Source organism: Typopeltis vanoorti, chromosome 17 (assembly GCF_054136105.1).
Source record: "Typopeltis vanoorti isolate ZY-2024b chromosome 17, IOZ_Tvanoo_1.0, whole genome shotgun sequence".
Classification (NCBI taxonomy): domain Eukaryota; kingdom Metazoa; phylum Arthropoda; class Arachnida; order Uropygi; family Thelyphonidae; genus Typopeltis; species Typopeltis vanoorti.
The window spans coordinates 85,272,072-85,542,995 of NC_143565.1; the positions used below are offsets into that span (position 1 = coordinate 85,272,072).

Sequence of the window (270,924 nt, forward strand, 5' to 3'; positions counted from 1 at the left end):
TTTGTTGAACAACAAATAACCTTGGTTGTCTGTTGAACAACAAAAAGAAACAACATGCCCGCCAAATACGTTAGCTCAATTCTTTTTTAAGAAGTAGAATAATAAAATGTATATTCTGAATATGTTTTATTGTCTTTCAGCTTCATGGTTTTCCTTTAACTAGGAAAACCATGAGACGTACCCTAATTCTTTTATAAAAAAAAATTAAGGTCCAAAAAAGAAATTTGAGGAACGAATTATACTTTTTCCCGTAGGTTATTATAATCGATAAATACGCCTGTTTTAACCCTCCAGAGTCGTGCATGGACTGGGAGTCCGCATGTTTGCTTTTTTACGTATATTTCTAAAGCGTCTAGTTAAAGCGGGTTGTGCGTTTTTAGAGTCTCATTCAGAGGTAGCAAGACATTTCATCCTAGAAACTAGTGTTTCACAACCCAAAAGAGGCAAACTGGACAGAGAATACACGTAATTAGTAAATGAAATACATTTTCTACATAGAAACGCATGGTTCCTTCGGGCATAATTCGTACTAATATAACTCATCCTTTGCATGGAAGTCGTTCAATATAAGGTTAAAGCACCTAAGGTTGCAATGCGAGTATATCCTAACTCAAACTCCCGGAAACTCAAATTTTTCGTCCTCAGAACAGCAAACTGGCCATTAGAACACACGCAAATAACATACACTGACCACATAGCCCGAGTTGCTTCCGCCGTAAATCTAAATAAACCAAACCTAACTAAAATCTTTTTTTTTTTTTTTTGTCAATTTTCAATTTTGCTGGCAAAAAAAAAAAAAAAAAATCAGGATTTACGGGAGGGGTAGCGATCCTATCTTCTATCTGTCTTCTTCCAATCAAACGGCACGTGCCATTTTTCGAATTGTACTACTGAACAGTGCTGTAACGAGGGCGTGGCGAAAGAGTAAGTATTTAACATATTGCATTTAGTAAAATTTAACTTGTTACATTTAATTTTTTTAAATTTTTTGTCATTTTTGGTTGGGGGCGCAAGTTAGACACTTGCGTTGGGTTGGGAGGGGGTTGCGCAAGTTAGAAACTTGCCACAGGTGCTTCATACCCTCGTTACTGTACTGCTACTACTGAAGCCTAACTTTAACATATATATTTCAATAACTTCTTCTGATGTAAGTTGTTTGTCACACATTCAACTAGCTATCAAATTTCTTTAAGAACTTGAGCGGAACAGCTCTTGAACACGGTCGACTGTGCGATACGTGCGCTTATTTCTCCACATCTTCTCTACGGTAATAAAATCCAGCCACTTGATCTTTCTACACACACATACACTATAGTTTCATGTTGCTTTAATATCCATCTTCTTGTGTATCAATATATTTCTATCATGTACTGTATACAGATGATGAAAGATAAACCCGGAAGTCAGTGACTTCAGAATTCTTACCTGATAACAACAATCCATAATGAATCCGATTCTTGAAAAATCGCGATGAAGGTGAGTTACCTAATCTCCTACGCGTGATTTCGGTGTTTCCTTCCGGAAAAATCTCGGTTTTGTATTCCACATGTAGAAGAGCACAAGCAATTAACGGGTACGTTCATCCTCTGTATAGTCTTAGCTGCTTCATCGTAGTTTCAAATAACAGTATGAAAAGTTGTGCAAGTTTTCAAGAAAGTTCATTCGATACCATGCGGGTGTGTGTGTGTTTCGTGCATGCACGAACGATACATACACACACACACACACACACGTGCGCCAATCCTGGTCTATTTTTATTTTAATATTTATCTTAAAATGCACGTGTACTTTAAAATGGCTTATCACCAGGCCTTTGTTTTATGCTTGACAACAATAGTTTTGCTTACCATATTATAACTATATCTATGTTAACCCCCGCACACCATGCAGTGACCTTCTCGCTGAGAAAAGGTTTCTCTTGGACGACTATGCATAACTATTGTTGTGTATAGTAAAAAGTTACTTCATGTCATGAAGTAACTTTTTCACAAACACATTGTGTGTGTGTGTGTGTGTGTGTGTGTGTGTGTGTGTGTGTGTGTGTGTGTGTGTGTGTGTGTGTGTGTGTAAGAAAAATAAATTCTCTAACTCGTTTTCCAAAGAGAGAAGGAGGAACGCTTTTGTTCCATAAGGTTCGGAAATCTTAGGTAGCTCATTAAATTCTTAGTCATCACCGCAATTTGAATTTGTGTCTACCGATAATTAACATACGAGTGTTGAAAGTACAGCAGACAACTGTCATCACCATCTTGTGTTCCATACCCTAACTGGTATAATTATCTGAATAATAATCCTTGAATAATAACTATTAAATTATATTATTATTATTATTATTATATATTTAAAAAAAAAAAAGCGGCACAGTGAAGAGAGACGGCTTTACAGGTGCCGCCATCTCGTGGTCCCTAACCCTAACACTCGTATTTAATGTCTGAAATAATGTGGTTTCTACGGTCGATTTTCTTGAGTTTACGGGACGAAAAACACGCGTATCTGGGAGAAAAACCCGCTTGGTCGTACCAGAGCTCGACTAACTCGGAACCAGTCGAAAAAAGGCTTAGAAAAATTTCCTCCAGTCGCTGACTAGACGCGAAACCAAATTAATAAAAAAAAAAAAAAAAAAAAAAATCAGCTAACGCCTTTTTATTCCCGTATATACGGGAGTAGGCGAGGCCATTTAGCCCCATCTAACTTTTGGAGACTGAGTGGGCAGTTCAATCTCCACTGGTACCCAATCAGAGACAGATGGCCCAAGGCTATCACTAATTAAGCGGTACGCAGTGAAGAGAGACGGCTCAAATGTGCCGCCATCTCGTGGTCTCTAACCCTAACACAATATATTTAATGTCTGAAATAATGTGGGTTCTACGGTCGATTTTCTTGAGTTTACAGGACGAAAAACCCGAGTTTCCGGGAGGAAAAACCTGCTTGCCCGTGCCAGAGATCGACTAACTCGGGAACCGGTCGAAAAAAGGCTTAGAAAAATTTCCTCTAGTCGCCGACTAGACTCGAAACCAAGACTTCCTTCGTGCGGCCTAGCGCGATGGTGTGCAAACGCCACATCCACTGAGCTACACAGGCTCCCCCAAATAATAATAATAATAATAATAATAATAATAATAATAATAATAATAATAATAATAATAATAATAATAATAATAATAATAATAATAATAATAATAATAATAATAATAATAATAATAATAATAATAATAATTAGTTCTTAACGGCGCAAAAGTGGATTACATCGAAAACTAACCAACAAAAAACAACATACATTAAATTATTGTACAAGGTAACTAGAACTGATCCCTATGAATATTATTATTGTTTTTACAGTATGGCGCAAAACAGTACTAAACTATGACACCTCCCCCCTTCAGTAAAGATAAGATATGCCGTTCGACTGTATGCACATTAATAGAAGAGCACGTATAAATCTACGCCATTAGATTTAGCTGTAGCAATGTAGAGATCACCGCACACCATGCAATGACCTCTCTGTGAAAAGGTTTCTCTTGGACAAATTCAGGTCTCGAGAAACCAATTCACAGTGAGAAGGTCACTGCATGGTGTGCGGTTTCCTGCCATGATATAATTGAGTCCTACTTCATTGAAAAGGGTAGTGTAATCGTGACTTTGAATAACGAACGCCACATTGAGAATGTGTTGGTTCCGTTCACCCATTATTTGCATAGGATGTGTCGTGCAAAAACATTCCATTTCGTGCACAGATATTCCAACAGGACGGAGCAACTTGTCACAAATCACGTGGTTTTAAAGCCTATTTATCAGAACACTTCCCTGTGAGGTTCCTTTCGAGGTTCACGGAATTTCCATACCTTTCTCATCATCCTGATCTCACATCACTTGATGCCTTCTTTTGGGGTATGTTGAAGGCAGGGCCATACTTGCCACATTTTTCCCGAGGCGAGCGGAGGCAGAGGAACTAGAGTGCTTCACTAACCCTTCCTCATTATTTGTGGAAAGAATGAAAACAGAAAGATTATCAAAACTTCTTCTTCTTCTTCCTTTCCAGGCTTATAAGCTAAGTGGCCTATTCCTGACTCAATTCCATCTTTTTAAGGATCTTTCTCTGCACTAGATACCTTTTGGGTGGTAATTTAGAATTTGTTTAGGTATTCTGCTTCTATTCATTCTCAGTACATCTTTCTGTTTTCATTCTTTCCACAAATAATGAGGAAGGATTAGCAAAGCGCTCTAGTTCCTCTGCCTCCGCCCGCCTCGGGAAAAGTGTGGCAAGTATGGCCCTGCCTCATCGAGGGAGAGTATGCCAACAGCATCGAACGATTATTCCCCTTCTAACTACTAACCGCGCTCAAACCTACTTAACTGAGCCATTAGTAGCAGAGGCTCTACCAACCGACCAATCTTTGCCGGCATAATGCCTGTTACTTTTAAAAAGTTTGATATCTTCGGTTCTATATTAGCTTCATTATCATATGATATTGTGAATCTTAATAAAATAATAAAGTAATCAGCAACGCCTTTTATTCCCTAGTAGAGAATAGGTCAGGCCTTTATACCCTATCTAGCTTTTGGAGTCTGAGTGGGAAGTTCAATCTCCACCAGTAGCCAATCAGAGATAGCTGGCTCATGTACATCACTAATTATAGGCAGCCACCGATGAAGAGACTGGTAAGCAAGTGCTGCCATCTCTTGGTACCTAACAGGATATGTTACTGTCTGAAATAATGTAGGTACTAAGGTTGATTTTCTTGAGTTTACGGGTCGAAAAACTCGAGTTTCCGGGAGGAAAACTTGCCAGAGATCGACTAATTCGGGAATCGGTCGAAAATAGGCTTAGAAAAGTTCCTCTTTTTCTAAACCTAAGTCTAATTTCGAGCGACCAAGGGAAGAGGACGCGAGCGCCACTTCCACTGAGCTACACAGGCCTTGTGCATCTTAATATTTGAATGTATTTACTTGCTCTATTATTTTGTTGTTTATTATTGGATTAGCACCTTTGAAGGTCATCACTTTTGTCTTATCTGTTGATATTTCCATACCATATATTTTTATCAGGAACCTGTGTAGCTCAGTGGATGGCGGCGTGAATTCTGACCAGAGCAGACGTGTTTTTGTGTGCTCCTTAGTGTTCGAGCGTAAGAGGATTAGTGCTGCTAAGCCTTACCAGTGTGGGCACGCTGCCCTTAACGTCGATCGCGGAAAAATCTTCACTTGCTAATACAAGCTCACCTATTAAGGCTACTAGCTTTCAACAACTACCGGAAGGAAATGTCTCATCTGGCAATACCTCTTCAAGTACCAAGGCTACTGGATCTCTGAAGGATACATCCCCAGTCTCTACAGTAACAAATCTACATAACACAATGGAACTGCCATCAGCGACCGTCTTTCAGTCACCTGCTGCCAGTACAATGAAGGATTTCAATTCAGATGTTCTCTCATCGTTGAATCTCCCAGATGAACTAGATTGGAGCAAGGCCTGCATCCTAAAGTGTGATCCTTCTGGCGCCCCATATACAGAACTGGATATCATCGAAAGTTTGAAAGGCAAGGTAAGAGGTTCCGTTGTATGGCACCTTGGCTCCTTAAAGTTCAGTTATGTTTTCATAATTTCATTTAAACATGTTTCTTTGAAAGAAAAATTTGCTAAATTAAAATCGCTCAATGTTAATGACCATACATGTGAAATTATCCACATTGTGAGATCTAGAAAATTAGGTATTTTAATTCATTGGTTTCCCCCCCCCCCCAATATCTAATAGATTAGTTGGCATGCACTTTGAATCATTTGGTAAAATAGAATGTATTGAAAATGTATCCAATATAAAAGATAAAGAATGGGCGCATGTATTATCCAACAAAAAAAGATTGACTATTACATTGAATGACGATGCCAGAATAGAAAATATCCCGTACATTATAAAAGTTTCTAAAATGCCAGGCTTAGTAATCATTCCAGGAAGACCTCCTGTATGCTTCAGATGCAGGCAGGTAGGTCATCTAAGAAGAGAATGCACAGCATCTGAATGTGAGCGATGCAAGAGAATCGGACACGATATTAAACAATGTCCAGGGCAGACATATGCCTCCATGTTGGCCGCGCGCCCTTCGGGCAGTCAACCGAACACATGCGATGAGCTTGAAAAAGCAGAAGACTTCCAGGAAATAACCTCAAGTGTTGAATATGAGACAGAGAATCGGGTCAATGAGAGCAGCACCCCAGGGCTTAACACCCACAGGCACGAGGAATGTAATGAGAATAACTCTCCGCTAAAGGCAAAGGAAGGGATTATCCGGGCGGGCGAGGAGACTAACAGCCAAAGGTCAGTTTAAAATTCAGAAAAAGTAACAAAACCTGAAACTACAGAGAAAAAAAAAATCATTCTTCACAAATGAAGAATTAAATAATAATTGCCCAGTTGAAGTTGAAGAACTTCCAAACAGTGAAATAATTCAAACCATCTCGGTAACACAAATTACAGAAAAAAGTAAAACAGATTTAGAAAACGAAGTAGAGAAATCAGAATGGAATACTAAACAGACCCCAGTAAAGAGAGCAAAAATGAATTTTACGCCTAACATCACCAAAAGCCGGAAGTCAAAACCCAATTAAAAAAAAATAGCTAAGTGTCCGGATAGAAAAGGCTCTAGAAAACTTTCAACTTTCTAACTATGACTCACAATCTAAAAATCATCACACCAAATGTAAACGGGCTAAATAATAAAACATCGATTTAACTAACAGTTAATTTAATCTTTCAACACAGACCCGATATACTTATGATACAAGACACTAGACTACACAACAACACTGACCCATCAAACAGCTTCAAATACAAGTTACAATGTACCATATCGTTGCCGAAGAGGCTCAGACCAATGGAATAGGTGGAGTTACTACACTAATAAAAAAATCGGGTAACCTCCAAATATTATCCCATAATGTCGTAATCAGGCATAGAGTTTTGGAGGTCGAGCTCCATTGGCAGAAAAAAATACACAACATAATTAACATATATGGACCAGCCACACATAATCATAAGACCACCTTCTGGGAGGAAATGCGACACTATATTCAACAAAAAAAAACCCAATAATAGCAGGAGATATGAACTTTACAGAACAACCACAAAAGGATCAAGAACACCCAAACTTAATTCCGCAGAAAAATTTCACAAGAGTTTTCACCCACTGTGGCCTATCAGATGCCTTCAGAATCTTGCATCCCCAAAAGAAAGAATTCACATATTTTGCACCCGAAACGCCTCTAGAATAGACCGCATATACATCCAAACATTCAGAAATATAAAGGTCAAAACTGTACAACACACACCTGTCATGTTCAGCGATCACCATATGGTGATGGCTGAACTACAATATCAACAAACAGAAACAGCTGATAAGTTTACAAACAGAAATTTCCCCCTATGGAAATTTAATAAACACCTTAAAGATGACGATGAATTCAACAATAACATAGAGAAAATAGTTGAGGAAATAGAATCCTTAGAAAATGCTATAACAGCCTGGGAGAAATTTAAACACATGACAAAACAAACAGCAATCAAAATTAGTAGAATAAAAAAGCAGCAACAAAGGAACAAACAGAACGCTGACACGAAGAAATTTTCAAAATTGTATCAACACCATGACAGAAATAATGAAAACATCAGAACAGAAATAGAAGAAATTAAAAACCGCATAACAGCGAAACAGTTTCAGGAAATAGAAGGAGCGTGGCTACGTGCTGGTCTCAAAATAATTGAAAATGATGAAGGGAAGACCTCGACAGCGTGGCTGTTTGAGAAACAACGGAACGCAAAACAGAGAATAAAAACCATCACATACGAAGGCCAAACCCTAAATAAAGACTCCGAAATAATTCGTGGTGTTCAAAAATACTTTTCTTCACTATTTCAAGAAAAACCCAGCAGTCAGGAAGAAAAAGAAAGATTCCTTTCACTCCTCCCCAAAATCACCCAGCAGGAGGCTGAGGAGATCGACGCACCAATCACCATAGCAGAATGCCGTCTTATAGTGAAACAGCTCCCGGATAACAAATCACCAGGTGAAGACGGACTAACAGGCGAATTCTATAAAGAATACTTCCCAAAATTTGAACATATTTTTATTAAAATGATCAACACGATGATTACAACACAGACAATGCCAGCAAAATTCAACACAGGACACATTGTACTACTACCAAAGGTTGAGGATCAACAGAAGTTACAAGACATAAAAAACTGGAGAGGCATAACCCTACTGAATACTGATTACAAAATAATATCTAAAATACTTACAAACCGAATACAAAAGCACCTCCATAAACTTATCTCACCAGCACAATCATTGCAGTGAAAGGAAGAAATATTCTTGACACAATAATGCACCTCCAATGCATTTGCGATTATTACAGCCTCACAGAAAATCCATGTATTGTAATGGGTCTAGATATTCAAAAGGCATTTGACACAGTTTGCCACCAATACCTGTTTGAAACACTAGACCGAATAGGAGTTGGAGTAAACTGGAAAGAAACGATTAAGCTTTTGTACAGAAACGCGGAAAGTAGGCTGATCATTAATAAAAATCTCTCAGCCTCTTTCCCAATAAAATGTTCCATCCGGCAAGGAGACCCACTATCCATGGCTCTATTTGTTCTAGCCCTAGAACCACTCATTATAGCCATTAACACAAACAACAATATCAAAGGAACACATATACACGGAGAAAGTGACGCCAAAATTTTGGCATATGCTGATGACGTCACTTTAACACTAGGAACACAAAAATCCTTGGACACAACACTCAAAATAATAAAAGACTTCAGCAAAGTCTCAGCACTGAATGTGAATCTGGCAAAATCCCAATGCAAAATAATTGGCAAGTGGGAAAACCAACCAAGGATTCCTTCAGGAATACAGGTGAATAATTACATACCAGTTCTGGGCATCAACATCGGAAGCTCAGAATCACACGAAGAACAGTAGAAAGAACTCCATGACGGCATAAAGAAGAAAATTAATGCAATGCGCCCTAGACAGCTGTCCGTCAGAGGAAGGACCCGGGTTTGCAACATCTACCTAACATCTCGCCTGTGGTACAAGATACACAACACCCCGTATCACGGAAGGTGGGCCGAAAAAATACACAGGCTATGCGCTACATACATCTGGGGGTCTCAGTATGAACCCATGCGCAGATCAACACTCTTCCATGAAGTTGAAGCTGGAGGTTTAGCATTGCTAAACATCCATCTGAAAACTCTCATCGGCAGGGCAATAACAGCAGCCCGAGCACACACAAAAATTTATCATGCCTATGCGGCAACATATTTACAAAAGTGTTTGCCGCATAGGTTTATAAGCTCACTTCCAGATATTAAAAAACCAAGCCCGAGAATGTTCAAAGAAATAGCCGAAGGGTACACATATATAATGAAACACTCAGATACCGAAACCTTACTGACAATTAATCCAAGAAAACTATATAAAACATTAAGTCAAGTGACATTCCCACCTCCCCAACACAGAGAAATAAGAAAACGAGAAATTAGGCTAAGTCCAGTGCTTAGCAAAGTTTTCCGACTTCCAATATCACCAAAATACAAAACATTCTTCTATAAAGTACACCATGCCTGTCTCCCCACAAAAATGTGGTGTGTAGCAAAAAAAATCCCACTACAAGGCCCAGCAAAGTGTCATTTCTGTCCCGACCCAGAAACAATATATCATATTATGATGTTCTGTAGCAAAACGTCCACAGTATGGAACACCATACAGAAACTCCTACATAAGACACAACCATTCTCTGAAAACACATTATTTTGGTTGGAAGACCAAAAAATGAAAAAAAACAGAACTAATAATCATAATAATAACAATGTATGCAATATGGTCCCACAGATGTGACAAAATACACGGAAGAGACACCAGACCAGACATACTAGCAAAAATTAACAATTATTTAAAGGAAATTATCATAAACACTACACAAACCAAAAGCATAACAACACAGCAATGGAGGAAACTCGGCCTAATTGAAGAAGGAGAAGAAGAAGGAAAAATAAAACTTATACCGATAATGGAACCCCCGTAGTTAGTGGTAGACAATAATGATAACCCACTATCTGAACAAAAAGCATAATCCCAGACAAAGGTGCTGTTAACGTAGGCTCGTTCGCCACAACGAGAGGAATAATGACAAGATATCAAATCTAAGAAAAAAAAAAAAATTAAATTAAAAAAAAAATTTAAAAAAAAAGTATATATGTATATAAAATAATTAAAATAAATAAATAAGTAAAAGTTTAAAAAAATAATAAAAATATTAATAATAATATATAGATACGCCTATATATAAGGGATAAGAATGTTATATATATATATCTAATTGTGTAAAAAAAAAAAAAAAAAATGAAAAGTAAATAGCAAATTACTCCTTAAGATAAGTCAATACTACTCTAGTAATAAATATGTAGATTAAGATATACTACCAGACATATGTATATGTTCTTGTATATACAGACACAAGGACGGTAGAAATGTCAATTGTAAGAAATGCAGATAACATAAGTTCATAACATGATAATAACCCAAAATGTTAATAGGATATATTATCCATTTATAGACCTGTAACTAATTTTGCAATTCAGAAAACTTTGTATATAAGAAACTACAGATTTACCTCTTAAGTTAAGCAAACAATATGTTAAAGCAAGATGGAATTCCTTTTGTAAAAATAAGAGTGCCTACAAAAAAATAAAATCTGCATGAGATATAGAGATACTACCAAAATATATGCATATATAAATGTAAATAAAAACATAAGCAATGTATGTATTTTAAGAATAAGATGTGCATTTAAATTAAGTTAATAAAATAGTCATCCAAAATATGTGAACAAAGATATAAAATGAAGATATATGTAAAACGAATTGTACATATGGAAAATGTCAATGCTAACATATATGTGTATGTATATGTATATGTGTGTGTGTGAGTGTATATGTATATATATGTATGTATATGTGTGTGTGGGTATATATGTATATGTATATGTATGTATATATGTATATGTATATGTATGTATGTGTATATATATATATATATATATATATAAACGAGAATAGACTGATCTGATAATGGAACTTATAAATAGACTGAAATCACTATGTAACATATACCAACAAAAATAACAGCTCAAGCAATTCAATAGGACAATAAGGAAAATAGAAATTGAGCATGTGATGTTGTATCTTATTTAAACAATGATTGTAAAACAGGTGTCATAAGTATATTGTAACGAGTAAATGAAAATGCCTAATAGAATTAGCAGCCTATGTACAAATTGTAAATAGCTGTATATATATTTATTTTTAAATGCACACAGCTGCTGTTGTTGATACAAATAACCTCAGTAGAAGTAGCCTCAAGAAATGTAAATCAAAATGTCAATTAGAATAAGCATTCTATGTACAAATTCTATGTATATATTGTAAATAGTTGTATATATATTTATTATGATTGTACATAGATGCTTTAGTGTTAATAAAAATATACTCAGTGGATGTGGCGTTTGCACACCACGGCGTTTGGCCGGACGAAGGAAGACTTGGTTTCGAGTCTAGTCGGCGACTAGAGGAAATTTTTCTAATCCTTTTTTTGACCGGTTCCCGAGTTAGTTGAGCTCTGGCACGGGCAAGCGGGTTTTTTCCTCCCGGAAATTCGGGTTTTTCGTTCCGTAAACTCAAGAAAATCGACCGTAGAACCCACATTATTTTTAGACATTACATATATTGTGTTAGGGTCAGGGACCACGAGATGGCGGCACATTTGAGCGGTCTCTCGTGGTCCCTAACCTATCTATCTCTGAACCGTCCACTCAGTCTCCGAAAGTTAGATAGGGCTAAATGGCCTCGCCTACTCCCCGTATACGGGAATAAAAAGGCGTTAGCTGATTTTTTTTTTTTTTGATATTTTTATCAGATATTTCGACTACATAATGATTTTTGTAGTTCATCTTCATTGTTTCCAATGATTATTTGGTCATCAAGCAAAAAGTAGAGTAGCTAATCTGTTGTTATGGTTTATCCTGAATCCTCCTTTCATTCTTTTATGATTTTATCTATGTATATATTAAATAAAACTGACGAGAGAGGGCAACCCTGATGTACTTCTCTATTTATTGATTTCCATATTGCTGTTAAATTATTGTACTTGACAGATATTTTATTATCTCGATATGTATTGAATAATGCTGTAAAGAGTTGGTTTGGTATTTCATATTCTTCCAGGATTTCCAATAGTTTTTGGCTGATAATTTTATCAAATGCTTTGTTGTAATGTATAAAAGCTGTGTGTGTTTCTATATTCATTTCTCTTGCTTTTGGATTAGTAATTTTAACGTAAATGTAGAATCCATGCAAGACCTGCTTTCCTGAATCCATTTTGACCTTCTATTAATTTTGGGTACTATACATATAAATATTGATTTTGATCTTCTATTAATTTTGGGTACTTAGCATATAAATTTGTACTATACGTATAAATTTATATGCTAAGATTTTTTTGCATATATTTTATGAACAGGTACTAAGTAAGCTGATCCGACGATAATTATTACGATCAGATTTGTGTCCTTTTTTGTAGATGGGGAGAACTATTACTTTTGTCCAATCTTGTGGGTATTTTACTTCTTTCCAAATCATATTATAAACGTTAAGTAACCTGAGCGAGAATTCAAGTCCTGCATATTTGATAAGTTCCAATTTCCTGGAGATTTTCTTGTTTTGCATTGGGTTAATGCTTCTGTTAATTCTTCAAAAGTGATGTTTTCCAAGTTGTCTGAGTTGTTTGCAAAGTGAAATTTTTTGTTTTTAATGTTTTCATCAGAATCTTAAAAAAAAAAAAAGAAAAAGCAGAGAGGAACAGACGAAACTGAAAATTATATCTATATATATGGTGGGGATTAAAGCAGAAAAGAGAGAGAGCTAAATCTGCTGTAATGATCTTTTTACATAAATATCTTAGAAACAATATAATCCATTATAGCGTTTGGAGCGATAGAATAATAGAAATGAGAATTAAAATAGATAGAGGCTATATGACAGTAATTGGAACTTATGCACCTGAAGAGGGAAAAGAGGAGGACTCAGAAAACGTTTACAAACAACTGCAGAATATTTTAAATAAGACCAATCCTAAGGATTACATAAGGATTACCAAAACAAGCTTTAAATTACAAACCATTAGGGAAAATAAACCCAGAACGTCCTTTAAAGAGATTCAACGATGACCTCTAATGCCAGAACAGGCTACATTAGATCTAAATCCTTGAATATAAGCCATTTGGCTAATATTCGGCAGAACCTTTAATAGGTAGTTTAATATTTATAACAAGGGGACGGCTGAACTGGATAAGGGTAATGGGTTTACAGTGATACTGCTGGACCTGGCAAAGGCGTTTGACAGGATACCACATGGAATTCTAATCTGCAAACTACAACATATGGGAATGGATATAGGGTTGGTGAGATGAATAGGCAGGTGGTTGATCGAAAGATATCAAAGAGTAATTTATTCAGGAATAGAGTCCAAAAGACGGCCTGTAACTAGTGGTGTGCCACAGGGTTCTGTTCTTGGACTACTGCTGTTTAATATGTTCATTAACGATATAGGGAAGGATCTAAGAGGAACAGTTCATTTGTTCGCTGATGATGCAAAGTTGGGTAGGGCGATAGTGAATGCAGAAGATATCAAAATCTTGCAGGATGACTTGGATAGATTGGAGTTATGGGCAAAGGAGAATGGATATCAATTTAATGTGACAAAATGTAAGCTTATGCATTTTGGGGTGAAAAGATTAGCAGCAGTATACCACATTGGTGAAACTGTACTCCAGGAGATTGATGAGGCCAGGGACGTGAGAGTGTTGGTGGATAGGGAGATGAAGTTTAGGGGACACATTGCAAAAGTGGCTAAATCAGCTCATCAACATACTTGGTTGTTGAAAAATATCTTGACGAGCAGAGACAAGGAAGTTATTGTACCTCTGTACCGAGCCTTGATAAGACCTCATCTCGACTACTGTGCCCAGATTTGATCACCTTGGTTCCTTTTGATGGGGAGCAGGTGGAGAGGATTCAGAGGCGAGTGACTAAGATGATAGCGGGTCTATGGAATGAACCATATGAGAACAGGTTGAAGATTTGTGGGTTGCAGAAATTGGTTGATAGGCGGAAAAGGGAGATATGATTGAGACATTCAAATTGCTAAAGGGTTTCTATAGGATTAATTCAGATGATATTTTTGAGATCAGGAGTGGTGGCGGGAGAACTAGGGGACACCTATGGAAGCTGGGCAAGAGTGTGGTTAGCAGGGGTGTTAGAGCTGGGTTCTTTACTTTTAGAGTGGTAAATGAGTGGAATAAGCTGCCAGAGTCTGTCGTGGGTGCTATGACGATGAGCGAGTTCAAGGCAAGGTATGATAGATACTGTGAGAATGTCATATAGTTGTGTGGACATGATGTTTAGGGCCTTCCTCGATGAGTCTAAGGACTCCCTGGAGTTGCCCGTAATAATAATAATAATAATAATAATAATAATAATAATAATAATAATAATAATAATAATAATAATAATAGTTCTCTGTTAAATGTTAATAGGCTTGATGAAACGGTCATCATAACTACATATACGATGAGAATAATCAATCGGACGTCACTTCCGGTGTTTTGCGCCACCTACAGTTATGTTTGCCCTTTACTGTGGTGTTTGACCTCTATTTTTATGGTTGTGCGATCAGTTGTGGTTTCCGTTTTCTGCTTAGAAGTGCCGTATCATCATAAAAATGGTTGGTTCAACCCTATTTTTTGCTCTTAATCTATCTATATATATATATATATTTATACACACACATTAATATGTGACTTTATGAAGCGTCTCATGTTATTTAGCGTAATTGAGTTGAAGAACATCAGTTTGTAATTTTATAAGACCAGAGGGTGGTGTTGCGAGTAGTTCAGTGGATGCGGATATTATATTCTGAGTAGGTGCAAATAGTATCTTGTTAGATTTGTCAGTAAAAAAAGAAAGGAAAAGAAAAAAATAATCCGTTTGAAATATTAAGGATGCCTCGGTTATATTTACCTATCTCGTTTATGCGTGACCAAATAGAGAACAATGTTTTTTTTTTTCCCTAATAAATCTCTCGCCCTTTCTCTTTGCGGTACATCATCGTTGGAATGTGTGATGGGGTAGGGAAGGAAGACGGCTTTTGCACTTAACAGCCGAAGCAGCAAAGTCTACCAAGCCAGCGTATTATGTTCACTTCGTGTGCCCCCCCCCCCCCCCGCTGTTTTGTGGGAATGGTTACAAAACTTATACCATTAAGCAGTGGTAACTTGATAAATCGGCTCTTGGAGCGAAAATCAGAACTTAGCACTCCTAATATATATATTTTTAAAGTTCCTTGGCTCCAAATAGCGCCTTGGGACATGATGCTTGGGTGTGAGCATCACCTGTCCAATCCCCTTTCTACTGCGCTATTCGTTATATCCCTTCAGCTGCTCATTATGCCAATTTTGTCGAGTGTGGGAGAGGAAGAAACTTGCTCAAATATTTTCCCAAGGGAAGACCTGTGCTTATGATTGAAACAAGAAAGATGAGTGATTTTAGCACCATTTTGTAATACTCTTCCTGATGAAAAATACTTGAATGCACATTAAGTAGCTTTTATTGAGTACACAATTTAGGTAGAGGTGTAAATCTATTTTTTTTTTTTGAGTATCTCTTGTCCATAGGTCTGGAGTTGGTGTTGGAGAGATTAGTGAGCACTTACAGTATTAGGTTAATAATGGCAGCATCCATCTTTGATGGATGGCACTGATTTGCTTAAGAATATTGTTTTAGTAATCTGCTTATGTATTGCAATAAAGTGACTAATGAATTAATTGGACAAGGAAGATGTTCTATTGGGTTTTGCAAAGGTGTTTGATTGCCACATGACAAGTTGTAATTACATTGGAATGGAGATGTTGGATAATGGATTAATGAATTAGATCAGAGATTGGCTGTCTGATAGGCACTCAGTAAGTGGTGCCTGAAGGGTCTGTTTTAGGACTATTTGTTTGTTGATATTGGGAAATGTTTGAATGAAGATACATAGTTGCTATGTACATAGAGCATATATGGCTTTACAAGGGGATATGAATAGACTGGGAGAGTAAATGGGATTATCAGTTCAGTGGTACAAAGTGTAAGGTTTGAAAGTTACATGAGTTGGGGGAGATAAAACATCTAGAGATGATGGTAGATAAGAATTTAAAAATTTATTATTACGTGGGAGGCCAAGGAGTCATTGTGGGAGGGCACACTACTTCATTTTCCACTACTACTTAATTCTCCAACTACGACACTACTACCATCAGTGCCATCTATTGCCCATCATCACCAACAACAGTATTTTTTGTGAGGACATCACATTATGGCATGATGGATAATGGAACCATAGCCTCCAGTGAGGAGGCTATGGTTCCATTAAGGTAAAGTTTGCAATAGCACCTTATTTGCATTTGCAAACTGCATGTTGTGGAGTGACAGGAAGTCAGTTAATGAATGTATCGATTGTGCCTCCATAGTGCAATTGGAAGAACGATAGTATGTTGTGCCTTTTGATTGGAAAAAGGTCTAAGTTTGATTCCCGTCATGATGGGAGGAATCTTTATATGGATTTTTTTCAATTGAAGGTGTGCTAGCTGATCTCATATGGAGGTTGCAGGGTTTTTTCATTCCGCATGTAGACAAATCAGCCTTCAGGACATGCAGTTTACAGACAAAAAAATACTAGTGGTGGTGGTGGAGGACAGTGGAATTTGTATGAATAACAATGGTCTCCTCCATAGTGCAATTGGAAGAACGATAGTACGTTGTGCCTTTTGATCGGAAAAGGCCTAAGTTCAATTCTCATCATGATGGGAGAAATTAAACAACAATATACTTGGAATGGCAGAGGAAGAAGATCTATATATTAAATATGCCAAGAAATTATATACTTGGTTTTAATCCTTTTCCCAAGGAAGCAAAACAATGTTTTGCACATGAAATATATTCACATCTGAGCTACTTTATATATGGAGGCTAATGACTTCATATCACTTGCCTTAGTATGTATCCCATAATGCAAAGCACCCCCCTTTCAGAACTATGCATAATGGGAAGGCGACTACCCAGACTGGGTTTGACCTGTATTGAGGTCTCATCAGTGGGAGCCAGACCCAGAAGAGATACCAAGGTTGAACTAATGCAGAAGTCATATCTATATGAACAAGATCTATAATTGATTATATCATTACTAATCAGAAACTAGCTCCATGTGTGAGAGATGTGAAATTTTTTAAGATCATTATTTAGTAGTCTCTAAAATAGAAATACTAGCAAAATGGAGAAAGGAAGTAAATAAGAAAAGACGAGAAATAGAACTAGTGTACAAAGTATATGTATTACAAGAAGAAAGCATTAGAATACTATATCAGTCATGATTAACATTACCTAAAAGAAGCCCAAATCAATGAAGATATAGAAGAATAGAAAACTTCAATAAAGATAATCCATAAAGCAGCCTCTGATTTATTTGGAAAGAAAAATATTTAAAAAAAATTAAAAATGCAATAAAAGAAAAACAAATGGCATACAAATCACTCTTTCAAAAACATACAAAGGAAACAAAAGAAATATAGCTAAAACCATAGTATAGAAAGCGCACCAAGATTCTTGGGACATTAATAAAATGGCCTACAAAATATTAAGGAAATTAAACAAAAAATGAAGAGATACAGCACAAATCAACATAATACAAGAGAAACAATGGATAGAATGTTATAAGAATTTATGGCATGATCTAAATTTAATAAGAAAATTATGAAGTAAACAGCACTGATATAGAACCAATAAAATTGGAAGAACTTAAAGAAGCAATAAAAGTATGAAGAAATGGAAAATCAACTGGATTAGATGACATAAATGAAGAGAAATATTGTGGAGAATATTTACATCACAGATTATTAAAATTAATAAATAACTGTGGGAGGAAATGTGAGGCTCCATCAGAGTGGTTAAAAGACAAGGTTATATTTAAGAAAGGAGAGATGATTGTGGAAATTACAGAGGAATAAGTTTATTAAATACGGGTAACAAAATTTACAGTAAAATCTTGAATAAAAGACTTGGAAATACTGCAAACAATCTACTCACAGAAGAACAGACATAGAAGATCATATATAGATAGTATTCTCAGAACAAAATGGTTTCAGACATGGAAGATCACGTATAGACAATATTTATGTGCCAAAACAAATTATTGAAAAAAAGATGAGACTCGTATGGCCTTTTTAGATTACAGGAAAGTTTTGGATGAAATACACAGAGAAAAACTATGGAATATAATGAAAAATTGAGCATATCCATTACATTTGGTACAATCTACGAATTTTATATAAAGATACAAAAATCGATAATAAATTAACAGAAGATATTGGAATAAATCCGGGTGTCAGACAGGGAAGTAGCCTTTCTCCAGCTCTGTTCAATATACTTATTGATGAGATTATTAAAATATCAAAAACAACAATAAAACAAGGTATCCAGTTAACCAGAAGAACTGTTAACAATACAATGCTATATGCAGATTATATTACAAAACAATGAAGATGACCTTCAAAAATTGGTTTACAAATTAAACAGAATAAGCCAACAATACAATTTCACAAAAGAAAAAAAGTCATGGCATTTAACAGTCACGATCATGTCAGATCAAAAATACTTATAGAAAATAAAATCATCGAACAGATGACATAGTTTGATTAATTTATCTTAAAGATATAGATGAAAAAATAAATAAATTTCAGAAAATCTGTGAGCAATTAAAAGGACATTGAATAAAAAAACAAGATGATAAACTTAGGTAAAATTTTATATAGTTATCCAGTGAAACACCTGTGTTGCTCTTTGGAAGTGGCGTGTGTCATCCACAACACTAGATCGCCCAAGGAAAGAGCATTGCAAGTTCAATTTTGCTGTCCTGGTTGGCCGAGTTGTTAGCATATCTGCTCTCCAGCCAAAAGGCTGCAGGTTTGAATTCCGCTGTGGGCATGGGTGTTTTTGATTTTCTGTGGAAATACTAGTGGTGGTAGACAATAGATGGTGGTGTAGTTGGTGAATACAGGGAGCTGCAGGGTAGGCGCCCTCCCTCAATGAGTCTGTGGACTCCCTGGAGTTGTCACATAATAATAATAAAGTCACATAATAATAATAAAGGAGCCTGTGTAGCTCAGTGGATGTGGCGTTTGCACACCACCGCGCTTGGCCGCACGAAGGAAGTCTTGGTTTCGAGTCTAGTCGGCGACTAGAGGAAATTTTTCTAAGCCTTTTTTCGACCGGTTCCCGAGTTAGTCGATCTCTGGCACGGGCAAGCAGGTTTTTCCTCCCGGAAACTCGGGTTTTTCGTCCTGTAAACTCAAGAAAATCGACCGTAGAACCCACATTATTTCAGACATTAAATATATTGTGTTAGAGTTAGGGGCCACGAGATGGCGGCACATTTGAGCCGTCTCTCTTCACTGCGTACCGCTTAATTAGTGATAGCCTTGGGCCATCTGTCTCTGATTGGGTACCAGTGGAGATTGAACTGCCCACTCAGTCTCCAAAAGTTAGATAGGGCTAAATGGCCTCGCCTACTCCCGTATATACGGGAATAAAAAGGCGTTAGCTGATTTTTTTTTTTTTTTTTTTTTTTTTTAATAATAAAGTAATGGCCACTCCCACTCAATTATATGGTTCAGAAACATGGACTGTTAAAAAGATGTTGGTGGATTGAGTGGTGGATACAAGGAGCTGTAGAGTAGGTGCCAACCCTCGATGAGTCTGTGGACTCCGTGAAGTTGTCACATAATAATAATAAAGTAATGGCCACTCCCACTCAATTATATGGTTCAGAAACATGGATTGTTAAAAAGAAAGATGAAAGTAAAATACAAGCTGCAGAGATGAGATTTTTAAGAACAATTAAAGGATGCACGTAATTGGCCCATATAAGACATCAGAAAAGAACAAGATGTTTATAACATAAATGAAAAGATCAAGGAATATAGAGAGAAATGGAAATAACTTCTATCTAGGATGAAAAGATATCGGCTACCAATAGAAGTGGATAGATATAGACCAGAGGGAAAGAGAGAGGAAAACCAGTGACAAGATGGAAGGACCAGTGAAGCCAGAGCAGGCAAATCCTTGAAGAGAAGAAGAAATTAATGCTCCACTCATTTGCCCACTCACATAGTCTATTCAGATCCTCCTGCAAAGCCAGAACATCTGCTTTACTTCTCATGGCTCTCCCAATTTTACATCATTGGGAAACAGTTGCACCTCTTCAGTTGAGCTGGTCCTAATCACATTAACATCATAAATTTCCTGATATGTACCAAGGGGTTCCGATTACTATGACAGTACACATGATTAATTTTACATTATCATTAATCTCCTATCAACAATTTTCCTTCAAATTAATCTATTACTTGTGAGCACTCCAATATTGTCATATCTAACATTCTGTGCTTCTAAGGCTCATCTGACTGAATCCATCCACCTAGACCTTGGTCTTCCTCTGGGTCTCTTTCCTGCCATCTTGATATAAAACACCTGTTTTGCTAATCTTTCCTCACTGATTCTAAGTGACAATACCACCTTAGATTAGCTCTGCAGACATGTTCTTAAATGCTAATAATGTCAGGCTCCTTTCTAATATCTTAATTTTTAATGATTCTGCCATTGCCTGATGCCACTTTCTTTCATAACTTCATCCATATAGATGATGAATAAGAGTAGAAATAATGTGCATCCTTGTCTTACCTCTGATTTTACATCAAACCCATCTTCCTGTATTTCCTTCAATTCTAACTGCTGATTGACAACTTAAATATAGACTAATTATTTCTCTGTGTATTGTTCCATTCACCCCATATAATTGTAGTGTTTTGAAAATGTCATTAACCTGCAAGTTAAACCTACTGATACCAGTCTGACAGCCAATCAGCTATCCAACTCGCTAGTCTCTAATTCCATCCGTTTCAGTTTAGCTACTAGCCTGTCATCTGGCAATCTTGGCCAAGTACACCACCATATATGCATCTCCTTTATGAAGTGAATTTGTCATTTTGTAATAAGAAATCGAAATTCATTCGCCTTATTCCCTGATGCTATTTCTTCATTCCAGTGAATTGATAAACATGACTTCCCCATTAACAAACCCATGCCAACTATACTTTCAATAGATAAAGAACTATTGTCCTTTTGTGGTTCCCTCTAGGGCTGGATTTAAAGTAGTCTGCAGCTGTTGGGCTGAAGGTGATCTAGGGCAGCATCTTTTCAAACAATAAAGCAAATGGATGCCATGTGTACGAAAATGTTGTTTACACTCATAGTGGGTCAGATAGGTGGGCAAAAATTTGTTTGCTTTCACTGGAGATCTCTCTCTTCATAAGTATTAAAAAAAAATCCATTTAGCTGAAGATCCATTAAGATCAAAGTTGGGTATGAATTATCAGTGTTTTATTACTTTAGTTGAGAGCACATATTGCTTCATGAAATTTATTTCAGTTTAGTGTGTGTACTCAGTCATGATGTAAAATATATTTATTATTGCAGGCGGAGTTAAAAGCATTTGAAAAACACTGATCTATATGATCTTAAAATGACTGTCTCCCGATCCCCCTTTCTCCGGAGAAAATCCCTGGATAACTAGGTAGTGAGTGATTTCATTGTGATGTGAAGACTACCATCCTACTTATTTTGGACACCTGAAAGTGCCTTGAAACAGTTTGTTCGATGTTTGGTCTTTATAGAAGGGTTCCAGATTATCTGACCTAGCCCACTACTACTTGGAAAGAAGTCAGCAAATATCCTCATATGCAAGTTGCATCATGCCATGCAACAAGTCACATGTTTATAGTATAAATTGGAGGAATATAATTTTCCCAACTCAGTGCAGCTGTGTCTGGCTGAAATGGTTGCAAGAAGGGAACTGACAGAGTTTGAAAGAGACATTATGTGTGTTAGGATGCCACATTGCAGGCCTATTTGTTTGACAAATTGTTGATAAAGTGGGCCATCAGAGGTGAAAATCAGTGATACCATACAGAAATGGAAGTGCAGGGAGTCAACTGCAAGTGCTACCCACAGTGGACTACTCACCACGCTCACTGAACATGACCATAGGGTGCTGTGAAGGATAATATGTAAAAAAAAAAAAAAATAATAAAATAAAAAATTTTAAAAAAATGCCATTCGGCATCTGACACATTCAATGCAGAATTCTAGGCCAAATTTCATAGTTGGGGTTATGCATTCGGGTAAGAGTCATTCACTGGGCATCCGCCACACCCACACCTGTCCATCTGCTCGGTAAAGGGTATAGCATGATTTGACCACAGCTTTTCCCACATCCCACTGTACATGCCTTTGCACCACTAAAGACAACGTTGCATGTTGGTTTGGGTAATGGGGGGGGGGGGGGCTTGCATATTACAGTCCTACCATGGAAAATGTTGTGAACCTCGGTTTTTCCATTTGGTTATACGATAAATTAAAGATACCAAGATATTATAGTCATTATATTGTAAGCAAACAGAGTTTGCAAGTGAAGTAACTTCACGACTGGGATTAATGACTTCACATCACCCTTAGTATAACCAAATGAAAAACTTTCAACATCTATCTCTAATCCAGAGTATTTTAGTAATAAGGTGTAACACCTTTTGGCTACTTGTATGTGGAAATATGACTTCTGCATTACTTCAACTTTGGTATCACTTCTGGGTCTGGCTCCCACTGATGAGACTTCAATAAAGGTCAAGTCCAGTCTGGGACTTGACCCAGACCGGACTTGACATATCTGGGTAGTGACCCTTCCGGTCTGGAAAGTGACCCTTCCCAGACCGGAAGGGTCACTACCCAGATATGTATAATGATATGTGTAAATATACATGTCCATAAGGACATGTGCTTTGCATTATGAGATACTAAAGCAAGTGATGTTGTCATTAGCCTCTATATACAAGTTGCCCATTTGTGAAGCTACTTCATGTGCAAATTTTGTTTGCTTACACTTGGATAAAGGATTAAACCAAGAATATAATTTCTTGGCATCTTTAATTTATAGTATAACCAAGTGGGAAAACATTTAACATAAAGACTACATTCATTTCCACCATTAGAGCCACGCAGGACTTGCTGACCATGCTTTAGATACCCACCCCAGGATATGCTGGAGGAAGGCCACTCTATTACACTGCAGAAAATACAAATATGAGAATCTATTCCTGGAATCTGCCTCAGCCCTTAAAAACTTTCTATACCTCAACAAATTTAGGTATGTGAGTCTGTCCCAAATTTGGAAGCATCCTTCCTCAGATCTGCAGCCCAACAGCCAAGACCACCCGATCTAGCTCTGGGTGCCATTTAGGACTCTAGCCCCAACTCTGGTTGCCATTGCCTTTCTTCAGCCTCATTTTCCCAGTGTTTGTGCTTGCATGCACATCTCCCTGATGATGGCAATGTAACCTTGCTGAAATATAGGAAAGTATTAAAGTTATTATAATTAATATTTTAGTATATGTCATTATTTCCTGAAAAATAACATCATGAGTAACCAGTGTATAAGCTTATCTACCAGAAAGAATATAGGAAAGATTCACACTTCAATCTATATATCAGATACTTCTCTCACTTATTTAGTTTTTAATAAGCTTACTAAAAACTGTTAGCAAACTTATTGAAAACTTTCTGATAATTTTACATACGTTCATAAATCAGTTCAGGCATAAAACTGCTTAATAACTACTAGCATATCATGGTCATGTGACATGTTAAGTTCCAGACTATCATCATGTAGTAAATTATGTATTAAATCACCCCCCCCATATAGATACATTTAATGGTTTAATAACATTTTAAGCAGTCATATATGGTGCGTGCATAACAATTGTCATTAGTTAAGCATTTATTTATGCCATTTGCAGAAACAAAAAATTTAGAATACTTTTTGCAAACAAAAAAAAATGACTGCTGTTAAAGATGCTTTCCTGTAACTGCTTACCTGTAACTTTCAGTATTTGAAAAAGTTACAGGTAAGCAGTGTAACATAGTACTTTTAACTTCACTAATAGCTTTATCTTTGTTTTTAACAATAGTAGTGCGATGTGAGTTTAGTCTATCTCAGTATTCAGTACACCAGTGTTTCTCATGCTTCAGATATCCGCATACCCCTTCTTAAATTTTCATTATTACCAAGTACTCCCTTATCAAAATAATAATAATAAATAAATAATTAAAGTATATTTCATTGTAAATGTCTATGTTATTTGAATTTATATGTTCATATAAACAAAAAATATGATTTCTCTTTAATAGAACAAAATTTGGAATGGGTTCCTCTTCATTTCCCGTCCATGAAAATCCACATTTCAAGTAATTCATGTCATACTCACGAAGATTTTTCATCTTCTTCCTAGTTGGCATCTCTAGAGATGCCAGACAACACACCTTTATCGATTTCATTTGATCCAGATACATTATCAACGTTTTCTTGTTGCTTGCAGCTACTTGTATTTGCTATAGTGCGTTTTATAAATCCAGTCTTTAACCACTGATCCGTACTTAAGAATTTGAAAGCTAAAAAAAATTACTGTATTTACTCGAATGTAACTAGCACTTTTTTCCCAAAATTAAAGCTAAAAAATCGTGGTGCAAGACATGTGGGGATTTTTGGAAACTAAAGTTTTCAGAAAAAACTGAAAATGATCTGACTTACTAAGAAGCTCCTATTTGCTATCGCTACTTTTGGCATCGAGAACAGTTTCTTTGTATGCATCGTCAAAGTCATCTACCCAAATAGCTTCATCTTCTTTCCCATTATTTCAAGCAAAAATTACCAGTAATTTACAAGACTTTAGATACATAATGAACAATCTTTCACAAATGACTAATGAGAAGTAAAAGCAGAGCTCGAAATAGACAGCAATGGTACACCAGTAGAGATAGAACAGCTAAGAAGTGCATATTATTGGTGCGATATTAACAAAAGATCACATTAACCAAACACAAAGGCAAGCCAACAGTTGAGTTGAAATGATAATTCTCTTCAACCGAATTCCATAATATCTGAAACACATTCACTATATATTTCTTCGCTTTAACACATTCACAACAGGGTGGTGTCAAGCAAAATCATATGTTGCGCTGGCAACATATGGTTTTGCTTGAGTCTGTACAGCAGTTTCTGTTGGAGGGGAGATGTGATTCTTTAGTTAGTGCCATTTTTATCCCAGTTGTCTCTAATTGCACTATTTGTTGAGAAATATATTACACAGACTGCAAATGTCTCTGTACCTTATACAATAAAACTGCTGTACTTGTTTTTCAGTGTCTTCAGTATGGTGACACTGTTGGGGAGGGCTTGTTGTTTAGTGCAGAGAAAGAGTTACTATCACTAGGACATGAACGTCATGACGTTATTAACTCGCAATTTGAGTAGGAGAATTCATAAATAATATATAATTTATGGAGAAATATCATCATCATGCGTATCAAGGATTTAGGCCTAGCATGGCCTGTTCCGGCCTTAGAAGTCATCGTTTAAGAGGACGTCCTGGTTTTCTTTTTCCTAATGGCTTGTACTTTAAGGCTTGTTTTGGTAATCTTTTTGTTTTCCTTCTTTGAATGTGTTCCATCCACTTATGTTTATATTTTTTAATTTTTTCTATTACTGGTTCTTGGTTTAATTCTTTCATAATTTCTTCATTTCTTTTGTGATCAAATAGGGTATACTTTGCAGTTTTTCTCATAAATTCATTTCTGCTGTTGTTAATCTTTATTTGTCTTCTTGGTTTATTGTCCAGATTTCGCTTCCATACATTAAGATTGGTAGGGCTAATGTATTGTATACTTTTAGTCTGGTTTGTTTTTGAACTAGGTTGGGTTTAAATATAGAGTTAATTACACCTGTTATTTTTAAATATTTTCCAATTTTTGCGTTTATATGTTTTTCATTTTCATATGTGATCATACATCCTAGGTAGTTAAATGAATTTACCTGTTCTAAGATCTTGCTGTCTATTACTATTTTAGTTCTTGCTGGATCTTGTCCTTTAAAGGCCATAGTTTTTGATTTTTCTGTTGATATTATCATACCATAATCTTTGGATATCTCATTTAGATTTAAAATAGCTTTCTGTAGTTTATCTTCAGAATTTGTAATTATTATTTGGTCGGCGGCAAAGAGGAGAGTGTTTAAGTTTACTATAGGAGAAAGTTTAATTCCTTGATGTAAATTTTTATTCCATTTTATTATTATTTCATTTCAGTAAATATTAAAAAGAGTTCCTGAGAGGGAGCATCCCTGTCAGACCCCTTGGTTTATCTCTCTCGTATATGATAGCTCATTATTTAATCATATTTGTATTTGATTATTTTCATATATACTTGTGATAGCTTTTAGGATATTATTTGGTATTTGTCTTTCTTTTAATATGTTAAATAATATGTTTCTTTTAACTTTGTCAAATGCTTTTTCAAAGTCAATAAATGCAATATGTGTTTCTAAATTGTATTCTCTATTTTCTCTATTATTAATTTTAGGCAAAAGGCCGGGTCTATACATGATCGTCCTTTTCTAAATCCATTCTGTACTTCTAAAATACAGTTTTCGGAATATTTTATTAGTTTGCTATTTCAGATTCTGCTATATATTTTGTAACAGGAATTTAGTATACTGATATCTCTATAGTTTTTAGGGTCATCTCTATTACTTTTTTTTAAAGATAGGAATCACAATTGCTTTTTTCCATTCTATTGGGGGGGATACAAGTTGAATAAATTTTGTTTAAAAATAATAAGAGTCTTTCTTTGAATCTTGTTCCTGAATATTTATATAGTTCTGAACCTAGTTTATCTTCTCCAGGTGATTTTCCGTTTCTTGTTTCTTTCAGGCTGATTTCTAATTCTTCTTTAGTTATTTCCTTTTCATTTTCGTTAATTGTTTGCCAGTTGTCTTTTTTAAAATATTTGTCTGTCCACAATTCTGTGTAGTAATTTAGAAATTCTTCTAATTTCAATTCAGTGTTTAATTTTATGTTTTCTTTGGTATCTGCATTTAAGTGTTTCAAAATTTTATATATATTGGGTCTTATTTTATATAAATCATAATTAGAAACAAATTTGTTCCATGATCTCTGTCTTTTTCTGACTTCTCTTTTAGCTATGGCTCTTATTCTTTTATATTCTATTTCATCTTCTAATCTTTTACTGCTTAACCATTTGTGATAGGCTTCTCCTTTCTTTTTGGTTATTTCTTTGATTGTATCATCCCAGATCTTCAGTTTTTTCCTTTTATTGAATTTTTTGGTCTTTCCTAAGCTTTCATTTGCTGCTGCATTTAGTATCGTTTTTATATTAAGCCATTCTATTTCTTCATTTTATTTTATTTTATCTAGATATTGGTTAATTCTTTGTTCATATAGCCATTGTACATTTGTGTCATTCAGTAGTTTAGTTTTATAAACAAATGTTTCAATTTTTCTTTCTGTTCTTGTTACTTGTAGCCATTTAGGTGGTAATCTTAATTTTATTTTAACAAGGAAGTGGTCACTGCTTATTTCATATCCTCTGTGAACTCTAACATCTAGTGAAATTTTTGAAGTATTTTCATTTAATATAAAGTAATCTAATATTGATTTCCATCCTCTTGCTGCCCAAGTATATTTATGTATGTCTTTATGTTTATAGAAGGAATTCATTATTTTTAGGTTATTATAAACTACAAAGTCAATCAATTTTTTACCATTCCTGTTTAGAGTATGTTCTCCATGTATTCCTATATTATTATTAATTTTTGTGTTTCCAATTCTTGCATTTAAGTCTTCTGCTAAAATTACGTAATCGTTTTTATTTATTTTATTATATATGTTTTGTAGCTGATTATAAAAATCAATATTATCCTGTTCTCTTCCCTCTTCTGGGGCATATAAACCAATTATTGTTAAATAGCCTCTATCTATTTTTATTCTAGCTTCTATTATTCTTTCATTCCATAGTTTATAATGTTTTAACTGTTTTGAAAGGGAGTTATGAATCCAAATAATGACTCCTGCTTGTGCTCTTTTAAAATTTCTTTCATTTAATAATTGGTCTAATTCTATTTCTGCTATAGGCCAGGAAGTACAGGGGGAGATATTGAATTCATGCATCAGCAAATTAGTGCTATGAGTGAAGGCTTAGTGATTATTATGGGGGATTTTAATTACGGTGATATCAATTGGAAGGAGGAAATATCACGTAGCAATAAGGAAAATGAGTTCATACATCTTCTACGAGATAATTACTTGAAACAGCAGATAACTGAAAGGACACATGGTGTGAGAGTGTCGGACCTGGTTATTGGTTCAGAGGTTATATGCATAAGTAAGGTGTCCTCGTTACCTCCAATTGGTGAAAGCGATCATGTGGTATTGTACTTGGGAGGTTGCAAAATCTGTGGATTTTTCTGTTAAGAAGGGGTATATACGGAACTACAGGTTAGGCAATTATAACAAGCTTCGGAGTGAGCTTGCATCCATCCCATGGCAGAACATATTGCAAGGGAAAGATGTTAGCAGTGCATGGGATAAAATCAGCAGGTATCTGAGGAAAGCAATATCAGATTGTGTTCCCATAGTCAGAAGGTCAAACAAGGCAGGCGTTAAATGGATGAGCAGCAGTATCAAGTTTGATCTGCAAAAAAAGAAAAGGTTATGGAGAATTTACAAGGAGAAAGGCGACCAGTACACCCATGAGCAGTACAAGGCTCAAGCTAGGAAGGTTACCAGCATAGTAAGAAAAGCTAAATCAGATTATGAGAAGACCTTAGCCAAAGAGATCAAGGGTAATCCCAAAGAGTTCTTCCGCTATGTGGCAAGTAAGAGGAAGAATGACTTCGAAAGGATAACTTTAGTGGGTGCTGATGGTATTGAGGTGACAAAATCAGATGTAATAGTCGAGTTACTGAGTGATCACTTTTCAAAAGTCTATCACCCAAGTGATGATATCTCGATACCTGTAGCAATACCTAATGTGAGAATTGAAGCTAAAGAATCAGAGGTATTAAATATATTGCAAAATTTAAATGCAAACACTGCTGTAGGCTTAGATGGAATATCAGCTCGGGTGTTGCATGAATGTGCAAATGAATTGTCAACCCCTCTTACTTGGATATTTAATTTAAGTTTGAACTCTAGTATGGTCCCTAGTGGGAGGAAGTTAGGCAAAGTGTGGTTCCTTTGCATAAGGGTGGCTCTAAAACTGCGGTAGTTAATTACAGACCAATCGCCATCTCAGGAGTAGTGGTAAAAGTATTGGAAAAGTTGGTTAAAGACAAAATTCAAGAATGGGTGGATCAGAATATGATACTCTATAGAGGCCAACATGGTTTTGTTAAAGGTAGATCCTGCCTTAGCAATCTATTAACTATTCATAAATAGAATAACATCTGAGTTGGACATAGGAGCAGGCTACACAGTGATACTTCTGGATTTTGCTAAGGCTTTTGACAGGATACCCCATAGAACACTGTTACTCAAATTGGAGCAGATGGGAATGGATATTAAATTGGTGATATGGATAGGAGAATGGCTCAGGGAGAGATACCATAAGGTGGTGTATGGAGGAGCTGAGTCCAGAATGAGGCAGGTGACCAGTGGTGTGCCTCAGGGCTCTGTGCTTGGGCCAATGGCTTAAAGGGAGATATTCAGTTGTTTGCTGATGATGCAAAGTTGTGTAGTGCAATAAAAAATCAAGCTGATGTTGAAAGTTTGCAGGATGATTTAAATAAGCTGTTAAAATTGGCAAAAGATAATGGATGTCAGTTCAATGTGGAAAAGTGTAGTCATGCATTTTGGGATTAAAAGATTACCAGCTGTGTACTACATTGATGGAAAGGTACTCTAAGAGATTGATGAGGCTAGGGACTTAGAGGTGTTGGTAGATAGGGAGATGAAGTTCATAGGACACATTGCTAAGGTGTCCAAAATTGCACATAGGATTACTTGGTTGTTGAGGAACACACTGACATCCAGAGATAAAGAGGTTATTATTCCCCTTTATAAAGCATTGATACTTCCACATTTGGATTACTGTGCTCAGGTCTGGTCACCTGGATCCCTTGGAGATGAGGAGGCTGTGGAGAGGGTTCAGAGAAGAGTGACCAAGTTGGTGAGTGATATAAAAAATGCCCCCTACATTGATAGATTGAGAGCTTGTGGATTGCAGAGATTGGTTGATAGGCGAAGAAGAGGGGATGTGATAGAAACATTTAAATTACTGAAAGGTTTTTATAGGATTGATGCAGGGGAAATGTTTCAGCTGTGTAATAGTGATGGAAGAACAAGAGGTCATCTCTGGAAATTAAAGAAGAGTGTGGCTAACAAAGGTGTCAGAACAAGGTTTTTTGCCTGGAGGGTGGTGAACGAGTGGAATTCATTGCCTGACTTAGTTGTGAGCTCTTCGTCTGTAAATGAATTCAAGAAGAGATATGACAGATATTGTTTTGCTACTTTGGGTCTCCCGCGATGAGTCTACTGACTCCATGGAGATACCCGTAATAATAATAATAATAATTTCTTTATATGCTATTCCTCTTACATTCCAGTTTGCTATGTTTATTATATTTTGTTGTTTCCATTTTTGTTTTACCTTTTCCATTCCAGGGTCGTTTCCCATAGATTCAATCTGATTATCTTTTTTCTGTCAGCTTAGTAGAATTATGTTCTCCATGTCAGGGGACTAGCCTGACGATGGAATAGTTCAGTGGTAGGGCTGCTACCTTTAGGCTTCTGAACTAGCCTTCTTCCAAATTTATACCCATAGGAGGAATAGGGTATATTGAAGGGGAAAAGAGTAGATTATATATAAGAATTATAGTAAGGTTTATAGAGAGGGCATAGTTGTAAGGCCAGAAATGAAAAGACCCCATGGCCCTCGAGTACTCTAATAGCATAAGGGTCATAAAATAAGAGTTGGCTGATAAGGCCTTATAGGAAAGATTAAAGTAAATGGATCTTCCTCAAAGTAGTAGAAGGAGAGGATAGATCCAGCTAGGGGGGGTCCATGGGAGTGCTGCTTCCCTTACAATCAAGATAATTGCCCCTTATGGTCCAGTTGGTCCACGAGTCCTTATTCAGTATATTCGGACCACCCCACCATACACACACATGCACACAAGCACGCATGCACGCGCATGGTGGGCTCTCCTATCTGCCACCCAGGGGACATGCTCTCTAGGGATTACAGGGTCCTCCGAGAGTATGGAGAAATATATATGTTTAAAATAATTCTTTTTTTTCTTAATAATGATTCCATACATTAATGTTGCATAGCAGAAAATTGCACATACCCCCTGAAGACCTTTCGCTTAACCCTGGGGGTACACGTACCACACTTTGAGAAACACTGCAGTACACCATTGTCACTAAATTTAATAATTTTAATCTTAGTATCTAATGTAATAGAGTTTGAGTCTTCTTGATTTTTATCTGCTATTATTAGCAACAATTATTAAAATTGTTAATAACTGCAGATGATAATGAGTTAAAATTAAGTTATTTAGCTTGTAATCTAGGTGCAAAACATAGGTGCACTGAGCAATAATGACCTAAGTCACATAAACTGCACATTTGTTGATTTGTGGCAGCATTATGTCACTAAAGCTATTGTGAGCGAATCTGACATCATATAAATGGGCACTTTTCATAACTGAAAATTGCTATGTGTGGATTATCGTAAGACAGGTTTTTACTGCAATATTAACTACTGAATTTTTAAAGGCATCTAATTATGCATGTACCAATATGGATTTGAAGCTATGATCATCAAGCAAAAATTGTCATACTTCGGACATATTATGCAAGCAAATGACAGTCTGGAGAAGATGATGATGCTTGCTAAAGTTGACGGAAGCAGGAGAACAGGAAGACCAAGAATTAGATGGAGTTAAAGAAGCAACTGGAGTGCTCTTGGAGGTTCTGAAAGACATGGTCAGGGACAGATCGGAATGGAGAGTGTATGTTTGTGGAGTCGCCAGGAGTCGGAAACTACTCGATGGATCATAACACACACAGTATGGATTTGCAATTAAGTTGGATGTCTGCTTATAGTAATATCCATATTACCATGATATTTTCTAATTTTAGGACTCTCTTAAGCCAATCTCATATCCCAATCTCAGGATTGAGAATAGCTTATCTGGAGATGTGTAGCTGTTTGCCAATACTGCAAAGTTAAAAAGAACTGTGAGAAGTAGAGCAAATGTGGTTGCCTTGCAGGAGGATCTCAATAGGCTATATGAGTGGAGCTATCAGTTTAATGTTGCAAAGTGCAAGGTCTGAAATTTGGTAGGCAAGGTTGGAACACAGAGTATATAATTAACTTTTGAAGGTGGTGGAGGAGATGGGAAATCTGGTAGTGATGATGGACAAATTTGAAATTTAGAGGAGTCACGTTGCTACAATTATAAGAACATCGCAATGGATTATGGTAATAATGAGGAGGTTATGGTTCCCTTGTATTAGGCTTTGATCAGGCCGCATATGTACCACTGTGCAGATTTGGTCACCTGAGTTTCAAAGGGACGAGGATGTATTGTAGAGGATCTCAGAAAGGCTTACTAAGTCGGTGTCAGATATAAGGAGAGATTGAAGAATGCAGAGCCTTGTGAATAGAAGGAGAGGGGATGCGATTAGGACATTAGTCGGTGACTGATTGTGACCAGATTAATGTGGAGGATATTTGTCATTGAATAGAGGGAACACAACAGGTCACCCTGAAAGAATCCAAAGAAGCAGGTTCTTTGCATGGAAAGTGATTAGTGAATGCATTGCCTGAGTATGGAAACTTGAATCGGTTTGAGGCACAGTTTCAATGATCTTTTTGTAATATAAGAGAGTATGGACTTTCCTCCTGATAAGTCCTGGAATGCAGATGTTAATATTAATCACATTCACCTAACTGATATTCTAAGGAAATGTTTTTTTCCACACTAGTGAAATTTGATACCACCTATTTGTGAAAATTGAATACTTGTAAAGCAATGAAACCACAAAATGTCATGCCCTGAAATAAATATTAAAGAGATGTGTACTCATTTTTTTCAAGCCATCCAAACTTTGATCCACTCTTTTGTGTTTATGTACTAGATTTTTTCTATCTAGTCGAAGAAAAAAAATCTTCAATTTCTCATCTTATGCTGGGTAGTAAGGTACATTGTGTGGATAGAACCAAGTTTTACATCGTTGTGTTTTCCTATATTTTACCTTTATTATTCCTTTTATCACTATTCTTCTACTCTACAATCAGACCTAATAATTATCTATTTTGGGGCTGTCTCCTTTTCAGATATTCACAAATTTATATATTTGAGCTGTGCTAGCCAGTATCCTATAATAGAAGGATGTCTCTTATTCAGAGAGACATTCCCAGAATTTCATTCATTTGCTCATTAACAAAACTCTTTATTTCGGCTATGTAAATTTCAGCTAAGTCGTGCCCTCTAATCTAACTCTATAAACCTTCAATTCCCTCCTGCTCAGGTTCAGATTTTATGAGTGGTAGTTTGATCTCATATTCAGGCAAAACTCGGGTATAAAACAAAACATGTTTATTTGGATCTTAAGACATATACAACTATAATATATCACACAGTCAATGGATTCAAGGTCATGCAAAATCAATTCATACTAAATTAATTCTAAAGTCATACTAAACAATACCAGACAAAGGAAATAAGCACAGTACTATATAAGCAATAATTCTCCTCCATACGTTTCTCATTAACATACTCAGATTTAACGTTAAAGAAATTCCGATCAGATTCTATCTGCTACACTTGTCTCATATATTGAATTCTATCACACTCAAATATAATCGTTCTCAGACAATTTGTCTAATGGACACCAGCTATTACAAATTAGAATATCACTTAGAGTTCTCTAGTAAACTGTCTAAATATAATCATTACACAACTACTGTCTTTCCTCTAATGCAACTGAATAACATATAACAAATTTCTGTACTTTACCAACTCTATGCCAGAAATCAGGTCTGCCATATCTGCCACCTTTTGTTAAGCACGACTTGGTACTTCCATTGCATCCACGTGTAGGGTCTGATTAGACTATACTTTGCAACTGGCTTTGTTTCTGCATTGTCCTTGATTAGCTGCGGACATACTCGTATCTGCTGCCGCTTCTAAGGAAACATTCGCCATTCCTTTCCGATGGGATTTTTAGCAAAGACTCGTAACTGCTGATGCCGACATCTCACGCTCAGCTCCGTCAGAAATCTATCAAACATCTTTAGGAATAGGCTTGCTGTCCGACATCGCTGCCCCGTCTCACGTCCGTCTTGACCAGAAAAGACCAAAATCCTAGGAGTAAAAAAAAGGCCTTGAAAAATGGCGCGCATCGCCTTTTATTCCTACTTCTTGCACCCTCTTTTTCCTTGTGGATTTTCACATGGAATAATAATACTCCTAGAGCAGAAGGAGAATACATTGATCCTGTATTCCCCTTCTGCTCTAGGAGTGCTCTTTTCCCGGAAAGCGAACTAAAGTTATCTTCCGCATATGCCACTGTCTCTGGCTCTACGCTCAACCTGCATAGCTCGCATGTGACCTTTGGACTACTGTTTAGAACTTACTCGGTGATTTACTATATACAAAATTGTCTTAATGAAATTAATATTTACACATAAATTCTCTACTTAACAATTTTGAATAGACAACATTGAATCATAATAATTTACATGAAGGGAACGTATATTCTTACACACACTTAATAATTTCTTTTATTTTCTGCTGGAGTGCAAGTTTCTCCTTCATCTTTTATATTAAACTTGTTAAATCCTCAATGAATAGTTTCCTTTTCCAAGTTCTTCATTCAGGATCAAACAAAGGTCCCCTCTTTCTAAAAAAAATTTTAGAAAGAGGGGACCTTAATTTTTTTGTTTTCAGAAAAGTTTTCAGAAATTTCTTTTTAGATCCCCTCATCTTGTTAGATCTAACTTCTGGCTTATGTTTAGGTAAGAAAACATACTCTACACCCCTCCTGACTGATTTAATTTTTTTCTTACTACTTGCAATGTTAAGATCGTTTTGTCCTTCCGAATTATACACTTGTTATCCATTGATCTCTTACAGGAAATTATTAAATTCCGCTCAATACAAGATAGTTAACTTCCAAAAGTATCTTCACTTGTCTCACGCTCACTCTTGTTTGTAGCCTCTTCATCTGAATTTGTTTCTCCTTCTTCTTGGTCAACTATATCAGGATTCTCAAGGATCTTTGATGTGGAGACCTCATTTTGTTCTGATTTGGTGAGTGCGCTGTGCTCAGCGTCTCCCTCAGTCGGTCTCTGTTTACTCTCTCTGGTGTTTCCAGAGCATATGGACACCTCCCTCACTCCGAACTTATAATTCCCTTCCAGCTTTTGTACTTCTCCTTCTCTGTTGAAAACAGACTTCCTTCCTAGAATAGTCACAGGAGAAACTGCATTTTGTTAGGAAGTCATCTCCTAGGATTATTCTTAAATGTGGGAGGGAGTTTCTTGGCAGGACTATAAAATTATGCTAAATGTACATGCTATAATCGGATAATCCTACTCTCAACCTTACCGATTTTGTTGCGTGTGTAATAAAGGAGGATATTCCCAGAAGCTTAATAGGTCTACTGAGATGTTTGATTTTTCTCTTTACATAGGATTCCAGCTTCCTGAAATGGTTTTCGGAGATGATCGAAGTTTGGGAACTGGTATCTATTATAATGTCCTAAACTTTCTCTCGCAGATCCTTCTAACGTAATTCCAGGGATTTGTCTCTCTGATTTCATCGCCTCCCCCAATGCTTGTTTGGTGCAAACATGTGACTTGGCCTCTGTGTAAAATTTCCCTTTTGAGAATCCTTACCTATTAAAACAGTTTCGGGCTAGATGCCCTATCTTATTACAATTATAGCACCTTGGGGGGGGGGCTCTCTGTAATAACCATTTTTTTTTATATTTCTTATAAAATGGACTCACAGAGTCCATTTTATCGAGTTGCGGTCTTTGCAACTTTTCAACTTCCTTCTGAATTAGGTCAGTGGTCCTCTCATCTTGAAGGGAGGAACTCCTGGTTTCTCATTGAAACTGTTGTTAACTGATTAAGCACAGCATCGAGACATTCCATAACAGGCTGCTGTAATTTCTCCACTTCTTGCCTGATTAATGAGCGAACCTCGTTAAAACTAGGAACACCAGTAGTAACCTGGCAAACTGACTTGGGTCTACTTCCTTCATTTTCTTTCTGTGCTTTCTGCTTTTCCTTCCTTTCTGGATGTTCTTTCCTAGTGCTCTGATCCCTATTGCGTCTCTCTCTTCCGTAATCATGTTAACAGGACCAACTATCTTTCTCTCTCTTTTACTGCTGCATAACATGCTTCTAAATTGGATATTTCTTTTCCGAATGAATGCTATCTCCCTTAGTTCTTGTCTTAATCCTATCCTAAAGTGCTGGAAAACTGTCCAGTTCAGATGGTGCTTGTCTTCATCAGAGACAGAGTGTTGGTGAGAGCTAACAATCTGTTGTGGAAATCAGATACACTCTCTTTGTCCTTGTGCACCATTTTCTGAAGTTTCCACAAATTTGGTCCCACGTTCTTTACCCTCGAGAACTGAAATATGAGGATCTCATTGAATTTTGAGCAGTTCAGGGTCTCCTTTAGAATTGGTGAGGAGTAAAAATAGGTTTTTGCCTTCCCAGCTAGCTTGCTGTCTAGCAGAATGAGCAGTTGGAAGTCACTCCATCAGCCAATCTTTCTCAGTTCCTTGATATATTCGAAGAACGCTATTACATCATCCGATTCTTCTCCAGAAAACTAAGGGAATATCTGTTGGGGGTTTATTCTGAAAATTCAGAATCATATGTTAGTTCTGCACTTCTCGGGAGAGACATACTTGCATTCAGCTTACAATGTGATATAAAAGTTATTTCTACTACCTCCAATAAATTCCTGATTGCCTGATATGAGGTCAAGACCAACTCACTGTGATTATTGATCAATCAAACTAAATTTAAGGGATATAATAAATTTAGTTTAATCCTTTATCCCAATGAGAGCAAACAAAGTTTGTGCCTGAAAATATCTTCAGGACTGAATATAGTGTTGTACTACCTTACCTGGGTAAGATAGTGCAACTCCAAGGCAACTCGTAGCAAAGGTGGAGCAAGCTACCAACACTCCTATAAACTTTCAACTTCAATAAATTTAATGGAACTAATCACATCCTGTTGGTTGCGGCATTGTTACATCGTTGCTGTTTCCTATATTTTACCTTTATTATTCCTTTTATCACTATTCTTCTACTCTACAATCGGACCTAATAATTATCTATTTTGGGGCTGTCTCCTTTTCAGATATTGACAAATTTATATTTTAGAGCTGCGACAGCCAATATCCTATAATAAAAGGGACTCTTATTCAGAGAGCCATTCCCAGAATTTCATGCATATGCTCATTAACAAAACTCTTTATTTCGGCTATGTAAATTTCAGCTAAGTTGTGACCTCTAATCTAACTCTATAAACCTTCAATTCCCTCCTGCTCAGGTTCAGATTTTATGAGTGGTAGTTTGATCTCATATTCAGGCAAAACTCGGGTATAAAACAAAATATGTTTATTTGGATCTTAAGACATATACAACTATAATATATCACACAGTCAATGGATTCAAGGTGATGCAAAATCAATTCATACTAAGTTAATTCTAAAGTCATACTAAACAATACTACACAAAGGAAATAAGCACAGTACTATATAAGCAATAATTCTCCCCCATACGTTTCTCATTAACATACTCAGATTTAACGTTAAAGAAATTCCGATCAGATTCTATCTGCTACACTTGTCTCATATGTTGAATTCTATCACACTCAAATATAATCGTTCTCAGACAATTTGTCTAATGGACACCAGCTATTACAAATTAGAATAATCACTTAGAGTTCTCTAGTAAACTGTTCAAATTCAACCATCACACAACTACTTTCTTCCCTCTAATGCAACTGAATAACATGTAACAAAATTTCTGTACTTTACTAACTCTATGCTGGAAATCAGGTCTGCCATATCTGTCAACCTTTTGTTAAGCACGACTCGGTACTTCCATTGTGTCTACGTGTAGGGTCTGATTAGGCTATACTTCGCACCTGGATTTGTTTCTGCATTGTTCTTAATTTTATTAGCTGCCGGACATACTCGTATCTGCTTCCACTTCTAAGGAAACGTTCGCCGTTCCTTTCCGATGGGATTTTTAGCAAAGGCTCGTAACTGCTGATGCCGACGTCTCGCGCTCAGCTCTGTCAGAAATCTATCAAACATCTTTAGGAATAGGCTCGCTGTCCGACATCGCTGCTCCCATCTCGACCAGAAAAGACCATAATCCCAGGAGTAAAAAAAAGGCCTTGAAAAACACGCTGCACATCTCCTTTTATCCCTACTTCTTGCACCCTCTTTTTCCTTGCATTTTTTCGCATGACACTTCCCAATCTTTCCCCCTGGTTGATCCCATATTCTCCTTCTGTTCTAGGAGTGCTCTTTTCCCAGAAAGCGAACTAAAGTTACCTTCCGCATATGCCACTGCCTCAGGCCCTATGTTCAACCTGCATGGCTCGCACGCGACCTTTGGACTACTGTTTACAACTTACTCAGTGATTTACTATATACAAAATTGTCTTAATGAAATTAATATTTACACATAAATTCTCTACTTAACAATTTTGAATAGACAACATTGAATCATAATTTACATGAAGGGAACATATATTCTTACACACACTTAATAATTTCTTTTATTTTCTTCTGGAGTGCAAGTTTCTCCTTCAGCTTTTATATTAAACTTGTTAAATCTTGAATGAATAGTTTCCTTTTCAAAGTTCTTCATTCAGGATCTAACACAAGTGAAAAAGACCTGCAAGAAAACATACAATGTTCACTGTACAAACATACAATGAGTGTGTCATCATGCATGACACACTCATTCAAGATTATTGATTCGATGTTATTGATGAAAGCTGATGAACTGCAGCCAAAGAGAACAGAAGTTCAACTGCAGGATAGTGAAAAATAGACTCATAGAATATACATAAGTGGGCATGCTTACCTGTTTTTGATTTACAGTTATTAAAAGAAAATTTTAGTGGTTCAGTAAAATTTTTGAATTGAAGTGTTTATCTAGCAAATAAATAAATAGAAATATCTTTCAAGCAAAAATAGTCAATTTGAAAAATGTGAACATTTGGATGTTTTGCATTGATTTAACATTTTTTTAAAAGTGCAATGGATATTTTTACAGTACAAATAGATATATATACAATAGATTCTGGTTAATTGGTCTATCAATTAGTCAGGTCAGCTGTTTTATGGACAAGTCGGGAAGAACAAAAAAAAAATGAAATATATATAATAAGCACATGAGAATTATTTGGGACACAATGCTGTTTAATTGGGCCAGCCTCTAACCTCCACCACATGGAGTGTTAGAAAAATTATGTAATACTGATGATACATGCTAATTTGTCACACCACATCTTTTTGTTCCCTATGAAGGATAACAAACCAGAATGGGATAGTTAGTATAAGGCGTCAAGATGGGGGGGGGGATAGGGGACTTTTGCGCTTTATTTACACTATTGCCAAGAGTATTAGGAACAAGGAAAGGAGGAGGAATTTTTGGCTCTTCCTGGCCACAGGTTATTGGCATTAGTGAGACATGGCTAACAGAAGATAATATAGTTAGTGGGATAGAATGTGAAGGGTATAGTGTGTTCAGGAAAGACAGAGAGAAAAAAATCGGGGAAGGAGTATTATTAATGATAGCTGATAAACTGCAGCCAAAGAGAATAGAAGTTCAACTGCAGGATAGTGAATAACATGTGATCAAATCATTGTTTCTCTAGCTTACAGTTAATGATGTAACTCAGCTTGTCCTGTATATTTATGTATGCTCCAGATGATGATCTTGATGTGAAGATTGAAACGTCAGGATAATAAAAAGGTTTTTTAACACGGTTGTAAATTCCACAAATTTTTAAAATGAACATCATTATATAATCATTTTGCATTTATGTTTCTGTTGTAATAAAAACAATAGCAATTGAAGATTTTCTTATATTTTTGTCTTATAATCCATCAGGGGTGATATTTAATTGTTTGCGTCAGGGTGCAATCTAATCTGATGACGGCACTGCACGCTACAATTGCTCACACTAGTCCCCTTGTTCTACGGGATTGTGGTTGTCTCACTACTGTAACAAACTTTGTTTGTGTGCTTTGAAGATGCTGGATAGAATACCAGCGAAATATTAGCAATTAAGTCGATAAATAATTATTTTCTTATCGATCTGTGTTTGCATCTATCCCGTTAAAATCCAATCAACATGTACATCTACACGTTTCTGACACTCAAGTACCATTTACGTTCAATAAAGTTATCTTTCTTTTGCTTGTGGCATAATGATAAAATTCTTTTGAATGGCCTTAATTGCATGGCCAATTTCTTTTCATACTCCGATTTAGCTTTCTGCACAATAGTCGTTAATTTTCTGGCCTTGGCTTTATATATCATAACTCCTCTCACTCTTATTCTCATATTCTTTCCACATAATCTTCTTGTGGATATCTTGCTTAATAAGGTTGTACATCCATTTCACTCACGACCTATTTATTATTATTATTATTATTATTGTGTGACACTTCCATGGAGTCCAAAGACTCATCGAGGGAAAGCACCCACTCCACAACTGTCTCCGCCGAATTCTCCAGCTATAATCATGATCTACACCAATGCCATCTACTGCACACTACCACTGCTAGTATTTTCACGGACAATCACAAACATCCATGCCCATAGTGGAATTCGAACCCACAGCCTTTTGGCTGGAAGTGGATGTGTTAACCACTCCACCAACCAGGCTGAGTGGTTAGTGTTATTTATTCTTCGAACACTCATTTAAGCACTTTTTTTTTTCAAGATTCCCATGCATTGCTGACATTTTTCTCATTCTTTAACTGATACCATGGGACCAAAGATAGTATTCTCCTAAGTTGGTCATAATTTTCAGCTTTGTAGTTGAACTTGTAACCTGTTGTAGAACTTTTCCTTTTACCTCCCCAGACATAGTTAAAAGGCCCAAAGCCATGTTTGAAGACATTCATATTTTTAATATTAAGAGGTACCTGTGGCATAGTAAATTAATAATAGAACACGTATAGACCACAGTAATAACTTTAATTAAATAAAGGTACAAATATTTCTTACTGAAAGTAACAGTACATCCTCAGTGTAGAACAAACAGTTAAAAGGAATGGAATACAAAATACAGAACAGTCGGTGGATCACCAAATAAATTGTTGCCACTTGCCAGAAGATTAATTACTAAAATATTATTAAATACTTCTTTAAAGATCATAATTTCATTGATGGTTGCATAAAATAAGAGTCTCCCAAACGTTTGGGAGAGAGAGAGAGAGACAGTCATTTCGATTTAAATTCGGCCCATGTAAGAGGGCTTCACAACTTTCTCTTAAAAAGGCGTTCATATTTATACCTGCATCTGTGGAGAAGACAAGCTTTATATTATGAATATTATGATTAGTGTCAATGCTATGTTGTACTAGACCAGACTTATGAGGTTTCATGTATTTGAATATGGTATATGAATAGATGGCAACAAGTGAGAAATTTTGTTGATAAGAAAATATGTAGGAATAAGATGATACTGCTTCAAAATTCTGCCTATAGGTTCTGAGGTGGCTGAAGTGTAAGGGATTGGAACTCTGCAGTCTGTTGAAGAATCCTGAGGTGTTGGAACATAGGAATCAATTATCTGCTGGATTTGATTGGGGTTGTAACCATTAGATTCTATGAACTTTTTTACAGTTCAAATGTTCAAGGATGTTCAAATCAAAGAGTCTGACTTATTAGTCAGTTTTAATATTGTTTCCCTTTTTACCAATATTCCATTAGCTGACGCTGTCAACTTACTATATGATGATTTCCCTCCGGATATTGCAAAGATTTTTGAATTCGTTATACATTCAGGTTATTATTATAATTATTATTATTGTTCCGGGGAACTCCAAGGAGTCGACAGACTCATCGAGGGAGGCCCTAACATCATGTCAAGAACAACTATTCAACATTCACACTGTATCTATCATACCTTGCCTTTAACTCATTCACGGTCGTAGCACCCACAACAGACTCTGGAAGCTTATTCCACTCATTCACCACTCTCCAAGTAAAAAACCTAGCTCTAACACCCTTGTCAACCACACTCTTGCCCAGCTTCCATGCATGGCCCCTAGTCCTCCCACCACCAGTCATATTTTCAAAAATATCTTCTAGATCAATCTTATAAAAACCCTTCAGTAATTTGAATGTCTCAATCATATCACCCCTCCTTCGCCTATCATCCAATTTCTGCAACCCACAAATCTTCAACCTATTCTCATAAGGTTCATTCCACAGACCTGCTATCATCTTGGTCACTCGTCTCTGGACCCTCTCCACTTCCTCCCCATCACGAAGAAACCCTGGTGCCCATAACTGGGCACAGAAGTCCAGATGGGGTCTTATCAAGGCTCGATACAGAGGAACAACAACTTGTTTGTCTCTGCATGCTAAAGTATTTTTCAGAAGCCAAGTGATTTTGTGAGCTGTTTTAGTCACTTTTGCAATGTGCCCCCTAAACTTCAACTCCCTGGCCTCATCAATCTCCTGGAGTACGGTTCCACCAATGCGATATACTGCTGCTATTCTTTTCACCCCAAAGTGCATAACCTTACACTTTGCCACATTAAATTGACATCCATTTTTCGTAGCCCAGTCCTCCAAACTATCCAAATCATCCTGTAAAATTTTGACATCCTGTGCACTCACAATTGCTCTACCCAACTTTGCATCATCAGCAAACAAGTGAACACTTCCTCTCAAATCTTTTCCAATATCATTGATGAACAAATTGAAAAGCAGTGGTCCAAGAACAGAGCCCTGCAGCACTCCACTAGTCACAAGACGTCTTTTAGACTCCACTCTTGAATAAACCACTCTCTGGTATCTCTCCTTCAACCACTCTCCTATCCATCTCACCAACCCTATATCTATCCCCATCTGCTCCAGTTTACTGATTAGGGTTCCATGTGGTATCCTATCAAAGGCCTTGGCAAGGTCCAGTAGTATCACTGTAAACCTATTATCACTGTGTTATAAAACGTGAGCAAGTTACTGAGGCATGATCTACCCTTCACAAAACCATGTTGTCCCCCATACAATATCCCATTTTCATCTATCCAATCCTGTATTCTTTTCTTGACTAATTTCTCTAAGACCTTGACAATGATTTCTGATATGCTAATCGGTCGGTAATTTACAACAGCAGTCTTGGAACCACCTTTATGCAGTGGAACTATTTTCCCCTCTTTCCACCCGCTCGGGACTAACCCAGACCCGAGACTCAAATTAAACAAAATGGTCAAGGGTACTGACAATTCTTTAGCTGCGTCTCGTACAACACGAGCTGGTATACCATCCAATCCCACAGATGTATTGACATTGAGGTTATGCAATAGACTACTCACCTCCACTTCATTCACCACAATTCCCGTATAATCTACTGGTTTGTTCGTTTCTGCAATGTCACCACCTGGGTGATATATTCTTGCAAAGTGCTCACTCAGTAACTCAACTATCTCAACTGATTCAGTTACCTCCCTACCATCGGCATTCTTTAAAATCATTCTGCCATGTACATTTTTCCTTTTACTTGCTACATATCTAAAAAACTGTTTAGGATTCTCTTTAGCCTGCATGGCCAATGTTCTTTCGTAATCCTTTTTTTTTGCTTTTCTTACCACACTCGTCACCCTTCTGGCCTGCGCTTTATACCGTTCATGTGCCTGCCGGTCACCTTTCTCCTTAAATTCCCTCCATAGTTGTTTCTTTTTTTGCAGCTCAAGCTTAATGGTGTTATTCATCCATTTAACCCCTACTTGATTTATTATTCGGACTCTAGGTATACAGTCAGCCATTGCTTCATGCAAGCACTTCTTAACTACCTCCCATGCACTATCAACTTCTAGTCCTTGCAGTTGTACATGCCATGGCACTGAACAAATCAAACTCCTAAGCTTGTCATACTTTCCAGCCCGATAATTCCACATGTACCCTGTCTTAATTGAAAATTCTGCACCTTTAGCCACCTCCCAAGTTAAGACCCTATGATCACTCTCACCGATTGGTGGCAATGTGGCCATATTTGTTACAGCCAAATCCTCAGATGTAATTACTAGGTCAAGCACTCTCTGACCCCTAGTATTTTCCATTACATGCTGTCGCAGATAGTTATCCCTTAATAACTGCATAAAATCCAGTTCCTTCCTTCCGTGTGTCCTCTCCTCACTCCAATCAATGCGACCATAGTTGAAATCTCCCATAATAATCACCCTCCTTCCACTCATTTCTTCTATTTGCTTGTGCATACTGTCACCACCATCTTTTCCATCACCTGGTCTATAGCAGCACCCAATTGTATATTTAGTTCTGCTAGCCACAATCTCACGCCAAATGGCTCAAATGTGCTCTTTTCTCTATCCTGCAATTCAACTTCTATTCTCCTTGGCTGTAGCTCATCAGCTATCATCAACAATACTCCTCCCCCCATTTTATTCTCTCTATCATTCCTGAACACACTATACCCATCACATTCAATCCCACTAGTTATATCATCTACAGTCAGCCATGTTTCACTAATACCAATAACCTGTGGTCTGGAAGTGCCAACCATGGCCAAAAACTCTTCCTTCTTGTTCCTAATACTCCTAGAATTAGTGTACATGAATTTAAGACCCCCCATTAGCCCCAACCCTACCTTGATGCCTTATATTAACTATCCTACTCTGATTTGTTGTCCTTATTTGCTCTGGCATATTATATTCATTCTTACATTCAACTGCCTTCCTAAGGACTATATATCTACTCCCCCCCCCTTAACAAATCTAGTTTCCCTGAATTTGCACATCCACTTCATTCAGCAACACTTTCTTAAGTCTTCTTACACCATAACCATTCAAATGCAAGCCATCCATCTTATATAGATCCTTTCGCCCATCAAACTCACTCCACACGTCCACAAATTCCACACCACTCATCATACATAACCCACGCATAAAGTCATTCGCAATTATGGCCCTCCTTTTAAACATTTCCAGCTGGAAAAACAAGATCTACAAACAAGTTGAAGGTTCTGCCATGGATAGCCCTCTGTCGCTACCTTTGGCAAACTATTTTTTGAAACATCTAGAAGACACCTCGTTCTCATCCATTCATCCCCAACCCTCTCTTTTGTTTCGTTTTGTCGATGATATTTTTGCTATTTGACCACTTGTAGAAGAGGAACCTACCACATTTCTACAACAGATAAATAGCCTTCATCCACGCATTCAGTTCACCATAGAAAAAGAAAAGTCTGGTAGTTTACCATTCTTGGACATCCTCCTTAAACGCACATTCTCTGGTACTTTGTCTACAAGTGTCTATCAATAATTTGTCCTCTATTAATATTAATTAATAGAGCACATAAAGTGTGCTCCTCTATATTAAGCTTACAACAAGAACTTTTCACTATAAAAAAAAGTTAATAGAATCTAATGGTTACAACCCCAATGAAATCCAGCAGATAATTGACTCCTATGTTCCAACACCTCAGGATTCTTCAACAGACCGCAGAGTTCCAATCCCTTACATTTCAGGCATCTCAAAACCTATAGGCAGAATTTTGAAGAAGTATCATCCTATTCCCACATATTTTCCTATCAACAAAATTTCTCACTTGTTGCCATCTACAAAAGACAAACTGTCACCTCTATCATTAGCTGGTGTTTACCAGATACCATGTAAATGCAATGTATCTTATTTTAGACAAACTGGCCATTCTGTGGAAAAAAGAATGAAGGAACATCAATATTATATCAAATACATGAAACCTCATAAGTCTGGTCTAGCACAACTTAGCATCGACACTAATCATAATATTCAGTAGGATAAAGCTTGTCCTCCACAGATGCAGGTATAAATATGAACACCTTTTCAAGGAAAGTTGCCCTCTTACATCGGCCAAATTTAAATCGAAATGACTGTCTCTCTCTCCCCAAAGTTTGAGAGACTCTTATTTTATGCAACCATCAGTGAAATTATTATCTGTAAAGAAGTATTTAATAATATTTTAGTAATTAATCTTCTGGCAAGCGGCAACAATTTATGGTGATCCACCGACTGTTCTGTACTTTGTATTCCATTCCTTTTAACTATTTGTTCTACACTGAGGATGTACTGTTACAGCGTAGGGCAATTAGAAAATGTACTTGTACATATTTATACATATTTTTATTATACTTTTTCAGAACTTGGCCAGCTATTATGCTGGAGCGGAGGGGGGGGTTGCATCAAAATCTTTGAGACATTGAGGTGGGAGAAGGAGAATGGTCCAGAAAAGGTTGAGAAACACAGCTTTAGAGGAAGCAAGTGACACAATGAAAAAGGAAAAGTTGGTCCTTGTTGGAGATCTAAATAGCAGAGTAGGAAATGATTGTCAGACATACAAAAATATTTTGTGAAAATTTGGAGAAAAGAGCAAAGCTAATAATAATGACAAATGCCTGTTGGATTTCTGCTCAGGACATGGACTGGTTATTACTAACACCATGTTCCAACATAAAAATGTGCACAAATTCACATGGAGAGAAGAGGCAAGGAATAAGAAAAGTCTCATTGACTATGTTATTGTTGATAGTTATGTTTTCCCACGGATGCAGGACACCAGAGTGCACAGAGGATTTGAAATTGGAAGTGATCACCATTTAGTCTTGAGCAGGATAAAATTGAATTTCATATTGAAAAGAAGAACATGTAAGAAAGTTTTAAAGAGAATAAAAGTTGAGCAGCTCTCAGATGTGAACTGTAGACGAAAATACACAAATATTATTCAAGAAAAAATGAAAGAGCTTGAGAGCAGGAACCAAACTTTGGAGATTCATTGGCAAGCCCTGAAGAAACCAATAATTGATTCAGCCAGAGAGGCATGTGGTGAAGTTGTGTGCAAGGATAGAGGCAGTGAAGGAAAGGAAGAAAGCATATCAAAAGTTCCTGACAAATAAGTCACCTTGTGCTCTTAGAGAATATGGAGACAAATGTAAGAAAGCTAAATACTGTGTAAAACTGGCTAAACGAGGACTTGCCAAAGTCCTCGTTTATGGGAGGACTTTGGCAAGAACATAGAAGATAAATATCAAGAAGGTTGCAAGATATTCTGGAGGTTGTTGAAAAAGCTCAGAAATGGAGGAAAGAGTGCTGTAAAAGGAATTAGATTCTCTGACTAAACTGAATAACTGTTGTAATAGATGTGGTATGAAGGTCAGCATTAAAAAGACAATGAAATAGGCAGAAACATTGAAAATATCAACTGCATTGTGAATGGAGAATCTATAGAGCAAGTAAAACGTTTCAGCTACTTAGGCATGATAAAGGTGACATGAAAACATGAGAAAAAGATATCCTTGAAGTATGGAGTAATTACTTTGATAAACTGTTAAATGAAACAAGCAGTGATGACAGCACAGTGATAAAAAACACTGACCAGGCATGCAGTCAGGAATACATATCCATACTTGAAGTAGAAAAAGCCATCAAAAGCCTGAAATGTGGAAAGGCAGCAGGAGTAGATGATATTCGACCAAAAATGCTCAAATATGGAGGTATAAAAGTCATACAGTGGCTGCATAGTTCGGAAGGCCTGGACAGAGGGACAAATTCCAGATGATTGGAGTAGAGCTCTCATAGTACCTATATATAAAAAGGTAAATAAAACTGAATGTGAGAATTATAGAGGTATTTCATTACTGAGTGTTCCTGGCAAGATATATGCAATTATACTTGAGAAACAGTTGAGAAGGATTGTGGAAGAGAAACTTGTTGAAGAACAAGCTGGATTCAGATCAGATAGAGGCTATCAGAATCAGATTTTCACTTTACGACAGATAGTTGAGAAATCATGGGAATATAACAAAGATCTGTATTTAAGTTTTGTAGATCTGGAAAAGGCATATGACAAGGTGCCAAAAGAGAAGCTATTCAATATGCTGCAGTTATATGGTGTCAATGGGGCATTATATCAAGCAATATTTAGTCTTTATTTGAGTTGTAAGTCAGCAGTTAGAATTGAAGGAAGTACAGGAAGATGGTTTAATGTTAAATCTGGTGTGAGACAAGGATGTACATTACCCCCTATCTTATTCATTATCTATATGGATCACATTCTGAAGGTAAGTGGTATTAAACCTGATATCAAAATTGCAGGTGTTAATGTCAGCTCTTTGCTTTATGCGGATGATGCTATACTTCTAAATAAATAAGCTACAAGTCTGCAAGATTCCTGGACTAAACTGAATAACTGTTGTAATAGATATGGTATGAAGGTCAGCATTAAAAAGACAAAGACAATGAAAATAGGCAGAAACATTGAAAATATCAACTGCATTGTGAATGGAGAACCTGTGAAATAATTAAACATTTCAGCTACTTAAGCACGATTTTTAGTGAAGATGGTAAGTTAAATATGGAAATAGACAACAGAATCAACAAAGCTGGTAATGTAGGAAGTCAACTGAATAAATTCATATGGAATAAGAGAGAAATTAGTCGGAACACTAAATTAGCTGAATACAAGACGGTGGTGAAACCAATTTTAACTTATGGATCCGAGAGCTGGGTTAGAAGTAAAACACTTGACCAAAGACTAGAAACTGCAGATATGAGAGTCCTGAGAAAGATTACGGGCATGAACAGATGGCAGCATCCAGGAATGCGTTAGCAGAGCTAATCTCAGGTGGTATGGTCACTTAAGCAGAATGGGAGAGTAAAGATTGGCAAAACAAGTGTTCTCTGCCAGGTTGGCAGGAAAACGACCCAGAGGAAGACCAAGTTATAGGTGGATTGATACAATAAAAAGTGCTTTGGAAGACAGAAATATAAGACCTGATAATATTGGAGTCTTGACATTTAACAGACTGATTTGGAGGAAAATTGTAGATAGGAAGTTAGTAATGATGTAAATTTTTCATGTGGTATACTATCATATCCTGTACACCTCCTTGAGGGTACAAATCAGGAATTTGATGATGATGATGATGAAATTTACAGTTCATAATGTTTGAAAATTCTACCCTCATCCTCAATTCACTTTTCAACTCTTGTGATAATAGTATGGGTTTGTTCTTCTGAGGTTGTCTTTATGTTCTTTGATGAGGGCAGCATTATCCATAATGCAAGCAATCAATTCACCTGTTGTATTTACTCTTTCTTTCTATACGTTGCTTTTCATCCTTCCCCACAAACCAAAATCTAAGTCCTTATTGATCAAAAATCTAAGTGTGTGAGGTCTTGGACACCTTGGTGACTAGTGCATGGGACCACCACAGCTGATCCATTGTTCAGTAAAGTTTGATTTAGATATTGTGTCACCAGATGGCTATAATGTGTAGGAACTCTGTCATGCTGAAGGAACATGCTAATCCTTGTAGCCAAGTGAACATCCTCCAGTAGTAGTAGTAGTAGTGGAAGTTCGTTTTGCAGAAATTATTGATAAATGAATCCTGGTAGACTGTTTGGTGACACAGTTTCAAACAGCTGTATCTCGGCATCATTTGATAATTGGACACATGTTCGTATGAACTTTTTTACTCAGAATAATCATTACTACCACCCTACTAAAATATTTACTATTCTTCCTAAAATACCTTCTATATATATTTATATTAGAACTTAAAAGGATCAATGTAAACCTGAATTCAGAAAATTCCGAAGTTTCATGTTAAAATTTTATTTTAAATAATTTTTTGCGTAGGTTTCCCTGAAGTACATACATTTTTTGTTAAATCTTTAAATTTTTTAATTTGCAGTTTTTTTAAGAAAATATGTGAGGCCATGAATGCATCTTTTACATATTCATTATTAAAACAACTATATAAGTTTATAATAGCAATATAAAGAACAATGTAGATATTTTTATTGATAAAAAGAAAAAAAAATGGTTCCCATTGCTCGTCAGTCATGAAATTCACTTTCAATGATATTTCATTGGCCACAATAAGTAGAACATCTGCTGGAAATTTATTAGAAATATTATCGCTGGAGGTTTAACAAAAAATAAAACCTTACTTTGTTAAATTACAAGTAAAAAATAATAATCTGTGTGATGCAAACAAAACTAATCCAGTTGTTTTTTTGCTATTCTTGCTTACGAATAGTCTGTTATTTTTATGTTAAGTGCCAACATTTGCATTAAATGTATTGCAAGTAATTTAATATTTTTAAAATAATTTTAGAAGGAACCAGTTCGAGTTCTGGTGACTGGAGCTGCTGGACAGATTGCCTATTCACTGCTTTATTCTGTGGCAAAAGGTGATGTATTTGGCTATGACCAGGTGAGAAACTTTTTTAAAAGAAATTCATTATACATGTTAAATGTGTTTTTGCATGTTTCTTTCCTTTATAGGTGACGTTGAAGGAACCATTAGTTTATATGGGAATTGTGAATGAAGTGGAGGTGAATAGTCTATTACAGAACCTGAATGTGAATACATCTGTGGGATTGGATGGTATATCAGCACTGCTCTTATGTGAAGCGGCTAAAGAATTGTCAGTGCCCTTGACCTTATTGTTTAATCTGAGTCTCGGGTCTGGTTTAGTCCCGAAGATGTGGAAAGAGGGGAAAATAGTTCCACTAATAAAGGAGGATCCAAGACTACTGTTGCAAATTACTGACCGATCAGCATATCATGAGTCGTTGTCAAGGTCTTGGAGAAAGTAGTCAAGGGAAAAATACAGGAATGGATTGATGAAAATGAGATACTGTATGGGGTATAGCATGGTTTTGTGAAGGGTAGATCATGCCTCAGTAACTTGCTCGGGTTTTATAACACAGTGACGGCTGAACTGGATAAGGGTAATGGGTTTACAGTGATACTGCTGGACCTGGCTAGGGGCCTTTGACAGGATACCACATGGAATTCTAATCCGTAAACTGCAATATATGGGAATGGATATGGGGTTGGTAAGATGGATAGGAGGGTGGTTGATGGAGAGATACCAGCGAGTAGTTTACTCAGGAGTAGAGTCCAAAAGACGGCCTGTGACTAGTGGTGTGCCGCAGGGTTCTGTTCTTGGACCACTACTGTTTAATTTGTTCATTAACAATATATGAAAGAATCTCAGAAGAATGGTTCATTTGTTCGCTGATGATGCTAAGTTGGGTAGGGCAATAGTGAATGCAGAAGATGTCAAAATTTTGCAGGATGATTTGGATAGATTGGAGGTCTGGGCTAAGGAGAATGGATGTCAATTTAATGTGGTAAAATGTAAGGTTATGCATTTTGGGGTGAAAAGATTAGCAACAGTATATCACATTAGTGGAAATATACTCCAGGAGATTGATGAGGCCAGGGACTTGGGAGTGTTGGTAGATAGGGAGTTGAAGTTTAGGGGACACATCACAAAAGTGGCTAAATCAGCTCATCAAATCACTTGGATGCTGAAGAATACTTTGACGAGCAGAGATAAGCAAGTTATTGTTCCTCTGTATCGTGCCTTGATATGACCCCATCTTGATTACTGTGCCCAGATCTGGTCACCTAGGTTTCTTCTTGATGGGGAGGAGGTTGAGAGGATCCAGAGGTGACTGACCAAGATGATAGCAGGTCTATGGAATGAACCTTATGACAACGGGTTGAAGATTTGTGGGTTGCAGAAATAGGTTGATAGGCAATAAAAGGGAGATATGATTGAGACATTCAAATTGCTGAAGGGTTTCTATAGGATTAATTCAGAGGATATTTTTGAGAACAGGACTGGTGGTTGGAGGACTAGAGGACATCTATGGAAGCTGGGAAAGGGTGTGGTTAATGAAGGTGTTAGAGCTGGGTTTTTTGCTTTTAGAGTGGTGAATGAGCGGAATAAGCTGCCTGAGTCTGTTGTGGGTGCTATGACAGTGAATGAGTTCAAGGCAGAGTATGATAGATACTGTGCGAATGTCAAATAGTTGTGATGGACATGATGTTTAGGGCCACCCACGATGAGTCTAAGGACTCCTTGGAGCCGCCCGTAATAATAATTACATAAATGTTCCCGTATATTTGTTCACTTACATGGAATTTTTTCTCTCTGCTTATTTGTAATATGATGAAACAGTTTTTATTTATAAATACCCATGGTTTTTCATCTCATCACATTTTTCAGTATCATCAATTACTGATACACGCCAGCCTGGTTGGCCGAGTAGTTAGCTTATCCACTCTTCACCCAAAAGGCTACGGGTTTGAATCCCGCCATGGACATGGACGTTTATGATTGTCTGTGAAAATGTAGCTGCTGTTGGTGTGGTTGCAGTTTGTTGTAGTTGGTGGAGACAGAGAGTTGTAGCCCATAATGAAGCTGTGTTCAGGAATTATTAGGGGACACTCAAAATTAACTGGAATTTTTTTTAAAAAATTTTATTAAAGTTTATATCATATTCTAGTGTCCTTCACAGCAGCCAAAGAAACTCGAAAGCTTGGGGTATTATCCAAAGATATTACTGGCCTGGTTGGCCGAGTGGTTAGCATATCTGCTCTCCAGCCAAAAGGCTGCAGGTTCGAGTCCTGCCGTGGGCATGGATGTTTGTGATTGTCTGTGAAAATACTAGTGGTGGTGGTGGTTGGCAGTAGATGACGAAGGTAGTTGCGGTTGATGGACTGGTGGAGACAGAGAGCTGTAGAGTAGGTGTTCTCCCTCAGTGAGTCTTTGGACTTCCTGGAGGTGTCACATAATAATAATAATAATCTTTGTAAAAATGCGAAATAAAGATGAAGATTTACTATATTTTTTTTTTTCAAGTCGCTAGAGCAAGCACCTGACATAAAAATAATGAAGAAAAAAAGTGGTACTTGTTCGAGCAGAGTAGGAAATGAATCCTATCAGGCATATAGGAATGTTTTGGAACATTTGAAGAAAAGGACAAGGGTAATAATAATAATAATGGTAAGTATCTGCTGGATTTCTGCTCAGGACATGGACTAGTCATTACTAACACCGTGTTCCAACATAAAGATGTGCACAAGTTCACATTGAGAGAAAACTCAAGAAATAAGAAAAGTCTCATTGACTATGTTATTGCATTACTACTCCTTATGTGTTATATAAGTAGTATTAATGGAAAGGAAATTGAACTGACAGAAGAATTAGAAAAGTACTACGCAAACATAATTGGCATTACTGAGACAAAGAAGACAAAAACAGGTGAGATCTTATTAAATAATAAGTATAGGATGTTATATTCAGGAAATAATGATCAAGGAAAGGAAGGAGTAGCAATAACATTCAACACTAAACATGAAAATAAACTTCTTGATTGGAAGACAATTTCAAGTGGTGTGTACTTCAGAATCAGGAAATGTCAATGAAACTTATTTATGCCTATGGTTCTGCACAAGATTCTTCTAAGGAAAAGGTGGTAGAAATTTTTGAGTTCATTAGAACAGGCAGCTGACATAAAGAAAATGGAAAAAGTGGCCTTTTTGGAGATCTAAACAGCAGAGCAAGAAATTAATCCCACCATGCATATAGGAATGTTTTGGGAAAATTTGGAGAAAAGGTCAAAGCCAATAATAATAATAATAATAGTAAGTATTTGTTGGATTTCTGTTCAGGACATGGACTAGTCATTACTAACACCACTTTCAAGCATAAAGATGTGCACAAGTTCACGTGGAGGGTAGACACGAGAAATAAAACCTCATTGACTATGTTATTATTGATAATGATATCATCACTGGTTCAGGATACAATAAGGTGCAGAAGATTTGAAATTGAAAGTGACATTATTTAATGCTGAGTAGGATAAAAATGGATATTACATTGAGAATAATAGTATGTAAGAAAGTTTTAAAATAATTAAAATTGAGCAGCTTTTAGATGTAAACTGTAGACTCGACTATACAAACATTACGGAAGAAAATTTGATGCAGTTTGAAAATGAGAACCAAACCCTGGAGTCTCAGTGGCAAACTCTGAAGAAGACTGATTCACCTATTGAGGTATGTGGTGAAATTGTAAGGATAGAAAAATAAGAACCCTATGGTGGACACAAGAAGTTAAGCAGAAAAGAAGAAAGCATATCAAACATTCCTAGCAAATAAGTCAGGAGATGCTTTAAAATAATACAAAAAGAAATGTAAGAAAGCTAAACTATGTGTAAACAAACAAAACTAGTAGCCAAACAAAAGTCATGGGAAGATTTTGGTAAGAATGTCGAAAATTTCAGGAAGGTGGCAAAATGTTCTAGAGGCCATTAAAAAAGCTTAGAAATTAGGAAAGAATACTGTAAAATGAATCAAAGATGATAAAGGTGACATGAAAACTGAAGATCAGAATATCTTAGATGTCTGGAGTAATTATTTTGAGAGACGGTTAAATGAAACAAGCAGTTACAAACCCATCCTAGAACATTTTCAAGAGAATGCAAAGAGGAGTACATATTAGTACATACGTAGAGGAGTACATACTTGAGGTAGAAAAAAGCCATCAAACACTTGAAATGCAGTGAAAACCAGCTGGAGTAGATGATATTCAACCAGAAATGCTTAAGTATCAAGTATAAAAATTTTGGGCTTCCTACGCTACGTAATTCAGAGGGCCTGTTCAGAAGGTCCAATTCTAGATGATTGGAGTAGAGCTCTAATAGTTCTCATCTGTAAAGAAGGGAATAAAACTGGATGTGAGAATTACAGAGGAATTTCTCTGCTAAGTGTTCCAGGTGAGATTTATACGAGCATACTTGAAAAGAGGTTGAGAACTATTGTGGAAGAGAAACTTAGATAAGAACAAACTGGGTTCAGACCAAATAGAGGTTGTCAAGATCAAACTTTCACTGTATGACAAATAGTTTGAGAAATCATGGGAATATGATAAGGATCTATACTCCAGTTTAAGTTCTGATAAACACCTAGAACAAAAATTTATTAATTTTGTCTTCTTATATATCCTAAAAGAAAATGAACAAATTATTACAATTTGATGAAACAGAGGGGTTAAAGGGTTTTAAGATGTTCTTTCTTGTGCTTTAATATCATTTTTGTTCTAGATGTTTATCAGAACTTTCTTGACCCCTCCTTCGTATATGGAGATTAAATCGAACATGTATACAGAGCAATGCATAATCTATATTTAAGTCAGCAGTTCGAACTGAAGGCAATGCAGGCAGATGAGTTCATGTAAAATCAGGTGTAAGTCAAGGTTGCACATTATCTCCACTTGTATAAATCATCTATATGGATCTCATTATGAAAGAAAGTGGCTTAAACCTGATATTAGAATTGGAGATTGCTCTTAACAAGAACTTAGTTCTTTACTTTATGCAGATGATGTACTCCTAAACACATCCAGTACAATTCACTGAGGATTCCCTAATTAAATTAAATAACAGCTGTAACAAATTTTGGAGCCGTGTGGTGGTGATGTCTGCAAGGATCGAAAATCAACAATAAAAAAGACCAAGACTATGAAAATAGGCAAAAACATAGAAAACTTCAACTGCATTCTGAATGGAGAGCCTATAGAACAGGTAAAATATTTCAGCTGTTTAGACACCATTTTTAGTAAAGATGGCAAGTTAAATCAGGAAATAGACAATAGAATAAACAAAGCCAGTATGGTAGGCAACCAACTGAATAAATTTATATGGAATAAGAGAGAAATTAGCCAAAACACCAAACTAGCAGTATACAAGATGGTGTTCAAACCAGTTTTAAGTTATGAATCTGAGAGATGGGTTAGAAATAAAGCACTTGATCAGAGACTAGAGACTATATGATGTCTGAGAAAAATTAAAGGGGTGAACAGATAGCATCAATGGCAGAATCATATTAAAAATGAAGACATTAGAAAGGAACCTGACATTGCATGCAAGAATATGTGAGCAAGTGTAATCTGAGGTGGTATGTTCACTTAAGTAGAATGCGTAAAGAATGGTTGGCAAAAGCCAAGATTGCAGAAAAAGTCTCAGAAGAAGACTGAGGCCTATGTGGATTGATTCATTCAGAAGTACCTCAGAAGAAAAATGTTAGATATGACAATATTAGAGTGCTAACAAGTAATACACACATTTGGAGAAAAGTTGTTGATAGGAGATTATTAATAATTTAATCTTAATCATGTAGTGCTGTCATAGTACTGTCATAGCCTGATACTCCTTGTGTAGAGGCTTAAGTGCTGTGAGGACATTATGTTGGAGGTTTAATGGATTTTTTACAACACTAAAAAGAAGTGCCGGTGCTCGATGTAATGGTTAACGTCGAACGGGGGATCGGTCGCTTACCGTCGGAGGTAGCCAACAACATCAGACTCGACGTAGCCAACATCCTCGCTCACTCTTCGCCTCCTAAAAGTAACTTATCTTATGCCCAACACATGGCTCTCCAGAAACTACGCAAAGAAAAAAGTATCGTCATCACCAGCCATCAACTCTGGGTATTTCTCTTGGAATAACAAAATCTACAAGCAGATAGAAGGAACCGCCATTGGTTCCCCCCTCTCACCCCCCCTTGCCAATTTCTATATGGAAGATTTCAAAAAACGAGCCGTAGACTCAGCCCCACTCAAACCTTCTATCTGGCTAAGATATGTAGATGATGTGTTCTCCATTTGGCCTCATGGCCCAGACACGTTAGACTCCTTCCTCGGTCATCTCAATAGCCTACATCCAAGAATCCAGTTTACTATGGAAAAGGAAAAGAACAATTGTTTACCCTTCCTAGACACCTTAGTCACGCGCCTGCCTAATGATACACTTGCCTTCACTGTATACAGAAAACCCACACACACAGGCAGATACATTCACAAACTCTCCCACCACCACCCCTCACAACAATATGGCATCATTAAAACCCTTACCAAGAGAGCCCACAACCTTTGTTCCAGTGGAACCGCCCTCACTACTGAGCTTATCCACATACACAGAACTTTCCTCTCCAGTGGCTACAGCGAACACAGTATCAAAAAAATAATCAATTCTTCCCCCATTCCCCGTCCCTCTCGTCAACAAGATTTTAAAAATGCCATCACCATACCCTACATCCGAGGCACCTCGGAAAAAATAGCCAAGATACTAAAAAAGTACAACCTACACACACCATATAAGCCCTACCGCAAACTTGCTACCCTTATCCGTTCTACGAAAGATCAGCTCCCTCCTCTCTCTCTGCCTGGAGTTTACAAAGTACCCTGTTCCTCTAAGCTTGCGTACTTTGGACAGACAGGCAGATCAGCATCCATCCGCCTGGAGGAACACAAGTCGTACATTGTTAAACACAACTATGGCGATTCAGGCTTGGCTGACCATGTTTTGGACACCACCCACAGTGTATCATGGAAGAAAACCACCATGCTCCACAACAGCAAATTCAAGAAAGAGAGACTTTTCTTAGAAGCAGCAGCAGCTCTCAGAAACCAACCAAATCTTAACAAATACGGTTGCATTAAGCTTCCGAAGATTTGGGAAACACTCATCACCAGAGGTCCCACCTTACATTCCAGGCCACCTACTACCGCCCTTAGAGGGCGCTCCACCTAGATAGGACTTTAGTGTCACCCACGTGGTTGGGCTTAGTATTGTAAGTTTTTGTGTGCATGTTACATTAATTGTTTTTGTAATCCCTGTAGATGTCCTAGTGACTAGGACGAAATATAGGAAGCATTAAATTCTAATTTAATTCTTTTTAGTGTTGTAAAAAATCCATTAAACCTGACACTCCATGAAGATACATATCAGGAAATTGATGATGATTATGTCCATTAATATTTAGATTTGCAAATGTTTGCAATATATCAGAAGTCTACCTTCACAGGCTGCTGTGTCATATTGATTGGTCCTTCATCCCATCCCCACAGAAATATGGTATCATCAGTAGCTTTATTGAACTGTTCACAATATCTGCTACAAAATAAAATATAAATTGATCACATTAGTTTTGTTTCCAGGTCGATTTAAGATGAAAAAGTACAACTCTTAAAACTCCCAATGCATCACTCATGATGTGATGCAGTGGAGGTTGAAGGGGTGGATTCTCAAGGGATCTGAAATGATCACTATAATGCTTTTGGTCATCATTTATGGTGACTGTTAGTTGTTGAGCATGGAATTAGTACTAGACATCAGAGGCAGTGAGAACACCTGACTTCAATGTAACTTCAAATCTGAAAGACTGTGGAAGAAAATGATAAAACAGTACTGTTATTACAGCATCCAAATTTTAATAGGAATTATAGATATCATCTTGAAAATGAGATTTAATCATCCTGAACTGTAATTTTACTCCAAGCATTAAAAGCAGAGCACTGTAGTTGCTTGACAATAACCTATTATTGTTTTCTTCTGCATTCTTTAAGTCAAAGATTGTCTAGAAATTTACTTGAAATATTTCTGTAATTAAATGAATATTAGTCATTTTTTTCTACTATGAATATGTGCATTCATCTAAATTACTGTGATCTATAGGCATTTCTTAAACCCAAAGCATCAATAACTTATAGGAAATCATAGTATGCCTGTCTCTTTGTCATGCATGAAATGATGAAATTTTCTTAGACAATGTGGACTGTTTATAAATAAGCTGACTTTCTTGAATAATTATTATGCGAGTATCTCAATGGAGTCAGAAGACTCAGTGGTGGAGACCTACACTAACCATTATTCAAACAATACCTATCATGCCCTTCCTTAAATTCTTTCGCTGTCAGTGCATTTGCAATTACCTCTAGTAGTCCATTCCAATCATTCATCACTCTTCAAGAAAAAAAAAATTGTATGCATACAATTAATAGCCACACCCACACAGTTTCCAGGTATAACTACTAGTTCACTCTCTACTTGCTATGTACGGAGAAATTTCTTTTGTATCAATCTTATAGAACCACTTTAGTAACCTATAAATTTATATCATATTCTCTCTTTTTCACCTGTCAAGTAAACTTTACAGCTTGCATGTCCTTAATTTATCCTTATAGGGAGCATTCCACAGATCTGTCATGAGCGTGGTCACTCATCTCTGGATCTTAGTCAGAATGCAGTCATATCATACCTAATAAAGATTTATAATAACCTCCTTATCTTTACTTGTCAAAGAGTTCCTCAACATTCAAGTAAATCTTTGAACTGTTTTGCTAACTTCTGCAATATGGCCTCTCAACTTCAGTTCTGTCTACCATCATCTCCCAATCCCTCATCGATTTCCTGTATTCCAATACCATCAATGTAATACACAGTATGTAAGCCTTGCATCTATAAGTGCATGACCTTGTGGAATTCTGTCAAATGCCTTTGCAAAGTCCAGCAGTATCATGGTGTAGCCCTTATCCAATTCAGCTGTTAAATTACTAAGATAGGACATTCAAAGCCTGGATTACTTCCCACCATAGAGTATTGTATTCCTATCCACCCACTGCTGGATTTTACCTTTAACCAACTTTTCCGATATCTTAACCACCACTCCTGTCTTGGAGCCTTCTTTATATAATAAAATTATTTTACCTTTCCACTCCCTTGGAACCTTGCCAGAGCTGAGATTGATTAAACAAACTGGGTCAGAGGCATAGCACATTCTTGTAACACATGGGCTGGCATTCAAATTCACTTCTGTATACACCGATATTTTTTTCAGTATGTTGTGAACACCTTTAGTTTATCCTCAATTCTGACATCAGTCTGTTACCTCGGCAACTGCAGTATCTCATCTGGATGATCACCCTTGCAAAGTGATCATTTAGTAACTCAACTATTTATTCTGCTTTTATCACTTTTCTACCATTGGCACTAATTAAAATTACCCTTCTGTAATCATTCTTTCTCTTACTCACTGCATAACAAAGAAAAACTCTTGAAGATTTCTTTTAGCCTTCTTAGCTGATATTCTCATTGGGTTTAGTCCTTACCATTACTGGACACCCTCTTGCTGCACTTTGTATTGCTTATGATCATCTTAATCACCTTTTTGTATATAGTCTTTCCACTGTGCTTTTTTTTTCTTTTCTTTTTTTTTTCCGCTCCTGCTCCATATTGCTACCCATTTAACTCCTATCTGATTTTTCTTCCTATTCGTGGGTATGCAGTCTGATACTGCATACCCAGGATCAGGAGGAAAGCTGCCTTCTAATATACTCATAATCACAATCTTTATAGTTCTGCAAAATCACCATCTTTGAGTGAGAATTCCACATGTTTGACAACCTCCCAGAACATGATGACATAGTCACTTTCCCTGATTGGAGGCAGAATGTCTACCTCGGTTATGGATATGTCTTCTGATACTGTTGCCATATTCTGCATTCTCAAACTTTGGATCTCCTCCATCACGTTCTGTTTTAGGTTATTATCCCTTAGCAACTATATTAAATTCCATTTCCATCTTGCTGTGTCAGTTTTCCTCTCTCCAATTTATGTCACCATAGTTGAAATCCCCCATCATAATTGCTCAGCCTGCACTCATGCTAATCTGCTGATACATGGCATTCACATCTTTTTGTGCATCCCATGATTGACAGCAGCAACAAACTAGATTTTTTCCTATTGGCCTTTGTCTTGCAAAGATAATCTCAAATGCTCTTTCCCTCAGAACTAAATTCCTCATCATCATCAAATTCCTGCCATGTACCCTCAAGGGGTGTACAGGATATGATAGTACTACATGAAAAAAATTACATCATTACTAACTTCCTATCAACAATTTTCCTCCAAATCAGTCTGTTACTTGTCAAGACACCAACCTTATCAGATCTTATATTTCAATTGTCTAAGGCACTTTGTACCGTATCAATCCACCTATATCTTGGTCTTCCTCTGGGTCGTTTTGCTGCCAACCTGGCAGAGAACACTTGTTTCGCTAATCTTTCTTCGCCCATTCTGTTTAAGTGACCATACCACCTGAGATTAGCTCAGCTAACGCATTCCTGGATGTTGACAATGTCAAGTTCTTTCCTAATATCCTCGTTTTTAATATGATATTGCCATTGATGCCATCTGTCCACCTATAATCTTTCTCAGGACTCTCATATCTGCGGTCTCTAGTTTTTGGTCAAGTGTTTTACTTCTGACCCAGCTCTCAGATCCATAAGTTAAAACTGGTTTGAACACTGTCTTGTATACAGCTAGTTTAGTGTTCCGACTAATTTCTCTCTTATTCCATATGAATTTATTCAATTGACTTCCTACCATACAAGCTTTGCTGATTCTGTTATCTATTTCTATAATTGATTTACCATCTTCAGTAAAAATCGTGCTTAAGTAGCTGAAATGTTTCACTTGTTCCACAGGTTCTCCATTCACGACACAGTTGACATTTTCAATGATTCTGCCTATTTTCATCGTCTTTGTCTTTTTATTGCTGACCTTCATACCATATCTATTACAACAGTTATTCAATTTAGTCAGGGAATCTTGCAGACTTGTAGCGGATTTATTTAGAAGTATAACATCATCCGCATAAAGCAAAGAGCTGACATTAACATCTCCAATTTTGATATCATCTTTAATACCACTTTCATTCATAATATGATCCATATAGATAATAAATAACAGAGGGGATAATGTACATCCTTGTCACACACCAGATTTAACATTAAACCATCTTCCTGTACTTCCTTCAATTCTAACTGCTGACTTACAACTCAAATAAAGACTAAGTATTGCTTGATATAATGCCCCATTGACACCATATAACTGTAGAGTATTGAATAGCTTCTCTCTCTCTCTTGGCACCTTGTCATATGCCTTTTCCAAATCGACAAAACTTAAATACAGATCTCTGTTATATTCCCATGCTTTCTCGACTATTTGTCGTAAAGTGAAGATCTGATCCTGACAGCCTCTATTTGGCTTGAATCCAGCTTGTTCTTCACCAAGCTTTTCTTCCACAATTCTTCTCAACCGTTTCTCAAGTATACTTGCATAGATCTTTCCAGGAACACTCAGTAGGGAAATACCTCTGTAATTCTCACATTCAGTTTTATATCCCTTTTTATATATGGGTACTATGAGAGCTCTACTCCAATCATCAGGAATTCGTCCCTCTGTCCAGGCTTTCTGAACTATGCAGTGCAGCCACTGTATGACTTTTATACCTCCATACTTGAGCATTTCTGGTCGAATATTTCTGGCAGAAAAAGCCTTTGATGGCTTTTTCTACTTCAGGAATGGATATGTATTCCTGACTGCATGCCTGGTCAGTGTTTTTTACCACTGTGCTGTCATCACTGCTTGTTTCATTTAGCAGTTTTTCAAAGTAATTACTCCATACTTCAAGGATATCTTTTTCACCCGTTTTCATATCACCTTTATCATCTCTAACTCCTTTTACACCACTCTTTCCTCCATTCCTAAGCTTCTTCCACAACCTCCAGAATATTTTGCCACCTTCTTGATATTTATTTTCTATATTCTTGCCAAAGTCCTCCCATGACTTTTATTTAGCTAGTTTTACACAGTGTTTAGCATTCTTGCATTTCTCTCTGTATTCTCTAAGAGAACAAGCTGACTTATTTGACAGGAACTTTTGATATGCTTTCTTCTTTTCCTTCATTGCCTCTTTAACTTCCTGTGTCCACCAGGGAGTTCTGATTTTTTTTATCCTTGCAGACAACCTCACCACATGCCTCTCTGGCAGAATCAATCAATGTTTTCTTCAGAGTTTGCCACTGAATCTCTAAGGTTTCATTCCTGTTCTCAAACTATTTCATTTTTTCTTCAATAATCTTTGTGTATTTTAGTCTACAGTTCACATCTGAGAGCTGCTCAACTTTTGTTCGCTATAAAACTTTCTTACATGTTGTTCTTTTCAATATGAAATTCAATTTTATCCTGCTCAAGACTAAATAGTAATCACTTCCAATTTCAAATCCTCTGTACACTCTGGTGTCCTGTACCAGGGAGAAAACATCACTATCAACAATAACATAGTCAGTGAGACTTTTCTTATTCCTTGCCTCTTCTCTCCATGTGAATTTGTGCGCATTTTTATGTTGGAACATGGTGTTAGTAATAACCAGTCCATGTCCTGAGCAGAAATCCAACAGATATTTGCCATTATTATTAGCTTTGCTCTTTTCTCCAAATTTTCTCAATATATTTTTGTGTGTGACAATCATTTCCTACTCTGCTATTTAGATCCCCAACAAGGACCAACTTTTCCTTTTTCATTGTGTTAGTTGCTTTTTCTAAAGCCTCAAAAAATTCCTCCACTTCTACCTTAGTAGAACCTTCTGTGTGACCATATGCACAAATAAGTCTCATTGTCCAGTTCCCCATTCTCATATTTGTCCACATTACTCTACTTGAGACTGACTGCCATTCAAGAAGATTAGCCTTGTATTTTGTGTTGAATACTATGGCTACTCCTTTTTTTCCATGATTGTCATTCCCTGAATATAACATTTTGTATTTATTGCTCAGAAAGATCTCACCAGTTTTTGTCTTTTTTGTTTCAATCACCCCTATTATGTCGATCTGGTACTTATCTAATTCCTCAGCTAGCTCCATTTCTTTGCCATTCAGGCTTCTTATGTTGATAGTACCGATCTTTAACTTTGGTGATGTTGAGTTGGGGTTTGTTTTCAGATTTGTTCCAGTAGCTGACTTTTCGCTGTTTGCCCTGGTTCCCTGGCAAAAAGAACAGAGGCCTTGTTTAACCGGCGACGCCCCAGCCGGCATGAAATTTTGTCATGTCGTACCATCATTTTTTATTTTGGTTTAACCAATAAGCAGACAATTTGGTCTGCTAAATCCCAAATTGCCAGCCCATCCTCGTTCGTTCAATATCCAGGTAGATACCCAACAGAGTGCACCACGAGAAGGTGAGGATTGGACATTAGGTCAGAAGCCTTGGTCGGTTCTCCACATTCCTTTAAAGGTTATGTGGAGATCTCCTCTCAGTTATACAGCTTTGACCCTTAAGCACCCCTTAATTCCTTAAATTCTATTTTTGTTTAAGTTCTTCGGCTGTTATCAGTAATATCTCCCCCCTCCTCCTCCTCCTGTCCTATTCCATTTATCTTCCATGAAGATATCACTTACCTTCTATCCTGTAACTATATCACCTGTCAACTGAGTCTTGCTGATAATTTTTTGCCAAGCCAAGCTGACGAATGCCAAAACCTCTTTCTGTTTATTTCTGATAGTTTTTGGCATTTGCATACATGCATTTTAACATCTTTGGCTCTTTTGTACTCATTTGTCCCAAGGGTGGCTAGACACATGCTTGACTTGCTTCCCCCCCCCCCAATACCTTTTAGTTTCCTGATTTTTCACTTACAGCTTCTCATAGAACAACACTTTCTCCAAACATTCTAACTTAGAAACCATTCCAATGCACTTTGTCAGGCATAGAAGTCCTTTTGTCTATCAAATTCCCTTCATACATCTCTAAACTGCGCAGTGTTTTCATTAGCAATCATGGCCCTTCTCAGTTCATTCCCATCATACCATGGCAACAGAGATGTGATCCTCACTTTCTCATTCTTTATGGCTTCTTCCAGTAACACTTTCATATCTTCTTTCATTGTGTATTTCTTGCCTGTTGAAAAATTTTCCACATCTCTCTCATCCAGAGTATTTAATAAGATGATATACCTTTTTTCTGCTTGTGTATGGAAAATATGGCATGCATTAATTTAACTTTTGTATCTTCTTTGGTCTGGCTCCCACTGATGAGACCTCAGTAAACAATAATCACATCAACTTCCCTAATATGGGAATATTAGGGAAGTTGATGTGAAGTCATCAGCCGTTATATACAAGTAGATTAGTCATGAAGTTACTTCACTTGCTTGGGTATAGGATTAAAACAAAAATATAATTTCCTGTACAGTATAATATAGTTCAAGTTTAGACTAATCTTTTACTCCCATCTATGAAAAGTTGTTGTAAATTAGTATTTTTTTTTTTTTTTATTGATTTTATATATTCCTTTTGTATTTTATTTTTACATCATCCAGAAACCTAGAGACCAAACAGGAACTTTTTCAAGCCACTTTAGGACTCCAATAAGTGAGACAGTGTTCTCAAACTGGGTGATGAAATTAATATTACTTTTTATTTAATTTTCAAAATTTGTATTAAAAACGATTTTTAAGTATGTAGGTTTTAAGTTTTAAATAATAAATAATTGAGAATTATTAATATAATTTATTTCATTTTTGCAGCCAGTTATTCTACATCTTCTGGACATTCCACCCATGATGGGAGTATTAGAAGGAGTTGTGATGGAACTAGTAGATTGTGCATTTCCTCTTTTGAAAGGTAAATTCTAACATTTTGACAATCTCAGTAGGAAAGTCAGATGTAATGAATACTGCAATACTTGGATGTTTGCTGTAATGAAGCAAGCAGCAAAGTATAGCAAGATTGTGATCTTTTATCATAGTTATAAATGGCACACCCAAAAGGATTGTTCATTGGCAGTTAGTATGACATTCTGGAACATCCCTTAATCTCACTCCCAACCAGTTGCAGTTGATATATCAATTGTGTTTATCTTCAGCTGTTCACTTGAATTTGCTCTAGCATTTGCTTATCCTTCTGGCCTAGAATGAAGACCAAGTAGATACCATCTTTCCTTTCAGTTTGTAACCAGTAGATTGTGCCCTGAAAGTTTTTATGTATTAGATTTTCTGAGACTTCCTTACTATCTAAATCGACAATGTAATAATTAAATTATTTTTGGTTTGCATTCATTCTTCTCTTTGATCCAATTTGATTATCATTAATTTTGACCTTGAGAGCAAGGTTCATGTTTATCATTCATCAGTTTTTATTGCTTTGGTATAAATCACAATATGAAACAGAATAATAAAGAAAATAATGATGAGTGAAAAAGAGACAACTTTTGCATAATATACAGTAACGTTTTTTTTGTTATGTTTATTTGGATGTTTGCTAACACATTCAAAGTATGAATTCATGTAACTATTAAATTTCTTTATGTAAATATCATTCTTTCATGAATCTATTGTCAATTATCATCTAAATATGCTGTTTTCATTTAATCAAAGTTATGAATGGCAATATGAAATAAATTTCATTACTGTATTTTCTGTTTGACTTCCAGTTTTTAAACTTTCTGGATGTTCAAAGCAGTTAAAACATGTTCCTTTTAATGGCATTTTTTTCTGACCTTTGTGGCTCATCATAATGCACTTGTATATGATAGTATGTCAGTTTATGTGATAAAGGCAGTTTTAGTTTAATACTAAACGTACATATTCTTGGTCTTGGTAAGTTTCATTTCTTGCTGAAGTTACAGCTAACAAATATATTAAAATTCCACACTCATATGGAAACTTTAAAATTTTCCTGTGTTCCTGGAAGCTTTTTCTCTTTAGCAGCTGGAAATATCTAAGAGGAACAGTTGTTGCACTTTATTAAGTGGAAGTGAGTATTTTACATCTTTTATTCTGCAGAGATTTTATAGTGAAAAAATATAGTGAAGAAATTTATGATGCATCATAAATTTCTTCACTATATTTTTATAGCAAGGAAAGTAAGCAAAAAATTGTTACATGTGATGCTGCTTTCCCTCTTCTCTGTTTATGGACTACATCTGTTTAAAGCAGGAAATGTTGTGAATATTGTTTTATTTATTCTTTAAGAACTTGATTGAAAATGATTTTAAATATTGGAGAGATGCCAAAAGTGCAATTCTGAAATGTTTATTTTATTTTCATCCTTATTTTGTTAAATTACACTATAGAAATAATAATAATACAGAGGAGGGGGAGAGTTTTTAATAATGTAATAAAAGTAAATATTCAATAAACATTTATCGTATTATATATAAGAAATACATTTTTTATCTATATTATACTCCAGCATGTGCATTCAGTTTGTGCATGAAATTGTATTCAGAATTTTGTTTTGATACCAAAAGTAGTTGATTTCAATAGCAATTTTTCCAAGTATATTGGGAGTGTATATATATATATATATACAGGGTGTTCGGGATAAATTTGACAGTTTCGTAAGGAAAAAGAAAATCTTCTTTGTATCTATTAAATTTAATGAATTGACAAAAAAACATTACAGGCAGAGTTAATTACAATACTATCAACAAGATTTACTCAAAATAACCACCATTAGCATCGATCACAGCTTCAATTCTGCTTCGGAACCTCGAACAAGCTGATGCTACAGTCTCCCTGGGAAGGGCCGCAAAAACTGTTTTAATTTTATCCATTAACTGGGCTTTTGTATTACTGGAAGTGCGATTGGTGTCTTTTTCAACTGCGCCCCATACAATAATCCATGGGGTTAAGGTCTGGGGAGTTTGGAGGCCAAACATTTGGACTGGTGAAGTCGTAGAAATTTTCAGACAACCATTTTTGACTTTTCCCAGAGGTGTGGCAAGGGGCCGAATCCTGCTGCCATACATACGGCCTACCATTGGCTACCCTTGTTATCCAGGGCTTGACTACAGTTAGCAACTCCACGAACAAAGCCCGAATTCCAATGCCAGGGTTCTTCAACACCTGTTCCTGCAGATTTGCGAGGAATTCTGCTGTACGAACGCAATCAGATCGTCTGCTAGGGATCTTTCTTCTTGCTACATCCTCGTAGTCACCATTGCAAGTCTCTAGTTCATGCCTGATTGTTTTTACTGTATTCAGGGAGCATTGGGCAGCAGTCGTAATATCCTTATTTTGATGGCGGGCACGAATCATCATGATACAAGTTATTCTCTTCCATGATTCAGGTGGGTTCCAGCTATCCATCCTTTCTGACATCTTGTATATGAATGAAGAAGGGTCCAAACTTTTAAATGAAGAGAAGTGTGTGTTAATACATGTAACTTACGGAAAAATATAATTAATTATAAATATGTCAAATTTATCCCGAACACCCTGTATATATTGACTTCTGTTAAAATGTATTTAAGAGAATTGTCATCTAGATTCAGTTTGATCCTTATTAGGATTATTACTGCAATCCCTGATATTTAAACATATTGAGAATAAACTCAGCAGCAAAAGTCAGCATATAAAATAGTATGTAGTCAACTCTCAGTATAGCAAATGTCACTCTAGTGAATTCACTTGTTGTAACAAAACAAGAAGTCTCAACCAAAGCCCCATGTGATTGATACTTATAGTAAAGAAAGTTCACTCTAGCATTTACTCACTATAGCAGACTATTAGTCTGCTATCGTGAGTAAATGCTAGTAAATGCACCACATAACTATTTCACCACAAATAGTTATGTGGCATAACTTATTTGTACCTAAGGCCCAGAGAAGGTTCTCTTAAAAAAAGTGGGAGGCTGAATTTTTTGAATAATTAGAGAAGGCATCTGACAGAAAGCAAATGAAAAAGCTAGTCCTTGTTGCAGATTTAAACAGTACAGTAGGAAATGAATCCCAGGCATGTATATTTTGGGAAAATTTGAAAAAATAGGCAAAGCTAATAATAATGGTGCCTGCTGGATTTCTGTTCAGAACATTGGTCTAGTCATCACTAACATGTTTCAAATACACAAATTTGCATGAAGACAAGAAAAAGAAGTCTTATTGACTACATTATCATTGACAGCAATATCTTCACACTTGGTTAAGAATACAAGAGTGCAGGGAATTTTAAGTGGTAATCACTTAAAACAAAGTGATGATCACTTCCAAAATGAATATCATATTGGCAAGCAAAATATATAAGAAAGTTGTTTTTAGAAGCAAATTAAACTTGATCATCTTTTAGGGTTGAGCTGTTGACTCAACTATATAAATATTGTTCAAGAAAAAAATGAAAGTGTTCAAAACAAGAATCAAACCTTGGACTCACAGTAGTAAACTCTGAACAAAATGTTGATTTAGCTATAGAGATGTGGTGATGTTGTCTGCAGGGATAGAAAAAATCAGAATTCCATGGTGGATACAAGATGTGAAATAAGCACATCAATAGTTCCTTGCAAGTAAGTCAGCTGATGCCCTAAAAGAATACAGTTAAATATGAGAGCTAAGCTGTGTAAAATTAGCTAAATGGAAGTCATGGGAAGACTGGTAAGAATTTAGAATATATTGTATCACTAGTGTTTGAAGAGAAAATAGGGTGAGAGTGTAAAGGATAAGAGAGACATTATGAAATATAACTTCTTTCATGAACTCAGCTAATAGTGCAAGCTAGAAAATTATAAAAGTATTGTATGGAACACTAAGTAAGAGTGAAAATAAATTGGCTGTGCAGACTAAAGCAATCCAAAAGAATTTTATCATTTCCTCAAAGTAAAGGAAAGAATGAATGTTGAAGAGTAGCTTTACTAGATGCAAATGGTACTACCCTTGTCAGAAGCAGATGCAATTGTTCAGATAATGAATGATCACTTCACTAAGCTCTATCAGCCTGGCATATGTAACATGATGCACACTGCTACTGCTACTAAATTAAATGAAGGCAGAGGTGAGAAAGAGGTACTAGAGCTGCTGCATGACCTCAATAAATAATAAAATAAAAATTGACAATAAGTGCCAATTTTTGGTGGGATATTATCACCACATATTCTAAAGGAATAGTCAACCAAAGTTAGGCCCTTGACATGGTGTGTAATTTGAGTCTTGGCTCAGGAAAGATCCCGCAGGAATGTATGATAGCCTTGTTACAAGGGTGGTGGTGCAAAAACTGATATGTCCAACTGCTGATTTATAAATATTTGTAGAATGTTGTTGAAGATTTTAGAGCTTCTCTATAATAACTCATGCAGAAATGGGTTGACAGACCAGCTACAATCATATTTTATAATACATTATAGAAGATCTGGATAAACGGAATGGATACACTATGATACAGTTGAACTTTGCTAAGACATTTGGTAAAATCCATATTGTAAGGTTGTTGAACAAATTGGAGATAGGATTTGAATATAAAACTGTTAACTTGGTTAAGTGGATGGTTGATAGACATGCATCAAAACGTCATGCATGAGAGGAGGTATGAATCTGCCAGATTTAAGGTAATCACTAGTGCATACCACTGGTCGCATTCAGTCTGGCAAATCATTCTTAGACTATTATTGTTCATTCTGTACATTAATAATATTGGGAAAACCCTGACAGGAGATGTTTAGTTGTTTGCCCTACTTATCTGTTGGACGAATATTGCAGGTGTGAAGTGCTTATCCACTGAATAGCAATATCATCAATATTATATTTTTGTATTTATTCCCATTAAAGACTCCCCTAATTGCCGTGAAGAGGGCACTTTTCAATGCATAAACATTGCATCACATTCACATTAATAGCCTGGGTGTGTGTTCAAACAACATGACCTTCAAGCCTTTGATAAAATGTACAGATATCGCAGCGTGTCAAATTATTAGCATTCTAGTAGTTTTGAACCATGCAGAAGGCGAGGCAGGATGAGCTCTGAAACAATAGCACCTAGAGACTATGATTGGTTATTGTGTCAAACAATCCAATTGAACATCATTTGTCATGAGTTGTTTTTGTTTTCTGAGTATTATCTGTTTTGCATACATGAAGTGTGAACTGATGTGGTAGGCAAGTTTTTAATATATAATTTTATTATATATTAAAATCCATAAGAACTCGTACACTTTTTTTCCCTCTATGGGGAAAAAAAATTTATAACTTTTTTTACCCATATTTACAATGGGAAACAGTATTGTAGTCAAAGGAGGTAAGCTTTGTCCTCCTTTTCCAAATTTTACCTTTGAGTAATTCAAATATACCAACCTAATATAGCATTCACTTTCATTATTGCTTTCTAATATACAGTATCTTAAAACAAACATAGTGTGTCCTGCTTTGCATAGATTTGGTTATAGTTAATTGCATTAGACCAATTAAGATGAGCACATCAGTGCTCATCTTAATTGGACTCTTAAAACTTTCATACATCAATAAAAATGCAATCATGCAGTCAAACTGATGTGAATTTTATAGCGCATGTTGCATAAGCCAAGACAGCACACCCAACCGAAATGAGCATATGACACCACTGCTATCTGTGCATTATCAGCAATCAGCGATATTACTGATATACAACACTTACAAAATGATTTGAATAGGCTGAAACTTTGATCAAATGATAATGGCTGTCAATTCAATGTTAGTAAGCATAAAGTAATACGCTTTAGCATGATAAGATTTCTGTTGGTTGGATTATGCTTGAAGAAAATTGATGAAGCAAATACAACTCAAAAGTAGAAGACCAGTGAAATGTTAGTAAGTTCAATAAATTGATTTGTTTTTAATTTTTGTTGTTTATATCGTGAAGCACTATTATGAATAATCAACATCTAAGCTTTCAGTATGTATACAACTAAGAGGATAATTGCAATGCTGAAACATTGACATTTAAGGATAAGGAAGTCATTTTTCCTTTTCACAAGGCCTTGATTCAACTGCACTTGGACTGCTGTGTGCAAATGTGGTCTTGTGGATTCAGTGGGAATGGTGCATCGAAGAGTTACAAAGATTATAACATTATGGAATAGAATGAAGACAGATCAAGAGGGTATGTACTTAAAATGGGAGAAAGAGAGTGTTACAGAATATTGGTTGATGAAATTTTTTATTATCTGGGGCAGTGAGTGAGTACAATAGTATGTCTGTTAAAGTGGTGAGTAAGTCTGGTGTGAATCGGTTCAAAAGAAGGTATGGCCACTGGTGTGTTTTTTGTCTCCATGGATCCTTTCCTTTAATGCTACACAGTGATCAGCATTTATTTTGATAAATTATGGAGCCAACAACCATGTTAGGAATAAATAAATAAATAAAATAACTACAAGGGATGGGGGAGAAAGAGGGGGAACCCCATATGAATAAATTAAATCTCTTCCAAGGAAAATTAAGAATACTCCAAAGTTGTCTTCAAATTAACCAAATCAGTGATAAGAGAAATCTCTAAAAATCTTTTAGGGTTCAACTCTTGGATGACAAAAGTATTAACTACCTTTATTCACAAAGAATAAATGGAAAACTAGAGCAAATAAAAGGAAATGATTATATAGAGATAAAATGGATTAATTTAAAAAATATATTAATAAATGCAGCAACAGAATGCCTCAGAACAAAAAGTAAATGGAAGAGGAGAAAGGAAATAAGAACCTTGAATGAAAACATTGAAGCAGTAATCAACAAACAAGAAAGAAGCATATAAACAATAAACATATAAACACAAAATCACTAGAAGAAGAAATTAATTATAGACACAAAAGAGCAATAGCAAAAAAAGCATGCTGAAAAAATAATAGAGAAACATGGGATAACTTCATAGCAAAATTAGGAAGATAACCTACAGTGATAAGACCAAATGCATACAAAATTCTGTCCACGTGGTTAGCTGAGGAGCTATGCACTTTGCAACCATATGCCTGGGAAAGGAGTGTCCTAGGTTTGATTCCTACCGCTGATGTGAGGAGCTTGAGATCTTTCTCAGACAGGTTAGCCAGTCTTGGGTGTGGACTGCCAGGTTTTTCTCCCCAGTTAATCTGGGATTTTTCCTCCCACAAGGAGGCAAACCGGCCTTGAGAACATAATGCTTCTACAGACATAGGATACACCAGGAGGCATAGGACCAACCACCTTCCTCGTATAACAGTTGCGGTTATAAGGAATAGAAACCCTCAACACTGTAAAGGTAAATGAGGGAAAGATTAAGAAGAACATACAAAATTCTAAGGAATATGAATAAGGAGGTAAAAGAACAAGTGAAACTTAAAATAATCAAAGAGAAAATCTCGCTGGACTTCTTCCAAAAACTTATGGTAAGATAGTAATGAATCTAAAACTGACAATGCTAACTACACAGTGGAAGAAATAACATTACAAGAAATCCAACCAGCAGTACAAATCAAGAAAATCTCCTGGAGAAGATGGAATAAATATAGAACTTATGAAATATGCAGGCATCCTATTCATAAAACGACCTTTAAAATTATTTAACAATATCTTCTAAATACTGGTTATAAGTTATATGTACAAATATTAACTTCAAAACTTAAATCATATTGTAGAAGAAGAGGTGAGGAGTGAAGAGCAGATGCATGAAGAATATAAGACTCAGGCCAGGAGAGTGACTAGTGTGGTTAGGATGGCAAAACTCTGGACTATGAGAAGAGATTAGCATTAAGATCCAAAGAAAATTCTAGATAATTTTTTTAGCTATGTGGCCAGTAGGAGGAGAAATGATTGTGGAAGAATGACATTGCGGGATAAAAATGGGAATAGAGTGACTAATGCAGGAAAACATAGTGGAGTTGTTCAATGAACAGTTTATTGGAGTATTTCATCCTGGAGAAGTAAGTTTTAATACTAGAGGGATAGGGTAGGTTTAAGGTTTAGCGGCGCAAGAGGAGAGTGTGTTCCAAATACTGAGTACTCTGGATGTCAATAAAGCTGTGGGAATGGATGGTATTTCACCACGAGTTTTGAGAGAATGTGCTAAAGAACTGACAGCTCCGTTGACCTGGCTTTTCAATGAAAGTCCGACTACAGGAAAAGTACGTATGGAAGGAAGGTAAGATAGTGCCATTGCATAAGGGTGGTAGCAGACTGACTGGAAGTGTCTAATTATAGGCCAGTTTGTGTGTCATCATTAGTTGTTAAGGTCTTGGAGAAATTAGCGAGGGACCATATACAGCATTGGGCAGTGAGGGTACTGTGACAAGAGCAGTTGATTAGGGAAAGGCATTTACTGCCATTTTTTTGGATTTTGCAAAAGCATTTGATAGGGCGCCACATGATAAGCTGATACTAAAGTTGCAGCACATGAGTTTAGATGTCGGGTTAGTCAACTGGATTCAGGATTGGCTGTCTGATAGGTATCAGAGAGTCGTGTATGGTGGGGGCAATATCAAGGAAGCAGAAGGTTACAAGTGGGGTTCACAGGGCTCAGTACTGGGACCTGTATTGTTTAACCTTTATATCAATGACATTGTTAATGGATTGCAAGGAGATATTCAGTTGTTTACAGATGATGTGAAGCTGGGAAGGGTTATTAGTAATAGTGCAGATGTGGCAGCCCTGCAAGAGGATTTGAATAAACAAGGCAGATGGGCAAATGAATGGATGTGTCGGTTTAATGCAGCAAAAAGTCTTGAAGTTTGGGATACATCGATGAGAGGCTGCATACTCGATTGGAGGAGCTGTACTGGAGGAAGTAGGGAAGACAAGAGATCTGGGGTGATGATTGATGAAAACTAAAATTCAGGGAGCATATTACAAAGGTGGTGAAGGTAAACCAGAGAATTGCTGTAATACTGAGGAAGATGCTGACCTGCAGAGATAAGAGTTATCATTCCGTGTATAAGACCTTGATCAGACCACACTTAGACTATTGTTCTCAAATTTGGTCCCCAGGATTTGAAAGGGATAAATTAACTGCGGAAAGGGTACAGAGGTGGATAACAAAGATGGTTTCAGGACTGTGCAATGTTAGTTATGAGGATCAGCTGAGGGAATGTGGACTGCAGAGTTTGGTGAATAGAAGAAGGGGAGATGAAATGATCGAGACTTTTAAACTGTTGAGAGGCAGTTACAGGGTTGACACTGGGGGAGTTCTTTCACTTGGTGGAACAGTGGGAAGGAGTGATGACAAAGACCATCCCTGGAAGTTACGAAAGGAAGCTGTGAGCAAGAGGGTGAGGAGTGGTTTCTTTGCATGGAGAGTGATTGAACCATGGAATGCATTGCCTGATAGAGTGATGAGAGCAATAATGGTCAGCGAGTTCAAGGAGTGGTATGATAGACTTTGTGTTTCATAGGAAGGACCTCCAACGATGAGTCTCTTGACTCTATGGAGGCCCTGAATAATAATAATAAAAGAAAAACTTTGTTAAGAACAAAATGGTTGCTGAAAAGGATAATCGTGCATTGACTCAGTTTTACATTAAAAATCTTAATGGAAAAACATTACGAATATAACATAGAAACACACGCAGCATTTGTAGACTATTCAGAAAACTTTTGACAGTCTTAAGAAATGAACTGTGGATGCATTCAAGAATTTAAACATTCCAAATCAACTGCTTGCTGCATAACTAACATGTATCAGAACAACCAAATAGCTGTAAGAGTCAATAAAAAGTTACAGAATGGAAATGAATAAATAGAGGATGGGCCATCAAGGATGCACAATGTCACCACTCTTATTTAATATCTATATAGATGAAATAGTAAAGAAACGGAAGAAAAATATAACGGTATTTAAACTGGATTGTGAAAGTATACTTAATGCCCTTTTGTTTGCAATGACCAGGTTATCATAGCAAGAAGTGAAGATGAACTACAAAAATCAATATAAGCCTTAAAGATAAGTGCAAAAAAATTTTGAACGGAAATATCAACAGACAAAACAAAAATTGTGGCTTTTAAAGGACCATGTCCATTCAGAAGTAAAATCATGATTAAGAATAAAATTTTAGAACAGATCTACTTCAATACCTTGGATGTGTTGTATCATATACAAAAAAAGCTGACATTGACATCAAAATTTCAAACTTTCTAAAGATAACAGGAATGATCAATAACATTTTCAAACCTAACCAACTTCAAAAGCATACAAGAATAACAGTTATAAAGTTTTGGCAAGACCTTCTCTATTATATGAAAGTGAAAAGTTCTTGGTTTCTTTTTTAGTCCATTCATCAGAAAGAATTTTGGAATGATGTGCAAGATTTGGTTTTTAACCCCCCCAATCCCCCATTAAAATATGCAAATTATTTTTTTTTCACACATATTACAATTAATTCTCATTATAGTGCAATGCATATATTTGTGGTAAACCCCCCCATCACATCCAGTCCCAAGTTCCATAATGGAAAACTATTCTAAATCAGGTTTTTTCTAATATTCTACTATAATTTATTATTTTATCCCCATGCATGCAAACCATGCAGATGTTTACATGCATTTCTGTCTGAAGTTATGAATATTATTATTATTAAGATAGATCTTCATGGAGTCAGAGACTCATCGAGGGAGGCCACATGCTGCTCACACACCAGCTATCATACTTATTCTTGAATTCATTCACACTGCTTGCACTCGCAACAACTAATGGCAATCCATTCCAATCACGCACCACCCTCTGAGAGAAAAATCTAGCCCTCATCCTCTTCTTAGTGGTCTTCATTCTCAGCTTCCAAGAATACACTCGTCCTTTCCCCACCCTCTATAAATTAAAAATTCCATCAATGAAATCCTGTGTGACCCTTTCAGAAGTTTGTAAGTTTCATTCATATCACCCCTCTTTCTCCTGTTTGCAGTGTACAGATTCTCAGTCTGTCTTTATAATCAGTATTCCATAAAACTGATATCATTTTTAACACTCTCCTTTGCACTCCCTCCACTATATCAGAATCAAAACGGAAACCAGGAGACCAGACCTGCACACAGTAGTCCAAGTGAAGTCTTATCAAGGCGCCTTGTAAAGAGGCAAAATAACATCCTTATCTTTACATGTGAACATTCTTTTCAGCATTGCAATTATCTTTTGAGTTGTATTTGCAATCTTTGCCACATGGCCCTTGAACTTCAACTTCCTATCTACTAACACTCCAAGATCCCTGGCCTCAGCAGTTTCTTCTAGCATAATCCCAGCAATATAATACGACATTGGATATCTAATCACACCGAAGTGAATGACTTTACATTTACTGACATTGAACTGACACTCATTTTCTCATGCCCACAGTTCCAGCCTATTCAAATCATTCTGCAGTTACTGCATGTCAGCAGCATTCCTGATTACCCTACCTATCTTTGCATCATCAGCAAATAGCTGTATATTGCTTGTCAAATCCTTCTCAATATCATTAATGTACAGATTGAATAACAAGTGGATCAAGCAATGATCTTTATGGTACATCACTTGTTACCTTAAATCTTGCAGACTCACATCCCCCATATACCGCTTTTTGATATCTGTCAGTCAACCATCCTCTTATCCATTGCTAATATTCTATCTGTGCATTAATTTTTTAATGTACAGATAGAATATTAGCCATTTTCTCCAATTTATGCAACAGTCTATCATGGTGTATCCATTCATCCTTGTCTAGTTCAATTGTAACATTGTTATAGAATGTGAGCAAGTTGCTAAAACATGACCTTTCCGTAGTAAACCCATGTTGTTCATTGCAAAGTAGAGATTCACTGTCAACCCATTTCTGAATGCTAGCCCTAACCAGTTTTTCCAAAATCTTCGCCACTACTCATGAGATACTAATTGGTTGATAGTTGGATACATAGGTCATTACCATACGTTCCTTCCATTCCTGCAGAATCTTCCCTGTTCTGAGACTCATATTAAACAATCTGGTCAGAGGAATAACCAGTTCAGCTGAACACTCTTTTAGCACATGTGCTGATATCCCATCATTCCCTATTGCTGAATTCTTATTCAATTTGTGCAAGAGCTCTAATACCTCGTCTTCATACACCTGTGTTTCTTCATCTAGTGAAGAGGTAACAGTGAGCTCAATGTTGTGTACACCACGTTGATACCTTTAACAAAATCAGCTCTCATTAACTGAACAACCTCTTCTGCATGTGTAACCTTCACGCCATCTGGATTTAGAAGAATTATTCTTTCTTTCTTTCTTTTACTTGCAGCATATTGATAGAATTCTTGTTGGTTGTCTTTAGTACACACAGCTAGTTTCTTTTCATAATCAGACAACAGTTGTGACTAGTCTAGCCTGCTGCTATTGGGACACATTCTGATATCGCATCATTTAAGTATTTAAATGCTTCCCATGCACTGTCGATATTCTTTCCATCCAGAAACCGATCCCATTCCAATGAACTCGGTATACCCCCTCAGTTGGTCATAATTTCCTGCTTTGTAGTTCAGCACGTAACCTTTTCTGATTAGAACATTCATAAACTTAGTCACTTCCCAAGTGAGTACCGCATGATCACTGTCACCAACCTGAGGCAGAATAGTTACATGTTTAACCGAAATGCCCTCTGACACTATATACAGGGTGTCTCAAAATTCATGCAAGAAGTAATTTTGATAGAAAACACAGGTTTTTTAATTAAAAATTGTAATTTCTTATTGATTCATAAAGTATACAGTATAGGGTTATGCATGGAATAGCATATCGGGTAAATGGCCTCCACGGCTTTGCTGGCACATACACACTCTTTTGTTGAAATTTTCCATGACCGTTTTGCATGAATGTGGCTGAATTTCGTTGACACAGCGCTCAGTTTCCTCCTTCAAGGCGTGGGTGGTCGTAGGCTTGTTGGCATAAACCTTCGACTTCAAAAAACCCCAAAGAAAAAAGTCCAACGGTGTTAAGTCACATGATCTGGGCGGCCAATTCTGATCACCAAAACGGGAAATTACACGACCAGGAAATGACTCATGCAGTAATTGAATTGTTTCTCAGGCTGTATGGCATGTGGCACCGTCTTGTTGGAACCACATGTTGTCCACATCCAGATCTTGCAATTTAGGCACAAAAAACTGGATTATCATGTCGCGATAGCGAGCACCATTAACTGTTATTGCCTTACCAGCCGCATTTTCGAAGAAGAATGGACCGATAATGCCTCCAGCCCGAAATCCACACCAAACAGTGACGCGTTGTGGATGCATTTGTTTCTCAACAATCACTCGTAGATTTTCTGAACCCCAAATGCGACAATTTTGTCAATTAACAAAGCCATCAAGATGAAAATGAGCCTCATCGCTGAAGATGATTTTGTTCGAAAAATAAGCATCCACTTGTTGTTGTTCCATAATCCATTCAACGAACTCTGTTCGTTGTGTGTGGTCAGTAGGCTTCAGTTCTTGAGTCAATTGAACTTTGTAAGCATAAAGATGCAAATCTTTCATGAGAATACACTGTAGAGAGCTTCTCGAAATGCCCAATTCAAGACCACAGTGCCGAATTGATGTTCCTGGACTCTCAGCAACACTCTCACGAACTGCTTCGATGTTTTCTGTTGAACGACTTGTTGAAGGACAGCCAGAGTGTATAAGATCACTAATTGATCCAGTTTGCTTGAATTTTTTAATTAATCTTTTCACAGTTGATGAAGTTAAATCACTATTCTGACCATATTTTGTACAAAAATTGTGAACTGTAGCTGCCAAACCTTCATTATTTTTAAAGTATTGCTCAACAATGAAAATGCGTTGTTCTTTCGTGTAGCGCTCCATTTTTAATAACCCTGAACTGTCAGCTGTCACAATGTCTTTTTTTTTCTCGTTGGCAACACTTTACCGCACAAATGGCACTAAATTTAAATCTTGCGTGAATTTTAGGACACCCTGTAGATGCAATAAATAAATTGAAAGAACTAAGAGAAACGGAAATTAAGATAAATTTAATTGATATTAACTGGCTATGGTTTGTGGATGATATAGCAGTTTAACAAAGACAAACTGAAATCCACCCTGACAAAGATGGAAGAAATTTTTACACAGTACAGCCTAAAAATTATAAGAAAGCAAAACTATTAATTACAAGTAAAGCAAATCCAATGAAACTAAATAAAATCTGGAAATAAATAATAACCTAATACAACAGGTATTCTCTTTTAAATATCTTGGAAGTCTTATCACAAAAGATGGAAGAAACCAATCAGATGTTAAAGCACGAATAATCTTGGCCAAAAAAAGCATTCTACAACAGAAGAAACATTTATGTTAGTATTAGCACCACCTCAAAAAAAAAAAGGCTAGTGAAAACATACATATGGAGCATTGCATTATGTGGTTGTGAGATCTGGACATTAACAAAGCAAGACATCAAAAAGTTGGAGGTATTTGAACTTTGGTGCTGGGGAAAGATGATGAAAATTAGTTGGAAATTTTTTTCAAAATTTCCAACAAAGTTCTAAATATATTTCATGAAGAGCAGTCACTAATGAACCATATCAATAAGAGAAGAAAAAGCCTAATTGGACACCATCTGAGGCATGGGGGGACTGATTACAGAAATAATGGAGAGGACTGTAGAAGGAAAGAGGCCACAAGGCAGATCAGGAATTTCATATATAAATAATATAATGATGCTAACTGGTGCTAAGAGTTATGAAGTGATAAAAAGGAGGTCACAAGACAGGATGTCATGATATGCTGCTATAATTTAACCAATCTTCAAATTGATGCATCTAAGGTCTCAACTCTAACTGGATTCAAGTCATCCGATATCATTAGCAGCATGCCTCCTCCTCCTCTCCTATCCTTTCTATCCTTCCTAAAAATACTGCACCCATGACACTCTATACTAGTTAGTAGGTCTGATTCTGATAGTCAGGTCTCACTAATAGCTACAATCTGAGGTCGCATCATATTGACTAAGGCAACAAACTCTACCCCTTTGTTTCTGATACTCCTGGCATTTGTGTACAGACATAATAATCTACCTGTTTGTTCTTTTGTATAGTCTTATGTGCAGTCTGCCTGACACAGTTGGACAACTTGCAGATCTCTGTTCTTCTCTAATCACGAACATAAAGCCGAAATCGTTCTCTCCTCTTTAACCTTTCCGTTGACAAAGCACATTCCCGTCATTAACACAGTTATATAACATTGTTGCTCTTACACTCACATTCACACCATTCCTCTCCCTTTATAATTTAGTTTCCCTGACTCTCTGTGTTAGATCTAATACCAGTTATTAGTTTTTCTAGACTCCTGATACCAAATGCATTCAGATGTAGGTCATCCCTCATATACAAATACAATCTTCCCTTAAACTCACTCCACACATCAAAAACTTGCATCCATTCCTTCTAAAAACAGCCCCCATGTATCGAATCTTTTGCCATCATAGCTCTTCTTCTTAATTGACTTTTATCAAAGCCAGGTAAAATACTGAAGATTTTCACTTCTCACTCTTCACTCTCGCCTCTTCCAACAACCCTTTCATGTCCTCTCTCTCTCTCACTGAACTTATCACCAGTTAAGTTGTTAGTACCTACTACAACTACGATTTCGTTTAATTTTCTTTTCTGTTTTTGAATTGCTTCCTTTATGTTCTTAATTTTTGGTCCAGGAAAACTCAATGTTATAACTCACATGTGTCATATTTTAGCATGTTTTATTATAGAGTCACCATACCAAATAACTTCTTTCTTTTTATTAACACCATCACTTACCTGATTTCCGTTATTTCCTGACTTACCTGTTTCCTTGCTTTGTTGTTTCTTATTTTCCTGTTTAATTTTCTTTTTCTCCCTCTGTTCATTTAAACGTCTCTCGACTTTTTTGCGATTCCCACATCGTTTCTCTAATGATCTGCTTCAATTTTGCTATTTTGGAGGTTAATTCATTTTCATTAACCTTCTCCATGTCTCTAATAACCTCGAGCATTTGACTTCATCAAAGAGAAGTCATAGGTATCAAGAAGCAGCATGTGTTCGCTAGAGTACATTGAAGTTCTAATTGCATTCTTACATGTGTCATATTTTAGCATGTTTTATTATAGAGTCACCATACCAAATAACTTTTCTTTTTATTAACACCATCACTTACCTGATTTCCGTTATTACAAACTCATTTTGTTCATTAATTATATACATCATTTGTTTTTTATAAGGAATTTTTTTCCTGTTCCAAATTTTATCAAAATTAATACATAAATATCAACCTTTCAAAGTTTCTTAGTTTGTCTCCTAATTCAGTTGACCATGCTGACATGTTTTTTCTGTGAAAGTTGATTTCATACAATTCTAATTGCCCAAACTGTGAGATTATTTTCCTTGGAGGCTTCCACATTTAGAAATCAAACTAGCTTTCCTTCTCATTTACATATCAATTTGAATTCTAAACATGATCCTGGATAATCCTCTTTCTCCTCACACCTTGGAGTGTTTCCTAACCAGTTCCCTTCAAATATACACTGGAGATGTTAGCTCTCCTCTTGGCACTCCAACCATATAATATTTTTCATATTTCCTATTCACTGGTATTAGGATGACTAAACAGACAAAACCTAAATTGTTACTTGCACTAGACTTATGTTTGTATAACTACCATACTGTTAAACTCTTCAATATTTGCTCCTCCTCATAGTCCAAAGAAATTATTGTCATAATTCAGGTTTTGGGTAGGAGGGAAGAAAATTAAATTCTTAAAGGTTTGCCGACTGCTTATTTGCTGGTGAGAAATGAAGTATTTTTTCCTCTGTGTGTGTGTGTGGGGGGGGGGGGGGTTGACTATAGAGAACCTTGCATTATAACTTTCTTTAGTCCTTGACAAGTTTCCTATAGCAAATGTCTTCTGTAGGTACTTGACTTTAGAGGCACGAGCTTCTTTTACATAGGGATAACTGTTTATATTTTTAATTATATACATTGTTATGTATTGAATTTGTTGTGTAACCATTTTAATTTGTTGATGCATATTCGAAATTATTTAGCATAGTTACATATTTTTCAACTATGATAAGTGTAAAGCAATAGAATGTATTATTATTATTATTCGTCACACCTTCAAGGAGTCTGAAGACACATCGCAGAGGACACTTACTGTACAACTCACCGTCTCCACCACTACCAATCAACTACATTAGCGTCATCTACCACCACCACAAGTTTTTTTCTTCTTTTTTTTTTTTTTTTGTCTGTAAATTGCATGTGTTCTATTTGTCTGTATGTGGGATGAAAAAGGGCCAATTTGTCTGTATGTGAGATGAAAAATTCGAGTTTCTGGGAGAAAAAACCCTACTACCCCCGTATGAGATTGGCTAACTCACCTTCAGTTGAAAAAGTCCATATAAAGATTCCTTCTGTCACAACGGAAATCGAACTTAAGCCTTTTCTAATCGAAGGGCTCAACGTACTGTTGTTTTTCCAATTGCACTACGGAGGTGCTTGTCAACTCTTACTATAGCAAACCTATAGGGGACCACATGTATAGGTAATTTTAGTGGCGAGTTTACTTATAGTGGATTTCCTTTAGCATAGTATTGTACCTATGAAGTTTTCAAAACCTTTCAGTTATAGTGAGAGAATTTGTTGTGTTTCTCTCAGTGTTTATATGCTTGTAAAATCCTGAATGAGATATTTCACAACGAAATCTCTCCATTCAAGATTTAACACCTTTATCTGGTCTCTTTCCACTAAAGGTAAGTTAGCCGGTCTCATACTGAGGTAGAGGGTTTTTTTCACCCAGAAACTCGAGTTTTTCGTCCCTCAGAACAGGCAAACCGGCTCTGTGAACACATACTAATTACAGTCATGAATACTTGAGACAATATGTCGAAGAGATAGGGTCCTCACCACATGTCATTACTCCCGTAGTTAACCATGAGTCACATCATGGTAGTCAGCCTCCTAGATAGGAGACGACACATGAATAAAAAATTTACTTGATAAGAAAAAACAGATTTCAGTTACTTCTGAATGTTGGATATACTAATATTTGAATTACTTCTAGATATTGTACCTACAACAGATGAAAAAGCAGCATTTACTGACATTGAAGCCGCATTCTTAGTTGGTGCTATGCCACGTAAAGAGGGCATGGAAAGGAAGGATCTGCTGGCAGCAAATGTAAAAATATTCAAGAGTCAGGGAAAAGCATTAGACCAGTTTGCAAAAAAAAGTGTCAAGGTAAAATTACAATAATGTTTTTTTTTTTTTATTTTCATTGAAAATGCATGATATTAAAAAGAATAATTATATTTAATAAATTTACTTTAATGCACTTGTGCTGCCAATATTTTTACCACGTGGAATAACTGGTATTAAAATTAATGAAGGGGATACAAATCCTTTGATGTTTATCTGCCAGTAAGTGAAACGCTAAGAACTATGTTCTTAGATCTAGATTCTAAGATCCTAGTTCTTAGAGTTTCACTTACTGGCAGATAAACATCAAAGGATTTGTATCCCCTTCATTATTATTAAGGTTGCCAGAAAAATAGCCTTTTGGCTTTTATTCTATGGTATTAAAATTTTTTATTAAGACGCAACTAGTTTCATAAAATTCCTGTTTCATGTCATCAGGAGATAAAAAGTGAATAAAATAAACACAAAAAAGTAGGTTATAAAAATATATTGATCACAGTAAACTGCTTGAAACAAGAATAACAATGCAATGTGTTCATGCACTATGTAGACATTTTTTGTTGTTTCCAGTCTGCATGTTACTGGCATCTGCGTGCATTAGATGTTTAATGAGAGAGGTCCAGATCTGATGTAAACTCATGTCTTGTTTCTTGTTGCACTGTTTAGAATGTTTTATCATTTCAGCTGACTGTTTGTGGCAACAAACTGAGATTATTCACATAGATTATAGTTTCTACTTAAGTGTTCAAATGGTTGTCCATAGTTGCACACAGGAATTTACACTATTTCCTCTTTCTTTTTACACTATTAATCCCTGAAGAAGGGAATTAATACTTCAGTCATCTGTTTCTTCTAGGAAGTCATCAGGAATAACACTTAATTGAGACTACATAATTACATTTAATTGGGATTGGCTTATATATACATTATGTTGAAATAAGTATTAAACAGTACTGTATTTCAGAGAAAACTTAAATCATACTTCAATGTGTGTTGGATATCTCTTTTGATCTTGATCACACTTTCTAAGCATACTCTACTATTTTTGACTTTTGGTGTGCACCCTTCATAGTTCATTCAAATGTGTTGTGTGCTTCCATATATTCTGAATATGAAGCTAGTATTCAGCATACCACAGGTGATAAGCCACCTGTGGTATGCTGAATATTTTTTATTTTATTTATTTATTTATTTTTCCCTTTGAACTGATTGGTACGCCTGTTTAAATTATGGCCAGGACATTCAGCAGGAATTTTGGATGAAGGTAAAAATAAAGGACTTTAGTCTCCATAGATATCTTCATTTAAAAGCTTCAGAAGCAAGAGAAGAAGCCAGTGTGTAAAGAGAGCTCCAGTTTCAGATAAATTATATTTGAACTAATTAATTGTATATAAGGCTGTGTGTATATACGTAAGAGTTGCTATAAAGGTTGTGCACTTGTAGTGTTATTAGCGTGTGAGATATTTTGTCTAAATTGATGACAGAAAGTGTTAGTAACGAGAATGCTGCGAGGAGAATGAGTGCTCATCTGAAAAGAAGGATGGTGTGAAAAAACGGCGAAAAGTTGTTAAAAAATTATTGAAAAAGAACATGAATGACTTGAAAACCTTATTGGATTGTAAAAGGGATGAAAGTGATGCAAATGTAGTTTTACAAACACAACAGCTCATTCCTGGAACTAGTTGTAGATCCAGGAATGAGCTGTTGTGTTTGTATACAAATGCTAGAAGTATAAGAAACAAGGCAGATTGGATATCAGGAGGTTGCTTAGACGGATAAAAGAGAATAGTGTGATAGGAAAGGTATTGAGCAATAGGTATGACAGTGGTGAGATGAGGCAGAGAGCAAGAATTATGAATGATATGCTAGCTGAAATGTGTGAGGAGAAAGGAGTACAGTTTGTTAATGTGTGGAATGAGTTTGAAGGACGAAGTGAACTATATAAGAGTGATGGATTGCATTTGGGTGGTTTTGGTGTGAGTCGCTTGGAGAGACTGCTGCTGGAAGGTAGAGAAGTGAGTACAGAGAATGAAGCTGATCAAGTGGGAAGTGATCTGGAAGAGCGGGAAAATAAGACAGGAGAAATTGAAGAGGTGGTAATGAATGAGAAAGTGAGTGGCATGAGTATAGAGAATGGGTGTGCAAAGACGTACAGGGGAACATGGCGTGGCAAAGGTGGATGCTCCCGGAGGATATGAATGTATTCGTAAACAGGAAAGGAATGGGATGACTTGTGATCAAGAGGAAACAGAAATCACATCAAATGAGTGGTATAATCAGTGGAACTAGTTGTAGATCCAGGAATGAGCTGTTGTGTTTATATACAAATGCTAGAAGTATAAGAAACAAGGCAGATGAAATGGTTGCATTAATTGAGTCTGTTCACCCAAAAATTGTTGGAATAAGTGAGACATGGTTAGATGAGGACGACATCCTGACAGGAATAGAGATGAAAGGGTATGATGGGTTTCATGAAGGTAGAAAGGGAGGAGGAGTGCTATTGATAATGGAGAAAGAGTTATGTCCATACAAAATTGAGATGAAATAGTGCCAGTGGTTTTGAGGTAGTATGGTGTGAGATAGAGGTGAATAGAATGAAATACTTGGTTGGATGTTGTTATAGATTTGGTAATGTAGATGATAGCGATTATGAAATGTATAATCAAATTAGCCAAGCAAACAAAAAAAAGATGATCATTATGGGTGATTTTAATTATGGCAGTACAGATTGGAATGATGAGATAGCAACTGGAAGTAAAGAAAATGAGTTTCTTGAGTTTTTGAGGGATGACTACCTCAGACAGTATGTAACAGAGGGAACTCGAGGATTGAGGGTCTTGAATTTGATCATCTCATCAAAGGATGTAATTATAAACGAGGTGTCCAATCACCCACCGATTGGCGAGAGTGACCATGAGGTGATTACCTGGGTGGTTGCCAGTGTGAGGACCTCTGTGAGAAAAGGGTATATGTGAAACTATAAGGGGGGGGGGATTATGAAGAATTCAGGAGATGGCTTGTGAGTGTAGCATGGAATGAACAGTTAGCTAGAAAAGAGATCAATGCAGCTTGGAGGATTTTCATAAACTCTTGTAGAAGCAATGTCTTAAATGCATTCCAAGGGTCAGAAGGTTAAATAGGTTAGGTGTGAAATGGATGAATAAAAAAACTAAGCATGCGATGCAGAGAAAAAGGGCATTATGTAGGCAGCATAAGAGAAGTGGAAATAACTAATTCCATGAGGATCACAAAGACCAAGCAAGGCAAGTACCTTAGTTGGCAAGGGTAGCAAAACTGACGTATGAGCAGCAGTTAGCTAATGAAGTCAAAAAGAATCCTAAGGAGTTCTTTTGATATGTAGCCAGCAAAAGAAAGAATGATTATGGAAGGATGACATTGATTGGAGAAAATGGTATAAAGTTAGCTGTTGCAGAAGGTGTGGTGGAGATACTTAATGAGCAGTTCATAATGGTCTTTCAATCTTGTGAATGTGACTTCATGGAGAGATTGAAAGCAGTTGATGATGGGGAGGAGAGACTGACTGTAAATGAGCAAGAAGTGTATGGGGAATTGGACAAACTAGATGTTAATAAGGCTGTGGGACTTGATAATATATCACCATGTATTCTGGAGGACTGTGCTAGGAAGTTGACACCTGCCTTGACATATTTTTTTAATATGAGTCTTGCACTGGGTCAAGTTCCTAAGGAGTGGAAAGAGGGCAACATTGTGCTGCTTCATAAGGGAGGTGATAGAACTCGAGCATCAAATTATAGGCCTATCTGTGTGTCAGGTGTTGTGGTTAAGTTGTTGGAGAAGCTTGTGAGAACTAGGTTCTAGAATTGGGTTGACAACAATGGTATTATCTTGGTTACATAGTAATATACTTAGATTTTTCAAAGTTAATCTAATATCCAACTAATCTAAAGACACTAATCTAATATCCAACCCCATCCGCTCTAGTTAAACTAGAGCGGATGGGGTTGGATATTAGATTAGTGTCTTGGATTGGAGACTGGCTATCTGATAGGTATCAGCAAGTTGTGTATGGGGGAGCATTATCCAGGAAAAGAAAAGTCAGTAGTGGTGTGCCTCAAGGGTCTGTTTTATGGCCACTACTGTTTAACTTGTATATTAATGATATTGGCGAAGATTTGAATGGAGATATTTAGTTGTTTGCAGATGATGCAAAGTTGTGACGAACCATGGAGAGTAGGGAAGATGTTGTGGCCTTACGAGAAGACATGAATAAATTGAGTGATTGGGCATGAGAATGGGTATGCGAGTTCAATGTTGCAAAATGTAAGGTTTTAAAATTTGGGAAACAAAGCTGGGATACAGAATTTATGCTTGGTGAGGATATATTATTGGAGGTGGAGGAAATGAGAGATCTTGGGGTGATAGTGGAAAAGGATCTGAAATTTAGGGGACACATTGCCAGAATTGTGAAGACAACACAAAGAATTCTGGGAATGATACAGGGGACACTGGCTTGTAGAAGTAGGGAGATTCTTGTTCCATTGTATAAGGTTTTGATTAGGCCACACATGGACTACTGTGCCCAGATTTGGTCACCTGTAAGGGATTGTAAGGGGATCAATGTTGGTGAGGTTCTACAAAAAACGGTGGGAGATCAGGGGAGAACCAGAGGTCATCCCTGGAAACTGTATAAAGAGGGTGTGAGCAGGGGAGTGAGAAGCAGGTTTTTTGCGTGCAGAGTTGTGAATGATTAGAATGCCTTGCCTGAGAGTGTAGTATGATGAGCCGTCTGCATGATAAAAGGACCTCCTAGATGAGTCTTTGACTCCATGGTGTCTTGGGTAGTAATAATAATAATAACTCTAGACTATTCTGCTATCTCATATCTATATTTTTAGCATTTATATGTTCTCATGTATGACCATACATGTTAATTAGTTGCCTTTATGTAAAATAAGTTTTGTTTTACCATAAAATAAATATTATGTATGCTGCTATTGTTGACTATTGCAAAATCATTGTTAAATTCTGTATTCTAGGTTCTTGTTGTCGGCAATCCTGCAAATACCAATGCTCTGGTATGCAGCAAATATGCACCCTCAATTCCCAGAGAGAACTTTTCAGCTATGACCAGACTTGACCAGAACAGAGCAAAAGCTCAGGTAAAAATACTTAATAGTTTGTTTGTTTGTTTTTTTTTCAAAAAAAAAATATTAGTTGGTGTGCTATAACACATTTGCCATTCATTCTGCAATGATCTGGAGCTATTTCTTATGTCTATAACCTTTCCATATCTATGTGTGGTGTGATGTTATCAAAAAAAAAAAAAAGCATGTGGCATAAAATTTTTCCTCATTAATAATAATAATGATGCTAATAATAATTTTCAAATGGCACTTCCAAAGAATTGTTTGCAATCTGTCATTGTATTTATTACATATAGACATTATTTTGAGGGAGGGGGGGGCAAGTCTGATTCCATTTAGGAATAAGAATAAAAATTTCGAACTTGATATTACTATAGTATTGACATGAGACTATTTTCTGCAATGCACATATATATTAATGCATTAGTTCTCTTAATTATTTAACTTCGAAATAAGAGGAACTTCAATTAACTGATCCTTGAATAACATAGCATTGCTAGAACATAATTTAACTAACCCTGCTCTTATTTAACTGGTCGGCAAATAATTTACCAGTGCATGCAAGTAATTAAAAGATCATCAAGTCATATTAGTTTAGTTATGCTGACAGCATGAAACAGATTTTTTAAATCCATTCAATGTGAGCATAAAGATTTTGAGGGATGAGTACTTTATGAAATGCTTCTTTTCATTCAAACTCAAAAACAAAACAAAAAAAATACTATTTTTTTTTGTTTTGGTAGTCTTACAGAAATATAGTTATCAAAAAAAAAAAAAATTAATTACCTCTGTATATCGTCAATTTCCTGATATGTACCCACAAGTGTTCAGGTTACTATCACAGCACTACATGATTAAGTTTACGTTATTCTTAATCTCTAAGGCACTTCTGACTGAATCATTCCACCTAGACCAGGCTCTTTAACGCGTGGCCTGCAGAGCTCTTTGCCGTGGCCCACTGGCCATTTTGGAAAAATAACTACTTAACATTAAAATGCTATTAAATAAAAAATACTTTTAACGAAGCCCATGGGCCACTAAGCTATACTGCGGTATTTAGAATTGCAAGATGCTTTCCAGATTCAGAAGGAATGCTGTGCATTTGATACTTTACATAAAATCCTATAAAAGTAAATATTAAATAGACATGCTTCTTCAGCCAGCGCCAAACAGTACTTAAATACTAGTACTAACATTGCAGGTAGATGGCTGAAGCAGTAGTTCATTCGAGTGCGCTGTCTAGTGCTTCCAGATACATCTTGAAGGTTCTCGATACTTCATTATTTTCACATAAATATAAGAGGATCTCATCCACAGTCAGTCAGTTGTGAACAGTGTGATATTCGTGTGTAAGCGCACACAGGTTCGTCGTGTCAGCCATAGCCTATTGCCAGACTTTTTTTTTTTCATTAGTGTGAGACATATTCAGTGGATAATAACCATTACATGGCCATATTGGATCATTTTTTGGGTTCACCTTCCATCACTATGGCGTCTATGAGTAAAAAGCATAAATCTAGTGATTCTTGTCAGGTTTTTAATGAAAAGGACCAATTTGTACTTTCTTGTGTCGATCAGCAATAAACCAGTGTGTTTAATTTATGTTCAATGAGTCAGTGTCAGTATCAAAAGAATACAATATAAATCGACACTATGAGACAAAGCATGCATCCAATTTCGATCACCTTCAAGGGCAGCTTCAGACAAAGTGAACCGTCTCCAAATTGATTTAAAATGCCAGCAGGGTATGTTTAAAAAGCAGAGGGAAGAGAGTGAAGTGTGCGTCAAAGTAAGTTATGTAATAGCTGAAAAAATTGCTAAAAATCAAAAGCCTTCTTGGACGGAGAGTTTGTGAAAGAATGTCTCATTGCTGCTGGGGAAATTCTGTGCCCAAATAATATGGAAGTGTTTAAAAAACCGAGTTTGTCGGTAACTGTAGCACGATATATCGAAGAAAACTTACCAATGACATTGAAGGAACTTTAAAAAAACAGTCGTCTGAATTGACGTCATATTCGCTTGCTTTAGATGAGAGCACAGATGTGAAGGATACAGCACAACTGGCTATCTTTGTTCATGGCATTGATTAACAATTCACTGGGACAGAAGAACTGCTAGCGTCATACCTATGAAGGGAATGACAAAAGGCACTAATATTCTTGAAGCCGCCAAGAAAACGCTCCAGCGTTTCGACCTCGGATTATCCAACCTTGAGGGTGTGGTAACTGATGGTGCCCCTGCTATGGTGGGAAAGAACAAAAGGTTTGTTGCACTGCTACAGTAAGAATCGGAACTAGAAGGAAAAGATTTTGTCCATTACCACTGTTTAATCCACCAGGAGAATTTGTGTGCAAAAATTATTGGATTTGAGAATGTCATGAAAGTTATTGCGACTGTCATCAACATTATTAGGACAAGAGGATTGAATCATCGTCAATTCCAAGAGTGCAAAGCAGATCATGTCGATGTGGTTTATTATAGTGATGTGCATTGGTTGAGCAGAAGGAAGGTTCTTAAAAGAGTCTTTGACTTAAGGAGCGAAATACAGCAGTTCATGCAAACCAAGGGGAAGCCGATTGCAGAATTCAGTGATCTAAAGTGGATGACAGACTTTGCCTTTGTGACCGACATCTCGTTGCATATGAATGACCTAAATATGCAGCTACAATCCATAGATCAACTGGTGCACACTCTGTTTGATCACATCAAAGGTTTCATGGCCAAACTCAAACTTTGGGAAGCACAACTTGCAAAAAAATGACTCAACTCATTTTCAGCTTCTTGCTGAGTCCAACTGTTCGTCTCTGGATGAATACGCTACAAAATTAGCCGTGTTGCGAAGTGAGTTCAAAGAGAGAGATTTAGTGATTTTCATAACCAACAGTCTTCTTTAGATTTATTTTCAGTGTCAATGCTGCCGAAATGCCAGGATCAGTACAAATGGAGTTGCTTGAACTCCAAAACAACTCTTCTTTGAGAGAAAAATTATTCAATGTGCCCTTGCTTAAAGTTTATTTTTCACTTGATCAGACTATAATAAATTTAGTTTAATCCTTTATCCAAGTGTGTGCAAACAAAGTTTGCGCCTGAAAGTATCTTCAGGACTGGAGTAAAGTGGTACAACACCGGGTGACTCCTTGCAAAGGTGGAGCAAGCTACCAACACTCCTATCTCAGTATCTCCCATAATGCAAAACACATCTCCTTGCGGATATGTATAATGTTATGCATTAAGGGAAGGGCCACTACCCAGACTAGTATCGACTTTTATTGAGGTCTCTTCAGTGGGAGCCAGTCCCAAGTGGAGATACCAAGGCAGAAGCATTAGCAAGGTCATCTCCTCCTATAGGAGCTGCCACATGGTGTGCCACCTTTTTATTAAATTACTCTGGATTTAGAGAAAGATGTTGAAAGTTTATTTTTGACTTGGTAGCTTCCCTTAATGCATAACATTATACATATCCGCAAGGAGATGTGTTTTGCATTATGGGAGATACTAAGATAGGAGTGTTGGTAGCTTGCTCAACCTTTGCAAGGAGTCGCCCAGTGTTATACCACTTTACCCCAGTCCTGAAGATACTTTCAGGTGCAAACTTTGTTTGCACACACTTGGATAAAGGATTAAACTAAATTTATTATAGTCTACCAAGTGAAAAATAAACTTTCAACATCTTTCTCTAAATCTAGAGTAATTTAATAAAAAGGTGGCACACCATGTGGCAGCTCCTATAGGAGGAGATGACCTTGCTAATGCTTCTGCCTTGGTAGCTCCGCTTGGGACTGGCTCCCACTGAAGAGACCTCAATAAAGGTCGAAACTAGTCTGGGTAGTGGCCCTTCCCTTAATGCATAACATTATACATACCCGCAAAGAGATGTGTTTTGCATTATGGGAGATACTGAGATAGGAGTGTTGGTAGCTTGCTCCACCTTTTCAGGCGCAAACTTTGTTTGCACGCACTTGGATAAAGGATTAAACTAAATTTATTATGCCCTTGCTTACATTTACAAAGACTACATTTCTGAGGACACATTCCCTAATCTTTGCCTGCATGCTTTGAAGATGTGCGCTTTGTTAGGAAACACATACTTATGTGAGCAGTTCTTCTCCAGAATGAAGCATGTGAAGTCCAAGACAAGAACTCGGATTATAGACAAACATCTCCAGAATACTCTGCTCATAGAGACTTCCAACATTGATGCCAACATTGACAAGCTGGTCAAGGAAAAGCATTGTGAAGTTGCCCATTGACATTGTGAAAAATGAATGTTTTCTTCATTAAATTATCTTTTTTCAAGTATTAAATGCACAGTGTTCCTTGTGAATCTGGAAAGCATCTTACAATTCTAAATACTGCAGTATAGCTTAGTGGCTTGCAGGCTTCATTGAAATTTTTAATGTGGCCCACACTATCTGAAAGGTTGAAGACACCTGACCTAGGTATTCCTCTGGGTCTCTTTCCTGCCATCTTAACATCAAACACTTGTTTTGCTAACCTATCCTCACGATTGTAGTTAAGTGACCATACCACCTTAGATTAGCTCTGCTGACATATTCTTGAATGCTATTAACATTCAAGTTCCTTTCTAATGTTTTAATTTTTAATATGATTCTCACATTAATGTCATTAGTTTTGTCTTCTAATTTTCCACATAACCCTCATATCTGTGGTCTTTGATCAACTGTTTTTATTTTTAACCCATCTCTAAGATCCACAACTTAAAACTGGTTTGAACTCTGTACTGCTAGTTTGGTGTTTGGGCAAATCTCTCTCTTATTCCATCTACATTTATTTAGCTGGCTATGTGCCAAACTAGCTTTCCTTATTTTTTGTCTGTTTCTCAGTATTTCAACTCAACGATTGTTGAGTTGAAATACTGATTCTCTTCAACCAAATTCCAAATACAGTCATACCCCGACTTACGCAAATCTGGAGTTACTCTGTTTCATATGTGTACGTATTCCCGTCCCGCTTCAGGCCTCACCACTAGTCGTATCTCTCCAGCACCGGCCGCATTCGCCAGTGTCGCACATGCTGTGAACAAGCACTGACATGTTTCGCGTGGTCTCCATATCATACACGATTTTTATAGTCTACAAACTTTGCGATTGTTTAATGTTATGTTCTTGATAAAAAATTTTATATCATAAAAAATAATAATGTCGTCCAAAGGAATCAAGTCCGATTCTTCTACAGCTAGCAAGAAAAGAAAAACATTGACTTTGGAAACAAAACTCAACATTATTAAGGATTTTGAAGGCAGATTGAAAATTTGTGAGCTAGCAAAGAAGTTTGATCTACAGGAATCCACAGTAAGAACAATCATAAAAGAAAGGTTTACAGATTTTGGAGGACATAGATTTTAACGAGGAACGAATTGTAGCCACAAGGTAAGGAATAAAAAAAATCATTAGCTTGCTATGAAGAAAAAGAGATCATGCTGTCAGACAAATCTATTAGATTTTATGAAACCATTGACATCGAAATAACTTTCTTTTTTTTATGTACAAAAAACTACAATTATGATTATTTCTTAAAAAATATGGGTGTTTTTGTAAACCTTTGGTCCCAATTAACTAATATTTTGTATGTTTGTATGCAAAATTATACCCGAGTTACATGAATTCGACTTACACGCTTTTTGTTGGTCCTACCCTACCACGTAACTTCGGGGTATGACTGTATCTGAAACTGCCATAACAGCATTCACTAACTATTTCTTAAAATTTTAAACTTTTTTCATGTGGAAACTATATGCGAAACGTTTTAATTTCTTTTTTCATAAAGTAAAATCAGGGGTGTGAGGATGAGTTATATTCGAGTAAATATGGTACCTCCCTAGCTGATTCGATTAGTGACATCTTCGGAGTTTGCCACTGAGATTCCAAGGTTTGGATTTTGTTTCCAATTTGATTCATTTTTTCCTCAAAAATGTTTGTATAGTCGAGTCTGCAGTTTACCTGTAAATGCCTCCCAACTTTAATTCTTTTTAAAACTTTCTTACGTACTGTTCTTTTCAATATGATATCCATTTTTATCCTGCTTAGTACTATGCAATCGTCACTTTTAATTTCAAATCCTCTGTATCCTGAACCAGTAATATCTATCAACAGTGACATAGTCAATGAAATTTTCTTATTTCTTGTGTTTTCTCCATTTGAACTTGTGTACATCTTTCTGTTGAAACACGGTGTTAGTAATGACTAGTCCATGTCCTGAGCAGAAGTTAAGTAAATACTTACCATTATTATTAGCTTTACCTTCTTCTCCAAATTTTCCCAAAATGTTCCTATATGTCTGGTGGAATTCGCTGTTCTGATCTCTAACAAGGACCACTTTTTCCTATTTCTTTGTCAGTTACCTGTTCTAATAACTCAAAAAATTCCTCTACTTCTTCTTTAGAAGAACCTTCTATGGGACTAGGCACAAATAAGTTTCATTGTCCATTTCTCCATTTTGAAGTTTGCCCCCGTGCCTTCCATTCAAGAAGTCTTCATGTTCGGAGTTGAATGCCATCACTACTACTCCTTTCCTTGATCATTAGTGCCTGAAAATAACATTTTCAGACAATAATTTCTTTAAACCTTTCCTTAAATTGGAGTTCTGTATATTGAATCACATTTTTTCATTTGTTTCCATTGTATATTTTCCCATCAAAAAAAAAAAAAATTATCTCAACAGTATGGAGGGGGGGGGTGCCAAAAAGTTGTGATAATCACTTTTTGAACGAATTGAGGTAGAACCATGTAACTTGCACATTATTCTACATATTCCCCAACAAAGTGTTATACACTTGTTACAGTGCTGCTGCTTCATCATTTGCAGTCCTCTGAGAAAAAAGTCTTTCCCTTTGAACAACCAGTCCTCAGCTGCAGATATTACTTCATCATCTGCAGTATATTTTGTTCCTTTCAAGTGTTTCTTTAAATTTGGGAATAGGAAATAGTCAGATGTGGCTAGGTCTGACAAATAGGGTGGGTGACATTAAAAGCTCAAGTTGTTTGTCTTTTGGATTTCATGAGCAGGTACATTGCCCTGCAAAGGCAATATGCCTCTGCTCAGTTTTCTGGGGTGTTTTTCCTTTACTACTTCCTTCAGAGCTGTTGAATAGACTGCTACTATAACAGTTTCACTTTTTTGAGGTAATTGGTAAGGATTATACCATCCATATCTCAAAAGACAATTGCAAGAACCTTCTCTGCTGACTTTGGATTCAGAATGTTTATTTGGCTGTGGAGAACCTGTTTCTCCACTTCATTGACTGTTGTTTAGTGTCTGGGTCATAGTGATGAAGTCATGTTTCATTGACAGTCACAACATGAGCCAAAAAAATTTGCACCTGATTTCTGGAAATGACCTAAAATCCCTTTTTTGGTCAGCATTCAAACATTTGAGGAATACTTCGCTGAGAGCATGTGCATGCCCAGATGTTGGTGGATAATGACCCCCAACTCTTTCTCTGGATATCCCCAGAGTGTTTGCAGTGTTTTTGGCTGATATTCATCTATCATCAAGGATCATGCAGTACATGCCATGTACTGCATGATCCTTGTACTGCATTGATGTTTTCAAGTGTGATCACTGTGGAAGGTCTTCCTGACCTGGGGCATCCATTGTCTCAGGATGTCCAGTTTTAAACTTAGTCACCCATCTGCCAACTGTTGGATATGTTGGGACACAGTCCCCTGAAGTCTCACAAAGTTTGATGAATCTAAGTTGTGGACTTTTCTTGCAGCATGAAAAACTTGATGACGGTCTGCACCTCTGTGTCTTTTCATTTCTTCAAAATCTCTGACATGTCTTCTTACATATGCTAAAAGAAAAAGAACAAATTATTACAATTTGATGAAACATGGGGGTTAAAGGTTTTAAGATATGTTCTTTCTTGTGGTTGTATCAGTTGTTTTAATATAATTTTTGTTCTAGTGTTTATCAGAACTTCTGAGCCCCCCCCCCCCTTGTAATAAGATTTTTATGGATATTGCTCATGCCAGAGAATGAATAAATCTAGCTTTTTTTTCAATTCACTGTTTGTAGTAACATATTTATAGCAGTCATATTTGTGATATATATCTCCCCTCTTGTAATAAGATTTTTATGGATATTGCTCATGCCAGAAAATGAATAAACGAGAAGTCATAATTATTATAATGATAAATACATTTATTAAATAATAAAATAACACGTAAAAACCAAGTGATATCTTTAATTAGTAAAAGGACAAATATTTCATACTAAAATTAATAGTGCATCTTCAGTGTCTGTCAGGGCCGCATTTATACTTTTGGAGGCCCGAGGCGAAACATCATTATGAGGCCTGCAAAAATAAGCATTTTTTTAGTTTATTGAAAATAAAAGTCAACATTTCCATAATAACTCATTTTAATAACATAATACAACATTGGTATACATATATTTGCATTTTAAAAAAAAAGCATAAAAATAAATCAGTTCAAATTTAAATAAAAAAATTAATAACTAAAAGTTTTTTTCTGGCTTTGGTTTTAGCAAATATATCTATAATGTCATCATAATTGATCAAGTATTACATCTGATTCAATGCATAATAACGACAGGTCACTTGTTTTATTTTGGTGCAAGTTGCTTCTTAAATAATTTTTTATTCGTTTCAACACTGAAAATGAGCATTCAGCACTTGCAATTGAAAAAGGCATCAAATGCAAGTGCTGAACTATTGTGCTGAACAAATTCGAAATAGTAGAGTCAGTACTGTGCTGTGCCAGACCAGACCTCAGAGGTTTGTTATAATCAATATAATATTGATGTTCTTTTATTCTTTTTTCCAAAGAACAGCCAGCTTGTCCAAAATAAGAGACATCGCATTCGCAAGGTATTTGGAAAATACCAGCCAAAGATAGAGAAGACAGTTTATCCTTTGTAGAAGGTAATAAAGAAGAAATTTTGATATAGGAATATATGTTGGAATCAATTGATACTTTTTCAGAATTCTACCTATAGGTTCTGAGATTGCTGGAATGTATGGAATAAGAACTCTGTGGAGTGTTTTCTTGAAGAAACTGTAGGTATTGGAACATAAGAGTTAAGTATCTGTTGGATTTGATTGGAGTTGTAATCATTTGATTCCATTAACTTTTTAATGATGGAAAGTTCTTGTTGTAAGATTACTGGGAAAGAGCAAACTTTGTGTGCTCTATTAATTAGAGATTTAAGAATGCCAAATTTTTGAGACATGTGGTGCGCAGACTTTTTGTGAATGTATCTCCCAGTAAATGTGGGTTTTCGAAAGACACTTGTAGATAAGGTACCAGAAGACTTTCTAGTAAGGAGGATGTCCAAAAATGGTAAAGTACCAGAGTTTTCTTTTTCCATAGTGAATTGGATGTGTGGGTGAAGGTTATTTATCCGTTGTAGAAAAGTGGAAAGTTCATCTTCAGTGTGTGGCCAAACAGCAAAAACATCATCGACGTAACAGTACCAAAGAGATGGTTGAGGATGAATGAATGAGAACATAGTATCTTCGAATTGTTTCAAATAGTAGTTTGCCAAAGGTGGAGACAGAGGGCTACCCATGGCAGTACCTTCAATTTGTTTGTAGATTTTGTTTTTCCAACTGAAATAACCTGAGTGGATGACATATTTGAATATCCTTGCAATATCTGGAGGGTAATCTTCATATAAAGAATTGACTGTGTCGGTTAATGAGATATTGGTGAACAGAGAAATGATGTCAGAACTGACTAACATTTCAGAATCTGTAATTTTAATATTCTGATTTTTTCAAGAAAATCTGTTGAGTTTTTTATATTGGATCTGGAATGACCAGTGAGAGCACTTAAGGAACGTGATAATACTTTTGCAATCTGATAAGTTGGAGAATCAATGCAATTCACGATAGGTCATACAGGACAGCCTTCTTTATGGATTTTAGGGAGTCCATATAGACGAGGTCTTCCAAAGTAGGTGCATATTTTATCCACGTAGTTAGGATCCCAACTGATAACCACATCAAGTAATTTATTTAGTTGTTTAATTTGTGAATTAGTAGGATTACATGTGATCTCTTGGTAGGTCGTGGTGTCTTCTAATAGGTTGGATACTTTTGTCTCATAGTCAGTCTTATTCATGATTACAATAGCTTTTGCTTTATCGGCCTTAGAAATGGATATTGTATTATCTTTTCTTAAAGAAGTTAGACCTTTGATTTCAGCATTCGATAAATTGCATGGAGTCAATTTGCTTTTGAATAACGAAGTCACAACTTCAAAACGTAGTTTGTTGGCATCTTCGCTAGGAAGGGATAGATTGCGTTCTATATTATGTAAGAAATCAAGATCAGGAATGCGTGAAGGAATAACAGCAAAATCAAGGCCCTTTACTAAAGCACTGGTTTCAACGTTGGATAACAGGCAATCGGAAATGTTTGCAATCCATTTATTTGTAGACGTACTATCAGAGGTAAGGTTTTTCTTTTGCTTGTTATATAAAGGAATTGTATTTTTGCATAAGATTTTGAAAATTTCTCTCATATGACCAGGATAAGGATTGTTTTGATAAGTGAAGAACAATATTCAATAAATCTTCATTAAGAACAGCTGAAATGTCTTCTTCGAGAACTGATATAGAATTGATATTAGAAGCTAATTCTCTTTTGGCAGTACAAAGTTGATTACGAATTAACGAAAAACTTGCACGTATATAAATAGAGTGGGCTCCAGGCGACTGAATTGTTTCTTTAAATCTAGCGAAAGTGGGAATAACTTGAGTATCAAAGAAAGTTGTGAAACTATCTTACACCGACCGAATTTAAATAGAAATGACTTTTCTCTCTCAAAGATCTGGGAGACTTTTATCTTGTGTAAAAAACCATTTATCTTAATGGATTAAATTTGTTATTTTCTATTATTTCCTAGCATGCGGTAACAATTGTATTTTAATAGGTGATCCACCGAACGTTTTGCTTATATTTCATTCCTATTACTGTAACAGACACTGAAGATGTACTATTAATTTTAGTAAGAAATATTTGTCCTTTTACTAATTAAAGATATCACTGTGGTTTTTACATTTTCTTTATTATTTAATTTACTATGCCACAGGTTCCTCTTAAAATCAAATACATTCATGTTCTTTGTAGTAATATAGTATTTATAGCAGTCATACTAGTCATACTTGTGATATATATATATATATATATAGTACACTAGTAGTATATAGACCTATAGTACACTAGTGTTGTTTATATGTGCACAAGAGAGAGAGAGAGAGAGAGAGAGAGAGAAAATAAGAGGAAAGAAGGAAACTATTTTCTTGAGCAGCTAAAGGTTGCCTTTGGAGATTTTAAAAAACAGATGGATGGTTAAATGGAAAGGAGGAAGAGAAATTTGTTCTGTAAGTTTGAAGCTGCACCTTAATTGTTACAGTTTTGGAAGAAGGTGATGGCAGCCAGTTCAACAGAACATCATCCATGTAATAGTAATAGATGGAACAGAATATCTGTGAGAGAAAGTAATTTGTGTAAATGTGTGGGAGAGGGCTCATCAATTAATAAGATTATCTTCAATAGCATCAGGCATTCTTAGAGAATGAGAGAGAGATTTTAGGTGTACCACTTCAAATGTGGAAGCAGTTTTCCAAGGTTGAGCAAATATGAGATTGCTCTAGCGTTAGCAGTTGTACAGGTGAGTAGCATCTTGAACATAAAAATATACCAGGTTCTTAGAGGCTGGAAAAAAAAACTGTGGCCAAGATACGTTGGCTTGAAGAGGTTAGAGGTGTATATCTAAGAAGGAAAACATGATCATGTTTGGAGATAGTATTATCAAGAATAAGGGGAAGCAAAGTGAGTGTGATCTTTCTTGTGAAAGATGAAATAGGACTTTATTGGTATTTTATTTGGACTTTATTTCAGTACCCATATACCCCTTTGAATTTTACAAGGTTATCTTTGCCACACTGAAGGATAGCAAGATCAGAGAGGTATTGGTTATGGAAGATTTCTATGATTTTAATGATTGTGTGCTACAGAATTTAAGACAAATTGAACGTACTCTTATTGGCATAACTGCAAATAGTATTTGAGGTCAGAGAGAGGGAGAAGATCATTTATGTGTGGGAGGAAGTGCATAAGTGAAAGTACAGAACCCTGGGGTTATTCCATTACTGGTGGAGAAATTCAAAGAGATGGAGCTTATCCATCTCTTCAAGTAGTGATCACATAGTGAATGACTAGAAAGAAGGCTGGCAACTGATTTGCAAATGGTAAAGGCAGACCATAAAGTGATAGTTTGCTAAGCAGGCCTCTGTGCTAGATCCGATCATATTTCCAAAAAAATGTCAAGAGTTGACCACATTGAGTTTCTCCAGTGCTCAACTCCGAAGGTCAGTGGTAACTGGAATTGAATCTATAATGGTCTAGACAAGTGTTTCCCAAGTTTTCAGTTCCCATACACCCCCTCCCTCTCAAAATTTTAGTAACACTGGTGTACTCTTTCTCAGGAAAAGGCAATTTGGAAGATGTTATACTTCATTCAGACACAAATAATTACAAAGGTAGTTATTTTTTAACATTTGCATTCCAATAAACTGCAAACATGTGAAATATTTTATTATTATTATTAAATACATTTTTAATGATACGAATCCAGTATATGATAAATGCAAAAATAATGAAATTCTCAATTATGAAAAAAAGTTTAATGAGACAAACTGTTTCTCTTGGGAAGAAATTAGTTTCATGAAATCAGTTCTATATTTTTTATTTTTATCTGTAAGTGGGACTTCATCTCAAGAAGGTGATTTTGTTTGTTTTATTTTGAAGTCCAAGCACAGAAAATCCAGTAAATGCATGCAGGTGATGAAACAATCAACGAGGACCATTAAAATTTAAGATATAAATGATTCTGAAAATCAGCAAAGTTCCGACTGCATGGTTCAAACTATTTGAATTTCCAATTTTAATGCCAGTATTTCACACCACATAGTGTTAAAGATGATCATGCTGTCAATGAGGTGAGTCGTGCTTGCCAAGAGACACATTTTGTTTAAAACTTCCTTCAGATTTTTTAGTCTTGAAAAATTAATTATAGAACAGACCTGTGCTGCTTATCTGTGACAATACAGCAACAAAAATATAAAAGTTTCCTAAAGTACATACTTTGGGAAACACTTCTAAACAGAAGAAAGGCCATTATAAAATCAATGCCATTTACTAAATAAGACTTTTGCTAGAGGGGATGCTTAAGGGTCAAAGCTGTATAACTAAGAGGACACCTCCACATAGCCTTTAAAGGAATGCGGAGAACTGACCAGGGCTTCTGACCTAATGTCCAATCCTCACCTTCTCGTGGTGCACCCTGTTGGATATCTACCTGGATACTGAACGAACACGGATGGGCTGGCAATTTGGGATTTAGCCGCCCAAATTGTAATTTTTATTGCCTTAAACCAAATTACAAAATGATGGTACAACATGACAAAATTTCATGCCCGTCTGGAGTGTCGCCCGGTTAAACAAGGCCCCCATTGTTTTCACCAGGGAACCAGGGTGAACGGCGAAAAGTCAGCTACTGGAAAAAATCTGAAAAAACACCCCAACTCAGTATCACCAGAGTTAAAGATCGGTACTATCAACATAAGAAGCCTAAATGGCAAAGAAATGGAGCTAGCTGAGGAATTAGATAAGTACCAGATTGACATAATAGGGGTGACTGAAACAAAAAAGACAAAAACTGGTGAGATTTTTCTGAACAATAAATACAAAATGTTATATTCAGGAAATGACAGTCAAGGAAAAGGAGTAGCCATTGTATTCAACACTAAATACGAGGCTAATCTTCTTGAATGGCAGGCAGTCTCAAGTAGAGTGATGTGCGCAAATACCAGAATAGGGAACTGGACAGTGAGACTTATTTGTGCCTATTGTCCCACAGAAGGTTCTACTAAGATAGAAGTGGAGGAATTTTTTGATGCTTTAGAAAAACCAACTGACACAATGAAAAAGAAAAAGTTGGTCCTTGTTGGGGATCTAAATAGCAGAGTAGGAAATGATTGTCAGACATACAAAAGTATATTGGGAAAATTTTGAGAAAAGAGCAAAGCTAATAATAATGGCAAATATTTGTTGGATTTCTGCTCAGGACATGGACTGGTTATTACTAACACCATGTTCCAACATAAAAATGTGCACAAATTCACATTGATATAGTTCGCCCACCATTTCTAGATCCCTTCTTGGATTTGTGCCAAGAATAGTCGATTCATGCTGAAGGGGAGAAAGAAATGAAGGATGTATGAATTGGTTGCCAACATGCAAAATCACGTGCTTTCTTGTCTGTCGCTGTACTAGTACTAGCTTGATTTTTGTTGTTCTCTTTTTGCATTATTTTTTTATTATTAATTTGTATGATGGATCCAGTACAGTCACAAGTTCTATTGTTACACGTTTCAGTAGCTCTTGCAAAAGAATATTGAATAATGTGCTGACATTCTGCGAAAAAGAATCGTCAGAAGGCCGTCTTCTTGTTCCCCTTTCTCAAGTCATAAAACGTGCAAGTGCAATTGCGGGCGTATCGGGGTCGACTGTTAAAAGAATTCGTAGGGAATCAAAAGGTGAAGGTAAGCCAAAATTTAAATCTCCTAAAAAAAAAAAAAAAAAAAAAAAATGCGCCAGAGTAAAACCATCAAAACCGTAGCTTTGAATGATTTTGATGTAGACGTTATAAGAAGAGCTATTCACGAATTTTACGTATTCGAGAAAAGAGTGCCAACTGTTCCGAAATTGATTCCTGTGCTTAAAGAAAAAATTAATTTTCCTTGGAAAAGAGAAACTTTAAGGAAAATACTTCATGAAATCGGATTTTGTTTTAAAAAGTCCCAGAATAAAAGGAAACTTATCATGGAGCGAAGTGACATTGTTTTATGTAGAACGCAGTATTTGCACGTATTAACACTCTACGTACATTTTTCCAACTGTTATACAAGCAAAATAGTTACACTTTAAAAACAACAATGTTCGTAAAAGAAAAGCTAAATTTTCTGTAATAATAAACAAACTCAGTTTGTTTATTATTACCTCCCAGAAGACAGACTGATTACCCTATTATCGGAATGGATTCTCCTTTTTCTGACATGCGCAGTAGTTTCGAGGGACCTCAAATCGGTGGGCGAACTATAGAAGAGGCAAGAAATAAGAAAAGTCTCATTCACTATAAAGATAATAAGCCAAAAGGCTATTTTACCGGCAAATTTGTTAATTGATAGGGAGATGGTAAATCCCATTTTATTTTATAGCCAGGTACGAAACTCGGGTCGAAATCCATCAACATCCATAGAGTTTCAATGCTGAAAAAACTATCGGCGGAACCAAGTGTAAATGATCACTTGGGTAGTACAACACCAGGGCAACTCCATGCAAAGGTGGAGCAAGTTCCGTCACTAACTTTAACCTAACAAAAAGGATAAAGGATAAAACAGAGAAACTGCTCAAGTCTGTCACTTCTTGGCCACCAGACATGGTTAAAAAACTCAAACCCCACTACTATTCCCTCATAATGTAAAACCCACCTCCTAAGAGATGTATATATATACTGTTTTACATTATGAGAAGAGGTCGCTACCCAGACTGGTTTCAACCTTTTTTGAGGTCTCATCAGTGAGTAGGTAGACCTGGAATATCAAGGTTTTAAGTGAACTGAAACTTACATACCTCTACTATCGAATTGCCGAAGTGGTTCGCTATATATTGTTAAATGTTGTTAATTACAAAGATAATAAGCCAAAAGGCTATTTTACCGGCGAATTTGTTAATTCACAGGGAGATGGTAAATCCCATTTTATAGCCGGGTACAAGGTATTCTTAGGAGCTGGGTTTTACATTATGAGAGATAATGTAAAACCCAGCTCCAAATTTTAAAGTTAGTGATGGAGCTAGCTCCACCTTTGCATGGAGTTGCCCTGGTGTTGTACTACCCAAGTGATCATTTACAGTTGGTTCTGCCGATAGTTTTTTCGGCATTGAAATTCTATGGATGTCGATGGATTTCGATCCGAGTTTCGTACCCGGCTATAAAATAAAACGGGATTTACCATCTGCCTGTCAATTAATTCTCATTGACTATGTTATTGATAGTGGTGTTTTCTCCCTTGTGCAGGACACCAGAGTGTACAGAGGATTTGAAATTGGAAGTGATCACTATTTAGTCTTGAGCAGGATAAAATTGAATTTCATATAGAAAAGAATAACATGTGAGAAAATTTTAAAGTGATTAAAAGTTGAGCAGCTCTCATATGTGAACTGTAGACTAAAATACACAGAGATTATTGAAGAAAAAATGAAAGAGTTTGAGAACAGGAACCAAACTTTAGAGATTCATTGGCAAGTCTTGAAGAAAACCTTCATTGATTCAGCCAGAGTGGCATGTGGTGAGGTTGTCTGCAAAGATAGAAAAATTAGAATTCCATGGTGGACACAGGAAGTTAAAGAGGCAGTGAAGGAAAAGAAGAAAGCATATCAAAAGTTCCTGGCAGATAAGTCCGTTTGTGCTCTTAGAGAATACAGAGACAAATGTAAGAAAGCTAAACACTGTGTAAAACTAGCTAAACAAAAGTCATGGGAGGACTTTGGCAAGAACATAGAAAATAAATATCAAAACGGTGGCAAAATATTTTGGAGGCTGTTGAAGAAGCTTAGAAATGGAGGAAAGAGTACTGTAAAAGGAGTTAGAGATGATAAAGGTGACATGAAAACGGGAGAAAAAGATATCCTTGAAGTATGGAGTAATTACTTCGAGAAATTGCTAAATGAAACAAGCAGTGATAGCACAGTGGTAAAAAAAACACTCAACAGGCATACATTCAGGAATACATATCCATACTTGAATCAGAAAAAGCCATCAAAGGCTTAAAATATGGAAAGACAGCAGGAGTAGATAATATTCGACCAGAAATGCTAAAGTCTTGCAGTGGCTGCACTGCATAGTTCAGAAGGCCTGGACAGTGGGACGAATTCTCAATGATTGGAGTAGATCTCTCATAGTACCCATATATAAAAAGGGAAATAAAACTGAATGTGAGAATTACAGAGGTATTTCCCCACTGAGTGTTCCTGGTAAAATATATGCAAGTATACTTGAGAAACAGTTGAGAAGAATTGTAGAAGAAAAGCTTGGTGAAGAACAAGCTGGATTCCAGCCAAATAGAGGCTGTCAGGATCAGATCTTCACTTTACGACAAATAGTGGAGAAATCATAAGGTGCCAAGAGAGAGAAGCTATTCAATACGCTACAGTTATATGGTGTCAATGGGGCATTATAACAAGCAATACCTAGTCTTTATTTGAGTTGTAAGTCAGCAGTTAGAATTGGTGGAAGTACAGGAAGATGGTTCAATGTTAAATATGTTGTGAGACAAGGATGTACATTATCTATATGGATCATATTATGAAGGAAAGTGGTATTAAACATGATATCAAAATTGGAGATGCTAATGTCAGCTCTTTGCTTTATGAGGACGATGTTATACTTATCAAATCCGCTACGAGTCTGCAAGATTCCTTGACTAAATTGAATAACTGTTATAATAGATATGGTATGAAGGTCAGCAATAAAAAGGCAAAGACAATGAAAATAGGCAGAATCATTGAATCATTGAAAATGTCAACTGCGTTGTGAATGGAGAACCTGTGGAACAAGTAAAAGATTTCACCTACTTAGGCACGATTTTTAGTGAAGATAGTAAATTAAATATGGAAATAGACAAGAATCAATAAAGCTGGTATGGTAGGAAATAAATTGAATAAATTCATGTGGAATAAGAGAGAAATTAGTTGGAACACTGTGATGTATACAGCTAATTTAGCTGTATACAAGACAGTGTTGAAACCAGTTTTAACTTATGGATCTGAGAGCTGGGTCAGAAGTAAAGCACTTGACCAAAGACTAGAGACCACAGATATGAGAATCCTGAGAAAGATTAGAGGCGTGAACAGATGGCATCAATGGCAATATCATATTAAAAACAAGGAAATTAGGAAAGAACTTGACATTGTCAGCATCCAGGAATGCGTTAGCAGAGCTAATCTCAGCTGGTATGGTCGTTTAAACAGAATGGATGAGGAACGATTGGCAAAACAAGTGTTCTCTGCCAGGTTGGCAGGTAAACAACCCAGAGGTGGAAGACAGAGATATAGGTGGATTGATACGGTACAAAGTGCTTTAGATGACAGAAATATAAGATCCGATAAAATTGGAGTCTTGACAAGTAACAGACTGATCTGTAGGAAAATTGTAGATACGAAGTTAGTAATGTAAATTTTTCATGTAGTACTATCATATCCTATTCACCCCTTGAGGGTACATGGCAGGAATTTGATGATGATGAGGACTTCTGCTAGGCTCTTTTTTTCACAGTCACTTCCAGAGTTAATTGATCACTGGTGTAGTATTATTATTATTATTATTTCGGGTGACTCCAGGAGTTCTTAGACTCATAGAGGGAGGCCCTAAACATCATGTCCACACAACTATTCGATTACATTCTCACAGTATCTATCATACCTTGTCTTGAACTCGTTCACCATCATAGCACCCACAACAGACTCTGGCAGCTTATTTCACTCATTTACCACTCTAAAAGTAAAGAACCCAGCTCTAACACCCCTGCTAACCACACTCTTGCCCAGCTTCCATAGGTGTCCCCTAGTTCTCCCACCACCAGTCCTGATCTCAAAAATATCCTCTGAACTAATCCTATAGAATCCCTTTAGCAATTTGAATGTCTCAATCATATCTCCCCTCCTCCGCCTATCAACTAGTTTCTGCAACCCACAAATCTTCAGCCTGTTCTCATATGGTTCATTCCATAGACCTGTTATCATCTTAGTCACTCGCCTCTGGATCCTCTCCACCTCCTCCCCATCGAGAAGGAACTGAGATTGACCAAATCTGGGCACAGTAGTTGAGATGAGGTCTTATCAAGGCTCGGTACAGAGGTACAATAACTTGCTTGTCTCTGCTCGTCAAGGTATTTTTCAACAACCAAGTGAGTTGATGAGCTGATTTAGCTACTTTTGCAATGTACCTCCTAAACTTCATCTCCCTATCCACCAACACTCCCAAGTCCCTGGCCTCATCAATCTCCTGGAGTACAGTTCCACCAATGTGGTATACTGCTGCTAATCTTTTCACCCCAAAATGCATAACCTTACATTTTGTCACATTAAATTGACATCCATTCTCCTTAGCCCAGAACTCCAATCTATCTAAGTCATCCTGCAAGACTTTGACATCTTCTGCATTCACTATTGCCCTACCCAACTTTGCATCATCAGCGAACAAATGAATTGTTCCACTTAGATCTTTCCCTATATCGTTAATGAACAGATTAAACAGCAGTGGGCCAAGAACAGAACCCTGCGGCACACCACTAGTCACAGGCTGTTTTTTGGACTCTACTCCTGAATAAACTACTCTTTGATATCTCTCCATCAACCAACCACCTATCCATCTCACCAATCCTATATCCATTCCCATATGTTGTAGTTTACGAATTAGTATTCCATGTGGTATCCTGTCAAACGCCTTTGCCAGGTCCAGCAGTATCACTGTAAACCCATTTCCCTTATCCAGTTCAGCCGTCACCTTATTATAAAACTTGAGCAAGTTACTGAAGCATGATCTACCCTTCACAAAGCCATGCTGTCCCCTGTACAGTATCTCGTTTTCATCAATCCATTCCTGTATTTTTCCCTTGACTACTTTCTCTAAGACTTTGACAACGACTCCTGATATGCTGATCGGTCGGTAATTTGCAACCGTAGTCTTGGATCCTCCTTTATGCAGTGAAACTATTTTTCCCTCTTTCCACACCTTCGGGAATAAACCAGACCTGAGACTCAGATTAAACAACAATTTCAAGGGCACTGATAATTCTTTAGCCGCTTCACGCAAGACCCATGCCGGTATACCATCCAATCCAACAGATGTGTTCACATTAAGGTTCTGTAATAGACTAGTCACCTCCACTTCATTCATCACTATTCCCGTATAGACTAATGGTTCCTTCATTTTTTCAATGTCACCACCTGGATGATATACTTTTGCAAAGTGCGCGCTCAGTAACTCCACTATATCGACTGATTCAGTGACCTCCTTACCATCGTCATTCCTTAAAATCATTTTGCCGTGTACAGTTTTTTTCTTGCTTGCAGCATATTGAAAGACCTGTTTGGGATTCTCTTTTGCTTGCAAAGCTAGTTTCCTTTCATAATCCGCTTTTGCTTTTTTACCACACTTGTTACCTTTCTGGCCTGCACTTTATACCGTTCGTGTGCCTGCAGGTCACCCCTTTCTTTAAATTCCCTCCACAGTTGTTTCTTTTTTTGCAGCTCAAGCTTAATGGTGTTATTCATCCATTTAACCCCTACTTGTTTTACTATTCGGACCCTAGGTATACAATCAGCCATTATCTCCTGTAAATGCTCCTTGACCACTTCCCATGCTCTATCAACGTCCAGCCCTTGCAGTTGTACATGCCATGGCACTGATCCAAGCAATCTCCTAAGCTTGTCATACTCCTCAGCACAGTATTTCCACATATACCCTGTCTTAATCGAAAATTCAACACCTTTAGCCACTTCCCAGGTCAAGACCTTATGATCACTCTCACCAATAGGTGGCAAGATGGTCATATTCATTACAGTCAAATTCTCAGATGCTATTACCAGGTCAAGCACTCTCACACCTCTAGTATTTTCAATTACATGCTGTCTCAGATAGTTATCCCTTAATAATTGAATAAAATCCTTTTCCTTCCTCACATGTGTCCTCTCCTCCTTCCAATCAATGTTACCATAGTTGAAATCCCCCATAATAATTACCCCCCTTCCACTCATTTCATCAATTTCCCTATGCATACTACTCCACCATCTATTCCATCACCTGGTCTATAGCAGCACCCAACTGTATATTTCATTCTGCCAGTCTCAATCTCACACCAAATAGCCTCAAATGAGCTCCTTTCACTATCCTGCGATACAACTTCAATTCTCCTTGGCTGCAGTTCATCAGCTATCATCAATAATACCCCTCCCCCCATTTTATTCTCTCTGTCCCTCCTAAACACACTATAACCTACACATTCTATCCCACTAACTATATCTTCTTCCGTCAGCCATGTTTCACTAATGCCAATAACCTGTGGCCAGGAAGAGCCAATCAAGGCCAAAAATTCTTCCTTCTTGTAGTAGGGTACTTCTTCCCAGAAACTTGAGTTTTAACCCTGTATCTCAGAGAAATTGACCATAGAACTTTATTTCAACAGTATGAGAGTGTTAGGATCATGAAAGTCTTGTCATTCCACAGTGCCCTGAAAATCATCAAAAGTTGCGAGCCCAGCTGTTAGTGATTTCTAAGGATAGAGACTGACTGTCACTAATTTTGAATTAGCTGGTTTAGGACTAAAAAGAGCTCCATGTTGTGGTAATAAAAAGGCATTAGATAATATATGTATACAGGGCCTGTCTGAGAGTATCTGATGCCCCTAGGCAAAGAAAATTTTGGCACCCCTATACATTGTTTCTCTCTATATATTTTGTAATACTCGCACAAGCACACATACACCTACACATGTGGTTATTTGTCTTACCGCCCCCAGGCGATTGCCTAGGTTTGACTAATGATAAAACCAGCTCTGTATCTATTACTCCAAAATTATATACTATGTTGATTTATCACTTTCGGTTTGACATTTCTACCTTAACCTAAAGTTTTCTTACTAATTATAGAAGAAGAAATGCTTGAAAAGGATTTATCTGATGGTAGTATATGAAAGGAAAATTGTCTTAAATATTTCACAATTGATCAAGTTGGAGGTAGGATGATATATCTTCCTGGTCACAGGATAGCTTCTTTAAGATAATTCATACCAAACATTTTTTTTTTTTTTGTATGAAGAGGGAAATATTAATGTAATGGCTAGGTGATTTATTTATTTCAACAGTCTTTGATAATGTTCCACATAAGAACTCACTGATAAATGTGGCAAATAAGTTTGGGGATTGCTCCATGAAATTGATTGCTCAATCAATTTCCAAACATTGTCAATGTTTGGAAATTGATTGACAGACTACAGGAAATATTATTTGGAAGGATCTAAAAAGACTCTTCACAGCCTGGAGGACCACAAATTAGTGATTGCCAATATGGATTTCTCTTGCTCTAGCCAGCATTACCCACAATTCATGGAAAGGTTTGAAGAAACTTTGGTGTTTGCTTTAAACTTCTAGGGCAGGTCTACTTCCATCATTTTCAGTTCAGTTTTTCTCACCAGTGCATTCAGGACTATTTTTGCCCATTCTCACCATCCTGTATATAAAAAAATGGTATCTTATTAACCTGAAATCCTATCCATAGTTTTGCTGATGACAGCACTCCATTCCTCTTAGTTTGACAATCCTTGTAGTTGTCAAATGAAGTCAGTTCCTTAAACATTGATTTCCATATCAGTAAAGTGAGGACAGCCTAATAAGCTGCATTGCTACCAAACACTCCTCTCTTATTTCTCATAAGAAAATATCTCATTTCCCTTCCACTTACTTTTGGTAATACTAGATCTCTAGATAAGGTTGGGCTAGCTTATACCTCTAGTCTTTTCACAAACTTATCACATCCATAGTTATTTCGGCCTTCAGAAAAACTGGTTTTCTGCTTAAGATACTTCTTCTCATCTATACAGTTCCTTACACTATATATATGTATATAACAAATTTGCCTGCCCTGTGATATTGTTCTCACATTTGAGATAGTTCACCAATAACTCCTTAAAAATGCTATCCAGAAAAGGTAGATTACTGGTTACAGCTTTACTTCTCACTCCCCTCAGATTTGTAAAGGGATGGCAAAAGAATTGAAAATATTCAGAAGAGATGCACTGGTTGTAGAAGGATTATCAAAGATAGTTATGAGAATCAGTTGGTGATTATATGTGCTTTGAACTAAAATTTCATTGAAATTGTCAGTTTAGTTTTATAAATTCTTTTAGTTTTGTATTTGACTAAATGAGTACATATTTTTATAACTTTAAGAATTCTTCTTCCCTTCATATATTAGGCCTGATGGCCTGTTTCAGAGCTATCCTTAGCCCTTCTAAGCCGTACCTGTCCCGAGGATAAGGTGGCTAGCCCTATGCCTCTAGGTATGTCATGTCCTATGTCTGTAGATGCATGTGTGTTCACGGGGCCAGTTTACCTGCTTGTGGGAGGAAAAACCCTGCAGGCCATGCCCAAGACCAGCTAACTTGGCTATGTCTGAGAAAGATCCTTAAGCTCCTCGTGTTGGCGACGGGAATCGAACCCAGGACACTCCTTTCCCAGGCATATGGTTACAAAGCGCATAGCCACTCAGCTAACCACACAGACACAAAGAGTGTGAGAGAATGAAGATCATGTGAATATAATATAATGAAATGTTAAGTTTGGTTGATCATGATAAAGCATATTGGTCACATAAAGTTAGATAACTGGGAGAAAACTTACATATATCTTTCTCAATTCAGTTCAATTCTCTACATATTAAACAATATGCACAGAACTGAACTGACTGCTTTTGACCTGATGTCAAGTCCTAACCTTCTTGTGGTGCACCTCATCTGCAAGTATCTACCTGAATACTGAACAATTGAGAATGTACTGTCAAATTGTTTGGCTTGAACTAAAAAGGAAATTATGTTAAAACATGAAATGTCATGCTGGCTGGGGTGCAAATGTTAAACAAAGCCTTGATTGTTTTCATCAGGGGAACCAAGATGAATAGCTGAAAAGTCAGTTATTGGAATAAGTTCAATTTCACTATCAGCAGAATTCAAGATGGTCATCAACAATGGAAAATAAATGGAACTAGCAGAAGAATTAGATAAGCACAAAGTACCATGTCAATGTAATTGGTGTTACTGAAACCAAGAAGACAAAACGGATAAGCTTCTTGTAAATAATTACAAGGTGTAATTATTTCTTGTAAATAATTACATCAAACAATGATGGTCACTGGAAGGCAGGTGTAGCTACAGTATCCAACACTAAACATGAAAATAATCTTAATGGCAAACAGTTGATCACAATCCAATTTCCCATTGAAATGGGAAATTGGACTGTGAAAATCTACTTGTATCTGTTGTCCCACAAAAGGTTCTGCAAAAGTAGAGAAATTTTTCTGAGCTCCAAAAAAAAAAAAAAAAAGAGGGGGGGTGATTAACTAGATGTCAGAACTGTGTTTAAAAAACGAAGAAATTTTCAAAAATGATCCTTTCATTCTTTTAAATGACCATGATATTGATATTATTATTCACTTAAAGAGAATGAAAGGATCAGCAAAACAAGCATTTGAAACAAATGAACAGGATAAAGACTCGGAAGATAAATTAAGATGGAGGTAAATTGATGCAAATTTTAGATGATTGAAACGTAAGAGCTGAGGAAATCAGATCTGAATTGAATTTAATATATATATAGGAAACTAATAATGAATTCTTAGTTGTATACTATCAAAATCTGGTGCATCTCTTTGAGTATAGACTAAAAAATTATCTTGGAAACAGACTATCATTTGTGTTGGTCTCCCAGGCTTTTTTGGTACTTAATATTATTTTTTATTATTCATTATATGTTTCAACATCCCAACAGAGTTTGTGGTGTTGAAACATTCTAATTGTGTGTTGGAAGATAGTATGTATTCTTATATGAAATAAATGTTAAAAAGAAAAGACATCCTCATTTGGGGGCACTTTGAATACAATTATTTTTAAATTGAAGATAAACTTCTTCTAACATGTTCTTTCATTGCAGAATGTTTGGGTTAGAATTTGTTACTATTTATGAGATTGCTTATTGGCAAAGAAAAAAATTAGTCTCTACTTTTATTTCAGATTGCATCTCGCCTTGGAGTAAGTCCTAGCGATGTAGCAAATGTAATAATTTGGGGGAATCATTCATCTACACAGTTTCCTGATGTTAGCCATGCTGTTGTGAATTTAAATGGCTCTGTGGTAAAAGTATATGAAGCTATTAAAGATGACTCTTTCTTACAATCTGAATTTATTACTGTAAGTTTATGTATATTTTAGTTTGATATGTTTTTAAATCCAGTTTCATTGTACTTGTATCATTATTAATGTGTTATATAACCTTATATAAAGCCCTTCCCTGATAGAAGGATTTTATGTATGCTCTTTTAATCTCAGTTCAGATGCAATTCAAACCAAAGTCATTTTCAAGTGGAGATGGTTCTAGACAATTAGAAAAAATTGACTATACCTTCCCTTTCACCTCCTGGAATCTGGTTTTTTCCCTTCCAAAATAAGCAAACCAAACCCAGAGCACATACATGTGCATTTACAGCTATAATACACAGTACATGCTACTACAGCACCATACAGTGAGCAGCTTAAAACCCAATGTTAGTATAGTAGAACAATGTGGGACATGAATAACCCTGTTTCAAAATTAACTCTTTGCATACAAGTATGACATTCATTAATGGATAATTGTATAATTTCTCAAATTATTTGTTGTATTATAGTAAAAGACAGATGGCATCAGGTGATCATGAATGACAAAAACAATAGTCAGACTGAAGTTCTACTCATGCTCTACTTTGTCGAAAGCTTTCTCCTGATCAAGGTTGATGAGTGCCAGGTTTTCATTTTGGCTGTTTGCGATGTGGATGAGGTCTCTTATTAAATGGATGAAGTATTGATCTTCCTGGAACAGATTAAATTTGATGTTGGCCAATAACTTCAGGCAGTGTTGGCTTTAGTTTGCAATAACTTTGGAAATGATTTTTCAATCTGTATTGATTAGTGAGATTGGACGCCAGTTTCGGATATCTGCGTGGTCTCCCTTCTTTGGTATCAGTCGAGCTACTGAGGTCGTGACGGATTGTGCAAGCCCATTGAGGTAGGTTTCTTGCAGTTTTAAGGAGAAGTGGTCCAAGTTGATTCCAGAAGACTTGGAAAAACACTGTTGTGAGACCATCAAGGCTGGGAGATTTGACAAGGACACAGATGCAGTTTTCAGTTCATCTAGAGTGATTGGGTTTTCTAAGTGGTTCCAATCTGTTGCAGAGATTTTTCTTGTTTCTTTCAGTATTTTGTGAATGGCATTAAGGGATATTCCTGTAGAGCTGTATGCATTCTTGTAGTATTGTAGGATTTCAGAAGTGGTTTTACTTGGATCTTCTGTGATGCTGCCACCTTGAAGTCTAATAGCAGAGATGCAGTTTGCTGCCTGGTATTTTTTTTCAAAAGAGACAAAATATTTTGTGGAGACATATGAAAGATTTACTTGTGTATGAGCAATCTAAGTAGGGCACCTTTTGTAGATAATTCTAAGTGTTTTTTGCATGGCTTGGACTGAATGATATTCAGGGCTTTCTCATGGGAGATACTTGAGCTGTTCTTGAAGTTGTCGGATTCTAATGTTCCTCTGTTGATTTTTCTGGTGACTGTAGATCTGCATGAAAGATTTTATTTGTGAGTTTAGGTGAGGCCACCATGTTTTCATTGGTTCTATATTTCCTTTAATGTGAGTGAAGTTAGTTATTAAAGCCGAGAGTGTTTATTATGCAATCTGGATTTTTCAGGAGGATTGGATCTTGTTGAAGATCCAATAAGCACTTCCTGATTTCGATGCTTCCAAAGATAATGAAAGTTGCAGCTTGATGAAGCAATGATCTGAGATGTAGGAAGGAATATGTGAGATGTTTCTAACTAGAGGAACAGCTTGTTTGGAAATGTATCTGTCCACTCGTGCTTGGTAGAGCGGCCTATTAGTTGCTGTGATTGTTGACCTCCATGTGTAGGACTTCTTATCTGGATGTTGGTGCCAAAAGACATCAATGAGTTCATTATTGTTTACCAGTTTTGAAGTTTGTTGATTAATGAGCTACGATGTTCAGCACATTGAAGTCTTTTTCTTGATCAAAAGTGCAATTAAAGTCACCAGCTATTATATGTTCTTGGTCAATACTGGAAAGATGGTTTTGAATGCAATCCAAGATTTGTGATGCCAGAGCATCCTACTGTGGCATGTAGATATTGAACACATGCAGGATATTATGGTTGGGTGCTTTTATGTGAACATACAAAGCATATCCTGGTATATCAGCAATCACTTTCAGTTTGTAGGGAGGTCAATGATGTACACCTAAGCTAACTCCTGATCCATGATGTTGTTGGGTTGCAGAGTGAACCTGGTCAAGGACTATTCTGTTGTGTAAAGCAGAGGCACATCCTCTTGCATTGAGAGAAAAGAGGCTTAATGACATTATGTTTATGAAAGTTTGATTGTAAGTTGAATCTAATATTGGTCCTGGTATTGTGCTTGTAGCCCATTAATTGGTAGTAGATTCACTTACTCCTGTTAACCTCTGCTCTTTTTACTTTTCAGTTTTGAGTGTAGGCCCTGAAGTTCAGATATTAGTTGCAGGATTCTTGTGGTGTATTTAAGGGCTATGGTTAATTGTGAGGGGAGCCTCGCACTTTTTGTATGAAGGATGACAGCCGCTTCATGGTTAGGGGACCCTCAGTGTGGGAAAGTTCCCCTCAGCTTCTTTCTCTTCTAAGTCGTCATGTGGAGATTCAGTTTCCTCATTGTCTGGGAACTCCGTTCCTCCTTGGCTGGCTGCGGGTGACAAAAGGCCATTTTGAGTAGTTTCTTCTATCGGATGAGGTTTTGAATTAGTAGGAGGCTAGGTTGGTGATTCTGGTTGTTGTGTCAAGGGATTGCTTTTAATTAGTTCATCTTGGTCATCTCTGTTAGGAGGATCCAAGTTTTCATATTGTTTGTTTAGTGTTACTGTGATACTTCGTTATCAGAGCTTTGGATCTCATTACTCGGCAGGCATTCAAGAGCGACGGGACCCTTGTCTTTTCCAGTTTGGGATTTTCTTGACTCTGAAATTCGTTATGAGGAGAGAATTTTTGGTTTACTTTTTCCTATGCTTTGATTATCTTCATGTACAATGTTGTTCTGTTCAACTGGTTTGCTATTCTGGGCTGGGATATTTGTTGATGAATCGCTTGTAATATAGGGACATTATTTCTTAATATGATCCTCTTCACGACAGAGGAAGCACTATGATGAGGAAGATAAGTAGAAAGTGTAGGTGATTCTGTTTATGTCCATGTTGATTAATTTTGGCAGGTTGTGTAGTGCATCGTTTTGACATGAGCGAATTCGGGCTTTTTCATGCCTGCTGACAGTGTGGTGCGTATTTTTCCTGTGACAGAACCGTATTTTGATAACATGGATCTGATGAGTTGATGAGGAATTTCAGGGAAAACGTTTGATACCGTTACTTTTGTCAGAGCCAGTGCTATTGGGGCTGCTTTGAAGTGAGAATTGCTGATATTGGTCCTTTTTGCAGTACCATTTGTGCCCATGAGATATGGCTGAAATACACCTGCACAGTAGCAACTACGCAGGAGGCATCAGTGATATTTTTTGCGGGTACAATTTTGCCAATCACCGTCAGATATTCTTCCTGTAGAATGCTTTCTTTGGTGGTGAAAATAACAATTCCATTTTCTCGGAAAATGACGGTAACAGTGGTAGTTATTTTTGTGTTAATCGGTTTACTACTGGCTGATGTGGCATTTGTAATGATAGGATATTTCCATTTGATACAACATTAGTATAAGATTTGGAATTGAGTGACATGTTTTCCATATGTATAGCTCCTGTGAACGTTGCTCTTCCTTCCAGGTCCGAAGTCGTAGGTGGTCTTTGCTTTGAGTCGGTGGTAGTACAGGAATGTGGATTCTTGTGGTGGCTATGGCAGGTAATCCTTCACCAGCGATAGCCGAAGGTGAGGAGTCCAGCTAGTGCAGGTAGCGAAGAAGGAATTATGGCATTGAAATTGAGGATATATAGGAACTCATACAGCAGGAAAAGGAAACTGTCATAAATCACTTATCATTACACTTATGCATACACGACTGGTATGAGTGGATAACTCTCAGATTGGAGAATATATCTATATAAAACTGCAAGTCCTTCTTTGCAGACAAACGTATAAAAGGTGGAAGAAGGCAGGAGCAATATGAACGCACGTGCACCACCTAGCAGATAGATTATATGTTAATAGATAGACGTGTGTGTGTGTATATAGATAGATAAATATAGGTATATAAATATATTATATATTTTGTTTTATATCTGTATTTTCAGCCTCTGTTATTTTTTTAAACTTTGTTTTGGAAATTGGTTTTAAATTAATTTTCTTTAAGCTTTTATAAGCTGAACTTGGTGCTCTTTCATTCACTGAGATTCTGCACCTAATTTTGACTAGATAATGACCTGAATCACAGCAAGCTTCTCTATATAATCTTACAGCTATAATACTAGATGTCAAAGTTCCATGAATCAGTTTGAAATGTACTATCTAGGGATATCCATGTCCTTCTATGAAAGTCTTTATGCATAAAGCATGTAGAGTGTAGAGGATATAACCATATTTTTGCTTAATATCTATCAGTTTCTCTACATTATTATAAGAGCATGCATGCAGACTGGATTTTCCTGTTGTTTCTTTATAAACATCTTCCTGTTTTCCTGGCATTGAATTCTCCAATAATTGTTTTTGTCATTAGATGGTGCTGAATCATTCAATCTCTCCATTTTACAGAAGAAATTCCATTTTTTTCTCCTTAATAATAATCTGTTGCTTCTGTTGGCATATGAGCATTTATAATCCATAAATTAAAAAATGCTGTTCTGATTTTTATTGCACATAATCTTTCATTCACAGGTCTAAAATCTAAAACATTCTCCTAATGTCTATCAACTATAAATGCTATTCCAAATTGAAGTTTCCCTTATTCTTTCCCAACCATGTTGGCCTGGTTGGCCAAGTGGTTAACATCCACTCTCCAACCAATAGGTTGCATATTCAAATCCCACTATAGGCATGGATGTTTGTGATTGTCTTTAGGTGAGAGATGAATTTCGTTGCCCAGTGTTTTTTATTTTTAAAAAAATCCTTAACCTGTTGATGGCATGCATATACTATAGGTTTACAAATAACTTTTCATGTTTGGAAGTCACATTAAAATAATAATAATAAAATAAATTTGAAAAAATTGTAAATTTTCCAAAATTTTGGATTTCTGATATAGACACTTTAAGTGTGCTCCTGTCTTATATAATGTTCTTATATTCCATCTCCAAAAATCATAACCCATTAGTCATTTCGTGAGTTGTATCCATTTTGTGTCTCTAGTTTGAGGCTTTTTCTTTGTAGGTTCCTTAACAGGGAGTAGCTTTCTGAGATTGATGCATCAACCCATTGCTCAATCCCCTGTAAATAGGGTGGCCTAGCTGTATATAAAAAAAATAAATAAATACATAAATTTACTTCTACCATTTTCCAGTTATATGAGCACATAACTTCATTTCTTTAGTAAGCTGATTTAGTAAATAAAAGTTTATTGACAGTGAATTAAACTTTTTAAAAATTGGAGGAGGTGCTCATTTTATACATTGCAGTTTTATGTTTAGCAGTATCACTCCATAAGTATGGATCTGTGTAATCTATCACATATTAGTGGTAGGTTGCATGTTCATGTAATCTGCTTCCTTTCATGTTGTTGCATCATACTCTTCCTTATGCCTTCAGTCGTTGAGTGTCCAGCCATTTAAAAGCATCAACATATGATGCCTTTCTTTTTTTTTTTGGTATAAGTTTGTAAAATTCTGTTAGCATTCTCCAAGACAATACACCATTGTTTAGAAGCTAAACTTCCTGATTCCACCTTTCCCTGGTCTTATATATTGAAATTTTTGTACCTCATGAATGAAGATTTTGTCATATACCATTCCAAAAAAGACTTGAGCTCATTCTTGTTTTTCCATGTTTGTTGTAGTCTATAACTCATGACGATTCCTTTTTGTCGGAGATCATGCTTGATCCTCCTGTCTGGGATGCAAAGAACCTTTTGAGGTAGTTTCATCTAAAGTTGTGTTCTGCATCTCATATGGAAGTGACAGCTTCACCGTCCTCCTGTGAAAGAGAAACTGACTTTAGAATATGTGCAAATGAAATTTAACTGCAAATAAAATAATAAAGCTGCCTTATCATAACACTAATTAGGTTTATATGAAACCAGGTTATTTGGCTCTTCCAGACAATTTAAACCTAACATCTTAAGGAAGCAGTCAAGGTGAAGAGGTTTTTATTTCCAGATGAATTGCAAAGAAAGCTTGTAATTCTCACTAGCATTATCTCAGATCATGATTCAAAGCTTTATACATTTTGTAGCCTGATACAGTTTGCTTTTCTCTGATACTAGTGATTTGTTCAGGAATTTTCCAGTTAAGGCCTGTTCATTGGTAGAGCATTGAGGTCAGTTTGATTTTCTTCTAGAAATGATGTCTTTTTTTAATTACATCAACTTGAAATTTGTGAGGGAACCTTCAGTATCATAACTTGATGTTTCACATCCATCTAGGTTTGTCTCTTGAATTCTGGTTTGAGACTAAGCTTTTCTTTGAAATATGTTTTTAATGTTTTTCAAAAGCCACAATCTCAGATTTTATGTTCTTTACTAATCTTCCATATTCTCCCAAAAGAGAGATGTAACCAATGATTGCATTGCTTGTTTGATATCAAATTTCCAGTGTCTTATTTTTCTGCTAATTACTGAAACAAATTCATTTCTTTTTTTGTCCTTTATATAGTGTATATACAGTACTCTATAGTATCTAGATACTGAGGAACTAGACTAAGTATTCCAACTGGGCATGATAGCACTCCAGAAAAACAGCTTCCCAACAGCATCTGTCCCTTGGGGGGGGGGGGGGTGCTAACTGTAGAGTTTGTTTACTCAAACATACTGAGGCAGAGCACTGTAAGCTGGATGGGAACAGACAAGTTACTTTTCGATGGCAAGATAATACTGATGATGTTTTTCCACAGCTTTAGTTAAATGACTTACTGCTTATCCTCTCCCAAGCTGATTTGTCATTGTGGAAAAGATGACCCCTCCCTCCCATTAAATCCATGAATATGTTACATCCAAGGGTGAATCCACAATGTCTAGTGATGTTGGACATTGTGAATTACAATCCCTTTAAAACCTATTTGATAAAGAAACTAAGCTATTGAGCTAGACATGCTGCTCTGAAACAAAATAACAAAAGCAAGTGTAAGGAAACTAATTTCATTGTTGCTAGATATAGTATAAGAGCATTGGCAGATGATTAAAAGGTAAAAGAAAATGAATATGAAATAAGCAAACTGAAATGGAATATAATAGGACTAAGCTAAGTGAAAAGAAAATCAGAAGAATGCATAACACTAAGAATCAGGAAATGTACTTTGCTAGAAAGTACCGGGTGATGTCAAGCATAGGAGTAAGTTTTTTATAAACAAAAGTATAGCCAATAAAGATACTAAATATGCAAGAATATCAGATAGCATATATCATAGTGCCAACCAGCAGTTATGAAGATGAAGTAGAATTCTGTGATATAGTGTCCAATACAAATAACAGAATCCTATAGCCTACACAATAATGTTGGACAACTTTAATGCATGACTGGAAAAAAAATAAAAATGAACTTGAAAAGTGTATAGGTAAACATGCCATAAGAGAATGAAATGTAAGAGAAAATATGATTACCTTTATGATGAGGAACTAGTTGAATGCTATGAAAACATTTTACAAGAAAAGACCAGTTTAAAAATGGACATGAATTAGTCCAAATGAACAAACAAAAGTGAATATTTTATCATCTCTTATAAGAATATTTAAAGATGTTTATCATGAATAAAATAAATCATAGGAAGGGATTACAGATTAGTTATAGAGGAAAATAACAATAGAAGAAAAAAATTACAGGATAAAACAGAATAAAGAAATATATAAGAATTAAGCATTCGTGAGAAAAGCTAAATCCATAAGGAAGAAAGTTTTTTTTTTTTTTAATTGCTTTTCCTGCCTTTGTTTATTAAAAGCCAACTATAAATATTTGTATTTTTGTAAGATTGCCAAAATGCATTTAGGCCAGTGAGAAAAATTTTAAATAAATTTTTTACAGTTAGTTCAAAAGAGAGGTGCTGCTGTTATTGCAGCAAGGAAATTATCTAGTGCCATGTCTGCTGCTAAAGCTGCAGGTGACCACATGCGAGATTGGTGGCATGGTACCTCACAGGTAAGTTTTTTAGTCATTTAAGCATGTGTTTTCTATACACACTTTAAACATTTTTATTAATATATTTTGAAACTGATTAGAATTTTTGCCATTGCTTAAGGCTATAATATATAAAGAAAATGATACAGTAAATCTCACTTAATTTTGCTTATTCCTTCATTTGCTATATTCTTGACATTTTAATTTAAAATATGCTTACTATTTAATGTGCATCTGAACAACCCATTGATTATAGTGTCAATTAATTCAAAATTTACCATATTATACATCATCATCATCATGCGTATCAAGGATTTAGGCCTAGCATGGCCTGTTCCGGCCTTAGAGGTCATTGTTGAATTGTTTAAGAGGACGTCCTAGTTTTCTTTTTCCTAATGGCTTGTACTTTAAGGCTTGTTTTGATGATCTTTCTGTTTTCATTCTTTAAACGTGTTCCATCCATTTATGTTTATATTTTTTAATTTTTTCTATTACTGGTTCTTGGTTTAATTCTTTCATAATTTCATCATTTCTTTTGTGATCAAATAGGGTATACTTTGCAGTTTTTCTCATAAACTTCATTTCTGCTGTTATTAATCTTTGTTTGTCTTTTTGTTTTATTGTCCAAACCTTGCTTCCATACATTAAGACTGGTAGGGCAAATGTATTGTATACTTTTAGTCTGGTTTGTTTTTGAACTAGGTTTGGTTTAAATATAGAGTTAATTATACCTGTTATTTTTAAATATTTTGCAATTTTTACGTTTATATCTTTTTCATTTTCATATGTGATCATATATCCTAGGTAGTTAAATGAATTCACCTGTTCTAAGATCTTGTTATCTATTACTATTTTAGTTCTTACTGGATCTTGTCCTTTAAAGGCCATAGTTTTTGATTTTTCGTGTTGATATTATCATACCATAATCTTTGGCTATCTCATTTATATCTAAAATAGCTTTCTGTAAGTTATCTTCAGAATTTGTAATTATTATTTGGTCGTCGGCAAAAAGGAGAGTGTTTAAGTTCACTGTAGGAGAAAGTTTAATTCCTTGATGTAAATTTTTATTCCATTTTATTATTATTTCATTTCAGTAAATATTAAAAAGAGTTGCTGAGAGGGAACATCCCTGTCAGACCCCTTGGTTTATCTCTCTCGTATACAATAGCTCGTGATTTAATCTTATTCGTATTTGATTATTTTCATATATACTTGTGATAGCTTTTAGGATATTATTTGGTATTTGTCTTTCTTTTAATATGCTAAATAATATGTTTCTTTTAACTTTGTCAAATGCTTTTTCAAAGTCAATAAATGCAATATGTGTTTCTAAATTGTATTCTCTTCTTTTCTCTATTATTAGTTTTAGGCAAAAGGCTGTGTCTATACATGATCGTCCTTTTCTAAATCCATTCTTTACCTCTAAAATAAAGTTTTCAGAATATTTCATTAGTTTGCTATTTAAGATTCTACCATATTATACCTACTCCAAAAAGAGATTTCCTTCTCTCTCAAACATTTTAAGCTTTACAGGTTGATTTCAAACTTACATTCAGTTGTACCCCAGCATCATTAACATGATCATTACATCAGCAAGACTGCAGCATATTCAATGCATTTCATAAATAAATTAAAGATGCCAAAAATTATTAGATTCTTGGTTTCATTCTTTATCCAAGTATAAGTAAACAAAGTTTGCATGTGAAGCTACTTTACGACTGAACTGCTTATATATAGAGACTAATGATGTTTGCTTTTTTTATGGGATACTAAGGCAATTGATGTGAAGTCATTAGCCTCTATGTACAAGTAGCCCAATCATGAATTGACTTTACACACAAACTTTGTTTGCTTACACTTTTTTATTTATTTATTTTTTTTTAACCCAATTTGGATAACAATAGATCAGTTAAGCTGAATAAAATTTGACCACATGTGGCAATCCAAGTAATGATTAGCTGTAGGCTTTGACACCTTTTTTTTGGGGGGGGGGAGTGATGTACAAAAGCTCTATAGGATAAAGAGGAATTGGTGATAGAATAGAAGCCCTTGGGCATTATTGCTTTGGTGAAGTCATTTACAGTGAACAACCAGAGAGAAAGATGGCAACCCGATTATAAAGGGCAGATAACTTACTGGGCAGGCCTCAGTGTGAGATAAATCAAATGCTTTAGAAGTGTCAATTAATTTCTCCAAACTTCTCTAGTAAGTGTTCAATTTGTGGATAATGTAGACTGAGAAATCCACTGACACATTGGCATAACTGACAGTATGTATAGTTATTTTTGATTTTTGGTAGCTTTTTAAACAAACTGCAGAAAATATTGCAAGTCTTGTGGCTTTTTTCTTTTTGAATTGCCAGATTTTGGTGTTTTTTAGTCAGCTTTGAGCAAGATAAGAATGCAGATACCATCAAAAAAGAAAATGTGCTAGTTTCGAAAACAGCCATAGGCTAACAACTTTAAAATATGACCTGTAGACACACATATATAGTTGAAAAAATATTAAAGCAGTTCAAAAATAAAAATTAAATCTTAGAGACTGAATGACATTCTGAAGAAAATCCTGATTCACCCAAGGAACCATGTAGCGTCTAAAAAACTTAAAAAAAAAAAAAAAAACTAAATAAACATTCCATGATTAAGCAGGCTTCAGTGCAAGAGACAGTCAAATGCTTTAGAAGTGTCAAGTGATTTCTCCAAACCTCTAGCAAGTAGTTCTGTACTTTTGATACATAATTCTTTCTCATTTGTAGTCTATTTTTTGGAGCTTCCATGAACAAGGTTAACAATAATTGTACAGAGGAAGTTGAAGAATAATTTGTGAAGAGAATCATATTCCTGGTTATGAATTTTTTGTATGATTTCATCATAATGTGTTCTTAGAGAATAGAAAGAAAAATATCAGAAAGCTATATTATGTGTAAAAGTAGCTAAAGTCAGCAGCTATGGTATGCATAAAAGTAGCTAAAAGGAAAATTTCAGTGGAAAGAATATAGATCACCAGCCTGGTTAGCTGAGTAGTTAGCATACCAACATTCTAACCAACAGGCTGTGGATTTAAATCCCACCATGGGCATGGATGTTTGTAATTGTGTTTAGGTAATAGATGAATCTCACTGGCCAGTGTGAGACCTGTCCCACTTATTGGAGGCCTGAAGTGGCTTGAAAAAGCTTCATGTTTGCTCTCTAGAGCAGAGCTGCACTGAATAATATTAATTAAAAATGCAAAAAGAAAAATGTATAATAAAAGTAGGGTGAAAAAAATCCTTAGACCACCCACAGTACAAAATGTACTGTAGATTTGCAAATAACTTTTCATATGTGGAAGCAACATAAAAGATCATGAAGATACAAAATATTTTGGAGGAGAAAGCTTAGAAATGAAGAAAAGAATTCCATATAAAAGGAATCAGATCATGAAGGTGATTTTAAAATATATATATATATTATGGATGTCTGGAATAAATATTTCAAAAAATTAATGAGGAAACAGATGATAGAACAATGATAAAAAAAAAATAGCCAGGAGGAATGTAATACACACATCAATATGTGATATAGAAAAAGGCATCAGAAACTGGACATAAGTGGAGTAGACGATATTTCACTTGAAATGCTGAAATATGGTGGTATAAAAGTTAGTGGTTAGTGAATTCCTGGCACAAGATCAAATTCATGTTGATCAGAGTAAAACTCATCATACCAGTTTATATAAAAATAAATAAAATAATGTTCTTGCTGATATCTGAGCATTCCAGGAAAGCTTTATGTATTACATACTTGGGGAAAAAAAACTAAAAAAAATTAAATTTTAACTAGCTTATATAGGCTAAATAAGGTTGCCATATACTAAAGTTTTATCTTTTTACAAATAGTTGAAGTATCATGGGAATATAGTGATCTCTAAGCTTTCCTGGAAAGAGCATATAATACTTAGAGGTAAAATGTTCAAAACACTAAATCTGTTGGGACATCTTGTGAAATAGTTCAACTATCTGTGGGAGGTCTGTGCATTAAATCTTTATGAACAACAAGGCTGACAGTAATTGGTATGGCAGTCGGTTCTTAATATTCTGAATTAATGCTTTTTTTAGGATGAGAAAGTGGTGGTGTGAATCCAGAAATTGGTGTTCTATGGATTGCTCCATAGAACAACTCATTTCAACTCAAATCTATTCTAATGAGAATAGATTTGAGTTGCAGAATTCGGTTGATTGACAGGAAAGGGATGGTGTGATATAAATAGGATATGATATGTATAAGTCACAAAGGATTTTACAAGATTTTTCATTACCTGAACAGAAGAACAAGGAATAATCTTGTTCTTCTGGTCAGGTAATGTTTAACCCCTTTGAGAGTGGAATGGCTTCTCCAAAGTCTTTTGTGCTTGTCAGTGAAAGTGTTAATAGAGAGGTATGAGTATTGAGCAGATAATTTGTGAATCTTCAAGCTTCATGGAGATACCTGTAGAATAATAATAAAATCACTTTGGCTTTTGATGCATTCTTCAGATTTTTCTTCCTGCAAAACAGACATACCAGCCATGGAATGCATGTAGATATTACTTAGCTTATAGTTCTAGTTACTTCAACATCAGTATTTGATTGGAATATCTGCTGTTAAGATATAATATAAGCCTATCAATTGGCTTTTAGTAAGTATTAAATCACTCTTATATATTAATTAATATTTTATGATTGGATGGCTTCAGTTTTAATATTGTTAATTAAAAAAAAAAAAGACAATAGTTTAATGACTGTTTCTAGTTTTCAATGCTGTTTTCACTTTAGGGCCAGTGGGTATCCATGGCTGTATTTTCTGATGGTTCCTATGGCACACCAGCAGATGTTATGTATAGTTTTCCTGTTCAAATTGGATCTGATTCTACTTGGAAAATTGTGCAAGGGTTAGAAATTGGAGATTTTGCTCGTGAAAAAATGGATGTTACTGGACAAGAACTAGTACAGGAAAGGGAAGAGGCATTAGCAGTTTGTCAAGATTGACATACGGTCTCCCCTACAGCCAGATTGTAAGTGGTCACTGTGCAATCTTAATGAACAACTTTGAATAGGTAGCTCACCAGTGTACTTCATTTTCAGTTTGTAGCATTGCAAAATTAGAGTTTAAAAAAATTTTCTGCACATATACCAGAAGTGTTAGGTGTTTTGATAGCAATCTTCATAATTGATTATGTTTGGAAATTTTTTGTGTTAAAGAAGTAGAGTATTATATAAGAATCATCATACAATTATATCATGTCAGCATATAGAAAGAGTTGAAAAATAGAGCATCTTCAGAGCAGTAGCAGAAATCATGAAATTCATATTAACTGGTGTTTGTTTCTTCTGTTGTTCAAAAAAAAAAAAAAAAAACAATATAGTCCTGGCTGTAGTGGGCATAGATGTAGTATATCAGTACATGCTGTATGTTTTTACTATAATGAGGAATCTTGTATTACTTTGGATTGCTAGTTTATATAGTTTTATCTAATACTGTCATCTATCATGAATGGTTATTTTTTACGTTATCTGTTACAATTAAAGGTATGCTATTTTTTTTTTTGATAAAATATATGTGCAGAAAATGTATCTGATTAAAAAAATAAAGCACTTTAGCATTCTGAATAGTGCAATTCTTTTTTCCATTGTTTACATGGCTTGCCTCTATGTTAACCTCCCAAACGGCCAGGATGTCTGTAGACGTCCAGCTAAATCTGGATATGATTTAACCCACCTGTTGAAAGGACCGGGATAAGAAATGCAATTTGACCATCATGTCCATTAGAAGTTGTGATGAACCCTCAAGCTGAAGAGAACGGTTAATCGGATTATCTCACATTCGTAGCTGCCTCTCAGTTGCCATATAACAAGAAACGCACTTCCTTGTTCTATGCTGGGTAACTGGATCTTAGTTATATAGGATAGATGAAAAATTATTTATATTTTTGTTTTCTCTTTTTATTGTACAATCCAATTTTAATGTCTGGACAAAATAAAGATCCTTGAATAATTTCTTCACTTAAATATAGCCTTACCTTGGAGAACTAATTTTATTCTTAATTTTTTTGCGCTAATTTTTTTCTAATTGCTTACTCAACTAAACATTTCATTTGTTCTCGAAGAAATTAATTCACGATAATTATTTGAAATATTCTTTTTAAAAAAGAAAAGGAAACTGGCTGCCGACGTTCCAGATTATATTATTTTTATTGTTGTTCTAAATCATCGAAATCGAATAATACTTCAGATTTCCTTTAGGACACACTTGAGTAACTTTGCTTTATAGAGAATAACATGAAGTTTTTTAATCATATCACTAATTTTTTATCTTTAGAGGTGTCACGAATAATAATAATAATAATACTCAACTGTTCTTTGTACTTTCACTTTCTTGGTTTCCTTGTATAACTGGTCATTACAAAATGAAATTAACAGTTATGATTTAAATTTATATGTGTATATTTTCTGTATAATTCAGATATTATACTCCAATTTTTAAAGTAAGCGATACATTTGCTTATATTTTATCATTCAAAATATGTATATCAAATGTGAAATTTCATTTCCATATTTTTACAATAGAATTGAACTTTATTTCGCATTTGATAGTTTAACCCCCCCCCCCCCGTTACATCACTATCACACACCCGAAAACTGTTATGAAATGTAAGTGTAGTTTTTATTTAATTCATTATTTCTCTCTAGTAATTGCTCCACATAACTTTAAATTTTTGATACAGAAACTATGTGGTGATTATTATAAATTAGCAAATTATAAATCAGAAAAAATTATCCTTCAAATGCAATATCAGAATAAAGAAGGATTGAAAAAACAAACAAGTAATTTCTGCATGTAAAATATTCAGACATTGCTTGAGACTCTTTAGTGTGCTGCATATTTTATTGTTCTGCTTCTCAGTGGGGGTGGGTTAGTAATCTCTGTTAGCTTAGAGCTGGGCAGAAAGGAATAATTAGTAAGCATACCCAAGACACAATTCATTTGCGAGATGGCAAGCAGCAGTACCATTCAGGGTAAGCAAAGGAAACTTCGTGTGATACAGAAAAGTTGGAGCCTTCGCCTTCAGCAGCTACCATTCTACTCTGTAATGAGGAAACAGCATAAAAAATATTACAAAAAAGTGTTTGGACATATATCGGATTTAGTTATTTGGGACAGTTTCCTCCTGCACAAGAAAAAGTGTTTGTCTACCATAACATATCTAGAATACAGAATAGAAATTACAAAAGCATTGCTGCATGTACATGCGCCTTCTTCAGCAAGCAGAGAAATAGACAATCCTGCCAAACATCTGAGGTTGAATGCTGCTAACTCCAACCATTATCCCGAAAATCTACCACCAACAGCTAATAAAAAAAACCTGCACGCAAATGTTATGTATGTAATTTTAAAAAATATCAGAAAGGAAACAAAAATCTGGTGCTCTGAGTGTAAAACTGCTTTGTGTGTTTACCCTTGCTTTAGGTTCCACACTGTTCAAGAATTTTAAAATTCTGAACAGTATGAAATAAAAAATGTTTATTTTCAGGGCCATCAAAACAGTCCTTCTCAGAACTACAAATATTGATAGAGGGATACCTGAATGTACTGTTTCCTTTTCATCTTGAAGGCGAATTTTTAAAGTTCTTTTTATAATTCAGAATTATATTTTCGTATTTTCGAAGGAATAAAATATAAGAGGAACTGGAATAGTCTTTCCAGTTCCTCTTGAACTGGAAAGAGTATACCAGGTAAACTATTTCACCGAAAAATCACATCAAAACAGTCCTTTTCAGGACTACAAATATTGATAGAGGGATACCTGAATGTACTGTTTCCTTTTCATCTTGAAGGCGAATTTTTAAGGTTCTTTTTATAACTCAGAATTATATTTTCGAAGGAATAAAATATAAGAGGAACTGGAATAGTCTTTCCAGTTCCTCTTGAACTGAAAAGAGTATACCAGGTAAACTATTTCACCGAAAAATAAAAAATAAATAAAATTAATAAATAAAATATATAAATGATAACGTGAAAATTTTCACCTTGCCAACATTCAACATTGATGTGATATGGGATCCAAATTTCTTGTTTCGGAGATATATATTACAAAGTTTTGTAATAAATTTCTACTAAAATGAAGTTTGACAGAATCAAGAATATCATTATTACCTTATTTCTGTTTCTCGTGTGGGAGAAAAACAGTAAAATGTCACTCTTATAATTATTATTATTATTATTATTATTATTATTAAAACAAGACCTCATGGAGTCAAAGACTCATCTAGGAGGTCCTTTTATCTTACACACACATCTCATCATACCGTGTCTTAAACACGTTCAAACTACTTGCAGACACCACGCTCTCAGGCAGGGCATTCCAATCACTCACAACTCTGCACGAAAAAAACCTGCCTCTCACTCCCTTACTCACACCCTCCTTATACAGTTTCCAGGGATGACCTCTGGTTCTCCCCTGATCTCCCACTATTCTCTGTAGAACTTCTCCACCATTGATCCTATAACAACCCCTTACCAACTTGTAGGTCTCTATCATATCTCCCCTCTTCCTTCTCTCCACGAGACTCTGCAAATTACATCTTTTCAATCTTTCCTCATACTCAACATTCCAGAGGTCAGAAACTACCTTAGTCATTCGCCTTTGGACCCTTTCCAACATCTCTTCATCCTTCTGAAAACCCGGTGACCAAATCTGGGCACAATAGTCCAAGTGTGGCCTAATCAAAGCCTTATACATTGGAACAATTATCTCCCTACTTCTACATGTCAGTGTCCTCCGCATCATTCCCAGAAGTCTTTGTGTTGTCTTCACAATTTTGGCGATGTGTCCCCTAAATTTTAAATCCTTATCCACTATCACCCCCAGATCTCTTATTTCCTCTACTTCCAACAATATATTCTCACCAAGCATAAATTCTGCATCCCATCTTTGTTTTTCAAATTTTAAAACCTTACATTTTGCAACATTGAACTCATATCCCCATTTGCTTGCCCAATCACTCAATTTATTCAAGTCTTCTTGCAAGGCCACAACATCTTCACTACTCTTTATGGTTCGTCCCAACTTTGCATCATCTGCAAACAACTGAATATCTCCATCCAAATCTTCACCAATATCATTAATATATAAGTTAAATAGTAATGGCCCTAAAACAGACCCCTGAGGCACTCCACTAGTGACTTTCCTTTTCCTGGATATTGCACCCCCATACACAACTTGTTGATACCTATCAGATAGCCAGTCTCCAATCCAATGCACTAATCTAATATCCAACCCCATCTGCTCGAGTTTGACTGTCAACTTATCATGAGGTACTCTATCAAAAGCTTTTGCGAAATCCAAGTATATTACTGTGTATCCTTCTCCTCTGTCCAAGGAAGCAGTCACTTTATTGTAATAAGTAAGTAGATTACTAAAACATGACCTCCCTTTAGCAAATCCATGCTGTCCATCAAAAATTATACCATTGTTGTCAGCCCAACTCTGGATCCTAGTTCTCACAAGCTTCTCCAACAACTTAACCACAACACCTGACACACAGATAGGCCTATAGTTTGATGCTTGAGTTCGATCACCTCCTTTATGAAGTGGCACAATCTTGCCCTCCTTCCACTCTTTAGGAACTTGACCAAGTGCAAGACTCGTATTAAAAAAATATGTCAAGGCAGGTGTCAACTCTCTAGCACACTCCTTCAGAATACGTGGTGATATATTATCAAGTCCCACAGCCTTATTTACATCTAGTTTACTCAACTCCCCAAACACCTCTTGCTCTCTTACAGTCAGTCTCTCCTCCCCATCATCAACTGCTCTTAATCTCTCCATGAAGTCACATTCACAAGATTGAAAGATCTTTATGAATTGCTCATTAAGTATCTCCACAACACATTCTGCAACAGCTGTCTTTATACCATTTCCTCCAATCAATGTCATCCTTCCATAATCATTCTTTCTTTTGCTGGCTACATATCGAAAGAACTCCCTAGGATTCTTTTTGGCTTCATTAGCTAACTGCTGTTCATACCTCTCTTTAGCTACTCTCACCAACCAAGTCACCCTCCTTGCCTGGTCTTTGTAGACCTCATGAAATTGGTTACTTTCACTTCTCTTATGCAGTCTCCACAATGCCTTTTTTTTCTGTATTGCATGCTTAATCTCTTTATTCATCCATCTCACACCTACCTTATTTAACCTTCTCACCCATGGTATACATTTAGACATTGCATCTACTAAATAGTTTTTGAAAATCCCCCAAGCTGCATTGATCTCTTTTCCAGCTAACTCCTCATTCCATGCTACATCTGCAAGCTGTCTCCTGAGCTCTTCATAATCACCCCCCTTGTAGTTCCACATATACCCTTTTTTCACAGGGGTCCTTGCACTGCTGGCAACCACCCAGGTAATCACCTCATGGTCACTTTCACCAATTGGTGGATGATTTGACACCTCATTTATAATTACATCTTCCGATGAGATGACCAAATCCAAGACCCTTAATCCTCGTGTGCCCTCTGTTACATACTGTCTGAGGTAGTTATCCCTCAAAAACTTAAGAAACTCATTTTCTTTACTTCCAGTCGCTATCTCTTCATTCCAGTCTATATTGCCATAATTAAAATCACCCATAATGATCACCCTTTTCTTATTTGCTTGGCTTATTTGACTATACATTTCACTATCACCACCATCCACATTACCAGGTCTATAACAACATCCCACCAAGTATTTGATTCTATTTACCTCTATCTCACACCATACTGCCTCAAAACCACTGGCCCTATTTCCCTCTTGCATCTCTACCTTGTATGGACATAACTCTTTCTCTATCATCAATAGCACTCCCCCTCCCTTTTTATCCCTTCTATCCTCACGAAACACATCATACCTTTCCATCTCTATTCCTGTCAGGATGTCGTCCTCATCTAACCATGTCTCACTTATTCCGACAATCTCTGGGTGCACAGACGCAATTAGTGCAACCATTTCATCCGCCTTGTTTCTTATGCTTCTAGCATTGGTATACAAACACAACAACTCATTTCTGGATCTACAGCTAGTTCCACTGATACCATTCACTCGATGTGCTCTCTCCATGCTGAACTGGGGCCATTTCTCTTTCTGCTTCTTCATTTTAGAACCCTTTGCAACAACATCTGTTTCCTCTTGATCCCTGGTCATCCCATTACTTTCCTGCCTACACATGCTCTCACCTCCTCTTGGAGCATCCACCTTTCTCACGCTGTGTATCCCTGTCCACCCTGGGCCTCCCCGTTACCCTGCTCCTCTTGCACACCCATTCTCTCATTTTCTATACTCATACCACTCACCTCTCCATTGTTTTCCACTTCTTCAATCTCTCCTGTCTTACTCTCCTGCTCTTCCACATCACTCCCCTCTCGATCTGATTCATTTTCTCTATTCACTTCTCTACCTTCCAGCAGCAGTCTCTCCAAGCGACTCACACCATAACCACTCAAATGCAGTCCATCGCTCCCATACAGCTCACTTCGTCCCTCAAACTCATTCCACACATTAACAAACTGTACTCCCGTCTCCTCACACATTTCAGCCAGAATAGTATTTGATTATCAGATGTTATAATGGCAAAAATAGTAAGAAAAAAATCATTTGCACTTTCTCTTTCTCAAAACACAAAGAAAGAACATTGTAAATTCACCCAGTGGAGAAGAAAATACTACATATTTTTCTTCTGTTATCTGCTTTTTTTTCTTTTGGTACAAAGAAGAAATCACTGCATATAACCTTGAGTATGCAGGAGGGAAAAAATCTGGAAATTGGTTACATTATAATGAATAGAGAAATCATGTCAGAAAAAATTATTCACGTAAGATTCTAATATCAGCAGACATAACATTTTCTTCTAGGTTAGATATCTAAAGTAACTAAACCTTTGCTACTGTTTTACACTAAAATGAATGGGTATGTTCCCCAAGTGATTTACGTTTGTAACAGTTGTCTTGCTAACGATTTATGAAATAAATTCTCTGAAATATCTGCAAATTGAATAGGTCTATACCCCCTCCCCTCCAAAAAAAAGAAGATTATGAAATGCATATGCACCTTTTCTTTGAAAATAATTCAAATCCTCTTTTCAAGATAATTGTATGAAATAATTTATAATTTTTTGATAATAAACGTGAAACTAATCATTATAAATTAAGAAATTAGTTTGGCAAGATATGTAAAAGAAATGTCAGTATTTCTGGTAGGATATCTGTAATCAACAATCAAAAAGGAAACAACATTCGTGATGTATTCTGCACTACAGCTTGAGGAACTTTAGTGTTCTCTCTTTCCTTTCTCAATAGCACTGAGAGTAATAAGCCTTTAGTTTTTCTTCCAGCTATGAGAATCTTATCAAGTATTTCTAAGATGCAGATTATTTCAGAAATAGCAACCAGCAGCAGAAGTAGTAATATTTAGATTTTTTTAAAGAAAAACAAAAATAATACTACTGAACTTTCTTTTGTGTAGTATGCATAAACAGTTTGACATAATGAAAATATAGCATAGTATTGCTAAAACTTTGAATAATTTCAGCAGACCGCTGAATAGCTGATTTCGGATGCAGAGAAAGAGTACCGAATTAGAAGCTTCGAATATACAGAAATATTAAGAAGTTGCAGTAAAAAATCTTAAAAATGAGCATAACTTTTGAATCATTCCATTCAATCATTCCTTTCTATTATATTTTCAAAATATCTACAGTGGTTAAGCACTGGATATTACAGTAATGTGCATCCTACAAAAAAAAAAATCTGTTGCAATTTTAAGCAAAAGAAGAAGGCTAAGAGTCTCTGATAAAATACCGTTGGATATAAAATTTTGATAATAAAAAAAGACACAATATCGGAAACAGAGTAATGCAGTTTATAATCATTTGTTGTTCATAAAAAAAAATTTTTTTTTAAAATATCGTTCCTAAAATTGAAATGTGGTATTCAATATCAACTTAATATTGAAATATGACTATCCATATAAAGGTATTTTGCAAAGAAAGAAAGCAAAATGTCATTTATTTCACTAAATGTTATTTAAAAATATAAATATTTGACAAAATATTTTAAATGCAAACAAACATTTGAAAATTCGTGAAAAAGAATCTATATTGTCAATAAATGAAGGAAATTTACTATTACTAAAATATATTCATTGCAAAATCTGCGGGCATTTCAGGATTGATTATTTATTTTTGCAGTTGTGAAACTTCTATTTGTGGAAAGAAACACAATAAATTGTGCAGGAAAAAAAAAAACGATCAAATATATCCTAGTACAGTAAAGCAAATTCCAAGTACCGCAGTACATGTAAAGACAGGTGACTCAAAAGTCCTCCACCACAGTTAATCTGCTAATGGCTCTAAAATTGCCGTTAAGGGATTAACAGCGGAGGAGGGTAAATACATGATAAAAGATAGAATGCCGATGAAGTTTTGATCCATGAAAAATTCTGAGGTAGTCTGGCTATTTCATCCATCTCAGCCAGTAGGAGGGTTAAGAGCAAAATTTAAATTTCTTAAACCAGAACACAGTTGTTTGTAATATGTACTGAATTACATGAGAAATTACACACCTTTTAAAGTATCACTGGTTTGTTGCTATTACATAACAATCATAAAGAATCTCGGCTTTGATTTCATTCATCTGTATTTTCCTTCAAAACATTTAAGACAATGGGGATGAAAACTGTTTATGCAATATAATTTGTGTAAATACAAAGGTTATTAAATATAAAATCCATATTTATAGAGAGCAAGTAGTCAAATATAAGTGGAAACTACTTTGTCTCTATAAAGATTTAATACTTGAAGGCTTTGGAAAAGTTTTCTATGTATGAACTCTCCATTACACAGCATATCGCATTTTATTATATATTTTTAAGAGTTTCACCTATTGACAATAATTTTGATCTTGCCTCTTAATCAGGCTTGGTCTTTCATGCAACTACAGAATTTTAATTATTGAAATCTCCCTTGCCTTCATCTTTCCATATCCCAATGAAGAATTCTTGCTGAAGACTGCAATTGATTATTCAGATTTTAAATTATTTTTAAAATGCTATAATGTGAAAGGCAATATCTGTTAATACAGCAGTGTTTTTCAGATATTGCAAGTACCTGAAAAAACTTGTAATGAAATCGTCCCATTAATGTGGAAGCATTTTCATATGGAATTCTGCTTGCCACTGCATGGATAAACTGGATCATAAATTGTTTTGCCTGAATAGCAATCTAATTGCTAGTGAGATAATGCATAAAGCAGTTTCGCTGTCCAGTAAGTAGATAAATACTAGTGGAAAAGACTTATTTTCATGAGGTTAGCACTTTCTCCTATTGTTATATCATTGAATTATTTGTACAATTAACACCCTGTAACAACTTAAAAGGAATATTCTGTTTCCTTTTAGGATGTTTGCATTTAATGTGCTACTGAAGATGAAAAGGAGGCAAAATTAAGCATTGAGTTGAACAAGAGAGGGGAAAGAGAAGGAAAAGTCATCAGAGAACAAGATGGAAGGATGATCTGCAAAGGTTTAACATGAGATGGTAGACACTGACTGAAGACAGACAGCTGGAAGGTTAAGGTGATGGGTAAGGGCTTATATCTAGCAGTGGATGTGAAGAGGCTAAAGAAATACTTTCTCAGGTGACTATGTGAGAGTAGTAGTATTGCTGTTATTTCACATTTGCATTATGAATAATTACTTTAAAACATTACTGAATGTTAATAGATACTTTCTGGTGTATTTCATTAAAGGCATCAACATACACAACATGTAAGCAGATATTTTAGTATCAGTTGCAGATTTTACCATTAAGCTCATGCTATACTAGCTGAGGAAGGGGGGGTGCTCAGAAGGCAGTTTTTAATGTAAATTTATTCATTACTTTGCTCCTTACATCTTCTGTGCTATATAACATAGTGCTCAGATTTGTTTGATTGGATAGTTAGAATACTTTTGAATTTTAAAAAAATAAAATGTTGCAATTTAGCCAAATTTTTTAACATTAGTTCCACCTTCCAAATATAAGCTTATAGTAAATTAGTACCATTTGTGAGGTAAGTTAGATTTCTAGGAATCCTGCTCTGCAGAAGAATTATTAAACTTTTCAAGCAGTTATCACTAAGCAGAGTGGTAGTGTTGCACCCAGACGACTCATCTACAACATCGATCTAAATGCTGTGGACCTGCTTGTAAGGAAGTGTTGGCAGAGTGACAAGTTGATGAATGCGAAGGTAAGGACTGAAGCAACAATTGGAAATGCTTCCTATAGGATTGCTTGACATCCGTATTAGGATACATAGATCTGGTCTCATCTTTCATATCTAGATAAGAAAATGCTGAAGAAAACTTAACGACTAGTCCCTGGATTTTATCTCCATTTCAGTATTGCATTTATTTCATGCTAAAGATGGAGATATAAGATAGAGGGAGAGAGCTTATCTAATGAGATTAATTATACCTGCTGCATCCATTCTACAATAGTATGGATGCAGCAGGTGATAGAAGAACATGAGCTCATTCCAGAAGCTGTGTAAGGATGAGAAAGCAATAGGGTGAGGAGTTTTTTAATGAGTGGTGGAATGCAGGTGATGGACTTCAAGAGTAATCAGTGATTGCACTAAGAATAAATTCAAAGTGAAGATCAGTGGGTACCGTAATGTGTAAAATGAGTGACTATGGAGTGTTAAAAATAATGATATACATGAATCAGCATTTAAGTTTATTTTTATACTTGATTCCCACACTTTTAATCAAATAATGGTTCAAATAAATTTCTTAGCAAGCCAAAAAACTTCTGTACACAAACATGTTCATCTGATCTCAAGATTATATGTATCGCAATTCGGTACTCCATATCACTATATTCAGTAGTGATATGGAGTACTGTCTGCTGTGCAATCACAAAAAAATGCATCACACAAAAATCATCTGAGCATTAAACTCCTAGTCGAGAGTATCTATTGACACACCAAATAGAGGAACGCATTCTATCGTATTCCGTTCTGTCATCTTATATGATCTGTTGGCCATCAGTTTTAGGAAGCTGAGGATGCCAGAGAAGTAATATGATTATGCTAAAGGAAACATTTTTCCATCGTTTAATGATGTCGGCCAGAATTAATTCCAGATACTCTATTTATGCTGCAGTTTCAAGAACTAATTGGCGACTAACATGGCTGTCTGATAATACCTCACAGGAAGTTAGCCATAAACTACTTCCCCTTTTCTAGCATTGTATAAAACTGGTTATATATATAACATTAATCCCCTTTATTATAGAGAGTGTTTCAAAAGGGATATACAACTTCAAATAATAATAGAAGGTAAATAGCGAGAGATGAACAATTTTTATTACCATGCAAATGTAGTGTAACCAGGGCCTTCACCAGATTAGATCGTGCTATGAGGCAAACAAATATCTCCCCTCATGGATTATAAGGCAAAATATAAGAAAATCTCCAATTGCTATTTTGTTTTTATTACAAGAGAAACATTAATGCAAAACGATTACATAATAATATTAATTAAATGTTTGCTCTGCTGGGATATCACACAATAAAACTGTTCATAAGCTCTTCTAAATTTAAATTATAAGCTATGTCCGCCTCTATCGATATAGTTGCTAGACCAACCAATCTTTCTTGGGTCATTGCTGTTTGCAAATAATTTTAATCAGTTTAAGCTTGAAAAAACTTCTTTCTGCACTTGCTAATTGTTAGCGTAGCGACGGCGCCTACCGCAGTATGACTGAACGAACGCCCTTATTTAGTCGCGCCGTGAGGCAGTCTGCCTCTATACTACACCTTGTCGATGGTACTGAGCACTTGAAGTTTTAACACAAAATTCGATATGACTGTCTCCAGTAATTCTGCAGACTTCAGCAAAGGCGGTAGTAATTCTGGAACACATCTCAACCAAATTGGCTGGTAGTGATACAAACATTCGATCTTTCGCAAAGCCCCACAAGAAAAAATTTAACGGAGTAAGATCGGGGGGGAACGCGGTGACCATGCTACAGGTGTCCGCATACGACCTTACGTCCGTCAGGTAATGTCCTTGTACGAGGGTGGTCTGAAAAGCTCTCGGCCTCGACCATAGATGGCAACACTATCGGAAAGATATTTTTTCTAAGTTCGTACATCTGTCATAAGCATCCATGTGAAATTGCAAGTCATTCTATCAAGTAGTTTGTTTTATACAGCTGTCTGAAACAAGTGTTGTCTATATCCCTTTAAGTGGATAAAATTCTTTTTAAAAGAAGGTTTTATGCCAAAAGAAATTCGAAATTCATAAACGTTTATGGGCACTCTTCTCCTTCGTTTCCGACAATTAAGAAATGGGTCGCAGAGTTTAAACGTGGTCGTACCCACCTTGAAGATGATCCACGTGAAGAATGTCCAAAAAGTGTAACAACACCAGAAATCATTGATCAGTGCAATATGGTATTGGATGACCGACGAATCGGAGTGAGTGAAATTGCTGAGACTATAGGCAATTCAAAAGAACATGTAGGATATATTTTGCATGAAGAATTGCATATGAAAAACCTTTGCATAAGATGGGTGCTGCGCTTGCTCAGAGCAGATCAAAAACGCACTTGCATGAAAATCTCTGGACAGTGCTTGGAGCATTTTAACAAGAATAAAACTGATTTTGTGTGTCGATTTATTACTATGGATGAGACTTGGATTCACCATCACACACTAGAATCCAAACAGCAGTCAAAACATTGGACAGAAGCTGGTTGTTCAGTGCCGGTTCCATCAGCAGGAAAGGTCGTGGCATCAGTGTTTTGGGATGCTAAAGGCATTTTGTTTATTATCTTGAAAAGAATAAAACAATAACCGGGGAATATTATTCCAATCTTTTTTCTAACCTGTACCAGACTAGAAAAAATTCGTGAGAAAATACCTGGTTTGCAGAAGAAAAAAATCATCTGTTATCAGAACAGTGCACCTGCCCACAAAGGTGTTTTGGCAATGGGAAAATTAAGGAATCTGCACTATGAATTGTTGGAACATCCACCTGTTCCCAGATCTGACTTCTATCTCTTCCCAAAACTAAAACTTTTCCTCGCTGGTCAGCGTTTTTCTTCTAATCAAGAGGTGATTGCAGCTGTAGAGGGGTATTTTGCAGATCTTACTGAGAACCACTACAGGGACGGGATAATAGCGCTGGAGCATCGCTGGAATAAATGTCTTGGTCTTGAGGGAGATTATGTTTAAAAAATAAAAATAATTTTTAAATTATAAATCTTTTTTCATTATTAGGCCGAGAACTTTTCAGACCACTCTCGTAGCATGTCCAGATGCACACCACCAGAAACGTAGACTCCGAAAAAAGAAGGACCTGTATTCGCTTTCTTCTTGCTTATGACGCAAAAAACGTTAGCCTTTGGGGTGCTGTGAACATGTTCTACGATGGCGTGTGGACTTTCGCTTCGAAAAATTCTGCAGTTGTGAGTGTTTACTTGCCCACTTATATAAAAGTGCACTCGTCACTGAAAACAGTCGTGTCCAAAAAGTCATCATTTTCTTTTATCCTACTGATAATTTCCGTACAGAAATCCTGGCGTATCTTGTTACTGTACTTCCACAGATGCCAGACCCTTCCACACTTCTGCGCATGTCAAAAGAAGGAGATTCCATTCTGTTATTAGGGTAATTAATGCGTTTCGTGGGATGAGTTGTTTATTATTATACGTCGGTAAATTAGCTTTTCTTTTATGAAAATTCTAGTTCTTAAAGTGAAACTATTTTGCTTGTACAACAGTTGGAAAATTTACGTATAAAGCACGTGATTTCGCGTGTTGGTAACCAATTCGTACATCGTTTATTTCTGTCTCCCCTTCAGCATGAATTGACTATTCATATTTCCAAGGTCGATTCTACGAAGTGTGGGCGTACAATATCGTCTTTCTTCAAATGCATGAAGGTAAATTTGTAGGGCCTTAAATGTAGACGCTGTCGTAAAACACGCCACACAGTCACAAGTGGAATTCCAATTTGAATCAACTAAAAAGTCCTTTTTTTCCAGAGAAGCCCTGGAAAGTCAACTAGACGGCCGTCTGGTTGACTTTCCAGGGCTTCTCTGGAAACTCTCCCGAACTTCTTCCACGGCAGCATTGGCAGCACCAGCCTTCCCGATCACTGTAGAGGATGCACAGAACAGCCTGTTTCCACAAAATTCTTGTGCGACGTGTAGATTTGTGCACCTACTAATGTATTGTTCGCGGAAATTCCTCTGAACTTGTGTTGCAGATTTCGTTTTCTGAAACTAAAACACAGAACGTGCTCGCTCTGCCCCATCGAAAGTCGCTATTTTCAAATGGTGTGATGCATCACGCCATCTAGTGTCACTTGATAATAAAGTTACTTGACCAAACATTGATGTTTCACAACATTATGACACTCACTCACTCAGCTTTTGTAAGTCCTCCGAGTTATTCGGTATTCTCCTGCAAAGTTGTATACACCCTATACACCATTGGCAAACTCAATATTAATTTGCTATGCATCTGACAAATTTTTCAGTATTATCAATTACTACAGTGTTTCTCAAACTTCAGATATCCATGTATCCCTTCCTAAATTTTCATTATTACCAAGTACCCTTATTAAAATAATAATAATAAACAAAATAAAAGGTAGGCCTGTGTAGCTCAGTGGAAGTAACGCTTGCGTCCTCTGCGCTTGGCCGCTTGAAGTTAGGTCTAGGCTCTAGTCTAGTCGCTGACTGGAGGAACTTTTTCTAAGCCTATCTTCGACCGGTTCCCGAGTTAATCGATCTCTGGCACAGGCAAGCGGGTTTTTCGTCCCGTAAACTCAAGAAAATCGACCGTAGTACCCACATTATTTCAGACAGTGACATATCTTGTTAGGGTTAGGTACCAAGAGATAGCAGCACTTGTTTGCCAGCCTCTTCATCGGTGGCTGCTATAATTAGTGATTGATATGGGCCAGCTATCTGATTGGCTACCGGTGGAGATTGAACTGCCCACTCAGTCTCCAAAAGCTAGATAGGGTATAAAGGCCTCGCCTAATCCTATTAAGGAATAAAAGGCGTTAGTTGATTTTTTTTTTATTTAGAACAAAATAAAATAAAAAAGTATGTTTCCGATTTGAATTTAGATATACGTGTAAACAAAAAATATGCTTTATTTTTAATAGAACAAAACTGATTCGTATAATTTTTTTATCAATCGCTATGATTAGATTATTATTAGACACCTCCAGGGAGTCCAAAAACTCATTAAGGGAGGATACCTGCTCTACAACTCTGTCTTCACCACTCAATCCACCAACTGACCGCAACTGCACCAACACCATCTACCGCCGACCACCACCACTAGTATTTCCAAAGACAATCAGAAACATCCATGCCCACAGCGCAATTCGAACCCGCAGCCTTTTAGCTGGAGAGCAGATACGCTAACCACTCGGCATATCCCCTCTCCAGCGGATACGCACGAGTGATCGCCCGCGTATTTGAAAACTATTCAAATGAAGCAGTTATCACAATTTGAGTAGGAGAATTCATACAAAATATATAATTTATTGAGAAAATATACGTTTAAAATGAATCTTTTTTTCCTTAATAATGATCTTAATAATAAATCGCCTCCATAGCACAATTGGAAGAACTAAGGTACGTTGCGCCCTTCCTTTGGAAAAGGCCTGGGTTTGATTTTCTCGTCATGGAGGAATCTTTATATGGACTTTTTCAATTGCAAGTGAGTTAGCTGATCTCATACGGAAGTAGCAGGGTTTTTTCTCCCGGAAACTCCAGTTTTTCATCACGCATACAGACAAATAGGCCCTTCAGAACACGCGATACACACAAACATACAGACAAAAAAATACTAGTGGTGGTGGTGGGATGGGGGTGGGCAATTGATGGCTTTGATGTAGAGGTTCGGTGCAGTGGTGGAGACGGAGAGTTCTACAGTAGATGTCCTTCCGTGATAAGTCTTCGGACTCCTTGGAGGTGTCACGAATATTAATAATTTCATGCATTAATGATGCATAGCGCATCATTGTGATTGTCTGTGAAAATACAAGTAGTGGTAGTGGGCGGTAAATGGTGTCGGTGTAGATGATGGTAGTTGTAGTTCGTTGCAGTTGGTGGATTAGAGTGGTGGACAGAGAGTTGTAGAGAAGGTGCCCAACCTCAAAGTCCCTGGAGGTGTCACGTAATAATAATAATAATTGATCCTTAAGGAGATGCACAGAGTATCAGGTTAAGAAAATTTTTTGACACTACAGAACATCGTAGGGATTAGAGTGACATCTCTGCTAAAAGTGATAGATCACAATTCACTTTCTACACAGAATTAATAGGACAATTTATGAGTGCTGTATAATGTATTGATGTTCCAAACATTAATTTATATTATGTTGAATTAGCTAATTGCATATCTTTCTTAACCAATGAAATGACTGATATATCATTTGCGAGTGATCCCCAGCTTTTCTCTATAATGTGTGCAAATGCATCATTTTGTTCTGTTCTGGACTTTACTTCTCTTTTAAACTTACCTGAAATATCCCAACATCTGAAGTGTGTGTGTGTAAATCGAATCCAAAATGTACTGGTGAATCTCTTTAATTATTATAGAAGCTACTGAACTGGCCTCTATTCATTCTTCTTCATTATTTCTGTTTGTTTCGTAGAAACAACTTTTCCCATTCAATTTCTCCGAAGAAGTACAGGTCACAGCTATACAAGTATATATATATATATATATATATAAAACGTTTCTGCCCAACTCCATGCGCTGTAATTCAACCCTTCAAGCGTGTGGTCGAGAGAGAAACAAACCAAAAAGTTACAAATTCAATGATTTTTTTTTTATTATTACGTTTAAAATAAAATGAGTAAATCTAATACCGACTTGCATGGTATAATAACATTCAAACAAAAAACCTTGTGTTTTTCAAGCTGTCAATAACCTTAATAGCATCGATTAGGCTGGTAGGCACAGATGGTGGGACTAAGTCAGATATATCACTATTTGAGCTTGACATATCACCCTGCAGAGAGAGATATTGACTTGCACGATATGCAGCTAAATGAGCATAACGAACAGGAGAAAGTGTCGCTATGCTGCGAGTACAACGAGCATAAGTATGACACAAATAATATGTTAGTTTTTGTAAGTCATCTGCAGTAAAGTTATTGTCATCCCATAAAACAGTATAGTGGGAAGGTTTACTGGTTCCTTGAACTCCAAAGTGACTACACAGGAAAAAATCGAAATATACAGGATGAGTAACAGATTGATCAACAGCAGTACCTGGAGAAATATTTCTCATTTTTCCTACGCCTTCTCTACTATCGAATGGTCTAAATCGAGTGTGATGATTCTTTTGTACCACTATAAAAGAAATTCCAGGCTTGTAGTCGTCTCCTCCTTGTCGAATTTTACGAATTTCTTTCGTCTGAACTTTGATAAATTCTCCTTCACTAACTCCTTTACGATAAAAAATTATCTTCTCCGGTTTTCTCCCTTTCGTCTGCCGATAAAATGCAAGCAAAAGTTCTTTAACCATTAGGTTCAAATCTGTAATGATCTCTCCTCCTTCAGCCTGCACATGTATGGACACAGCATATCTCGAAGGGATAGCATCAAGACTGCCTACTACTGCAGCAATTGATGGCTTTGTAGAACCAGGAGCCGGATGGCTAACATCGGCTCCGATAATAATAATTGGTTTTTGGAAGATGGCAGGTTTTTCGGTGGGCCAAAGTGAATTATTCACGCCTCCTCTCTTGGCATTTATCTTTTGACACAGATTGCTTATTAACTGTGGAGTACATTTCTTTACTACGTTTGCATCTTTAACGCACTGAGTCATCACACCAAGTTGGGTTTCAGCTATATGTTTAATTTCTGCATAATCAGAATATCTGCCTGAAAGAACGATGACAATTAAATCAGGTTTGTAATTTTGACAAACATTTTTAAGAAAACTTAAAACGCTTTGTCGCTCAACAGTTAATATATCAGCGACATTCCCGATGTTAATACCACTTTGATTACCAATTTCACACAACATTCCAGCAAATGGTTCAGATTTTGCATACCACAAAATCTCTGGTTACTGAAGCTTACTAAAACCCATTGTTCAATATCAGCGCCTTTGAAAAACATTTTATTCCTCATATCCCACGCACCATCTCTCGGCCTTATGCGTTGATTCTGGCTATAGCATATCTGAGGTGGCTCAATTACTCTTCCTTGAAGCTGTAATGGGTCAGTACTGATTTTAAAATCAAATTCTTGGACAGTAGGGTCTTTTTCGAATGCTGCATCATGAATTCTCTTTTGTATGCTTGTAAATCTTGCGTCTGGCGCTCGAGCTGTAAATTTGATCATATCTGCAGTTTGAGTATCCTGTAATTTTTTTTTATAGTGCTGACCACTTTGAAGTTCACATACTTCCAAAGGCAAATATACAGGTTTTTTATCTGAGCCTACTTGTAAACAGGGTAAATTGGGGTATTCGAGTTTCTTTTTATACACCTTAAAAAAATAATTAGAAACTATCATATCAATATCTTTTCCATCTTTTTGAATTTTAAATGTTACTCTGTTAGCAGGATCTCGAGTTACCTTCAAAATCCGGTATTTTCTAGGATATTTCAAATGAGTAATTCTGATTCGAAGTCCTCTCAATTCTTTTGATAGCTGCAGAATATCTGAATCATGTAATGTTCTTACTTGATGTATATTTGGTATATCAAGAAACTTGCGGACAAAATCTAGTACCGGACCGGATTCGTAGAAAGCTGTGGCTGACATGTCGATATTCAGCATAGGTTTCCATTGGCCAAGCTGTACGCTCTGGTGATAGCCAAACCAAATTTCTTGACCTCTTCCTAATGAGTGCGCTTCTTCCATAGTTGGGGGACTGAAGAAAGATCTTCCTACTGGAACGTGCCGTAATGTAGATCCATGTCTCAGAATGATTCCTAGAGCCATAACTGCTTCTTGAGATACTGAGGAACTTTTTCCTTGAAACAGCTGATGAAGTGGCTCCAAACTTATCACACAGTCATTGTGGTCTTCTTTTTCAATAGCATTTATGGAAACTTCAAATTCTTCATCTTTTTCTCTTCCAGGTTCAGATAACTTTACTCCGCGAGTAAAACTATTGTTTGGAAGTTTTCTGCGGGTGAGAAGATTTTTTTCTTCCATCATAAGCAGGATAAAAACCTTCAAAAATTGAACATTCCTTAATCATTTTGTTAACAACTTCTCTGTTTAGTTTGGTACTGAGACATCTGTATTTTTTTGGAGCGGTTGCCTCTGCAGCTTGCTGACTTCTTAACGGAGAAATTTCCACATCATAATGATAAACGTTACCTTGAGGAAGCTGTATTTCAAAGTAATTTGCAATCAGTTTGATTTGTCGTCCTAATTTTCCATAGTCTGGTCTTAATGGAAGAACTGCTGTTGAATCAAATACTGGACGATCTTTAAGAAGCCGCTTAAATGAAGATGCCACTTGCGTAATTGGATCAGAAGATTTAGGTTTGGGTTTCCTTGGCGCTGCATCACCAGATTTTTCTTTTGGAGGAGAAACTGGGGCTGTCTGAGGTACTTTCCTTTCAGCTTGCTTTCTTTCCTCGGATAAACTTACTCCCTCTTGAATATCAGAAGCAACCTCTGGATGTCTGGGACCTTGTCTTTGCTCGATTGGAATTTCTGTTGCCCTTTGTTGCTGTTCTTGACGTCTAACTTCTTGAAAAGGAGGAGGACCACCTCTACCTGAAAAAAAAGTTGTTAATATGGAAATGATAAGTAAACCTTTTAAGAATTTAGAACGGTAGTATACAATTATTTGGAATATATGACAGTGTAAATGAAACTTTCAGATCTTTAACATGAAGGAATATTTAGATTAATTGCAGGAGGATGGAAATTAAATGTTCACGGAAATTTTTTAACCGGTTACTTTTAATTCAGCTGTGGAAATGGCTTAAATAATTCGCATGCAATTGGCCAATAGTACGGTTAGAGGAGAAGTGGGGGGAAGGGTTTTTTTTAAGTCTTTTCTTTTTAAATAAAAAATAAATGCGCAGTAGACATGGATGTCTAAATTTACAGACGTTAATAAAATAAATAAATCCTCTGTTTTTTTTTTTTAGAAATCGCTAAATGTTGAAATAAATTTAGAGAGAGCGCGCATGTGTGTGTGTGTGTGTGTGTGTGTGTGTGTGTGTGTGTGTGTGTGTGTGTGTGTGTGTGTGTGTGTGTGTGTGTGTATTCTTTGGGTAGTTTGTTTGCTTTGCAGAAAAAAAAAGGAAGTTTATGCCAAAAAAAAAAAATAATAATAATTTCATTGCCTGACAATTTAGAGAAACATCTTAAGTTGCAAAGCCAATTTTTGCATTTATGGAAAGGCCATATTTGCACTTTTACCGAGGCGCAAGATTGCTCCTGTGGTTCCCTCATTGTTTGTGATGGTTAATTGGCCCTAATTTTTCAATTAGGGCCAATTAACCAGGGCCCTAATTAAGGGCCCTGCTAAAGCCTCGTGCGCCTGTGCATAAGTACTGCTCTGGTTCTTGCTGGAATGAAAAGCTAGGTCTTAACAAGGATGTAAAAATGATACAGAATGAATCTCCTTAGCTCAGTCAGTATAGATGAAGCCCTTTGATCGGAAAGACCTGCGTTCGATTCCCGTCAGTGACGTGAGGAACTTTATCTGGTCTCTTTCGACCAGATAGGCGAGTTAGCCGGTCTCACGTGGATGTAGGAGGGTTTTTTCACCCGAAAACTCGGGTTTTTCGTCCCCCAGAACAGGCAAACCGGCCCCGTGAACACACACACTCGGCTACAGTCATAAATACTTCCGGCAAGGAAAGCAATGGGAAACCACCTTGCGTCATTATCTCCCTAGTAATCAGCTGCAACTCTCTCAAAGAGACGAAGCCACAGGATTAGGATTAGGATATAGAAGAATGATCGGATATACCATGTGGTACTACAGAATAACGAAGAAATTCAACAACTTTTGGTATAAAACCAGTAGACGAGAAGTTATATAATTATAATCAAAAGCAGAACAGAACCTTTACAAAGCCATTCACAAGAACTGGCTTATTAATATACTATAAATGTACCCAAAAAAAAAAAAATATATATATATATATATATATATATATATATATATATATATATATATATATATTCTGTGAGATCATAGTCTCACAGAATTTAAAGATCTTGAATATTACTTACTGAAATGTTTATTATTATTATTATTACTTTATTTGTAAATTTTTGTTTATTGTTTTTCTTCTTATTATCATTAACTTTTTTTATTATTATTTTTTCTTTACTCTATGGAAATTAAATGTTCACGGAAATTTTTTAACCGGTTATTTTTAGTTCAGCTGTGGAAATGGCTTAAATAATTCGCATGCAATTGTTATTCTTACATTTTCTCACGTTACCATTCCTTTGACTTCGCCAGTTTAGAGAAAATTTTGTTTACGATATGTTTAGTTCACAAAGCTACCCCCTTTCTTCCTTCTCTTGCTTTTTGTTCCTACCGCACGTAAAGCAGACTCAGATTTCTTGCTATCGCCGGCTATACGATTGCGGTATAGTCAATTTCTCACACTCTTTGGTCTGACAAATTTATTTCATTTACGGCTGCATCAGTCAGACAGAATAATAGAGTGAGAAATTAAAGACATGGGAATAAAGGCAATATCTAGTCAAATTTCTCTTAACCATACAGCAAGTCGTGGCTGTATGGTTAAGAGAAATTTAACACACACAGGTCCGTAATTTTTTAAGATAGTGCATTGCCAATGATCAGATCAAATTGTTGTTCAAATAAAGCATTTATTCTAACTACAAAATCGTGATTACAGACTAGACAAGAAATGGGGAATAACTGTTTCTTCTAGCACAGCTAACTTCAGAAAATATATCATATACATTTACGCCACACTGATATACTACTCGGTATTTTATAAAATTTAGCACAGACACTTGCTTAACATATACATACAATTTTACACACAGTATCTGCAATTCAAGAAACGACAATATTATATGCATACTCACAGTGTTTTTCTTTATAAACAGTCCTTCACCACGAACAATGTTTTTTCCATTGGGACATCTCAAACCTTTACCTTGATCTCGATGCTTCTTTTTTTGACTTTGTATTTTATTTGATTTTATATATATATATATATATATATTTTTTTTTTTTTTTTTTTCTGACACCGATATCGTTTCTATATTGTATGCAAATACATAATCCTGGTCTGCTCTGGACGTTACTTCTCTTTTAAACTTACCTGAAATGTCCCAACATCTCAAGTGTGTCTCCAAAACGTACCGATGTATCTCTTTAATTATTATAGAAGTATAGAAGCCACTGAATTGGCTTCCATTCATTCTCTTTCATTATTTCTAATTCAACCGTGAACGTGTGATCGATAGTAGAAATAAACCAAAAAAATTAACCCATTCAATCATTTTTTTATTATGTTTATTATAAAAAGAGCAAATGTGATACAAAATGAGCAACTTATCTGATATAAAATGAACAAATGTGACAGGAACTTGCACATGCTATAATAACATTCAAACAAAAAACATTGTGTTTTTCAAGCTATCAATAACCTTAATAGCATCGATTAGACTGGTTGGCACAGATGGTGGGGCTGAGTCAGATATATCACTACTTGAGCTTGACATATCACCCTGCAGAGAGAGATATTGACTTGCACGATATGCAGCTAAATGAGCATAACGAACAGGAGAAGGAGTGGCTATGCTGCGGGTACAACGAGCATAAATATGACACAAATAATATGTTAGTTTTTGTAAGTCATCTGCAGTGAAGTTATTGTCATCCCATAAAACAGTATAGTGGGAAGGTTTACTGGTTCCTTGAATTCCCATATGACTACACAGGAAAAAATCGAAATTTACAGGATGAGTAACAGATTGATCAATAGCAGTACCTGGAGGAATATTTCTCATTCTTCCTACGCCTTCTCTACTATCGAATGGTCTAAATCGAGTGTGATGATTCTTTTGTACCACTATAAAAGAAATTCCTGGCTTGTAGTCATCTCCTCCTTGTTCATAACACGCCTGTCGAATTTTACGAATTTCTTTCGTCTGAACTTTGATAAATTCTCCTTCACTAACTCCATCACGATAAAAGATTATCTTTTCTGGTTTTCTCCCCTTCGTCTGCTTATAAAATGCCAGCAGAAGTTCTTTAACCATTAGCTTCAAATCTATAATGATCTCTTCTCTTTCTCTTGTTTCTCCTCTTTCAGCCTGGACACGCATGGACACGGCATATCTCGAAGGAATAGCATCGAGACTGCCTACTACTGCAGCAATTGATGGCTTTGTAGAACCAGGAGCCGGATGGCTAACATCGGCTCCGATAATAATAATTGGTTTTTGGAAGATGGCAGGTTTTTCGGCGGGCCAAAGTGAATTATTCACACCTCCTCTCTTGGCATTTATCTTTTGACACAGATTGCTTATTAACTGTGGAGTACATTTCTTTACTACGTTTGCATCTTTAACGCACTGAGTCATCACGCCAAGTTGGGTTTCGGCTATATGTTTAATTTCTGCATAATTCGAAGATCTGCCTGAAAGTACGATCACAATTAAATCAGGTTTGTAATTTTGACAAACATTTTTAAGAAAACTTAAAACGCTTTGTCGCTCAACAGTTAATATATCAGCGACATTCCCGATGTTAATACCACTTTGATTACCAATTTCACACAACATTCCAGCAAATCTGCTCAGATTTTGCATACCACAAAATCTCTGGTTACTGAAGCTTACTAAAACCCATTGTTCAATATCAGCGCCTTTGAAAAACATTTTATTCCTCATATCCCACGCACCATCTCTCGGCTTTATGCGTTGATTCTGACTATAGCATATCTGAGGTGGCTCAATTACTCTTCCTTGAAGTTGTAATGGGTTAGTACTGATTTTTAAATCAAATTCTTTGACAGTAGGGTCTTTTTCGAATGCTGCATCATGAATTCTCTTTTGTATGCTTGTAAATCTTGCGTCTGGCGCTCGAGCTGTAAATTTGATCATATCTGCAGTTTGAGTATCCTGTAATTTTTTTTTATAGTGCTGACCACTTTCAAGTTCACATACTTCCAAAGGCAAATATACAGGTTTTTTATCTGAGCCTACTTGTAAACAGGGTAAATTGGGGTATTCTAGTTTCTTTTTATAAGCCTCAATAAAATAATTATAAACTGTCATATCAATATCTTTTCCATCTTTTTGCATTTTAAATGTTACTCTGTTAGCAGGATTTCGAGTTACCTTCAAAATCCGGTATTTTCTAGGATATTTCAAATGAGTCACTCTGATTCGAAGTCCTCTCATTTCTTTTGATAGCTGCAGAATATCTGAATCATGTAATGTTCTTACTTGATGTATATTTGGTACATCAAGAAACTTGCAGACAAAATCTAGTACTGGACCGGATTCGTAGAAAGCTGTGGCTGACATGTCGATATTCAGCATAGGTTTCCATTGGCCAAGCTGTACGCTCTGGTGATAGCCAAACCAAATTTCTTGACCTCTTCCTAATGAGTGCGCTTCTTCCTTAGTTGGGGGACTGAAGAAAGATCTTCCTACTGGAACGTAACGTAATGTAGGTCCATGTCTCAGAATAATTTCTAGAGCCATAACTGCTTCTTGAGATGCTGAGGAACTTTTTCCTTGAAACAACTGATGAAGTGGTTCCAAACTTATCACACAGTCATTGTGGTCTTCTTTTTCAACAGCATTTATGGAAACTTCAAATTCATCATCTTTTTCTCTTCCAGGTTCAGGTAACTTTACTCTGCGAGTAAAACTATTGTTTGGAAGTTTTCTGCGGGTGAGAAGATTTTTTCTTCCATCATAAGCAGGATAAAAACCTTCAAAAATTGAACATTCCTTAATCATTTTGTTAACAACTTCTCTGTTTAGTTTGGTACTGAGACACCTGTATTTTTTTGGAGCGGTTGCCTCTGCGGCTTGCTGACTTCTTAACGGAGAAATTTCCACATCATAATGATAAACGTTACCTTGAGGAAGCTGTATTTCAAAGTAATTTGCAATCAGGTTGATTTTTCGTCCTAATTTTCCATAATCTGGTCTTAATGGAAGAACTGCAGTTGAATCAAATACTGCACGATCTTTAAGAAGACGCTTAAATGCAGATGCCACTTGCGTAATTGGATCAGGAGATGAAGGTTTGGGTTTCCTTGGCGCTGCATCACCAGATTTTTCTTTTGGAGGAGAAACTGGGGCTGTCTGGGGTACTTTCCTTTCACCTTGCCTTCTTTCCTCGGATAAACTTACTCCCTCTTGGATATCAGAAGCAACCTCTGGGTGTCTGGATGGACCTTGTCTTTGCTCGATTGGAATTTCTGTTGCCCTTTGTTGCGGTTCTTGACGTCTAACTTCTTGAAAAGGAGGAGGACCACCTCTACCTGAAAAAAAAGTTGTTAATATGAGAATGATAAGTAAACCTTTTAAGAATTTAGAACGGTAGTATACAATTATTTGGAATATATGACAGTGTAAATGAAACTTTGAGATCTTTAACATGAAGGAATATTTAGATTACTTGTAGGAGGCTGGAAATTAAATGTTCACGGAAATTTTTTAACCGGTTATTTTTAATTCAGATGTGGAAATGGCTTAAATAATTCGCATGCAATTGGCCAATAGTACGGTTAAAAGAGAAGGGGGGGGGGAGGTTGCCAGGCATTTTTTTTTTTTTTATTAAATAAAAAATAAATGCGCACTTCACACATGGATGTCTAAATTTGAAGAAAGTAATCAAATAAATAAATCCTATAATTGCCTATTATTCTCAGAGGAAGTACCAGCAAGCAAATAATAGGAGAAAACTTTGACCTGAAGAAGAGAACAAAGAACTAAATGCTGAACATTAGTTAGCCCGTTTAATTTTGGGATATTCCAAAACATATTCCGTGGATAAAACTAAAAAAAAAAAAAAAACATTTGGAAATTTAAAAAACAACAACAATTGATTGTAACAGCGTGCTGTTTCCATGGATATTACCAGTATGTTTTTAAGTTTCTCATTTTTCTTTTAGCTTTAAACACTGGTAATGTTTTGTTATACCCAAATACCCAAAATGAAATACAGTATATTAACTAGTTTAGTTAATTAAATGTGCTACCCTTTCAATGTGGTCACTGTTTTTTTTTTTTTGTATTTTTTTTTTAAGTTATAGAAAAGTTACAGATTCTCTATAACACAAAAGAGAACTCGTAGAGAAGGAAAACCAAAAGATTTGATTTCCAGTAACTATAATTTATTTGAGTGAAAGATTTTTTTTTTTTTTCAGAAGCAGCACTTCGCAGACTTACAGTGTCACTATGTTTCTAATGCAGGAGTCTGATTATTTACAATGACCTTGAAATCTGAAACTCAAGATTATGTGTTACTTTGCCATTCTTAACCGTGATTACAATGCTAGCTCGGTTTGCCAAGTGGTAACATATTTGTATCTCCATCCTGACGATTGACATTTATGTCTTTAGGGGTGAAGCAAGATGCTTTCCATATTCCCCGCTATCTGTTGTGGTTACAGTAAGGGTGCAATTTATGAGCAGATTGCTCGCCCTCAATGGGCATGGAGATTATGCATCACTAAAGGAGGCTAATATAGCTTTTGGTCTTCTATATTTGAATATGTCCGTTGGATCGTATGCTGCAGCTTGCTGAACCAAATCGTTGGGATGTGTGGACGTCTTTAGGAAAAACTTGGATGCTAAGGATTGTAGAAAAGAGAAAATATAGGGAATGTTTGTGTCTCTGTGGAGCTGATTGTTTCTAACATACCACGGGGCGTTCAGAATTATTCTCAAGCACTTGTTCTGCACTCGCTGTATTTTGATAATGTTAGCATTAGAGGTGTGGCTCCAGGCCCGAGAGGCATAGGTGATTATAGGACGAATTGTCATCTGGTATAGTTGCAATTTGATTCTGTTGCTGAGCTTGCTATTTCTATTAATTAGCGGATAGATCTGTGCTATGGCTTTAGACGCCTTTGTGCACGCAGACTTGGTGTGTTGATTGAAAGATAGCTTTTTGTCGAGAATTACACCAGGTAATTTGTTTCTGACTGCCAGGGAATTTTAGTATTGAATAGTAACACATCTCCTGCAGGAGACATTGGCCTTTTTGAGAAAAGAACGGCTGAGCTTTTCTGGGGGTTGACTTCCAATCTCCACTTAGAGAACCAGCCCTCCAGCTTTAGAATGTTTTCTTGAAGCTTTCTGGTAATGAGATGGGGTCTGTGAGATCTGGTTAGTATTGCCGTATCGTCCGCATACAGGGCCAAAATGGAAGTCATCGGATTGTGCGGGATGTCTAACATGTATATAGAGAACAGCAATGGAGCCAGTAGAGATCCCTGCGGTACTCCAGCGAAGATGTGGCGCTGGGAGAATGTAGAACCGTTGATTTTTACTTGCATTGATCTATTCTGAAGATATGAATGGATTAAGTGAACCATTTTTAGTGAGGTACCGGCTGAGATAAGTTTGTGCAGGAGTTCAAAATGCCAGATTTTGTCAAATGCTTTGGATAAGTCTAGGAAAACAGCGCCTGTGCACTGGTGCCAGTTGTAGCTGGTGGTGATGTATTCCAGTATTCTGTGGATTTGCCTGGTAGTACTATGGTGTTGCCTAAAACCAAACTGTTCTTTAGGGAGGATGTTTAGTTCATTTTCTGAGGTTTGGAGTTGTGAGAGGATGACCTTCTCTGCAACCTTACCCAGATTTGAGATGAGACTGATTGGACGATAATTTTGCGGTAGATGTGGGTCTTTGCCTGGCTTATGTATAGGAATTACGTCAGCCAGTTTCCAGGTGGAAGGAAAATAGTGAAATCTTAAAATTGCATTTATTATACTGGTCAGGTGCACTACTAATTTTCGGGGCAGAAGTTTAATCACCCGATTAGTAATGCCGTCTGGCCCAGGAGCTTTTTTGTTCTTTAATTTTTTAATAATGTCATATATCTCAGCAGGTGTTGTTGGTGCAATATGGTCAGTGCTGGTGATAGGAAGTTTGAGTGAGTGTCTGACCTTGCTGTGAATCTTATATATGTGGTCAAAGTCAAGGTTTCCATACGAGGGCCTGCATTGCTTCTCGAAGTTGTATGCTATAACTTCTGCTTTGTCTACATCTGTGTGAGCAAGGCCCTGGTCAGAGAATATTGGGGGAAGGGATCTGTCTTTGTTTCCCAGATGGAGTGATCAGTAGGTGAAATGGAGGATAACTTTTCATCCCATATTTGGTCTCTATGAGCTTTGAGTGCATCTCTTACTGCCCCATTTAATCTGTTTAGATTTATTTTATCTTGTGGTGCACACGTGTTACGGAATCTTTTTCTAGCTCTGTTTTTGTCTCTGATCAAGTTCATGATGTCTTCAGGCAAACGATCTGCTTGCGAGCAGATTTGTAGGAGGAAGCTACCTTTATAGCAGATTTAATTTGTCGTGTGAGATTTGTAACTGCAGTTTCTATTTCTTCCTTTGTGTGTATGTGAGGAACAGGTCCAATATAATCCTTGAGTGCTGCTGACAGTCTTTCCCATGCAATGTAGGAGTGAGAAGGAGGACACAGGTATTCTTGATTTCCCAGATGTAATAGAATTGGATTGTGATCGGATGATAGTTCATCCATAGATATGATGCTGTACTGAAGTTTAATATCCTGCCCAGGATGTCAGTAGTGCCAATCGTACTGAGATGAGTTGGTTCGGTGGGGCCTGCCACAACAGCGTTGCTTGATCCTAAGTAATTGTAAAGGATGCAACCATTCTTGTTTGTGGTTGTACAATTCCACGCAGGATGCTTGGAATTCAGATCCCCGGCAATAATGGTGGGCTCTCTGATGCATAAGATGGCATTTAGATCAGAATGAAATAGGGATTTTTGGGGAGGGTTGTAAGCTGAGTAGATTTTCAGTTTGCCAGTGGAGCTGGTAACTACTTCCACTCCTGTGATCTCAAGGTTAGTTGTTGAAGGAATGCTCACAGAGTGGTGTTTAATGTAGTTTTTAATGAAGATGGCAGTGCCGCCGCCTCTGTAGAGTAGTCTGTCATTTCTGTATAGGTGATAGCCCCTTATTGTAGGATTGTCTGAGGGTCTTAAATGAGTTTCACCGATTAAAATAACATCTGGCTGATACCTAGATGTGAAGTCTCCAGAATTTTGTTTTTGAGGCCATTTGCATTCCAAGCAACTATCTGAAGAGATGCTGGAATTAGTTTGTTACTATTCATTTATGAGAGCTGTGAGGATGACCTGCGTTTCACGAAGAAATCTTTTAGTGGAGGTTTCAGTAGGGTTTGATAGGCTGAAATTTTGTAGCATGTTTGCTAGTGAGGCCGTAATAACAGCTGTTAGGTTTTTAAGTGCTCTTGATTGATTTTGTTCTGGAATTGGTCTGATTGTACGAGTCACATCAGCGTAACTTCTTGTTTGCTTTCGGGTGTCTCTATTATTGGAGGTCTCCGACTGTGACCGTTGTCTCCGGTTTTGATGCCTGGACCTCTGGTGTTCTTGTACTGTAGGAGGATGGCTGATTGACTGCTTCCATCCGTCTGTTCTTTGGGTGCTGAGTACATCCTTTGTAGTTCGCAGGATGAGGGCCACTGCAGTTGGCACATTTGCCGAGGTGGTCCTCGGCTTTGTGCAGATATTAGTAGGGTGGCTGTCTCCACATTTTAAACATCTATATTCCGCTCTGCATAGATTCTGGGCATGGCCAAACTTCTGGTACCTATGGCACTGCCCAGAAGATGATTTTTTCCGAAGTGGTTCTGGTGTGACGATGAGACCACAGACTGTTTTTAAGTTGTAGATATCCTTGTATATTTTATGAATCTCAACAAGGACTAATGGCATGGGAGTCTTGTCTGCTTTGTACATTCTGCTGACCCTGACTGGAGGCAGGTCCTGAGAATTTAGGTCCGCAGCTATTTCTGCTGTGTTAATATCTTCACAGACACCACGAAGGACCACTTTTAATTTTTTTTCGGAGCTGAGCGCAAAGGTATGATACTGGATGCCTCTGTCGTCCAGTTCTTTGGTCAACCTTCTATAGTCTGTCACTGTTGTTGGCTGTATCTTTATGCCTTCATCCGTGTTTCTGGCCTTAATGAAGCCAATGTGCAGATTGGACATTGTAGATCTTAAAGCTGCCCACTTCTGCTTTTCTCAAAGGATGATCGGAGGCACCTTTTCTTTGGAAGAAATAACGGTGTTCGAACCCTGAGAATCCTGTTCCATTTCATTATTGTCATTGTGCGGTTCTTCTGTTGCCCTTCGCTTTTTGCGTGCGCGCACTTCTACAAAGTCTGAAGGAGTAGAAGGCACCGAATCTAATTGATCTTCTACGACAACGTCTGTGACACTTTCCGGGGGAAACGTGTCGTAAAATTTCACTTTTCCTGGCCAATTGTTGTTAAGTAGTTCACCTAGTCTTATGAATTCTTTATATACCTCCTCAAATATTGTCTCGTTTAGCTGTTTTGCCATTTCTATAATTTAAAGTGTGTTGAGACACAGATGGAGAAAGAGTAGAGATTTCTCAGGTGTCCCGAGCAGGTAAAGATAATCCTGTGGACTTTTGAGGGTCCACTTGCAAATCCCGTAGACACTCTTAGGTGTTTACCAGCAGTAAAATGTTACTATAAGAAACAATGGCGATACTAGCGGCAGTAGGCCTAACGTGTCGTCCTTGTAATTACAAATGACTTACCTGGATAAAGTACTGAGGAAAATTAAGCGACTGTTTATGACAGCAAGCTATTAACTACTATTACAAATGAATAAGCATAAAAAATCGCTAAAACATATCAATTAAATTCACAATTCATCATCAATAATACACGACACGACACGAAACACTAACACACTAGCCGCCATCTTTCACCCTCCATCTCCATCCTCGATGAAATAGTGTGGATATTTGTGAATGTTATTGGGTCGTAGACGAGGTGTGAGACCACAAGCTGCTTATTGGAGGTCTGAAGTGGTTTGAAAATTACCATGTTTGGTACTTTTTCCAAGTCACTAGAGAAAGTTTCTTTCTCTTTTAATAATAATTCAGCGTGAGTGGAACTTTCCTCTTGTGTCAAATAATTAAATAACATTAGTTGGGTGTAATGTATCCAATGATAATGCAGACTGTGCATAACAATAAAACATTGAACATTACATAAGCATAGTGATTATAAATACCGTTTTATTATAACAGTAAAATGTTTATGAAAGCTAGTTTATGTAATTGTACTATTCACCTGAAAATGTCTTTGACTTGGCTGTCTAGACTTAATTATGAACTGTATGGGAAAGAAGAAGACGATTATATTCAACCATTCGCCATGTTAATAGTCGATTGCACAAACAAAACAACGGGTTTTGCTTGCATAGAATTTGAATGTAATTATGAAAATTCCAAAGTCAGTGCACAAAATAGCTAATTACAGATAAAATCTTTTGTCCCCGTTTGTGCTCGTAGAAAAGTCCTATGTGCACCGACCGTGCAATATGAACGACGACAAGCGATCTTCTCACTAAAAGTATATTTTAAATATCGAAACTTATTAATCATATCCAATAGTAGAAGCAATGTAATTAACCGTAGAATTTACTTTGTGAACATGACACTTAATTCACTTGCAGTGAGCAAATTTCTAATAGCAAAAAAATGAAACATTATTATTAATAACTTTCGGATAACAGCCAAAACCTGTATTTGGCCACGAGAACTGACTGTTGCCATGGGAATAAGAAAGTAAGCAAGCTGTCTTGCGTTACTTTCATATTTCCATAGCAAACGAATCTGTGTTAAAAAATAATCTGGGGGTAAAGAAAATGAATTTTTGGAGTTTTTGAAAGATAATTACCTTAGGCAGTACGTAACGGAGGGTACACGAGGATCAAGAGTATTGGATTTGATCAACTCATCAGATGATGTTATTATAAATGAGGTGTCAAATCTTCCACCAGTTGGTGAGAGTGACCACGAGGTGATCACGTGCAGGGTGACCAGTCATTCGAGGACGTCTGTTAGAAAGGGATATATGTGGAATTTTAAGACTGGTAATTACGAAAAGCTCAGGAAACAGCTTGCGATAATAAATTGGAAAGAGGAACTGGATGGAAAGGATATCAATGCTGCTTGGACCATACTAAAGAACTATTTGGTGGAGGCAATATCAGAGTGTATTCCGAGGGTCAAGAGGGTAAACAGAGTGGGTGTAAAATGGATGAATCAAGAGATAAGGTATGCAATATGGAAGAAGAAGGTATTATGGAAGAAACACAAAATGAGTATATATAACAACCAGTTGCATGAGAAGTACAAAGAGCAGGCGAGGAGGGTGACTAGCTTGATAAGGGTAGCAAAAATGCAGTATGAGCAGCAGTTAGCTAAAGCGGCCAAAAAAATCCTAAGGAGTTTTTTCGATATGTCGCCAGTAGAAGAAAGAATGATTATGGTAGAATGGGACTGATTGGTGAAAACGAAGGAATGATAACCGCTGCGGAGGATATAGTTGAGATATTTAATGAGCAATTTCTAAAGGTATTTCACTCTTGCGAATGTGACATCATGCAGAACTTGAAAGTAGTGGGAGAAGAGGAGGAGGAGGAACTGTTAGTAAGTGAACAGGAGGTATATGAGGAATTGAATAGACTTGATGTAAATAAGGCTGTGGGACTTGATGCTATTACACCACGTGTCTTGAGGGAATGTGCCAGAGAGTTAACAACAGCTTTTGTATATCTTTTCAACATGAGTCTCTCACTGGGTCAAGTTCCAAAAGAGTGGAAAGAAGGTAAAATTGTTCCAATTCATAAGGGAGGTGATAAGAGTAAGGCTTTGAATTATAGACTAGTCTGTGTGTCTGGAGTTGTGGTCAAGGTATTAGAGAAGTTAGTTAGGAATAAAGTTCAGAATTGGGTTGACAACAGAAAAATACTCTTTGGTGGCCAGCATGGATTTACTAAAGGAAAATCATGCTTTAGCAATCTGCTTACTTTTTATAATAAAGTGACAAATGCGTTGGATAAGGGTATTGCATATACAGTGGTATATTTAGATTTTGCAAAGGCGTTTGATAAATTGCCACATGACAAGCTGGTAATTAAATTGGAACGGATGGGGCTGAACAGTAGATTGGTTCACTGGATTGGAGATTGGTTGTCTGATAGGTATCAGCGAGTTGACTATGGAGGAGCGATATCCCAGAAGAGGAAAGTTACTAGTGGTGTACCTCAAGGGTCTGTTTTGGGTCCATTGCTGTTTAATTTGTATGTAAATGATATCTGGAGAGGTCTGAATGGTGATGTGCAGTTGTTTGCAGATGATGCAAAGTTGGGCAGAGCTATCAGGAGTAGTGTGGATGCTGTAGCTTTGCAAGAGGACTTGAATACACTGTCTGAATGGGTAAATAAGTGGGGATGTCAATTCAATGTCTCAAAGTGTAAGGTTTTGAAATTTGGGAAGCAGAGATGGAATGTAAAGTACACAATCGGTGCGAATATCTTGGAAGAGGTAGAGGAAATGAGAGATCTGGGAGTGATTGTAGACAAGGACCTAAAATTTCGGGGACATGTTACTAAAATAGTGAAGACAACACAGCGGATAATGGGAATGATGCGGAGGACATTGACTTGTAGAAGTAAGGATGTTATGGTTCCTTTGTATAAGGCTTTGATCAGGCCACATATGGATTACTGTGCACAGATCTGGTCACCTGGTTTTCAAAAAGATGAAATTGCGTTGGAAAAAGCTCAGAGGCGATTGACTAAGGTGGTTTCTGGTCTCTGGAAAGTAGAGTATGAAGACAGATTGACAAAATGCAATTTGCAGAAATTGGTGGATAGAAGGACGGGGGGGGGGGATATGATTGAGACATATAAGCTGCTGAGTGGTTATTATCAGATTAACGTCGGGGAGGTTTTGCACAGAATGGGTGAGGATAGCAGGAGAACAAGAGGTCATTCCTGGAAGCTGTATAAGGAGGGTGTGAGCAAGGGAGTGAGGAGCAGGTTTTTTGCATGGAGAGTGGTGAGTGATTGGAATGCTTTGCCCGAGAGTGTGGTGTGTGCAGAGACAGTGAATATATTTAAGGCACAGTATGATAAACTGTGTGTATAACAGTGGACCTCCCACGATGAGTCTTTGACTCCATGGAAGTTTTTATAATAATAATAATAATAATAATAATAATAATAATAATAATAATAATAATAATAATAATAATAACTATTTTTGAAAGTCTCCTCAAAATTTCCAACACCCCCTACTATTTGTCATTTGTCCCTTTCACAAATGAAGTCCGAATAACTTTCTGTGACTTTCATGCACTTTTAATTGGACAAACAGTGAATTTGATGCAGTTATTGAGGAATCCGAAATACGAATTTTTCATCTAGCTTCTTGAGAGAAAGAATTTTGTCAGATGTATCATGTTTATATCTCTCGTAAGGAACGCCTAGCAATGTTTACAAAACCTACAGTTTGAAAGCAGAAATATAGATTTTAAATGAAAATGAAAACTAATTACAGTAATATTAACATACCGTTAAAATTAATAATTTTATCTTAGCAATATCTGGATTTAGAAATCGTTCATACTGGAGTAAAGATGTTTGTTATCAACACAGCCTTCTCGTGATTCCCTGCTATAAATTTAGATTCAAGCTTTTTAGTTTGGTTTTCTTATCGCTTAGAAGGGAAATTCCCTCTGCTGATAGTAGTTACTATACTTAAAGCAGGGAAATCCCCTGCTTTAAGTATCACGCCAACCAGCGTGCTAGCTCTTTCCCGCCTTTTTACACAGGCTTTCTAATAACTTGTAAAATAAATAAATAAATGAAGTCGTCTTCATGTTTTTAGCAGTTCTTAATTCTTATAATCTATAAGACAAAAGATTTCGCTTTATTAATCAATTGCTATACCTCTTTTTTGCACTGACAACAAATAAATTCATTTCAGAAGAAGTGTTTCATTATTTTATATATCGCTGATATGTTTCAGTATTATTAATAAATAGACTAAAATAATATAGTCAATGGTGACATCTTTTCTACTTTTAAGATCCTTAAAGATAATAATATCAGCATAGTTGTTTGTTGAGGTACTCGTCGTTTTTCTTGTTATAGTTAAGTACCTTCTTATCAGTATTACTGATACAAGTACTCATGGGCATTCGCTTGATACGTCTGGATTAACGATTTAATTTAAAAGCTTGGGAGAAAGTTTGTTCTTGTCTGTTAAATTCCGAACACATTTTCTTGAATTTGAACAGACATAGTTAATAATGTCCCATAGTAACATTTTCGTAACAATCATAGTCGTAATCAGCGAACTGCCTACTTGGTCTCCAAAAGTTAGACAGAGCTAAAACGGCCTCGTCTAATCCCTCTAATAATGACGGATCATACTGTTTTCTGGCCACTACAAGGTGAAGCCTATCCCATTTCGGGAGCGTCGGGTCTACTTCTCCCATGGTGACCCAGTCTATCTTGAGAGAGTGTATATATACTTGGGTGAATGAATGTACGAAGGTGGAAGACAATCAGAAACATCCATGCCTAGGCGGAATTCGAACCCACAGCCTCTTGGCTGTGGAGCGAATATGCTAACCACTCGGCCAACTCGGCTAGCGACTTACTCCCTCCCTATACGGGAATAAAAGCCGTTAGCTGATTTTCTTTTTTTTTTATAGTCGTAATTTATGAGAGTAATAAAGTTCAATATCTACAGACAAGTAATAAACAAACAGTAGAGTGATTGCTTGAGATAGCTACGAGGGTGGTCTGCAAAGTTCTCGGCCTCGACCATAGATGGCAACACTATCAGCAAGAGATTTTTTTTCTAAGTTGGTACATCTGTCATAAGCATCCATGTGAAATTGCAAGTTATTCTATTAAGTACTTTGTTTTATACCACTGTCTGAAGCAAAAGTGTTGTCTGCATCCCTTGAAATGGATAAAATTGAGTACCGTGCGGTTATAAAATTCTTTGTAAAAGAAAGTTTAACGCCAAAATAAATTTATTCGACGTTCATAAAAGTTTATGGGCACTCTTCTCCTTCGTTTTCGACGTTTAAACTCTTCTCCTTCGTTTAAACGTGGCCTCTGAACAGTGCTTGGAGCGTTTTAACAAGAATAAAACTGATTTTGTGCGTCGATTTATTACTATAGATGAGACTTGGATTCACCATTACACACCAGAATCCAAACAGCAGTGAAAACAGTGGACAGAAGCCGGTTGTTCAGCGCCAAAGAAGACAAAGTCGGTTCCATCAGCAGGAAAGGTCATGGCATCGGTGTTTTGGGATGCATTTTGTTTATTAATTATCTTGAAATGGGTAAATCAATAACTGGGGAATATTATTCTGATCTTTTAACCAGGCTAGACGAAAAAAATCGTGAGTAAAGACCCGGTTTGCAGAAGAAAAAAAAAACATCTTTTTTGGTAAAAAATCAAGTGTTTTAGCAATGGGAAAATTAAGGGACCTACATTATGAATTGTTGGAACATCCATCCTATTCCCCAGATTTGGCTCCCTCTGACTTCTATCTCTTCCCAAAACTAAAACTCTTCCTCGCTGGTCAGCGTTTTTCTTCGAATCAAGAGGTGATTGCAGCTGTAGAGGGGTATTTTGCAGATCTTATTGAGAACCACTACAGGGACGGGATGATAGTGCTGGAGCAATCGCTGGAATAAATGTATTAATCTTAAGGTAGATTATGTTGAAAAATAAAAATAATTATTTTGAAATTATAAATCTGTTTTTTTATTGGTAAGCCGAGAACTTTTCAGACTACCCTCATATTAGAAGAATAAAATTTCTTTTTCTTTCTTTCTTTTCTTTTCTCTCTTTTTTTTTTTTTCATAACCCAAAGAAAAAAGCTAGTGGATACCTGTAGATTAGAAGTTAAAATCGAAGCTCTGTACAGAAAACCACATAAATAAAATACTTAAATCCACTAATGTCTTTTATCTTCTAAAAATAATTTTAAAAAAAATTAATAATAGTTACAGAGAAATGTTTTATACACACAGCTTGCTCAATATTATTGAATGTCTTCACACTCTCGGGCAATATATTTCAATCATTCAGCACTCTCCATACAAAAAACCTACTTCTTCGCCCCCCCCCCCTGCTAACATTTTCCTTATACAGCTTCCAGGGATGACCTCTTGTTCTCTTCCTATCTTATCTTCACCAATTCTATGTAAAACCTCTCCCACATTAATCTGGTAATAACTCCTTAACAGTTTATATGTCTCGATCATATATCCCCCTCTTCCTCCTATCCACCAATTTCTGAAAATTGCATTTTCTCAATCTGTTTTCATACTCAACCTTCCAAAGACCAGAAACCACCTTAATCAATCGTCTCTGGATCTTTTCCAATATATCTTCATTGTTTTTTTTTTTAAACCAGGTGACCAAATCTATGCACAGCACATATATGGCCTGATCAAAGCCTTATACAAGGGAACCAGGACATCCTTACTTCTACAAGTCAGTGCCCTCCGCATCGTTCCCATTATCCGCTGTACTGTCCTCACAATTTTAACAATGTGTCCCCGAAATTTTAGGTCCTTGTCCACAATCACTCCCAGATCTTTCATCTCCTCTACATTTTCCAAGATATTTCCACTTTCAAAACCTTACACTTCGCAACATTGAAATGACATCCCCACTCAATTACCCATTCAGATAATGTATTCAAGTCCTCTTGCAAAACCAGAGTCCGCTCTACTCCTGATAGCTATCCCCAACTTTGCATCATCTGCAAACAACTGCATATCCCATCTTTAAAATGGCAATGGACTCAAACAGACCCTTGGGATAGTAACTTTCCTCTTCTGGGATATCGCTCCTCCATCGACGCGCTGATACCTATCAGGCAGCCAATTTCCAATCCAGCGAACTAATCTACTGTTCAGCCCCATCCGTACCAATTTAATTACCAGCTTCTCTTGTTGCATTTATCAAAGGCATCAAAATCTAAATAATATCACTATGTGTGCAACATCCTTATCCAATGCATTTGTCATCTTATTATTATTATTAGTAAGCAGATTGCTAAAACACAATCTTTCTTTAACAAACCCATGCTGGCTACAAAAGACTATTTTTCTCTTGTCAACCCAATTTTGAATCTTTGTCCAAGCTAACCTCTCTAACACTTACCCCTTAACCATAACCCCAGACACACAGACGAGCCTATAATTCAAAGCTGTTATTAACTCCTTGGAACATTGCCTTAAGACACTTGGTGAAAAGCACCAAGTCCTACAGCGAGGACTTTTTTTTTTTTTTGTTTGTTTTTAGCCGCATTAACTAGGATTCGTATATGTCCCGTATTTTACGGGATTGTCCCTTATTATGAGTTTGTGTCCTGGCATCCCGATAAAACTCTTCGGGACGCAGATTTGTCCGTAATGTGTGGATTTGTGTTTAACATCCCATTCTTAAACATAAAACATGTAAGTGCCAAGAAATCGATATTAGTTATTGATCATAAAATTGTCTTATCAATTGACAATACTGACATGTTGCGAGAATAGCGCAACTAGCGGACGTTGTAATAACTAAGCACGGCTTATTTGATATGACAGATCTGTTATGAAACGTAATTAATTTTATTATCTTATATGCCTTTAAAATGCCGAAGAGAAAGTGTGTTCTCACAGAAAAGCTAAGTACCGAATACCTACCCTTTTATTATACCATGTAATCGTGATGGCAAAGTTGACGAGAGAGTGAAATGTACACAATGTAATGCAATAACCGGCAAAGGTTGGTCGATTGGTAGAGCCTCTGCTACTAATGGCTCAGTTAAGTAAGTTTAAGCACGGTTAGTAGTTGAAAGGGGACTAATCGTCCGATGCTGTTGGCACACTCTCCCCCGATGAGTCTTTGGACTCCCTGGAGGTGTCAAATAATAATAATAATATTCAGCATACAACACGGCGGTCGGTCAGACATCACGCAGCATATCGCTACGAAGAGACACAAAATAGCAGAAAATGTAAGTGTAAGTAGTAAAGTGTCAGATTATTTTTCTAAAAAAAAAACAATGGGTGAAATGGAAAGAAACGTAGCTGATGAAGCTACATTTGCATATCATGTATGCATGCACAACTAGAGTTTCAGTTCGATGGACTGCACGTCGAAAATAATCCGGAAACTATATGACAAAAAGTTCACTTGCGGTCAAAAGAAGACTCAAGCTATAATTGTGAGTGTATTAGCACCGTATGCAATTGTCGTTTTCAGAAACGAACTTGAGAAAGCTAATTATGTGTCAATAATGACAGACAGTTCTAAACACGGTGCTTTGAAAATAGTTCCAGTTCTAGTTTGATACTTCATACCAGAAGATGCCATCAAAACTATGGTTCTAGAGTTTTTAGATTTACCGTGTAAAACTGCAGACCAACTTACAGAATATGTGGCAACTAGTGACAAAGTGGAATATTGAAAAGAAAGTTGTTGCCTTGTCAGCAGATAATACTAATACAAATTTCGGTAGAAGTTCCAGAAGAGGAAAGAACAATGTTTTTCATAAATTGAAATCAAAATTGAATCGTACATTGATAGGAGTTGGTTGTTCATTCCATATCATACATAATGCTATACAATGTGCAGCTGATACATTGTCCATTGACGTTCAAGCTGTCAAAGGTTTTTGTGACTTTTTAAATACTGAGTATAAGACAGTGTTAGGGCATTCAAAAACGCGATGGTTGTCTCTGTACCCTGCTCTCAAAAGGATGAATGAGATGTACGAAGTTCTCAAATCATATGTTCTTTCACTTCGTAAACCACCATTGCTTCTAAAAAATTTCTTTAGTAATCTAATTTCAGAGCTAATAGCCACATTTCTAGAATGCCGATCTGAAATGTTTCATGCAACAATTTGTGCAATTGAAAGTGAGAAAGTCACTCTTGCTGAAGCAAAATCCATTATTGAAAGCCTCTTAGAGAAACTTCAGCAGAGACGAGATAATGATTTTGCAACAAGGAAAGAACAGTCCTTACTGAAGGCATTAATTGAAGATGGACTCATCACTGAGAAGAATTATGGTAATTATAAAAATGAATTTTATAACACCTGTATAGAATGCATCCGAGAATGGTCTTTGACACTTTTTGAAAGTTTGTCTTGGATTTTATTGAAGAACCCAGAAGCCAGTCTCAATTGGAAAAGTGTAACAACTATTGAAGAGGTCTGCCCAAACACAAAAATCAATGAAACTGAACCGTTTGATGAGGTGATGATCTTGAAAAAGGCAATTACAGAGAAGAAAGAAGAAATTAAAGCAAAATCTTCAGGAGAAATTTGGCATGAATTATTCAACAGTGTTGGAATAAATGAATTAATAAATTTGAAGAAGATTGTTGAGTTCTTATGCTGCATTCCTGGCACAAATGCTAGTATTGAAAGACTATTTTCCCGGATGAACTCCTTATGGACAAACGAAAAGAATAGGTTATCTATAGAAACTGTGAAAGCTATGCTTATTGTTAAAGCGTTTTTCAATAAGGACTGTGTGGAATTTCATAACTTGATAAAACATAACCATTCTTTACTTGAGAAAATACAGTCATCTGAGAAGTATATCACAGGCAAAGATCAATGATTTAGTATCGTTTAAAGTTCAATTTTAAGATTGCTATAATTAATTATATTCTTTTCCCTTTGCTGATGTTCGTAAGTAAGAAAACAAATAAAATTTTGTTGGTTTATTCAAACCGAAAGTGTCCCGTATTTTTTTTTTTCAAAAATATATGAACCCTAGCATTAACTAACTGCTGCTCGTACTGCATTTTTGCTACCCCTTATCAAGCGACTGTACTTCTCATGCAACTTGTGCTTCTTCTTCCAGACTCCATACCTTATCTCTTGATTCATTCATTTCACACATTTCTATTTACTCCTCTTGACCTTTGGAATACATTCTGATATTATCTGGTTAACTATTATCTACTTTACCTTATCAAGTTTGGGACCTGCAATAATAATAATAATAATAATGATAATAATAATAATAATAATAATAATAATAATAATAATAATAATAATAATAATAATAATAATAATAATAATAATCGTTGAGCTTCAAGGATTGAGGCCTATTATGGCGTCTGGCCTCAAAAGTCATCATAATGTTTCTTTAATATACGACTTGGTCTTTTTACGACGGGTTATAATGAAGAACTAATTTGGACAGTCTTTCCATTTGCATTCTTTTAACGTGCTTCATCCAACTGTATTCATATTTCTTTATTTTCTCTGTTATTGATTGGTAGCTTAATTTGTTTATTATTTCTTCATTTAATAATTAATTCTTCAACATAACCTGGGGATTTTTGCAAATGAAAATGAAAGTTACTGCATTTATAAGTTTTTAGAGAAATATTTCATAAAGATAACAGGGACAGACTATTTATTTCATACAACATGGACAAGAAGTCCAGAACCATTATGAGAATTTGCAACCAAGTCACTTTGTTATTATTTGAAATTATGACCTCCCATAGCAACTAAGGCTATGGAAGGTCAGGTATAGTATCTGCCTGTTAAGTTTGTCTGTTCTGCAGGATCTTGGCGCATTCGTATAAGACTGGTCGTCGCTCTTAATTTAAAACATAAAAAAAAATAAAAACATGACACGCTCATCTCACTAAGTGTGTACAATAAAAATAACTAATTACGGTACTTTATTGTCTGATGCTGTATGAATAATATTTTACCCCAAGCACACTCCTTAAACATAAAGAAGGCAGTGGCAACTATATTTTATGAAAAATTTCTATGTATTAGGGAATATTTCCTTGAAAGTTTCGAAGCTTCTTGAAGATTTCGGTATAAATCCAAATTGGCAGAGTGATTAGCGTGTCCTCTCTTCAGCCAAGAGAGGGTTTGAATCCCCCCATTGACATAGATGTTTGTGATTGTCCTACAAACTTGTGGAAAGGGAATCTGCGACCCTACCATTTATTCTAGCAGAAGACTTCACTCCCAAAATCATGTGAGGTACGAGAGTGACCATACGGACGTCAAATGTGGGTTTTTTTTTCGAGTATTCGAAAATAATTATCGAGAAAGGAAAGAGAAGTAATTAATTACAAAAAAAAAAAAAGAATGCGGGGGGGAAGAAATGTGAATTCGAAATAAAATATAGTAATGAAGTTGAGTTCTTGACTTATAGTAATTAAGCTTTCTAAACGAAACAAAGATATGCATTATTATTGGATGAGAAAGCAGGAAATAAATGAAAGTATAAGAGCACATTGTATAAAGTGCGATTGTTAGGGAGTATTTTTTTACAATAAAACGATTATGATAGTTGGTTGTGGCATTCATGCCACCATTAAAAGTGAAGTTGAAATTGTAACTCTTGTGTAACACAGAAACGTCTGTGTATTAATCTGTGTAATATTAAAACCGATATAATAAATGATATCCTTAAATTGCTACAGATACTATGTACTGTATATTTTCAGTTAGGAAAGCGTCTATCGTAAGTTTCTCTTCAATAAAGCAGACGCTTAACGAATGCAGATGGTACACCACCAACATTTTTTTTTTTTTTTAAATCTATAAACTGCATATGTTCGGAAGGCCGATTTGCCTGTACGCGGATGAAACCGACAGAAAAAAAACCCTGCTACCACCTTATGCGATTGGCTAACTCACCCGAAGCCTGTTAAGTTGGAAAGCAGATACGCTAGCTGGAGGCATTTAATAAAAGAAAGAAAAACATATTTGATATGTTTTTGCTATTTTTTAACGGAATCAGTCCAAATTAGTTAAAATACTAAACTAGTTATGTACAAGACAGTGTTTAAACCGATTGTAACTACTTATAAATCTTACATTTCCATTAGAAATAAAACAGTTGATCAAGAGCAGACCACAGATATAAATATGCAAGTTCTGAGAACCAGAGAGGAAACTGGAGACAAAAATTCTCATGTAAATCCTCCGATATTAATTATTTTCAATGCAATGTCTACTTATGATCCTATCTTCACAATAATGTACAAACTATACTATACAGAATTACAAATTAAAAAATCAGTTTTGTGGGAATATTTTATGAGCATTTTTTTTAAAAAAAAAGCAGTGTGTCCCGTATATATTAATAAATTAATAAACTTCAAACTGTTCGCTGTTAAATAAAACGAAATGAAATTAAGTTGGATTTTCACACTGCCCATAATGCAGTCAGGATAGATAGACCTTCGATCGATCTAACTTTTTTGAAGAAGACGTGTGTTTTAATATTAAATAGTTCGATAAAAAATATGTGTACGTAATTTTTTTATAATCCTAGTGTATCGTCCGTTCATTATGTCTTTGACTGTGTGTATTAATAACCAATCAGAGAAGCTGTCTTTAAGAGTTCGAAGTGGGTGTCATTTAGTGATTCTATTCACACTTCTTCGTATATAGATAGTATGAAAAAAAAAAGCATTTTCTTTTCTGAGATGACGTAAAGCATTCATCCCTGATTTAAAAGAATCACACACACACACACACACACACACACACACACACACACACACACACACACACACACACACACACACACAAAGTATACAGTATACTAGCTGCACGCGCGCGCGTGCGCGTGCTTGCAGTTAGTATACTGTATGTGTAACATGAGATTTATGTATATATAGACTCACCAGGTTGTTATTCAAAATTAATTTATATCTTATTTTGTAACTCAGTTTTTGAAGTACTGATCTCTTATAAGAATTTGATTTTTTTAATTAAAAAAAAGTTTTATTCGTAATTTTTGAAATATAACTCCCACTCACGAAAGGTTCTAAACTTATAGTACAACAGTACTATCGTAGGTGGACTAAGTTTATTATTGTTGTTGTTGTTATTATTATTATTATTATTATTATTATTATTATTATTATTATTATTATTATTATTATTATTATCCTCAGATAAGCTAACAAGTAAGCTTCGAGGATGAAAGCTGAGAAATTACATCTCATCCAAGATTAAAAAAAAAGAAAGTATGTACCATATGTATAATAAAAAAAATTGTTTTATTTTATTATTTATTTATTTTGTAATCTGGAGACATTACTCTACTTTAGTCGCCGACATGGAACATCAGGTTTCCAATAAACGTACCTAACATCGGGCGATGAAATTCATCTACCACCTAAAGACATTCACAGATAACCATTCCTGAGGGTGCGATTTGAATCCAGTCTCTTGGTTGGAAGAGCGGATATGCTATGTAATCGGCCAATCAGGTCAGCTATTATTAGCAATCTAATATATTTTGTTTTTATTTAGCAGGGTCTTTCTATTATGGTAGGTAGGTAAATGGTTTTCTTAATAACTTCAACTTGCATAATAATCAGGGAAAAAAATCAAACCAAGTCTACCGGTTTAGTTCTATCATTTAGAGACAGTAAAAACAAACAAACAGTTATTATATTATATTATTATACTTCTTAGCCACTTCAAATAGTAATACCGTAGTAGTTAAATAAAAAAAAATAAATCTACATAAATCACTGAGTGAAACATACCTCTTCCTCGCCAGCCTGGTTCTCTTTCTTCTCCTCGTCCTCTCCCCCTACCTTGTTCTCCTCTTCCCCGACCTCTTCCTCTTCCTCCTCTTCCACCTCTTTGCATAGTTATGAAGGGAGTCCAAATATAAAACTGGAGCGACTTTTATAAAAAAACAAAAAAAGTTTTATAACTGCCTACTACAAATCAAGAACAATATTAATTTTCACGAACACATTTTTGAAGTCCTCGATCTCCTCCATCCCGCCTCTTCAACTGTTATCCAATTACCTTGGACTTTGCGTTTTGATGCTGCTAAAGAATGATACAAGCGCGTTAAACTGATATCCTACCAATGGAGACTCGAACTGTTTTGTCGCAAACTTATCAGCATTGTTTAAGAAAGAGAAAAAAATAAATATTAAAGCCGGCTAAGTAAACAGCCCCTTGATATACACGTGAACGATATCGCGCTTCTACTTGAGAGCATAAACATCTAGTGGGCGAGGCTACAGCGGTATTTTCGGATTATGAATTTGTGCGCGCTCGGCGTGCGTGCGTGCGTGTGTGTGTGTGTGAATTTTGTATGAATATAATTACATTCAAAGTTCTAGCGGAAATATCGGACATATTCGCACAGTCGAATATCTAAGCGTTGATAAGAAACAGCCTGTTAATTACTAAGTTTTGAGCTGACGAAGGAAGGAAGGAAGTGCGTAATCGACAAGAGGGATTCTGGCTCCAGCAGTCTTTCCAGGCGTCTTTCTAGACGCTTCATAAAGGAAAAAAAAAAAAAAAAAAAATCCTAACACAAACGGACAATATCATAATAATGAAATACGCACTGTGACTTATGCGAATTGTCACATTGCTTCTCTATCCCTACTCCGTTTAATTCGATATATATATACAGGGTGTTCGGGATAAATTTGACGTATTTATAATTAATTATATTTTTCCGTAAGTTACATGTATTAACACACACTTCTCTTCATTTAAAAGTTTGGACCCTTCTTCATTCATATACAAGATGTCAGAAAGGATGGATAGCTGGAACCCACCTGAATCATGGAAGAGAATAACTTGTATCATGATGATTCGTGCCCGCCATCAAAATAAGGATATTACGACTGCTGCCCAATGCTCCCTGAATACAGTAAAAACAATCAGGCATGAACTAGAGACTTGCAATGGTGACTACGAGGATGTAGCAAGAAGAAAGATCCCTAGCAGACGATCTGATTGCGTTCGTACAGCAGAATTCCTCGCAAATCTGCAGGAACAGGTGTTGAAGAACCCTGGCATTGGAATTCGGGCTTTGTTCGTGGAGTTGCTAACTGTAGTCAAGCCCTGGATAACAAGGGTAGCCAATGGTAGGCCGTATGTATGGCAGCAGGATTCGGCCCCTTGCCACACCTCTGGGAAAAGTCAAAAATGGTTGTCTGAAAATTTCTACGACTTCACCAGTCCAAATGTTTGGCCTCCAAACTCCCCAGACCTTAACCCCATGGATTATTTTGTATGGGGCGCAGTTGAAAAAGACACCAATCGCACTTCCAGTAATACAAAAGCCCAGTTAATGGGTAAAATTAAAACAGTTTTTGCGGCCCTTCCCAGGGAGACTGTAGCATCAGCTTGTTCGAGGTTCCGAAGCAGAATTGAAGCTGTGATCGATGCTAATGGTGGTTATTTTGAGTAAATCTTGTTGATAGTATTGTAATTAACTCTGCCTGTAATGTTTTTTTGTCAATTCATTAAATTTAATAGATACAAAGAAGATTTTCTTTTTCCTTACGAAACTGTCAAATTTATCCCGAACACCCTGTATATATACTGATCTCATAATTTACACATACCTTAAAGGTATGTGTAAATTTTTCTTCCTTTATGCTACATATAATAAAACAGAGACAGAGGGATATACGAAAAAACTTCTTAATTGATATATTACTTTTTTTATAATGAAAATAACATATAAGTACATGACTATCGAAATCTTATTTTATATTTGCGGATATAACAGAACTTTTAACAGTCGTGCTTTAAAGTAAGCGTTATCACACGGAAGTGGGTGATTTTTCCTCCAGGAAACTCAGGTGTTTCGTTCTGCAAATTAGGCAAACCGGTTAGAATGCATGCAATTTAAAAGCATAATATACTGATCTCATAATTTACACATACCTTAAAGGTATGTGTAAATTTTTCTTCCTTTATGCTACATATATTTATTGGTAAATATACATCTACAATGCCCTAAGGATCCTTGAGTAAAAAAGCTAATGACATTTAAACATTGGCACTCCTAAACAGAAGCAGGCAAAACAGCCGTAAATAATAATAAATGATGTTATTATTATTATTATTATTATTATTATTATTATTATTAATAGTAATATTATTAATTATATTAATAGTAATATAATGGAATACAACGCCCTTCTACTGATTATCAGAAAATTAATATTATCAAAATTAAAATTATCAGAATAGCATATTATAGAAAATGAAAAAGACATAAACCTAAAAATAAAAAAATAGAAAAAAATTATTATTATTATTATTATTATTATTATTATTATTATTATTATTATTATTACGTGACACCTCCAGGGAGTCCAAGGACTCATCGCGGGAGGGCACACTACTCTACTTCGCTAAATATATCCCATCCTCTCAATTCTCCAACTATGACACTACTACCATCAACGCCATCTATCCCCCATCATCACCACCAACAACAGTATTTTTTTGTCTGTAAATTGCGTGTGTTCTGAAGGCCGATGGGTCTGTACGTTATTTTAAACAACAGTGCGTTTTAAAGTCTAGATTCGTTCAAATTCTGCTTACTTAAAAAAAAAAAAGAAAAAAAAAAAGACGGCTGGGGGGGGTGCAATTCCACCGAACAATATCTGGCATCCGATGAAGAGAGTCAGCCGACAAGTGCCGCAATCTCGCGGTCTCTATCCTAATACTATATATTTATTATCTGAAATAGTGTGGGTTTTACGGTCAATTTTTTTTTTTTTTTTTTTTTTTTTTTTTTTTTTTAGTTCGCGGGAACCCCGAGTTTCGGGATCAAAAAACCCGTTTGCCCATGCCAGAGTTAGACTAACTTGGGAACGCTTACAATTCTTTCATTGTCTCTAACAGCTACTGTTGTGACGTAACTGCCATTTTTTCGCCTTCTCGAAACAAGCTTCAGAGCTTTAAATGGGACGACATTTTACAATTATCAATAAACTTAGAAAGCTCTTGAGAATCACTGCCTGCTTTCCCACTGATTTCGTGGCATGGTAGATATAACACTAATTAATAGTTTAAATCCTAAAGAGAAATATATTCTCCTGTAAATAAGAGTAGTAAATACATACAATATAAACTCCACCTGTGTATTTACTTCCCTTGCTGTTTAAATACGCTACAAAAAAAATAAAAAATGAGTAAAGTCTTATACTGATTTGAATAAAGATTCACAAGAGGTGAGTTATCAGTCGGCAGCATGCTCCATTTGAAATGATGTTGTGCAGCAACTCACAAGATTTTACCGCCATAAAGTTCACCGAGCTCACCAACTTTGAACTTTGAACTTCATTGGTTGCTGGACTGAGTCCTTGACTCTTTATCCCTTCATCTGGATTTTAGATTGTGGGTGATGAGATTATTGTGGGTAATTTACCCGCTCATTGTGAGCATTGGGGCTGTATCAGCTTTCTCTTGCGATGGAGGATTTAGGTTTTTATGTTTGAAACGATCTGAGGGTTTGTAGTCCGCTGCTTGTCGAATTAGCTGATTTGGGTGATTATCCGTGCTTGTGAAGAATTTCTCTGCAATGCTTGTCATGTAGGCTTTAATATCGGGAAGATTGGCTTCTTGATGTAACTGGATGTTTCTGATGAACCATGGGGCAGCCGAGCTCACCAAACAGCGATTGTTGACTTCATGTACCATTCCAGTGATGCCCGATTAGTGAAGTCTTCTTTCACGTCTAGAAAATATATCCATTCCACTAAAATCTTTATGTTAGATTTTCATAGCAACAAAAATTTACCTTTTTTTTTTTTTTAAGAAAAATATCTAAAAGAAAATTATAATACTAGTGAACGTTATTACTATTCTTTGACAACTCCCTAGAGTCCAAAGACTCATCGAGGGAGAGTGTGTCAACAGCATCGAACGATTGGTACCCTTCCAACTACTAACCGCGTCCAAACTTATTTAACTGAGCCAATAGTAGCAGAGGCTCTACCAATCGACTAACCCCTTCTAACATGAATTTAATTGTTACAGTGAATTAAAAATAATTAAAAGCATGGAGGAAGCTCAGAAAATGATGATACGTGCAATGTCCTGAGAAGGATAGCCTGTGTGGGTGAATGGATCAGCTAGAGAGAGAGAGAGAGAGAGAGAGAGAGAGAGAGAGAGAGATGATGGCAAAATAAAATATAAAATGTATTGAACAAAAAATTTGGTAAGACAAAAAATAAATGTAAATAAACAATAAAAATAAATACCTAAAGAAATGCATAAATTTGTCTTTGATTTATAAATCCTTAGATTAAATTTTGAATCTACTTACCTCAGTGTGAATTAATTACACATTCACTGTGTGTTTAGCAATCAGCACTTCGATGATTTACAAAGTAGAGTTTAAGTCGGGTAAGTGTGCTCGCCTCACATCCTAAGTGGCGAGTGAATGTTGCATGTAAAAAAAGAGTCGATAGTGTAAGGGCGCCCCTGTAACGCGACACCCAGGGCGAACACTCAGTTTGTTTACTGCTTCGGCCAACTCTATACTACACAGAGCGAAAAACAACTTGCAGTTTTTGGTAAACGTTATTAAAAAGTCACAGTATTTATTACAATATATTTAGTGCATATTCACATTTAATAAATGCTAATATTAATATGTGTTTTTATTTTATTTCTTTTCTACTCACTTCAGAACCCCTTGAAAAAGTGTCCGATGCGACGCATCGCCTGCTTACCGTGTTAAGCCGACCCTGCTCAAAGAAATATGTAAAGTAACAAAATCAATACTGTATACTGGAAAGAAGTGAAGGAAAATAAGGTGTTAATAATTAGAAGAAAGAGCCTGTGTAGCTTAGTGGAAGTGGGATTTGGGCCCTTGGCACTAGGCCACCCGTAGAAAGAACTAACTTCGAATTCGCCAGGAACTTTACCAAAGCCTTGCTTTGACCAGTTCCGGAGTTAGTCGATCTCTGGCATGGACAGTCTGGTTATTTCTCCTTGAAACGTAGGTTTTTCGTTCCGAAAAACTCAAAAAATCGACCTTAGAACCCACTCTATTTTAAACAATGACATATCGTATTAGAGTAGGGACCACGATATGGCAGCACTTGTTTACTGTCTCTTCAATTCATTAGTGATAGTCTTGGGTAGGTCGACCATACATACCGTTTTAAACGGGACAGTACGGTTTTTTTTTTTCATATTTTCCGGCCATCCCGTCGTTTTAATAAAAATAACAATTTTGTCCCGTTTTTAATAAAAACTCTAAATATACTTTAATATTGGTCAATCATAAATTATTATTCATAACCTGTAATCGTTTGTGGATCAGTGGACTCTCATAAAATCTATAATTGTGAGGCAGATGGATACATGGAATAAAGAAAACATTCCTGTATCTGATAGACAGGTACAGATTTTTTCTGAAATGAGCGAAAAACGCCTAGATGTTCAAGACTTTTGTAATATTGTAGAGTTTATTCATTGTCTTCCAGGAAGTAAAGCACCTGTTGAGAGAATATATTCTGTTATGAACAGCATTTGGTCAAAGGAGAAATCTAGATTAAGTGTTGAGACAATGAGGACTATGTTAGTTGTAAGACAAAATTGTGTGATGGAGTGTGAGAAGTTTTATGATAAGCTTCTGAAAGACCAAAATTTGCTGCGTAAGATTTAATTATGTAATTAAACTTTTTATCGTCTTACTTTTTAATGAATACAGAATATTATTACATAATCCCCGTCCCATTTTTGCCATCCCAATGTCCCGGTTTTGTCTCAAGGAAATATGGTCAGCCTAGTCTTGGACTACAACTATCTTTGATTGGCTACAAGTGGATATTGAATTATCTGCTCAGTCTCCAAAAGTTATATAGAGTTAAAACGGTCTCGCCTACTCCTTATAGAAAGTCCTTTGCAGATTTTTTTTTCAATTAGAAGAATCAGGGCACCAGTAATGCACGCGTGCTCCTGTATGTATGTATATATTTAATATTAAACAAGAAATGTAAAAGAAAACTTTATGTTTTAAATGTCATTCATCCAAGACAAGTTTTCAGTCTTGATACAATTGATGGCCAGAAAGGTGAGGAGAATAAAAAACTTGTTATCATTGGAATTAAAGACCATATAGATGGCTCTTCATTAATTCATAACCAAAACCTTCCAAAAGGTTTTGAAACCATTCCAAAACACAACAGTGAAAAGTATAGACGAAGTGGAAGGATTTTTTTCTGTGTCTTTACGTTGAACTGTCAGAGAGAGAGAGAGAGAGAGAGAGAGAGAGAGAGAGAGAGAGAGAGAGAGAGAGAGAGAGAGAGAGAGAGAGAGAGAGAGAGAGAGAGAGAGAATATTTGCTATCTCTATTCTAACAGATTTAGAGTGGGGACATTAACAATAACAATTCTGTTAATCATGCTCTCTTCTTTACTGACTGGAATATTTTTTAAAATCTTTGGAGCAGAACCACAAACGTTAGAACAATATTCAATGGTTTGACGGATTGGCGATTTCTATAGAGTGAACAGCTGTTCAAAGATAATATAACACCTTGCGTGCAAGAGAAAAAGTTATTGATTTCAAGGAGGCAATATTTGCAACATATTCATGACAAGAGAGGTATGAGGTGAAAGTAATCCTAAGAAAAAATTTTCATTTTCTTTACAGATTTGGGAGTTGTAAAAAATAAAATTGGAAGAAAAAAATTACTTAATACTTTTTATTCCCTTATAGGGAGCAGGCGAGGCCGTTTTAATTTAATTTTATTTTGAGAGCACCAAAGAGGATTCAATTCTACTAGCATCGAAATTAAGATTATCAAAATCCCAATGAAGTACTATTTGGAAATTAGAATTTAAGACTGCAGAAATACTCTGGAAATTTTGATGATTTGTATTATGCAAAGTCAATAACAACGAGGAAATCTGATGACAGTACATAGCTCCTGTCATTTTCCAGTTAATTTGCACTCAACTCGATATATTTGATGCCGAAGAAAAATATCAATAAAGCATTAATAAAGTATTAGTTACCGAGTGTGGGGAAAGAAATCCACCTATCTTTAAGCGTAGTTTATGTCCAGTCAGAAATTTGTCAACCTAATTCTAGAACAGACCAACTCATGGAATCTTACTTAATAGCAAGCTCAATCATTTGGTTCTGATGAAAAGTCTTGTAGATTTTCAGAAAAACATTTGTTTATGCTTTCTTCGACTATATCCCGCGTTAAAAGATCGTTGGCACAATATATAGTAGGGTGTTTTTCCACCGGAAACTAGGGTTCTAAGCCAGAAAATTGACATTAGAATTATTATTTCAGATATACCTGTTAGGGTTTAAGGCCACAAATTTGCGACGCTTATCCTCCATAATCTTTTCTCTGAAAGTCTTGATTAATTCTCGAGAGTATGTGTTCGCTATCAGTGATGGCTAAATGATGAAGACCGGCTACCAATCGATCTTCAAAAAGTTTATCAGAGCTAAACGAGCTCCCCTATTTTCTTTGGGAATAACGTGCTACACAATAATGACATAGGTTGGGTCTAACAGGAGATAAGCCACTGTTTAATGATTATGAAAAGATAGGCCGGACAATCAGGGATGCTACTGATATCCAACACTTACAGAATGATTTGAATAGGCTGGAGATTTGGACAAATCAGAATAACCATCGATTCAATGCTAATAAGTGTAACGTTATCAACATTGGCATAATTATATTTCCAACTGCATATTATATTAGCTGGGTTATGCTAGAAGAAACTGATGAGGTAAGGGATCTTGGCATAATGGTAGATAGGAATTTGAAGTTCAGAGGCCACATAGGAAAAATTGCAAATACAACTCAAGGATAAGGAAGTCCCTTTGCCTCTTTACAAGGCCTCCATAAGATATACACCTGGACTGCTGTGTGCAGATATGATCTCCTTTGTTCCAAGGTGATAAAATAACCTGGAAAGAGTTTAAAGAAGAGTTACAAAGATTATATCTGAATAGGTTGGTCGATTGGTAGAGCCTTTGCTACTAATGGCCCACGCAAAAAGTTAAGCAAGTTTGAGCGGTTAGTAGTTTGAAAAGGATAAATCGTTCGATGCTGTTGACACACTCTCCCGCGATGAGTCTTTGGACTCCCTGGCGTTGTCACATAATAATAATAATAATAATAAAAATCAGCTAACGCCTTTTTATTCCCGTATATGGGGAGTAGGCGAGGCCATTTAGCCCTATCTAACTTAATAATAACAACAATAATAATAATTATTGTTATTATTATCATCAGCAAAAAAAAAAAATCAGCTAACGCCGTTTTGTTCCCGTATAGGGAGTAGGCGAGGCCGTTTTTAAGCCCTTATTATTATTATTATTATTATTATGGAATTTAGATTATGAGGGCAGATTGCGAGTATGTGAATTACAGCCTCTTCTTAACAGGAGAAAGACGGGTAATATAAACCTGCCACTGAGTAAATCCTCTCTACTTCCTAGGAAGTAGAAAGGTTTTACTCCCAGGAAGTAAGCAAACCCAATGGATGTTTGTGATTTCTGTGAAAGTACTAGTGGTGGTAGATCGCGTTGGTGTTAGATGATGAAGCAGTGAGTAGTGATGAAGGTGGTGGAGTAGATGCCCTCCCTCGATGAGTCTTTGGACTCCCTGGAGGTGTGATTTAATAATAATAATAATAATAATAATAATAGAAATCTACAAACTTCTGAATGAGTGTTATAGGATATCGTTTGAGGAAATTTTTCGTTGTATCGAAGATCGGGAGAGAACACTAGTGGGAATTAATTTGCAGAGCAGTAAGTGAATGGAATAGTTTGTTTATTCAAGTAGTGAGTGCATCTGGTGTGAATGAGTTTAAGGGAATGATTTTTGAAAGTTTTTTTCTCTTGGTTTCGACCTTTATTGAGATCTCTCTAAATTTCACCGAGTGATCATAAAGGATCACTACTAAACTCATTACTCCTGACCTGAAACACTCCGAGACAGAAAATCCAGCAGGGGTTCCACCCAAGCAAAAACCCGCCACTGAGTAACTCCTCTCTATTTCCCAGGAAGTAGAGAGGAGTTACTCCCAGGAAGTAAGCAAACCCAATGACGAGCATTAACAAATATCTTCAGTGGGAGCCAGACCAAAAAGAGAGAACAAGGTGAAGCAAGAAATCATACATTACCCAATGTACAAGTACATGTAGTCAAAATGTGTCACACCTTATTATTGAAATACTCAGGATTAGAGACTGAGGTTGAAAGTTTTTTTTTTTCACTTGTTTATACTATAAATTAAAGATGCCAAGAAATTATATTATTGGTTTAATAATTTATCCAAGTGTAAGCAAACAATGTACACGTGTATAGTATCTTCACATCCTGGCTGCTTTTATATAGAGGCTAATGACTTTACATCCTTTGCCTTAGTATCCCATAATGAAAAGCACACACCCTTTCGGATGCATCTTTAATTTATAGTAAAACTAAGTGAAAAACTTTCAACATCTATGTCTAATCTAGAGTATTTAATAATGTGTGATCCCTTTTTACTATGTATATGGGAAATATACTGTATGAATTCTGCATTACTTGAATCTTGTATCTTTCTGAGTCTGGCTCCCACTGATGAGACCTCAATAAAGGTTGAAGCTGGTCAGTGGCCTTCCCATAAAGCATTGCATTATTGCGTCCCATAATGCGCTTTGCATTATGGGACACTAAGGCAATTTATGTGAAATTATTAGCCTCTGTATACAAGAAGCCCAGTCGTGAAGATACTTCACGTGCAAACATTGTTTGCTTATACTTGGATAAATGATTAAACCAAGAATATAATTTATTGGCATCTTTAATTTTTTAAGGGAATGAACAACAGCTGATTGGATGATGTATAGTCTTCCTGATGTTTTGACTCTTGGAGGTCTCAGATAATAATAATAATAATAATAATAATAATAATAATAATAATAATAATAATAATAATAATAATAATAATTTTATTATTATAAGCGAAATTTCTTATAATAATAAAAGACGCTATAGAATAATATTTTTATTTATTATACCAACTTGAAAGCTTACAAATGTATAAAATGTAAAGTATCTATGCAACCAAATCTACATCATTCTAGTTCAGCTGTATTGTAGTTAGGTCACTTACGTTTGCTAACACAAATGTAAGTGACCTCTAGTGGCGGTTTCTATAACTTTTAATTTATATTCTTGCTAAGTTTAATTTTTGATATAATAGTGCAGCTGTTGGCAGATTTTTACCTTTAGACTATTATTTTTAAATAATTATCTGCAGTTAAGGATACACTAAGTACGCTTTGTAACATGTTGACACTTTAAAATTTATTTGTTGTTTAGTAAATGCGGTTTACTGTATCTGCCGAGAGGTTACGTAGTGTTTTGACTGTCATTGAAATGTGTGAAAGCGGGTTAAAAATGTTTCTCTTGGTCAGCCACGGAAACTACTTCACTGTTAATTTTTGTAGTAATTCTTGAAAAGTGAGGAACATGAGAAATGATTGTGAAAATATACGAACAGTTTTTCAGAACAGTACATTCTGATTATGCAGCTAATCTTTACTACTAAACCGCATTCTTTAAAAAAAAAATATTGCTCAATGAAACTGCAGTGTAATATTCAGGGAATTAACTATAATATGGTAGGTTTACTGTTTCACCTTGAACAGACACGATGTATAATCAGAAAATATAGTAAAAAATACATAGTTGATCACTTTCGAGGAACGTATATCCTCCAGGATGTATTTGATTATTATTATTTTTTTTTTTTTTTTTTTTGTGTGTGTGAAACTTTTATTGGTAGAGCTCGCTATATGTTGTTCATAAATATATCGCGAAAAATACACGTTCTGTATGTCACAACTTTTACTCTCATCTGAGAGTTTTGTGTAATGTTAAAATCTTGCTTTACTGCTATACTTTCGTAAATACCTTCTAGTGTGGAGATGTGGCTCTGCTGTATAGGAATAACATTTAAACATTATCCTCATCATAGAGCATCCCATGTGCTTTAGTAGATTTTTAGCTGTCCCTTTTTTGGTATTGCAGTTGGCCTAAGACATTGAAAGTGATGTGCCAGTTTGGATATTCAGCAGTTAGGTGCATTTCATCATTTATTGATATTTATTTTAGTGTTGATAATTTATTTTAAAATGTTCATGTTTAGTGCGTGCAACTGATGAAAAAAGCAAACATATAGCAGTACATTTTTATTGAGTTTATGCTGTTTCCAAAAATTCTCAAAGTTAAGTGTCATTTTTGTTGTTGGTTGTCAAGTTCCATTTAGATACCCTTAGAGAATTACATTTTCACTATCATCCAATAAGGATGAAATAGTTTTTATGTTACAGGAGGACAGTGAAGGAAATACACAGAAGTGGGAGTATTGTGAGGCACATTTTTTAAAGCTTATCTCCTGAGCCGGAGATCTATATTACATCTAACCGCTTACATTAAAATATCCAAAAAACAATCTTCAACATAGAAGAAAGAATGCAGAATTGTTAGTGTTATCATAGAATTACATCCATTGAAACAAATGAATTTCAAATACATCACATTTACCTGGCAATAATTATATCTTTATATGAGACTCCTTCAAAGAATTGGACATTCTGTAAATTCTCTGGAATTTGTAAATTCTCTAGAAGTCACAAAATATGATGGTGGTTTCTTAATTTGCATTACATTCATTATGGATTGATACATGCAACTATAATGCTTTGATTATAGAATTAAGATGCCTTTTAAAGTGATCTCATAGGCAGTGCAGTTTAAGATTGATACATTGTAGGATTTTCAAAATAAGGTAGGCAGATGAATCTGCTGCTGTTTCTTAGTGTCCTCATCTTGGATATCATTACAAATACTAATTTTTAAATGTTCACTCTGCAATACTGTATTTCTTGTCTGGTAAACTAGAAAATAGAAAGTTATTCTTTTGTTGCATACATAGCCATTTTCTGCTTTAAATGCAATAAATATTTTATTGTTAGGAACTAATCAATCAAACATTTAGTAATGATATGTAAATATCATTACTAAAATTTATTTCATATATTAAATATATCTGAATTATAAGTACTGTTTGCAGGAATTATTTGGCTTGGCAAAGATTAATCCTGCATTGTGATACATATATAGGTATGTTTATTTGTTTCATTTTAAGTAAACAGTATATCTGATAAGTCCTTTTATAGTTGAAGAGAGGTAAATAACTGGCTATATAAATGCCAAATGACTAGTAAATCTTTTCCCAGGAATTCCAGGGTTGTATTGACAAGGATCCTCCATCATACTCTGCTTTGGAAAGAGGTTATTTGTGACAGATGGTAGAAAGGATTCTCTATGAACAAAAAAAAACAGCAAACATTAGGTGTAGATAAATTTCATTGCTTGGTGATATCACCACTCTGCTTATTTGGAGACCATGAAGTGGTTAGGGAAAAAAAAGTTCGATTTTGGTCCTGGTGCAAAGCTTTCCGATTATTAAACTCTCCCCACCCATGGTGGTAATGCGAATATACTAGTTAACAGCCATTGGGTGGGATTCACATAAAGAAAAAATGGAATCATGGATTGGCTCCTTATGTCAATTGAGTGTTCACTGACAAAATCAGTATCGAGTCTGCAGAATTGGGAATATCAAAGTCTGGCTTGGATTTGCAGAAGAGTTGTATTTATGTCTCTTCTTCTTTCTGAAGTTCATGAATAAGTTGTTTGATCAAAATTTGGGTAGTTGTGAAAATGTGCTTCAGAAATGCAGAATAGTGCAAAACCTCAGTTTTTCTCCTGTGAAATATGCAGCTTATTATTGCAGCAATCATTTTGGAAATGTGTTATGGGCTTAATAAGAGGGACTTAATAGATTTGACTGACGACAACACCGTTATCTGCCAATGCTTCAGAAATGGTCTGATCCTGAAGTGAATGATTTGTGTAATCCATGAATTCTGTTTTCATCTAGTTCATGTATGAATCTCCTCATTTGGCTCTGACAGCTTGAAGGTTGTAAGAAGGTGGATTGGTAGGGAGTCAGACAAACCCCCCCCTACCCTTTATTTCACTGGCTGTTATGCATCTGAGACCTTTGAAAATGTGTTTTGTAGATCACCAAACAAAATGTCAGTGAACATATATAGCAAACAATAGAATTACTGAAATCAGCAATTCATAATAGCTTTCAAACCATTCACAATGTATATGCTTGCTGTGAGCCTGATTAAAATGCTTCTCAACAGAAGTTGAGTTAATTGGTGTCATATGAGGTGGCTGGGTTTTTTCCTTCCAGAAAATTAGTTATTTTTCATTTGCAAAACAGGTATGTTATCAGCAGGGCCATCACCAGATTAGATTGAGCCCTTAGACAAATAATTAAATATTGTCCCTGGTGGATTATAAGACAAAAATATAAGAAAATCTCCAAATGCTATTTTGTTTTTATTATAAGAGAAACATTAATGCAAAATAATTACTTAATAATATTACAATATTACATACTAGGACTTGAAAGTATTGTTAAAGGTAGTGAAAGAAAAGAGTGACAGAGTTAGAATGATGAGTCTGTTGCCGTGTTATGACAGAGAAGAGTTTAGGAGGAGGGCCATAATTGCAAATGACATTATGCGCAGGTTATGCAGATGGTGTGGTGTGGAATTCGTGGATGTGTGGAATGAGTTTGATGGGCGAAAGGATTTATACAAGATGGATAGCCTGCATTTGAATGGATTTGGTGTGTGGAGACTGGAAAAAGTGTTTGCTGAATGAAGTGAAAATGGATGTGCAGAACCAGGGAAACTAGAACCACCAAGGAGGGGGGGTAAGTGGATATGCAGGCATCAGTGAGACAGTTGAGTGTCAGAATGTATATAATGTACCCTGAGCCAGTACTAGGACAAGAAATCGGAATGGGATAGTTAGAATAACGCATCAAGATAGGGGTGGGACAAAGGGACCTCTGCATTTCATGTATACTAATGCCAGGAGTATTAGGAACAAGAAGGAAGAATTTTTGGCCTGGATTGGCTCTTCCTGGCCACAGGTTATTGGCATTAGTGAAACATGGCTGATGGATGATGATATAGTTAGTGGGATAGAATGTGTAGGTTATAATATGTTTAGGAGTGACAGAGAGAATAAAATGGGGAGAAGAGTGTTATTGATGATGATGAACTGCAGCCAAGGAGAATTGAAGTTGTATTGCAGGATAGTGAAAAGAGCTCATTTGAGGCTATTTGATGTGAGATTGAGACTGGCAGAATAAAATATACAGTTGGGTGCTGCTATAGACCAGGTGATGGAATAGATGGTGGAGATAGTATGCATAAGCAAATAGAAGCAATGAGTGGTAGGAGGGTAATTATTATTGGGGATTTCAACTATGGTAACATTGATTGGAAGGAGGAGAGGATATGTGAGGAAGGAACTGGATTTTATTCAATTATTAAGGGATAACTATCTGAGACAGCATGTAATTGAAAATACTAGGGTTTGAGAGTGCTTGACCTGGCAATAGCATCTGAGAATTTGACTGTAATGAATATGATAATGTTGCCACCTATTGGTGAGAGTGATCATAAGGTCACTATGACCTGTGAGGTGGCTAAACGTGTGGAATTTTTGATTAAGAAAGGGTATATGTGGAATTACCGTGCTGGCAAGTATGAAAAGCTTAGGAGATTGCTTGTATCAGTGCCATGGCATGTACAACTGCAAGGGCTGGATGTCGATAGAGCATGGGAAGTGGTCAAGGAGCATTTATAGGAGGTTATGGCTGACTGTATACTTAGTGTCTGAATAGTAAAACAAGTAGGGGTTAAATGGATGAATAACACCATTAAGCTTGAGCTGCAAAGAAAGAAACAACTGTGGAGGGAATTTAAAGAAAGAGGTGACCTGCAGATACACGAATGGTATAAAGTGCAGGCCAGAAGGGTAACGAGTGTGGTAAAAAAAGCAAAAGTGGATTATGAAAGGAAACTAGCTATGCAAGCTGAAGAGAATCCCAAACAGTTCTTTCAATATGCTGCAAGCAAAAAAAAAAAAAAAAAAACTGTACACGGCAAAATGATTTTAAGGAATGACGATGGTAAGGAGGTCACTGAATCAGTCAATATAGTGGAGTTACTGAGCGAGCACTTTGCAAAAGTATATCATCCAGGTGGTGACATTGAAAAATGAAGGAACCATTAGTTTATACGGGAATTGTGATAAATGAAGTGGAAGTGAATAGTCTATTACAGAACCTTAATGTGAATACATCTGTGGGATTGGATGGTATACCGGCATGGGTCTTGCATGCTAAAGAATTATCTGTGCCCTTGACCATGTTGTTTAATCTGAGTCTCAGGTCTCGTTTAGTCCCGAAGGTGTGGAAAGAGGGGAAAATAGTTCCACTGCATAAAGGAGGATCCAAGACTACAGTTGCAAATTACCGACCGATCAGCATATCAGGAGTCGTTGTCAAGGTCTTGGAGAAAGTAGTCAAGGGAAAAATACAGGAATGGATTGAAAATGAGATACTGTATGGGGGACAGCATGGCTTTGTGAAGGGTAGATCATGCCTCAGTAACTTGCTCAAGTTTTAAACTACAATAGGAATGGATATAGGGTTGGTGAGATGGATAGGTGGGTGGTTGATGGAGAGATATCAAAGAGTAGTTTATTCAGAAGTAGAATCCAAAAGACGGCCTGTGACTAGTGGTGTGCTGCAGGGTTCTGTTCTTGGACCACTGCTGTTTAATTTGTTCATTAACGATATAGGGAAGGATCTAAGAGGAACAGTTCATTTGTTCGCTGATGATGCAAAGTTGGGTAGGGCAATAGTGAATATAGAAAATGTCAAAATCTTGCAGGACGACTTGGATAGATTGGAGTTCTGGGCTAAGGAGAATGGATGTCAATTTAATGTGACAAAATGTAAGGTTATGCATTTTGGGGTGAAAAGATTAGCAGCAGTATACCACATTGGTGGAACTGTACTCCAGGAGATTGATGAGGCCAGGGACTTGGGAGTGTTAGTGGATAGGAAGATGTAGTTTAGGGGGCACATTGCAAAAGTAGCTAAATCAGCTCATCAACTCACTTGGTTGTTGAAAAATACCTTGACGAGCAGAGACAAGCAAGTTATTGTACCTCTGTACCGAGCCTTGATAAGACTTTATCTCAACTATTGTGCCCAGATTTGGTCACCTGGGTTCCTTCTTGATGGGGGAAGAGGTGGAGAGGATCCAGAGGCGAGTGACTAAGATGATAGCAGGGCTATGGAATGAACCATATGAGAACAGGTTGAAAATTTTTGGGTTGCAGAAATTAGTTGATATGCAGAAAAGGGGAGATATGATTGAGACATTCAAATTGCTAAAGGGTTTCTATAGGATTAATTCAGAGAATATTTTAGGGGACACCTATGGAAGCTGGGCAAGAGTGTGGTTAGCAAGGGTTTTAGAGCTGGGTTCTTTACTTTTAGAGTGGTAAATGAGTAGAATAAGCTGCCAGAGTCTGTTGTGGGTGCTGTGACGGTGAGTGAGTTCAAGGCAAGGTATGATAGATACTGTGAGAATGTCGTATAGTTGTGTGGACATGATGTTTAGGGCCTCCCTCGATGAGTCTAAGGACTCCCTGGAGTCGCCCGTAGTAATAGTAATAATAATAACAATTGCTATCAACTGCACAATAAAACTTTTTAAGCTCTTCTAAATTTAAATTATAAGCTATGTCCGCCTCTATTCAATATAGTTGCTAGACCAACCAATCTTTCTTGGGTTATTGCTGTTCGCAAATAATTTATCAGTTTAAGCTTGGAAAAAAAATTTTCTGCACTTGCTATGCCTAACAGGAATTGTTAACACTGTCATTAGGGTGGTGGTTACGTTGAGATATACAGGGTGTTCGGGATAAATTTGACATATTTATAATTAATTATATTTTTCCGTAAGTTACATGTATTAACACACACTTCTCTTCATTTAAAAGTTTGGACCCTTCTTCATTCATATACAAGATGTCAGAAAGGATGGATAGCTGGAACCCACCTGAATCATGGAAGAGAATAACTTGTATCATGATGATTCGTGCCCGCCATCAAAATAAGGATATTACGACTGCTGCCCAATGCTCCCTGAATACAGTAAAAACAATCAGGCATGAACTAGAGACTTGCAATGGTGACTACGAGGATGTAGCAAGAAGAAAGATCCCTAGCAGACGATCTGATTGCGTTCGTACAGCAGAATTCCTCGCAAATCTGCAGGAACAGGTGTTGAAGAACCCTGGCATTGGAATTTGGGCTTTGTTCGTGGAGTTGCTAACTGTAGTCAAGCCCTGGATAACAAGGGTAGCCAATGGTAGGCCGTATGTATGGCAGCAGGATTCGGCCCCTTGCCACACCTCTGGGAAAAGTCAAAAATGGTTGTCTGAAAATTTCTACGACTTCACCAGTCCAAATGTTTGGCCTCCAAACTCCCCAGACCTTAACCCCATGGATTATTTTGTATGGGGCGCAGTTGAAAAAGACACCAATCGCACTTCCAGTAATACAAAAGCCCAGTTAATGGATAAAATTAAAACAGTTTTTGCGGCCCTTCCCAGGGAGACTGTAGCATCAGCTTGTTCGAGGTTCCGAAGCAGAATTGAAGCTGTGATCGATGCTAATGGTGGTTATTTTGAGTAAATCTTGTTGATAGTATTGTAATTAACTCTGCCTGTAATGTTTTTTTGTCAATTCATTAAATTTAATAGATACAAAGAAGATTTTCTTTTTCCTTACGAAACTGTCAAATTTATCCCGAACACCCTGTATATCTACAAGATTTTGGTTTTATATATATATATATGATAAAATTTGGTGAGGACCGGTTTTTTCTTGTATTATTGTTGAGAGGATTTTTAAATCTTCAAATAATGCCGGCCTGATTGGCCGAGTGGTTAGCATATCTGCTCTCCAGCCAAAAGTGGGTTCGAATCCCGCTGTGGGCATGGATGTCTGTGATTGTCTGTGAAAGTACTTGTGGTGGTGGTAGGCAGCAGTAGATGGCGTTAGTGTTAGATGATGAAGGTTGGAGTAGTGAGACGAAGAGTTGTAGAGCAGATGCCCTCCATCAATGAGTCTTTGGACTCCCTGGAGGTGTGATGTAATAACAATAAATCTATTGCATCTACATGAAGTGTAAAATATCTTGTTGCTGTTATATGGTGCCTACTGCAATATGGCTGAACGAACACCCTTATTAAGCGGCGCCATGAGGCAGGATGCCTCTATGCTACACCCTGTCAACGGTACTGGCTATCAGAGAACATGTAATTAAGACATATACACTGACCTCAGTTACTTCAACCATAATATAAACCATACCATGCTGGTACATTATTCTGTACATGGAGCAAGCTAGTGCCTACATATTATTAACATTTAATACAAAGATGTTCATAATGCACACTATCTAAAATAATTTTAATATTTCATTTCCATATGCTACTTAATGTATCCTGGAATAAAGGTACTTATTTGATAGGTTGTACAATGAAGATTCCTTCACTGAGATCATCTTTTTCGAAAGAATCATTGATTTTCTTCATGTTCAGCTTGAAGCATTTCAGTGAGATTTTCTCACAACACATACCTTCACTGAACTGTGTGAACTCTTTTATTGGATTCACTTGATGTATCTGGAATATTCCTGAATTTCTGGGATTTGTGATAGAAATTATGCTACATGCTATGTAATAAAAACAAAAAAATGACAGGTATATTCCGGGTGATCCAAAAGTAACAGAAAAAGTAAAAATTCAATAATTCAAAAAGTATAGACAGTAGAATGATGTGGTTTTCATAGAAATGCACAGAAAGATATGGGATTTTTTTTTTTTTAATAATGAAAAATATTATTACCAGAATAGTTACATTTGCCACCGACAGGTGGCGCTTCAGTTGTGTCAGTAGTTTGTGCAGTGGCGCAGCACAGTTCGCAACGCAGCTAGGATTACAAATGTTCAATGTGATGGCCGTCATTCGTGAGAATGGACGTCAGAAGTGGCATGACACCCTGCACAGCATCGAAGAAGGTTTCAGCTGTAATTCCTGTCACATGATGCCGAATAGCTTCTTTCAACATGGCCAATGACGTCAGCCGACCTCTGTACACCTGACTTCAAGTAGCCACATAACCAAAAGTCACAAGGTGTAAGGTCTGGAGATCTTGGTGGCCATTCGTGCGGGAAAGAGCGACTGAGGACACGGTCATCGCCAAATGTCGATCGCAGCAGGTGCTGGACAGGACCTGTGATGTGCGGAGGTGCTCCATCCTGCATGAATGTTATACTATAGAGCGCTTGCCTCTCTTGCACATTTGGAGTTCTGATAATACAGCTTAACTAAAAGTGCTTTATCTCGTAACGACAACATGCCTCACCTTGGCAGAACATTTAACTTCAGTAATAAACATTAAATGCTGAAAGCTTAACTTCAGTATTCACTACATCTGAAATTTACGTACCTCACAGTTTAAATAGTGACAGGTAGCAGCTCCGTGACCGCTACGCCTCCACCTGTCGGTGACAAATGTAACTATTCTGGCAATAAAATTTTTCGTTATTAAAAAAAATCCCATGTCTTTCTGTGCATTTCTCTGAAACTGCATCGTGCTACTGTCTATGCTTTTCGAATTATTGAATTTTTATTTTTTCTGTGACTTTTGGATCACCCGGTATTTTCCATGTATAAGCATCATCATCATCATCATCATCAAATTCCTGCCATGTACCCTCAAGGGGTGTACAGGATATGACAGTACTACATGAAAAAATTACATCATTACTAACTTCCTATCTACAATTTTCCTCCAAATCAGTCTGTTACTTGTCAAGACTCCAACATTATCAGATCTTATATTTTTATCGTCTAAGGCACTTTGTACCGTATCAATCCACCTATATCTTGGTCTTCCTCTGGGTCGTTTTCCTGCAAACCTGGCAGAGAACACTTGTTTTGCTAATCTTTCCTCTCCCATTCTATTTAAGTGACCATACCATCTGAGATTAGCTCTGCTAACGCATTCCTGGATGCTGACAATGTCAAGTTCTTTCCTAATATCCTCATTTTTAATATGATATTGCCATTGATGCCATCTGTTCACACCTCTAATCTTTCTCAGGACTCTCATATCTGCGGTCTCTAGTCTTTGGTCAAGTGTTTTACTTCTGACCCAGCTCTCAGATCCAAAAGTTAAAATTGGTTTGAACACAGTCTTGTATACAGCTAATTTAGTGTTCCGACTAATTTCTTTCTTATTCCATATGAATTTATTCAATTGACTTCCCACGATACCAGCTTTGCTGATTCTGTTGTCTATTTCTATATTTAGTTTACCATCTTCACTAAAAATTGTGCCTAAGTAGCTGAAATGTTTTACTTGTTCCACAGGTTCTCCATTCACAACACAGTTGACATTTTCAATGATTCTGCCTATTTTCATTGTCTTTGTCTTTTTATTGCTGACCTTCATACCATATCTATTACAACAGCTATTCAATTTAGTCAGAGAATCTTGCAGACTTGTATTGGATTTATTTAGAAGTATAACATCATCCGCATAAAGCAAAGAGCTGACATTAACATCTCCAATTTTGATATCAGGTTTAATACCACATTCCTTCATAATGTGATCCATATAGATAATGAATAACAGAGGGGATAATGTACATCCTTGTCTCACACCAGATTTAACATTAAACCATCTTCCTGTACTTCCTTCAATTCTAACTGCTGACTCACAACTCAAATAAAGACTAAGTATTGCTTGATATAATGCCCCATTGACACCATATAACTGCAGCGTATTGAATAGCTTCTCTCTTGGCACTTTGTCATATGCCTTTTCCAAATCGACAAAACTTAAATACAGATCTTTGTTACATTCCCATGCTTTCTCGACTATTTGTCGTAAAGTGAAGATCTGATCCTGACAGCCTCTATTTGGCCTGAATCCAGCTTGTTCTTCACCACGCTTTTCTTCCACAATTCTTCTCAACCGTTTCTCAAGTATACTTGCATAAATCTTGCCAGGAACACTCAGTAGGGAAATACCTCTGTAATTCTCACATTCAGTTTTATTTCCCTTTTTATATATGGGTACTATGAGAGCTCTACTCCAATCATCGGGAATTCGTCCCTCTGTCCAGGCTTTCTGAACTGTGCAGTGCAGCCACTGTAAGACTCTTATACCACCATACTTCAGCATTTCTGGTCGAATATCATCTACTCCTGCTGTCTTTCCAAATTTCAAGCCTTTGATGGCTTTTTCTACTTCAAGTATGGATATGTATTCCTGACTGCATGCCTGGTCAGTGTTTTTTATCACTGTGCTGTCATCACTGCTTGTTTCATTTAGCAGTTTTTCAAAGTAATTACTCCATACTTCAAGGATATCTTTTTCTCCTGTTTTCATTTCACCTTTATCATCTCTAATTCCTTTTACAGCACACTTTCCTCCATTCCTAAGCTTCTTCAACAACCTCCAGAATATTTTGCCACCTTCTTGATATTTATTTTCTATATTCTTGCCAAAGTCCTCCCATGACTTTTGTTTAGCTAGTTTTACACACTGCTTAGCTTTCTTACATTTGTCTCTGTATTCTGTAAGAGTAAAAGCTGACTTATTTGCCAGGAACTTTTGATATGCTTTCTTCTTTTCCTTCACTGCCTCTTTAACTTCCTGTGTCCACCAGGGAGTTCTGATTTTTTTATCTTTGCATACAACCTCACCACATGCCTCTCTGGCAGAATCAATCAATGTTTCCTTCAGAGTTTGCCACTGAATCTCCAAGGTTTGATTCCTGTTCTCAAACTCTTTCATTTTCTTTTCAATAATATTTCTGTATTTTAGTCTACAGTTTACATCTGAGAGCTGCTCAACTTTTATTCGCTTTAAAACTTTCTTACATGTTATTCTTTTCAATATGAAATTCAATTTTATCCTGCTCAAGACTAAATAGTGATCACTTTCAATTTCAAATCCTCTGTACACTCTGGTGTCCTGCACCAGGGAGAAAACATCACTATCAACAATAACATAGTCAATGAGACTTTTCTTATTCCTAGCCTCTTCTCTCCATGTGAATTTGTGCACATTTTTATGTTGGAACATGGTGTCAGTAATAACCAGTCCATGTCCTGAGCAGAAATCCAACAGATATTTGCCATTATTATTAGCTTTGCTCTTTTCTCCAAATTTTCCCAAAATATTTTTGTATGTCTCACAATCATTTCCTACTCTACTATTTAGATCCCCAACAAGGACCAACTTTTCCTTTTTCATTGTGTCAGTTGCTTTTTCTAAAGCCTCAAAAAATTCCTCCACTTCTACCTTAGTAGAACCTTCTGTGGGACCATAGGCACAAATAAGTCTCATTGTCCAGTTCCCCATTCTCATATTTGCCCACATTACTCTACTTGAGACTGACTGCCATTCAAGAAGATTAGCCTCGTATTTTGTGTTGAATACTATGGCTACTCCTTCTTTTCCTTGATTGTTATTGCCTGAATATAACATTTTGTATTTATTGCTCAGAAAGATCTCACCAGTTTTGGTCTTTTTTGTTTCAGTCACCCCTATTATGTCGATCTGGTACTTATCTAATTCCTCAGCTAGCTCCATTTCTTTGCCATTCAGGCTTCTTACATTGATAGTACCGATCTTTAACTCTGGTGATGTTGAGTTGGGGTTTGTTTTCAGATTTGTTCCAGTAGCTGACTTTTCGCTGTTCGCCCTGGGTCCCTGGCGAAAACAACGGGGGCCTTGTTTAACCGGGCGACGCCCCAGCCGGCATGAAATTTTGTCATGTTGTACCATCATTTTTTATTTTGGTTTAACCAATAAGAATACAATTTGGTCGGCTAAATCCCAAATTGCCAGCCCATCCTCGTTCGTTCAGTATCAAAGTAGATACCCAACAGGGTGCACCACGAGAAGGTGAGGATTGGACATTAGGTCAGAAGCCCTGGTCGGTTCTCCGCATTCCTTTAAAGGCTATTATATAATTTATATTCTTACATTGATAGCACCTACGTTCAATTCTCCTGACACTGATTTGAGTTTATTCTAGTAGTATATCATTATCATGTATCCATTTTTGTTTTGATTTAAGTTAGTATAGGATACTATCTGGTTAGCCAAGATCTAAATAGCTAGCTCATCCTTGTTCATTAATTATTCATGTGAGCATTGAGCCAGAAACCTTGTTCATGTTCTTTAGAGGCTAGATGGAAGTCTCCCCCCCTTCCATTTTATCTAGCTTTGAATTTTAAGTAGCCAGTCCCATAAAATGATGTTCATATTATCTTAGATTATTATCACACAACCTCCATGAGGTCAGCAGGCTCATCATGGAAGATTCACTCAACCATCAATATAGTTTATTATATTGAACCTTAAAATTCTTCTCTGCATTCGCAATGAATAATGGTAATGTGTTCATTCAGCCGTGATTCTTCACATAAAAAAATTTGTTCCTTACACAACTTACAAGGATGGCCTCTTGTCTTCCTCTCTTACCTTTTACCCTTCTTATAATTCCCTCTGTATTAATCTGATAAAATCCTCTCACGACCTTAAATGCATCTATGCATTTACGGTCGTGAGAGGATTTTATTTGTCCAATCAAAAATTATTCAAATCTTCCAGAAGCAATTTAACATCAGCACTGCTTCTTATAATTCTCCATTTTGCATAATCAGAAACAGCTGAATTTTACCATTTCGTTCACATGAAATACCAGTAACAAATATGTTAAACAGCAGGTGCCCAAGAACTGAGGCACACTAGTACTGTGCCCTAGGGCACATTAGTCATATACAACTTGTTATATACATCTTACACAAACTTGCTGGTATTGTTCACATAACCAGTCTCCAATCTATCTAGCCAGTCTGTTTATTATTATATAGGTATCTATGATTTCATATTGAGAACAAAATCTTGAAAAATTGTTTTATTATTCTTTTGTCCACATGTTTTTCCTTGTGATGCTTCCTGTGCTAGTTACCAAATATTTCGTATTTCAACCTTATTTTAAAAATCTCGTGCACATTTTAAAATTCAGACTGAGCTTGCTCATCATAATTTCATATATCATTCTAAATGTTGAAAGTTTATTTTTCACTTGGTTAGACTATAATAAATTTAGTTTAATTCTTTATCCAAGTGTGTGAGCAAACAGGCCTGAAAGTATCTTCAGGACTGGGGTAAGGTAGTACAACATCGGGCAACTCGTTGCAAAGGTGGAGCAAGCTTACATCATTCCTATCTCAGTATCTCCCATAATGCAAAACACATCTCCTTGCAGATATGTATAATGTTATGCATTAAGGGAAGGGCCACTACCCAGACTAATTTCGACCTTTATTGAGGTCTCTTCAGTGGGAGCCAGGCCCAGATGTGGAGATACCAGGCAGAAGCAATAGTAAGGTCATCTCTACCTATAGGTGTTGCCAGAAGGTGTGCCACCTTTTTTATTAAATTACTATGGATTTAGAGAAAGATGTTGAAAGTTTATTTTTCACTTGGTTAGACTATAATAAATTTAGTTTAATCCTTTATCCAAGTGTGAGCAAACAAAGTTTGCGCCTGAAAGTATCTTCAGGACTGGGGTAAGGTAGTACAACACTGGGCAACTCGTTAACGAGTTGCCTGGTGTTGAAGAGACCTCAATAAAGGTCGAAACTAGTCTGGGTAGTGGCCCTTCCCTTAATGCATAACATTATACATATCCGCAAGGAGATGTGTTTTGCATTATGGGAGATAGGAGTGATGTAAGCTTGCTCCACCTTTGCAATGAGTTGCCTGGTGTTGTATTACCTTACCCCAGTCCTGAAGATACTTTCAGGCACAAACTTTGTGTGCTCACACTTGGATAAAGGATTAAACTAAATTTATTATCATTATAAATGAAAAATGTGTGTGTATGTATAAATATCAAGATACTAACTAGGTTGCTTCAGGCATGAAGGAAAAGTATGCCAAGTCTTTCAATGCAGTTTGTATTAGAAAAGTTTACTGAACTTTTCCCCTTTTTTTTTCACATTTTTTATGAAAAAAAAAAAGTAGTTCATTGTGAATTGAGACTTTCTGAATTATGTTTTTTCTCATTTTAGAGACATCATAACTTATTTTAATAGTATTACAACACCAAACAAATTAAATTATAAAAAGATGTTTATTAACTGGCATATGTTTCACTGGATTTCAAACCAGCATCTTCAAGCAAACAACATGTTACAGTTTACACAGGAAATGAGTAAGTGAAACTATTCAAATTGTAATTGACAAAAGATCTAATGTCCTAATGTAGTGCCCTCTAATGTGGTAAAAAAGAAGCATTACAGTGTAGGAGTTAATCTTAGGATAAGTTTCTCAAATATTTGGCAAATTAATACAGCCGTACTTGTTAAGGTTAGGAGGATGATTCATAGCCATTGTTGACTTTAAAAATAATCTTTCTGATCTATAATGATTTCTATATAGCATATTGTTATTTTTGCATCTAAGTTGCTTGAGGCAGGAAGGAAAAGTATGCTAAGTCTTTCAGTGCAGTTTGTAATAGAAAAATTTACAGAACTTTTCCTTTTTTTCCCTTCATATTTTTTATGCAAAGTGTAGCCATTCCCTTTATCCAACTCAGCCATCACTATAAAAAGTTAATAGATTACTAAGGCATGACTGACCCTTCACAAAGCCACACTGTCCCTCATAGAATATCATATTCTTATCCATGCATTCCTGAATTCTCTTTTTGACCAACTTTTCCCATTGTTCCTGAGATAATGATTCATTCTCTGAAAACACAAGCCAATATCCCATCCATTCATACAGCTGTGTTTGCATTTAGATTCTGCAATATCCTAAGTATCTCCAATTCATCAACTTCTGTTTTCACATCAGTCCCTGTCGCTCTGCCATAGCAATATTTTCACTTGAATGATATACCTTTGTAAAGTGGTCACTTAGTAGCTCAACAATTTTATCTGCCTCTGTTAGAATTACTTCTCTACCATTATGAAATTTACATAATGAAAAAACTCTGGGATTTCCTTCTTGTCTGTTCCATTAGCTGGTCACCTTTCTACTTATATACCTTCCACAACATTTTCTTTTCTTTTTTTTGCAGCTTTTACTTAATGATATTACTCATCCATATAGCTCCTGACCATATACAGTGTGATATTGCTTCCTCCAGATAATTGAATATATTCCCCCCCACATGCACTATGAACATCCTTTCCTCTAATATTCTTAGCATTCATGTGTATAGAGCAAGCAGTATATTTCTATTACTCTTATTCCCATTGTTCTCCATTACCTTTGATATAATACACAACTGCCCTGTTACTCAAGGTACAGTCCTTGCTCAAGACCATCTCTGTTTTTCTTCTACCTTATTGATTCTACTCTTCCTCACCTAACACACCCTGCTTCTCTGAGAACAGCAACTTTCCCAAATTGACACACAAATTAATATTCCACAAAATTGTGGAATTCCACAATTTTGTGGAATATGGAAACTGGGATTCCACACAATCCCAGTTCCATTAGTGGTGCTGTGTGCAGCCAATATTTTCGTGTTTATCAGTAGAGAGAGTTTTCTAACTGTACAGGTTAATATGCATTGTGGAGATTATGAGAACTGTGTAGCTGTAATAGTGCTTCACAAGGTTGGAATGTAGCCACCTGTTATTTTTAACATGCTAAAAACACACGTGATTAGTAGGATGTTTGTGTCTCGGACTATTAACCATTATAACAATATAGAAAACATATCATACTGCTGACGAACAGGTTGACCACACTGCGTTAGGACTCAACACCTTGTGATGGCTTTGAAGGTACACCTCACCATAATCCTGTGACAATGCAGAAAGTGATGCCATGAGAGATGAACGTTTTGCAGAGAATGATGTCACATGTACTAACTGATGACCTGGGGAAGGGAGCTTATATTTGTTCTACTGGATGCTCCTAACATCACAATTTATGTTGCAAAGGGTGATAAAATCAAAGGCACTTCTCCAGCGGTATGCAAACAACAGACACAGAGATATAGCCTCTTTACAGATGAGATTTTCATCATTGAAGAGTCATTTAACTGTCAAAACGATTGGTATTCATACAGTACACAACAAAGTACACAAGAAGTATATGCTCTGGATAGTTGCATAACATCTAGGATTCAGAGGGGTCATCACTCCCACATCAGTGATGGTTTAGTGGGGGATGCAGATGTATCAGAAGATATCCAGGTTGCATTTCTGTGAGAAATAGGTCAAAACTACTGGCAGTGTGTATCAAGACATTGTTCTGGAATCTCTGGTATGGTCTCTGAACAACACATTGTTTCACTGTAGGCAGTGGACCCTCCAGCAGGACTCAGCCCCTGTACACAAGGCAAGTACCACATAACAGTGGTTTGAGGTGAATGTGTCCAACCACATATCATCTCAATGACTGTCTGGAAGTCCTGATCTGAATCTGTTTGATTTCAAATTGTGGTCGGAGCTTGAGAGTAGCCTGCAAGAAATGATATCCTAGCACTACCAGCTTGAAGTTGGATTTGGAACGAGCAGTGGCAGCGTTTCTGTTTGATGTTGTGCATGCTGCTATTGATATGTGGCCTCACAGACTTCAGGTATGCATGAAGACAAGGGGATATTTTGAACATTGGGTACTGCTATATGCACATTATATATGTGGTTTGTATGCACTGAAAGCTGTAAATGATTTACTGATAGATTAAAGTTATGTGCTGTTGTAACAGTATTTATCACTAGACCAGGTGTAGTAAAGTACCATTTATTTACAAGACTCTTAAATCCTCAGTTAATTCTTGGTCATTTTGTTGTCTCTCTCTGTCACACATCTGAAGATTTTTGAATTCTCTTCACCATATGAAAATGACAATTAGTTTACAATGGTTTATATATTTTATTTATTTATATATGATTAACTACTATATTAAAAAGGAGCTGATATTTGAGGTATATGTATAATAATCAGATATTTCTTTCACATGCATTGTGATAATTTATTTCATGCTGTTTAAGGATATTTCTCTAAATCTAATTATCGTATGCTTATTTTTTTGGAACTTTATTATATTTATTTTCCTTTACAGTTAAGAACTAGCCATTCCTTAACACGTTTTATCCAAAAAATATATATGTATAAAAATCGTTTTTGAAGGTGATCTTAAATAATTCCTATTAGTTTGCACCTTCAAAATGGCTTCTCTTCAAGGACTCCCTCCACTTCCCAAGAGTCTTAGTGGTTTGCTGAACTTTAGTAGTGCCCAGTGGAAAGAGTTAGAAAGACTTCATACTATGCGGACTATGATTCAGCAAGATCTCAGCCGTGGAATGGCAGAGCGATCCAATCTCCAACGAAGTACACAAGAAGAAAGTGATAGAGAAGGCTTTAGTAGTGGACGAGGCAGTCCAGCAACTGACATGAGAGGTGTGAGTCGAACAAGTAGGCTAGATGCACAATTAGCCTTACTTAGAAAAGAAATGGTAATTTTTGTGTTAGAAAATATGGTATATTTTATCCTTAAGTCATAAATGAACATTTAATTAAAAAAACAACTTATTTTTAGAAATTGTCTACTGAAATGCAAGCATGAAATATTAATATTTGGAGGATATGATTTGCAGTCTAGTCATAATTGTTGTAAGTACCTTGTGAAATTATGGATTGTAGAGATATATTGCCAGTATCGAAGTGAATTCATCAAGTTTCAAATATCGTACCTGTAGCTTTTTCCACAAATGTGTTTTCTAATATAAGGTTATCCATATGTTCCTAATAGCATTATATGACTGGCCAGAGAGTGGGAGAAAGAAAGTTTTTGTGTCATTCCAGTTCTCACTTCTTGTAACTGGCCATTCTTTTTAATGTGTTTTCTCCAATGCAAAATACAAAATATATACTAAGTTTATTGAGTTTGGTTGGTGAGGGGGGCATATTTTTACAGCAATGGATTATGGCACCAACACTCAAGAAAGTGGATAATGTTCTCATATACCATAGCATTTACTTTCTTTGAAGAATGTTATTGGTCCATTTATACAAATATGTCTTTCCCCCTCCTCCATAAACTCATTATCATATTTAAACATACTCATGGCTCCGGCAAAAGAGCAACTAAACATGCAACCCATAAAGCTGTGGCATTACTGATGAAATTTTTTTGATAACTGCACTCTTTTGTAGAGAGGAGGAGATGGCTGTTGACACCACCCAATTTATTGCTTACAGTATACATACACAAAGGAATAAGACATATAAAAACAGTTTGCATGCACAGGAGCTCCAATGAAATTAGAACGTTTTGCAAAAAAAAAAAAAAAAAATGTTTATACACTGAACAGAATAGATTACTTTGCACTTGCAAACTTGCAAATGCATTTTTAATAGTGGGGGCTTAAGGATCAAAGCTGTATGACTGGGAGGAGACCTTCATGTAGCCTTTTAAGGAATGCGGACAACTTACCAGGGGTTCTGATATAATATCCAATCCTCACCTTTTCGTGGTGCACCCTGTTAGGTATTTACCTAGATACTGAACAAATGAGGATGAGTTAGCAATTTGGAATTTAGCTGACCGAATTGTATTCTCTTTGACTTAAACCACAATGTAAAATGATGGTATAACATGACAGAATTTCATGGGGCATCACCAGATTAAACGAGGCCCCTGTCATTTTTGTCAGGGATGCAGGGCAAATAGAGCAAAGTCAGCTACTAGAAAAAATCCGAGAACACATCTCAACTCAATATCAGCAGTTGAAGATTGATACTATCAATGTTAGAATCATCAATGGAAAAGAAATGGAATTAACAGAGCTGATAAGTAGCAGATCAACATAATAGGTGTGACTGAAACAAAAACAGGTGAGATCTTTCTAAACAACAACATACAAAATTTTTATTCAGGATAACAAACAGGGAAAAGAGGGAGTAGCTGTAGTACTCAACACTAAATATGAGGATAATCTTCTTAAATGGCATGCAATATCAAGTAGAGTGGTGTCAGCAAATATTAGAATTGGGAATTGGACCAGGAGGCTTGCTTATGGTCCCATAGAAGGTTTTACTAAGGAAGAAGTGGAGAAATTTTTTGAGGCATTAGAGAAGGCAGCTGGCACAAAGAAAAAGTTGGTCCCTGTTGGAGATCTAAACAGCAGAGTAGGAAATGATTATCAGATATTTAGAAATGCTTGGGAAAAATTTGGAGAAAAGAGCAAAGCAAATAATAATGGTAAATGCTTGCTGGATTTCTGTTCAGGACATGGATTAGTTATTACTAACTTCATGTTTCAACATAAAAATGTGTACAAATCACATGGAGAGAAGATGCAAGAAATAAGAAAAGTGTCATTGACTTTGTTATAGTTGATACTAATGTTTTCCCACTAGTTCAGGACAGAAGACTGTACAGAGAATTTGAAATAGGAAGTGGTCACTACTTAGTTTTAAGCAGGATAAAATTGAATTGAAAATACAGCTTTGATCCTTAAGCACCCCACTATTAAAAATGCATTTTTTTAGCAGATGTATTTGAAATATATTGAAAAAAAGAGCATGTAAGTAAGTTTTAAAATGAATCTAAGTTGAACAGCTTCCATAGGTGAACTGTAGACTTAAATATACAGACATCATTCAAGAGTTCTTGTACCAGTTTATAGTGAGGAAAATAACTTGCAAGATTTATGGAGAAATATCCTGACAATGAGGTTCAGATAAGATTTATGCATGCGTACATGAGAAAAGGTAAGAAAAATCGATGAAGGGAGGGGGGCTGGGTTTATGGATCAAATAGGAATTATTTGCCAGTGATTAGGAAAAGGAAGGAGTTGCTATAACATGAATATAAACTTCTTGATTGGCAGGCAATTTCAAGTAGTCATATGGAACATTTTAAAATGGAAAATTGGACAATGAAACTTTTGTGCTTACTCCCACAGATGGTCCATGAAGAGGAATAGCTCAAGTCATTGGAGAAGGCAGTTGAGAGAAAAAAGAAAAGCTGTTCCTTGTTGTTCTATATGTCTGGTGTTCATTTCTTATGAAAATAAAAACCAGGCATATAGAAATGCCAAAAAAACTTGGGGGGGGGGGCTACCTGCTAGGATTTTGCTCAGGACACGAAGTAGTTATCACTAACACCATATTCCAATATAAATACAGGAAAACCTCGCTTAATGTGATTATGTAATCCATCAGTTAATGCACACTAAGTGAAATCGCGTTAAGTGAATACAATAAACAATAGGAATAATTATAATTCATCCATCAGTTAACGTAAATTTGAAAACATAATTATAACTATATTGTAGGATAAAAATCATTAATAAAAATCAATTGCTTAAACTTTTATTTAATGTCTAAACATTGAGCTACTTTTTTACAAAAAAATTAAGTAAAGATGTTTGAATAGTGCTCAACATTTTCATCTTGTCATGCGCTTTATCAAGATTTCGGTGGACTTCGAAGCTTCATTCCATATCAGGATCAGCATCAAACAAAATTTCCTTAGCATGCCCAATGTGATTGAAAACTGACTCAAGTTCTTTTGCAGTTAATTTCTTAGTCGTAACATTCTCTTCTCTTCTTGCCTATGCATGCTGTTGAAGGAGATCATTCTCACTTAACTGTTCTGAATGGGAATTGAGCAAGTTTCTCACATCTTCATTATCCAGTTTATTAAATCCAAGTTCTTTTCCAATTGTGCTGATTTCTTCAATAATGTTAGATCTCGGATTTTTCACATGATAAACTAACATAGGCTTGAGTTTAAAGTTGTCTTCTGCATTGCCTCCTAATAAAAGCGTAAGACAATCTTTAGATACTTTATATCCTGGTTGAGATGCTTCTGTTTTAGCTAGGAAAGTTTTTGTTGGTATACGCTTCCAAAAGAGACCAGTTTCATCGACATTGCATATTTGACGATTGTCATAATCAGCCTCCTGAATTATCCTTTGCAATTCTTTAGGAAACTTGGCCACAAAATCTTTATCATCACTAGCAGGTTCCTCAGTTATTCTTATTATGCAATCCAGCTCAATTTTTAAACAGTCAAACCATCCAAAACTTGTAGTAAAGCTTTCACTTTCCTCTTGAAATTTGGTCTCTTTCAATAATGCAAAAATATTGAGAGCTTTTGCCTAAATATTCCTTGTACTAAGAGGTATTCTTTTTTGGTTACAATCCTCAATCCAGAGTGATAGAAGACATTCAATCTCAATCATTAAATGGCTTCTATTTTGGGTGATCTGCATGCTTAAAGAAGCAATAGCAACTTGTTTTTTGTATTCTTTGCTCTTATTTAATATAGTCCGAACTGTAGACTTGCTTTATCCCAGGTCTCACACAATCATTGTATTACTAGCGCCACTTTCATGTCTCTTAATGACTTCCAGCTTTTCCTCTAATGTAATTATAATCCAACCACAGAAGCGAGAACTTTCATTAGCAGATTGCCAAAAAGAGTCATTTCATATTGAAGGGGAGAAAGAAATAAAGCAATGTACGAATTGGTCACCAACAAGCGAAATCACGTGTTTTATACTTACAATTTTCCAATTGTTATACAAGCAAAATAGTTACCACTTTAAAAACTACAATGATCATAAAAGAGAAGTTAATTTTCCGACGTGTAATAATAAACACTCGTCCCACAATATGGATTGATTACCGCATTGTGGGATTATCAGAATGGATTCTCCTTATTTTGACATGCGCAGAAGTGTTGAAAGGTCTCATATCTGTGGGCTTATTATACTTTTTCTTCTCTTTCTATTAATGCTCCTTTCTTTATCAGTCTTTCTCTTTTCCATATCAGGGGGTTGAATATGATAAAGCTTTATAAGCATCTAAATTAAAGCAAAATGAAGGAAAAGTGATTGAGCAAGAGAACAGGGTTTGCTCGTGCGCTTGCGATGATTCTTTGGAGATTTTCAGTTAAGAATGGGTGTATGTGGAATCTACTGGATAGGTGATTATGATAAGTTTAGGAGACAAGCAGTGCATGGAAGATGGTCAAGAGGTATCTCAAGGAAGCAGTATCAGACTGTATAACCAAGGTCAGGAGGATAAATAAGATAGGAGTTAAATGGATAACTATTGTCATTAAGCATTAGCTCCAAAAAATAATGTTGTGGAGGGGTGTGTAAGGAGAAAAGTAATTAGCAAGCTCATGAGTAATACAAGGCTCAGGCAAGGAAGATGATGAGCATGGTAAGGAAGGCATTATGAGAAATTAGCCACGTATGCCAAAGGAAGTCTTGGAATTCTTTTGCTATGGGGCAATTAAAGGGAAGAATGACTATGACAAGATAACATTGAGTGCTGATGATAGTTATGTGACAAAAGTACAAACAAATAGTTGAGCTATTAAGTGACCACTTTGCAAAGGTTTGTTATCCAAGTGAGGATATTGCTGTGACGTGCGACAGGAAATGATACGAGAATAGAAGTTGATGAATTGGAAGTGGTCATAGCTGTGTAACTGAGAGGAAATCTCCACATAGTCTGTAAAGGAATGCGGAGAACCCACCAGGGCTTCTGACATAACGTCTAGTCCTCACCTTCTCGTGGTGCACCCTGTCAGGTATCTACCTGGATACTGAACGAACAAGGATGGGCTGGCAATTTAGGATTTAGCTGACCAAATTGTATTCTTATTGGCTTAAAGTACAATATAAAATGATGGTACAATATGACAGAATTTCATGCTGGCTGGGACATCACCTGGTCAGACAAGACCGCATTGTTTTTGCCATGGAACCAGGGCAAACAGCGAAAAGTCAGTTACTGGAACAAATCCTGAACCACACCCCGACTCTACACCACTAGAGTTCAAGATCGGTACTATCACCATGAGAAGCCTGAATGGCAAAGAAATGGAGCTAGCTGAGGAATTGGATAAGTACCAGATTGGCATAATAGGAGCGACTGAAATTTAAAAAAAAAAAAAAAAAATTCGAAAACTGGTGAGATCTTTCTGAGCGATAAATACAAAATGTTATATTCAGGCAATGACAATCAAGGAAAAGGAGTATCTATACTATTCAAGACTAAATACGAGGCTTATCTTCTTGCATGGCAGGCAATATCAAGTAGAGTGATGTGGGCAAATATCAGAATGGGCAACTGGACAATGAGACTTATTTGTGCCTATGGTCCCACAGAAGGTTCTACTGAGGTAGAAGTGGAGGAATTTTTTGAGGCTCTAAAGTAGTGGTTCTTAACCGATGTTCCCTGGAACACTTGTGTTCTGCCAAAATATGTCACATGACACAGTTCTGAGTAATTGGCTACTCTGATCCTAACAACTGAAGACTGCTATGTGTGTTGACTTCTAAACCAATAGAATAGCACTTATAGATCAATGGTAGGCTCTATTAAAGGATTTGTTACCCTTTCAAAGAAAATAAACCCAAATATTATATCTATGCACTGTTTTTTGCACACAGAATCCTTAGTTTTAAAAACATTACTGGCAGTATTAAAATCTGTACTAGACCAAGTTGTAAATATGGTAAATTACATCATGTCAAGACCTTTAAAAGCATGCATTTTAAAAAAAACTTTGCATATCTATGGAAGCTAAGTACGAATCTTTGCTTTTGCACACTGAAATAAGATGGTTATCCAGGGGTAAAGTGCTATTCCGAATTTTAGAACTTAAAAATGAATTATTGGCCTTTTTTTCAAAATGAAGGTACAGTTGCTTTTGTAAAATGTCTTCAAAATGATATTTGGTGTGCTAAAATGGCATATTTAGCTATTTTTAATTACTTGTATATTTTTTTTTACTTTTTTTAATTACTTAAATAGCGTTTATACAAGTATCCAAGGGAAAAATGAAAATATTTTGACATCCACTGACAAATTGTCAGCTTTTCTGAAAAAAAGTATCTCTCTGCGAAAACCGCATATCAGAAAAAAATACAGTATATATATGTTTCCTTCACTCTATAATAAAAATGACGAGGGAATTATTTCCATTATAACAGAACATTTAACAATATTGGAAGAAAAGATTTCAAGTTACTTTCCTTCCTTAAATACATACAATTATGACTGGATATGAAATCCATTTGGCACAGTTGATACATCGAGTTGTGAATTTTCATTACAAGAAGAAGAACAATTAGTTACCTTGTATTAGTATGAGCTCGATTTCTCAATATTAACTAATATAAAAACTAAAAAGTGTATAAGACTTACTAATATAGACAAAGAGATGAAGTTAGCATTATGACCCTAATAATGCCTTTGGTGTTTCCCCAAATTTTTCTTATAATCAAAAGTGTTCCATTACTTCGAAAAGGTTAAGAACCACTGCTCTAGAGAAAGCAACTAACACAATGAAAAAAGAAAAGTTGGCCCTTGTTGGGGATCTAAATAGCAGAATAAGAAATTGTCAGATATTCAAAAATATTTTGGGAAAATTTGGAGAAAAAGAACAAAGCTAATAATAATGGCATATACCTGTTGGATTTCTGCTCAGGACTTGGACATGGTTATTACTAACACATGTTCCAACCTAAAAATGTGCATAAATTCACATGGAGAGTAGAGGCAATAAATATGAAAAGTCTCATTGCCTTTTATCATGTCTGTCAGTGAGTACATGGAGAGATACAATATAAAAGATATTGTTTGAACTTATAAAAAATAGACTCTTTCTTTTAAGGTTACACGGTGATCAGCATTGATATTTAAGAATTTAGGAACACAAAACACACATGTTGAAATTATTATTTTACTAATTATTAATAAAATAACACGACGTTTCGACCTCTCTATTGAGGTCATCATCAGAAGGATACATATGTGTAGGAACCAAGCTACATGCTGTTGCACTCTATAAAGGTAAATTAAATCTACATTGTTAACTAATATTTTTCTTAGCCTGACCTGTAGTGATAAAAAAATAAATAAAAAACTAAAATAAAATAAATAAATGAAAACTACAATAAACTCTGCTAAAGTCTTCATGTACTAAGATTCTTCTGGACTTGTACAGTTCATATTGTTATAATACGATTTTCTTCTGAATTTGTACAGTTCAGGTTGCTATTGAATGTTCCGGGGGGGGGGGGGACTTCAAGTCTTGTATTGAGATTTTTCTTTGTGGTTGCTATGAAGGTTGAGATGGATCCTCCACATTCATTCAGATTTGGATTATGTTTGAGCATTTCACATGCTTCTTTGAATTTCCTCTCGAACCAGGTTTTGGTGTGGTTTGGAGACTTGGTACCTTTCCAGTCAATTCTGTGGTATGTTTGGAGTGTGTGGTCAGAAAGGCTGGTTTTTTCAGAATGGAGGTATTTAATATGTCGTTTGTGTTCATCCTTCCTGATTGGGATGGTTCGCCCTGTTTCCCCTATGTATGGTATGTTACATGTGCATTGTATTTTGTAAACCCCTGGGTGGGCTAGGTGTGGCAGAGAATCCTTGGAAGAACTGAGTAGGTGTCTTAATTTTGTCGGGGGTTTAAAGGTGGTTTTGATGTTGTATTTGTGTAGTGTTCTGTCTAGTTTTTCGGAAATGCCTGTAACATATGGTATGGCAATAGCATTCTTGAAATCTTTTTTGTTTTTAGTGGTATCTCTGTGGAGGATCTTGTGAATGGTTTTTTTACTGTATCCATTTTTTATGAAGGTGTGGTTGATGATCTCGTATTCCTGGTTAAGAGCTTGTTCATTTGAACAGATAGTTTGAGCTCTGTGTTCAAAGGTGCTTATGATCCCTAGTTTTTGTGTTGGGTGGTGATAAGTTGTGTGTGTAGGTTTGCAGTAGACTGAGAAGGAGAGACAGCCTGATGGAAGATGTGTGACGAGTGTGTCTAGGAACGGAAGAGAGTTGTTTTTTTCTATTTCAATGGTGAATTGGATGCGTTTGTGTTGTTTCTTCAGGTGACTAAGGAATGTATTTAGTGCTTTGTGGCGGCGGGGCGAAATGGCGAAAATATCATCGACATATCTGATCCAAAATTTGGGTTTTAGGCACGCTGACTCTAGATCTCGTTGCTCAAAGTCTTCCATATAAAAGTTAGCTATTGGGGAGGGAAAAGTGATGAGCCCATGGCTGTACCCTCTTTTTGAAGGAATAATTGTTTTGCCACACGAAATACCCGGAGTGGAGTACGTGGGCAAAGAGAGCCGTGATGTTGTGTGGAAATATGTTCATTAAGAGCAAGATAGTATTGTTACGTCATCACTTTCTGTTATTAGAGCAAATAATGAGTAGATAACCATGGAAATTTTGGAAACCTTAGAAGAAAAAAGAGCTGCAAAATACTTTGAACAGAGGAAAATAAGCAGCATTATAAAAGACTGAAAAACAAAATAGAATGTGCAAATCTGCCAAAAATGGTTGGTTGGAACTAGTTCTCTGGGGGGCCATTCCCCTTTTCAGACCCTGACAAAATTTGTTTGATTTGCTGCGCCAGCCAGAGCCTAAGGACAGAAATTTCTTGTCCTAGGGAGGTTTCCCAGAAATTAAGTGTCACCAAAATTTGTAAAGTAAGTTAGGAAGCTATAGATATCTTAACTTTACAGTCATGGCCTATTGTATATTCCCCTTACACGTAGGTCCGAAGTTTAATGATTGGTGAAGTCAGTCTCATGCTTAGATCACACACAGGCTTACATAGGAAAACATTTTTATTATATGACTTAAGGATTACAATAAATTTGATACTATACGAGGTTAGCATTCTACCTCTGGTAAAGCAATACTAAAAGGGAATGATCTAAATCACACGCACAGCATTCGCACTTTAGGCATACAATTCACTTTTATACACAATTCATCTACTAAATAATAAGCATATTATTCACATACAATTTGGTACACATATGGTACATGACATTATTCTAGTTCTGAACTTATGAATTATTAACTAACAATCCCTTTACAATAATTTTGGAACCATAATACTTGGGTTCTCAGACTACTAGTCTAATAAGGTTAGAGACTCCCTAAACATGTATTATCATTAAAGTTTTTCCTTCTTTCAGCCAGGTTCTTATTTCTTTCCTTTCACAAAATCTTATCATTATAAAGCAAGAAAAGTCACAGTACTTTACCACTCTGCAGTGTTTACGTTGAGACCCTTTCGTCCGTCCTTTGTTGTGGGATATCACCGCTGCTGTAAACTTCTACCACATGGAGGTCACGTACTCGTTTCGAAATGGCCACTCTTTCTTGCTGGACATTCGCTTATCACGTAGGTTGCTATCGCTTAGCTCGACCTTCTTCAAAGGGGATCCTTTGCTGTCTTTCATCAGCACAGTTTTACCGATGGCCCACATTGGGATCTGCCGTCGTCTTGTGCATAGCCTTGCTGTACTTGCATTAGTCAGCCATGGGAGAGTTGATACTGGTCATCGCCGTCAGCACAAGGGAAACCGGAACAGGAAAACAAAAAACGGGGGCATACCCGACCTGCATAACTGTATTTATATCCCTTTTTAGTGCCCTCTTTCCATGCTGGAATCTTATTCACCGGAGCCTCCCTATTCATCCCGACGAGGTGATGTCACTCTGCCGCCTTATGGTGTCTGCTCCTTTCGGGGGAACGCGTGCCCCGTTCGCTTTCTACGAATACTCTAGCTTCGGGCATTACGTCACCGATGGTGGTTAGACCACAACCTTTGGACTTTTGTTGGCAGTATATTTACTTTCTTCCATAGGACATAGTTTTTTTAATAATAATGTTAAAATATTATACACAATCCAAACATTTCGCTTTAATAACATCGTTCAGATAACAGATTCAAATCTCAGACTTGTTATCTCGTTTTCTATGTTACCCTTTCTATGTTAAACATGACATGTTTTCTGATAATATGAGTTTGATTGCTAGGAGCACAAGTATGTTCTTATTCAGTGTTGTGCCTGTTAAATCTTGTATGAGTGACTCTTTTGTTGAAAGAGTCCCCCATTCAAGATCTCACAGTATCATTGATTGAGACATTAGTGAAAAGGGAAGTTACGTCAAAGCTGACTAATAGATCTTAGTTGTTGAGTGTAATATTTTTAATTTTGTTATGTGTATTTTTTATTTTTATGTAGGAAGGGGAATGACCTACCAATTCCTTGAGTGTGGCTGCTAATTTTTTGGCTAAGTGGTAATTTTGGCTGTCAATTCCTTCCACAATCAGATGTAGTGGTGGTGTGTCTGTTTTGTGTACTTTTGGCAGGCCATAAATTCTGGGTGTGCGGGCATACGGAGGTATTAGTTTTTTAATTGTTTCTTCTGGCCACGTGTTAACAGATTTAATTAATTCAGTTGTTTTCTTTTTGTTGTGTTGAGCAACCAACCACCATCGGACCACGGCCTGGTTATCAACCAATCAAGCTACAATCTCACCCAAGGTGAATTCTCGCTGCTGGAGAAAGGTTTAAACTATGCTATTGTGCCGAGGTCAGTAAACAACCTTGATATAATTTATCATATCGAGAGAGGTTTAAGATCCCTTCCCTGCCAATTTAGCTGACAAAATACGGATGGAAACTGCTTGTATACTAAATTCAAACAACAAATTAAGCAGCAACCTAAACAAAGCAGAAAAACTGGCCCTCAAATCCCTAAAAAATAATCAGGACATTATTATCACAAAAACAGATAAAGGAATGCCACTGTTGTTTTAGATCGGACAACCTACATAGAAAAAAAAAATGAACCATTTGGTATCGGACAACAGCACCTACCAAATGGTAAATTACAACCCCACGCAGCGCAACAAAAAGAAAACTGAATTAATTAAATCCGTTAACGCGTGGCCGGAAGAAACAATTAAAAAATTAATATCTCAGTATGCTTCCTCGCCCAGAATTTATGGCCTGCCAAAAGCACACAAAACAGACGCACCACTATGTCTGATTGTGGACGGAATCGACCCGAATTATCCCTTAGCCAAAAGAATTACCAGCCACACTCAAGGAATTGGTAAGTCATTCCCCTTCCTACATAAATACACAACATTTCATAAACAAAATTAAAAATATTACATTCAACGACCAAGATCTATTAGTCAGCTTCGACATAACTTCCCTTTTCACTAATGTCCCAATCAATGATACTATTTTACTCTTACAGAGGGGTGCTTAACGGTCAGAGCTGTATAACTGATAGGAGATTTCCACATAGCCTTTAAAGGAATGCAGAGAACCGACCAGGGCTTCTGACCTAATGTCCAATTCTCGCCTTCTCGTGGTGCACCCTGTTGGGTATCTATTTTGATACTGAACGAACGAGGATGGACTGGCAATTTGGGATTTAGCCGACCAAATTGTATTCTTATTGGTTAAACCAAAATAAAAAATGATGGTACAACATAATTTCATGCTGGCTGGGGCGTCGCCCGGTTAAACAAGGGCCCCCGTTGTTTTCGCCAGGGAACCAGGGTGAACAGCGAAAAGTCAGCTACTGGAACAAACCTGAAAACACACCCCAACTCAACATCACCAGAGTTAAAGATTGGTACTATCAACATAAGAAGCCTGAATGGCAAAGAAATGGAGCTAGCTGAGGAATTAGATAAGTACCAGATCGACATAATAGGGGTGACTGAAACAAAAAAGACAAAAACTGGTGAGATATTTCTGAGCAATAAATACAAAATGTTATATTCAGGAAATGACAATCAAGGAAAAGAAGGAGTAGCCATAGTATTCAACACAAAATACAAGGTTCATCTTCTTGAATGGCAGGCAGTGTCAAGTAGACTGATTTGGGCAAATATCAGAATGGGGAACTGGACAATGAGACTTATCTGTGCCTATGGTCCCACAGAAGGTTCTACTAATGTAGAAGTGGATGAATTTTTTGATGCTCTAGAGAAAGCTACTGACACAATGAAAGAAGAAAAGTTGGTCCTTGTTGGGGATCTAAATAGCAGAGTAGAAAGTGATTGTCAGGCATACAAAAACGTTTTGGGAAAATTTAGAGAAAAGAGCAAAGCTAATAATAATGGCAAATATCTGTTGGATTTCTGCTCAGGCCATGGATTGGTTATTACTAACACCATGTTCCAACATAAAAAAGTGCACAAATTCACATGGAGAGAAGAGGCAAGGAATAAGAAAAGTCTCATTGACTATGCTATTGTTAATAGTGATGTTTTCTCCCTGGTGCAGGACACCAGAGTGTACAGAGGATTTGAAATTGGAAGTTATCACTATTTAGTCTTGAGCAGGATAAAATTGAATTTCATATTGAAAAGAATAACATGTAAGAAAGTTTTAAAGCGAATAAAAGTTGAGCAGTATGTAAGAATGCTAAACACTGTGTAAAACTAGCTAAACAAAAGTCATGGGAGGACTTTGGCAAGAATATAGAAAATAAATATCAAGAAGGTGGCAAAATATTCTGGAAGTTGTTGAAGAAGCTTAGGAATGGAGGAAAGAGTGCTGTAAAAGGACTTAGAGATGATAAAGGTGATATGAAAACAGGAGAAAAAGATATCCTTGAAGTATGGAGTAATTACTTTGAAAATTTGCTAAATGAAACAAGCAGTGATGACAGCACAGTGGTAAAAAACACTCAGCAGTCATACAGTCAGGAATACATATCCATTCTTCAAGTAGAAAAAGCCATCAAAGGCTTGAAATGTGGAAAGGCAGCAGGAGTAGATGATATTGGACCAGAAATGCTCAAATATGGAGGTATAAAAGTCATACAGTGGCTGCACTGCATAGTTCAGAATGCCTAGACAGAGGGACGAATTCCTGATGATTGGAGTAGAGCTCTCATAGTACCCATATATAAAAAGGAAAATAAAACTGAATGTGAGAATTACAGAGATATTTCCCTACTGAGTGTTCCTGGCAAGATCTATGCAAGTATACTTGAGAAACGGTTGAGAAGAATTGTGGAAGAAAAGCTTGGTGAAGAACAAGCTGGATTCAGGCTAGAGGCTGTCAGGATCAGATCTTCACTTTACGACAAATAGTGGAGAAATCATGGGAATATAACAAACATCTATATTTAAGTTTTGTCGATTTGAAAAAGGCATATGAGAAGGTGCCAAGAGAGAGAGAAGCTATTCAATACGCTACAGTTATATGATGTCAATGGGGCATTATATCAAGCAATACTTAGTCTTTATTTGAGTTGTAAGTCTGCAGTTAGAATTGAAGGAAGTACAGGAAGATGGTTTAATGTGAAACCTGGTGTGAGACAAGGATGTACATTATCCCCTCTGTTATTCATTATCTATATGGATCACATTATGAAGCAAAGTGGTATTAAACATGATATCAAAATTGGAGATGTTAATGTCAGCTCTTTGCTTTATGCGGATGATGTTATACTCCTAAATAAATCCGCTACAAGTCTGCAAGATTCTCTGACTAAATTGAATAACTGTTGTAGTAGATATGGTATGAAGGTCAGCAATAAAAAGACATAGACAATGAAAATATGCAGAATCATTGAAAATGTCAACTGTGTTGTGAATCGAGAACCTGTGGAACAAGTGAAACATTTCAGCTACTTAGGCACGATTTTTAGTGAAGATGGTAAATTAAATATGGAAATAGACAACAGAATCAACAAAGCTGGTATGGTAGGAAGTCAATTGAATAATTGACTTCCTACCATACCAGCAAATTCATATGGAATAAGAGAGAAATTAGTCGGAACACTAAATTAGCTGTATACAAGACAGTGTTCAAACCAGTTTTAATTTACGGATCTGAGATCTGGGTCAGAAGTAAAACACTTGACCAAAGACTAGAGACCGCAGATATGAGAGTCCTGAGAAAGATTAGAGGCATGAACAGATGGCATCAATGGCAATATCATATTAAAAACGAGGATATTAGGAAAGAACTTGACATTGTCAGCATCTAGGAATGCATTAGCAGAGCTAATCTCAGGTGGTATGGTCACGTAAACAGAATGGGCAAGGAAAGATTAGCAAAACAAGTGTTCTCTGCCAAGTTAACAGGAAAACGACCCAGAGGAAGACCAAGATATAGGTGGATTGATACAGTACAAAATGCCTTAGACGATAGAAATATAAGATCTGGTAATGTTGGAGTCTTGACAAGTAACAGACTGATTTGGAGGAAAATTGTAGATAGGAAGTTAGTAATGATGTAAATTTTTCATGTAGTACTATCTTATCCTGTACACCCCTTGAGGGTAAATGGTAGGAATTGATGATGATGACGATGATGCTCTTACAGAACATATTTCCACATGACATCACGTCCCTCTTTGCCCATGTACTCCGCTCTGGATGTTTCATGTGTCAAAACTATTTTTGCCTTCAAAAAGAGGGTACAGCAATGGGCTGTTAATATATGTTAATAGCTAAGTTTTATATGGAAGACTTTGAGCAAGAAGCTCTAGAGTCGGCATGCCTAAAACCCAAAATTTGGCTCCGATATGTCGACGATATTTTTTTACCATTGTCCCACGGCTGCAAAGCACTAAATACATTCCTTAGCCATCTGAAGAAACAACACAAACGCATTAAATTCACCATTGAAATAGAAAAAAAAAGAACTATCTTCCGTTCCTAGACACACTCGTCACACGTCTTCCTTCAGGCTGTCTCTCTTTCTCAGTCTATCACAAACTTACACACACAGGCCAGTACATATACAAAATTTCTTATCACCACCCATCACAAAAACTAGGGGTCATAAGCACCCTTAAACATGTAGCTCAAACTATTTGTTCATAAATAAATTGATGATCTCGTATTTCTTAACCTGGAATATGAGATCATCAACCATACCTTCATAAAAAATGGATACAGTAAAAAAACCATTCACAAGATCCTCTAGAGAGACCACTAAAAAAAAAAAAGATTTCAAGAATGCTATTGCCATACCATATGTTACAGGCATTTCCAAAAAAATAGACAGAACACTACACAAACAACATCAAAACCACCTTTAAACCTCCGACAAAATTAAGACACCTACTCAGTTCTTCCAAGGATCCTTTGCCACACCTAGCCCACTCAGGGGTTTACAAAATACACTGCACGTATAACATAGGGGAAACAGGGCGAACCTTCCTGATTGTGATGGTTCGCCGTTTCCCCCGTACTATACATATATGGTACCATACATATGTATGGTATGAACACAAACGACGTATTAAATACCTCCATTTTGGAAAAACCGGCCTTTCTGACCACGCACTTCAAACATACCACAGAATTGATTGGAAAGGTATCAAGTCCCTACACCACACCAAAACCTGGTTCGAGAGGAAATTCAAAGACGCATGTGAAATGCTCAAACATAATCCAAATCTAAATAAAAATGATGGTCTAACCATTCCAAGAATGTGGAGGACCCATCTGCAACCTTCATAGCAACCACAAAGAAAATCTCAATACAAGAAGACTTGGCGAAGTTTTTTTTTCTTTTTCTCGGAACATTCAATAGCACCCTGAACTGTACAATTCCAGAAGAATCCTGGCACATGAGGACTTTAGCAGAGTTTATTGTAGTTTTCATTTATTTATTTTTTTTTATCACTAGAGGTTAGGCTAAGAAAAAGATTAGTTAACAACGTAGATTTAATTTACCTTTATAGAGTGCAACAGCATATAGCTTGGTTCCTATACGCATGTATCCTTCTGATGATGACCTCAATACAGGGGTCAAAATGTCAAGTGTTATTTTATTAATAATTAGTAAAATAATCATTTCAACACGTGTGTTTTGCGTCCCTAAATTCTTAAATATGAATTATAAAAAATAGAGATGCAATAATCCAAAGAATTGAGGAATTTTATACTGAACTCTATGAAAACAAAGACCGAGACATCCAAGAATCATCTATGGATAACTCGAATGAGGAAGAACACGATGCCCCTGAGATCTTACAAGATGAAGTGAAAATGGCACTGCAGGAAATGAAGAATGGAAAAGCCCCAGGAGAAGATGGAATTATGGTAGACTTCTTAAAACTGGGAGGAAGCCCTGTTATCAGACAGCTGACTAAACTCTTTAATAAATGCCTAAAACAGAGAAAAATTCCAAAAAAATGGAACACTTCACTTCTAATATTAATTTTTAAGAAGGGCAATAAGGAAGAAATTAAAAACTACAGACCTATAAGCCTACTCCCCACCATATATGAAGTCTTCACAAAAATTTAAATAATAGAATAAAATCTAAACTAGAGGGAATGCAATCCTGTGAACAAGCTGGATTTAGAAAGAATTACAATACTTTGGACCATATTCATAGATCAAGACAGCTCATTAAAAAATCAATAGAATAAAATAAACCCTTATGTCTGGCCTATATAGACTACGAAAAAGCATTTGATTCAGTTAAAACATCTGACACTAAAAGCACTTGAAACCCATGGAACTGAGAAACCATATATTGAAACACTAAAACATATTTACAATAATGCAACTTCTGTAATTAAATTATATAAAAACAGTGAAAAGTTCCCAATCCAAAAAGGCATCTGGCAAGGCAACACCATATCTCCAAAATTATTTACAGCTGCACTAGAGGAAGTTTTTAGAAGCCTTAATTGGGAAACAAAAGTAATAAACATAAATGGAGAAAGGCTGCATTATCTGAAATTTGCAGATGATATTTTCCTAATAGCAGATAATCTTGAAGAATCTGGAAGAAAGGCTTAATCAGCTAAATGAAGCCTCCAGAGTAATTGGATTAAAAATAAATAGAGAAAAAACAAGAATGACAATGAATAAATACATAAACCATAGAATTGTCAAAGTTGAAAACCATGAAATAGAACAAGTTAGTTCATATGTATGTTTGGGTCAATTGTTATACTTTGAGGATTGCCAAAGAAAAGAGATTGAACGAAGAATTCACCTTGGATGGTTTATGGGAAAATGAGAGAAATATTCACAAGTAACATCCCTATGAGTCTAAGAAGGAAAGCTTTCGACCAGTGCATACTTCCTGTCCTAACTTACGGAGGAGAAACATGGACTTGAACAGAAGCCTTGAACAAAAACACTGAGAACAACACAACATCGCATGGAGAGAAGTATGCTGAAATAACATTAAGAGATAGGAAGACAAATACCTGGATAAGATCTCAAACAGGTGTAATGGATATTGTAAAATACATTAAACGGGCTAAGTGGAGATAGGCTGGCCATATTGCTAGATGCAGTGACGGGAGATGGACTAGAAAAACAACAGAGTGGATACCATTGGATGGAGTAAGACAGAGAGGAAGACCAAGAAGAAGGTGGAGGGATGAACTGGGACAAATTGCAGGAGTGAGATGGATGGGAGAGGCAGAAAACTGAATGGTCTGGAAAATCATGGGGAGACCTTCGTCCAGCAGTGGACAGAACCAGAAGATTGAAGAAGAAGTGGATATTTTGGTTCTCCCACAATGAATCTTCACTGTGGGTATACTCATGCAATAATAAAAATAATACTTTAGTTATTATTCTTATTATTGCACAAGTGTGAAGTTGTATGCAAAGATAGAAAAATCAGAACTCTCTGGTACTCAAAAAGCTAGAGGCAGTCATGGAAAAGAAGAAAGCATATCTAAAGTTTGCAAGTAAACCAATATGTCTCTGAGAAAATGCAGAAAAAATGTAAGGAAGTGAAGCACTTTGCAAAAGTAGCTAAACAAAAGTATGGGATGATTAGTGCAACTAGTTCTGTGGTTGATCACTGGAAAAAGGTTTTGAAGATCAGAGATGATTTATATATTACATCAATATTATGCTTGGTTTTTATGACAAATTTCAGTTTTCTTACATTTATTTTTGCACTTTGCAGTGCTAAGTAGTTGATAAAAGTTAGCTCTATTGTTAGGCTTATAATTTCTGATATGTAACATCCAAAGTATTTTTTCACCAGTTTTAGTTAAATGGCTGCAAGTAATAATCGTGGTCATTTGTTGTAATGATGTTTTATATAATGATAATATACAAGGTTTTAATCTGTATGATAACCATGAATTTGATGTAGTTGCAATATAAATAAACAGACTGATATGCTGACAAGGGGGCCATGTCTGAAGTGATAAAATTAAGTTTCACAAAATAATGCAGTATTTATAAAATGCTGTATCACTTCTTCTGCATTTTCTGCTTTTTTTAAAAAAATTCTGATAACAGAAGCTGGCTTCTTTGTTAGTTCATTGTTTAATTAAAAGTGAAAATTTTATGTAATTTCATAATAATAATAGAAATAGCAAAATTTATTAGGTGATAAAGCTACCCCTTTTCAACCATAGGCAAATTTACATTTAACATAAAAGTTAAATTATATTAAGGGTAGTTAAAAGGACATACCTGGTAGTGCAATTTCAGAAGGTAGGAATGACAAGATGTTTGACACTGAACTTGAGGCATTGAAACGTACAATATGAGAAAGGTTGAGAATAATGAAGCTCAGTTGTGTGGATTTAAATACAAACAATGAATAGCTGAAAATGAAACTTGAATTGAATATAAACAGTGAGCAAAGAAAATGAAGATGAAAATGGAATAATTTTGAATTTAAAATAACAAAACCACCTACAATTTAAGATAATATATTTACCACGTGGCAAGCTCAGTCAGTCTAGTGCTGTTCAGCTAAATAATGATTTTTTTTTTTCCCCCACAAAATGGTCAGCACACTGTCATGGTCCTGTATATACTTTACTCATTTTTCTTTCCTTTTATTCTTTAATTTTTAGGTTTCATAATTTTAAATTCAAAATCTATAGTCCATTCCATTCATCATCTTTCTTGTTTATATTCATGTTTCATTTTCAGCTATTCATCTCACATATTTAAATTCACAAAATTGAGTTTCATTCTTCAACACCTTTCTCATATTGCACTTTTCAATTCAAGTTTGGTGCCAAATATTTTGTAATTACTACTTTCTGAAATTGCATTATCAGGAATGTCCTTTTAACTATCCTTAACATAATTTAAATTTTGTATTAAACATAAGCATAGAAACTAAATATCAGAAAGGCAGCAAAATATTCTGAAGTCTATTGAAAAAGCTTAGAAAAGGAGGAGAAAGTGTGCTGTACAAGGAATCAGAGATGATAAAGGTGACATGAAAACTGAAGGTATTCTAGGTATCTGGAGTAATTACTTTGAGAAATTGCTAAATGAAACATACAATGAAAGACAGCATAGTGGTAGAAAACAGGAATGCAATCAGGAATACACATCAGTACTCGAAGTAGAAAAAGCCATCAGTAATCTGAAATGTGGAATGACAGCCTGCTGCATAATTCAGAAGGCCTGGTCAGAGAATTGAATTCTGAATGATTGGGGTAGAGCTGTCATAGTACCCATCTTTAAAAAGGAAAAGAAAACGGAATATGAGAATTGCAGAGGAGCCCTACTGAGTACTCCTGGTAAGATTTATTCAAGTATACTTGAGAAAAGGCTACGAAAAGTTGTGGAAGGAAGCTCGGAGAAGAACAAGCTGGGTTCATGTTTGTCAGGATCATATTTTCATTTAAGACAAATAGTTAACAAATCATGGGAATAATATAAGGATCTGTATTAGTTTCGTAGATCTGGAAAAACTGGGTAATAAACGGGACATATTGAGCAATACACAGTCTATATTTGAGTTGCAAGTTAGCAATTAGTATTGAAGGAGATACAGGGAAAATGGTTTAATGTAAATCAGGTGCAAGATAAGGATGCATATTATCTTCACTGTTATTCATTATCCATATTATTATTATTACGTATATCCACTGAATCCACCAACCGCAACTACCTTCAATCATCTGCACCAATGCCATCTACCACTGACCACCACTAGTATTTTCACAGACAATCACAAACATCCATGCTCACTGCGGGATTTGAACCTTCAGCCTTTTGACTGGAGAGCAGATATGCTAACCACTCGGCCAACCAGGCCGGCATATGGATCACATTATGACGGAAAGTTGTATTAAACCTAATATCAAAATCAGATATGTTAATCTTAGTTACTTTATGCAGATGATGTTATACTCCTAAATAAATCCAATACAAGTCTGCACAATTCCCTGACTAAATTGAATGGTGAAAATGGGCAGAAACATTGAAAACATCAACTGCATCCTGAATGGAGAACCTTTAGAACCAATAAAAGATTTCAGCCATTTCGGCACACTTTTTAGTGAAAATGGCAAATTAAATATGGAATTACACAACAGAATTAACAAAGCTGTTATGGTACAAAGTTAACTGAATAAATTTATTTGGAATAAGAGAGAAATTAGTCAAAACCTGCTATATACAAGATGGTGTTCAAACCAATTTTAACTCTTGAATCTAAGAGCTGGGTTAGAAGTAAAACACTTGATCAGATTGGAAACCCATAGATATGAAAGTTCTGAGAAAGATTAAGGGAGTGAAGAGATGGCATCACTATTAATATTATATTTTCATAAGTGAACTTTTGTCAGCATGTAATAGTAATTATCAAAGAAAGAAAGAAAGCTATACAGTTTCATTTTGGATGAGTTTACTTATGAAAAATACAACTCGCTGACATAAGATTGCTTTGGTATTGAATGAGAATTCTTGCTTTCAAGATTTCTACCTGGTCTCCAAAGAGAACCAGTCAGTTCAAAACAGCTGTCAGGTGTTTCTGCATATATTCAGCTTTGAAATAATGTTGGATCTTTAATATCCACTATTTCTATATAATTTACATTGCGAAAATAAAGCTGCATGGTTCTTTAATTGTCAGTAGGAAGTTAATAACGATGTAACTTTTTCATGTAATACAATGGCAAGATCCTGTAACCCCTGAGGGTTACACGCCAGGAATTTGATTACTATTATTATTTGACACCTCCAGGGAGTCCAAAGACTCATCGAGGGAGAGTGTGCCAACAGCATCGAACGATTGGTCCCCTTCCAACTTCTAACCGCGCTCAAACTTACTTAACTGAGCCATTAGTAGCAGAAGCTCTACCAATCGACCAACCTTTGCCGGCATGTAGATTTGCCTTTGGTTGAAAAGGGTAGCTCCATCACCTAATAAGTTTTGCTGTTTCCATTATTGTTATTATTACAAGAGCAGCATGAAACTGAATTTCAGAAAGTTTCTGTATGTACATAATTTCGTATAATTTAAGTGATAAATAAAGCAGTTCTCTATTTTTACTGGTCAACAGTTTCTTGTTAGATCTTCCTAACTAGTAAGGCTTGTATTTCTGATATGAAGTTTTTGTTTAACAGGTAGGACTTCGCCAGTTAGATATGTCACTTCTCTGTCAGTTGTGGTCATTAAATGAATCTATTCAAGAGTACAAACATTTTCTACAGGAGAGAATGTCACTTAGCTTATCACCATCACATGCCTCATCACCTGGTTGGGATAATGGTTTAGACTCTCCAAGTAGTGAAGAACCAGCAGAAATGAATGGTGTTCCTTTTGATTTGCAACAACCAGTTCCTAAGCATCTTACTCGTGTGGGTCACCAAGATCTGGATGCAGTTCCCGAGAGACTGTCGTCATCAGAAAGCAATTCGCATTCCAGCCTTGAATTTGGTGATATTTGATTTGTGATTAGTTGATATTATTGTAAGACCTTGTAATGGCAGTTAAAAAAATTGATTATTTTTGATCTTTGTTGACTTATATTGGTGGGTGAGTTTATATATAATTCTGTTAAAGGAGATTTATCGGGTAAAATTTCTTCTCTCCATCCCTTCTTTCTACTTCATATGAATTTTGATGTCATTACTTTTATTAATATGAATTTTTACCTCCATGTCATTTTTTTTAGCTAATTAGTTTAATAGGCTTGTATTTTTATACCCATATTGGTATAATAAGTAATTTAAATAGAAAATTTACAGCAGAAATGGTGTTTAAAGCAATGTGCACTTGTTTTTGATTCTATATATGCATTGCTATCATTAGATATCCTTTAATTGGTATCATTGGCTTATGCAGTATTATCATCTCTACATATAATGAAATGATATTTGAACTTGTTACATAAGAAATTATTTACATAGCTTAAATTAATATGAACTAGATATTTCATGCAAGTGTCACATTTTTTCTGAAGAAAAGAAATTAAGTATTGAAATAGACAGTAGAACTAAGTCTGGTGTGATAGAAAATCAAGTAAATAAGCCTGTTGGCTCTTTATATTTAAGCAACTTAATGGGTGCACCTTTTGGACAACTCTTATAGCAGAGTATAAGTTCTTTTCGCTATACCCTTTGGTATTAATTTGGTCTAGCTACTCACTGATGAAGCCTCAAAAAAGGCTGAAACCGGTCTGGGTAGTGACCTCCTACCATAATGTAATAACAGCATACATTTCCTAGGAAATGTGTTTTTACATTATGGAAAATACCAAGAATAGCGATCAGAACTTTACTCACCTTTGCAACGAGTTGCCCAGTATTGTACTACGTACTAGGACTACTTGCATTAGCTTACACCAGTAATCGCCGATTTTTTTATAGTTTACTATATTCGGCATGAAACTCTCTGATTCCAATCTTTGAGTTTCTTATTTGGTTTTAAAACAACGTGGGATTTAATATCCCCTTAATTTACAAAAAAAAAAGTAAATAAGTTTTTGCAAAGAAAAATATCATCTAACATACAAACCAGCTTTCAAAGCAATTAAAGCATGCAAGACTTGGGTATTGTTCAGAGGAAGGAATGACCAGTAACCGGATACCATTAATTTTTGGAAAGTTAATCACTGAAATCTGTTTGTTGCAAAATAGCTAATACCAAAAAAAAAAAAAATTGTCAGTATCAAAAATTTGTATTGCAGTATATTTGCTCTGCAGATTCTTCTAGTAGCTGAATTAAGTAGATACCATATCTTCATAGTCTGTAAATTGGCTTTCATATAGTCTATATAGAGATAAATTGTCTCCACTGTTATCTCTGGTATTTATTAGTTAGTATGCATGTTTGACCTCTCATTAATGTCAATATAGGAAGATCTGTTGTGGGAGGGGGAATATAAGAACAATATTCAGATTGAAATTCCACTTCATTCAGGCATAACAATAAGTAGTAAGCAAGCAATGCTTTCTTATCAAACTGTTTATTACAAATTATAGAATTCTATGGGGGAAAAGTGGTTCACATTTCTAAATAGAAATGTACATTTTTAAGAAGTCTTTGAAGCTGCAAGAATTTGTACTATTAGAAACACCTTAAAACTTCTTATCTCTATTCTTTAGAAATTGCAGTTGCAAACCTACAATTAATAGGAACCTAACTTGAATTTTGCATTCCATTTGTACCTGAATGATAGGATGGTTTATGAAAAAAAAAAGAGAAAAGCTTATCAGCCATTCTTCTAGTATATAAGTACCTTACTTAATGCTTTTGATATGATTTATTTTTTTGGGTGGGTCAAAAATTATGATGTTTTATATAACATAATGAATTATTCTATTATAAATATAGCTTATTCTCACTGTATGTTACACCATCAACATTCATTTGATATTAGTTTCTCAAAGTGAAGAACTCAAAATGAAGAAAGATTTAAGGGAGGTGGATATTCAGTTGGTTGCTAATGTAAAACTAGGGAGAGCAGTAGTTGATAAAGGTGATGTAGATATCCTGCAGGATGATCTAAATAAATTGGCATTGTGGGCAAAGAATAATTATTATTAATTTAATATTGCAAAATATAAAGTTATGCACTTCAGGTTTAAAAGGTTGCATACGGTGTATCATATTAATGGTACTGGACTGCAGGAAATTGATGCTAGGGATTTGGTGGACAAAGAGTTGAAGGTCAGAGGGCATATTACAAAAGTTGGTAAAATAGCTCAAAGGATTACTTGTATGTTGAAAAACACACTACCAAGTAAAGATTGGGAGATATCTCTCTTATTATTATTATTATTATTATTAAACAAGACCTCATGGAGTCAAAGACTCATCTAGGAGGTCCTTTTATCTCACACACATCTCATCATACCGGGTCTTAAACACATTCAAACTCCTTGCAGACACCACACTCTCAGGCAAGGCATTCCAATCATTCACAACTCTGCACGAAAAAAACCTGCCTCTCACTCCCCTACTCACACCCTCTTTATACAGTTTCCAGGGATGACCTCTGGTTCTCCCCTGATCTCCCACTATTCGCTGTAGAACTTCTCCACCATTGATCCTATAGCAACCCCTTACCAACTTGTAGGTCTCTATCATATCTCCCCTCTTCCTTCTCTCCACTAGTCTCTGCAAATTACATCTTTTCAATCTTTCCTCATACTCGACATTCCAGAGGTCAGAAACTACCTTAGTCAGTCGCCTTTGGACCCTTTCCAACATCTCCTCATCCTTCTGAAAACCAGGTGACCAAATCTGGGCACAATAGTCCATGTGTGGCCTAATCAAAGCCTTATACAATGGAACAAGAATCTCCCTACTTCTACACGTCAGTGTCCTCCTCATCATTCCCAGAAGTCTTTGTGTTGTCTTCACAATTTTGGCGATGTGACCCCTAAATTTTAGATCTTTATCCACTATCACTCCCAGATCTCTTATTTCCTCTACTTCCAACAATATATTCTTACCAAGCATAAATTCTGCATCCCATCTTTGTTTTCCAAATTTTAAAACCTTACATTTTGCAACATTGAACTCACACCCCCATTTGCTTGCCCAATCACTCAATTTATTCAAGTCTTCTTGCAAGGCCACAACATCTTCACTACTCTTTATGGTTCTTCCCAACTTTGCATCATCTGCAAACAACTGAATATCTCCATCCAAATCTTCGCCAATATCATTAATATACAAGTTAAATAGTAATGGCCCTAAAACAGATCCCTGAGGCACTCCACTAGTGACTTTCCTTTTCCTGGATATTGCACCCCCATACACAACTTGTTGATACCTATCAGATAGCCAGTCTCCAATCCAATGCACTAATCTAATATCCAACCCCATCTGCTCTAGTTTGACTGTCAACTTATCATGAGGCACTCTATCAAAAGCTTTTGCGAAATCCAAGTATATTACTGTGTATCCTTCTCCTCTGTCCAAGGAAGCAGTCACTTTATTGTAATAAGTAAGTAGATTACTAAAACACGACCTCCCTTTAGCAAATCCATGCTGTCCATCAAAGATTATACCATTGTTGTCAACCCAACTCTGGATTCTAGCTCTCACAAGCTTCTCCAACAACTTAACCACAACACCCGACACACAGATAGGCCTATAGTTTGATGCTTGAGTTCGATCACCTCCTTTATGAAGTGGCACAATCTTGCCCTCCTTCCACTCTTTAGGGACTTGACCAAGTGCAAGACTCGTATTAAAAAAATATGTCAAGGCAGGTGTCAACTCTCTGGCACATTCCTTCAGAATACGTGGTGATATATTATCAAGTCCCACAGCCTTATTTACATCTAGTTTACTCAACTCCCCAAACACCTCTTGCTCACTTACAGTCAGTCTCTCCTCCCCATCATCAACTGCTCTTAATCTCTCCATGAAGTCACATTCACAAGATTGAAAGATCTTTATGAACTGCTCATTAAGTATCTCCACCACACATTCTGCAACAGCTGTCTTTATACCATTTCCTCCAATCAATGTCATCCTTCCATAATCATTCTTTCTTTTGCTGGCTACATATCGAAAGAACTCCCTAGGATTCTTTTTAGCTTCATTAGCTAACTGCTGTTCATACCTCTCTTTAGCTACTCTCACCAACCAAGTCACTCTCCTTGCCTGGTCTTTGTAGAACTCATGAAATTGGTTACTTCCACTTCTCTTATGCTGCCTCCACAATGCCCTTTTTCTCTGTATTGCATGCTTAATCTCTTTATTCATCCATCTCACACCTAACTTATTTAACCTTCTCACCCGTGGTATACATTTAGACATTGCATCCACTAAATATTTTTTGAAAATCCCCCAAGCTGCATTGATCTCTTTTCCAGCTAACTCCTCATTCCATGCTACACCTGCAAGCTGTCTCCTGAGCTCTTCATAATCACCCCCCTTGTAGTTCCACATATACCCTTTTTTCACAGGGGTCCTTGCACTGCTGGCAACCACCCAAGTAATCACCTCATGGTCACTTTCACCAATTGGTGGATGATTTGATACCTCATTGATAATTACATCCTCCGATGAGATGACCAAATCCAAGACCCTTAATCCTCTTGTGCCCTCTGTTACATACTGTCTGAGGTAGTTATCCCTCAAAAACTCAAGAAACCCATTTTCTTTACTTCCAGTTGCTATCTCTTCATTCCAGTCTATATTGCCATAATTAAAATCACCCATAATAAGACCCATAATAAGACTCTTTATAAGACTATTATTCTGTTATATCTTTACTAGGATATGCAGATTTGGTTACCTGTGCAGATTAATAGGTGCTCCTTAATTGTTTCTCTTGAATATTTTCTATTACTGTACTTTTTACTACTTGTTTCATGTAACAATATAACTATTACAACACTTTGTTCGATTTCTGAATTTTTTTTAATTTTTTATTTTTATTTCCTGTGGAACATTAATGATACCCTCATGGTATTTGCCTTCTTTGTTCTTACCAAGTCTTCTGGTTACTTAAACAGCTACTTTAACCATTGCTTCTCTTTCTCCCATTTTTCTCTCTTTTTGCAGAGCATGGTATTAGTTGACTTACTTGGTTGGTAGGAACACTCAATATGCTTTATTTTCAATGACTCTTTAACTTCTTTTTTCCACCATGAATTTTTAGGATTTTTTTCCCTAGCTGAATCAGTCAATATTTTCTTCAGAGTTTGCTATTGCATATTTGAATCTACAGTTCACTTCTGGAAACTGCTTAGCTTTGATTTTTTTTTTTTTTAACTTATACATATTTATCTTTTCAGTGTGTGAAATCTGCTTTTATCTTGCTCAGAAGTCAATGAATATCACTTGCTATTTCAAGTGATCTCAGTTAACTCAGTAGATAAATAATTATATCCATCAACTAGATAATTTCATCTTTTTCATGATATGCATTTTCATAATTTCAAAATTTCATAAAATGAAAAATGCAATTTCATAACTGATGCATCTAATGTTTCAGATTATTTTTGAATGTGTTGACTTCAGGTTTATTAATATACCATATGTGATCTGTTAATTTATCAGTGTTGACATAAAAATGTCAACTCCAGTAATGTCTCAAAATGGTTATCTTCAAACAGTAAACCAGGCTTCAATTTATGCATGCAATTTCTAGAGCTAGAGGAATTAAACTTCCTCGAACCAAAGCAAAGTTGTTAGATTTGCCTTTCTGGTTAAATTCATTCTTAAATATTTTGATTGATATTCCACATCTCAACAGCTGTTCGTGACTGTGTATTATTTAAAGTCAGTTAAAATATTTAAGGAAGAATTTAATCTGAGTGACAAGTCTGGACAGTGTGTCAACACTTATCAGAATAAGTTTTGATTGTCTTAATTTATCATTGTCATTTATATGGAAAGATAATGTGGACATCATCATCTCTACATTGCAATTTTTGCAATAACACATTTTTTTAGATATCACAGTAACCTAATTTAAAGTGGAATCCTTTTCCTCTAGGAAAATAAGTCCATATGTAGAAAAATCCTGCATATGCCAATGATTATGTATATGCTTTCAGTACACTACAGTACTGACAATATTATATATTTCACAATATTGTTAGTATCTCTTGCTTAAATAGATTGTATTTTTAATGATTTGAGAATCTTGAGTTAGGAATACATCACCCAGTAATACAAATTTTAATAAATTAAAAAAAAACAGTAATACAAAAGGAAGCATTGACAAATGTTTCCTTTTCACATACTTTTCACTTAGTGAAATTATTTGAAAGCACAAGCATTGACCTACTTAATGTGCTCTTATTGAACATCCACAATATGATTTAAGCAGCTGATAAAATATGATTTCAAGAAAATGAAATGAGATCATAACAAGTGATGTTATCACTCATTTAAAATATATACTTCATAATGTATTTTTATTCTCTATTATATAAAAAAAAATATAGATTATATCGAGTTATCACCTTTACTAACCCTGGTAACTAATTCTTGCAAAATATCTGAAATTAGAAATTTATTTACTGTATATTAAAAAAAATATGTATATACAAAATAAGGGCATATGATATTTTTGAAGAGTATCTAATATTTGGTGCTTGACACTTAATCTTTCATAATTTTCAAAGTGTACATTGTAAAAAGAATTTATATTCATTATTTTCCCACCTTTTCCTCTTCAGTTTAAAAGTACTTTGTAATATTAATCTTTGGATGCTATATGAATAAAAATAATAATTATGGATCTTGTATAATATTTTAATGGAATGATACTTGCAAGGCATATAGCATCTAAACATTTAAACTAATCTAATCTAAGGCATTTAAACAGCTTTTGAGTTTCTGGTCACAGTGATTTTGCATGAATAAATTACATTACATCACAGTCTGAAACAAAGAGAATTGGGGATAATTTCCATCAACATAAGCAACATCAATGGAAAAGATAGAGCTACATGGGAATTATAATAGTTTCAACATAATTGGTGTTACCAAGACAAAAACAGATTAAAACAGATGAAATGTTTCTAAATAATATAAGATTTATTCAGGCAGCAATCATCAGAGAAAGATTAAATACTATAGTTAGTAGTATTCAACACTAAATACAAAGATATACTTCTTGAATGGACAATGTCCACTAGAGTAATGAGGAAATATTTCAAATGGACAATTGGAAAATGCAGCTTATTTATGCTTTTGGTTCTTTTTGAAGATATCAGTAGTAAAGAAATTATTTGTCATTAGAGTACTGTTCCATACAGAAAAAATAAATGTTGTTGCATATCTAAACAGCAGAATAAGAAATGAATTTGGAGGAGAGAGGGGAGAGCTAATAATTTCCTGCTGGATTTATGTTTTGGAGGACAGCATGAACTATTGTTATCATTTTCCAACATATTTGTATAAATTCACATAGAGATAACATCAAATAAGAAATGCTTTAAGTAATTATATTAGTTTACAGTATTTTCAGATGTCTAAGATTAATTATACAGAGGATTTTAAATAGAAATTCATCACTATAGTTTTGAACAGGGTAAACATTAGCATTACATAAAAAAAAAAAATTACCGACAATAAGCTTACAATCACAATAAACTTTCAATTAATTTATTATTATTATAATACTAGTTCCTTATGCAATGATATGTGAAATATCACTGCATAAGGTTTCGGTGCACTCGAAAGTTATCTTCTTCCGGTTCAGAGACTCTCTTACTATGAGTAGAAAGGTCAAACAATGAAACCAACAATTTCATCTCGCCTAGCAAAATGTACGTGGAATCTTTTGAAAATACAGTAATTGAAAAATACAACACAAGCCAAAATATGACTATGCTGTGTTTGTCTCATCTAGCTAGAATCCAAAGAATCACTCAATAGCATTAATATCTTCCTGAACAGCTTAAAGCCTAAAATTTGTTTCACGTTGGAAATTGAAGAAACTGAAAGAGGATAATTCATTTCTTTCTAGACTCGGTCACTGAACAAATTAGACTAGCTTTCTCAGTATTATTATTAAGAGAGACTTCCAGGGAGTCAGAGACTCATCGAGGGAGGCCATATACTACACACACACTAGTTATTAGTTTATAGTATTTTCAGATGTCTAAGATTAATTATACAGAGGATTTTAAATAGAAAGTCATCACTATAGTTTTAAGGGTAAACATTAGCATTACATCAAAAAAAAAAATTTACCGACAATAAGCTTACAATCACAATAAACTTTCAATTAATTTATTATTATTATAATACTAGTTCCTTATGCAGTGATATGTGAAAGTAACTCGGAGGTTGTGCTGTTTCAGTGCACGCAAAAGTTATCTTCTTCCGGTTCAGAGACTCTCTTACTATGAGTAGAAAGGTCAAACAATGAAACCAACAATTTCATCTTGCCTAGCAAAATGCACGTGAAATCTTTTGAAAATACAGTAATTGAAAAAATACAACACAAGCCAAAATATGACTATGCTGTGTTTGTCTCATCTGGCTAGGATCCAAAGAATCACTCAATAGCATTAATATCTTCCTGAACAGCTTAAAGCCTAAAATTTGTTTCACGTTGGATATTGAAGAAACTGAAAGAGGATAATTCGTTTCTTTCTAGACTCAGTCACTGAACAAATAAGACTAGCTTTCTCAGTATTATTATTATTATTAAGAGAGATCTCCAGGGAGTCAGAGACTCATCGAGGGAGGCCATATACTACACACACACTAGCTATCATACTTATTCTTGAATTCATTCACACTGCTTGCACTCACAACATCCAATGGCAATCCATTCCAATTACGCACCACCCTCTCAGAGAAAAAATCAAGCCCTTACACCCTTCTTGGCAGCCTTCATTCTCAGTTTCCAAGGATGTCCTTTCCCCACCCTCCATAAATTGAAAATTTCCATCAGTTGAAATCCTGTATGACCCTTTCAGAAGTTTGTAAGTGTCAATCATCACCCCTCTTTCTCCTGTTTGCTAGTGTCTGCAGTCTACAAATTCTCAATCTGTCTTCATAATCAGTATTCCACAATCCTGATATCATTTTTAACACTCTCCTTTGTACTCTCTCCAATATATCAGAATCACAATGGAAACCAGGAGACCAGCCCTGCACACAGTAGTCCAAGTGAGGTCTTATCAAGGCCTTGTAAAGAGGCAAAATAACATCCTTATCTTTACATGTGACGTTTGTTTCAGCATTGCAATTATCTTTTAAGTTGTATTTGCAATCTTTGCCACATGGCCCCTGAACTTCAACTTCCTATCTACTAACACTCCAAGATCCCTAGCCCTCATTAGCTTCTTCTAGCCTAATTCCACCAATATAATACGACATTGGATATCTTATCATGCCAAAGTGAATTAATTTACATTTACTGACATTAAAATGACACCCATTTTCCCATGCCCACAATTCCAGCCTATTCAAATCATTCTGCAAAGACTGCATATCAGCAGCATTCCTGATTACCCTACCTATCTCTGCATCATGCAAATAACTGTATGTCACTTGTCAAATCCTTCCCAATATCATTAATGTACAGATTGAATAACAGTGGACCAAGCACTGATCCTTGTGGTACACCACTTGTTACCATAAACCTTGCAGACTCAGATCCTCTGTACCACATTTTGTTATCTGTCAGTCATCCTCTTATCCATGCTAATATTGTATAACCCAAACCCATTTTCTCCAATTTATGCAGCAGTCTGCTATGCTGTATTCTATCAAAAGCTTTAGCAAAATGCAAAAGTATCATGGTATATCCATTTCTCTTGTCTAGTTCAATGGTAACATTGTTATAGAATGGGAGCAATTTGCTAAAACATGACCTTCCCTTAGTAAACCCATGTTGTTCATTGAAAGTAGAGATTCACTGTCAACCCTTTTCTGAATGCAGGCTCTAACCAATATTTTTCCAAAATCTTCACACCACTCCTGAGATACTAATTGGTCAATAGTTGGATACATTGGTCTTTGCACCACCCTTGTGCAATGGAATTACCATACATTCCTTCCATTCCTGCAGAATCTTCCCTGTTCTGAGACTCATATTAAACATCCTGGTCAAAGGAATGGCCAGTTCAGCTTAACACTCTTTTAGCACTTGTGCTGATATTCCATCAGTCCTGAATTCTTATTCAGTTTATGCAACAGCTCTAATACCTAACACACACACCTGTGTTTCTTCATCTAGTGAAGAGGTAACAGTGAACTCAATGTTGCGTTCACCAGGTTGATAGCTTTTAACGAAATGGACACTCACTAGCTGAACAACCTCTTCTGAATCTGTAACACTCACTCCATCTGGATTTAGAAGAGTTATTCTTTCATATTCATTCTTTCTTTTACTTGCAATATATCAATATAATTCTTGCAGGTTGTCTTTAGCATGCAGAGCTAGTTTCTTTTCATAATCAGACTTTGCTTTCCATAAACAGTTGTGACTATTCTAGCCTGCTGCTTATAAAGTTCATAACGGACGTCATCCTTATGCAAACGGTATTCCTTCCACATCATCCTTTTCTTACGAATCTCTTGCTTAATAAGATTACACATCCATTTGACTCCTACTCTATTTCTTCTTCGAACTCTCAGGACACATTCTGATATCGCATCATTAAGTATTGTTTAAATGCTTCCCATGCACTGCCGATATTCTTTCCATCCAGCAACCGATCCCATTCCACTAAACTCTGTATACTCCTCAGTTGGTCATAATTTTCTGCTTTGTAGTTCAGCATGTAACCTTTTCTGAATGGAACATTCATAAACTTAGTCACTTCCCAAGTGAGTACCACATGATCACTGTCACCAACTGGAGACACCTGTATACTGGAAAAAATTCAACACTAGAAGATATATACATGCTAACCTCTCATGATCACCTTGCCTAGAAGTGAAGTGTCATAAAATCCCTTAACGATAGGGCACATACCATATCTAGTGACCACCAAAACAACAAAAAGGGATAAATGGATTACCTCAAAGATTTGATTATAAAGAATGGTTACGGTCTACAATCATTAGTAACATTTTACAAGCCCACCAAATGTCTTGGCAAACATGCAAGAAGCATGAATTATAAAGGTGCAAGTTACTTTGCAATACGTCAAAATTGTCACGGATAAAATATCTAGTGTATTGAAATTGTCAGCCAAGTGTGTATAAAATATTGTGCATGTGTGACATCTGACAAATGGGACATTTGAGAGAGAAAAAAAAAGGCTCATAAATCAATCCTAGCTTTTACTACTAACAAAAAAAAAACTAGCGATTTGAGAACTGACTTCTTACCTTATAATGGAATTTAAGAGCTATATTCACAAGTCTAAACATGCCTCTAAAATGACAATGTCCTAAACAGTGTAATAAGAATCAAGTCCTATGTAAGAACTTAAGATTCTTCAAACCATCTTAATCTACTAGATCAACAATGAAGCACATCTATGGCATCTCAACTTGATGTCCAGTATCAGTTTAATGATTTTATTACTGTAGTTTATATATTAAAAATCATTCTACTACTATAAGTTTTCAAATTAAAATTACCTTTATTCCTGATGAATTGCATGATAATGTATAAGAAACATGTATGTTTCTTATGTATAAAAATGTATATAAAAAAATCATTGTAGTTTGTTGCTTATGTTGGAATTATTGCTGTAGATTATACAAAATTTTTAAAATCAAGCTGCTTTTGGATGTAAACTGTGTCTAGGAATATACAAATATTATTGATGAAAGTATCAAAATAAAAACTAAACCTGTTAAACTAAACCTATTTGGAAAATCTGAAAATAAACATTGATATAGTCAACAGAGCAAATTATTATTTGTGTATGAATCTGACCTGCAAAAGGCTGTAAATCGATATGGATGCTTAGACATTGATTATCACTCATATTGATGTTTAGTGGAGAAACAAGCTCATGTCTAGAGATAATAATTACTATTATCTAGTATAGTTTATTTAGTCAATAAATTATTAACCAATATTTCACTTTTGTTATCATCACATCTTCGTGAACAGAAAGAAATACAACTAAGCATATGAGTGCAGGCAGGCTAGCAGGAAAGTAAACACAGACTGAGTGTGAAAGCGGGATCATACAGTCCTAACTGGTCCCTCCCCTCTATGGATGCAGTAATAGAATCTTGCTGAAGGTCTCAAATTAATAGTTTCCCAGATTTTTTGGTGAAGTGAGGCATCTGAATTTGTTCAGATTTGGCATACATAATGCTGTGTATGCCAAAATGCAGATTCCAGAAATAATTTCTCCACATTTATATCTGCTTATGTGTAAAAAGGAAGCTCCAATTGGATCCAGTGATTCATATCCATGGCTACTCCAGAATGACTACAGTGCAAATAACATACGTAGTTTCTGTCTTCTTCCAGACAGATATCAGCTGTTCTTCCTGCTTGTCCAAAGTACAAGTTTGCAGAAGCAAGGGATGCTGTACACCCAGTCAAGATGATGGAGAGGATCTTTTGGTGAGTGGATAAGGGTAGCTGATTTTTGGTAGAGCTTGAAGGAGGTGTGTAGGTCATGCCTTTTTTAGAATACATGAAATTTTTTCTAGGGATGATGCCCTGGGTGTACGGAATGGCAATGGATTTTTTTTTTTTGGTGGGATGGGAGAAGGGGCTGAAATTGAATTGTGTGGAGACTAGAATCAGAACAAATGATTGTGTGGAGACCAGAATCAGAACAAATGATTCTAGCTCAATTTGCTAAGGTTTTGATAGCATCATATTGCTAGGAAGAGTATCAAAACCTTAGCAAATTGAACTAAAACAATTCATTATATTAATCATTGATAATAATACTAATAACTGCTGATTAGAACATGAATTTTTGTGACTTAGTGCAAAAGTCATGCAAACCTTTTCAAAGTATAGAACTCATTACATCTCACAATTGAAATTCCTAACAAAGAACCTCTTGTTAATCACAGATTTCAAAATAGCAGTCTTTATATCCAAGAAAGCGTTAGGACTTCATTCTTTCAACATAGCACTAATAAAGAAATTTAAAAAAAAACTTAGTTTTAAAATTTAAAATATGAGTACTAAATAATAAGAATATTAGTGTGCTATTTATCACAATTTATTTCTAATGATAAATGCACAGTAGTAATCTATATTTCCCATTAGTATTCACAGTAGAATTTCAGTTCAATCCAGTTTCATAACTTAATTATGGAAGCTAGAAAGTAAAATTTATTTTGCTCATATTGTACTACACTGAAATGTCAATAGACCAAAACATAAACAGCTGCTTTTTTATAATATGAATTATTTAAATTTCAATCTGTGTGCACATTGTCAGATTTTTAGTAGGATTCATTTTTCAGAATTTAACAAACATTCATCAAGGGTGGGGATGGGGGAGAAAGAAAACCCATAATGTATTGTGTATAATAGAAAGACACAGTATAGTCAGTTTCCTGTGATTACTGTCAGCTTTGCTGGTATGGAATTCACAGAAATAATGTAAAGGACCACATTCATGGCTATTTTTGTCTATCTCTTCTGATCTAAAAATTCTCAAAATCCCGCTCTTCACCCTCTTTTGAAAATATGCTTTGCTTTTCCATGCTTCTTTCTACACTTTGAATATAAAAGCAATAGAAATTTGTTCTAAATTACATTGAAAGCTGCTTTTTCCACTTCATTGATTTTAATCAGCCATGCTTCAAGTTTAACTGCTTTGCCATTTTCATTTTGTAATCTCCCTTGAATCAGCAAGATTATTAAAATTTTAGTATCTCTCAGTGGAATGATTTCAGTGTCTAATTATAAAACTGTTTCAGTAATTTTATTTTAAGCTTTTGCTAAAGAAACTACTTCTGATAATTGGTTTGAGGCAAATGTTGTTTTGAAAATACTTAAAACTGTTCAGTTACTATATGTATCATCAGAAAGGGCTGAGGTGGGGGGGGGGAGACAATCACACAAAAATTGAAACCTTAGTGCAGAACAGATGGTAATTGTAACCATTGGTTAATGTGTGTTAAAGTATATAATCTAGAAATAAATAATAATAAAATAACACCTTTTATTCCCCAATGGAGTGGGTGGAGTTGTTTTAGCCCTAATTAACTTCTGACAATGGACAGCCAGTCTCCATTCTTTAATCTTCACTGATAATGAGCTCAACTGTCAGTGAACTAAGATTTTCAGGAATGAGAGAATATTAGACAACTGCTGTCATCTTATGGCCTTGAATTCTAACATTTGTATTATTCAAGTAATAGTGAGTTCTGTGGTTGATGTTTTGAGATGCAGAAGTAAAAAACCCAAGGTTTCTGACGGGGAAAAACAACTTGCTCATGCCAAACATTAACCATCTCAGGAACTGGCTGAAGAAAGGCCTAGGAAAAGGTCCTCTAGTAGTGACTTGAATCAAAACTATAATCTTTCTTTTGTAGAATGTTTTTAACATCTGTTTTTAAATTTTCAAGTTCATGTCATTACAAACCTTAGGCATGACAAAAGAAACATTAAACTTTGAAAGTTTTATTTCAGATGAAGTTAAAGATTAACTCACATTCGTACCATTTTTTTTTTTAAATGTATTATAAATATGCTCAATGTATTGAATTCTTTCTTATATGAGGACTATCATCAGTTTAAAAATCTATTTTTATATATTTATTTATTATTAATCTCTTTTTTACAGTAATATACAGTTGATCCTCATATATTTTATTTATGTTGTACAATTTTGCTCCTAGAAATTCTTCTGCAGTGCAAAATTGTACAACATAAATAACAGGGCTTAGGTGAAAATAGTGTTAGGGTAGACCATTCAAGATTTGAACACGCATTCAAAAAATTACCATACACAGTAAATAATCCTAAAATACTTATGCATTGAAAACTATTAAATTCATAATTTAGTCATTTAAATTTAGGGTCTTAACTTAAAAATAAATGAAGACAGCTTGAGGGAAAGGGTGTGAAAAGGGATTGAAGCACCAGAGTTATGGGGAAAGTAATAGCAAATTATCATCATCAAAACTGGCAGGTGGAGAAGATGCAGATGAAGAATTTCAACAAATTTATTTAGGATATGGCATAATAAAAACACATGACATCAGGATATATAAATACATATTTGTGCAGACAATAAAAATAAGACAAGTAATGCACATATACAAAAATCAGGTAAAAAAAAAAAGTCTGAAGTTTTAAGTCTAGTTCAGATAGGCAATCAAGAGCTGAAGGATCTACCTCAAAAAAGTCTCTCGGGTCACCAGGGTAGGCTCTTATGCTGCAGTCCTCCACAATGTGTTGGATGGTTTGGTTTATGGCCCCACAGTCACATTGGGTGTGTGTGTGTATGTGTGTGTGTGTGTGTGGGGGGGGGGTGATTTCCCCACTTGTGTAAGCTGTCTGCGCAGCTTACACAAGTGGGGAAATGCACAGGACATGATACCATGTCCTGTGCATATCCTGTTTAGGCTTTTCCATAGATGACATAGAAGCTCAATCCCTTTCAGATTTTGATTGGGAAGGATATACTTGTTTAAGTCTGGTGGGCGATTTTTCTTTCCAAGTTTCTAGCCATTTCGAATTAACATTGAAATTGCTATTTATTAGTTCTTCAGCCAGTATTAGTGGAGGCCGTCAGGATTTAAGGTGATTCATATTTATATATGGGAGGTCTTCATGTATCGGCAACAGGGGATTGCTGTTTATTTATTTTTTGTATTCTTTTACTGCGCAGGTCGGTGGTGCAATATTGCTCAAAGTTGGAAGCCAGTAGAGGGGAGTGGATTTGACATAACCTGTTATTGTCCTCGTCACTGCATTTATTTGCGTGTCGATTTTCTTGATATGAGGACTCTTTAGTCGTGCTGGTGAACAATATTCTGCCACAGAGTAGACTGAGGCCATCGTGAAGTATCGCAGTGTAATGGCAGAAGAACCCCATGTAAAACCACACAGTTTTTGTATGATGTTATTATGGGTTCTGATCTTTAAAGAGAGATTCTCCAGGTGTCTTTTGAAAGATAGTGTTCTATCCATGGTAACACCCAGATATTTAGGGAAATCTTGGTGCTGCAGCATTGTGTTCTTAAAGCTGACCTTAAGTTTCCTATTTGCTAATTTGATGTTTAGGTGAAAAGAGCTAACCTCGGTCTTATTGATGTTTGGTGTTAGTCTACATTTACGAAAGTATTCCCCAATGGTTCCAAGGTCATTTGTGAGAACATCTTCAGTTACTTCAATACTCTTGTGTTGGATGGCGAGGGCTATATCATCAGCATAAGCAAATTTTTTTGACCTAGTTGTCGGTAGATCAGATGTATATAAGTTGAATAAGATTGGTGCTAATACTGAGCCCTGTGGGAGCCCATTGTTCAGCTTTCTCAGTTTGCTCATTTTGTTTCCCAGTACCACATGGAAGAACCTGTCAGAAAGCATGTTACCAATAAGTCATATGATGGATTGGCGTGTTATGACTCGTATCAGCTTGTATAGCATCCCCTCTTTCCATACCGTGTCGTATGCAGCAGTAAGGTCAACAAACACAATGGAGGGTTTTCAAACATCTCTGGAAGCCTGCTTCGATATAGGTAGTAAGGCTTAGTATTGGTCCGTACAACTACGTTGAGTCCTAAAGCCTGCTTGTTCAACAGGGATAACTTCAGATATTTTTTGCCCAATTTTGTTAAGGAGGAATCTCTCGAGGAGCACAATTGGACGATAGCTCTCTGCTTGATCTTGAGGCTTGTTGGGTTTTAATATGGCTATTATTTTGGTTCTCTTAAAGGCTGTTGGAAAGTTTCCTGTCCTTAAAATGTGAGAAAAGAATCTTGTTAGCCATTGACGATCATTTTTTTCCACAGTTTACCAAGAATTCAGGGTGAACACCATCAAAGCCTGATGCTTTGCCGGTTTTCACCTCCTTTAAAGCCTCAGTTATTTCATCTGTGGTAAATTCTCTTGAAAATTGGGAGCTGCCATCTGCACTTTGTCATAAGTTTCTGAGTGTTCGTTTAACCTCCCATGTGTTGATGATCTCGAGGGCTCTAGACAGCGAGGTTATTCTACAGACAATTTGATCTGGAGTCACCAAAGGATCTTTACAAGTGATTGGGTTACTTCCACCTAACTTCTTTAATAGGCTCCTTGATTTTTTAAAGTCTAAGTCCTCTGTAGTTTTTATCCAGTTTTCTCTGGCATCATTATCAAGCTTCTGGAGTAATTCATCAGCTATGTCACAGTCACCAGATTCTAAGTAGACTCGGTATAGCTCTTCACAGTCTTTATTCCAGCCAGGTATGTATTCCTTTCAGAAACCTCCTTGGAATATACTTCTTTGCTGTTGATATGACTGCTCCAAGGAATCTGTTGTAGTTTTCATTCACAGGAGGTATCCATCTTACTATTTTATCCAGTTCTTGTGAAAAATCCTGCCAATTTGCTTTTTTAAAATTCCATCTTGGTCGTGTAATGGACCATATTACTGGTATTTGTATTCCTACTTCTACCAATAGTGGACGATGTTGGCTGTTTGGAAAATCTTCAAGGACTTGTCTTGTGTTTATCGGCTGATTTTGCAAATTTTCGGTAACAAAGCTGAGGTCTGGGTTGTATTCCCTCTTCCATGCTGCAGCCTTAAAGGTTCCTTTGTCCTTTGCATCAAATATTAAGCTAAGATTGTTTTGCTCATCCCAGTTTGTTAATGCTTCACCATTTCCATGATTACAGGTTTGGGTAACGCGGGATTTGATTAACGCAGCGAAATTAATTGCAGCAATCCTTTGATATACGTGGCAAGAATTTTGATTAACGTGCCTTTAAATTTACCATGCAAAAACATGCAAGCCTCGTGCGTGAGCATGACGATGTCATTCCTCCCACGCAGCCATGCTCCCAGAGCCTGATGACGATTACCGCCAAATTTTCAATGTAGGTGAAACTGGCCTCCATGGGAAAAAAAATGTGATCTAGAACTTTTATATCAAAAAAAAGAAGCAGTGCAACCTGGCTATAAAGTATCAAAAGATCACTTAACTTATGCTAATGGAGTTTTTAAATTGAAGCTGCTGCTTGTCTATCAAACTCGGAACCCAAGGATATTAAAAGGATGTAACAAGAACTCTTTACCTGTAATTTGGCAGGTGAATGAGAAGGTTTGGTTACCCAAAGTCTATTCGAAGATTGGTTTGTCTTATTTTTGCCTGGAAGTTGAAGCTTATAGCAAGAGATATAACTTAGCTTTCAAAGCTCTTTTGCTTTTAGATAACACACCTGGTCATCCAAATTCTCCCCGATATATTCTCCATACAAAAACCGGGTTTTGTAAGCAGCTGTGTTAGTATTTTTCCATAGTTTGTTTTGTATTTACATTCCTGTTGCCTGAAATATATATATATTTTACATAAGCATACATGTATATATATATATATATATACATGTATGCTTTGTCACCATAATAAATTTAGTTTAATCCTTTATCCAAGTGTAAGCAAAAAGTTTGCACCTGAAAATATCTTCAGGACTAAGGTAAGGTGGTGCAACTCACAGCAAAGGTGGACCAAGCTCTCATCACTCCTTGTCTCAGTATCTCCCATAATGCAAAGCACATCTCCTTGCAGACATGTATACTGCTATGCATTAAGGGAAGGGCCACTACCCAGACTAGTTTCAACCTTTATTGAGATCTCGTCAGTGGGAGGTAGACCCATAGTGGTGATACTAAGGCAAAAGCAATGGAGAGGTCATATTTACTTATACGAGTTGCCAACTTAATGCATAGCAGTATACATGTCCACAAGGAGATGTGCTTTGCATTATGCGAGATACTGAGACAAGGAGTGATGAGAGCTTGGTCCACCTTTGCTGCGAGTTGCCAAGTGATGTACCACCTTACCTCAGTCCTGATATTTTCAGGCACAAACTTTGTTTGCTTACACTTGGATAAAGGATTAAACTAAATTTATTATAGTCTAACTAAGTGCAAAATAAACTTCCAACTGCTTTGCTACCATATTTGCTTTGGAACTATGTATGATTCTTGTATGAGCATGTATATTTTTCTTCGCTTTTAGTCATTTTTTGTTCAGCTTGCTGGTGTACACTGTAGTGTAATTTCATTATCTCTAAAATGATTTGATGTAGTTTCAGTTCAGTCTTTGCTTGCATTTCAAAGAAGTAAGATATGTTTTTTATTGAATTTTTGGTTTTCATATTTGATATTGTCTTGCAAATTACGAACTATTATCTGCTGTGTTTATTGCTGTTTTTCTTCATTACTACTTATTTTGCTATTAGGTTTGTAAGTTTGTTTTGTGATATGTTTATTTTTTTGTTGTAATATTTATAGAATATTTTTTTCTGTGAATATTTTAGATAATTATGACAGAAAGAAAAAGGCATCCTACCAGTTCCGAGTTTAGAGATCTTTAAGAGGAAATGTTGTCAGTTGCTTCATCAGATATGCCAAGCGATGATGATGATTCAAATGTGGAATTAGAAAATGATATTTTTGATTTCTCAGCTTTTGACGATGTTGCTGAAGAATATACAGCAATCCCTCAATTAATGCGCCTAATGCGTTCTTTAAAACTGGTGCATTAATCGAAAACACACTAATTGAATATAATAGCCTATGGAGAAAATGTATAATTCATTCCTCAGATTTCTTTTTTGATCCATAAGTTTTTTTATAAAAGAATTAGGGTATGTCTCAGGGCCTAGTTAAAGGAAAACCATGAAGCTGAAAGACAATAAAACATATTCAGAATATAAATTTATTATTCTACTTTTTAACAAGAGAACTGAGCTAACGTGGTTTGGCGGGCATTCCGTTTCTTTTTTTCATACAACTGACGGTATGGCCCTATTGTCTTTTTCGATTGTACGAAAACTATTTTCATATTGTTTCTGTGAAACCTCTTTGGGCTTGTAAGTGATTAAATTTTTTTCATATTCTTCAGGATCTTCCTGCTGTGCATCTAAATTTAGCAGGTTGGAATCACTCAACTTCTCAGAATGAGATTTAATTAACTTAGATTCATTTGAAAAAGCCTCTAAAATCATTTGTATAATGTGGAAGAATGTGCTTCCTTACGGCTCACATATTGCTAGCAGCAATTTCATTCGACTTTGCGACTTTATAACCAGGCTGAGATTTCTCTGATTTGGCTAGAAAAGTCTTGGAAGGCATTTGCTTCCAAAAAAAAGGCCGGTTTCATCGACATTAAATATTTGTTGATTGTTGATCACAATAGTCCCCTTCTTACACAATTTTCTTCAAAATCTCTGGATAGCTCCTTATCTGCACTTGCAGCTTCGCCTGTGATTAGAACATTATGTAGGCTATTTCTCTTTTTGAAATGCTCAAATCACCCAGCACTAGCATGGAATTCTTTTTTCTTTTCCATCATTGATAGCTCTTTCTTTCAAGGTTTAATGCTTTTGATTTAATAAGGCCAGTGTTTAGCGGGATCTGTTTTTGGTTAAAATCTTCGATCCATGTAAAAAGAAGTCTCTCTAATTCAATCATTATAATACTTTGATTTCGAGTGCATGCATGATGAACTTGAATCAGCATTACCTTTCTCTTTGTATTCAGCAGTTGATTCACCCATTTTTGTGTTCTTGTGTCCTATCTTTGCTCTGGACTTGCCTTGTTCAGTTTCTTTATTATTTCAAGTTTTTCTTCCAATCCGATTACTTTTCGAATCATTTTCACACTTCTATTTTTTGCTTACTAATTCTTTTACTCATGATCAAAGGTTAGGAAAATAATTTAAAATAAAAAAGTAAGGAAAACAATTGTACGAGATATGATCAGCAAAATGCTATGTAAAGCAGACAACATAAATTTTGGCCATAATTTGGAACATAGTGTACATGGAAATAGTGTAGTATGCCATTAAAAAATAACTTTGTAAAATGTTTCAAATCGGTAACTAAATTATTTCATTTTGCTGAGTGATTTTTTAAAATAGTTAACCATAAAAAATGTATAGATCGAAAATTTTTTAAATCTGTTATTTTTAAGATGTATATAGACTCACTAATCGAATTTGGGTATCGAAAAAAAATGACGCACTAATCAAAAAAGCATTAATCGGGGCACATTAAACGAGTGATTGCTGTATACCATAATTAGATGAAGAGAAGAAGAAGAAGCAAATGCGGAATCTATAGCTACTGTGGACACTTCAGCTGCTGGTTCTTCTGCTGAGAATATCCTGGAAAATGTTGTTGTGTATCAGAATAGAAATTGAAAAATGAACAGAAGATGGACCAATGTTCCTTCTGATGTGCATAAAGTTCCTGACTTTCAGGTATTTCGAGAAAGTGAAGGAATTGCTGGAGCAATACTAGCTCAAAATCTATGCTCCACAATGGACTGTTTCAAACAAATAATTCCTGAAACAGTTATAAATGTGATCGTGTGTGAAACTAATAGAAAAGCCAGAAATCCACAGCAATACAAACGACCTCGTATTTGGTATGATGCTGATGAAATCTATACTATGATTGGCATTCTAATATATTCTGGAAGTTTTATGCCCAAGTTTTTTCTTTACGTTTTGCACTGAAAATGCAGGGCGTAATTACACCCCTGTACACAGTTAATGTTAAAATATTTGTGCTCAGAGAAAAGGTTAAAAATACATGGGAAGTTCCTTTACAAGATCAGAATATGTAAAATCATGAATGAAATCAAGTGAATGGTACCACCAAACACCATGCAGTTTTTTGACATTTCATTCCAAGTCACAATGTCATTTGCATTTTTTATATTAAATCTCTTTCAAAATTCAAGAGCTGTTTGCGTATCTTCATCCTCCATTGCTTCTGTCTCAGCATCTTAAATGTGTGTCTTGTGTAATAGTGCTTAAAAGTCGCAATGATTCCTTCAAGTGGCTAGATAAGAGATATTGGGGGGGGGGAGAGGTTAAAAACAGGATTTTGATGTCGGGTAAGAGCTTATCAAGGGTTGGAGGATGATTTGGTGTATTGTCCAAAACAATTAGAATCATAAAATCAAAATTTTTCTTTTTACAGCAGTTTCAAAACACTTCAAGTTGAAGATTAGCCCTATTATCAATCCCCTTCTGCAATTCCTAAAGTAAAGGTAGACATCACGATCCCTTTCAATGTTCATGGATTGGCTACATGATAAACAATAGCAGTCTTTAGTTTTGGGTTGCTACATGCATTTGCTCCCTTGGTCTATCCTTAACAACCTTAGAGTTCATGCCTCCTCCCTTGAGATATATGTTTGTGATTGCATTTTTTTTTCCAATAAAGACTAGTTTCATCAAAATTTAATCTATAGCCTTCCTCAATTATTTTTTCTGTAACAGTGGAAATGCTCTTGCTGCTGCCTCATCTGCATTCAGTTTCACCTGATAATTTCACATTTTGTAAACAGTGATGTCTCCATATTATTAAATCAACCTCGACTGACAATTAAAGGGCAACACTTCTTCTGGTTTTTCAGCTTTTTCTGAGGTCTTCATATAATAAATTTAGTTTAATCCTTTATCCAAGTGTAAGCAAACAAAGTTTGCACCTGAAAATATCTTCAGGACTGAGGTAAGGTGGTGCAACTAGCAAAGGTGGACCAAGCTCTCATCACTCCTTATCTCAGTATCTCTCATAATGCAAAGTACATCTCCTTGCAGACATGTATACTGCTATGCATTAAGGGAAGGGCCACTACCCGGACCGGTTTCGACCTTTATTGAGGTCTTGTCAGTGGGAGACAGACCCAAACATGGAGATACTAAGGCAGAAGCAATAGGAGAGGTCATATTTACCTATACAAGTTGCCAACAGGTATACCTTATTATTGAATTACTCTGGATTTAGAGAAAGATGTTGAAAGTTTATTTTGCACTTGTTTAGACTATAATAAATTTAGTTTAATCCTTTATCCAAGTGTAAGCAAACAAAGTTTGCACCTGAAAATATATTCGGGACTGAGGTAAGGTGGTGCAACTTGCAGCAAAGGTGGACTAAGCTCTCGTTACTCTTTGTCTCAGTATTTCCGAGGTCTTCATATATTACTAATACTTTTGCTTTTATTGTGAGCATGCTTGTTTTTTTTTTTTTTTCCTGATCCAAAACACCTAACAAATGTTCCATCTTTTCCAGTTCTTTGTCTGGATCTAATGGATTTTGTTGCACTTTTGATTGTTCCTGATAAATAAAATTTAAAAAAAATAAAATAAAAAACTTATTTTTTTTATTTTCTCAATGTTTTTTCCAGTTGTTTTCAGTGTTGTCTCATTTATGTCTGTAGCATACATAATATCCCCTCCTTTCATTTTGTTCAAATAATTTCAGAATTCCATACTTTCCCTCTGTCGATATTGCTTTTCTTTTCCTATCTCCGCCTGCAATTTCATTGTCAGAAAACTAGGCAAATACAATGGATGCACAGGCATAGGGTCCAGGACAAAGGGGAACCTGAAATGGGATATCAAAAAAAAATAATCAGTATTATATTTTCATTCTCAAATTTTAAATTTTGCACTTTTTTTTTTTTTTTTTTTTTTTCAAAAAAAAATGGGGTCCAAAAATAAAATTTTGCACAGGGCCCATTAAATTATGGCACTGGTCAGTACACTTCTTTGTTACAATCTTTTCATTTGGTTTACTCATTTTTTTGGGAGAAAAATAAATTAAGCAATAATAACAACAAAATACAGAGAGGTAAGCTCATATAAACAAAGCAGTGCATTTTTAGCAATTGAGTTAGGATAGATAAAGTGGTCAGTATTGTGTTCAGCTGGGTGGTGGTTGTGGTCACGGCCTTTATCTGCCATCTTAGATTAGTGTGAAATGGGTGAAAATCATGCATAAGCAAATTACTTCTTGCTATATGTGTCTGCATCCTCCTATTTAATCACTTGTGTATGAGTGAATTCATATTTTATAAACAAGTGTTATATGAGGAGACTGACTGTAAGCTGGTGCCAATTCTGGTACCAGCTTAGTCAGTCCTCATATAACACTCGTGATTGCTTTCAGCAGACAGGTTCAGCTACTGTTTACAGACTCAAGTTTGTTCTCAGGCTTAAAATGCACCTTTTTTATTATGTTTTTCTGTATTTGTGCTGCTTTTTGTCAAAGAGTCTTCTGTTTTTCTTCAGCTCTGCCACCTTTCTTTTTCAAGATAGAAATATCAATAGACATGTGAATGAAGGACAGAGTTTGTGTAAATTAATTCTTTATTAGTATCTTCATCTATGTATTGGCATTGTCAGTGTTTCCTGTTCAAGTTGGGATGATGTAATAATGTTTCACAGCTTTCTTAATAAAGCCTTTCCGTAATGCATAACAGAGAATTCAATCAAGTGCCATGCCAGCTTAAGTAAGGTAACAAACATTATTTTAACTCTAGGAATAATAAATTCTTAGAGTTAAAATAATAATAAATAAAAACTAGTAATGGTTAGTAGATTGAAGACGTACCATTTCCTATAATGGGAAATATTACCTGTAAGTAATAAACATAGATCATCATGCCTGTTCAAGTTGGGATGATCTAATGATGTTTCACAGCTTTCTTTATAAAGCCTTTCCATAAGGTATCTACTTTTATTCAGTTTTAATTTAATATGCCACCTTCAGTTAAGTTTGCAAAATACAAAATTAAATGAACTAACAAGATAAATTCTTATCTTGCATTTTTAAATTTAAAAAAAAAATGTAACTGCTAGAAATTTGGATAAACCAGATTATTAATGTATTTTTAAGTTCAGAATTGCAAGGACCTCAGTCAGATTAACCTGAAGTATTTTCTCTATCTACTCTTTGGACAGCTAAACAAACTAGGCTTATTACACATAAAACCAAATGTACTTGAATTAGAAATTTATGTATTTCAGTATATTTTGTAGAGAGAGAGAGAAAAAAAATTAAATATTGTTCGAATTAATTTAGTGCTTAACATGCTGGACATGTAGTGAGCTTCATTGAGTTGCTGGACTTCATGGAATATGTAAAATAATAATAACTAAATTTCAGTATTTGAAAATGTGTACTCTGTTGATAATACTGAATTTTGGTTGAATAGGCTAGTTTATTCAAGTACATTAGTGATCTGATATATGTATGTATGTATTGCAGATCATTAATTTAGGATATTAAATAGTTGTTTATCTGAATACCTGATTAGATACTCTGATAAACTAGTTTGCATGACAAAACATGTATGCTGGGGTGGGGAAATAGATTTTGAACAAGCTCACATTCAAAACTTGGGGGGGTGGGGGATCACAGAAATAAACTAAAATAAACCAGGTCATCTTGTAAGCCACCATTTTATATAATATATATGGATAAGTAGTTATTTCAAGAAACAACAGCTTATTCATAAAGTTTTTAAATAGGATTAATCCTATTTGAAAAAGTTAAGGTAGCACTGAATTATTTATTATATTTCCTTCTATGAAATAGTTAAGAAAATCCAATTAATTTTATAAAAATTCAAAAGGTTGTACCAGAAGCTAATGGTATCCAAAGTGAATACTCGCTCAATTTGATTCTTCATGAACTTTTGAAGTGTATGAATTGACATTGTGAATAATTACATTTTGTTATTGCATTAAACATGAATACTGATACAGTTGGTAGGTTAATAATCTTTAATTGGGCAATCTAGTGTATAAATTATGTCAGTACATTTCAAAAAACAAAAAAAAATTGTCCATAGCATAATTAATGGAATTCCTTTTATTAACCTCTCAATAGGATGTGAGTGATCTGCTATGCAAGTTTCTTTGGTGATTGCATACCAGTCTTTGGCATGCATAATATGCTAAGTTATTGCTTTCTGTTTATTTTGTTCTTCTCTCCTCACCAACCTCAAAAGATTTTTTAGGTAAGTTGGACTTGAATGTTGAATATTCAAGTATGCTATAACACTTTACCTATTGATGACAAAAACATATACTGACTACGTTATCACATAGGCAGAACATATTGTTAACATGGAAGCCTGACATTATATCAGTTTAAAATTCTTGCATATATGAGAAAATTTCTGATGATCAAGGACACAATAAAAGTTGATCTTACTCTTCTATTATATAACATATGTTGTCTAGTTTCTTAGCCAGAAACCAAGTGCTATGTATTAAGAAGATATATTGCAATAATAAACATGTTTATGAAAAAAGGAATGCTTGATATTAGGATTACATTAGCATTTTAAAGATTGGTTTCTTCTGCAATTTTTAACTGTCATTGCCATGTTCTACATGCTAACATAAGGAGTATTTTTTAAAGTTAATTTCCCTTATGTCCAAACTATTAGCGTAATATGCTAATTTTCTTTATTAAAACCCTGTTGGTTAAGTACTTGTTTTCTGTCATTTTTACTTAATTTGCAAATTTCATATATGTTTTCTTGTACGACTTTGGGGATTGGTGTAATATAAATATGATCATGAAACAAGACCACCTGTTCTTAAACTGTCTTGTGAAAAATTTTTAGCAAGAATTGTTACTATATATGAAATAATGTATAATTTATATAAATTATGCTTGTTAAGCAGATACATTTTTAATCAAAGAATTTTTTTGATCTCTTAATGTCAGGCCATATGGCAGCTACTTAATATATATATTATAGTAGGGAAGGTTGTGACAACATATAGTACACTAGCTAGTAGTATGCATTGTCGGCCAAAAGTTAGATAAGCTAGGAACCCTGCTCTGGAGCCCATACATGGTTAAATATCCCTTTAGATCTCTAATAAGCAAGGTGGTAGTAGTAGTAATAATAACAGTATTAGTGGCACACAAGGCAATAAAAATATTTCACCTAGCAATTCTCAGTATGAATATTTCATTGTTTATATCGTAATACTGTACTTGTTTTTGTAAAAATATATTACTCCATTTTCTGTTACATGATCAGACATGAATTTCTTGTCTTCCATAAATGATGGCCTTAATCTAAATATGGCCTTACTTTTTTCTTGCTAGGAATACTTAATATATGTGAAGAGAACATTATGAATAGTATGCAGTTCAAATTTGATATAAAATATTCTGTAATGGCTTTGTACTTATGTTAGACAGATTTGTACTTATGTGCATTTGCATTAAAGTTTGCTCACTCTGTACTTTTTAAATTTGTAATAAAATTGTATGAGATAAAATAAAATAATTATTAGATATGATTTTTGATTGAAAATATAGGGGCGAAGTAATGATGTCATTTTTGTATCTTTAAAATGAGCTGATGCATGAGTGAATGTAACAGGTAAACTGTTTTATTTTAAATCCAAAACCAGTGATTCAAGGTTAATTTGCATATCCATCCAACTCTGAAAATATTTTTGCATTGGTAATATATACAAAGCTTTGCCACCAGCAGTCTTGTATTTAAAATATTTATTTAAACAATTGTGATATTTACTGTGTTTTGGTTATTTGTAGTGTACTTTCATTTTTAAATAAATGACTGATGTACATGCACTGTACAAGCTAAATCGAATTCTGCCATACATTTACAAATGGCATTTTTATAAGATTTTTTTTTCTTATTAAAATATATATACATGTTCATACATATTTCTTGTAGGGGTTTGTTAATCACTAAATAAAATGTCTTAAGTTATTGGGTTTGACTATTTTTTTTTCTTTTTTAATTCATCAGAACAATAGTAAATAGATATATCATCTAATGATATATTATTTAACTATTAAAACTGTATGCATATGCTGGCTTATATTTCTTTAATCTTTATATTTTTTTCTATTTTTAATATTCTTTGTTACTTATCACTGTAAGAGAAGATGATTTTCTGTTTCAAATCCAGAACCAGTAATTTGTCCAACTCTGAAACCAGTTGTCGATATGGAAATTGTAAGAGTTGAGGCTTTAAAAGCATGCCTACAAAAACATTTCATTGTGAATTTGGGTATACCTTATTTTTGCTTTTGTCATTTGTAAATTGTGATCCTGAAATATGTAAGATTTCTTTAAGCCAATATTGTTTAATACTAAAAATTGAATAAAATGGAATCTGATAATTATAGCTCAATTATGCAGATGAGAATTTGACATTATCAAAACATGGTGATATACAAGGATTGCTTAATGGTCAAAGCTATATAACTGAGAGGAGTCCTCCACATAGCCTTCAAAAGAATGCAAAGAACCGACAAGGGCTTCTGACCTAATGTTCAATCTCACCTTCTCGTGGTGCACCCTGTTAGGTATCTACCTGGATACGGAATGGACGAGGATGGGTTGGCAATTTGGGATTTAGCCAAACAAATTGTATTCTTATTGGCTTAAACCAAAATTTCAAATGATGGTATATCATGACAAAATTTCATACTGGCTGGGGTGTTGCCCGATTAAACAAGGCCCCCATTGTTTTCGCCAGGAAACCAGGGCAAACAGCGAAAACTCGGCTACTGGAACAAATCCTAAAACTTACCCCAACTCAACATCACCAGAGTTCAAGATCCACACTATCAATACAAGAAGCCTGAATGGCAAAGAAATGGAGCTAGCTGAGGAATTGGATAAGTACCAGATCGACATAATAGGGGTGACTGAAACAAAAAAGACAAACTGGTGAGATCTTTCTCAGCAATAAATATAAAATGTTATATTCAGACAATGACAATCAAGGAAAAGGAGTAGCCATAGTATTCAACACTAAATACGAGGCTAATCTTCTTGAATAGCAGGCAGTCTCAAGATGAGTGATGTGGGCAAATATGAGAATTGGGAACTGGACAATGAGGCTTATTTGTGCCTATGGTCCCACAGAAGATTCTACTAAGGTAGAAGTGGAGGAATTTTTTGATGCTTTAGAGAAAGCAACTGACTCAATGAAAAAGGAAAAGTTGGTCCTTGTTGGGATCTAAATAGCAGAGTAGGAAATGATTGTCAGACATACAAAAATATTTTGGGAAAATTTGGAGAAAAGAGCAAAGCTAATAATGGCAAATACCTGTTGGATTTCTGCTCAGAACACGGACAGGTTATTACTATCACAATGTTCCAGCATAAAAATGTGCATAAATTCACATGGAGAGAAGAAGCAAGGAATAAGAAAAGTCTCATTAACTATGTTATTGTTGATAGTGATGTCTTCTCCCTGGTACAGGACACCAGAGTGTACAGAGGATTTGAAATTGGAAGTGATCACATTTAGTCTTGAGCAGGATAAAATTGAATTTCATATTGAAAAGGAGAACGTGTAAGAAAGTTTTAAAGTGAATAAAAGTTGAGCAGCTCTCAGATGTGAACTATACACTAAAGTACACAAATATTATTCAAGAAAAAATGAGAGTTTGAGAGCAGGAACCAAACCTTTGAAATTCAGTGGCAAGACCTGAAGAAAACACTGATTGATTCAGCCAGAGAGGCACGTGGTGAGGTTGTGTGCAAGGAAGAAAAATCAGAACCCCATGTTGGACACAGGAAGTTAAAGAGGCAGTGAAGGAAAAGAAGAAAGCATATCAAATGTTCCTGGCAAATAAGTCAGCTTGTCTTGTGTTCTTAGAGAATACAGAGACAAATGTAAGAAAGCTAAACACTGTGTATAACTGGCTAAACAAAAGTCATGGAAGGACTTTGTCAAGAACATAGAAAATAAATATAAAGAAGGTGACAAGATATTCTGGAGGTTGTTGAAGAAGCTTAGGAATGGAGGAAAGAGTGCTGTAAAAGGAGTTAGAGATGATAAAGGTGACATGAAAACGGGAAAAAAAGATATCCTTGAAGTATGGAGTAATTACTGTGAAAAACTGCTAAATGAAACAAGCAGTGATGACAGCACACTGGTAATAAACACTGACCAGGCATGCAGTCAGGAATACATATCCATATTTGAAGTAGAAAAAGCCATTAAAAGCTTGAAATGTGGAGCTGCAGGAGTAGGTGATATTCAACCAGAAATGCTCAAGTATGGAGATATAAAAGTCTGACAGTGGCTGCACTGCATAGTTCAGAGGGACGAATTCCGGATGATTGGAGTACAGCTCTCATAGTACTTGTATATAAAAACGGAAATAAAACGTGAGAAACATGGAATGTGAGAATTACAGAGGCATTTCATTACTGAGTATTCCTGGTAAGATATATGCAAGTATACTGGAGAAACGGTTGAGAAGGGTTGTGGAAGAGAAGCTTGATGAAGAACAAGCTGGATCCAGGCCAAATAGAGGCTGTCAGGATCAGATTTTCACTTTATGACTGATAGTTGAGAAATAATGGGAATATAACAAAGATCTGTATTTAATTACTAATTATATGAAGAGCCAAAGGCTTCAATTCACCGAAATGAACTTGTTTAAATTAAGGTATATTATACCCCATATTGTTTCTTAGCCAAATATAGAAACTATATAAAGTTTGGCGATTCCAAGTGTAAGCAAATTACGAGTGCTGCGCTATCCAGGTATTTGCTTATGCTTGGAATCGCCAAACTTTATATAGTTTCTATATTCGGCATGAAACTCTTTGAGTTTCTTATTCAGCTAAGAAACAATATGGGATATAATATCCCTTAACTGAAATAAGTTCATATCGCCGAATTGAAGCCTTTGGCTCTTCATATAATTAGTAATTTATTACGACACCTTCTTTGCAATTCTCATAAAAGGGATATAAGTTCTGTTCGCTACAAACTTGGTATTAACTAGGTCTACCTGCTCACTGATGAGACCTCAAAAAAAGGTCGAAACTGGTCTGGGTAGTGACCTTCTCTCATAATGTTGAACAATAATATAGCTCCTAGGACCTAAGTTCACATTATGGGTAAATATCAAGAATAGTGATCGGAGCTTGCTCCACCCTTTCTATGAGTTGCCTCAGCTTGCACTACCTTAATGAATCAGGTGCTGCACTGTCCAGGTATTTGCTTACACTTGGAACCACCGAACTTTACATAGTTTCTATATTCGGCATGAAACTCTTTGAGTTTCTTATTCGACTAAGAAACAATATGGGATATAACATCCCTTAACTTAAATCTGTATTTAAGTTTTGTCGATCTGGAAAAGGCATATGATAAGGTGCCAAGAGAGAAGCTATTCCAAGCACTATAGTTATATGGTGTTAATGGGGCATTATATCAAGCAATATTTAGTCTTTATTTGAGTTGTAATAAATTGTTACAATTGTCAGCAGTTAGAATTGAAGGAAGTACAGGAAGATGGTTTAATGTTAAATCTGGTGTCAAACAAGGATGTACATTATCCCCTCTCTTATTCATTATCTATATGGATCACATTATGAAGGAAAGTGGTATTAAACCTGATATCAAAATTGGAGTTGTTAATCTCAGCTCTTTGCTTTATGCAATGATGTCATACTTCTAAATAAACCTGCTACAAGTCTGCAAGATTCCCTGACTAAATTGAATAACTGTTGTAATAGATATGGTATGAAGGCAGCATTAAAAAAAACAAAGACAATGAAAATAGGCAGAAACATTGAAAATATCAACTGCATTGTGAATGGAGAACTTATAGAACAATTAAAACATTTCATCTACTTAGGCATGATTTTTAGTGCAGATGGTAAGTTAAATATGGAAATAGACAACAGAATCAACAAAACTGGTATATTAGGAAGTCAACTGAATAAATTTATATGAAATAAGAGAGAAATTAGCCAAAACACTAAATTAGCTATATACAAGACAGTGTTTAAACCAATTTTAACTTATGGATCTGAGAGCTGGGTTAGAAGTAAAACACTTCACCAAAGAGCAGAGACTGCAGATATGAGAGTCCTGAGTTAGGGGCATGAACAGATGGCATCAATGGCAATATCATTGCCATTGAGAACTACAATTAGTGATATCAAGATATTAGGAAAGAACTCGATATTGTCAGCATCAGGAATACATTATTAGTATTATTATTACCACCACCCCAAGACCTCATGGAGCCAAAGACTCATCTGGGAGGTTCTTTTATCTCACACACACAGCTCATCATACCATGTTTTAAACACATTCAAATTCTTTGCAGAACCACATTCTCAGGTAAGGCATTCCAATCATTCGCAACTCTGCATGAAAAAACCTGCCTCTCACTCCCCTACTCACACCCTCTTTATACAGTTTCCAGGGATGACCTCTGGTTCTCCCCTGATCTCCCACTATTCTCTGTAAAACTTCTCCAGCATTGATCCTAACAGAGCTAATCTGAGGTGGTATGGTCACTTAAGCAGAATGGGAGAGGAAAGATTAGCAAAACAAGTGTTCTCTGCCAGGTTGGCAGGAAAAAGACCCAGAGGAAGACCAAGATATCGGTGGATTGATACAGTAAAAAGTGCCTTAGAAGACAGAAATATAAGACCTGATAATATTGGAGTCTTGACATTTAACAGACTGATTTGGAGGAAAATTGTAGATAGGAAGTTAGTAATGATGTAAATTTTTCATGTAGTACCATCATATCCTGTACACCCCTTGAGGGTATATATCAGGAATTTGATGATGACAATGGTGATATACAAGCAAAATCAGAAGCATTGTATAAAACAACTGAAAAAGTTGGCCTTAAATGCAAATAAAACAAAAGTTTTTAAATTGAAGAATCTGTACTATAGTAGAAGTTTACTCACTTGACAGATAGTATTCTAGGTGGAGCTGATAAGGATGTAACAGATTGACAAAAATAAATATTTTTTTCAGAAGATTGAATAATATATGGGAATCTTCCAAATATTATAAAAACAAATTAAAGATCTTCAGTAGCATCAAGGCCATATTATATGAATCACAGACATGGCAGTTGACAAAAGGAACTAAATCAGTTTAAAAAAAAAAAAAATGTGTTTGCATAAAATATTAAAAATATTTTACTAATTGTATGAAGAGCCAAAGGCTTCAATTCGGCGACATGACCTTATTTAATTTATAATATAACCAAGTGAAAAACTTTCAACAACTTCATTATCTTTGTATTTACAACCAAATAAAACCAGTTTATTTTACAATTAAATTTATTGGTCGAAAATCTCCATATCCAATATCAATTCCCCCCCTCCCCACACACACACACCAAATCCACATGTAGCTGCTATCTAGCACTCCTTCACAGTCCAAAATATTTGGTTGTCAGCATGCAACATATTATGAATTACATAAACAGAACAAAAAAAAAAAAATCGCCAGTAAAATAAAGACTCAGATGAAAATGGATTGGACTTGTACTGAGAATGGATGGACAGAGGAGAGATTCTGAGGACAATTTTGACAGTGATCCTAGAAGGAAAAAGAAGGGTTAAATTTGCTTGGTTATGATTAGCTAGATAAGATGGATCTTGGTCTCATATGCCATGGGATACAAAGAGAATGGGTAAGGTTATGTTGAGCTCACACATGACAGATTTGTTGAGCTCAGACATGACCAACCTATAGTATATTTGTATCATCTGTGGAAAGAGTTTGCTGAAAGTAGGAACTTGTTCACATTGGATTTGAAAGTCTGCACCATATTCCTTGGGGAAACACATACATGAGGAGGTTGTTCCGGTGTACAGCAGCGGTGAGAATGAAAAAGAAGGAAGAGAAATTGTTTGTTCTGTGAGTTTGGATTTGGACTGTGAAGGAGTGCTAGATAGCAGCTGCATGTGGATTTGGTAGAGTGGGGGGGAGGGGGATTGATATTGGATATGGAGATTTTCGACCAATAAATTTAATTGTAAAATAAACTGGTTTTATTTGGTTGTAAATACAAAGATAATGAAGTTGAAAGTTCTTCACTTGGTTATATTATAAATTAATGATACCAAGCAATTATATACAGGCGGCCCTCAGTTTACAGCGGTTCAATTTAAGCCAGTTCACAACAACGGCGGATGCCTGCACGTGCTATTAATGATAGCTGAACTTGAACCAACAAAAATAGAAGTTAAGAAAGATTGTGGATCTGATGGAAATAGTTTGAGGCTGTTTAGTGAAATAGAGGCCAATAAGACAAAATATATTGTTGGTTGCTGCTATAGACCTGGAGATCCAGAAGAAGATGTGGATGGCATGCAATGAGTGCAGGCTGAGCAATTATCATGGGAGACTTCAATTAAGGTGATATAGATTGGTAGGAGGAAAGGGCAAAATGGAAATAGAATTCATACAGTTACTAAGGGATAATTACCTTTAACAGCATGTGATGGAAGGGACCAAGGATTTGAGAGTGTTGAATCTGGTAATAGCATCAGAAGATGTATCTATAACTATAGTAGCAACTCTGCCTCTGATCAGGAAAAGTGGCCATGCAGTCTTGTTGTGGGAAGTTGCTCAACATGTGGAAATTTCAGTCAAGAAAGGGTTTATGTGGAACTATGAAGATGGCAATTATGACAAACTTAGGAGGCAACTTGAAGCAATGCCATGGCGTAAGAAGCTACATGGAATTAATGTCATTGGTGCATGGGAAGTGGTCAAGGACTGTTTGAGAAAGGCAATATTAGAGTGCATATCTAGGGTCAGGAGGATAAACCGAGTAGGGATTAAGTGATTGACTAACTTTATAAAGCAGGAGCTGCAAAAAAAAAAAGAAGAAAGCATTGCAGAAGGAATATAAACAAGATGATCAGCTCGCCCATGAGCAGTATAAAGCAAAAGTAAGAAAGATAATTAGCATGATAAGGAAGGCTAAATCAGATTTTAAGAGAAAATTAGCTAAAAATCCAAAAGAGTTTTTTGCTATGTAGCAAGTAAGATAAAAAATGATTATGGAAAGATAACTTTACTCAGTGCTAATGGCAGGAAAGTTACTAAGTGATCACTTTGCAAGGGTATATCATTCAGGTGGTGACTTGAAAGTTACTGAGGTGATAGAGAGTGATGTGAGCATTGAGATAGATGAAGTGGAGGTGCTCAGATCAGATATTGAAAAATATCAATGTGAATACAGCAGTGGGACTGACAGCTGTCATCTCATGCTATGAGCACTGTCAGGAAGATAAATTGAGGGATTAAGTGGATGACTAACAATATAAAGCAGGAGCTGCAAAAAAAGAAAAAAGTGAAGGAACATAAACAACAACAGTTTCTCTGACAAAGTTGTTTAATCTAAGCTCTGCAAGGTTCCAAGGGAGTGGAAAGAGGGTAAGATAGTTCCACTACATAAAGGTAGCTCCAAGACAGAAGGAGCAAATTATAGACCAGTTAGTATCACTGGAGTGGTGGTTAAAAGTAAAATTCAGGAATGGGTGGATAGGAATATGATACTATATAGGGGCAGCATGGCTTTGTAAAATGTAGGTCCTGCCTCAGTAATTTATTCACATTTTATAATAAGGTGACAGCAGAATTGAATAAAGAAAATGGCTACATCATGATACTGCTAGACTTTGCAAAGGCATTTGACAGAATACAACATGGAAAACTATTATAAGTTTGAGCTAATGGAAATGGATATGAGTTAGTGGTATAGATGGAGGGGATCTGATAGACAGTCATCAGAGGGGTGGTGTATGGTGGGTGTAATCAAGGCAAATGAGGGTGACTTGTGAGGTGCCCCTGGTTCTGTACTAGGACCCCTACTGTTTAATTTGTACATTCATGATATAGTGGAAGATTTGAAGGAGGATATTGTCGATGATACAAAACTAGGGAGGACAGTAGTTGATGAAGATGATCTAGATATCTTACAACATAGATGGCGAACCTATTTCACGCGTGCCAGAGGTGGCACGTCAATGATTTACAGGTGATATTCTTTTTATATGCTTATAAATTAAATTATTATTATTCCTGATACCTCCAATTATTAAAATTATAAAATTATTAAACCTTTTTTTTTAATTGTTACAATACGTACAAGTTAAATTTTGTTTTACACTAGAGAGCAGCTATGAAGACAGCTGCTTTCTTTTGAGCAGCTATCTCGTTTGATCTGGCACAGGAACTCACACATGCATTATATGGCATATTTCAATTCGTGGTAGAATTTTATTTGAAGTTAGCGGTTGTGATCTGTCATAATGACATTGAGAATTTCAAATGCAATAAAACAAACACTTATTTCATGTAATTGAAAAATTGGACAAGAGTTTTTAGTTAGATACTGTGTTTCCAGTGCAACATATGGTTTTGCTTGAGTCTATACAGCGTAATTTCTGTGAGAGGAGACGTGATTCATTAGTTAGCGCAATTTTTATTAGCTGTTTCTAATTGCACCATTTGTTGAGAAATATATTACACAGACTGCAGAAGCCTCTGTACCTTAATCAGGGATACAATAAAACTACTTGTTTTTCTTGCATCTGCAGTATAATGGCTGTTGGGGAGGGCGTGTTTTTAACTGCAGGGAGCGAGTTACTATTGCCTCGCCTGAATGTGAACATGTGTAAACATTTTTTGTGTGCGAGGCATATGAACACTTTTTAATGTATTTTTTCATAAAGTAAAATCAGGGGTGCCAGTTATACTCGAGGGCGAGTTATTTTCGAGTAAATATGGTAAGTGTTTCGCCCACAAGTTGACATCCTTCCACTGCATCCCTTGCTCAGCTAACTTCAATGGTGAGTTACAATGCACAAATTATTTTTCTCACTACTGTTTTTTTTTTCTTTCAAACCAACATAATGAAAATCAATATAATAATATAATAATCAATTTTACCCTGAATAACATAAATTTATATATAAATAAATATTATAAATAAATATCTATATATATTATAAATTTATAAATAAATTAAGTTAGATTAATTTTCTATTAACTTTTCCCCAATTAAAAACTGCCCTGCACGTCAGCAAATCGATTGGTTAATTTTTGGCACACGCACATAAAAAGGTTCGCCACCACTGTCTTACAAGATGGTTTAAATAAATTGGCAGTGTGGGCAAAGGACAATGGTTGTCAATTCAATGTTGTAAAATGTAAGGTAATGCACTTCAGGATGAAAAGATTCCATACTTCATATCATATCGATGGTACCAGTTTACAGAAAATTGAAAAGCCAAGGGATCTGGGGGTGATGGTGGATGGAGATTTTAAATTCAGAGGACATATTGCAAGGGGATTACTTGGATGCTGAGGAATACATTGACAAGTAAAGGGAGGTTATTATCCCTCTTTATAAGGCTATGATTCAGCCACATGTTCACTACTGTGCACAGATTTGGTCATCTGCATTTCTTGGGGATTGGGAGGTAGTGGAGAGGATTCAGAGATGAGTAACCAAGCTGGTGACAGGTGGCCTGTGGAATGTTCCCTATGAGGATAAATTGAGGGTGTGTGGGTTGCAGAGTTTAGCTAACAGGCAGAGGAGAGGAGATATGATAGAAACTTCTGTAAGATTGACCCAGAAGAAATTTTTCGATACATGGGGAGTAGGAAGAAAACAAGGGGTCACAGTTGTCTAAGAGTATGGTTGGTAAGATTGTGCAGACTAGGTTCTTTACTTGGAGAGTGGTGAATGAGTGGAATGGATTGTCAGAGGTGGTTGTGAGCACCCCAACAGTGAATGGGTTTAAGATGTATGATGAGTATTGTGTTAATGGATAGAGTGGGTCTCCTGTGATGAGTCTTTTGACTCCATGGAGTGCCTATATAAATAATAATAATAAACTCAACAGAATATAATTGGAAAATTACTCAAAAAGATTATACCAAATGACTGAGATCCCACACATTGTCTAAAGGAAAAAATTAACCTATTAGATAAAACAAGATCCTGGACATTAAAATATGAAACTGAACATACAGCCCAAGACTTTTACACCAACTGATTGAAAACTCAGAACAATTTAATAGACAATAGCCTGACATACAGACTAGCTCAAGGTTTAGCAAAATTATTGCAAAACAAACTACTATACCCTTACAGCAGACTTCATGTTATAAGTTTAAAGCATACCCATGAAAGAAACATTGAACCTGCATCCCTCGATATGTAGCCAGCAACAAAAGGAAGGATGGATTGGAGAAGATGGTATAAGAACAACTACTGCAGAGGATATTATTACATGTAACCCGCCAATAGAATGCAAAAAAAGCAATTATGATTGCTATCTTTAAAAAAGGTAGTACAGATGACCCTAAAATTATAGAGGTATAAGTATTACAAAATATATAGCAGAATTTTAAATAACAACCTAATAAAATATTCTGAAAACTTTATTTTAGAAGTGAGAATCGGATGTATCTGCGGTGGAAGATAAGTTTTCATTATTTAGTTATTTTGTATAGTTGAATATAGTTTATACCTAGAGTATCACGTACATAAATTAGCTTATAGTAGAGGTTTAGTATTTAGCATTTTGTAGATTAACGAAGCTATCCGTGCCGTCGAAGATGAGCTTTCGTGCACTTTAAACCACGAACTTTGGTTGATTTTACGTGACGTCTCATGTACCGCTGCCGACAAAGAATTTGAAAAAATTCGAAAAATTAAAAAAGAACTCTACCGTCCTTCCAAAACTTGCTACCAATACCGTAATCAACCTTTCTTCAGTCACCCTAAAGCCTGAAGCAATCAAAGCGCTGTCACGTGGCAACAACTTCGCCATTGCTCCCAAAAAAATACCTAGTGAGGATATTATGATCCAGATCGAATGCGGAATCCGCTACCTTCCACATCAAGTCGCCAACAGTGTAAGACTGAATGTAGCTTGTGTCCTTTCCAAAGCAATCCCACCAAAAACCAACATATCCAACAAGGAATATAAAGCTCTACAGGAAATGAAGAATAATAAAGAAATAGTTATCACCAAAGCGGATAAGGGAAATGCAACTGTAGTTCTTAACCCAAAAGGACCACACAGGTAAGCTGAATGCTCTTCTATTAGATCGGGCTACTTACCTCCCCATCAATTACAATCACACCAACTCTCAAATTAGAAAACTTCACAGGCTCCTTAAGAGAGTCTTCTTGGCCTGTAGAAGTTACCAACAGATTAAAGCCATTTAACTCTATACCCCCCCCCCCGTATTTACGGACTCCCAAAAATACATAAAGAAAATGTGCCATTACGTCCCATAGTGGATGGCATCGATTCCCCCACATACAAATTAGCTAAACATTTGGCCAAAGAGCTCACACACTATACTGGCAACACACCATCACACAAAAAACTCAGCCCATTTCAAAGCCAGTATAGAAAAACCTTACACTCCAACACACTGACATAATGATCAGCTTTGATGTTCCCTCTTTATTCACAAATGTCCCACTCAAGGAAACTTTAGAGCTAATCCAAGCTAAATTTTCTCCCAATATCTCAGCCTTATTTCAGTTCACAATGAACTCAGGCTATTTCGTTTGGCAGGGAAAATTCTACAAACAAATAGAGGGGACAGCCATGGGTTCACCACTCTCCCCACTCTTGGCCAATTTCTTTATGGAGACCTTTGAAGAAAAAGCCTTAGCCTCTGCCCCGCAAAAACCAAACCATATGGCTTCGCTACGTTGATGATGTGTTCGCTATTTGGCCACATGGCTCTGAAACACTTCTCACCTTCTTAACACACTTAAACAACTAACACCCCAGAATCAAATTCACCCTGGAAAAAGAGGAAAAAAACAGCCTCCCTTTCATAGACACACTAGTCACCCGCCAGCCTAATGGAACCTTGGTTTTCTCAGTTTACAGAAAACCCACCCTTACTGGCAGATACATTCACCAACAATCCCACCAACCCCCCTCACAACATTATGGAGTAGTGAAAACACTATACAACAGGGCTAAATTAATCTGTTCAAACAACTTGGCCCTAAACACTGAACTAAATCACATCCTCAACACTTTCTCAGCCAATGGCTACCCCTCCAAAAAATTTCATTAGAACCTACAAACCACAGATCCCCTCCCCCCCTCCACAACAAGGATTACTCTAAATCCATCACCATTCCCTACATCCAAAGCACCTCGGAAAAGATTACTAAAATCTTAAAAAAGCATGACCTGACCTCCTGTTACAAACCTTACAGAAAATTGGCATCCCTTATCTGCTCCACTAAAGACCAACCACTTCCCCTAGACCTACCTGGTGTATACCAGGTCCCTTGCAGTTGTAAACTGTCTTACTTTGGCCAAACAGGCAGGACAGTGAATATCAGAATTTCTGAACACAAGGACTACATCCGGTTTCACAAGTACAGCCATTCTGGTCTTGCAGACCATGCTCTGGATACACGCCACAGAATACGGTGGAAGAAAGCTACAGTAATACACCGTAGCAAATACAAATTGGAATCAGCCTCAGCCCTAAGAAATTCTCCAAACCTCAACAAATTTGGTTGTATGCGACTGCCCCAAATTTGGGAGGCTTACATCAGCAGACCTTCAGCCCAATGGCCAAGAACACCTACTTAGTCCACTAGAGGGCACCATCAGGACTTTTAGGAAAACAATAGCTTCATCTCTTCATTCCCAGTTACTGTGTTTGTAGTGCCTACGTGCATGTGCCTTTTTTTGTAAGTTCCTTTAGAAGATGGCAATGTGATGTTGCCGAAATATCAAAAAATATTTATCAAAGTATAATTTAATTTATATCCTTAACTACGTTGTTCATTTCCTTAAGTGTTTTAATAAGAGTTGTGTATGGTGGGGGCAATATGAAGGAGGAAGAAAGTTACAAGTGCGTCCCACAGGCTCAGTACTGGGACCTGTATTGTTTAACCTTTCTATCAATGACGTTGTCAATGGATTGCAGGGGGATATTCAGTTGTTTGCAGATGATGTGAAGCTAGGAAGGGTTATTAGTAATAGTGCAGTTGTGGCAGCCCTGCAAGACGATTTGAATAAACTAGACAGATGGGCAAATGAATGGGGGGTGTCGGTTTAATGCAGCAAAATGTAAAGTCTTAAAGTTTGGGATACATCGATTGGAGGAGCTGTACTGGAGGAAAAGAGACCTTGGAGGGGGTGATGATTGATAGAAAAATGAAATTCAGGGGACATATTTCAAAGGTGGTGAAGGTAACACAGATGGTTGATGCAATACTGAGAAGGACACTGACCTACACAGATAAAAGAGTTATCATTCCATCTGATCAGACCACACTTAGACTATTGTCTTCGAATTTAGTCCCCAGGATTTGAAGGGGATAAATTAACTGTGGATGGATAACAAAGGTGGTTTCAGGACTGTACAATGTTAGTTATGAGGATGGATAGGCTGAGAGAATATGGACTGCAGAGTTTGGTAGATAGAAGAAGGAGAGGTGATATGATTGAGACTTTTAAACTGTTGAGAGGTAGCTACAGGGTTGACACTGGGGAGTTTTTTCGCTTGGTGGAACAGAGGGGAAGCAATGACAAGGGGCTATCCCTGGAAGTTACAAAAGGAAGCTGCGAGCAAGAGGATAAGGGGTGGTTTCTTTGCATGGAGGGTGGTTGAACCATGGAATGCATTGCCTGATAGAGTGGTGAGAGCAAGAATGGTCAATGAGTTCAAGAAGTGGTATGACAGGTTTTGTGTTTCCTAGGAAGGACCTCCCACGATGAGTCTTTTGACTATATGGAGGCCTGAATAATAATAATAAGTACAGAATGGATTTAGAAAAGGACAATCATGTATAGACCTGGCCCTTTTCCATAAAATTAATAATAGAGAAAAGAAGAGAATACAATTTAGAAACACATATTACATTTATTGACTTCGATAAAGCATTTGACAATGTTAAAAGAAGCATTTTATTTAACATATTAAAGAAAGACAAATACCAAATAATATTCTACAAGCTATCATAAGTATATATGAAAATAAACAAATACATAAACAAATACAAATAAGACTAAATTATGAACAATCATGTACGAGAGATAAACCAAGGAGTCCGACAGGAATGTTCCCTTTCAGGAACCCTTTTTTAATATTTATCTAAATGAAATAATAAAATGGAATAAAAATTTCCATCAAGGTATTAAACTTTCTCCTACTATGAACTTTAACACTTTCCTTTTTGCTAATGACCAAATAATAATTACAAATTCTGAAGATAACTTACAGAAAGATATTTTAAATTTAAATGAGATAGCCTAAGATTATGGAAGAATAATATCAACAGAAAAATCAAAAACATGGCCTGTAAAGGACAAGATCCAGTAAGAACTAAAATAGTAATAGATAACAAGATTTTAGAATAGGCGAATTCATTTGACTACCTAGGATGTATGATTACATATGAAAATGAAAATGGCTCATGCAAAAAAAAAAGTTAAGCAAGTTTGAGCACGGTTAGTAGTTGGATGGGATTTTCAATCGTTTGATGTTGTTGGCACACTCTCCTCGATGAGTCTTTGGACTCCCTGGAGGTGTCACATAATAATAATAATATAAACCTAAAATTGTGAAATATTTAAAAATAACAGGTGTAATTAACTCTATATTTAAACCTAACTTAGTTCAAAAACAAACCAGACTAAAAGTGTACAATATGTTAGCCCTACCAGTCCTATGGTAGTGTAATCTGGACAATAAAACAAAAAGACAAAGATTAATAACAGCTGAAATGAAGTTTATGAGAAAAACTGCAAAGTATACTCTATTCAATCACAAAAGAAATTATAAGAGAATTAAACCAGGAATCAGTAATAGAAAAATGAAAAAAATAAGTATAAATGGATGGAACACATTGAAAGAATGAAAACAGAAAAGATTACCAAAACAAGCTTTAAATTGCAAACCATGAGGAAAAAGAAAACCAGGACAACCTCTTGAGATTCAATGAAGGCCAGAACAGGCCACTCTAGGCCTAAATCCTTGAAAAGCATGATGATGATGATGATCTTTCAATCGTGTGAATGTGACTTCATAGAGGGACTGAGAGCAGTTGATGATTGGGGAGGAGAGACTGACTGTAGGTGAGCATACACCTCTTGCTCATCATGTGAGCAAGAGGTGTATGCTCACATGCCTTATTAACACTCCACTAGATGTTAATAAGGCTGTGGGACTTGATAATATATCACCACGTATTCTGAAAGAATGTGCCAGGGAATTGACATTTGCCTTGACATATTTTTTTAATATGAGTCTTGCACTCGGTCAAGTTCCTAAGGAGTGGGAGGGCAAGATTGTGCCACTTCATAAAGGAGGTGATCGAACTCAAGCATCAAACTATAGGCCTATCTGTGTGTCAGGTTGTGGTTAAGTTGTTGGAGAAGCCTGTGAGAACTAGGATCCAGAGTTGGGTTGATAACGATGGTATTATCTTTGATGGACAGCATGGATTTCCTAAAGGGAGGTCATATTTTAGTAATCTACTTACTTATTACAATAAAGTGACTGCTTCCTTGGACAGAGGAAAAGGATACACAGTAATATACTTGGATTTTGCAAAGGCTTTTGATAGAGCACCTCATGATAGGTTGACAGTCAAACTAGAGCAGATGGGGTTGGATATTAGATTGGTGCATTGGATTGGAGACTGGCTATCTGATAGGTATCAACAAGTTGTGTATGGGGGAGCAATATTCAGGAAAAGGAAAGTCACTAGTGGAGTGCCTCAAGGGTCTGTTTTAGGTCCATTGCTGTTTAACTTGTATATTAATGATATAGGTGAAGATTTGGATGGAGATATTCAGTTGTTTGCAGATGATGCAAAGTTGGGACCATGAAGTGTAGTGAAGATGTTGTGGCCTTACAGGAAGACTTGAATAGATTGAGTGATTGGGCACGGAAATGGGGATGCGAGTTCAATGTTGCAAAATGTAAGGTTTTAAAATTTGGAAAACAAAGATGGGATGCAGAATTTATGCTTGGTGAGAATATATTGTTTGTTGGAGGTAGAGGAAATAAGAGATCTGGGGGTGATAGTGGATAAGGATCTAAAATTTAGGAGACACATCGCCAAAATTGTGAAGACAACACAAAGGCTTCTGGGAATGATGCAGAGGACACTGACGCGTAGAAGTAGGGAGATTCTTGTTCCGTTGTATAAGGCTTTGATTAGGCCACATATGGACTATTGTGCCCAGATTTGGTCACCGGGTGTTCAGAAGGATGAAGAGATGTTGGAAAGGTTCCAAAGGAGACTGACTAAGGTAGTTTCTGACCTCTGGAATGTCGAGTATGAGGAAAGATTGAGAAGATGTAATTTGCAGTCTGGTGGACAGGAATAGTGGGAGATCAGGGGAGAACCAGAGGTCATCCCTGGCAACTGTATAAAGAGGGTGTGAGTAGGGGAGTTGAGAGGCAGGTTTTTTTTCATGCAGTTGTGAATGATTGGAATGCCTTGCCTGAGAATGTGGTGTCTGCAAAGAGTTTGAATGTGTTTAAAACACGGTATGGTGAGCTGTGTGTGTGATAAAAGGACCTCCCAGATGAGTCTTTGACTCCATGAGGTCTTGGGGTGGTAATAATAATAATAATAATGATTACTATTATTACGTGACACCTCTGGGTAGTCCAAGGACTCATCAAGGGAGGGCATCTACTCTACAGCTCTCTGTCCCCACCACTCAATCCACCAACTACAATGAACCATCATCAACACTAGTATTTTCACTGACAACTACAAATATCCATGCCTACAGCAGGATTCAAACCAGCAGCCTTTTGGCTGGAGAGCAGATACTCTAACCACTCAGCAACCAGGTCAGCTTGAGATATTTAATGAGCAGTTCATAAAGGTCTTTCATTTTTATGAATATGACATCATGGAGAGTTTGAGAGCAGTTGATGATGAAGAGGAGAGGCTGACTGTAAGTGAGCAAGAGGAATGGGGGAATTGCACAAAGAATTCCCCATTACTATATGGGGAATTGTTTGTTAATAAGACTGTGGGACTTGATAATATATCACCACACTGAAGGAATGCACCAGGGAGTCGATATCTGCCTTAAAATATTTATTTAACATGAATCTTTCACTGGGTCAAGTTCCAAAGGAGTGGAAGGAAGGCAGGAATGTGTCGCTTCATAATGGAGGTGACAGAACTCAAGCATCAAATTATAGGCCTATCTGTGTCAGTTGTTCCTGTTCAAGTGTTGGCAAGGCTGGTGAGAATCAGGGTCCAGAATTAGGTTGACAATAATGGTGTTATCTTTGATGGATAGCATGGATTTGCTAAAGGGAGGTCATGTTTTAGTAATCTACTTATTACAATAAGGTGATGGTTTCATTGGACAAAGAAGACAGATACAAAGTAATACTTAGATTTTGCGGTATCATGCAGTAATTTGATAGATTACCGCATAAGTTGATAGTCAAACTAGAGCAGATGGGGTTGGATATTAGACCAGTGCACTGGATCAGAGATTGGCTATCTGATAGATATCAGCAAGTTGTGTATGGGGGGGGGAGTCACTAGTGGTGTGCCTCAGGGGGTGGTTTTAGGGCCATCGCTGTTTAACTTGTATGTTAATGATACTGGAGAAAATTTGAATGAGGATGTTCAGTTGTTTGCAGATGATGCAAAGTTTGGATGAATTATGAGTAGAGCGGATGATGTGGCCTTACAAGAAGACTTGAATAGATTGAGTGAATGGGTATAGGAGTGGGGATGCCAGTTCAATGTTGCAAAATGTAAGGTTTTAAAATTTGGAAAACAAAGATGAGATATAGAATTTATGCTTTGTGGAGATATATTTGTTGGAGGTGAAGGAAATAGATCTTGGGGTGATGGTGGATAAGGATCTAAAATTTAGAGGAGACACCTTGCCAAATTGTGAGGACAACACAATGGATTTTGGGAATGATGAGGAGGAAACTGACTTGTAGAAGTAAGGATATTCTTGTTCAGTATTGCAAAATATAAGATTTTAAATGGAAAACAAAGATGAGATGTAGAATTTTTACACTTTGTGGGGATATATTTGTTGGAGGCAGAGGAAATAAGAGGTGATGGTGGATAAGGATCTAAAATTTAGAAGGCACACTGCCTTCTAAATTTTAGATCCTTATCCACCAAAATTGTAAGGACCACACAACAAATTTTGGGAATGTTGAGGAGGACACTGACTTATAGAAGGAAGGAAATTCTTGTTCCAGTGTATAAGGCTCTGATTAGGCCATGCATTGACTATTGTGAACAGATTTGGTCACCTGGTTTTAAAAAGGATGAAGAGGTGTTGGAAAGGGTCCAAAGGTGAGTGACTAAGGTAGTTTCTGATCTCTGGAATGTTGAATACGAGGAAAAGTTGAGAAGATGCAATTTACAGAGTCTAGTGAATAGGAGGAAGAGGGGGGGTGACATGATAGAGACAAGTTGGTAAGGGGTTGTTATAGGTTCAATGTTGAAGTTTTTTCATAAAATGGTGGGAGATCAGGGGAGAACAAGAGGACATCCCTGAAAGCTGTATAAGGAGGGTGCAAACAAGGGAACTCTCTCAAGCCTTGCTTGAGAGAGTGGTGTCTGCAGAGAATTTGAATGTGTTTAAGGTGTGGTATGATGAGCTGTGTGTATGTATGGAAAAGAGACTTCCTAGATGAGTCTTTGACTCCATGGGGTCTTAGGGTAATAATAATAATTAATGATACACTAATTTTTATTTAAAAATTCATACTGGGCATATGATGAGAGCATGAGTTCTAGCAATTTGGTTATTTTACATGGTGTGAACAGAGATCATTGCTATGAGCTTCCTACCTGACTAGTTAATTTCTTTATAGAATATATTTTTGAAAAGACACTAAATTCAGCAAATTAAAGTGTTCCATTGTATATTGGAATCTACTATGCATTCCCCAAAATGCTAAATACATTTTTAATATATCTCAACAACCAATACCCAAGAACATTATACTATTAAAAAATAAATAAAATAACAGTTTACTGTTTCTAAACACAAGTTATGAGAAACCTTGAAGTTTCCTTCACACTCCTATTCACAATCTGCAGAGAATGCTTTCGCTTTAATGAATATGTACATACATTACTTTCCTCAGTTCTTTAAACTCTTATCAGTAGAGTAAAATCCATTTGTTCTGGTGAGAAGCTACTTAATTATCTTTCTGTAGTCTCCAGTTTTTGATTAACTGTCTCATTTCTAATCCATAAGTTAAAATTGGTTTGACCAGTGTCTTGTATATAGCTACTTTAGTGTGTTGACTAATTTTATTTTTATTCATATAAATTTATTCAGATGACTCCCACCATTCCATCTTTGCCTATTGTGCTGTCTATTTCTATATTTAATTTGCCATCTTGACTAACAATTGTACCTAATTAGCTGAAATGTTTCACTTGTTTTATAGATTTCCCAATGTCCCTGCCTATTGCTGAATTTCATACCAAATTTGTTACAGCCACTATTCAATCTTTCAGTGGATCCTAAAGACTTATGCTGTATTTATTTAGAAGTATAACACCTGCATGAAGTAGAGAGCTAAACTGAATATCTCCAATTTTGATATCAGGTTTGATGCCACTTTCCTTCATAATGTGATCCATATAGATAATGAATAATAATAGAGGTAGTGTGCATCCTTGTCTTACACATGATTTTACATAGGAACCATCTTTCTGTAATCACAACTCAAATATAGGTTATCTATTGCTCAATATAATGTCCCATTTACACCATATAATTGTAATGTTTTGAACAGCTTTTCTCTTGGTATTTTGCCTTTTCCAGTTTACGAAATTTAAATACAGATCATAGTTATATTCTCATGATTTCTGAACTATTTGTCTTAAAGTGAAAATCTGATCCTGACAACTTCTATTTGGCCTGTTCTTTTCCTAATATCTCTTCCATAATTTTTCTTAGCCTCTTCTCAAGAATGCTTGCATAAATCTTACCTGAAATATTCAATAGAGAAATTCCTCTAATTCTCATGTTGTTTTATTTCCCTTTTTACGGATGGGTACTATGACATCTCTGCTTGTCACCTTCTGAATTATGCAGTGCAGCCACTGTAAAACTTTTATACCTCCTTTTATAGAGAAAGACGTTGAAAGTTTATTTTGCACTTGGTTAGACTATAATAAACTTAGTTTAATCCTTTATCCAAGTGTGAGCAAACAAAGTTTGCGCCTGAAAATATCTTCAGGACTAAGGAAAGGTAGTGCAACACCAGGCAGCTCAGAGCAAAGGTGGACCAAGCTATCATCACTCCTATCTCAGTATCTCCCATAATGCAAAACACATCTCCTTGCAGATATGTATAATGTTATGCATTAAGGGAAGGGCCACTACCCAGACCAGTTTCGACTTTTATTGAGGTCTCGTCAGTGGGAGCCAGGCCTAGAGGTCGAGATACCAAGGCAGAAGCAATGGGGAGGTCATCTTTACCTATAGGAGTTGCCAAAAGGTGTGCCACCTTATTATTAAATTACTCTGGATTTAGAGAAAGATGTTGAAAGTTTATTTTGCACTTGATTAGACTATAATAAAGTGTTGCACTACCTT

General features: G+C 36.1%; 4 protein-coding genes and 2 pseudogenes across 4 annotated transcripts; 2 read left to right on the forward strand and 4 right to left on the reverse strand.

Moving 5' to 3' along the window:
• Window positions 1-14,760: 14,760 nt before the first annotated feature.
• Window positions 14,761-127,680, forward strand: Mdh1 (malate dehydrogenase 1). Its single transcript, XM_090407587.1, has 8 exons — window positions 14,761-14,846; window positions 50,538-50,636; window positions 65,431-65,527; window positions 83,635-83,810; window positions 88,787-88,909; window positions 113,789-113,965; window positions 121,962-122,075; window positions 126,847-127,680. Exons 1-8 carry the CDS (start codon window positions 14,844-14,846, stop codon window positions 127,057-127,059), a joined length of 1,002 nt encoding a protein of 333 aa, XP_090263713.1. The 5' UTR covers window positions 14,761-14,843; the 3' UTR covers window positions 127,060-127,680.
• Window positions 127,681-144,013: 16,333 nt separating this feature from the next.
• Window positions 144,014-144,958, reverse strand: LOC150097587 (protein argonaute-3 pseudogene; annotated as a pseudogene).
• A 140-nt stretch (window positions 144,959-145,098) lies between these two features.
• LOC150097588 (protein argonaute-3 pseudogene) lies at window positions 145,099-146,085 on the reverse strand (annotated as a pseudogene).
• A 125-nt stretch (window positions 146,086-146,210) lies between these two features.
• On the reverse strand, window positions 146,211-149,526 carry LOC150097589 (uncharacterized). Its single transcript, XM_090406954.1, has 2 exons — window positions 149,427-149,526; window positions 146,211-146,874 (listed from the first exon to the last, which is right to left on the reverse strand). Exons 1-2 carry the CDS (start codon window positions 149,524-149,526, stop codon window positions 146,255-146,257), a joined length of 720 nt encoding a protein of 239 aa, XP_090263080.1. The 3' UTR covers window positions 146,211-146,254.
• Window positions 149,527-149,590: 64 nt separating this feature from the next.
• On the reverse strand, window positions 149,591-172,151 carry LOC150097590 (protein argonaute-2-like). Its single transcript, XM_090406859.1, has 2 exons — window positions 171,778-172,151; window positions 149,591-152,612 (listed from the first exon to the last, which is right to left on the reverse strand). The coding sequence occupies exons 1-2, from the start codon at window positions 171,881-171,883 to the stop codon at window positions 149,716-149,718; spliced, it is 3,003 nt and encodes a 1,000-aa protein (XP_090262985.1). The 5' UTR covers window positions 171,884-172,151; the 3' UTR covers window positions 149,591-149,715.
• A 10,320-nt stretch (window positions 172,152-182,471) lies between these two features.
• LOC150097591 (protein FAM89A-like) lies at window positions 182,472-222,699 on the forward strand. Its single transcript, XM_090407461.1, has 3 exons — window positions 182,472-182,668; window positions 200,190-200,583; window positions 222,277-222,699. Exons 2-3 carry the CDS (start codon window positions 200,296-200,298, stop codon window positions 222,598-222,600), a joined length of 612 nt encoding a protein of 203 aa, XP_090263587.1. The 5' UTR covers window positions 182,472-182,668; window positions 200,190-200,295; the 3' UTR covers window positions 222,601-222,699.
• Window positions 222,700-270,924: the final 48,225 nt, after the last annotated feature.

Bases quoted from the DNA above. Each gene is read 5' to 3' on its own strand.
- Mdh1 (XM_090407587.1), top strand. The intron at 88,910-113,788 runs GTAAAAATACTT...CTTTTATTTCAG, and splicing joins AGAACAGAGCAAAAGCTCAG to ATTGCATCTCGCCTTGGAGT. The intron at 113,966-121,961 runs GTAAGTTTATGT...AATTTTTTACAG, and splicing joins TACAATCTGAATTTATTACT to TTAGTTCAAAAGAGAGGTGC.
- LOC150097589 (XM_090406954.1), bottom strand. From the start codon at position 149,526: ATGAATGGAAGCCAATTCAGTGGCTTCTATACTTCTATAATAATTAAA. The intron at 146,875-149,426 runs GTAAGTTTAAAA...CTTTTTTTTCAG, and splicing joins GAGATGTTGGGACATTTCAG to GTAGAGGTGGTCCTCCTCCT.
- LOC150097590 (XM_090406859.1), bottom strand. From the start codon at position 171,883: ATGCAAAGAGGTGGAAGAGGAGGAAGAGGAAGAGGTCGGGGAAGAGGA. The intron at 152,613-171,777 runs GTATGTTTCACT...CTTTTTTTTCAG, and splicing joins ACCAGGCTGGCGAGGAAGAG to GTAGAGGTGGTCCTCCTCCT.
- LOC150097591 (XM_090407461.1), top strand. From the start codon at position 200,296: ATGGCTTCTCTTCAAGGACTCCCTCCACTTCCCAAGAGTCTTAGTGGT. The intron at 200,584-222,276 runs GTAATTTTTGTG...TTTGTTTAACAG, and splicing joins CCTTACTTAGAAAAGAAATG to GTAGGACTTCGCCAGTTAGA.